General features: G+C 58.7%; 20 protein-coding genes and 1 long non-coding RNA gene across 48 annotated transcripts; 10 read left to right on the plus strand and 11 right to left on the minus strand.

The window, feature by feature from the left end:
• Nucleotides 1–1,235: 1,235 nt before the first annotated feature.
• SLC39A14 (solute carrier family 39 member 14) lies at nt 1,236–8,557 on the minus strand. The gene is made up of 8 exons (XM_061349794.1): nt 8,326–8,557; nt 7,995–8,226; nt 5,572–5,741; nt 4,235–4,357; nt 3,968–4,153; nt 3,221–3,428; nt 2,171–2,355; nt 1,236–1,401 (listed from the first exon to the last, which is right to left on the minus strand). Exons 1-8 carry the CDS (start codon nt 8,554–8,556, stop codon nt 1,255–1,257), a joined length of 1,482 nt encoding a protein of 493 aa, XP_061205778.1. The 5' UTR covers nt 8,557; the 3' UTR covers nt 1,236–1,254.
• REEP4 (receptor accessory protein 4) lies at nt 8,086–66,616 on the plus strand. Of its 3 annotated transcripts, none has more exons than XM_061349792.1 (8): nt 8,086–8,095; nt 63,904–63,947; nt 64,158–64,230; nt 64,307–64,383; nt 64,606–64,726; nt 64,804–64,917; nt 65,539–65,940; nt 66,078–66,616. In XM_061349792.1, the coding sequence occupies exons 2-8, from the start codon at nt 63,916–63,918 to the stop codon at nt 66,141–66,143; spliced, it is 885 nt and encodes a 294-aa protein (XP_061205776.1). In that variant the 5' UTR covers nt 8,086–8,095; nt 63,904–63,915; the 3' UTR covers nt 66,144–66,616. The 3 variants fall into 3 exon arrangements, with proteins under 3 accessions (XP_061205776.1, XP_061205775.1, XP_061205777.1); XM_061349793.1 differs by lacking the exon at nt 8,086–8,095 and having other exon boundaries at nt 63,888–63,947; nt 65,539–65,671; nt 65,774–65,940; XM_061349791.1 differs by lacking the exon at nt 8,086–8,095 and having other exon boundaries at nt 63,872–63,947.
• On the minus strand, nt 13,293–20,631 carry PIWIL2 (piwi like RNA-mediated gene silencing 2). Its single transcript, XM_061349632.1, has 19 exons — nt 20,357–20,631; nt 19,177–19,287; nt 18,963–19,080; nt 18,749–18,873; nt 18,590–18,670; nt 18,352–18,465; nt 17,611–17,799; nt 17,424–17,508; nt 17,237–17,323; nt 17,002–17,142; nt 16,808–16,921; nt 16,310–16,498; nt 16,122–16,223; nt 15,921–16,040; nt 15,676–15,764; nt 15,458–15,563; nt 14,531–14,784; nt 14,266–14,373; nt 13,293–13,457 (listed from the first exon to the last, which is right to left on the minus strand). Exons 1-19 carry the CDS (start codon nt 20,629–20,631, stop codon nt 13,301–13,303), a joined length of 2,565 nt encoding a protein of 854 aa, XP_061205616.1. The 3' UTR covers nt 13,293–13,300.
• POLR3D (RNA polymerase III subunit D) lies at nt 21,455–23,697 on the minus strand. 2 transcript variants are annotated; one of them, XM_061349788.1, is made up of 8 exons: nt 23,493–23,697; nt 23,312–23,355; nt 23,069–23,214; nt 22,863–22,987; nt 22,619–22,790; nt 22,156–22,406; nt 21,804–21,956; nt 21,455–21,593 (listed from the first exon to the last, which is right to left on the minus strand). In XM_061349788.1, the coding sequence occupies exons 1-8, from the start codon at nt 23,655–23,657 to the stop codon at nt 21,471–21,473; spliced, it is 1,179 nt and encodes a 392-aa protein (XP_061205772.1). In that variant the 5' UTR covers nt 23,658–23,697; the 3' UTR covers nt 21,455–21,470. The 2 variants fall into 2 exon arrangements, with proteins under 2 accessions (XP_061205772.1, XP_061205771.1); XM_061349787.1 differs by having other exon boundaries at nt 22,863–22,990.
• Nucleotides 24,765–28,086, plus strand: PHYHIP (phytanoyl-CoA 2-hydroxylase interacting protein). Its single transcript, XM_061349789.1, has 5 exons — nt 24,765–24,954; nt 26,064–26,250; nt 26,835–27,009; nt 27,257–27,374; nt 27,476–28,086. Exons 2-5 carry the CDS (start codon nt 26,086–26,088, stop codon nt 28,008–28,010), a joined length of 993 nt encoding a protein of 330 aa, XP_061205773.1. The 5' UTR covers nt 24,765–24,954; nt 26,064–26,085; the 3' UTR covers nt 28,011–28,086.
• On the minus strand, nt 29,361–48,807 carry BMP1 (bone morphogenetic protein 1). 6 transcript variants are annotated; one of them, XM_061349773.1, is made up of 19 exons: nt 48,581–48,806; nt 40,544–40,849; nt 40,345–40,462; nt 39,244–39,422; nt 39,042–39,147; nt 38,584–38,708; nt 37,168–37,283; nt 36,903–37,005; nt 35,567–35,683; nt 35,340–35,485; nt 34,916–35,111; nt 34,711–34,836; nt 34,472–34,632; nt 34,167–34,347; nt 31,105–31,230; nt 30,908–31,035; nt 30,603–30,816; nt 30,272–30,522; nt 29,361–29,872 (listed from the first exon to the last, which is right to left on the minus strand). In XM_061349773.1, the coding sequence occupies exons 1-19, from the start codon at nt 48,720–48,722 to the stop codon at nt 29,738–29,740; spliced, it is 2,976 nt and encodes a 991-aa protein (XP_061205757.1). In that variant the 5' UTR covers nt 48,723–48,806; the 3' UTR covers nt 29,361–29,737. The 6 variants fall into 6 exon arrangements, 3 of the variants coding, with proteins under 3 accessions (XP_061205757.1, XP_061205758.1, XP_061205759.1); XM_061349774.1 differs by lacking the exons at nt 29,361–29,872; nt 30,272–30,522; nt 30,603–30,816; nt 30,908–31,035; nt 31,105–31,230 and adding an exon at nt 31,530–31,897; XM_061349775.1 differs by lacking the exons at nt 29,361–29,872; nt 30,272–30,522; nt 30,603–30,816; nt 30,908–31,035; nt 31,105–31,230 and adding an exon at nt 33,254–33,421.
• LOC133210338 (pulmonary surfactant-associated protein C-like) lies at nt 53,641–54,625 on the minus strand. Its single transcript, XM_061349617.1, has 4 exons — nt 54,311–54,625; nt 54,129–54,239; nt 53,945–54,055; nt 53,641–53,831 (listed from the first exon to the last, which is right to left on the minus strand). The coding sequence occupies exons 1-4, from the start codon at nt 54,533–54,535 to the stop codon at nt 53,736–53,738; spliced, it is 543 nt and encodes a 180-aa protein (XP_061205601.1). The 5' UTR covers nt 54,536–54,625; the 3' UTR covers nt 53,641–53,735.
• On the minus strand, nt 56,357–57,570 carry SFTPC (surfactant protein C). Its single transcript, XM_061349618.1, has 5 exons — nt 57,418–57,570; nt 57,174–57,320; nt 56,919–57,059; nt 56,731–56,841; nt 56,357–56,647 (listed from the first exon to the last, which is right to left on the minus strand). The coding sequence occupies exons 1-5, from the start codon at nt 57,478–57,480 to the stop codon at nt 56,540–56,542; spliced, it is 570 nt and encodes a 189-aa protein (XP_061205602.1). The 5' UTR covers nt 57,481–57,570; the 3' UTR covers nt 56,357–56,539.
• On the plus strand, nt 58,114–61,848 carry LGI3 (leucine rich repeat LGI family member 3). The gene is made up of 8 exons (XM_061349619.1): nt 58,114–58,429; nt 58,876–58,947; nt 59,024–59,095; nt 59,273–59,344; nt 59,448–59,519; nt 60,493–60,662; nt 60,736–60,900; nt 61,001–61,848. The coding sequence occupies exons 1-8, from the start codon at nt 58,215–58,217 to the stop codon at nt 61,816–61,818; spliced, it is 1,656 nt and encodes a 551-aa protein (XP_061205603.1). The 5' UTR covers nt 58,114–58,214; the 3' UTR covers nt 61,819–61,848.
• Nucleotides 61,908–62,637, plus strand: LOC133210341 (uncharacterized). Its single transcript, XR_009724920.1, has 2 exons — nt 61,908–62,347; nt 62,458–62,637. It is a non-coding gene; the product is annotated as an uncharacterized LOC133210341 (long non-coding RNA).
• A 2,593-nt stretch (nt 66,617–69,209) lies between the features above and the next one.
• HR (HR lysine demethylase and nuclear receptor corepressor) lies at nt 69,210–81,356 on the plus strand. 7 transcript variants are annotated; one of them, XM_061349777.1, is made up of 19 exons: nt 69,210–69,348; nt 69,455–69,679; nt 73,827–74,600; nt 75,355–76,141; nt 76,562–76,739; nt 77,668–78,098; nt 78,172–78,258; nt 78,336–78,460; nt 78,593–78,668; nt 78,789–78,952; nt 79,062–79,295; nt 79,388–79,559; nt 79,698–79,773; nt 79,956–80,086; nt 80,159–80,269; nt 80,341–80,474; nt 80,542–80,709; nt 80,830–80,953; nt 81,030–81,356. In XM_061349777.1, the coding sequence occupies exons 3-19, from the start codon at nt 73,869–73,871 to the stop codon at nt 81,347–81,349; spliced, it is 4,050 nt and encodes a 1,349-aa protein (XP_061205761.1). In that variant the 5' UTR covers nt 69,210–69,348; nt 69,455–69,679; nt 73,827–73,868; the 3' UTR covers nt 81,350–81,356. The 7 variants fall into 7 exon arrangements, with proteins under 7 accessions (XP_061205761.1, XP_061205764.1, XP_061205765.1 ...); XM_061349781.1 differs by lacking the exon at nt 69,210–69,348 and having other exon boundaries at nt 69,363–69,679; nt 77,668–77,882; nt 77,949–78,098; XM_061349783.1 differs by lacking the exon at nt 69,210–69,348 and having other exon boundaries at nt 69,365–69,679; nt 77,668–77,882; nt 77,949–78,098; nt 80,830–80,949; nt 81,030–81,228.
• A 699-nt stretch (nt 81,357–82,055) lies between these two features.
• Nucleotides 82,056–83,302, plus strand: LOC133210350 (uncharacterized). Its single transcript, XM_061349633.1, has 2 exons — nt 82,056–82,076; nt 82,472–83,302. Exons 1-2 carry the CDS (start codon nt 82,056–82,058, stop codon nt 83,300–83,302), a joined length of 852 nt encoding a protein of 283 aa, XP_061205617.1.
• NUDT18 (nudix hydrolase 18) lies at nt 82,610–84,941 on the plus strand. The gene is made up of 3 exons (XM_061349790.1): nt 82,610–83,510; nt 83,587–83,800; nt 84,223–84,941. Exons 1-3 carry the CDS (start codon nt 83,355–83,357, stop codon nt 84,810–84,812), a joined length of 960 nt encoding a protein of 319 aa, XP_061205774.1. The 5' UTR covers nt 82,610–83,354; the 3' UTR covers nt 84,813–84,941.
• Nucleotides 84,942–85,338: 397 nt separating this feature from the next.
• On the minus strand, nt 85,339–91,021 carry FHIP2B (FHF complex subunit HOOK interacting protein 2B). 3 transcript variants are annotated; one of them, XM_061349784.1, is made up of 17 exons: nt 90,874–91,021; nt 90,678–90,756; nt 89,813–89,982; nt 88,982–89,086; nt 88,722–88,844; nt 88,407–88,571; nt 88,127–88,323; nt 87,948–88,050; nt 87,792–87,868; nt 87,452–87,641; nt 87,206–87,375; nt 87,002–87,124; nt 86,837–86,927; nt 86,615–86,758; nt 85,856–85,996; nt 85,677–85,777; nt 85,339–85,589 (listed from the first exon to the last, which is right to left on the minus strand). In XM_061349784.1, exons 1-17 carry the CDS (start codon nt 90,916–90,918, stop codon nt 85,484–85,486), a joined length of 2,130 nt encoding a protein of 709 aa, XP_061205768.1. In that variant the 5' UTR covers nt 90,919–91,021; the 3' UTR covers nt 85,339–85,483. The 3 variants fall into 3 exon arrangements, with proteins under 3 accessions (XP_061205768.1, XP_061205769.1, XP_061205770.1); XM_061349785.1 differs by having other exon boundaries at nt 89,813–89,959; nt 90,874–90,912; XM_061349786.1 differs by lacking the exon at nt 90,874–91,021 and having other exon boundaries at nt 89,813–89,932; nt 90,678–90,750.
• A 286-nt stretch (nt 91,022–91,307) lies between these two features.
• On the minus strand, nt 91,308–98,046 carry LOC133210435 (actin filament-associated protein 1-like). Of its 8 annotated transcripts, XM_061349805.1 has the most exons (15): nt 97,400–98,046; nt 95,112–95,312; nt 94,938–95,014; nt 94,379–94,753; nt 94,125–94,304; nt 93,847–93,930; nt 93,588–93,666; nt 93,300–93,517; nt 93,089–93,219; nt 92,884–93,004; nt 92,714–92,804; nt 92,397–92,546; nt 92,149–92,309; nt 91,955–92,068; nt 91,308–91,872 (listed from the first exon to the last, which is right to left on the minus strand). In XM_061349805.1, exons 1-15 carry the CDS (start codon nt 97,569–97,571, stop codon nt 91,846–91,848), a joined length of 2,181 nt encoding a protein of 726 aa, XP_061205789.1. In that variant the 5' UTR covers nt 97,572–98,046; the 3' UTR covers nt 91,308–91,845. The 8 variants fall into 8 exon arrangements, with proteins under 8 accessions (XP_061205789.1, XP_061205786.1, XP_061205785.1 ...); XM_061349802.1 differs by having other exon boundaries at nt 91,955–92,071; nt 93,588–93,930; XM_061349801.1 differs by lacking the exon at nt 97,400–98,046 and having other exon boundaries at nt 91,955–92,071; nt 93,588–93,930; nt 94,379–94,596; nt 94,669–94,753; nt 95,112–96,052.
• A 534-nt stretch (nt 98,047–98,580) lies between these two features.
• Nucleotides 98,581–108,180, minus strand: DMTN (dematin actin binding protein). 2 transcript variants are annotated; one of them, XM_061349808.1, is made up of 17 exons: nt 106,299–106,559; nt 102,836–102,882; nt 102,630–102,686; nt 102,069–102,143; nt 101,783–101,938; nt 101,622–101,666; nt 101,434–101,542; nt 100,886–100,942; nt 100,660–100,812; nt 100,423–100,532; nt 100,234–100,339; nt 100,076–100,140; nt 99,942–99,990; nt 99,788–99,795; nt 99,518–99,577; nt 99,335–99,415; nt 98,581–98,803 (listed from the first exon to the last, which is right to left on the minus strand). In XM_061349808.1, the coding sequence occupies exons 3-17, from the start codon at nt 102,645–102,647 to the stop codon at nt 98,690–98,692; spliced, it is 1,206 nt and encodes a 401-aa protein (XP_061205792.1). In that variant the 5' UTR covers nt 102,648–102,686; nt 102,836–102,882; nt 106,299–106,559; the 3' UTR covers nt 98,581–98,689. The 2 variants fall into 2 exon arrangements, with proteins under 2 accessions (XP_061205792.1, XP_061205791.1); XM_061349807.1 differs by lacking the exons at nt 98,581–98,803; nt 99,335–99,415; nt 106,299–106,559 and adding an exon at nt 107,974–108,180 and having other exon boundaries at nt 99,576–99,795.
• Nucleotides 108,181–110,865: 2,685 nt separating this feature from the next.
• Nucleotides 110,866–115,250, minus strand: FGF17 (fibroblast growth factor 17). 2 transcript variants are annotated; one of them, XM_061349623.1, is made up of 5 exons: nt 114,823–115,250; nt 114,631–114,667; nt 112,564–112,708; nt 111,500–111,606; nt 110,866–111,144 (listed from the first exon to the last, which is right to left on the minus strand). In XM_061349623.1, the coding sequence occupies exons 1-5, from the start codon at nt 115,080–115,082 to the stop codon at nt 110,866–110,868; spliced, it is 828 nt and encodes a 275-aa protein (XP_061205607.1). In that variant the 5' UTR covers nt 115,083–115,250. The 2 variants fall into 2 exon arrangements, with proteins under 2 accessions (XP_061205607.1, XP_061205604.1); XM_061349620.1 differs by having other exon boundaries at nt 112,564–112,741.
• Nucleotides 115,251–118,231: 2,981 nt separating this feature from the next.
• PBDC1 (polysaccharide biosynthesis domain containing 1) lies at nt 118,232–119,592 on the plus strand. 3 transcript variants are annotated; one of them, XM_061349624.1, is made up of 6 exons: nt 118,232–118,300; nt 118,392–118,457; nt 118,705–118,764; nt 118,839–118,979; nt 119,068–119,179; nt 119,366–119,592. In XM_061349624.1, the coding sequence occupies exons 1-6, from the start codon at nt 118,283–118,285 to the stop codon at nt 119,482–119,484; spliced, it is 516 nt and encodes a 171-aa protein (XP_061205608.1). In that variant the 5' UTR covers nt 118,232–118,282; the 3' UTR covers nt 119,485–119,592. The 3 variants fall into 3 exon arrangements, with proteins under 3 accessions (XP_061205608.1, XP_061205610.1, XP_061205609.1); XM_061349626.1 differs by lacking the exon at nt 119,366–119,592 and adding an exon at nt 119,274–119,298 and having other exon boundaries at nt 118,233–118,300; nt 119,068–119,201; XM_061349625.1 differs by lacking the exon at nt 118,705–118,764 and having other exon boundaries at nt 118,233–118,300.
• Nucleotides 119,593–120,053: 461 nt separating this feature from the next.
• XPO7 (exportin 7) lies at nt 120,054–157,533 on the minus strand. The gene is made up of 28 exons (XM_061349796.1): nt 157,434–157,533; nt 147,590–147,736; nt 146,031–146,124; nt 145,490–145,656; nt 143,897–143,989; nt 141,646–141,750; nt 140,461–140,626; nt 139,837–139,910; nt 138,695–138,814; nt 138,127–138,273; nt 137,164–137,336; nt 135,577–135,770; nt 134,408–134,513; nt 133,068–133,203; nt 132,069–132,142; nt 130,958–131,029; nt 130,153–130,225; nt 128,889–128,997; nt 128,349–128,455; nt 127,800–127,888; nt 126,987–127,094; nt 125,546–125,628; nt 124,797–125,011; nt 123,567–123,705; nt 122,950–123,110; nt 122,008–122,106; nt 121,598–121,725; nt 120,054–121,517 (listed from the first exon to the last, which is right to left on the minus strand). Exons 1-28 carry the CDS (start codon nt 157,455–157,457, stop codon nt 121,424–121,426), a joined length of 3,297 nt encoding a protein of 1,098 aa, XP_061205780.1. The 5' UTR covers nt 157,458–157,533; the 3' UTR covers nt 120,054–121,423.
• A 1,194-nt stretch (nt 157,534–158,727) lies between these two features.
• DOK2 (docking protein 2) lies at nt 158,728–162,128 on the plus strand. The gene is made up of 5 exons (XM_061349795.1): nt 158,728–159,162; nt 160,108–160,395; nt 160,479–160,587; nt 160,927–161,108; nt 161,177–162,128. Exons 1-5 carry the CDS (start codon nt 158,986–158,988, stop codon nt 162,047–162,049), a joined length of 1,629 nt encoding a protein of 542 aa, XP_061205779.1. The 5' UTR covers nt 158,728–158,985; the 3' UTR covers nt 162,050–162,128.
• Nucleotides 162,129–178,620: 16,492 nt separating this feature from the next.
• Nucleotides 178,621–201,306, plus strand: GFRA2 (GDNF family receptor alpha 2). The gene is made up of 9 exons (XM_061349806.1): nt 178,621–179,024; nt 183,633–183,947; nt 186,778–186,861; nt 190,734–191,082; nt 198,901–199,010; nt 199,086–199,226; nt 199,310–199,485; nt 199,893–199,946; nt 200,164–201,306. The coding sequence occupies exons 1-9, from the start codon at nt 178,985–178,987 to the stop codon at nt 200,290–200,292; spliced, it is 1,398 nt and encodes a 465-aa protein (XP_061205790.1). The 5' UTR covers nt 178,621–178,984; the 3' UTR covers nt 200,293–201,306.
• Nucleotides 201,307–268,551: the final 67,245 nt, after the last annotated feature.

Genomic DNA, 268,551 nt, shown 5'->3' on the forward strand with positions numbered 1-268,551 from the left:
CATGCGCAGCCTCCGTCCTCCCCGAGCCGTTTATTGCCGGGCTGGTACAAACACCGCCGCTCCCCCCCCCGCGGCGGGACCGGGGGCCGAGCTCTTCCCTCCTCCTCCCGCACCCCCCCACTGCAGGGTTCCCCTCCTGGAGCTCCCCAAGGAGACCCCGCTCCAGGGGCAATCCTGTCCCATTCCCCCCCCGGGAGCACTGAGGGCTCCCAGGCCCCAGGGCTGCGCTCCAGCATCTCCCCCCCGTTCCCCTCCGTGTCCGGACCCGCTGCTGCCAGCCCGGGAATGCCGCCGCTTCCCAACCGCTTCCCCGGGGGAGCCCGCGCCGCCCTCGGCAGGGCTCCCTTCTGCTACACGTGGGAAGGGGATGAGGACGCGGCTCCCCCGCAGGGAAGGGAGCTCCAGCAGCAGCCTGGGGATGCTGGGGCAGGGATCCCGGATGCGCATCCATAGCCACAGGAGGCACCGCGGGGATGGAGCGGAGCCCGGCCCCCCCCGTGGGCACCCCTGCACTGAGGGATGCTCCTTGGCGCTGAGCTCCGTAACCAGGACAAAGCCAGGAGCTCCCCGGTGCCACGGGGACGAAGCCATCGGGAGCTCCCCTCCCTCCCTGGCGCAGCTCCTGGGGTGCAGGCCCGCAGGGGACCCGGTGTTATCCATGTGAGAACGGATCCGTTCACGCGGTGAACCTGGGAACCAGCCCAGCAGCAGCGCTGGGAGGCGCCGGGGGTGGGAGCCGGCTCCGGCTCCGGCTCAGTCCGTGCCCCCCGCTGCAGCCCGGCGCGGCCGTGCCTGTCCCATGAGAGCCGGGGCACAACGGGAGCGGATCCAGGTGCGGCTCCAGACACACTTCAAGGCAGCAGGGACGAGGCTCGAAGGCTGCCGCAGCCTCTCCCTCAGCACCGCCTGCACCAGGCGCTGTGGCAGCGGGGTCAAGGGGAGCCCCCATCCCATCCCATCGCAGTGCTCCGAGGGGAGCAGCGCGGCTCCGCTGCCCAGGAGGTGCGAGGAGAGCGGGGACGCGGCACTGGGAGGAGTCCTCCGGCCAGTTCAGTCCTGTGGGAGAGGGGCCGAGGCTCCCCCAGCCTCAAACCGAACCCGAGCCCATGGAAGCCCGTGGGCAGCGCTGCCTCTCCCGTGGTGATGCCGGTGCCCGCACAGGGAAGGGAAAGGAAACCCCCCCCAATACCCGTCCCCCCCAAACCACCCCAGGCCGGGCTCCACGGGGCGGGGCAGGGCTGCGCGGCGCCGGCGCTACCCGATGCGGATGTGGCCGGAGTACACGGTGAGCAGCACCATGATGGCGAAGCCCGTGAGCAGCCCCGCGTTCTGGATGGCGAAGGTGATGAGCGCGCTCCCGCCGTGCTCGTCCTCCCGGCTCACCTCGTTCATCTCCGGGAACTGCGGGCGGGAGGGAGGGATGCAGAGACTGGGGTGTACTGGGAATGGTACAGACTGGGGTGTACTGGGAATGTAGAGACTGGGGTGTACTGGGAATGTAGAGACTAGGATGTACTGGGAATGTAGAGACTGGGGTGTACTGGGAATGCAGAGACTGGGATGTACTGGGAATGTAGAGACTGGGGTGTACTGGGAATGTAGAGACTGGGGTGTACTGGGAATGTAGAGACTGGGGTGTACTGGGGATGGTACAGACTGGGATGTACTGGGGATGGTACAGACTAGGATGTACTGGGAATGTAGAGACTGGGATGTGCTGGGGATGGCACAGACTGGGATGTACTGGGGGATGGCACAGACTGGGGTGTACTGGGAATGGTACAGACTGGGGTGTACTGGGAATGGTACAGACTGGGATGTACTGGGGATGGTACAGACTGGGATGTACTGGGGGATGGTACAGACTGGGATGTACTGGGAATGCAGAGACTGGGATGTACTGGGGGATGGCACAGACTGGGATGTGCTGGGGGATGACAGAGACTGGGATGTACTGGGGATGGCAGAGACTGGGATGTGCTGGGAATGGCACAGACTGGGATGTACTGGGGGACAGCAGAGCCCGGTGCAGGCAGCATCAGCACTGCCAGCCCCCCCCCGCACTCACCATGTCCCTGCACTCACCATGTCCCTGCACTCACCATGTCCCAGCACTCACCATGTCCCAGCACTCACCATGTCCCTGCACTCACCATGTCCCAGCACTCACCATGTCGGCCAGGGCGATGTAGAGGAACATCCCCCCCGCCAGGGCGAAGATCCAGTTGGGCGAGAAGTGGCTGCCGGCCAGGATGCCGCAGGCCAGCCCCGCGTAGCAGCAGCAGGCCGAGAGGAAGTTGAAGAAGAGCGCCTGGCGGATGCTCATGCCCGCGTTGAGCAGGATCACAAAGTCCCCTGCGGGAGCAGTGCGGGCTCAGTGGGAGCCCCAGCCATGGAGCCCATCCAGCCCTGGTCCAGGGAGCCCCAGCCATGGAGCCCATCCCAGCCCCTGGTCCAGGGAGCCCCATCCATGGAGCCCATCCAGCCCCTGGTCCAGGGAGCCCCATCCATGGAGCCCATCCCAGCCCCTGGTCCAGGGAGCCCCATCCATGGAGCCCATCCAGCCCTGGTCCAGGGGAGCCCCAGCCATGGAGCCCATCCCAGCCCTGGTCCAGGGGAGCCCCAGCCATGGAGCCCATCCCAGCCCCTGGTCCAGGGGAGCCCCATCCATGGAGCCCATCCCAGCCCCTGGTCCAGGGAGCCCCATCCATGGAGCCCATCCCAGCCCTGGTCCAGGGCAGCTCCATCCATGGAGCCCATCCCAGCCCTGGCCCCAGGGAGCCCCATCCATGGAGCCCATCCCAGCCCTGGTCCAGGGGAGCTCCATCCATGGAGCCCATCCCAGCCCTGGTCCAGGGAGCTCCATCCATGGAGCCCATCCCAGCCCTGGTCCAGGGGAGCTCCATCCATGGAGCCCATCCCAGCCCTGGTCCAGGGCAGCTCCATCCACGGAGCCCATCCCAGCCCTGGTCCAGGGCAGCTCCATCCACGGAGCCCATCCCAGCCCCTGGTCCAGGGAGCCCCATCCATGGAGCCCATCCCAGCCCTGGTCCAGTGGAGCTCCATCCATGGAGCCCATCCCAGCCCTGGTCCAGTGGAGCTCCATCCATGGAGCCCATCCCAGCCCTGGTCCAGGGGAGCCCCATCCATGGAGCCCACCCCAGCCCTGGTCCCTGAGCCCCGGCAGCCGCAGGGAGGCTCCCGGTGCAGGCGCACGCACCCAGCTCGTGCGGGAACTCCTCGCACAGGATGGCCACGGAGGTGCTGACGCCCTGGAACACGGACACGGTGAAGGAGGCGCCGATGGCCAGGCCGTCGATGAAGTTGTGGAGCCCGTCGCTGAGGGTGATCATCCAGGCCAGGGTCCCGATGTCCGAGTAGCGAACCTCCTTCAGCCAGGAGCAGGGGCTCTGCGAGGCCTGCAGGTCCTGCAGCACACAGCACCCGGGCATCAGCACCCAGTGCACAGCACCCAGCGCTCAGCACCCAGTGCACAGCACCCAGTGCTCAACACCCAGCACTCAGCACCCAGTGCACAGCACCCAGTGCTCAACACCCAGCACTCAGCACCCAGTGCTCAGCACCCGGGGCTCAGCACCCAATGCACAGCACCCGGGCATCAGCACCCAGGGGTCAGCACCCAATGCACTGCATCCAGTGCACAGCACCCAGCGCTCAGCACCCAGCGCTCAGCACCCAGCGCTCAGCACCCAGTGCACAGCACCCAGTGCTCAGCACCCAGCGCACAGCACCCAGTGCACAGCACCCAGTGCTCAGCACCCAGTGCACAGCACCCAGCACCCAGTGAACAGCACCCGGGGCTCAGCACCCACACCCGGAGCCACCCCCATCCCTTTGCCATGGGGATGCCCTCAGCTGCACCAGCTCCCTCCCAGCCCCATCGCTGCCGTGTGCGTCGGGGTCCAGCCCTGCTCCCTCCCCACGCTCTGCCCCCAGCCCCACGCACCTGGACTGAGAGGGAGCCCCCCCCAAGCTTCTCATCGCCGGGGGGGCTCCTGCCCTCCCGCTCACTGCCTGCAGGGGGGATCATGTGGTCCAGGTCCCCGTTCTGCAGCTTCTCCATCACCCCCTCCTCCTGGTCCTTCCTGGAGGGCAGAGCCTCGGGGCCGTAGTGGCTGTGCCCATGGTGGTGCTGGGGGACAAGGGGGGGCAATGGACGTCAGCCGCGTGTGCCCCCCCCAGCCGCGCTCCTCCGGGCCCTGCCCGGCCTCACCTGGTCCTTCTGCTTCAGCAGCATCTTCAGCACCTTCTCGGTGAAGAAGAAGAGGTAGAAGCCCCCGAACACCACGGCCGACTTGGACACGTAATGATCCTCCTGCGGGTTGAACCCGAACGCCTGCGGGGACGGGGACAGCTCTGAGCCCCAGCCCCAGGGCCTCGGGGCAGCCCTGCCAGGCCCTGACCCCCCCCAGCAGTGGACAAGCTCCCTTTGTGAAGGGGCCTTTGTGCCCCTTCCATCTCCCTTGCTCCCCTGGGCCCCGGGGATGCAGGTGATGCACACAGCAGCGGGGATGCAGGTGATGCACACAGCAGGGATGCAGGTGATGCACACAGCGGGGATGCAGGTGATGCACACAGCGGGGATGCAGGGGATGCACACAGCGGGGATGCAGGGGATGCACACAGCGGGGATGCAGGTGATGCACACAGCGGGGATGCAGGGGATGCACACAGCGGGGATGCAGGGGATGCACACAGCAGGGATGCAGGTGATGCACACAGCAGGGATGCAGGGGATGCACACAGCAGGGATGCAGGTGATGCACACAACAGCGGGGATGCAGGTGATGCACACAGCGGGGATGCAGGGGATGCACACAGCGGGGATGCAGGGGATGCACACAGCGGGGATGCAGGTGATGCACACAGCGGGGATGCAGGTGATGCACACAGCAGGGATGCAGGTGATGCACACAGCGGGGATGCAGGGGATGCACACAGCAGGGATGCAGGTGATGCACACAGCGGGGATGCAGGGGATGCACACAGCGGGGATGCAGGGGATGCACACAGCGGGGATGCAGGTGATGCACACAGTGGGGATGCAGGGGATGCACACAGCAGGGATGCAGGGGATGCGCGCAGCAGGGATGCAGGGGATGCACAGAGCAGGGATGCAGGTGATGCACACAGCGGGGATGCAGGGGATGCACACAGCGGGGATGCAGGTGATGCACACAGTGGGGATGCAGGGGATGCACACAGCAGGGATGCAGGGGATGCGCGCAGCAGGGATGCAGGGGATGCACAGAGCAGGGATGCAGGTGATGCACACAGCGGGGATGCAGGGGATGCACACAGCGGGGATGCAGGGGATGCACACAGCAGGGATGCAGGTGATGCACACAGGGGGGATGCAGGGGATGCACACAGGAGGGAGCTGCCAAGCGCAGGCAAGGCCTCGGGGCAGCCCAGAGGTGACTCCGGTCCCCAGAGGGGCGCAGCAGCAGCTCCAGTGCCCTCCCAGGGGCTCCCAGGCTCCGTACCTCGCTGCGGGCTCCCTCCGACAGGGAGAGAGCCCCAAGAGCCGGGAGAGGGCCCTCAGCCTACCTCGGGGATGAGCTGGAAGAGGGCGTTGGAGTAGAGAGTTCCAATCGCCAGAGCTATGAAGTAGAGGAGCAGCCGCTTGTAAAAGGTCTTCCTCATGAAGGGCACGACGCTGGCTCCCACCAGCGAGCAGAGGGAGATGACGGTGACGCAGAGCAACCCGAACCCCCAGACTGCGGCAGGGCCAAACCCCCCGGGGAGCAGCGGGGACAGGGGCAGGGAGGGGGGATGTGGGGCAGGGGGAGGAGAGAAGAGGACATTGGTTAGTGATTGGGCTTCATTGCGGCGGGGGGACCGGGAGCGGAGCGGGGCCGAGCTCCGGGGCTGCTGCCGAGCCCCCGCGGGATGGGGGCGGCCGCTCCAGCGCCCCCGGTGCCCCCCGCGCCCCGCACGCTCCATCCTGCTCCCGCAGCACCCCCAGGCTGGAGCGTGGCCGGGGCCAGACCCATGGAGCAGTTCTGGAGCCGAGCGGGAGCCTGGGCAATCCCCATGGATCCGGGTGCGCGGTGCCCAATGGGGGCAGGCACCCTAAGGACAGGGTTCAAGGGATTGGATCCATGTCAGGGCCCCGTGAAGCCTCCTGGACCGGGAGCAGGGGGAGCCCCCAGGGTTTGCGGGGTCCAGGGCTTTGATTCAGCTCCAGGAGTGCGCAATTACAACAGAATCACTGCGGTGTCCAGCGGCCCATGGGAGCACCAGGAAACCGCACGGGGGGCATCGGAAAGCAGAGAGGGGTAAAGGGGAGGCAATGGGAAAGGCGCTGGTGATGGGGACGCGGCTGCTCCCTGCGCTCTCACAGCGGTGCCTGCAATGGAGCTGAGCGCATCCCTGCGGGGCTCTCATTGAGCCCTGCAGCAGCCGCAGCCCATGGGGCCCTGTGGGGCTCTCATTGAGCTGTGGTGCAGCCGCAGCCCATGGGGGTTGGGTCCTGCCCCGGCCCTGGAGCTGCTGCAGTGGAGCCATGGGGATGCTGCAGGGACCGGAGCAGCTCTGTCCCGGGGCCAGGCTGGGGGCAAGAGGAGGCTCCTGAAGGGGGGCCCTGGAGCTGCTGCAGTGGAGCCATGGGGATGCTGCAGGGACCGGAGCAGCTCTGCCCCGGGGCCAGGCTGGGGGCAAGAGGAGGCTCCTGAAGGGGGGCCCTGGAGCTGCTGCAGTGGAGCCAGGGGGATGCTGCAGGGACCGGAGCAGCTCTGCCCCGGGGCCAGGCTGGGGGCAAGAGGAGGCTCCTGAAGGGGGGCCCTGGAGCTGCTGCAGTGGAGCCACAGGGATGCTGCAGGGACCAGAGCAGCTCTGCCCCGGGGCCAGGCTGGCGGCAAGAGGAGGCTCCTGAAGGGGGGCCCCAGAGCAGCTGCAGGGGTCCCCCCATTGCAAACACCCCTGGATCCTGGGGGTTTCCTGGTGCTCGGAGGGGCGGGAGGAGCCTGCGGAGCCCCGGAGCAGCCTGAGCCTAAGACTGAACCTGAGCCTGAGCCTGAGCCTGGGTCTGAGCCTGAGCCTGGGCCTGAGCCTGAGCCTGGGCCTAAGCCTGAGCCTGAGCCTGAGCCTGGGTCTGAGCCTGGGTCACCCACCACCACTGAGCCTGAGCCTGAGCCTGAGCCTGAGCCTGAGCCTGGGCCTGAGCCTGAGCCTGAGCCTGAGCCTGGGCCTGAGCCTGGGTCTGAGCCTGGGCCTGAGCCTGGGTCTGAGCCTGAGCCTGAGCCTGGGCCTGAGCCTGGGCCTGAGCCTGAGCCTGAGCCTGGGCCTGAGCCTGAGCCTGAGCCTGGGCCTGAGCCTGAGCCTGAGCCTGAGCCTGGGCCTGAGTCTGGGCCTGAGCCTGAACCTGAGCCTGAGCCTGAGCCTGAGCCTGAGCCTGATCCTGAGCCTGAGCCTGAGCCTGAGCCTGGGCCTGAGGCTGGGCCTGGGCCTGAGCCTGAGCCTGAGCCTGAGCCTGAGCCTGAGCCTGATCCTGAGCCTGAGCCTGACCCTGAGGGTGAGCGGTGGGCATGGCGGGGCCGCGGGCGCACCTCTGGGATGAGCTGGAAGAGCGCGTTAGAGAGCAGCGAGCCGATGGAGAGCGCCACGAGAAACGGGAGCACGCGGCGGAAAACGGGCTTCCCGGTACAGGGCACGAGGAGGGCGCCGAGCAGAGCGGCCACGTTAATCATGGACACGCTGAGGAAGCCGAAGCCCCACGCTGCGGAACGACAAGAGACCGGGGCCACGTTACCGGGGGCCGGGGGGGGCGGTCACGGGCACTGCTCAGGGCAGGGGAACGGAGCCACCGGGGAGAGCCCCAGGGCATGGGGCCGGCAGCGCCGGGCCCGATCCCACACCGCAGGCACCGGATCCCCCCTCCCCGTCCATGCAGCTCGTCCGGTGCCACTGGGCCCGGATCCGCGCAGAGGGAACCCAATGGGGCCGCGGATGTGCCCTGAACCCCTCCTTACCTTCAGCTGCGCTGGGCCTGCTCTCCTCCGCCTGCTCGCCCTCGGTGGCACCGGTCCCAGTCCCAGTCCCGATCCCGATCCCAGTCCCGGTCCCGGTTCCAGTCCCGGTGGCGCAGGCGCCGCTCTCCAACTGCTGCAGGATCGCGGGGCAGAGCCCCTGGAGCTCGCGGGGCCCCACGGCCGAGCCCGCGCTCAGGTTGTGAAGGGCAAAGAGCTCGGCGGAGCTGAGGCACTGCGGGGGTAGGGGGGGACCGGGGTGAGCCCGGAGGGGCCGGGCTGAGCCCGGTGCAGCCCCACGGGAGCCCCATGCATGCCGCAACCCTGTGCTCACCCGGGTCAGGTTCCCCCGCGGCACCGAGGCGTTGCCGGGCCCCCGGCCCACGTCGAGGCGGGTGAGGAGCGCCTGGAGCTGCGCCAGGCTCAGGGCCCCGCTCTCCCCGTGCCGCTGGAGCAGGTCCCGCAGGAAGGAGCCCGCCGAGAGCCCGGGGTCGGCCCGGCCCGGGCAGGGCAGGAGCCAGAGCAGCGCCAGCAGCAGCCGGCACCAGCGCCCGGCGCGGGGCATCGCGGGGGCGCTGCAAGAGAAGGCACAAACTGCGGTGAGCGCTGGTGTCCCCACAGCCCCGGCTCCTGCCCCACAGCCCCCGGCTCCTACCCCACAGAGCCAGCTCCCTGCCCCACAGCCCCGGCTCCTGCCCCACAGCCCCCGGCTCCCTGCCCCACAGCTCCACAGCCCCCGGCTCCTGCCCCACAGCCCCCGGCTCCTGCCCCACAGCCCCCAGCTCCTACCCCACAGAGCCAGCTCCCTGCCCCACACCCCCCCCCCCACACCCCCCCCCCCCCACAACCCCCCCCCCCACCCCCACCCCCCCACACCCCCCCCCCCCCACACCCCCCCCCCCACACCCCCCCCCCCCACACCCCCCCCCCCCACACCCCCCCCCCCCACACCCCCCCCCACACCCCCCCCCCCCCACACCCCCCCCCCCCCACACCCCCCCCCCCCACACCCCCCCCCCCACACCCCCCCCCCCCACACCCCCCCCCCCCCACACCCCCCCCCCCCACACCCCCCCCTGCCCCACAGCCCCCGGCTCCTGCCCCACAGCCCCCGGCTCCTGCCCCACAGCCCCCGGCTCCTCTGCCCCACAGCCCCCGGCTCCTGCCCCACAGCCCTATCCGATGGCAGATCCCTGCCCCACAGCTCCATAATGACAGCAGATCCCTGCCCCACGGCCCCATCCAGTGGCAGGTCACTGCCCTACAGCTCCATCCGATGTCAGATCCCTGCCCTATAGCTCCATAATGACAGCAGGTCCCTGCCCCACAGTTCCATAATGACAGCAGGTCCCTGCCCCACGGCCCCATCCAGTGGCAGGTCACTGCTCTACAGCTCCATCCGATGTCAGATCCCTGCCCTATAGGTCCATAATGACAGCAGGTCCCTGCCCTATAGCTCCATAATGACAGCCGGTCCCTGCCCTATAGGTCCATAATGACAGCAGGTCCCTGCCCCACACCAGCCTCATGCAGGGCCCGGCGCACCCACCCCCAGCACCTTCTCCCCCGTGCTCCTCCTGCACCCGGATCCAATCTCAGCTCCCCTCTCCCCGGCCGGGGCTCCCCAGCCCCGCAGCCCCTCGGGGTCCCTGCGGAGCGATCCCCACGCAGGGACCCCGCACCCCGGCCGCAGCCCCGCTCCATGGGGGCCGCACTCACAGCGGCCGCGGCCGCTCCAGCGCCCGTGAGGTCCCCGCTGTGCCCCGTGCGCCCGCAGGGCGGCTCCTCCATAGCCCCGCACTTTAACCCCGGCAGCCGCAAGGAGCCGCGCGGGGATCGATGCAAGGGACGGAGCTGCGGGACCCGGCTGCACCCGCGCGTCCCCGCCCGGCGCCGCAGTAACCGGATAACCCGGAGCTGCCAGGACCCGGCCGGGCCCCGCTCCCCTTCCAGGACCCCGCATTCCTGCGGGCTCCGGCCGCCTCCTGCCGGGCTTTAACCCCTCCGGTCCGGTCCGGTCCCGGTACCCGCGGCCCCCGCCGCCTCCTCCCCCCCGATCCCCTCCGCGGGGCACGGAGCGGGCCCGGAGAACGGAGCCCAAAGCCCCGAGCCCCGCGCTCCCCCCGGCCTTGAGCCCTGCCGGGGCTGGGGCACTCGCGGGGGCTGGCGCGGAGCCCACGGTGCCAAAGGCGCCTCCTGGGGCCGCCCCATCCCGGAACGGGGTCGGTGCCCGCTCACCCCCATCCCCGCATCCTCCCTCCCGCTCCGCACCCGCTCCAACCGGAGCATCCCAGCGGAGCAGCCCCGCGCCCATCCCCGCCCCGCTCCACCCCGAGGCCCTTCCCCTTCCCGCATCCCGAGGGGTCACTTCCCGGCGCCCATCGATCCGCGCTGCCCCGGCCCCTAACGGGCCCCAGAGCGGTGCCGAGCCCCACGGACGGGTCCTGGGCGCGCAAACGGGGGCTCCCTCGCAACAAACTGGGTTCACCCCATAAACTGCTCCCCCTACCCCACAAACTGCGCTCCCTGCCCCATAAACTGCGCTCCCCTCACCCCATAAACTGAGCTCCCCCCACCCCATAAACTGCGCTCCCTTAACCCCATAAACTGCGCTCCCTTAACCCCATAAACTGCGCTCCCTTAACCCCATAAACTGCGCTCCCCCAACCCCATAAACTGCGCTCCCTTAACCCCATAAACTGCGCTCCCTTAACCCCATAAACTGCTCCCCCCACCCCATAAACTGTGCTCCCTTAACCCCATAAACTGCGCTCCCTTAACCCCATAAACTGCGCTCCCTTAACCCCATAAACTGCGCTCCCCCAACCCCATAAACTGCGCTCCCTTAACCCCATAAACTGCGCTCCCTTAACCCCATAAACTGCTCCCCCCACCCCATAAACTGCGCTCCCTTAACCCCATAAACTGCGCTCCCTTAACCCCATAAACTGCGCTCCCTAACCCCATAAACTGCGCTCCCTTAACCCCATAAACTGCGCTCCCTTAACCCCATAAACTGCGCTCCCTAACCCCATAAACTGCGCTCCCCCAACCCCATAAACTGCGCCCCACCCCAACCACCCCCCCCATAAACTCCGCTCCCCCCCGACACAAACTGGGGCCCCCGCTCCCCAGCCCCAAACCCGCTCCTAGCGCTTGCACCCGTGGCTCCAGGCCCTGCGCCCGTGCTCCCCTGCCCCATAAGCTGCGTTCCCGGCCCCACATCCCCCCCGCTGCCTGCACCTTCACCCTCACCCGGCCCCAGACCCCAAAGCGAGCCCCAGAGCTGCTGCCCAGACCCCACAGACCGGCCCCAGGCCCCTCAGCCGCTCCCCGCATCCTTCCCGCATCCTTCCCCCATCCCCGTCTCCATCCCGGGGCTCCGGGCCCGCTCCCGCTCCGTTCCCCGCCGCCCACCCCGCGGCGTCCGTCCCCGCAGCCGGATCCCCGCCGCCCCCCGCTCCCATCCCGCTCCCATCCCGCTCCCATCCCATTCCCATCCCGTTCCCATCCCGGTCCCATCCCATCCCATCCCGTTCCCGTCCCTTTCCCTACCTCCCTCCCTCCGTCCCGCTCCGCTCCGCTCCGTTGGGTCGAGGCCGCGCAGGGCGCACGCTCGGCCGGCGGCACGGGGAGCGTTCCCATTGGCCAGCGCCCGCGCAAGCCACGCCCCCTCCCGCTGCATCGCTGCGCAGCGCCCGGCGCCGGGGGCGCGATTGGGAACGGGAGACCCATGGAGCACCCCATAGAGCATCCCATAGAGCATCCCATAGACTCCATGGAGCACCCCATATACCACCCCACAGACACCATAGAGCACTCTAGGGACCCCACAGAACACCCCATAGGGCACCCCATAGAGCACACCACAGACCCTACAGAGCACCCCATAGGGCACACCATGGAGCACCCCATGGACCCTACAGAGCCCCTCGCGGCATGGATCGCCCCATGGAGCCTTCCCCCTGGGTCCAGGACAGCAGCAGCCACCCCCAGGCATCCTGGGGGGCACAGAGCATCCCTCAGGTCCCTCTGGGGTGGTCCAGGGCATCCACGGAACCCCCGACACCTCTGGGGGCACTGCCCCCCCCCCCAGCCCCACACTGTCCCCCCCCCGGCCCCACACTGCCCCCCCCCAGCCCCACACTGCCCCCCCTGCACCGGGGCAGGGTGAGCGCAGCCAAAGTCCATGGGGCCGGCAGATAAAGGGCGACGGGCGATGGTCAATGATTAACCTGGGCCCCGGTCCCTGCAGCGCCGTCTTCCCTGTGCCCCCCAGCCCCAAAGAGAGCGGCCGGGGGTCCCCGTGAGCCCCCAGACCCCGGTGCCAGCAACGCCTTTATTGCAGTGAACTGAAACCGCGGCAGAGGGGGGCAGGAACCGGGTCCTGCCCCTGCTGCACACGGGGGGGGTGAAGGCAAACCCCAAGGGAGGGGAGCGCCTGCGGCAGCCTCGGACCCCAGGGAGGTTTTCCCTTGGGAACGGGCCCCGCGCCAGCGCAGAGAGCACGGGATCGGCTCCCCCTTGGGACAGCAGCGACTCCCCCGGGCCGGTGCCAGCGGGAGCCGGGGCTGGAGAGGCAAAGGAGAACTGGAACTGGGAGCGGAGCCCAGGGCAAGGCGAGGAACCAGGGGGAGCCCTGGGGCTCGCACCCATGGGGGAGCAGGGATGCGGTCCCTCGGGATGGTTTCACCCCATGGAGCCCCAGGAGTCCGGTTTGAGCATCCCTGAAACCAACAGAACCCAAGGCAAGGAACCAGGGGGATCCCTGGGGCTCACACCCATGGGGCAGCAGGGATGCGGTCCCTCGGGATGGTTCCACCCCATGGATTGGAGCCCGGTTCGAGCATCCCTGAAACCAACAGAACCCAAGGCAAGGAACCAGGGGGATCCCTGGGGCTCACACCCATGGGGCAGCAGGGATGCGGTCAGGGGCTGGTTCCACCCCATGGATTGGAGCCCGGCCCGGTTCGAGCATCCCTGAACCAACAGAACCCAAGGCAAGGAACCAGGGGGAGCCCCGGGGCTCACACCCATGGGGCAGCAGGGATGCGGTCCCTCGGGATGGTTCCACCCCATGGATTGGAGCCCGGTTCGAGCATCCCTGAACCAACAGAACCCAAGGCAAGGAACCAGGGGGAGCCCCGGGGCTCACACCCATGGGGCAGCAGGGATGCGGTCCCTCGGGATGGTTCCACCCCATGGATTGGAGCCCGGTTCGAGCATCCCTGAACCAACAGAACCCAAGGCAAGGAACCGGGAGCAGAACGAAACCAGAGCAGGGGCAGGGGGGCAGCGGCGCTGGGGGCTCACAGGAAGAAGAGCTTGTGAGCGAGCAGGGCGCTGGGCTCCCGGTGCAGGACGTGTCCCGACAGGAAAGCCAGCTTGTGCGCGTAGCGGCAGGGCGCGGGGACGCGGACCGTGCCCGGCCAGTTCCAGTAGAGGTGGCAGAGCTTGAAGGTGAGCCTGGGTGCGGCGAGGGAGGCGGTGATGCCAGAGCCGCAGGGGTGCGGGCACACACAGGGGATGTAGGCACACACAGGGGTGCGGGCACACACAGGGGTGCGGGCGCACACAGGGGATGCGGTGATGCCAGAGCCGCAGGGATGCGGGCACACACAGGGGATGCGGGCACACACAGGGGTGCGGGCGCACACAGGGGATGCGGGCGCACACAGGGGATGCGGGCGCACACAGGGGGTGCGGGCGCACACAGGGGTGCGGGCGCACACAGGGGTGCGGGCGCACACAGGGGTGCGGGCGCCCCCCCCCCCCACCACACACACAGGGGATGCGGGCACACACAGGGGATGCGGGCACACACAGGGGATGCGGGCACACACAGGGGTGCAGGCACACACAGGGGATGCGGGCACACACAGGGGTGCGGGCACACACAGGGGATGCGGGCACACACAGGGGGTGCAGGCACACACAGGGGTGCGGGCACACACAGGGGTGCGGGCACACACAGGGGATGCGGGCACACACAGGGGATGCGGGCACACACAGGGGGGGGTGCGGGCACACACAGGGGTGCGGGCACACACAGGGGTGCGGGCACACACAGGGGTGCGGGCACACACAGGGGTGCGGGCACACACAGGGGGTGCAGGCACACACAGGGGTGCGGGCACACACAGGGGGTGCGGGCACACACAGGGGTGCGGGCACACACAGGGGTGCGGGCACACACAGGGGTGCGGGCACACACAGGGGGTGCGGGCACACACAGGGTGCAGCCGAGGGGAGGATGCAGGGAGCCGGTCCCTACCTCTGTACGTGCTCGGGGCTGAGGTTGGCCGTGTTGAGCAGGCAGATGTAACGCGTGGGGATGCTGCAGCCCTGCTGCGAGTGATGCGCCAGCAAGAAGAACTCCTGCCTGCAGCAAGGGAAGGGGATGCACGGGGGGGCTGCGGCTGCCCCATCCCTGGCGGCGCTCGGGGCTGCGTTGGATGCATCCAGTGCAACGGGTCCGTGCCCATGGTGGAACTGCCTCCCACCACAGCCCACCCTATGGAAGGGTCTTCGGCACTCACCACTGGGAGCTGGTGATGGTGTGGTCAAGGACGGTGCCCGGCGGAGGCGCCGCGAGCTGCTCTCCCGCCGGCACGTACAGGTTGGTGCTGTGCTGCTTCTGCACCACGAGCACCAGCAGCCCCGGCGCGTAGCTCTCGAAGGTCTCCAGGCACCTGTGGAGCTGCGGGATCTCGTAGCGCAGCACCGTGTCCAGCTGGCTGTCGGCAACGCCGTCCCGGAACAGCACGATCTTCCGCGGCAGGCAGTGGTTCATCTGCCGGCAGGAGCACAGCGACCGCGGCTTGGGGCCCCCCCAACCGGTGCCAGGCATGGGGGGGACCAGGCCCTGGTGAGGAGCTGGGAATTCATCACCTGCGGCTCCATGGAAGCACCGGATGCGCCTGGGGACCACAAACCTGCCCCTTCCCATGGAACCCAGCCTGCGCTGGGCTTGAGGGGACCTGAAAGCTCCTCCAGTTCCAATGGCAGGGACCCCTTCCACTGGAGCAGCTTGCTCCAACCCCTGTGTCCAACCTGGCCTTGAGCACTGCCAGGGATGGGGCAGCCACAGCTTCTCTGGGCACCCTGTGCCAGCGCCTCAGCACCCTCACAGGGAAGAGCTTCTGCCTAAGAGCTCAGCTCAGTCTCCCCTCGGGCAGGTTCAAGCCATTCCCCTTGGCCTGGCCCTACAGGCCCTTGTCCCAAGCCCCTCTCCCAGTTTTCCAGGCTGTTTGTCCCACACCTGCACTGGGAAGGGAAGGATCCCAAGGGAAGATCCTGCCCCCCCCCACAAGGCGCTTTCCTCCCGCAGGGACCTGGCTCTTCCCCTGGGATCCCGGGGGAGGTTCCCTCATTCCCAACAGGGCAGCGGCTCCCTGGGGCTCGCAGTGGGGACGCGGGGAGGTTCCGGTGCCAGCCCCGAGCCCGGAGCCCCGGCTCGGCCTCACCTCATGGAAGTGCTGGAGGGCATCGGCCAGGCAGAGCCGGAGGCTGTCGGCGATCTCCTGCTGCGGCATCTGGAAAACCACCCTGGAATACCACCTGGTGAGGACGCTGCGGCGCAGCAGCACCAGCGTCAGGACAGCTCTGCCCCATTCCCGGTTACCCCAGTGCGGGACCCTCCCCGTGACCCCAGGGTGGACTGGGAGCGAGCGGCCTCACGCACTGGTTCATGCTGGCCACGAAGCCGATGACGGAGCGCACCCCTTTGCTGTGGTTGTGGTACACATCCATGCCGATGACCATCAGCTGCTTCTGCCATGGGGACAGAGGAAGGAGGCATCAGGGATAACCCAGACGGTTCCCAGCCCGGATCCCTCCCGCTGCAGCCAGGACGGAGCCCCCAGCTCCGTGCCCTGTCCCAATGGGAAGCCGGTGCCAAGGCCCCGTTCCCAGCGGGTTTTGCCTTACCAGGGGGATGTCGACCCCCCAGAGCTCTCCCCCCAGCTTGCAGTTCATCTGCAGCAGCACTTTCTGCACCACGCTGCGCAGCTTCCCCGGGTGCCCGCTCAGCGTCTGCGCGTTGATCACCTGGGAACGGGGGGGAACAGGGAAAAGCCAGGCTGGAAGCACCGGGGCCGCCCCAGCCCCAGCCCCGGAACCCCCGTGTACCTGGGAGGGCACGGGGCACTGCACGCAGCACAGCTTCTTGACGGCCGCATACAGATCCTCGCGGCCGCCCGAGATGATGCACAGCAGGATCTGCACCTTCTCCTGCGGGGAACCGGAGCGGGAATTGGGGTGCCCCCCCCAACCCCAGCACCCAGCTGCATCCCCCCCCGTCAGGGCGCTGCACCCACCTCACTGCTCAGCATGCTGCGGATGCCCCTGGCGTAGCTCTCGATGCGGTCGTCCTTGAGCTCCACCAGTGCAGGCTGGTTCATGTGCATCCCAAGGGGGCCGCATGCGCTCTCCATGGCGGCCACCAGGTCCTTGGCCAGGTGCTGCAGGCGCTTGGGGTACACCAGGAGCCAGTAATTCATGGAGATCTAAGGGCAGGGGAGGCAGGGGCAGGATGGGCTGGGTTAGGGTTAGGGTTAGGGTTAGGGCTGCGGGGCTGGGCCAGCGGCTCCCAGGGTCATGGGAGAGGGAAGCATCCCCAAAGGAGCCCAGCATCCCGTTCCTGCAGCCTCCAGATGCACCAGGAGGCGATGGGCACGCAGGCAGGCATCCGGGCTGCAGCGCAGCACCAGCACGAACAAGGGAAGGGATCTGGCTGCAAGGAGCTCCGGGATGGCAATGGGGGAGCACCAGGCCCAGCCGGCAGCGATGGAGCCGTGGCTGCAGCAGGCGCTCACCGCCGAGATGGAGGCTTCCCTGACGACCGCCTTGGCCCAGCTCCGGTCCTCGCAGGGGGTGAAGGAGCCCTGGCGCAGGTTGATCCTCTCCATGGGCAGCACCCGGCCCTGGGTCTAAGGGAGGAGGAGGCCGTGGTGCTGCCGCGCTGCCGCCGCCGCCGCACCGCTGCCGAGGGGCACCCCGGGGCCCTCACCCTGTGGATGTCGGGGCCGAGGCGCAGCCCCCAGCGCTGCAGCTCCCGCGAGGCCTCGGCGCTGCAGCGGACGCGGTGCAGGAGGCTGCTGAGGCGCAGGTAGTGCTGCTGCGGGCTCTGCAGCATCGCCCCCGTCACGTCCTGCAGCAGGAACAGCCCCGGAGCACCCATGGCACCGAGCCCCACGCTGGGCTCGGTTGGGAGGGACCGCATCCAGCCCCCGGCACGCTCTGACCTTCAGCATCCGGCTCTCCTTCCTCATGTCAGGAATGCCGGTCAGGAAGGTGAGCTCCGGCACCAGCAGCACCAAGTCCAAGCAGCGCTGCGGGGATGGGACCGGCGCTCAGCGCCCCATGGGCAGGGCAGGGGCTGGAGGAGCCAGGAAAGCACCACGGGGCTCCAGGTCCCCGTCCCTGCCTCACCTTCCCCTGCGGAGTCAGCTTCTCCTTCGGCCTATGGACCAGCAGCGGCTGCTCCAGCTCCTTGATGGTGATCCCATAGGTTTTGCTGGAAAAGCAGCACCGGGAGAGATGCTCCCGCATCCGGGGCTCCCCAGGCCCTTCCTCCCGCACCGGTGCTGCCCCCGATGGACGCCCCATCCGGCCCTACCTGTAGTAGGTGAGGAAGGTGAGGGCCTCTCCGCTGGCCATGGTGAAGGTGTCCTGGGGGGTCTTGCTCCAGTCGATGTCGTCCAGGCGGTAGGTGCGGTTGTTGTAGCGGGTGATGACCACGCTGCCCACCAGCTGCTTCACGCACTCCTCCTGGAAGCTGCCCGGCCTCTGCTTGTAGACGCTGTGCCTGGGGGCAGGAGGGGCTGGGGGGATGCTCCAGGGCCATGGCAGCCCCACATTGAACCCCTGCTGCCCCACGGTGCCACTGTCACCACTGCCTCGCCATGAGCCAGCCCCACATCGAACCCCTGCTGCCCCACGGTGCCACCATCACTGTGCCTGTGGTCCATGAGCCAGCCCCACATCGAACCCCTGCTGCCCCACGGTGCCACCATCACTGTGCCTGTGCTCCATGAGCCAGCCCCACATCGAACCCCTGCTGCCCCACGGTGCCACCATCACTGTGCCTGTGGTCCATGAGCCAGCCCCACATTGAACCCCTGCTGCCCCACGGTGCCACCATCACTGTGCCTGTGGTCCATGAGCCAGCCCCACATTGAACCCCTGCTGCCCCACGGTGCCACCATCACTGTGCCTGCGGTCCATGAGCCAGCCCCACATCGAACCCCTGCTGCCCCACGGTGCCACCATCACTGTGCCTGTGCTCCATGAGCCAGCCCCACAGCTGCAGGGAACCCCCCCCATCCCAAAGCTCCTCTGGGCTCCCCCCTCCTCTCACATGAACTGCAGCACGGACTCGCTCCAGACCACTTTATGGATGGAATCCACCAAGAGGAAGAGGCCCCCGTCCTTCTTCCGGATGCTGACGGCGTACCCCGGCCAAACCTGCAGCCTGCACCCCAGCACAAGATGCCCAACAGCGCCTGGGTTAAAGCTGAGCTCGGAGGTCACCCCCCCAGCCCGCTGCTATGGGGCACAGGGATGGCCCCATCCCAGAGGAGGTGCCTGGTACCCACCTGTACTGCTGTAACGTGGTGGCCTGCGTGGGCTCAAAGAAGTTCCTCCCCACCAGCTGCATGTCCAAGATCCTCATCACCCTGGCGAGGCAAAGCGGGACGGGCCCAGGCTTGGTGGGGATGGGGAGGAGGAGGAGGAGGGTGCGGGGCATCGCTCACCTGCGGAACACCACGTTGTAAAAGGGGATGCAGAGATCGGAGCTGGGCTCCAGGACCTTGGTGAGCTGGATGCTGATGGTGACCTCCTCCCCGTCGCTCCTCCTCTGCACCTTCAGGGTGAGGAGCTGCAGGCAGGAAGGGTGATGTGGGTGCTCCAGGTGCTCCCCATCCCACACACGGGCTGCAGGCCCAGCGTGGGGTGCGCGGCGCTCACCTGCAGGAGCTGGATGGGCAGGAAGAGGATGACGCCATCGAAGGCCATCACGTCCCCCAGCACGGCGCGGTGCTCCTTCAGCATGGCCAAGCGCACGCTCCTGCACTCCACCTCGGGGCTGCGGGGAGCCAGCGCCTGCTCGCCCTGCACCCCAAACCCCGCTCCGGACCCCACAGCGCCCAGAGCCCACTGCCGCTCCGTGCAGCGCCGGTACCTGAAGGTGACGTGGTACTGGAACACGGCTTCGTTCTGGCACTGGATGCTCACCGAGTTCAGCCCCAGAGCCAGGGCTGTGCCCTTCGGTGCCGCCTTCGCCCCCGGCCCCCTTGGGGATGGGGAGAGGCAGCGTGAGCCCGGTGCTGCCCACACCCCCCGGACCCTGCCAATGCTTCACTTACGCTCTGCTGGTGCCGGCCGGGACCGCAGGGAGGCCCTGGGGTGCCGATGGGCTCAGGGTGGGCGCAGCAGCGGCGCTGGGCACCCCTTGGGGCGGCGCGGGGGCTCCTCTGCCGGGGGGGGCGGGCAGCGCATCCCCTCTGCCCCCCCCCAGCACCCTGGGTGCACACAGAGCTCAGCCTGCACCCCGGGACCCCAGCCCCCCCCCACAGCACCCTGGGTGCACACAGAGCTCAGCCTGCACCCCAGGACCCCAGCCCCCCCCACAGCACCCTGGGTGCACACAGAGCTCAGCCTGCACCCGGACCCAGCCCCCCCACCCCCAGCACCCTGGGTGCACACAGAGCTCAGCCTGCTCCCCAGAACCCAGCCCCCAGCACCCTGGGTGCACACAGAGCTCAGCCTGCACCCGGACCCAGCCCCCACAGCACCCTGGGTGCACACAGAGCTCAGCCTGCACCCCAGGACCCCAGCCCCCCCCACAGCACCCTGGGTGCACACAGAGCTCAGCCTGCACCCGGACCCCAACCCCCCCCACAGCACCCTGGGTGCACACAGAGCTCAGCCTGCACCCGGACCCCAGCCCCCCCACAGCACCCTGGGTGCACACAGAGCTCAGCCTGCACCCCAGGACCCCAGCCCCCCACAGCACCCTGGGTGCACACAGAGCTCAGCCTGCACCCGGACCCAGCCCCCCCCACACAGCACCCTGGGTGCACACAGAGCTCAGCCTGCACCCCAGGACCCCAGCCCCCCCACAGCCCCCTGGGTGCACACAGAGCCCAGCCCCTCCTGGCTCCATCCTCCTGTCAGGCACTTGGAGGGAGCCATCAGGTCCCCCCTGAGCCTTCTCTTCTCCATCTGACCCCCCCCCCCGGTCCCTCAGCCCTTCCCCATCACCCCTGTGCTCCAGGCCCTGCTCCAGCCCCGTTCCCCTCAGTGCCCCCCTCGCACTCAGCGCCCATCACCGCGCACCGGGCCCGACCTGCGGGACTCACCGCCCGCGCGCCGGCAGCGCCGCTGTCACGTGATCACCACAGGGCTCGGGGCCGGGCCGCGGCGGGGCCTGCACCGGGCTCTCAACGGAGGGAGGCCTCGGGCCCGGCCCCCCGCGGGCCCCGCCGTGGGGCTCCAGGCTCAGCCCCCGCAGCAGCGCGCACAGCGGCAGCTCGGCGGGCCCGGGCGGCGGCAGGCGCTGAGCTCGGCCCACCAGGCCCCGCAGCCTGCCCGGGGCCGAGGGACCGGGCCCGAGGGGGAACCGCGGCCGCTCCATGGCGCGCCCCTCGAGTTCCGTCGCCGCGACCACGCTGGCGGGAAAGCAGTGCGCAGGCGCGGCCCCGCCCACCGGGTGCCCCGCCCCTTCCCCCGCCCAGCACCGCGGACAGCGCCAGGAGGGGCGGGGCTTAAAGGGGGCGGGGTCAAGGAGCGGCGAGCGGGCAAATGGGATTGGGGATAGAGCGGGATTGGGGGGGGATGTTGGGATTGGGAGTTAATAAATAGGGATTTGGGGAAGCGAATTTTAATTTAAGAGGTAAATAAACTGTGGTTTGGGGTATATTGGGATTTGGGGTAAAAAAGTGGAGATTTGGGAGGTATATTGGGATTTGGGGTAAAAAAGTGGAGATTTGGGAGGTATACTGGGATTTGGGGTAAAAAACCTGAGATTTGGGAGATATATTGAGATAGGAGGTAAATAAATTGAGGTTTGGGATAAGGAAATGGGGTTGTGGTGGTGCAATAGGATAGGGAAGGGTGAATTGGGATCGGGGGAGGCAACAGCAGGGGACAGAGGGCAGCCCCATTCCCACTCCCTGCCCATCGGAGGTGCCTGGGGGGCCTCCAGGGGGGATTCAGCTCCGTGACACCCCCCTTGGGGGATGCTGGACCCCCCCCTGCTCCCCAGGGCGAGGAAGCAGCGCAGGCTCTGACCCCCATGGACAGGATGAGACAGAACAGCCGGAAATGGGCCAAGACAGGGGTTTATTCCACACTGTCCCCAGGTGCAGGCAGGGGCGCAGCAGGGTCCTGCACCCCCGGAGCCGCAGGGGGGGGACCAGGGGCTGCAGCGGCTCCAACGGGAGCCCCATGCCCCCCCCCCCAGCTCTCCCGGTGCTACCGGTGCCGGTGCTCGAGCAGCGCCTCGAAGTCCGGGGAGCAAACGAGCTTGTGCTTGACGTGGCCCAGGACCATCATCTCCCCGGTGCGGCCGTCCCCGATGCCCACCGACACCAGCTCCTGGGCCCGGCGAGAACCAGCCATGAGCAGCCCAAGCCCATGGGAAACCCCTCAGGCACTGGGGCAGGGGGGGGAGCACCCCCTGGGGCCCCTGCGCCCTGCTGCCAACAGCAGGGTCCTTCCCTGCTGCCCTCACTGGGATGCGCTGCAAAGAGCATCACCAGCATCACCCGGCCCGGTCCCCATGGGGCTCAGCCCCACACCTCGTACCTGCAGGAAGGAGCAGGGGGTGCCCATGGTCACGTCCAGGGTCACTTTGCCCAGCACCAGCTGCACCTTCCCCGACTTGCGGACCAGCAGCTTCCCCACTTGTCCCTCGGGGAGGTCGCTCAGGGTGCACGTGTTCTCTGCCTGCCTCAGCTCCTGCGGGGACACGGGACGGGGTCCTCATCCCAGCGCTCCCCTTGTCCCAAGCCCCTCTCCAGGTTCCTGCAGCCCCTCCAGGCACTGGAGCTGCTCTAAGGGCTCCCCTTCAGGAGCCTTCCCTTCTCCAGGCTGCCCCAGCCTGGCTCCATGGCAGAGCTGCTCCATGGCCTCCCTCCCTCCCTCCATCAGCCCCTACCTGGCTCTTGTCCTGCTTGCCCAGCAGCGCCGCTGCGTCCTCGCCGTGCGGGTCGGGGCGGGCGGGTTTGGTGTCGTGGCTGGGGGGCTGCCCCGGCAGCGTGTCCGGGAGCTGCAGGAACAGCAGCTCCTCCTGGGCCGAGAGCCGCAGGCGCTGCAGCAGCTCCGACACCGGCACGTCCCGGGGGAAGCCGGGGGGGGCCCTGCTGGGTGCGGGCCGGGGGGGGGCCTCATCGCACGGCTCCTCCTTCACTGCACAGGGAAAGGGGGGGGGTGAGGGGAAACAAAGGGGGGCACCCCGCACCCCTCTGTGTCCATAGAGCCCTGCAATGGGCTGGCTTCAAGCTCCATGAGCAGGGACCTTCCATTGGAGCAGGGTGCTCCAAGCCCCTTGAGACTGCCAGGGATGGGGATGCAGCTCAGGCACTCACCAGAACCAACACCCCCAGTCCCCCCCAGCTCACCCTTCACCGCCGATGGGTCCAGCTCCATCTTCTCCTCCTTGGGGCCGGGCAGCCAGGGCTCAGCATCCTCCTGCTCCCCCGACTCCTCCTTGAAGAGCCAGCCCGAGTGCGCCAGGGGCAGCTGCACCGGCTTGTTCCGGATGTCGTTCTTCAGGCCTGGGTCATCCAGGAACTGCGGGATGGAGCAGGGATGCTCAGCGCTGCCCCACTGCCACCAGCACCCCCCCGCCCCGGCCCCACTCACATCATCCTTCTGCAGCATCCGCAGGATCTGCTTCGTCTCCTCGTCCGTCTCCCTCTTCTCCTTCTTGATGTTGATGATGTGGGAAGGGCCAAAGTCCGACACATCCACGGTCTTGTCCCAGGAGCCTGCTGGGGACCGGACCCAGCGCCAGGGTGAGCCCTGAGCGGGGCAGGACCCCCCCAGAGGAAGAGGAGCAGCTCCTTTACCTTTCTTCTTCATCATTTCAGCGGGCCCCTGCTCGAAGATGGAGTGGGACTGGATGACCGCAGGCCGGCCCCGGCCCCGGCCCTGCCCATCGCGCTGCCGCTCCCGCTCCTTCTTCTCCTTCTTGACCGAGGTTTCCTCCCTGGGCCTGCAGAGCATGGGGGGGGGGGGTCAGCACCCCGATGGCCGCAGGGCCCTGCTCCATCCATCCTCCCCATGGCAGCAGCCGGTTACGGGGCACTTACTCCTCCTTGATCTTCCTGCTGATGATGTTGGGGGTGAAGGTTTTCTGCGGTGAGAGCAGGGAGCGATCACTGCAGGGCACGGGGCAGAGCAGAAACCACCCCGGCCCCGCTCCGCATCGCCCCCATCGCGGTCCCCATCACCCGCAGGGACCCTTTGGGTTCCCCCCCCCCCGGTTCTCACCTTCTTGACGCCGCCCAGGGTGAGGTCTCGGGAGCGGATGGAGGGCAGGCGCCCGGGGGTGACGGGGGGGGCCCCGGGCCGCCGCCCCAGCAGCCCCCGCGCCCCCGGCAGCCCCGGGCGCAGGCTGGCCCCGGAGCCTGCATCGCCAGAGCCCCCCTCCGCCATCCTCGGCCTGCGGGGGGGAGATGGAGAGGGGCACCCCCAAAATATCCCATAGCCATGACAATGACCCAGCACCCCCAAACAGAGCCCATCCCATAGCCCTGCCCCTGCCCCCCCCAAACAGAGCCCATCCCATAGCCATGACACTGCCCCTCCAAACAGAGCCCATCCCATAGCCATGACACTGCCCCACAAACAGAGCCCATCCCATAGCCATGACACTGCCCCTGTACCCCCAAACAAAGCCCGCTCCTATCCCTCACCCCATGGGGCTTCAGCCCCCCCCTCCGATCCTCCCGCACCCCCAGAGCCCCCCCCCCATGAGGCTCACCCCCCGCATGCCCCCGTACCCCGCACCACGCCACCCCTTACCCGACCCGGGCAGCCACCGGCTCCCGTCCGTACTGCGCCTGCGCGACGCGCGACGCGCGTTTCCATTGTGGCGCCGCCGCTGCCATCTTTATTAAGGGCAGCGGTGTCTGCCAGTGATCCGCCATCTTTGTGCTGGGCACTGCGCTGGCCTATGTGACGGCGGCGGCGCCATCTTTGTAGCGGGCAGAGCCGCGCCGTGGGGCGCAGTGCAATGGGGGCACGCGCACACAATGGGGGGGGTGCACACATAATGGGGGCACACACACACAATGGGGACGAGTTTGGAGTCACCTCTTCTTCATTTGAACCCCGTGGGGTGCCGGGCTGCGGACACCCCCTAACCCCCTGCAGCCTTGCCCCACACACCCACGGACCCGGTGGGCAACGAGGTTTTGGGGTGCTCCCCCCCCACATAAACCCTGGTGCTGCCGCACAGGCGGCCCCTGCATCCCCCCCCATCATCAAACCCGCACCCGGGGTGGGGGGTCCCGGTGGCTTCCAGCACCCCCATAGCCCTGCACCCCACTGTGGGTGCTTTGGGGTGTCCCGGCTGTGCCATGGGCTCAGCCCCCCCCACCCCCAGGATGCGCCCACAGCGCGGAGCCGCTGCCTCCATCCCTCGCTGACGCCGCTCGCAGCCATTGGCGAACGGGCTCGGTCCTGCCCCCCCCCCCGCCGCTCACAGGCACCGGCTTCGCCTCTCTGTTGGGGTTCGCCCCCCCCAACCCCCCCCATCGGTCTCATTCCCTCTCCCTCCTCTGGAGGGTGCGCGCTGCTCCCGAGCTGCCGGGGAGGATCCCGGGCGCAGCAGCCGCAGGCAGCACCGCGGCACCGCCGGGTACCGCGGCCGCGCTCCCCCCGTGCCTGCCCTGCGCTGCCCCCCCCACCGGCACCGCACCGCGGCCCCGCAGCCCCCCGGCACCGACAGGTACGGGCCCGCTCGGGAGCGCGCTTCCAGCGGCAATCGGAGGAGGGGTTGCTTGGGGGACGCGGGGTGCACGGATGGGGATGCGGGGTGCGTGGATGGGGATGCGGGGTGCATGGATGGGGATGCGGGGTGCATGGATGGGGATGCGGGGTGCATGGATGGGGATGCGGGGTGCGTGGATGGGGATGCGGGATGCGTGGATGGAGATGCGGAGGCACGGGCACATCGCGCTGTGCCCGCAGAGCGCCCGCTTGGCCGCTGCCAGGCACGGAAATGGGGCATTGGGTTGGCACCAGTGTCCCCAGAGCGGTGACCTTCTGCTGGTGTGGGGTGACACCAGCTTGGGGGGGTTTGGTGGGTACCGAGCACTGGGGGAGGCTTTGGGGAGGGGGGGCTGTGGGTGCCTGGGAGCGTGGGGTGGCTGCGCCCGTGGGTGCTGAGCGGTGTTGGCACCAGTGATGGTGATGATGGTGGTGATGGTGGTGATGCCGTGCAGCGGCGCGGGGGGGGCTGCGGACTGTTGGCACCCCGGCCGTGGGTGCCCATGGGCACGGGTGTACAGGGGGGCAGCCCCATGGTGCCAGGCATCGATGGGTGCCCGCTGCAGCATGGCCGGGCTCCTGTGTTGAGGTGCGAAGCGGGGGGCACCCTCCTGTGTGCACCCCATAGCTCGGTGCCACCGCTGGACCCACGGAACCCCCACCCTTGGGTGCCACCCCCCCACACCATGGCGTAGGGGGGGAAGCGCAGCCCCAGCCATGGGGAAACTGAGGCAGGGAGCGGCCGCGGGCCGGGGCAGAGGCGGATCCGGGCTCTCCTCCCGCACCCTCCCCGCTCCCCTCCCTCCCTCCTCTCCCCTTGTTTTTCTTTCCCCGCCCGGTGTTGAGCAAACCCCGAACCAGGCGCTGGCTCCGAGCCGGGGCCCCGCGGCACCCGGGCGGGCTCGTTCCCGGCTCCCCGCTGCCTATTCCTGGCTGCCGGTTCCCTCCCCGGTGCCATCTGCTCTGCCGCGGGCCCCCGGCTGCGGGCGGGCGGCAGCTGCCGCCGTGGGCTGCGGGCGCCCCCGGTTGCGTTCGGCACCCCCAGAGCAACCCCCGCGTGTCCCGCAGGAGCCCCGCACCTCCCCCGGCCATGGAGCTGCTCTCCACCCCCAAGAACATCGAGATCAACAACATCACCTGCGACTCCTTCCGCATCTCCTGGGCCATGGAGAAGGGGGACCTGGAGAGGGTCACCCACTACTTCATCGACCTCAACAAGAAGGAGAACAAGAACTCCAACAAGTTCAAGCACCGGGTGAGCCGGGGAGGGGGACGTGGGGGTCCCGTTTAGGGCGAGGAGATGGGGCTTGGAGGGGGGGAGCAGCGTTTGCGCTCACTCCAGTGCCGAATTGGGGTCAAACCCTCCCTTGGGACACGGTGGAGGGGACCGGGATGGGGACCGAGGTGCCACCAAGGCCCCGAGCCCCCGCGGAGCCGCTCACGCTCCCCCTCCGCATGGCTGCGAGTCACTCGCTCGGGCCGCTTTTAGCAGCGCCGTTGCCAGGGTGATGCTATTTAATGTTTAACATTATTTTTTTCCTCCCTCCTCCCCGATAATAAAGGGGGGGGAATGGGGGGGGGGGATTATTCCTTTTTTTTCCCCTGTGTCTCCTGACTTCAGCATCCGCCGTTGCCACAGAAACAGCTCTGCACTGCGGTGATGCTCCCTGGCCTCTTGACACCACGAGATGATGCTGGGAGCAGGGGTCCCCAAGACACCCCCTTGGCTGGGGGGAAGCTGAGTCCCCACCCCAGCAGCACTCGGGATTGGGAAGGGGTAGGGATGGGAAGGAGGGGGGGGTGTGAGATGAAATCCTGACCCTCAGCCCTTTCGCACAGGATGTCCCCACCAAGCTGGTGGCCAAGGCGGTGCCGCTGCCCATGACGGTGCGGGGACACTGGTTCCTGAGCCCCCGCACCGAGTACAGCGTGGCGGTGCAGACGGCCGTGAAGCAGAGCGATGGCGAGTACCTGGTGTCCGGCTGGAGCGAGACCGTGGAGTTCTGCACCGGGGGTGAGCGGAGGCGGTCCCGGGGCTGGGATCCAGGAGCCGGGAGCACGGGGGCGATGCCAGGAGCTTGCACAAGCCGGGGCCGGTTGGAGCGGCAGCTGATGAGTGGGAAGCAGGAGGTGTGGGGAACGGGAGCTGCGGGGTGGGATGGGATGGGATGGGACGGGATGGGATGGGATGGGACGGGATGGGACGGGATGGGCTGCCGGAGGAGGGGGGGGTGGGTTCACCCCGATGTCCCCATCCCCAGACTACGCCAAGGAGCATCTGGCCCAGCTGCAGGAGAAAGCGGAGCTGATCGCCGGGCGCATGCTGCGCTTCTCCGTCTTCTACCGCAACCAGCACAAGGAGTATTTCCAGCACGTCAGGTACCCCCGTTCCCATCTGCCCCCCACCCCCCACCACCCGCTCCCAACCGGGGCTGCATCCCTGACCTCTGTGTGTGCCCCCCCCCGCTCCCCGCGCACAGGATGCACTGCGGGAACGTGATGAAGCCGTCGCTGAAGGACAACAGCGGCAGCCACGGCTCCCCCACCAGCGGGATGCTGCACGGCATCTTCTTCAGCTGCAACACCGAGTTCAACACCGGGCAGCCCCCCCAGGACTCGCCCTACGGCCGCTACCGCTTCCAGATCCCAGCCCAGCGCCTCTTCAACCCCAACACCAACCTCTACTTCGCGGACTTCTACTGCATGTACACCGCCTACCACTACGTCGTGCTGGTCCTGGCGCCCAAGGGCTCCTCCGGGGATCTCTTCTGCAGGGAGCGCCTGCCCCAGCTGGACATTTCCTCCAACAAGTTCCTGACGTGCTGCGTGGAGGAGGGCGAGCTGGTGTTCCGCCATGCCCAGGACAGCATCCTGGAGCTCATATACACCGAGCCGGTGGACCTCAGCCTCGGCGTGCTGGGGGAGATCAGCGGCCACCAGCTCATGAGCCTCTCCACCGCCAACGCCAAAAAGGACCCCAGCTGCAAGACGTGCAACATCAGCGTGGGGCGCTAAGGGGGGGCCGCGGGCAGGGCCGGCCGGGGGCACGGACCCATGGATGCTGCTGGGGGAAGGACGCGGATGGGCCCCCCCCCGCGATGGACCCCGGCCCGCGGCAGCAGGGAGCTGGTGGGAGGCTGGCCCGGGGCTGAGGCAGAGCCTGGGCTGCTCAGCGGGAGGAAGCCTCCGTCTCCTGGACCGGCCGCCCAGCATCATCCTCGCACCGTGAGCCCCGCGCTCTGCCCGCCTCTGCGCATCCTCTGCGGGACCCCCTTCCCCTCCAGCATCCCTTTACCCCCCCCACCCCATGGGGCTCGTCGGAGAGGCTGGAAAACACCCCCCTTCCCAGTCCTGAACTGCGCCCGGGGATGGAGGGGAGCTGGGGCAGGGACCCCCGCTTTGGGGCACCGCTTTGGGGTGTGGGGTGGCACCGCAGCCTGTGTGTCCCCCCCCTCCCCGGTGTCGTGCTGTGTTCACTCTCTGCTCTACCCATCCCCGTGGCAGCCGGAGGAGCCCGGGTGGGGGAGCAGAGCTGACCCCCCCCTTCCCCCTGTGTCCCCCCCTCTTTCCGCAGCCCCCCGCATGAGCCGCCGGCAGCATGGCCCCCGCGGGCTCCCCTCTCGGTGTACCCCCTGCACGCTGTTCCGGTGGGACGCAACCACCTCCCCGTCCGTCCCCAGCATCCCTGTGCTGTGCTGGCGCTGCATCAATAAACTGTGCGCTCACAGCGGCCGTGTCCCGCGCCTCTGTCCCTGCTCCAGCCCCGGCCGTGCTCCGGAGGGGAGGGACCGGGTGGGGAGGGGGGACCGGGTGGTGCTGGGACAGCAGCGGGCGCTCTCCCGCTCTCACCAGCCTCAAGAGCACGGTGCTGACACCGCATCCCCCATCGCTGCAAACCCCGCTGGATGGAAGGCCCCGGCGCCCATCACCGTCCCATCCGGGCTGCCCACCCCCTTCCCAGGCTGCGCGTGAGGAGCAGCCTCGTTCCCCCCACCGCAGGCACCATCACATGAAGGATGAAGGAGGGGATGCGCGAGGGAGCGCGTGCTGCATCCCACCATCCATCTGCCACCAGGGATGGGGCTGGGGATGCGTTCCCAATGGGAAACCAAAGGTGTGGGGTGAGCACCTACCTGCAGAGCTGCCCGAAGGTGGCCTGGGGGAGCACCCAGCACCCACGGAGGGACTCGCTCCGGCTGATGCTCCAGCTCATCGCTTCGCATTGCAATGAACTGATTGCTTTTGGGGAGCCCTGACCTGCGGCTCCCCTGCAAGGGGGGGGATGCTCTGCCCCCCATGGTCCAGCCCTGGTTTGGATGCTGTTATCCCTGAAGCGGGGGAAGCAGAAAGGCCGGGGCTGCCCCCTCCAAGTACAAGGGTATTTATTTCATCGGTACAAGAGGGAGACAGCACCTTGTGTGTGTTGGGCTCTTCCCGGTTACTGGTTTGTACATTCAGAGCTGCGGCCGGCTCGGCCGGGCCGAGGGAGGGCAACGGGGCCCTCGTGTGCCCCGCACGGTGCCAGGGGCACGGCTGCTGGCCCAGGGCCCCCCCCTCTGCCCTTGTGCCCAGGGGTGCCCGAGCCCCGGGGCCCCGTGCGAGCGTGTCTTGAGTGCTGAGGTTGGCTGTGTGCGCCTCGGGCAGCCTGCGGGGTGCGCGCCCGCTGCCTTCCTCCTGCCTCCTCCATCCTCCTCCTCCTCCCTGCCCGCGGCGGGGCCGGGACCCCCGCTACCCCCGGGGCCTCATTTCCTCGTGTGCAGCGTGTCCTGGAACTTGGTGCTGGTGTAGCGAAGGTGGAACCCCTTCTTGTTGATGGTGTCGTCCGAGTGGAAGCGGATCATCACCGAATCCCCGGCTGAGTACACCTCCTCCGGGGGCTGCCGGGACGAGGGGCACCGTGAGCATCCCGGGGGTGCACCCCCATGTACAACCCCAGCGGCCCCCCAGGGATGCTCTGCCTGGCTTGGCTACCACAGTTTAGGTCTTTCATAGGATCTAGAATCAACCAAGCTGGGAAAGCCCTTTCAGCTCATCCAGCCCAACCCTTACCCCAGCACTGCCAAGGCCACCACCAACCCATGGCACTGGGGGCCTTGGCTACGCGGTGTGTGAACACTTCCAGGTATGAATCGCTCCTAATACCCTAACCTGTCCCAGTATCCACAGCTCCTGCAGTCACTGCACTGAGCAGGGATCACCTACACCAGTTTGCCCAGCGCCACATCCAGCCTGGCCTGGGGTGCCTCCTTTTGCCCACCCCCTCGCCCCATCCTCACCCCGGACCCGCAGAAGCGCCCGAGGCGCGGCGCCGTCCCGTCATAGCCATCAAAGAGCTCCATGTAGTCGTAGCCACAGTCGGCCTCCTCCTCGATCTCGAAGGTCTGGAAGATGAGCTCCACGCCGTAGCCCTCCTCGGCCATGATCACCCACTCGCAGTCCGAGCCCCCGGGGTAGTTGTTGTCCCCGAACTGCGCGTGTGAGTACAGGTCCTTGGTCTTCACCTCGGCGCGGACCTGGCCGCCGCACACTGCGGATGAGACGGCAGCGAGGGGATGCTGAGGGGTCCACAGCCTCCTCCTGCCCCATAACCAGGCCCTGCTCCGGTACCTGTGGCGTGGGTGGCCTCGAAGCCCTTCTTCTGCACGGAGTTATCAGAGACGAACTTGAGGAACATCCTGTTGCCCGAGGAGACGAGGGGCTCGGGCTCCTTGGCCCCGCAGAAGCGGCCGAGCGCCGGGGCTTTGGCGTCTTTGCCATCGTAGATCTCCAAGTGGTCGTAGGCGCATTCCTGCTGCGCCTCCACGTCCAGTTCCGAGAAGGTCTGTGGAGGTCACAGAGCCACCAGCACGCGGTGGGGCTCGGCGGGGGGACCCCCCGTTGCCGCCCGTCCCCTGGTACCCCCAGAGCCCTACCAGCTTGACGCGGTGCCCCGGCGTGGTGCTGATGGCCCAGGTACACTCCTTCTTGCTGGGGTATTTGTCAGGCCAGTTGGGGCTGGTGATGGTCCCCGTGGTGGACGTCACCTTATGGTCACAGCCGGCTGCGGGGGCAAGGGGGGGTCAGGGGTGCAGGGGCTGGGGCTGGGGAGCGGTTTGGGGCTCGGACCCACCTTCCTTGCAGTCGTGCTTGTTGTCGTGCAGCACGAAGCCGCTGCGGCACTGGCACTCGTAGCTGCCGAAGGAGTTGAGGCACTCGTGCTGGCAGCCCCCGTTGTTCTTGGAGCACTCGTCCTTGTCTGCCGAGAGAGCAGAGCGGCCGCGGCTGAGCCGGGCGAGGGGGGAGCATCCCGGGACCGGCGTCCGTCCCCGCATCCCCGTGCCCGGCCCTGCGCCGCTGCCGCCGGCCAGAGAGCAGCCAAGCAAGCGCCTGCACCAGCAACAAGCAGCTCCTGCATCCCTTGGCCAAGCTGGGAGCAGCCCCCGCGGGTGCTGGGATGGGTCCTCCTCTCCCTGGGCTCACACCCCTGGCTACAACCGGTACCTGCTTTACGGGATGGACGGGGGAAGGCAGAAAAACACACAGTGACAACAAAGATGCACAAGAAAGACCAGGACGCGGGAGTCCCTCTTTACTCATCGATAGGGAAATGTCACAGACACGGTAAAAACCAAGGGCAAAACTCCAAACCAGGGTCGGGGGGTCCGCGACCAGCCCCACGGCGGTGCTTAAACCAGGCAGAACACGTCAAAACAAGGACAAAAGCATCCGAAACAAGGCCAAGGACCAGTTCTGTCCAGCGAAGGGGCCGCGGGGCGGCCCGGCCCCGGCGTGCTCCCGCACGGCATTCCTGAGAAAGGTGGGAGAGGAGGAGGCGGCTCAGGACGGGCCCCGCGGCCGCTTCTGCAGGCGGACCTTGAGGCCGGGCGGGCGCGGCTTCGGGGGCTGCAGCTGCTGCTTCTTCTCTGCAAAGAGAGGAGGGGGAGAAACGGGAGCGATGGGGGCGCGGGCGCGGGGGGAGCGGGGCATGCGGGGGGCAGCGGGGCAAGCGAGGCAGAGCGGGGCACCCGCACCAGCGGCGCACGGGGAGGAGGTGAGGCTCAAGCGGGCTCTGCGGTGGCAGTGGAGGGCTCGGGACCCCAAGGCACCTCCCAGCACCCGCCGCCACCTGAGGTCCCTATCGTCGGTGTCACGGGGCTGCCCCCCCCCCCTTCCCGGAGCCCGCTTTGGGGGCGGGATGCGCCCCATCCCATCACCTCTCCTCGCTCCCTGTGCCCGCGGGGGTTTGGGATGGGGGGAAGCCAGCAGCAAGCAGGCAGCCACCCCGCCAGCATCCCTCTGCCCGCTCGCAGCGATGCCGGAGGGGAGCAGCATCCCCCCGGGAGCCAGCGCCCGCAGCCCCGCGGCCACCTCTCAAGCAGAGGCTATAACCTGACGTCTTCCTAGGTCTGAGGGAGGAAGCGAGGCGGAAAGGCTCGTTTGGGAATGGGAAAGGGCTTCGGATGGGCCGGGAGCGGCTCCGGCCCGGCATCACCCGCCGCCGGCAGGACGGAGGGAGCCTGGGCGGGCGAGACAAGAGCGGAGAGTTGCCGGAGGAAGGGAGCCCGCCACCGGCTCTGCCTGCGCCCTGCTTTACCCTGCTTTAACCCTGCCCCTGCCGCCACCGCTCCCGAGGGCTCCCCGGCACCACAGCGGCATCCGGCGGCTCCCACCACCCTGCAGCCCCCGTGGGCACCCATGGCCCCGCTACGGACCCCCCCTCTTGCGCCGCAGAGCCGGGGGCACGTACCTGGGAGCTGGCACCGAGGGGTCCTTACGTGGGAGCCGGCCGGGCCGGCCGCTGCCTCCGGCGAGGAGGAGGAGGAGGAAGGGGCCGCGTCTTCACCGGGGCAAAGCGGGGCCCGGGGAGGAGCACAGGGACCCTCCGCGGCTAAAAAGGGGCCGCACGGGAGCTGCTTTGCCCAGGGCCGGGTGGGAGCGACCCCAGGGCGGGAGCGCAGGAGGGGCCCTGCTGTGGCTGAGTCCTCCAGCGAGGTTCTGCTGCCGAGACCTGAGTGAGGGCACGGGGGGGGGGGTGAGGTTTGGGGGTCCAGGACGGAGCAGCCCCGTGGGGCGGCCGCAGACCCCGGCGGGAGGCAGAGGAGGGGAAGGGGAAGGGGGGGGGCACTCACCCGGCTGCCCCCGGTGCCGCTGCCGCCGAGGTCCGGCTTTGCCGAGGAGCCGCTCGCTGGGTTCCATCGCGAGGGGAAGCGGCAGGAGCTGCCCCAGGGCAGGAGCTGCGCTCGCACCACGGCAGCGCCAGGGGCCGGGGCTGGCGTCCAGGCACCGCCGTCCATCGGGGGGGAGCCTCTCTTCCAGGAGGGTCCCGCGGCAGCCCCCGGCCCAGGGGCCAGCCCCGGGTGATGCTCGGCTGCAGCCGGTGCGTGTTTGGCTCCGTGTCCCCATCCCCACCCGCCCGAGGCATGAAGCTGCCATCAAATGGCTTTAAACTGACAGAGAGGGGAGACTGAGATGAGCTCTTAGGCAGAAGCTCTTCCCTGTGAGGGTGCTGAGGCGCTGGCACAGGGTGCCCAGAGAAGCTGTGGCTGCCCCATCCCTGGCAGTGCTCAAGGCCAGGTTGGACACAGGGCTTGGAGCAAGCTGCTCCAGTGGAAGGGGTCCCTGCCATTGGAGCTGGAGGAGCTTTAAGCTCCCTTCCAAACCCTTCCAGGATTCCATGGTCTCCTGGCGGGGTGGCCCGGGAGAGGAGGTCGGACCGCAGCACACACAGGGATAAGCAGGTAATGGGTTGGGGAGGAGGGACCGCTCCAGAGACCTGAGACATGGCCGGATGCTGGCACCCCCGGCACCGGCCCCCCTGCCCGTGGCCATGCAGCATTAGCGGGATGCAGCAGCGCAGCAGAGCGGGGACGTCCCCCCCTCCCCATGGCAACGCCACCCCAGGGGTGCAGTGCCCGGCCCATGGTAAGGCTGGGGGGGGGGAACCTGCTCCCCACACCAGCACCGGCCCCTCCAGGGCTGAGCACATCCCTGTGCACCCCCCAGCACCATCCAATTGCTCCCTAAAAGAGGGGATCCCCTCGAGGGGCAGCAGCACCGGGCTGGGGGGGCTCGGACCCCCCGTCGGGCTGGGACCGGGGGCTGCACCCCCGGCAGGGGCAGGGGCAGGCGTTAGCGGTGGTTTGGGGGTGCGGGAGGGGAGGGGATGCCGGGTCCGGGCCCGGGCAGCTCTACCTGAGAAGAAATGGGCCTTGAAGCCCTTCTTGGAGACGGTGTTGTCGGACTTGAACTCGATCCTCATGTTGTTGTACTGCGAGGTGATGACGTCCGGCTTCTCGGCGCCGCAGAACTTGCCGTGCAGCTTGGAGTCGGCGGTCAGCCCGCTGCGCACCTCCACGAAGTCGTACTTGCAGACCTGGGGGTGCGAGGGACAAAGGGGGCACACACACACAGACACACACAGACACGGGGCTGGTGGCACCCAGCATCGGCAGGGGGTGCGCTTGGGGGGGTGAGGGGGCTGCTGCGCGTTCACTCACATCATTGCCCTCCGTCTCGAAGAAGTCAAACTGCAGGGAGATGCGGTACTGAGTGGGGGCCACCAGCTGCCAGATGCAGTTCTTGTTGGGGGGGTACTCCTTGGGCCAGCCCGGGCTGGTGATGGAGCCGTTGAGCTTGGTGAGGAAACCTCCGCAGGCGGCTGCGGGAGGAGGGAGCAGCGCCCATCACACCCCTGTGCCCCCGGGGGGCTGCGGGGGGCTGCGGGGGGGGCACTCACCCTCGCAGCGGCGCTTGTCGGAGGCCAGCTCGTAGCCGGGGTCGCAGGCGCACTTGTAGCTGCCCAGGGTGTTGACGCAGCGCTGCTCGCAGCCGCCGTTGTTGGGCCGAGAGCACTCATCCACCTCTGGGGCGGGCGGGGGTGAGGGGGCAGCGGGGCGGCTGCAGCCCCACGGAGCCCCCCCAGGTCCCGGAGCATCACCGACCTTTGAAGAAGTTGACGGCGAAACCGGCCTTGTTGATGGAGCCGTCGGAGACGAACTTCATCCAGAGCCGGTGGGAGGTGCTCTTGATGTCGTCGGGTTTGTCGTAGCCGCAGTAGCGCCCGATGAGGCTGCTGGACTCGCTGCTGCCGTCCCGGATCTCCAGGTAGTCGTAGGCACAGCTGTCGTGGCGCTCGATCTAGGGGGGGGCTCGGGATCAGCATCCCCAAACCCTGCCCCTCCTTTCCTCTGTCCTTACCCCCACACATGCACCAGCCACGGGGAAACCGAGGCACGGAGGCAGCACCAGCGCTGCTGCAGCGCCATGGGGTGCGCCGGGACAGGGGGATGCTGCACGGGAGATGCTGCATTCCCACCGCAGGGAACGGGGATCCAGCACAGCCAGGGGGGGCGTGTGCTCACCCACCTCGAAGGACTGGAAGGTCAATCCCACGTGGAAGCCCTCGGAGACGGTGATCTTCCAGACGCACACCTTGCTGGGCCGGTAGTCATCGGGGTAGTTGGGGGATTGGATGTGCCCGTTGTCCTTCTTCACATCCCCACCGCAGATGGCTGGGGGGGGGGGGGTGATGCAGCTGCCTGAGCCCCCCTTCCCCAATACCAGCCCCGTGTTCCCTCCCTGCCCATCCCTACCTTCATAGACAGCAAAGAAGCCTTTGCCCACCCAGTTGCTGCTGCTCCGAAACTCAACCCAGAGGCGGCTGTCGGTGGAGATGATGGGCTCGGGCAGCTTGTTCCCGCAGAACCTGCCTGGGGATGAAGGCTTGCTGGGCTCCCGACAGCCGCGCACCCTCCTCCTCCTCACCTCTATGCCCCAGACCCTCCCCTGTGCCCCTGCAGCATCCTAAAGGGAAAGAGCTGCTTCTCCCCCCGCTCCCCTTGGGCTGTTTGGGGTTGTTTCAGTGCGGGGGCAGCGGGGTCCATGGGCAATAGGGCCGGGCTGGAGATGTGGCACCGGCTGGTTCAGCCAGGAGGGGGTGGGAGCCCCGTTCACCCCAAGAACCCTTCCATGGCCGCCCCCCTCCCGGGCTCTGGCACATCAGGAGCAGGGATGGAGCGGAGAAGAGCGGAGCCCTTGGCACTGCCCGTGCCGGGGAGGGAGGGAGGGCAGGAGCAGGAACAGGAGCAGGGGCAGGAGCAGGAGCAGGAGCAGGAGCAGGGGCAGGGGCAGGAGCAGGGGCAGGAGCAGGAGCAGGAACAGGAGCAGGAGCAGGGGCAGGAGCAGGAGCAGGAGCAGGGGCAGGGGCAGGAGCAGGAGCAGGAGCAGGGGCAGGAGCAGGAGCAGGAACAGGGGCAGGAGCAGGGGCAGGAGCAGGAGCAGGAGCAGGGGCAGGGGCAGGAGCAGGAGCAGGAGCAGGGGCAGGAGCAGGAGCAGGAACAGGGGCAGGAGCAGGGGCAGGAGCAGGAGCAGGACAGCAGGGGCAGGAGCAGGGGCAGGAGCAGGAGCAGGAGCAGGAACAGGGGCAGGAGCAGGAACAGGGGCAGGAGCAGGAGCAGGAGCAGAAGCAGGATCAGTGGCAGGAACAGGGGCAGGAGCAGGAGCAGGAGCAGAAGCAGGATCAGTGGCAGGAACAGGGGCAGGAGCAGGAGCAGGAGGAGGAGCAGGGACAGGGGCAGGAGCAGGAGCAGGATCAGTGGCAGGAACAGGGGCAGGAGCAGGAGCAGGAGCAGGAGCAGGGGCAGGAGCAGGAGCAGGATCAGTGGCAGGAACAGGGGCAGGAGCAGGAGCAGGAGCAGGAGCAGGATCAGTGGCAGGAGCAGGAGCAGGATCAGTGGCAGGAGCAGGGGCAGGAGCAGGGGCAGGAGCAGGGGCAGGAGCAGGAGCAGGAGCAGGGACAGTGGCAGGAACAGGAGCAGGAACAGGGGCAGGAGCAGGAGCAGGATCAGTGGCAGGAGCAGGGGCAGGAGCAGGATCAGTGGCAGGAGCAGCGGCAGGATCCGGCCGGGCTGAGGGCTCCCGGTTGGTTACCTCGCAGCGTGGCCTTTCTCCAGAACCCGTCTCTCACCTCCACGTAGTCGTACCAGCAGAGGCGGCTCCGGTACAGGTCCAGGGTGGTGAAGTTCAGGATGATCTGAGGATGAGGAACAGGGGAGGAGGAAGCGCAAGGTCCCCGCGGGGTCTGCGCCTGCCGGGCCCCGGTGCCGCCTCAGCAGCAGCCGGGCACCGGCAAGGGACACGGGGAGAGGAGGATGAGGAGGGGTGGGAGCCCCCGGTGCTGCACCGGCGCCGGTACCTTCTCTCCCGGGGTGACTGAGATCCTCCAGACGCAGTGCATGTGGGCAGAGTACCCGTTGGGGAACTCGGGGGACGAGAAGTTGCCTTGGCTGTCCTGGAGCGTCTCCCCGCAGGCTGCAAGGGGGGAACAGCGGAGTCAGACCCCCGGCACCCCCTGCTTTGGGAAGGGCACCGTTCCCAAGCCCCCCGCACCCGCTGAGCGCCCAAATCCCCATCTCCAAGCAGGGCTCTGCAGGGAGCACCCGCAAGAAGCCCCAGCGCTCACCGGGGGATGCTCCCCGCCCCTGCCCCGCGCAGGGAGCCCCAGCTGCGCCTGGACCCGGCCCAGCGCTGCCGTCTGGAAGCCACATGGGGCCGCGGCAGGGCCGTGGGGCCACCCCCAGCTCCTGCTCGGGGAGCGGGACCAGGAGATGAGAGGTGAAGCGCTGAGAACGCAGCGGAGCCCGGGGCTCGCTGCCTCCGTCCCTCCCTGCTGCACGGTGGGAACAAAGCGCGGGGGAAGCCGGGCTGCACTGGGGGGTCTGGATCATCTCTTCTGGGGGGTTCCCCCACATCCTTCCCAAACAAACCCCTTCTGCTCGCTCCCATGGCCCCACAGCCCCTGCACACAGCACGGCCGCTGCTGGGGCCCCTCACAGCCCTGTCCCTGCTCCAGCCCTGCCAAGGAGTTGCTGGAATGAAGCAGGAGCCAAACTCCTGCAGATGTGCTTGGTCCAACCCCTGCCTCGTGCCGGGCCCCGCAGCCCCCGTGGCAATGCCACGCTCATGGGCTGTGGCCCTCAGCACCATCCCAGGTGCCAGCACCTGTGCTGGTGGTGCTGAGCATCCCCCAGCCCGCACCAGCCCCGGGGAGGACCACGGCCCATGGCAGGACCCTGTTGTCCCCATCCCACTGGTAACAGCCCCACTGTCCCTCATCCAAACCCCTCCTGCTACTGGGGAGGGTGGGAGGATGCTCTTGGAGGATGGTCTCCAAGGGATGCTTTGGTCTCGGAGGATGCTCTGCTGCAGAGGAGGCTCTCTGGGGGATGCTCTTTGGGGGGATGCTCTGCTGCAGAGGAGGCTCTCTGGGGGATGCTCTTTGGGGGGATACTCTGCTGCAGAGGAGGCTCTCTGGGGGATGCTCTTGGGGGGGATGCTCTGTTCCCAGGGGAGAGGGCAGCTGAGGAAGCCTTTGCTCCCATGGGCAGAGCCCTGAGGCTCCTCGAGGTCTCCTGCTCACAAACACCCCAAGAAGCACCATGGACGGGGGCACAACCGGGGTGTGTGTGTGTGTGTGTGTGTGTGTGTGTGGTCCCTGCAGGGGCTCCGATGGCAAGGAGGACCCCAGAGAGCAGGGACCCCGCTGGGGCGATGCCGGGTCCCGGGGTGAAAGCAGCCGCCCCTGCAGGACACAGCCCCGCCGGCCCCTCACCCGGGCAGCGGTAGAGCTTGCGGGCCTGCGCGATGTCCCCCTTGCTGAGCCGTGTGCGCTGGCCGATGGCCGGGCGGACCCCGTTCACGTCGTACTTGGGCAGGATGGTGTCGAGGAAGATGCCCCTGTGGGGGGAGCAGCGGAGGCTGAGCGGAGCCTGCGGAGCCCCAGGTCTGTGCCTGCCGTTGCTGCCAGCGGGGAGGGATGCTGAAACCAGCCTGGTAATGAGAGCCTGCGGGACGTGAGTCAGCGGGGACAGGGACGTGCCCCCAGAGCATCCCCGGCCTTAGGGAGGGCTGCAGAGGGGGGCTCTTATCAGGGATGGCAGTGACAGGACAAGGGGGAACGGTTCAAACTGAAACAGGGGGAGCTCAGGTTGGATCTCAGGGGAAGGGCCATACAAGCCCTATAGAAGGTGTCCCCCGCGCTGGGACAGCTCGTGGGGATGAGCCACGTACCTGGAGAAGGTGTTCCTGGCGTAGTGCATGATGCTGTCGAAATCGTACGTCTCACCCAGGGACTCCACTTCCTCCGGCTCCATCTTCAGGAAGTTGTACTCCTGCCCTGCGGAGCCACGAGGGATGGGGATGCCCTCAGGGGGCCCAGCACCGGCAGCACCCCACGGCAGGGAGGAAGAGGAGGGCTGCGGCCGGTCCCTACCTGGCTGGATGTTCTCCCGGATGATGGAGACGTGGTCGTCCCGGTCGGGCCGCGTGTGCTCGTGCCAGAACCCGATGACGTGGCCCAGCTCATGCACCACGATGCCGAACTTGTCGCAGTTCTTGCCGATGGAGATGGCCTGAGGTCCCCCCCCACGGCGGCCCACATAGGAACAGCACCTGGGGGGGATTGAGGGCACCGGGTCAGCCCTTTGGGGCCAGCTGAGGAGGTGTGGGCATCCCAGTGCTTCATAGAAGCCTGGAATGGTTTGGGTTGTAAGGGACCTTAAAGCTCCTCCAACCCCAACCCCTTCCACTGGAGCAGCTTGCTCCAACCCCTGTGTCCAACCTGGCCTTGAGCACTGCCAGGGATGGGGATGATGTGAGTCAAGGTCTGAGCATCAGCCCCTCTGGTCCTGGGGTGCTGCTCCCATGGGTGCACATCCTGCGTCACAGGAACTTGGCTGGTCTGGTCTGTGCCTGTGCTGGGGCATGGATCATCCCCTGCTGTTGTCATGCGTTCCCCATTCCAGGGGAAGCCTCCTCCTAACCACCATCTGCTTGGCTGGGGCTGTGTCCTGACGCGTGAAGATGCTGAGCTCTTCCAAACCCCTGTTTCCTTTGGCATCAACCCTGCTGCAAGCCCGGGCTGGTGCTGAGCCACCAACCTCAGCCCCTGGCCCACAGCAGCTCGGTGGCTCCGAGACCTCACTGCTCCCAACCACCTGCAGGGACCGGACCCCAGGAATGGGTCCTCCGAGACCCCAAACTGAGCAGGTCTGGGCCCGATGTGGGGATGGGTTTAAATTGAAACAGGGGAAGTTCAGGTTGGAGATAAGGCAGAAGCTGTTCCCTGTGAGGGTGCTGAGGCGCTGGCACAGGGTGCCCAGAGAAGCTGTGGCTGCCCCATCCCTGGCAGTGCTCAAGGCCAGGTTGGACACAGGGGTTGGAGCAAGCTGCTCCAGTGGAAGGGGTCCCTGCCATTGGAGCTGGAGGAGCTCTGAGGTCCCTTCCACCCAACCCAGGCTGGGGTCTGATGATTCCAGTGCCATCACCGGGCACCTGGGGTGACCCGAGGCTCCGGGTGCCCTGCACCGCGTACCCGCAGGGCCTGTAGGTGAACACGATGTAGCTGTCCTCGTCGTTGCGCTCCAGGAAGGTGACGCACGTGTGCTTCTCCCAGTGCCGCATGGCCTGCCGGAAGATGGCTCTCTGGCTGCCTGCGGGGCGGCGGGGCCGTGAGCGCGGGGCCACCCCGGACCGGACGGGACGGGACTGGAGGGGATGGGGCCCACACTCACCGCTGAAGTTGCCGCTGATCACGTAGGGGATGACCCCATCCGGCCACACTCGCTCCGGCCGGGACGTGGCAGCGCGGCGGCCCCGAGCCCGCACCCGGCCCCGGTGCTGGTGGGCGCTGGTGGCTGCGGGGAGCAGGAGGGGGTGAGCGAGGGCAGCCCCCATTGAAGGGGGGGACGGAGGGGGGGGGCAGGGGGTACCTGTGCTGTTGGGGCGGGTGATGGAGCGGCGCCCCAGGTCCACCACGCGCTCCACGTGGAAGAGCCGCAGGTCCTCCTCGTCCAGCGCGATGTCCCCCAGGAAGGCAGCTTGGGGGGGGGGAGATGGGGTTTGAGCCCCCCAAGAGTACCCTAGGGGACCCCTAACCCTGACCCTCCCTGCACCCGGGCCCTCCCCAGCACATGAAGAGGAAGGTGAAGCCCTTCCTCCTCCTCCTCCTCCTCCTGCAGGCGGGGGCCGGGCTCCCCCGCTCCCGGCCCGCCACCGTGTCGGCTCTGCAGCGCTGGAGCCAGCCCCACGCTCACATCTGGTTCTCATAAGCCCCGGTCCGTCACTTTTTCGGGTTTCTGTTATTATTCGCGTTGCAAAACTGCGCTTTTTTTGTGTTTCTCCTTTACAAAACGCTGGGCTCGGGACCCCCCTTCTTGCCCCTCGTCCCTGTGTGAGCTCCGACGGCCCCGGGATGCTCCAACCATCTCCAAGTCATCTGCTCCACCGAAGCGGAGCCATATGGCTCAGGAAGCTCCCGCTGTGCCCAGTGCCTGCAGGAACGGGGCTGGCCGAGGGGTGTCCGTCTGTCTGTCTGTCCACCGGGGCCAGCACCGTTCCCATGGGGCTGGGGGTGCGGGGATGCTGCAGCACTGCAGGCCTGGAGGATGCAGCCCTGCTCCTCCTCTTCCTCCTGCTCTCGCCATGAGTCAACGCTCCAGGACGCGGCTCCCGGCTCCGGCACGGGGCCAGCGCGGAGCCCTGGGGAACCGGGCTCTGGCTGAGGTCAGCGCCGGCACAAGGGCTCCGCATGCGGCCGCAGTGGGGTGGGGACGGGCTCCTCACCCAGCGTGCAGGTGCCCGGGGGGCCCGCGTGGTCCCGGGCATCCCAATCCCCCGCCGGGATCTGGGGATAGGCAGGGAAAGGGTGGGAAGGGGGGGACTGGGGTGTCTGGAGCAGCTCAGGGGCTGCGGGAGAGCGGTGCCAAGTTGGCGCTCAGAGCAATTAGCAAGTGGATCCCAAAAGAGCCACTAATTACGACAGCGAGAGGGACAATTGGGATAACCACGGCGGGTCCAGGACAAGCGGCACGAGGCGAGAAGAGCAGCGAGAGGTCAGCCCGGCTTGACCAGACGCCGTGTCCTTGCATGGCACCGAGCCCAAGCTGTGCTCTGGTGGTGGCAGGAAGCCCTTTGGGGTGAAAAAGCCACGGTTTGGGGTGAGAAAGCCGTCTTCTGGAATGAGAAAGCCAGCTTTAGGGTTGGAAAGCCACGTTTTGGGGAGAAAAAGACACGATTTTCAGTGAAAAAAAAGCCGACTTTAGGAGTGAAAAAGCCACTTTTCTGGGGTGAAAAAGCCACTTTTCTGGGGTGAAAAAGCCACTTTTCTGGGGTGAAAAAGCCACTTTTTGGGCTGAAATCCCCAGGCACAGGGTCTGTCCCCGGCCCGGCGCATCCCAGCAGAGGAAGCCCCGGGGTGGGGAGCAGACCCGCCGCAGAGCCAAGGGAAGCGCAAACAAGCCGGGGCCGGCACCTCCCCTGGCACAAGGCGCCGCTGGCACGGCCGGGCTGCAATTTGTGGGCAGAGCAGAGGCAGGAGCCGGCCCCGGGCTCCCCGCACCCTCCCCGGGCCGGGAGGGACGTGTCCGAACGGGCAGCGAGGGGGAGGCCGGGGCCGCGGAGCAGGACGAGCGTCCCGTGCCAAGAGCTGCATGGAAAGACAAGGGAAAGTTAAGCTCGGATACAGCGCGGCAGAGCCAAGTGATATAGAAACCATATGTGAGGGATTTGGGATACGTGAGAGAGCCGGGCAGGCAGAGCGGGGACGTGGGGCTGCTTTCCCAAGCGGTGCAAAGCAGCTCAGCTCCCCCCCAGTGCCCTCATCCCAATGGGAAAGGTGCTTGGGTGCTGCCGGAGGGGGCACTGGAGCAGTGAGGGGAGTCCCTGGGAGGACACGTTGGGAACAAGCCCATTGGGAAACGTCAGCGTTGGTTTGGGCTCTGGTTGTGTCTTCCTGCTTGCTCCCAGTGCACCCAGACACGTGGGGTGGTTTAGGGGGGTCTCTGCTCACCCAAGTGGGGAGGATGCGGCACCAACAGAGGATGCGGTGCCAGCAGTGCACCAGCTTCAAGTGCAGGCACTACAATGGCTCTACCCTCATCCCCCTCAGCCAGAACAGAATGGGGATGGGAGCAGCCGGGTTCTGTCCCTACGCATCCCTCCCAGCCCCCAGAACACATCCAGCTGCTCGGGACCTGCTGACACGGCTCCCACCGAGCTCCTCCTCACCCCGAAGCCAGGAGATAGCTCAGCTCTCGCTGTGGTTTGTGCTCTGTGCTGTCTGTCGGTTCTTGGAACACTGACGTAACCCCCAGGGCTGAGGCTTCACACAAACAAGGGCTCCCATCCAACTCCTGCAGCACCCCTGTCCCCATCTCCCTGCATCTCCTGCCTGCACACGGCGCCTGTCTCTTCAGCATCCCCTTGTCCCCATTGCCACAGCACAGCAGGGATGCAGGAGCCGCTCAGCATCCTTGGTACCCCTGAGTGAGACAAGAATTGCAGGGGGGTACCCATGGGCCTGACCTCTCTGGCATCACCGGGAGTTTGGGATGAGCCTGACCTCAGGCTCCACCGAGGTTGGGAACCGTGTTGCAAGGAAACAAAATAGAGTAACCCGTGGGAAGGGGCCAGGGCGCGAACGCGATGTTCTGGTGAGCAGGGAAAGCAAACAGAGCCTCGGGAAGCCTTGGCAGGGGAGGGCGGCAGATAAACAGGACAGGATCATGTTCCAGGTCAGTCTGGGGCAAACGAGCCTCCATGTGCAGTGCGGATGGGGATGACCCTCATCCCTTGCATCCCCTCTGCCTGGGAGCAGAGGCTCGGCCCAGCCGTCCCTCTGGATGGGAATGATCCCCATCCCTCACATCCCCTCTGCTTGGGAGCAAAGGCTCGGCCCAGCCGTCCCTCTGGATGGGAATGATCCCATCCCTCACATCCCCTCTGCCTGGGAGCAAAGGCTCGGCCCAGCCGTCCCTCTGGATGGGAATGATCCCATCCCTCACATCCCCTCTGCTTGGGAGCAAAGGCTCGGCCCAGCCGTCCCTCTGGATGGGAATGATCCCATCCCTCACATCCCCTCTGCTGGGAGCAGAGCCTTCCAGCCTTCCCTCGCTGGTTTAGCAGCTCCATCCCAGCCCCTGCGATTCCCCATGGGATGCAGAGCCGTGGGCCTTGAGCATCCCTCCCGGGCGCAGCGGGAGCAGGGCGGAGGGCACAGGAGGGGAGGGATGGCGGTGGGGCGGCAGGAGCAGTTCCATGGGCGCATCCTGGGCTCGGCTGCCTCGTAAAGCCCCGCGGTGGCCGGAGCAGCACCGCAGTGGCTGGGCAGAGCCGTTAACTATGTGAGGAATGCTCCTGGCGCCGCCCCACGCTCCAGCCCAGCTGCGAGCACCGGGGCCACGGCGGGAGGAAAGGGATGGGGTCCCCCCATAACCCGGCCTCGGGGGTTGCCCTGGGGTGGGTGCAAGGGAAGAGGGGTGCGGAGCATCCCAGGGGTGTCGGGGCTGAGGGTGCCAGCTGTACCCATGCACCCACAGGGAGCCCCGGACAGGGCAGAGGTGAGCTGGACCCTCTCCTGTCCCCCCGGTGCCGCAGCCCCTCTGCCGTGCCCCTCGCCGGCAGCCGGAGCAGGGAGCAGCCAGCCTTGTAAACGCCGGAGCGAGGGATATTTGCTTTCCCAAAGCTCCTTCCGAGCAGCACAGGGGCACAAAGCAGGAATTCAAAGCTCAGCAGCCAGGCTGGGAGCCAGGCCAGGTCACAGCCCCCCTGCACCCGTGGGGAAACTGAGGCACGGGGGGGACGGCGCAGGCCAGCACCATGGGGAGCCCAGCAAAGAGAGGGTCCCTCTCCCCCTGCACTGGCACAGCGGTGGCTGCCCCATCCCTGGCAGTGCTCAAGGCCAGGTTGGACACAGGGGCTTGGAGCAAGCTGCTCCAGTGGAAGGGGTCCCTGCCATTGGAGCTGGAGGAGCTCTGAGGTCCCTTCCAACCCAAACCACTCCAGGATTCCACGAAATGAGCCTCTCATAAACGCAGCCCGTGGCAGGAAGCAGCTGACGCGGGGCCGGGGGCAGGCCGGGAGGATTCATCCCTCCAGGGGAGGGTTTTCCTCCTGCTCCTCGTCCTCCAGGGCTCGGGTGGAGGATGCCAAGGCTGAGGCACGGCAGAGCCGCGGGCAGGAGCAGGGGGGGAACGGGCTGGCCCTGCCTCCCCTCTCCGGAGCCGGGGCACCAGGACAGAGCCCGGGGCCAGCGGCACTGAAAGGGAGAGCTGCTGAGAAGGAAAATATTTGCCAATGGCTCTGCCAAGGGGCCGGGGGGGGGGGTGTGATGCTGTGTGTGTGTGAGTGGTGCTGTGTGTGTGTGTGGTGCTGTGTGTGTGTGTGTATGGTGCTCTGTGTGTGTGTGTGTGAGTGGTGCTGTGTGTGTGTGTGTGTGTGTGATGCTGTGTGTGTGTGTGTATGGTGCTGTGTGTGTGTGAGTGGTGCTGTGTGTGTGTGTGAGTGTATGGTGCTGTGTGTGTGTGTATGGTGCTGTGTGTGGTGCTGTGTGTGTGTGTGAGTGGTGCTGTGTGTGTGTGTGTGTGTATGGTGCTCTGTGTGTGTATGGTGCTGTGTGTGTGTGAGTGGTGCTGTGTGTGTGTGTGTATGGTGCTGTGTGTGTGTGTATGGTGCTGTGTGTGTGTGTATGGTGCTGTGTGTGTGTGTGTGTGTGTGTGTATGGTGCTGTGTGTGTGTATGGTGCTGTGTGTGTATGCTGCTGTGTTCCCTGCAAGGACAGAGCCAGAGCGGACACTGAGGGATGGGGAACAGCCCCAGCACCAGGCACAGTAACAGGGAGGCACCAGAACCTGTCCTCAGCGCTTGGCAGCAGCCCTTGAGTGCTTGCAGGCCTCTGAGCATCTGCCCCAGTGCTCTGGCTGCAGCCACGTCCCCCCTCCCCGTGCTTCCACAGCTCAGTCCTATCCCCACCAGCGCTCCCCAGGCCCTGTTCACTCCTTCCAGAGCTTCCCGGCCTCCTGCAGCTCATGGGCACGTGGATGGGGGGGGTTCGCCATGAAACACCCCCCGGGTAGAGGAGAGAGCCGTGACCGAGAGCCCTGGGACAAGCGGGATGCGCTGGGACGCTTTCCCCTCCCCAGCACAATGCTGGAGACCCCCAGGAAGCCTCAGCAAAGCCGCAGGGACCGGGAGGCCGCGCTCTCACCGCTGCCCCTTGCACAGCCGAGGGGCAGCATCGAGGGAAAGCCGCCCGTGAGCTCCCCGCATCCCTCCCGGATGCTTTGTTCTCCCGGCTCCGGCCGCGGCTCCCCGAGGCCGCCCCATCCCGCCGCCCATGTGTTTCCCAGCCCCATCCCGGCGGCGGATGAAGCCTCAGGAAGCGGCGTCTCCCCCTCGCCGGCGTGAATCAGCAGCCGCAGAGGTTCCCAGGAGCCGGGAAGGGAGGGAAAAGCGCCCCCCCCCCCAGCCGTCGCCCCCCGGAGCGCGCCCAGCCAGAACGGGTGATTGCACAAAGATAAAGCGGATCCCGGGATCGGGCGCGGATTCCCAGGTCCCGGCCCCATCCCCGAGCGCGGCTCCCGGGGTTCCCCCCCCCCCCCGTGTATAAGTGACCTACAACGGCTGGAAAGTATTCCCGGGCAGGCTGACAAGTGGGACCGCAGCCGTAGCCCCCGCTCGCCTCCCTCCGCCTGGAAAGTGGAACCTAGGTGAAACCCAGGCGGATGCAGCCAGGGCGCTCCAAGCACGGCCGGGAAGCTCATATAGCCGGGAATGGGGGCTCCAGCCCCAGCCACGGCTGGGATGGTTTTGCCATCAGGGATGCTGAGCCCCCCCATGGGTAGTAGAATCAAAGCAGATTCCCCCTGAGCCCGTGTCCCTCCGTCCATGGGTGACAGCACGGCCCCGTTTAAGCAGACACCCCCAAACGTGGCTGTGGAGCGAGGTGGGATTCATCCCTCTCCGGCTCCCTTGGGATGAGCCAAGAGCAAACCCTGGGGATGGATGTGTTTGACCGGCGCTGGCTCAGGCTCTGCAAACACAGTGAGCCCCCCATGAGCTGCCCCCCCAGCACACTGGGAACAGTGGGAGCGATGCTGCCTGCTTTCCACAACCGGAGACACGACCAGGATCCAACCTGGCATCCGCCGTGCTCACCGCTGGGCACCGGGACCTGGATATCCTGGTGACCGGGTGAAGGGAAACCGGGGCCACGGCCGGTGCCTCCCTCCCCGCCCGGCCGGGGTTGCTCCAAGGGCCGGATCTCCCAGCGGTCCCATTTTGGCATCCTTGGAAGAGAGGCGGCGGCACGGGTGCCGCGGTGGGAATGGCATGGGCTGCGGGCAGCCGTCCTGCCTGGCCTCAGGATACCTCTGGCATGAGCTGTGCCGAGGAGCCCGAATGCCTTTCCTGGTGCTTCCCTCCCTGTATCCCGGTGCTTCCCTTCTCGGTGCTGGCCGGGCCTCGGTGCTCAGCGCTCCCCGATTCCCAGGGATGGGAATTGCTGCCCCAAACCCCCTCCAACCCCTGCGTGGCTCAGGGGCTGCCCTGGGGGTGTGCGGCCGCTCCTGCTGGATCTCCCCATCCCACCCTTTGGAGCCGAGCAGGGACAGCCCCAGGCTCCCGCAGTGCGTGGCAAGGCCTGGCCCCCCCGCACCCCCCGGGAGCGGCCGCTGTAATTAAATTACTCACATCAGGACCGAGCTAAGGCCGGGAGGGGGGGGGGGGGGAAGAACCCCCTGCAGCCCCGGTGGGGGGGGGATGAGGGGGTTTTGGGGTGCTCGGAAGCGGGGTGAACGGGGGTCCCCATCGGCTGGGGTCGGCAGCGCCGTGTCCCGGCCGCGCCGAGGGAGGGAGCGCGGCGGCGCTGCGGGGCTGCGCCCGGGCGGTTTTGCAAGCGCGGCAGGGCAGGAAGGGAGAGGATTTTGGGCCAGAAAAAAGCCCTCGTGGAGACAAAGTTCCAGCAAGAGGCGCCTTCCCCAGCGCAGACAAAGCCATTGCAGGGAAACGTGATCCTGCAGCCGGAGCCGGGCCCCCGCTCCGTGCCTCAGTTTCCCCCCCCCCTCAAAGAGCCCCTCCATCCTCTTTATTTCGCTTTGGGACACAGGGATAAGCGCTGCGGGGCCCGGCCTGCTCCCAGCCCTGCGCCCGTGTAAAGGGAGCAGCTCAGCACCCCCCAGGCCCGGCACAGAGGGACCCTGGGCTGTGGTAAAGCCCCCCCTGGGCTGAGCCTGGCCTGGAGGGACGAGGTTTCCCTGGGCTGGGGGAGAAGGAGAAAGGGGAAAGGGGAAAGAGTGCAGAGCATGGGATGGGGTGCAATGCGGTATGATGGGTGAGATGGGGTGCAGTGGGGTGGAATGGAATGCAATGTGGGGTCCAGTGGAGTGGGACAGGGTGGGATGTAATGGGGTGCAACGGGTCCAGACTTGGGGTGCGATGGGGGGTATGGGGTGTGATGGGGTGCAATGGGGTGCGGTGGGTCCAGCCCTGGGGTGGGATGGGGGCTCCCCACCACTTTTGACAGCTGCCGGCGCCGCCAGCGCTGGGGAGGGGGAGCAAGCGGGGCTCCGGACCCCCCCCCCCTCGGCGCTGCTCCCCCTAAGTACAACCGGATGCAGCCGAACCCCCCCAGCCGGGCAGCGGGGCCAGCCCCGGGCTCGGCCGTGCGGAGCCGCGGGGAGCGGGACCCTCACAACTCGCACCAGCACCAACCCCCCCCTCGCTCCCCTTTGTCTGCCCCGGCCGCCCCCCGCCGCGCATCCCCCCGGCCCTACCGGCTTTGCAGGGGTCCTTGTAGTCCAGGGGCTCGGCGTCCTCCTCCTGCTCCTGCTCCAGCACGTAGGAATAGTCCGGGAAGTGCATGGCCCGGGCCAGGAGCAGGCACAGGAGCAGCCCGCAGCTCCGCAGCCCGGCCATGGCTCCGCGGGAGCGGGCGGGCAGCGCCGGCGCCGGCGGCTTTTGGGCCGTTTTGGGGCTTTTCCTTCCCCCTCCCGCCCTCCCCCTCCGCTCCTTTTTTTTTTTTTTTATTTTTTTCCCTCCCGCTCCCTCTTTCCTTTTTTTTTTTTTTTTTTTCCTCGTTTTTTCCTGTAGGGAAATGGGATCCGCTGGGGGCGGGGTCAGGCGCCGGGCTCGGCCCCTGCAGCCCCGGGCGCAGGGCTGGGAGCGGGGCCAGCGCCGGGGGGGGTCGGTGGGGCCGAGCTGCTGCCGCGGACACGGCCCGGGGCTCCCGGACCCCGTCCTCAAGCCCCCGGTCCCGGTTGGGTCCCCCCCGCTCCGGTCCCGCAGTCCCCGGTCCCGGTTCTGCCCCCCCCTCCCCTCCCCGCTCCCGTCCTGTTTCCCCCAGGACCGATTCCGCCCCCTCCGGTCCCTTCCCGTGTCCCCCAGCACTGATCCTGCCCCCTCGATCTCATCCCATGTCCCTCACCCTAAGTCCTGCCCCCCCCCCCTTGGTCCCCTCCTGTATCCCCTGATCCCAATCCTGCCCCCCCATCTCATCCGCTATTCCCTTGTTTAGAACCTGCCCCCCCATGTCCCATCCCATGTCCCCCAGCCCCTTATCCTGCAACCCCAGCTCCAGCACCCCATGGCCCCAGCCCTGTGCCCCACAACCTCCAGTCCTTCACCCCTTCCCACATCCCTATATCCCAATCTTGCACCCCACATTCCCATCCCACATCCCCATTCCTGCTTTCCCCACATTCTCCACACCTGCACCCCCACATCTCCTGGGCCTGGACCCCCGATCCCACATCCTCCCGAGCCTTGCCGGAGAAGGAGGAGGATGCAGCATCCCCAACCACACACCCTTCCCAAACAGGGGTGAGCCCCAGGCCCAGGAATAGGCACTCGGAAGCTCCCTGCACCCCAAAAACCTCCAGTGAAGCATCACAGGAGCCTGGATCCCCCCCATCCCTGGGATCCCATGGCAGTGTGGGGCCGGTGCCCTCCCTCCAGGACCCCAAAGGTAGCCCCATGTGGGTCACAGCCCCCCCGGAGCGGGCAGAGGGTGTCTGGATGCCGGAGCACAGCGAGCATCCCGCAGGCCCGGCCGAGGGCTGTGGGTGACATCTGCCGTCGGAGCTCTGCCACTTCACCGGGGCCCGTCCCGCCAGGTCCCCATGGACCCCCCCCAGCTCTGCAGGGGGCACCATGGGGTGGGTGGGAGCCGTGGCGCGGCGGTGACGGGCACAGGGGCAGGATGAGGCCATGGTGCTGCCATTGGGGCCCTCCGACAGCTCCGGGGGGGTCTGTGCCCCCCATGATGAGCTGTGCCCCAAGGTGGGAAATGGGATCCACTGGGTAACGCTCCGGGTCCAGCCTTGCCTTGCAGGGTCCATCCAGCACATCCCAGCCCGGGAAGTGCCATAGGAGGGATGGGGAACCCCCCCCAGCTCCTGGCTCCTTATTCCAGGCCACCCTTCCCACTCCTTGCACCGCTCTCCCAGAGCGACTGAGCCTTAGTGTGGAGGTGATGAAGCATTCAGCTTGGGGGCCTGGGGACGCGCTGGATGCTCACGGGACCCCTTCCCATTGAACCCCCCAATCTGCTTCCTGGGCCCTCCCGCATGCAGACCCCCTCCAGGCACAGGGAAGTCTCCTTCACGCCTCATCTCAGGCTCTGATTCCCCCCCCATAGCAGTGAATCCCCTCAGGATGGGCTTTGCCCCCTGCTTGCAGCCAGTGGAGCTTCCCCCTGGAATCTGCGCGGGGCAGGCTGGGGATGGGGATGGGGATGTGGGGAGCAGCCGCCTCGTTCATGGAATGTGGGGAGCAGCCGCCTCGTTCATGGAATGTGGGGAGCAGCCGCCTCGTTCATGGAATGTGGGGAGCAGCCGCCTCGCTCATCCCCGGTGCCTCCCAAGAAAACACAGAGATCCTCCATGGAAAACGCTTTGGAATCTTTCTATTTCCATCGGTCAGGTTTGCTTATGCTGGGGAGGACGTTTGGGGGTGAGTCCCGGGGGATGTAAATCCCTTAGGAAAGGATTGGGATGCGGAGAAGCCGGGACAGAAAACTGCTGCTGGGCATCCCCTACACAGGGTGAGCTCGGCAATGGTGCCACGGACACGGCCATCCCTCCTCTCTCTGCCACTTAAGCCTCCATCCCCATCCTGCTCTGTGCTGAGCGCCCTCGGCTGTCCTGGAACGCGGCTCCCTGGATGCTGGATTCCACCTTGGAATCGCCCCTTTCTCATGGGCGGATCTGGGGATCCTAGGGGAGGGTTCCCCCTCTTCCTGCATCACCCCAAGGATCCCACCACTCCCTTTGCTGACGTGGTTTTCCAAGCATCCCGATCGCCCTTAACCACGGATGTTCGGCACCCCCCGAGGCGATGGGCGGCCGTGGGGTGCTGCAGCCCGTGCCCCCCAGCAGGAACCGCCTGCTCCAGCAGGAGCAGCCCCACAGATCCCTGGCTCGGAGGCAGCTCCCGCTGACGTGTTGGACAGATGATGTCTTCTGGAGCCCTGGGGTAAACAGGCCTCCGGATGCACACCCCACGCATGAGCCAGCTCCAGCTCCAGCTCCGGCTCTGCCGCATCCCTCATGCGTGGATCCCGTGCAGCAGCCGAGGCGAGGCAGAGGTAAGAGCCGCAGGTCCGGGTCCTAGCGTGATCTTTGGTCCCTCCCTTTGCTCGTTCCCAAAGGGCATCCCCAAAAGCCTTGGAAAAGCTGCATCTCTGTTGGGTGCTGCCCAGGATGCAGCCCCAAAGGCCCATGGGACGTTCCCCATGCTCTGCCCCTGGATGTCACCCACTGCCTGTCATCCTACCCAGACCCCATCCTGCAGGACCACCCTGGACCACCCCTCCTGCAGCTTGCTCCCCCCAGTGCCAGGACCAGTGACACCCCCCAGGGTCCCCTGTGCAGCACCGGGACCATCCCCTGTGTGCAGCCCCCTTGTGCCCTGTGACACGAGCTGGGGCTGGGGCTGAGTCCTCCATCTCCCAGCACACACTGGGGGCTCTGCCCTCATTCCCCATCCCTCCGCTGCTCCGGATGGATGCTAACGCCCGGGGCTGGGAGCTCAGCGCAGGAGCCCTCCACATCCAGTGTGTGATCACTGGGGCTGTGGGAGGTGGTGGTTTGGGGGCCGCAGGAGGCCTGGATGGATGCCCTGGATGGATGCCCTGGATGCACGCCCTGGATGCACGCCCTGGATGCACGCCCTGGATGCACGCCCCGCATCCCCGCCAGCCGCAGCTGCGCTCTCCCTGCGGGAGCCGCTTCCCGTCTGCCAGGAGCGGGGCCGCAGCCGGACACCGGTGTCTGCCCCAGCACGGCCGCGGTGACAGCGAGAGGCCACTGCGGGGCTGCACCACGCTCCTGCCCTGCACTGGTGCGCAGCCCGGGACAGCAGCATAGTGCCTGGTCCTGGTCCATAGTGCACCAGCATCCCGGTCCTGATAGCGCCTGATCCCAATGCACCGGCATCCCGGTACTGATAGTCCTGATCCTAATGCACTGGCATCCCGGTTCTGATAGTGCCTGGTCCTAATGCACCAGCATCCCGGTCCTGATAGTGCCTGATCCTAATGCACAGGCATCCCCATCCTGATGGTGCCTGATCCTAATGCACCGGCATCCCGGTCCTGATAGCGCCTGATCCCAATGCACCGGCATCCCGGTACTGATAGTCCTGATCCTAATGCACTGGCATCCCAGTTCTGATAGTGCCTGGTCCATAGTGCACCAGCATCCCGGTCCTGATAGCGCCTGGTCCTAATGCACCGGCATCCCGGTCCTGATGGTGCTTGACCCTGATCGCACCAACATCCCGGTCCTGATGGTACCTGATCCTAATGCACCGGCATCCCGGTCCTGATAGCACCTGATCCCAATGCACCGGCATCCCGGTCCTGATAGTGCCTGATCCTAATGCACCAGCATCCCGGTCCTGATAGTGCCTGATCCTGATGGCACCAGCATCCCCATCCTGATGGTGCCTGACCCTGACGGCACCACCCTCCCAGTCCTAACACTCCCGGTCCTCCGGCAGTGCCCGCTCCCACGGCTGCTCCCCAGGCGGCGGCTGCTGCCAGGAACAGCTCCAAGACCCCATTTCCCCCTATCCTTTATTCCGTTCCGCAGGGAGGGAGAGCTCGGACCCCAGCTCGGCCCCGGCCCTGAGCCCCCCAGGCTGTGGCCCCGCTCAGAGCCCCTCGGGCGCTGCGGAGCAGGGGAAGGACCGGACCCGAGCCCTCGCTCCGTGAATGCCCCGGGGTGGTTTAAGCTCATTTTGCGCTCTGGGCTTGGCGAAGCTGAGATTTAAGTGACAAAACAGACGGCCCCGAGCAGGCACCGCCCCCGCCGCCCCTGCACCCCTCAAACCCACCCCTGCTCAGCCCCTGCACCCCTCAAACCCACCCCTGCTCAGCCCCTGCACCCCTCAAACCCACCCCATGCCCCTCAAAACCTCCTGCCCAGCCCCCAAAATCAGGGTGTGGTGAAGGGTGCAGCTGTGGAGGTGCTGGGAATGATGGGGATGGATGGAGGGAGAGATGAAGGGGTGGAGTGATGGAGGGATGGAGGGATGAAGGGAAGCAGGGAGGGAGGGATGGAGGGAGGGATGGAGGGATGGATGATGGATGGATGGATGGATGGATGGATGGATGATGGATGGATGGATGGATGGATGGATGGATGGATGGATGGATGGGTGGATGGATGGATGGATGGATGGGTGGATGGATGGATGGATGGATGGATGGATGGATGGGTGGATGGATGGGTGGATGGATGGGTGGATGGACGGATGGATGGATGGGTGGATGGATGGGTGGATGGAGGGATGGATGGAAGGGTGGAGGGGTTGATAGATGGATGGGGGAATGGATGTGTGGATTGAGGGTTGGAGGGATTGATGGATGGATGGGGGAATGGATGGTCCCCTGCAGGCACTGGTACCCTTTGCACACACCCAGCAAGGTTAAGCCCAGTAGATAGGGACGATGCTGCAGAGGATGCTGGTGGTGGTGCCCAGGATGGAGCGGTCGGCCAGGGGCATGGCAAGTCTCTTCTCATCCTGGAGAGGCCAGAGAAGGAAGGATGAGGCGGCAGCAGCAGCAGGATGCTGCACGGGGGGTGCTGCACAGCGCATCCTGCCCAGGGCATGGCCGTGCGCCCACCAGCACTCACCTGCCGGCGCTGGAAGGCCTCAGCCATGGTGTCCAGGCCCGGGATGTTGTCCTTGTCCATGTGGGCGATGTAGCAGGCACCGTGGAGCAGGGATCTGTAGCTCACCAGCAGCTGTTTGCAGGTAGAGCCACATCAACACGGTCCCTTCTCCCCTTCCCCATCCTCTCCATTGCTCCCCACTTACATTCTTGTAGTCATAGATGACCGTGGCCGGGTTTCCATCCCCACCATCCACATAGAACGTGGCTGCATCCTCCTCCCAGGCTGCTTCTCTCCACAGCCCCATCCTTAGGACCTGTGGGGCACAGCGGGAAGCTCGCACCCTGCTGCAGCCCCTCATGGGGGCTCCGGGGGTCCCTTACTCACGGCATCAGCGCGGCGCTGGTCCACACGCAGCCACATCAGCAAGGCTCCGGCGATGATGACCACCACCAGCACCACCACCAGCACCACCAGCAGGAGGCACTTGAGGCGGTGGCAGCTCAGGAGCTTGCGGGGCAGGTAACAGAGCAGGCGGGGGACGAAGCAGAGCGAGCGCTTGATGCAGCCGCCGCAGCTGGGGCAGCCGGGGCAGCGGCAGCACCGGGGCATGCAGCACCGAGCGCACTTGGTGCAGCACACGGCGCAGGGCCAGCAGCAGCAGCCCGGCTTGCAGCACCCGTTGGAGCAGCACCCGTTGGAGCAGCACACGCTGCCCTTCTCCGGGTCCTGTGGGCATGGGGGAGAAAGGGGAGAAGAGGGATGAAGGAGCAGGATCCAGGAGCTGGGGATGCAGGCGGGATGCCCCTGAGCCTTCAGGATGCAGCATCCCGTGGGCTCTTCACCGCACTGGTGCCTTGCGGGGATAAACTGGGCAGAGCCCTGTGCTGAGCACCTCTGCTGGGCACAGGGGCAGCCCCAGCACGATGCTTCCACCGCAGTGCGGGGCACAGGGACTCACCAGCGGCTCTTCAAGCACCGCCTGCTTCACGCTGCTCTCCATGGCTGCTCCCTCCTTCTCCTCCTGCCCCCAGCCCCGCAGTGGCCGCACCGCAGGGCTTTATACCAGGGTGATGGGGTGGGGAGCGGAGTGGCCCCTGTGAAGGAGGCCGTGGTCCCGGTGCGCAATCGGGCTCTGCCATGCAGAGCTCTTCAGTGCTGTTTGCTGAGCTCCTTCCCCAGCGCTGCACGCCCCTGGGAACCCACAGCTCAAGAGCTCCTAAGGGCACTTGTCCCCATCAGCGGGGGCTCTCTGCCGCCCCGGAGCGAGGGCTCGGTCCAAAGCAAACCCTTCTGAGCGGGTTCAAGCTGCTCTCCAGGGAGGAGCATCCGGATGCAGCAAGACTTGGACCCGTGCCTGTGGCCCTTTGCCCTTAGCTCGGGCACTCGGAGCTGCTGGGGTGGGCAAAGGGCAATGGGACATCAGCACTGCCCCACAACGAGCAAGGCTGGGTGGGAGTGGGGTCACCTCGCCCTGGACCACGCTCCTGAGGATGCTCAGAGGGGCTCACACCCGTGGTGCTGGGGCCTTGGGGCTGATGGGCTCAGGGTGAGGGGTCCCGGCTCCGCTGTGTGCCCGGGGTGGTGCAATCGGCAGGGCAGGGTGACCCTTGGGATTGCTCAAGCCTCTCCTGCAGCAGGGCTGGGATCTCTCCAGGCAGGGCTGGGCCTGTTGGGAGCCAGATGCAGGGTGAGGGGCGCACCCCATGCCCTGCCCCGGGTGCTGGGGAGCAGGGAGCCCCTCGAGTGGCTCCTGCTGTTTGCTCCCTGGCCCCGTGTGCTCTGTGCATCACCTGTGGCTCTGCTCACCCTGCTCCTCCCGGGGCAATGCGGGCTCAGGGCTGCTGGCCCCATGTCAGTGCATGGTCCCCTCCCGCTGTGCCCCGTGGCGGTGGGGACGAGGCTGGGGTAGTGCCTATTGCAAGGTTAAACCAAGTTGCCCAGCACCACCGCGCTCCGGGGGGCTGGATCAGGTCCTGGGGGTCTCTTTTCTCCCTCCCATCCCATCGATCCCCCGTTATCCGGTGCAGCGCTTGGAGCTGGGGCTGCCATGGACAGGGGTGGAGGCAGCAGAGGACGGAGGTGTCTGTGGGTGCCCTGCTCAGCCCTGCTGGCCCGGACCCCGGCTCTGCCTGCGCCCATGGAGCTGTGGAGGTTCCTTCTGCCACCTCATCCTCCTCCAGTGCAAGCTGGGGGGCACTGGGGGGCCACCGGCCCTGGGAGCTTGGTGGGGAATGCTGAGGGGTGCTGGTGCCTGAGCCCTGCTGTGTGCGGCTGGGCTGGACACACTGACATGAAGGATGCTTCCATCCCACAGGGAGACATCCCTGGGACACCAGAGGGTCTCTGGCACCCTGGGGCAGGGGAGGACAAGGGCAGCACTCGAGGCAGAGCCACAGGCTTTACTTTGCAGACAGAAGCGTGAATCCCAAAGCACATCCCACTGGTTTATTATATGACAAGAGTGGTGGGAAAGCCGCGGTGTCGAGCAGCTGCGGATGGAGCATCCCTATGGTGGCATGGCTGCTGCCAGGAGGAGGAGGAGGAAAAGGATGCCTGGGCATTGGTAGACAACGCGGGGAGCATGGGCATGGTCCCCACTAGGCCCCATCCACGCTATGCCCAGTACACAGGGACGGTGCTGCAGAGGATGTTGATGCTGGTACCCAGGATGGAGCGGTCGGCCAAGGGCACGGCTTTGTCCCCGTCCTCCTCCATCTCAGCCTGCAGGGGAGACAACAGCGGGGTCACTGCCTGCAGCAGCTGCCCCTGCAGCCGCTGCCTGCCCAGGGGGGACCAGCACTGACCTGGCGCCGCTGGAAGCGCTCGGTGACAGCGTCCAGCCCCGGGATGCTGTCCCGGTCCATGCGGGTGATGCAGCAGGCGCGGTGCCGCCAGGACCTGTAGCCGACCAGCAGCTGATGGAGGCAGACCCGGGTCATGCTCAGCCCCGTCCTTGCCCCCGCACCCTCCCCTGCGCCCGCTGCCCTCGCACCTTGCTGTACTCATAGACCACCACGGCCGAGGCGTTGAGCCCGTCCCGCACGGCGAACGTCCCGCTCCGCTCTTGCTTGCTCAAGGAGAGGTGCTGGGGGGTCCCTTCCCCGTCCAGCCCATGGATGCTCATCCGCAAGACCTGCCATGCAGGGGGCTCTAAACCCCATCCCTGCGGAGCACCAGCAACCGGTGCCATTCCCAACCCTCCCAACCCCACCACCGGAGCCGGCGGCACCGCGGTTCCCCCCCTCACCGCTTCGGCATGGGTCTCGGTGATGTGCAGCCCCAGCAGGAGGAAGGCCACGATGACCACCATGAGGATGAGCATCACCACCGCCGCCATCAGCAGGCTCTTGAGCTGCGGGGAGATGCTGGGCAGGCGCGGGGAGGCCGTGTACATCTGGGGACACAGGGGACAACGTGGGTGAGCCACGGGCACAGGCGGATGGTGCTCAGCCCCATAGCAGCTCATGGGGTGAGCGATGGGGGCTCCTTACCGGAGGTGCCTCCTCCATCAGCGCCTCTTTGGAGCTGCCGTCCATCTCGCCCTCCTTCTCCATGCGGCTCCTGTCTCTTTGCCAGCTGGAGCCGGGGGTATTTATAGGCTCCCGGGAGGATGGGAGGAGGTCGGAGCTGCCAAGGTACCACTTGTGCTCTGTTTGCTGAGGCAGGGAGTGGGGATGAAACCTCCGAGAGCCCTTTCCCGGCACTGGGAAGGGGGGGAAGGCAAACAGTGGGCAGCAGAAGGTGCCAGCGCCCAGCACCCTCAGCACACACCCCTGTGGGTGCTGCACCCCGGGTCCTGCAGCCTGCTCAGTGCATGGGCAGCTGCGGGCCCCCCCCAGGGTGGGCAGGAAGGAGCTGGCTGGGCTCTTTGTTGCCCGGGAATGCGGTGCCTGGGACGGGCTGGACAATGCCCGGCGCTCGCTGCCAGCACTGCAGCACCGGGGCAAAGCAACGCTTCGGTGCCTGAGCTCCGGTGGCATCACCCCTGCGAGGGGCGGGCGATGGCGGCTCCCTCCAGACCCCCCTCGTGGGGCACCCCAGGGGCACCCCGCAGCCCGCTCCCGTGCGCGCCGCCGTCCCTGCGCGCTCACAGCGGCTGTCGCTCCCCGCATCCCCCCCTCCCTCCTCCCCGCAGCGCCCGAGCACGGTGCGCGCTGCAGCGCGGGGCCGGCAGCCCCCGCCGCCTCCCTTCCCCGGCACTGAGGAGGAGGAGCGGGAGCTGCCTCCGGTGCCGGGCGCTGCGGGCGCACAGGGACCGGGGCCGGGCACCGCGCTAGGCCGGGCCGCGATGGAGCTGCGGCGCGGGAGGAGGATGCTGAGGGACCGGCTCCCCGCTCTCCTCCTCCTCCTCCTGGCCTCGGCCTGGCTCTGGCTGCCCGCAGAGGGTCGGCGGCCGCCCCGGCCCCCCCCGTGCCCCCCGAGCTGCTCCTGCACCCAGGACACTGCGTTCTGCGTGGATTCCAAAGCCGTGCCCAGGAACCTGCCCCCCGAGGTCATCTCGCTGTGAGTACGGGGATGGGGACAGGGAGCGCAGCACAGCCCCGGGCTGGCGGGGTGGTGATGCCCTGGGGATGCAGGGGCAGCCCCGCTGCGCTCCATCGGGGGTAAATGAGTGCCGCTGTGGGGCACGGTGGGTGCCCTGCGGGATGGAGCGGGCTGGGGACACCCCAGGACCGGTCCCTGCGTCCTGCGGTGCTCGCAGCTCTCCTGCACCAGTGAGGGATGGAGCCTGTCCCCACTGTGACCTTGGGGACCAGAGCCCCAGAGGGACACGGCTGGTGGGTGCTCGGGGACGCGGTGGTGCAGCAGCCGCGTGTGTGCTGTGCGCACGGGGGATGCATGTGTGTGCTCATGTGTGTGCTGCTCTGGCATGCACCGGGCGGCAGCAGGGACAGTGCAGGGGGGCTCCTGCTGCAGTCCCCTCTCCTGAAGCTTCCTCCCCTCGGCAGGACCATGGTGAACGCGGCGTTCACAGAGATCCGGGAGGCAGCGTTCGCTCACATCCCCTCGCTGCAGTTCCTGTACGTGCCCGCCCTGGCATCCCGCTGTGTGCCCATGCTCCCACCCTGGGCTGATGCCTCCCCCTTCTCCTTGCAGCCTGCTCAACTCCAACAAGTTCACACTGATCGGGGACAACGCCTTCGCCGGCCTCTCACACCTCCAGTACCTGTGTGTGGATGGGGACGGGGACCTGGGGATGGGGATGGGGATACAGGGATGGGAGGGGGACATGGGGATGAGGACGTGGGCATGGGGATGGAGACACAGGGATGGAGACATGGGAAGGATGGGGGGGGGGGGGTCAGAGGAACCGGTCCCTCGTGCCACCATCTCCTCCCACCCCAGGTTCATTGAGAACAATGACATCCAGGCTCTCTCAAAGGCCACTTTCCGTGGGCTCAAGTCCCTGACCCACTTGTGAGTATTGGCAATGGGGGTCCCCCGTTCCTCAGGGACACAGCGGATGTCTCTCATCCCTTCACTGTGCGCTGTCACCTCCACAACCCCTCTGATCCCACAGGTCCTTGGCCAACAACAACCTACAGACACTGCCCAGGGACCTCTTCAAGCCACTGGACATCCTGAGCGACCTGTAAGACTCTGCTGGCACTGGGGACACCGGGATGGGTTGGAGGTGACACCAGGATGGGTTGGGGGTGACACCGGGATGGGTTGCAGGTGACACCGGGATGGGTTGGGGGTGACACCGGGATGGGTTGGGGGTGACACCGGGATGGGTTGGGGTGACACCGGGGTGGGGGGGGACACCGGGATGGGTTGGGATGACACCGGGATGGGTTGGGGGTGACACCAGGATGGGTTGCGGGTGACACCGGGATGGGTTGGGGGTGACACCGGGATGGGTTGGGGGTGACACCGGGATGGGTTACGGGTGACACCGGGATGGGTTACGGGTGCCACTGGGATGGGTTGGAGGTGACACCGGGATGGGTTGCGGGTGACACCGGGATGGGTTGGGGGTGACACCGGGATGGGTTGGGATGACACCGGGATGGGTTGGGGGTGACACCAGGATGGGTTGGGGGTGACACCGGGATGGGTTGGGGGTGACACCGGGATGGGTTGGAGGTGACACCGGGATGGGTTGCGGGTGACACCAGGATGGGTTGGGGGTGACACCGGAATGGGTTGGGGGTGACACCGGGATGGGTTGGAGGTGACACCGGGATGGGTTGCGGGTGACACCAGGATGGGTTGGGGGTGACACCGGAATGGGTTGGGGGTGACACTGGGATGGGTTGGGGGTGACACCGGGATGGGTTGGGGTGACACCGGGATGGGTTGCGGGTGACACCGGGATGGGTTGGGGGTGACACCGGGATGGGTTGCAGGTGACACCGGGATGGGTTGCGGGTGACACCGGGATGGGTTGGGGGTGACACCGGGATGGGTTGGAGGTGACACCGGGATGGGTTGGGGTGACACCGGGATGGGTTGCGGGTGACACCGGGATGGGTTGGGGGTGACACCGGGATGGGTTGCGGGTGGCCCCCTAGTGCTCGAGGCTCACTGGGGCTGGGTTAACTCGGTGCCATCCACACCAGGGACCTGCGTGGCAACACCCTGGCCTGCGACTGCCAGATCAAGTGGCTGGTGGAGTGGCTGGAGAGCACCAACACCACGGTCCCCCCCGTGTTCTGCAGCAGCCCCGGGCACTTCGAGGGTCAGCGCATCCAGGACCTGGTGCTCAGGGACTTCCAGTGCATCACCACGGGTGAGGGACCGCACTCGCCCATCTCCCCGCGCCTGGGTGATGCTCACACCCTCACTGCCCCCTCTGCCCGCAGACTTCGTGGTGCACCAGGTCCTGCCCTTCCAGTCGGTGTCGGCCGAGCCCTTCACCTACGCCAGTGACCTGTACGTGGCCCTGGCGCAGCCCGGTGCCAGCAGCTGCGCCATCCTCAAGTGGGACTACGTGGAGCGCAAGCTGCGGGACTTTGACCACATCCCGGGTAAGGCGCCCGTGCCGGGGGTCCCGTCCCATGCTGTGACCCCTGTTCGGGGTGCTCTGGGGCAGGCACGGCCCCGGTGTGACGCTGCCCTGCCCGGCAGCTCACTCCGCAGTGCACTGCAAGCCCATCGTGGCGCAGGAGCAGCTCTACGTGGTGGTGGCGCAGCTCTTCGGCGGCTCCTACATCTACCGCTGGGACACGAGCGTGGACAAGTTCATCAAGATCCAGGACATCGACAGCCAGAAGATCCGCAAGCCCAACGACATCGAAGCCTTCCCCATCGACGGGGAGTGGTACTTTGTGATCGCCGACAGCTCCAAAGCGGGCTCCACCAGCCTCTACCGCCTCAACCAGAACGGCTTCTACTCGCACCAGGCGCTGCACCCCTGGCACCGCGACACCGACGTGGAGTACGTGGAGAACGACGGCAAACCGCGGCTCATCATCGCCAGCAGCTCCCAGGCGCCCGTCATCTACCAGTGGAACCGGGCGCAGAAGCAGTTTGTGCCGCAGGGGGAGGTGGGCGAGATGCTGGACGTGCAGATGGTGAAGCACTTCAGGGTGAAGCGGGACCAGTTCCTCTGCCTCAGCCGCTACATCGGTGACTCCAAGGTGGTGCGCTGGGAAGGGCAGCGCTTCGTGGAGCTGCAGACGCTGCCGTCCCGCGGCTCCATGGTGATGCAGCCCTTCGCCGTGGGGCAGCGGCAGTACCTGGCCCTGGGCAGTGACTTCTCCTTCACCCACGTGTACCTGTGGGAAGAGGAGAAGCAGAAATTCGCCAAGTTCCAGGAGCTGCTGGTGCAGGCGCCCAGGGCTTTCCGCTCCGTGCTGGCTGCCGACGTGCAGCTCCTCCTGGCCCCCAGCTTCAAGGCCAAGACCCTGGTCTACCGGCACGTGGTGGTGGACCTCAGCCTCTAGGCACGGCCCCAAGCTGCCAGCGTGGCTCCTGCCTGGGGATGCGCATGCACCCGGCTGCCCCATGGTCACAACCCCCGTGTTCACCCCCCCACCGATCCTCCCCAGGGCATCACCCAGCCCCACAGCCCCCAGTTCCCCCCCCAGGACTCCTGGGTTCCCTACATGCAGCACCCAAAGGCATCCCATGGGATGTGGGCAGGATAACGGGACACCCCTCACCCTGCAGGCCTATGAGTGCCTGTTTGGGCTGACAGGGATAGGGGAACCTGGGGCAATAGGGTGGAGGCTGCAGTGGGGAGGTGTGAGGGGTGGGTGCAATGCTCCCAGGATAGCGGGGTGCTCCGATGGACATGGGATGCTCAAGGTGGGTGGGATGCCCAGAGGAGGACAGGATGCTCGAGGCCAGGGGAATGTTATGATGTGGATGTGGATGGGATGCCTTGAAAAGGACAGGATGCTCGAGGCCAGGGGAATGCTATGACGTGGATGTGGATGGGATGCCTTGAAAAGGACAGGATGCTGGAGGCCAGTAAGATGCTCCGATATGGAAGAGGTGCCTCAAGGCAGATGACGCCAGGAGGATGCTCCAGTGTGGATGCAGATGGGATGCCCTGAGGAGGATGGGATGCTCTGAGGCAGATGGGATGCTCCGAGGCAGTGCCTCCACCACCAGAAGCAGGGTTGCCCTGCTCCCGTCCCCCTCCATGCATGTCCAGGCGGTCCCTGCGCCCGCTGCAGGGCAGGACGCGGCGTTCCAGCGGTTCCCGAGCTGTCCGTGCCCACCGAAACGCTCCCACAATAAACCCACTGTGAGTGCTGCCTGCGTCCGCTGCGCCGCTGCGTGCCCAAGCACCACGTCCCGCCCGGCATCACTACACAGCACCCCTCTTCCCTTGCACAGGCTCCACACTGAGCTCGGGAAGGGGCAGCCCCTTGTTTTAGGCTCCCCCAGGCTGCAGCCCCGCTGGTTTTCCAGGGCAGCAGTTCCCTGTCTCCCGGCGATGGAATCTGCATGTGAAAAACCACCAATTAGGCTCACAAATACAGATCCTCTTAGCGGTAGCAGCGCCCCGAGGCGGGGCTTTGGGAGCAGGGTTTGACCTCTGCGGCTCCACGGGCTCTTCCCCACGTCGGGAATGCCACGGGTGGCGCTGCGGGGTGCGAGGCAGGGCACGCAGCAGTAACTGGGCAGTGCCACGCTTCCCTGCCTCAGTTTCCCTACTGGGAAAAGGCAGATGTGAAGCGCAGGGAGCAGGCACAGAAGGGACCCAACAGCACCCATGAGCTGGGCTGCGCTGGGGATGCACAGCCAAGGGGAGGTGATGCCGGGGCTGGCTCCGGGAGCAGGAAGCAGCTTCTGCTCCCTGCAGGGCTCAGCACGGGTAAACCCGGGCGAGGCGAGGTGGGGACGCTGCAGGGGCTGAGCTCAGGCCCCGCTGAAGCAACGCGGCAGGGCGGTGCTGACACCCTCAGCGCCTTGCCCTCGGTTGCCTTGGCAGGACCCAGCGGCGCTCCCCACAGCCCGAGCCAGGGCCGGGTGCTGTGTGCACAGGCACGCACTGCTTGGGGAGCTGAAAGCTCGCCCAGTTCTGCCTCTTGGGTGCCCTGCGGCAGCGCCTCACCGCCCTCCCAGGGAAGGGCTTGTTCCCTGGGATGCATCCGCGTTCAGCAGCACAAACCCCGCGTCCTCAGGAGATTCCCAAGCTTTTCTTTGGGGTTCGGGGGTTATTTGTCTTTAAAAATGGCATTCTGTGGCTGCCCATCACCATTATAATGTTAATACTCATACTATCAATGCTACTACTAATATACTATCGCTACTAATAATATTAATGCTACTACTAATAGCAAAATTAGTATATAAGGTCGAGACCCACTGTATACTCGTGTGCCGTGACCCTTTTAAGAGCCGCCGTTGCCCTTTTAAGAGACGCCGCTGCCCTTTTAAGAGCCGCCGTTGCCCCTTTAAGAGCGGCGGGTACCGTTGCGGCGCATGCTCAGTGGCACCGGCCGCCCTGTTCAAGTGTCTCCGGTGGTCCCGGTGGGTCCCGGTGCGGGCGGAGCGCGGAGCCCGCGGCCGGCCAGGCCGCCTCAGCCATGGTGTCGTGGGTGCTCAGCCGGCTGATCGAGTGAGTGAGTGCGGGCCGGGCTGCGCAGAGCCGAGCCCCGGTCGGGGTTCACCGGGTCCATGGGGCTCGCACGGGCCGGGTCCGTGGGGTGATGGAGCTGAGCATCCCTATGGATGTGGGCGCATCCCGCGCTGGTGCCGTCCCTTGTGCAGCTCCAGGCCAAGCTGTGCTGCTGGGGCAGGCTCTGCTCACCCCCCCGCTCTGTTCCAGGCTGCTCTTCGGGATGCTCTACCCTGCCTACGCCTCCTACAAGGCCGTGAAGACCAAAAACATCCGGGAATACGTGAGTAGGGAGCCTGAGCTCCCCCCGACCCCGCACCGTGCGGCAGCCGCGGGGTGACGGGGCTGTGCTCCCGCAGGTCCGCTGGATGATGTACTGGATCGTCTTTGCGCTCTTCATGGCCACAGAGACCTTCACCGACCTGCTCATCTCCTGGTGAGCTGCGGTGGGGGGGCAAGGAGGGAGCTCCCCCTCCTCCTGCCTGCTGTGAGGGGCACGCACTGCTCTGTCTATGGGGGGAGGCACCGGAGGGCACGCACTGCTCTGTCTATATGGGGAGGCACCGGAGGGCACGCACTGCTCTGTCTATATGGGGAGGCACCGTTCCCCCACAAGGGAGCAGCATCCCCTCAGCCCCATCTTCCCCTGGCCCTGCAGGTTTCCCTTCTACTACGAGGTGAAGATGGCCTTTGTCATCTGGCTGCTGTCCCCGTACACGCGGGGGGCCAGCCTGCTCTACCGCAGCGTCGTGCACCCCACCCTGTCCCGCAAGGAGAAGGTGAGTGAGGGGCTGCCTGGCGCTCAGCACACCCCCCCCGGTGCTGTGGCCCCTCCTCAGCCCCGTGCCGTCTGCAGGACATCGATGGGTACATCCTGCGCGCCCGGGAGCGCGGCTACGAGACCCTGGTGCGCTTCGGCAAGAGGGGCCTCAACCTGGCAGCCACGGCCGCGGTGCAGGCGGCAGCCAAGGTACCGGGATGGGGCAGGACCCCGTGGGCAGACCTCGGGTCCTGTGCTCAGCACTGGGCCCCTCACTGCAAGGGAGGCATTGAGAGGGGAACGGGGCTGGAGCAGGGCCTGGAGCACCGGGGTGATGGGGAAGGGCTGAGGGATTGGGGGGGGGGTCAGACGGAGAAGGGTCAGGGGGGACCTGATGGCTCCCTACAAGTGCCTGACAGGAGGATGGAGCCAGGAGGGGCTGGGCTCTGCTCCCAAGGGATGGGACAAGGGGAACCGGCCTCAAGCTGCACCAGGGCAGGGTTAGATGGAGCTGAGGAACAATTCCTGCCCCAGAGGGTGCTCAGCATTGGAACAGGCTGCCCAGGGCAGGGCTGCAGGCACCGGCCCTGCAGTGTTCACACCCCCTCAGTGCCATGGGGCAGGGGTGGCCTCGGCAGGGCTGGGGTGAGGCTTGGACTGGGGGAGCTGAAAGCTCTTTTCCAGCCCAGCTGATCCCATGGCCCCTGCAGCAAGGCCCGGGTGCTGTGGGTGTCAGGAGCGGGCTCTCTGGGTGCACTCTGGGCCGATGGTGCCCCGGTGCTTTGGGCATTGCCCTGTGGGGCTCAGACCCACCCTCCCTGTCCCCCCCAGAGCCAGGGCGCGCTGGCCGGGCGGCTCCGCAGCTTCAGCATGCAGGACCTGCGCTCGGGGCCCGAGGACACCCCCGTGCACTGCCAGCACCCCCTGTACCTGGAGGAGCCCCAGAGCCACCGGCAGCTGCTGGGTGAGCCAGGAGCGGGCATCACCGGGGTTGGGGCTCAAGCAGAGCCCATTGCGGGGCTGTGTTGGGAGCTGTCGTGTGCCCCCCCCCACACCTTGTCCCCAGCAAACAGCGGGACCCCCGGCCCCTGGCACTACGAGAGTGACACAGAGGAGGAGGAGGAGGAGAAGATCTGGTCGGATTTGGAGGCCGCATCCTCCCAGCAGGAGCCCAGAGCCCTCTCTCGCAGCCAGAGCCTGCGTGTGGCCAAGAAGAAGGCACCCAGCAAAGAGGTACCATAGGGAGGGTGTGAGGGGCCTGACCCGTCCCTCCTGGATGAGGCCCTTGGTGCTATGGCTTGGTGGAGGGTTGGATTTGATGATCCTGAAGGGCTTTTCCAGCCCCGCTGATTCTGGGTTCCGGGATCCAGGGCTCTTCCCGGCTCTTGCGCAGCAGGACCAGGAAGCAAACGGCCCCATGGGATCAGGATGACTGATGGAAGCCTCTGCCTGGAGCCTTACGGTGACTTTGCTGCTGCGACATCAGGAGGGAGCTGTGGTTTGTGCAATCCCAGCCCTGGGGAAGGGGCTCCCCCTGCCTAACACTGTAAATCCCTTCTGTGACCTCTGTGCCTCTGGCTGCTGCTCCCACCATGCCCATTCCCAGACTCCATCCTATGGATGGGCGCTGGCGCCTCTCCCATGGGATCCAGCCCCCCCTTTCCTCCCATCCTGTGAACTCCGTGGGCTCTGCTGGGGCCCCATTGCTGCCGTGATGCCTTACACCCCACATTCCTTCGGTGGGAGCCAGCAAAGGGATGTGCCTTGTTCCATCTACCCTCTGAAGCCAAAGCCACAGCCCTTGGCTGGGGTCTCCCCACCAGTTACAGGCTGACACCCCCATACTTGAAACCGGGGCTCCGGTGCTTGACCGAGCCCTGCCCAGCACCGCGCAGCTTTTAACGTTCCCGCTCCCGGCCAGGGAGGTTTGTACGTGGACAATAAAGGGTGTTTCACACTTGAGCCCGAGCGCTGGCCCCTGCTGCGGGCGGGCAGAGCAGGGGAGGGGGCTGGCATGCGGGTGATGGGGTGGGATGGGATGGGATGGGATGGGATGGGATGGGATGGGATGAGCATCGCCTTATCCTTGCAGTAGCTGCATCCCCCGCGCCGTGGCAGCAGCGCTCGGGCCCGCGGGTCCCGGCACCCGGCCAGGCCTGCAGACGGACGTCCCCATCCTGGCTGCCGGCCCCGGATGTCCTCATAGCCCCGGCCATGGGCACCGTGCCTGGGCTCAGCCAGGGGCTCTCACCTCCCTTCGCTCCGGCCTTAGGGACTTATCCCCTTCCCGGGTGCAGGACATGGCACGAAGGCTCCGTGGGGTGGCCCGAGGTGACAGCGCTGCTCTCTGCCATCGATCCCTTCGCATCCCAGCCCCTCCTGCCCTCACCCCTTGGCTGCCTTCTGCTTTTGGGGTCTCCCCAGGGCAGGGCCGAGCATCCCCCTGGGGGTGCTGGAGCAGCTTAGGTGGAGGTGGCTGGATTAGCCCAGTCCAACTGCTGGGAGACGATTACTTAAAGCAGCAGGAAGGGAAAGGCTGGGAGGGGACAGCGTGAAGGGGCTGCCTCTAATCCCCCCAAAGCTGCTTAGGGAGAGCGCGGTTCCTCCAAGGATACGGTGTAGGGAGGCTGTGGGGCTGCCGGCAAGGCCCGGCTGCGGTGGGGCAGAGTGGGGTACCCCCGGGTTGGGGTTCCACAGCCCCAGGGCTCCTGGCAGCGTTCCCAGCTTGGGGAATCGGAGGCCCAAGCATCAGTGAAGGCTGGGCTGGAGCGGGGCAGGGATCCGGGTCCTGGCACCGTCCTGTGCATTCCCCAGGGAGGGGACAGCAGCCGGGGCTGGAGCATCCCCGGTGCCAGGGCTGGTCCTGGCTGTGCTCAGCAGGGCCACAATCACAGCCCAGCAGGGAAGGGGCTGCCCTGAGCCCGGTGCCGGCTCTGGGGTCCCCCCAGCTCAGCCAGGGCAGGGGGGTGTGGGGTGGCACATGCGGGGTGCAGGGCCCAGGTCCCCATAAGCAGCCCAGAGCCCCTCTATTCCTTTCAAGGGAGCAGCAGAGGGGTCAAGGTCAAGGGGTTTGGAGCACCCTGCTCCAGTGGAAGGGGCCACTGCCCATGGCAGGGGTTGGAGCTGGAGGAGCTTTACGGTCCCTTCATCCCAAACCAGTCTGATTCCAGCATTCCCCATCCCTGAGAGGTGGCAGGGGACCAGGTGAAGACAGGGACATGTCTGATGCTCCAGGAATCATGATCCTTGATGCAGATTATCCTAAATGTCACTGAATCTTCCTCTATTCTGTGTGCTTGTGGAGCAGTGGGACCTATGGGAACATCTGGGTTGGGAAGCTGGCCCGTCTGTTAGCACCATGTTAGCATTTATTAACTGATGATGGATGGGCTGCTGTGCTGCTTGACATCTGATGCTGCGTTGCTTGAAGTCCCTGTTCTCTGGATCATGCTAGCTTTAGTCCTTGCTCTCTAGACCATAACCAGAGCACCCCGAGTCTATTGTATAGAGGATGAGTTATGTGGCAACCTGGCAAGGTAGATGTGTCCAGCAGGCCAGCCCAGCAACAGAGCTTGCTTTAAGGTGTCCTGTGTAAACTGCCTGCATTGTAACACTAGAACCCACCTGCACAGGCCAGGGAGACCCTTACCCAGGTGAGGGCCCTTCTCCTGTGCACGCAGAAGGGAATGACACAGCAGACAGTGTAATTATCGGCAACCCGATCCTTCCACATCCTCCACACCGGGCCGGGTACCAGCGGATCCCCCCAGGCTCATCACCCTCTCCTCCCTCCCTCCCTCCCCCTTTCCCACCCCATTGCAGCCAACCTGGAGCACCTGGATGATGCCGGATGCTGCTGGTACCACCCTGGGGCTGCCCCATCCCCTCCCGGCCCCTTGCTCGGGGGGGTCCCCATCCTTCCCCTTCGCCGTGCTCCTCGCCAGGCTCCCCCGTGCCCGTGCCCGCGCCCTGAGCCATGTGAGGCCGGGCACACATGGACGGCTCCCGCAGCGCCGCGCTTGTATTTTTAGCAGCCGGTATCAACAGCGCAGCCACGGCTCCGTTTAACGGCAGCCTCTTCCCCCGGGGCTGCGGGCGGGCAGGGGCTGGGATCCCCCCTCGCATCCCCACCAGGTAGGTGAGAGCTCCCCCCTCTCCCCGCTGCAGGCCGGGGGCAGGCGGAGCGCCCCATCCCATTCCTGCCCCCGGGAATGGCAGCTCCCGCCGCGGCGGGGGGGGAGCGCGGTGCCTGGGAAAGGGCGTCTGAGGTGATGGAGAGTGGGAGGGCGCGGATGGAGGAACGCTGCATCCCCACCTCCTGCCCCCCCGGGACACGGCTGTCCCCAGCCAGCCCCGAGCACGGCACCGGGGATGGCTCCGGCTCCGTGTCCCTGCGCTGGGGCCGCATCCCTGGGACACCAGGGGCTTGGTCCTTCGGGAGGGTGCGCTGGAGACCAGCCCCTGTGACCGCACGGGGAAGCTGAGGCGCTCCCTGCTTTAGGGGGGTTCAGCGCCCATCATTCCCGACACTGCAACCCACGGTGCCCATCGCCATGGCCGGCCGATGCTGGGGCACCCCAGGAGCATGGCATGGGCAGAAGAGGGGCCCAGGTTGAGGGCAGGAGACCCTGAGCACCCCAGGTACGTGTTGCCAGGCCCTGGCTGAGCGGGCAGCAGAGGTGCTGCCGTGTCCCTGGCTGCCATCCTAAGCCCTTGGCCCCGCAGGCGAGCTTTTAATTACATCAAGGTATTTGGAGCTGGGCTGCTGGCACTGAGCTGGGGAAACTGGAGTCCCGAGGGGGTGGCACAGGACGGGCGGCTTCCTGGGACAGCTTGTCCTGCCTGTCCTCCCCCGGCATGGGAAGGAGGGAACAGCAGCATCATCCCTCGCCGCGTCCTGCATCCCTGCGAGCATCCCTGTGAGCATCCCTCCAAGCATCCCCCTGCCTGGCAATGGGGGACACCAGCAAAGGTGGGTCCCCCGCTCCCTTCTGATCGGGACAAGCTGCTTCGCTGCCTCCATCTCCCTTCCCCATCCCATCCTGAGCGTTCAGGGACGGGGTGGCCGCTGCTGCCCTCCCTTCTGCATGGCTTTAGGAAGGCTTTGGGGCGCCGAGGCGCAGCCCCCAGCCTGGAGGAAGCAGCTTGGCTCTCCCCAGCAGCGGAACAAGCGGGATTAGCCACGCTTACTCACCTCCCCTTGGGGAAACCGGGAGATTAATGCCGGGAGCAGCGGCGGGGCCGGCCCCGGTGGCCGGGGCTGGAGGGGAGCGCAGGCTGCCAGCGCAGTTGGGTCGTAGCCCTAATTCCCAGCAAGCTGCTCGTGTGGGAGCGCGTGTCCTGCCGTGCCCTCGGCTCCGCCGCAGCTCCGCGCTCGGCTCCTTCACGTGGCGGGGGGGGGGGGTGATGCTTTTAGTGCCTTTTCGGGGCTGTTTCAAGCTCCGGGTGCGCGTCAGGAGCTGCTCCCGCAGGCACCGCCCGGTGCGGGGGGACCCGGCCATGGCGCTGCCTTCCCCCGCTGGCGCCCTCGTCCCCTTCCCCTGCGGCCCGGGGCAGGCAGGTGGGTGCGTGCTGGGCTCAGTGCGGGCTGGGAGGAGGAGGAGGAGGAGGAGGAGGAAGGGCTCTGTGATGCGCAGGGAGCTGGAGGGGCTCTGGGTGAGCGGGGGGGGGGACGCGTTGAGGCCATTTTCCTGTGTATTTTAGGCTGCTTTGGGTCTGCAGAGCCCTTCATGGGGGTGCCTGGGTCTGGCCCAGGGCAAGTGACATGGGCAGCGCTGGCTCCTTGCTGACCCAGCATCCGCACAGAGATGCGCTGCTGGGTACCAGGGGGCCTTTCGCACCAGGACCCCCATCCATCCCCCTGCCCAGCGCTGGAGCATCCCAGGACCCCCGTGCCCTGCCTTCCCCATGGTCCCAATGGACGCAGCAGGGATGCACATCCTTGCAGTGTCACCCCCATCCTCCTGCACCGAGCAGGGCAGGGATGCCAAGGTTTCTAATTCGGGTGCTTCCGCTCTCCAGCACCATCCTTCTGGGCTCGTGGGTGTTTCCGGTCCCTCCGATTTAAGGCAAAACCCAGGAAGATTGGAGCTGTGGGACGGGCTGTGCCAAGCCACCGAGGCTGGAGCTGGCAAAACTCAGTCCCAGCCTGGAGCCCCCTGCATTGAGCTGGGAGACCCTTCATGGGTCATGCTGGGATACAGGCAGGGACCGGAGGGACCCCAGCTGAAGCCTGATGCTGGGAATGGGGTGGGATGAGATGATGGCGAAGCTCCAGGAGATCCTGCCAGCACCGCGGCTGCCCCACAGGGTTACACTGTCCCCAGAGAGCCTTTGTGAGGGCCTCAGGCTCCCTGGCACAGGAGGAGCATCCCGGCCATGGCTGCGAGCCGAGGGCATGGGGAGGGCAAGGCCCAGGGATGCTGCCCCGGTGCAGGGTGGGAAATTCCCTCCCATCCCTCCAGCTTCATGCCCCTTTTCCCTGCTCCAAGGGCTGCTCATGGCATCTCATCGGGTTTTCCCAGCACCAGGGTGCTGTGTCCATCCCCTGCCTTGTCGTTCCTGTGCTCCCATTGATCCATCCAGCCATGCCAGGCTGCTCCAGGCCCTTCTGGCTGCATCAGCCCAGCCGGAGCCGTGATCCCCATGGAGCGGAGGGAGGGAATGGGAAGGGTTTGTCTTTCAGCACCTTCTCATTGCAGGTAGGCTCGGGCTCACCCTCGCCCTGGGCCCTGTCTGGGTCCCCTCCCTGTTCCCTGGCACCCAGTGGGTGCAGTGAGCAGGAGCTGGGCGCCGCAGCCCCCCAGACCCTCCCCTTGCTGTCGAGTGGGCCCCAAGGGGATCCCGCTGTGGGTTCCCCCATTCTGGAGGTGCAATAGGGGCTGGTGGCACCCGGTGCCCCGTGCCATGGCCAGCAAGGGTTAAGCGTGGTGCCCGCAGGAGGAAGCCCGTGGCTCATCAGCAGCTTGGGGAACTGTGGTTGCTGTAAAGGCGTTGGAGCTCGGCACAGAGTGTCCCTGGGACACACGTTACATAAACCTGCGTCAGCACCAGCCTGGTTCCATGCCAGGAGCCCAGGAATGGGGGTTCCCACCTTCGGAGCCCCATTGGGCTGCTGCTCCATGCACCCGGCTGCAGCGGGACTTGGGTGCTGGTGGGCCTGGGGGTGGTGCTGGGGGATACTGGTGCTTTTGGGAGCTGGTGGGTCCTGGTTCTCGCCCTATGGGCTGCAGACGGAGGATGTTAAGTGTCCCAAGTTCTCGGTAGGGTGAAAGCAGTGGGATGCTATCACAGCAGCCTCGTGCTCTGCCCTCAGCCCCTTGCATCCCACCCTGCCCCTTCCTGATTGACTGTCATGGGCTCTGCAACTGGGACAAGAAGAGGAGCTCTGCCTTCATCCCAGGCAGCCGGAGGAGGGATGGCGGTGGAGGGATGGGGCTCAGCTACAACGCAGTGACCCTGGGCAAAACGGCACCATGGATTGGGGCCAGATCCTTTATACTTGGGCAAACCAGAGGGGGTTACGAGCCCCCCGGGACTCCCATTCCATGGGATAGCCGCATGCTCTGTGCCGGGCGTGCCACCCCCATCCATCCGCCCCATCCGCAGGGCTGCAGCGCCGGGCCCGTCCCGGTGTCTCTCCCATCCCGGTGTCTCTCCCTCATCGGCACCGGGGCGGCTCGACCGCGCTGCTGAACAAAAGGCGCTTTCATTGCCGGGGCAGGACCCAGAGCACCCAGCGCAGCGCACACCTCCCCTTGGCACGGCCACCGCTGCCCCCAGGGCTGGGTGGCACCAGCGGCACCGCGCCGGCTCCGGCGCCAGCAGCCGGCACTGCCTGCGGAGGCTGCGGCGCATCCACGTCCTGCAGCCCAGCATGCTCGGAGCCCCCTGAGCCCATCGACGGCCGCGCTCGCCTCCGGGGACCCCAGCACAGCCGGAGCTCGCAGGGCGGCAGCGGGAGCAGCACGGGGAACCCAAGGCCAATGGAGCACAAAGTCCAGCGCTCGGAGAAGAACACCCCCAGGGCAGCGCGGGCGGCCTTCTGCCTCCTCCAGATCCCGGAGCCGGACCCCTTCAGCCTGTGGGTTTAGGTGCTCCTGCCTGGCTGCGCCTCTCCAGGAGCCGGTGCTGCCGGGGGAGGTCCCTGCGCGTCCTCGGGGTCCCTGATGGACCCTCCAGGTAGCCGCTGTGCTGGGGGATGCTCAGGGAGCCGTTTGTGGTGCTCCGGAGGGGGTGAAGGGCAGGGGACAGCGGCACCCCGGTGAGCCCGGTGGAGCGGGCAGGGCACGCGGTGGGGCAGGCTGGGGACCCGATGCGCTGGAGCATCCTCCCATGTGGGGCGGGATGGGAGAGTGGAGCCGGGCGCAGCGCTCCGCAGGGGTGGGGAGGGTCCAGGTGTTTCCAGATGTGCTGAGCAGGGGCTTGGGTCGCAGCATGGGAATGGGGACCTTGAGGTCCCCTGGTAGGGGATGGGATGGGGATGGGAGGCTCTGGGGACGCACGCTCCTGTCCCTGTCCCTGCCCAGCCATTGGGGTGGCTCTGTCCTACCCCAGCAGGGCTGCGGGGTCGGCTTGGAGCCGAGTGATTCCCATGCCTGTCCCCTGTGGCCTCTCCAGCCGCCTGGGACAATGGGGAGGGATGTGACCGGCGGGGGCTGGCTCCGTGTCCCACGTCTGCGTGTGGGATTCCCGGGTGGCGCAGCCGTGCTCATCCATGGCATCTCCGCAGGCATTTCCACCAGGAGGGGCCGCTGGGAGCTTCCCCCTTGCTCCAAACCCTCCTGGGAAGCACAGCCCAGCCCTGCCCGGAGGCAAATACCTGCGCGGGGCAAGGCCTCCCCACGCTGGGTGCCAGCAGGCGCGGGGCCAGGCTGGGCACAGGGGGATGGAATGGGACGGGATGGGATGGGATGGGATGGGGTCGGGACCCTCACTCCAGCAACTGGATCATGGGAAACTGGGATTCCCTTGCTCAATGGGGATCAGCATTAGAGGATGGAGCTTGCTGGGGTTGAAAGCAGCCCCCCAGCACCAACCCCACCATCCTTGTGCCTCCGTTTCCCCATACTGTAACCGTGCACAGCACCATTTATCCCTGTCTCTTTCCCTGTCCGTAGGCTCCATCCAGCCTGGGAGCACCACATGAGTGGCGGAGCAGCATGGCCAGCGACGCGAGGATGGGGGAGACCCCCCCACGATGGAGGAGAGCCCGGGACATAGCGCAGGACGGGATGGAAAGCAGCGGGATGCTCTTCCCAAGCCGCAGCGCTGCTGAGCTGGGACTCAGGGGCTACCCGGAGCCCGGCAAGCTGAGCTACGGCACGGAGAAGGGGTGCCCCTGGAGGGGCCCCGAGGGGTGCCTGGGACCATGTGGCCGCTTGGGCTGCCCCTGCCCTCCGGCCCCTCCGTGCCTGCGGGATGCCCTGTGCCAGCCCGAGGACGGAGCCGAGCTCCCCACGCTGCTGCCCCCCAGCAAGGAGCACCCCGGGCCGCGGTGGGCAGAGGCCGTGCTGGGCCCCCTGGCTCTCTACAGCCCCCGGTACCCCCTGCCCCTGCCGGGGATGGGGACCCCGCGCCCCGGCAAGCCCCGGGCCGCTGCGGGGGACAGGGACGGTGTCGGCCCGGCTCTGCACCGCTGCCCCTTCGGCACCGAGAGCAAGCACAGCCCCTTCCTCCTGTCCTCGCTGCTGCCCCCCGCGGCCCCCGCTGAGCCCCCGCTCGGCGGCGGCACGGAGGGAGCCAGGGCGATGAGCGACGAGCGCTTGGCTGGCCTGGAGTGGTGCCTGCGCTCCTACCCCCCCGCCTGGGGACAGCCCCTCTACCTGGGGGTCCCTCCCAGGGACAAAGAGGCTCCGGCGCCCTTCGGTGGCTGCTCCAGCTCGGGGAATAAGGTAGGGAACGCCGGAGGGTCCCTGCTCCCAAGGGATGGGGCAAGAGGAACCGGCCTCAAGCTGCACCAGGGCAGGTTCAGATGGAACTGAGGAGCAATTCCTGCCCCAGGGGGTGCTCAGGCATTGGAACAGGCTGCCCAGGGCAGGGCTGCAGGCACCGGCCCTACAGTGTTCACACCCCCTCAGTGCCATGGGGCAGGGGTGGCCTTGGCAGGCTGGGAACGGTTGGACTGGATGGGCTTAAAGGGCTTTTCCATCCTGGTTGATCCCATGGCTTCCCAGGGCTGGCTCCGGAGCGGGCTCTCGGGTGAGGGCAGCTCCAGCCTCGTCTGAACCAGGCTGGGAGTGGTGGGGTTGCAAAAGGCGATGCTGGCACCAGTGCCCGGGGTTGGGCTGCACCCAGCATCCGCAGCCCTGGAGCGGGGCGCAGCCCCCGGCTCCTCCTGCAGCGGGGCAGGGGGGTCCCAGGCCCCCGGGGGGGGTGATGCAAACCCACGGAGGCGGCGCGATGCGGAGCTGCCAGCCCATGGGTGCGGCAGAGCCTCTGCAGCTCCCCATTCCTATCCCACACAGCAGGGGTGACTCCAGCACCTCACAGGCTCGGTTAACTGGGGTGCCCAGCTTGGGAGGGTGGTGTGGGGAATCTGAGGCAGGGCCATGGGATGCTCCCGGTCACCATCTCCCAGTGCTGTGGGTGATGGATGGGGGATGAGGCCCCACACCTGGGTGACAGAACCCCTCTTCTCTCCTCCAGGAGCTGTACCTGAAGAAAGAACCCAGCTTCCACCCTCCGGCCAAGGAGCAGGCACCGCTGCAGCTGCTGGGCAAGGGGCAGGCAGGGCAGGATGGGGACAGGGATGGGGACAGGGATGGGGACACGGTGGTACCCAGCGCCCCGTGGAGGGGTGGCCGTGCTCCCCATGCCCGCTCTCCTCCTCCCAGCACCAGCCACCCCCTTTTCCTCCTGCACCCCAGTGTGGTGGGGAACAGGGGTGGCCCCTGGGTGGGTACCCGGCCCCACGCCACCCATTTCCCCATGGATCCAGGGCCAGGCCGGCCCTCTGAGCCCAAAGACCTGGTGTACCAAAGCCTCCAGCCTGGACCATCACCTCCCCTCACGGATGGGCATCACCCACCAGTCCACACCAAGCCAGAGCATCCCCCAGCTTGTCTGTGCAGCACCCCAGGATGCGACGGGTGCCCGGGGATGGGCTGTGGGGTGCTCGGTCCCTTCGAGCCCCCCCTGGCCATGCCTCCCCCCAGCAACCACACCAAGCTGAAGAAGACGTGGCTGACGCGGCACTCGGAGCAGTCCCTGCCTCACTCCAAGTCACCCCATGGGGACGGTGGCTCTGAGACACCCGCAGAGGGCAAGCGCTTGGCCAAGCGCCCTCATGGCACCGTGGATGGAGCCGGTGATGGTGCTGGGGCAGCCAAAAGGGGCACTAAGGCCACTGAGCCTGTGGCTGCGGCTTGCCGGGGTGATGGCACAGAGAGTGGAGGGGACCCGGAGGAGAAGAGGATGGAGCTGGGAGAGGCAGGTAAGGCAGAGGGGTGTGCAGTGGGACTGGGGAGAGGGTGGTGGCAGCACCCCATGTTTTGCATCCTGGTTCCCAGTGCCCACAACACAGCGTGAGGGCTGGGAAACCCGCTGTGCCCAGGGTTTTCCTGATAGGGCTGGGTCCCCCAGCGATTCCTGGGGTTGGGATATAGATAGGAACCCCCCTTTGGAGCAGCGCAGCATCCTCCATGCGCTGCCCTGGGGAGGCGGCAAGTGCCCCCGCGGGGTTGGAGCCCTCCTTGGGGCGGTGCTGGCGGCTCAGCCTCACCTCTGCCGCTCTCCAGCCCTACTTTCCAGCCCTACTTTCTGCCCCAGTTTCCAGCCCCGCCGTGCCGTGGGCACACACCAGCCCCGGTCCCCCCCCCCGCCGCTGTGTCCCCATGCGCCGTGTCCCCCCCAGGCCCGCGGGAGCCGTGGTGGCTGCAGAGCGAGCCCTGCACAGCGCTGCCCCGGAGCATCCCGCGCTGCTGCGCCTGCACCGCCCGCGCCGTGCGGGGCCCCGGCCGGCAGCGGGAGCAGGAGCAGGAGGAGGAGGAGGAGGCGGCCGAGAGCTCCTGCAGGCTGCTGCGCTTCCGCAGGTGAGCCCCAGGGCTCACGGCCCCGCCGGCGTGAGGGTGCACGGAGCAGCCTCCCCAGAAACCCCTCTATGGAGCATCCTCTCCATCACCCCAATATAAGCATCCTGTCTCACCACCGCACTCTGGAGCATCCTCTCCATCACCCCAATATAAGCATCCTATCTCACCACTGCACTCTGGAGCATCCTCTCCATCACCCCAATATAAGCATCCTATCTCACCACTGCACTCTGGAGCATCCTCTCCATCACCCCAATATAAGCATCCTATCTCACCACTGCACTCTGGAGCATCCTCTCCATCACCCCAATATAAGCATCCTGTCCCACCACCGCACTCTGGAGCATCCTCTCCATCACCCCAATATAAGCATCCTGTCTCACCACCGCACTCTGCAGCATCCTCTCCATCACCCCAATATAAGCATCCTGTCTCACCACCGCACTCTGGAGCATCCTCTCCATCACCCCAATCATAAGCATCCTGTCTCACCACCGCACTCTGGAGCATCCTCTCCATCACCCCAATATAAGCATCCTGTCTCACCACCGCACTCTGCAGCATCCTCTCCATCACCCCAATATAAGCATCCTGTCTCACCACCGCACTCTGGAGCATCCTCTCCATCACCCCGATCATAAGCATCCTGTCTCACCACTGCACTCTGGAGCATCCTCTCCATCACCCCAATATAAGCATCCTCACTCTGAGCATCCTCTCCATCACCCCAATCATAAGCATCCTGTCTCACCACCGCACTCTGGAGCATCCTCTCCATCACCCCAATATAAGCATCCTGTCTCACCACCGCACTCTGGAGCATCCTCTCCATCACCCCAATATAAGCATCCTGTCTCACCACTGCACTCTGGAGCATCCTCTCCATCACCCCACTTCAAGCCTTCCCCTCGTGTCCCCTCTCCCGCAGGTTTGCCCTTGGGGCCGATGGGGAGCTGAGCCCCGATGGCTTCTGCACCCTGGGGGAGGCCGAGGGGGAGCTGCTGGAAGCGGCCAGCCCGGAGCGAGGGATCCGGAGCAGCGGCAGCAGCCTCTGCCTGGCCAAGTACCTGCTGCGGGTGCTGGGGGACCCCTTCTGCGAGGCCGTCCGCAGGGACAGGGACGTGTGGGCAGGAGCCGCCGAGGGTAAGCGGGGGCTGGGGTCTGGGGTGACCCCGGGGGCCGGGGGGCTGAGGGCCGTGTTTCCCGCAGGGGTAAGAGCCTGGAGGCGGGGGGCAGGAGCCCCCCAGCTCTGCGATTCCTGCCAGCGAGGCTTCTTCAACTCGCACTGGAGCTGCCCCAGATGTGGCTTCCAGCTGTGCCCCGAGTGCCACCGCCGCGGGCGCGGGGCTGGCGGACACGGTACGGCCGCAGAAGGGGGGCTGCAAAGGGGGGTGTCAGCTCGGCGGGGATGAACACCCCGTTTCTGATGCAGAGGGTCCAGCGTGGCCGCCTGAGTGCATCCCTGGGCAAGCCCACCCCATCGCACCCCTCATCCCCACACAGTTCATCCCCACACGTGGTGAGTGAGCCCCCCCACCCCGGGACCCCCCCTCAGCCCATTGCCCAGCTCTGACCTCCCTGCGCCCCTGTCCCCAGTCCTGACCCGGCTCTGGAAGCTGCTGCACCAGGTCCGAGCCCAGTTTGGCATCGAGTCTCATTGCCCCTGCGGGGAAGGGGCCGCGGAGCAGAGCCCAGCAGAGCCCCACCTTGGGAGCAGGCAGGTACGGGGGAGCTGTGGGTACGGGGGGAAAAGGGGGTGCAGATGCCCTCCTACAATGGGGTGCATGGGGGGGTTCTGCATGGTGCTGGGGAGGGGATGAGGGATGATGCCTGCATGGACCGGGCTGTTTCAGGAGCTGCCGGGAGCCACGGTGCCGACCCCCCCGCCCAGCGGTGGCCACCCCGACACCTCCCGACCCGCCAAGGGAGGTAGGGCCGGCTGTGCCCGGGGGGGCTGCGGGTGCTCCATCGCATCCCAACAGGGCACTGCTCGGGGTGAGCACTGGAGGGGATGCGGGCGGCCCTGACCCCTTTCACCCCCCTAAGCAGAGACCACGGAGGAGGGGACTGGGTCACCAGAGCAGGGCCCCCCCCGCGGGGCCGTGCACCCCGGCACCCTCTGCGACCTCCTGGCCTCCACCGCTGTGAAGCTGTGCCTGGGGCAGGACGGGGTGCGGATGGCGTTTGCCCCCGTCTCACCTGCTTTGCCCAGCGTGAGTCCTGGTGCCCCAAACCCGTGCTGACCCCAGCTCTCCACAGGGCTTGGAGGGGGGGATCAGAATGGGCTGATGGGGAACCCACTTGGAATCCTCCCCACCCCAGGATAACCCCTTGACCAGCATCCTGGACAGCATCATTGCTCGTGTGGTGGAGAGGAAGATCCAGCAGCAGCAGGCGGGGGGCGAGATGAGTCCCCCAAGTGCTTCCGAGTCCCCCAGCCCACTCAGTCCCCCCATTTCCCACTGCATCCTGGCTCCCAGCGGGCTGCTCTGGCTGCAGGACCCCGGCCACGCTGCCAAATACGAGCTCTTCCAGGAGCACTGGCGGCAGGGCGAGGTGAGCCCCCTGCTCCCTAGGGATGTATGGGGGCACCTTGAATCCCCCCATCCCATCCTGGCCCCCCTGACACCCCCCTGCTGCCCCGGCAGCCTGTCCTGGTTTCAGGGCTGCAGAAGCGCCTGGAGGAGCGGCTCTGGGGGCCTGAATCCTTCCGCTCCTGCGGGATGGAGCAGATGCTGGAGGTGGTGAACCTGCGGGCACCGGGCACCCGCATCCGGGTGAGCAGCCGGGAATTCTGGGATGGCTTCACTGCCAATGCAGGTGAGCAGTGGACGAGGTTTTGGGCCTCAAGCACTATTCCAGAGGTGGGGAGCCAGCCCGTGCATCCCCCCCTCCCTGCGATGGGCTCAGCATCGCGACTTCTGCATCCCCATGTGATGCTGTGCTCCCTGCCCGCAGCACCCTCGGAGCTGGACCAAGGCAGTGGGGACTTGCTGAAGCTGGAAAGTGGCTTTGGGGACATGGAGCCGTGTCGGTAGGTGATGGCAGGGGCTTCACCAGCGTGGGTGCCCCTTCCCCTTGCCACTTGGGTACCAACCCTGCAGCAGCTGGATGCATCCCGGTGTGGGATGCAGGAGGCAGAGCTGCAGCAGCGTGGTGCCCCTCCCAGTGCTGGTACCTGGTACCCCGGCATCGAGCAACATTCCTGTGTCACAGGGCCACCAACCTGAGTGCCAGCTTGCCACTGCCCGAGTACTGCGGGTCCAGCGGCCGCCTCAACCTGGGCACGTACCTGCAGGGACACTGGGCCCGGGGCTGGCTGCGCCCTCGTGTCTGTGCAGCCTATGGTGAGTGCTGGAGGCCTGGGGGTGAGTTGGGGTCCCCCACACCCGTGTCAATGATGGCTGATCACATTCCAGGCGTGATGCCCCAAGACCGGACCATTGGGACCAAACCCCTTACGGTGGAGGTGACCGACTCCATCAGCATCCTGGTGCACGCTGAGGCTGGGCAGCCGGCGGCTCAGCAGGGTAAGGAGGGAGCACTGGGGCGGGGGGTCCCCCATCGTGGTCCTACCCCTGAGCACCCCCATTTCCCGCAGCCACGCTCTTGCAAGGCGAGGATGTGGACACTGCCCTGAAGGAGCGGCTCCGGGATGCTGGCAGCCGCCCCGGTGCCTTGTGGCACATCTTCCGTGCCGAGGATGCCGGCCGCATCCAGGGTTTCTTGCGGAAGGTGGGTGCCAGCGCCCCTTGGCACAACCCTGCTGCCCCCGGCTCCTCTCACCCCACGTCCCCTACAGGCACGTGAGGACCAAGGGCAGGACGGGGCGGCCATGGGGGAGCAGCCTGGTCCCTACCTGGACCTCTCGCTGCGGATGCGGCTGCGCCAGGAGTGCGGGGTGAGCGGCTGGACCCTCCTGCAGTGCCTGGGGGACGCGGTGCTGGTCCCCGCGGGGGCTCCACACCAGGTAGGCAGCTCTGACCCCCCCCACAATGGTGTCAATGGCGGGGGGAAGCTTTGCCAAAGCCCCTTGGGGAAACTGAGGCAGGGCTGAACCCTGGTTGCTGATGCCAGCGTCCCCGGGCAGGTCCAGACGCTCACCAGCACCATCAGCGTGGAGCAGCGGTTCCTCTCACCGGAGCACACTGCACAGCTCCGGGACCACAGCACGGACCCCACTGGGAGCACGCGGCAGCTCTGTGCCCGGGTGGGTGATGGCGGGGGGCTGTGGAGCAGGGCTCCTGGTGTGGGGGGAAGCGGTGCTGAGCCCTCTTTGCCCCCTTGCAGCTCGACAGCATGATCGTCTCCGCTGTGCGGGAGGCTGTGGGAGTGCTGCGGGGATGCAAGTGAGGAGGATGAGGATGCTCGGACGCGGCCGCGGTGCTGCAGGGAGATGGGGACGGGCACCTCCTGTTTGGTGCTTTGCCCCAGGAAGCTCAGGAGCAGGGAATAAAAGCGCAGCAAGCCGGGACCACCGGCACCACCAGCACCCGCTTCGGGGTCTCCTGTGCAGCATCGGTCCCTCCATCCCCATCGGTGGTGCCAGGGCTGGGGGAGGCAGAACGGGGGGCACCGGTGAGATGAGTTTGGTGCAGGCTCTGCGCTAGCAGCCTCACACAGAGCTGGGTCTCACTGCACAGAGGTTCAGACCCCGGGGACAGCTCCGTCCTCCCCTGCTGCGGGAGGGAAACCGGCCCAAAGGGCCCTTGGGAGGCCAGGAGCAGCGCGTCCATGGAGCACGGCGCTCCCAGCACCGGGAGCAGAGGGGGAATGAGCAGGGGCCGCGCACTGGTGATAACAGTTATCACCGTACAGTCATCACCGTGCCACGGGCACAATGCGGTGGGCACAGTGCGATGGGCACTGTGTGACTGGCATAACGTGATGGGTACTGCATGATGGGCACTGTGTGATGGGCACTGCATGACGGGCACAGGGCAATGGGCACAGTGTGATGGGCATAACCGATGGGTACTGGGTGATGGGCACTGTGTGATGGGCACTGTGTGATGGGCACTGTGTGATGGGCATAACGCGATGGGCACTGCGTGATGGGCACAGTGCGATGGGCACTGTGTGATGGGCACAACGCGATGGGCACAGTGAGATGGGCATAGCGCGATGGGCACTGTGTGATGGGTGCAACGCGATGGGAACCGCGCCACGGCCCCACCCTCGCCACGCCCTTTCCCACGCCCCTTCCCGGCCCCTTTAAGACCAAACCGTTTCCCGCGGCCGCGCGAGAAGTGGCGCCACAACCAACCAATCGGGAGCGAGCTGGGGTTAAAGCAAAACCAATGAGCGGCGAACGGGATGGGCGGGGCCGGTGACGCGGTGAGTGTCCCGGTGCATGCGCGGGAACAGGGGGAAAGCGGGAGGGGGGGGGCTGCGGCGCGCAGGGGGCACCTTTACCCCCCCCATTGCTCCCCAAACCCCTCCATTGCACCCCTAAACCCCCCCAATCTGCCCCATTGCACTGAACCCCCCCCAAACCCTTCCCTTCTGAGTCCCGCACTCCAAATCCTTCCTCTGTTGCATCCCGCAGCCCAGGTCCTTCCCTGTTGCACCCTGCAGCACCCCAAACGCTGCCCCATTGCACCCTGAGCCCCCCAAGCCTTGCCCCATTGCACCGCGCACCCCAAACCCTTCCCTTCCTGCACCCTGCCAACCCTGTCCCTAGCACGTCCCCCCTTTGAGCCCATCTCCCATCACCCCCCATCATCCTGCAGCCCACCTCGCCCCCCTGCACCCCGCAGCTCCCCCTGCTCACCCCATCCTTCCCCTGCAGCCCCCTGCAGTCCAGCACGCCCTGGCCCCCGCAGCCCTGGCCCAGTCCCCCCAGCTCCCCACCGGGCATCCCGCAATCCAGCCGCCCCTTGCCCCTCAGCATCCCGCAGTCCAGCCGCCCCTTGCCCCTCAGCATCCCGCAGTCCAGCCGCCCGCTGTCCCCCTGCTTCCTGCAGTCCAGCCAGCCCTTCACGTACTTCAGGTTCCCGGCCACGCCGCAGTCCAGCCAGCCCGTCCCGTACCGCAGCTCCCCGGCCATCCCCCGCTCCAGCCAGCTCTTCCCTTACAGCCCGCTCCAGCCCAGCCAGCCCTTCCCGTCCCGCGCCCCCCCATGCCTCCCCCAGTCCAGCAAACCCTTCCCGTACCGCAGCCCCCCCCGCCTCCTCCCCAGGCACAGCGACCCCTTCCCGTACTATTTCCCCCCGTACAGCCCCTGCTGCGCCCCGCTGGGGGTCCCCCAGTCCAGCCGGCCCTTTCCCTACTGCCCCCATCCCCACATCGCCAAAGCCACTGAGCCCTTCCCCTGCTCCGTGGCCCTGCAGCCCAGCAGATCCTTCCCCTCTTACGCCCCCCTCCACATCCCCCAGTCCAGCAAGCCCTTCCCCAGCAGCTCCCCCCAGCCGGGGGACCCCTTCCTGCATTACACATCCCCGTGCCCCCCGCAGTCACCGGAGCCCCTTCCTCACCATCCCCTCCAGCGCCGGGGCTCCCCCCCTCCTCGCTTGCACGTCTGGGGGGTGCCCTCCCCGCCCCAGCACCCTGCTACCCCCTAAGGGGGGTCCTGTGCTCCCCACCTGCCCAGCCGGCTCGCGGGACCCCGTGCCCATGGGGGAGGCTCCGGTGGCGGAGCTGGATGCGGTGCTGGACGGCGGCGGGTGGGAGGTGGGGGGCAGCTTCGAGGGCCCCCCCGAGCCCACCGCCCCCATCCGCCTGGGGAAGAACGTCTGCTACGTCGTCCTGGCTGTGCTCTTCAATGAAGAGGTGAGCCCCCCCCCCCCCCCGGCGGGACCCCCATCCATGGGTGCTGGAGCCCCCTGACCCCTCTCCATCCCTGCAGGACCGGGTGCTGCTGGTGCAGGAGGCCAAGCCCGAGTGCCGCGGGAAGTGGTACCTGCCTGCGGGCAGGATGGAGCCCGGCGAGAGCATCGTGGCTGCCATGAGGAGGGAGGTGAAGGAGGAGACGGGGCTGGAGTGTGAACCCCTCACCCTGCTGGCACTGGAGGAGCGGGGCCCGGCTTGGATCCGCTTCGCCTTCCTTGCGCGCCCCACCGGTGCGTGATGGTGCCTTGGGGATGGGGGGGAAGGATGTGGCTCTGCTGCCAGCCCTGTGCTGGGGCAGCGGGGTCCCCCCAGCCCTGTGATGGGCATCGGCATCCCCAGCCAGCCCTGTGATGGGCATTGGCATCCTCCGGCACCTTCATGCCACGGCATCATCATCAGCCCCTGCCACCCCGGTGATGGGCACCAGTGTCCCCTGCCGGTGTTGTGCCAGGGCATCGCTGTCCCTTGCCAGCACCATCACCAGGACAGGCACACCCCGGAAAGCTCCGTGCTGGGGTCCCAGTGCCCCCCATCATCCCCATGATGATGCCTGGCTGCCCCCATCTCCCTTTACCCAGGCTCTGAGACCCCCGCAGCCCGGTGCTGGGGTCCCGCTGTGTCCCCCCCAGGACATCGCTGTCTCTGCCTGCAGGCGGGACCCTGAAGACCCTGGCGGAGGCCGATGCTGAGTCCCTGCAGGCCGCGTGGTGCGCAGGGGACCCCCGCGCGCTGCCGCTGCGCGCCCCCGACATCCTGCCCCTGCTGGACCTGGCTGCGCGCTTCCGCCGCTGCGCCCCGCACCCGCCGACGCTGCCGCAGGAGCTGCCCTGCGCCCGCCTCTGCCTGCGCCTCCTCCTCGCCTGCACCGGAGCCGCCGGGGACCTCTGGGTGCTGCTGGGCACGGCCGAGCCCCCGCGCCTGCCCCTGCTCCCCTGCGGCGCGTCCCCGGCCGAGCTGCGCGGGAGCCTGCGCCTGCCCGTGCTGCGCCTGCTGCGGGGCTGCCTGAGCCCCGCGCCCGCCCCGGGCCCCATGGGGCTGCTGGGGCTGCAGCACCGCGCCGGGGGCGCCGGGGGGGCCGATGGCGTCTGCTTCAACGTGGTGCTGAGCATCGCGGCCGGGAGCCCCGGCGCTGAGCCCCCCGCGCCGCGCAGCCCCGCGTTCCGCTGGTGGCACGTGGAGGAGCAGGGCTTGAGGGGTCGCATCCTGCAGCGGCTCCGCGCCGCGGTGCCCGTGCGCAGCTGAGCCCCGGCAATGGGGGTGCTGATTGCGGAGAGCCCCAGGGGGGTGCCTTGGGGCAGGATGTGGGGCTGCGTCCTGGGCTTGGGGGGCTGAGCGCCAGCCACAGCAGAAATAAACCTGGCTGCTGCTGCTGCTTGCACCCTTGACTGAGCTGGATGGGGATGGCGAGCGTGGAGCCGGGTTTTGGGGGTGCTTGGGAAGGGGGACAGCGCTGTATTGATCGGAGGGATGCAGCGTGTGATGCTCACAGCTTTATTACAGCAGAGTCCCATCACCCAGGGGACCCTGAGCAGGGGTTGGGGTGCACCAACCCTGCCAGGCAGGAGCCACAAACACACAGCACCACCCACACACCCCATGTCCCCATGGGGACACGATCGCGTTACTGCAGCCGAGGCATCGCCCCGTGCAGAGAACAGCACCGAGCCCGCGCAGCCCAGCCCTGCTTGAGGCTGGGGGAGCAGGACCCCATCACCCAGGAGGGAGCGCAGTGCAGGGGCACCCCTGCACCCCGAGGGGTGCGCCCGGGGTGGGGATCAGCACCTCCGCGTTGGCCAAGGACTCGGAGCCTCCTCTTCCTCCTCCCCAGTGCCCGTCCTTCCCGCGGTGCCACGCAGGGCCAGCGCAGCCTGGCCAGAAAGGGGGTGCCTGATGGGGGTCCAGGGAGCTGCAGCTCAGGGGGGCCCCTCTGGTGGCCCCTTGACCAGGGCGATGGCAGCCAGCTCCTTGCAGAACTCCTCCAGCACCACCACCCCCTTGAAGAGCATCGTGTGGTCCATCCTGTGGGGGGGGGACACGAGCGATGGGGGGGATGTGGGGTAAAACACCCCCAAGGGGCATTTCCCCCCTGGTGCCCCCAGCACTCACTGCTCTCCCGGCACCAGCCCCAGGAGCTGCTGCCGCACCAGCAGCAGCTTAGCCCTGAACTGGGGCACCCGCTGCAGCCGCTGCATCAGGTCCCCGATGACCTGCATGGAGGGGGGGGAGAAGACTCAGGTCCCGTCTCAGGGGGGGATCCTCGTGTCCCCAAGCCCCAGAGGCGTTACCCGGACGAGGACGGAGAAGAGCGAGCGGCAGCCGGGGGCCAGGCTGAGGTAGGGGTCCAGGAGGTACTCGTGCAGGTGGGGATGGGGGAAGGCGGCCAAGCGGGACAGCACCGAGGTCACCTGCAGGTTGAGGCTGTAGGGCTGGGGATGTGGGGGTGCTCAGCAGGGGCTGGTTGTCACCAACCCCCCCACAGGGACCTGAGCCCATCCCCACCAACGGGACCATGGAACCCTGGAATGGGTTGGGCTGAAGGGACCTTAAAGCTCCTCCAGCTCCAATGGCAGGGACCCCTTTCACTGGAGCAGCTTGCTCCAAGCCCCTGTGTCCAACCTGGCCTTGAGCACTGCCAGGGATGGGGCAGCCACAGCTTCTCTGGGCACCCTGTGCCAGCGCCTCAGCACCCTCACACGGAACAGCTTCTGCCTCATCTCCGACCTAAACTTCCCGTTTCAGTCTGAACCCATCACCCCCTGTCCTATTGCTACAGTCCCTGGTGAAGACCACAGTGGCTGTGGACACCACTGATGCTCTTGGTGATGTTACTCCCACTGAGGGGGTCCTGGATGCTGGAAAGGAGGGCTGCCCCATCCAACCTGGTTTCCATGGCAACAGCCAAAGCATCTTCTACTCAACCCCCAACCCCAGCCAAGACAGAGGCTCCATAGCCTGGAGAGCCCTTTGGAGAACCCCCCCCCCAGGACACACAGAGCATGGTGGGGACCCAGATCCATGCCCAGCATCCCGCTGGCACCCTCTACCTGATCCAGGATCCGCGCCATCCGGTCAAACAGCACCTTGAGGAAGTGACCTTCGTAAAACACCACTTCAGGGTGGCAGGAGTCGAGGGGCCGGGGGGCCCTGGGCCACCCCCATGGGGCTGCACTGTCCCGGCACGCCTGGACCTGGTGGGGGGGTGATGCTGGGTGGGATCCAGAGTGGGGACCGGCACTTCCAGGCATGGGGCCCCCCCAGACACTCACCATTGCCAGCGCATCGTGCACGTAGGTGTCGTAGCCGCCTTCCTCCATGCACGAGGAGGTCTTTGCCTCCTCGGGAACCAGGCAGAGGAAGCTGGAAGTGATGGGAGAGGGATGGGGAGAGGGATGCAGCCCCCCCAAGCTGGGAGAAGCCCTGGGAGTCCCTACCTGCTCACCACCTCGCTCACTTGCCCCTTCCCTGATGGGGCTGATCCTGATGGAAGCTTTTTCACCATCCCAAAGCTGGAATCAGGGAATCCATCGGTGAAGTAAGGATCCTCCTCCAGGTCCCTGCGGGGCCGGCACAGGGGCATCAGCAGGGTGGGCAGAGGGGGGCTCGCACCTTCCCCTGCCCTGCTCCCCTTCACTCACAGCCCATCCTCCTCGTGCTCCAGCTCGGGGGGTCCGCGCTCCTCGGGCACAAGGGGGGTTCGCTGCAGGTACCCCCTGGCCTCCAGGTTCCGCAGCACCAGGTTGTGTGTGATGTGCTCGTGGGGCTTCTGCAGGAGCTGCTCGAAGAGCTGCAGGCTGGCCAGGCTGATCTGGGGTGCGAGGAGCAGGGGGGGACATGAGCACAGCCCCACGGCAGCGCCCGCGCCCCGGCAGGATGGGGCTCACCTCATCACAGAGGTGGTTGCAGCGGTCGATGAGGGGGGTGCGCAGCGGGTGGGGGGCATCCCCCGGGCTCTCCGGGTGCTGCTCTGGCCCCAGCAGGAAGAGCACGAGGCGCCGGAGCAGGGCGGGAGCTCGGATCTGCCGCACGGTGCCCACCAGCAGGGCCGTGGCGCTGAGCACCGCGACCTCGGACCTGCGGGATGGGAGGGATGCAGGAGGGTGCCATGGGGGGGGGGCACCGCAGCGGGGACCCCGCGGTCCCAGCCCCACAGGGGTCACAGAACCAGAGCCTGGATGGGACCTCGGGGCTCAGCCGGCTCCATCCCTGCAGCCGGACACTCACACCTGCAGGAGCTGCGGCCGCAGGATGCCCTGGAAGAACGCCCCCTCCACGGCCTCAGCCACGGCCTCCGCCACAACCTACGGTGAGGGCAGGGGCTGAGCACGGCACGGGCACGGCGCTGCCCCTGGTCGGAGCCAGCAGCCGGGGGCTCCTTACCGGGTGTGCGCCCAGCACCAGCTCGTCCAGGTAATCCAGCCAGGCGAGGAAGGCAGCCAGGCTCTCCCTGCCCGGCACCGCGCCATCCCCAGCACCCTGCGACCTGCACGGGGCACACAGCATGTGGGCTGCAGCAGCGCCCTGAGGGTGTCAGGGACCCCCCCTAGCACCCTCCTCACCTCCAGCTCATCCCCTCCATGGCGAGGACATCGGCAGGGTCGGTGCCCGCGGGCACGGCGCTGTGCAGGTCACAGAGGTGCTGGGTCAGCAGCGGGCACAGGGCACTGCTCCGCACCAGGCAGGTGGCAGCCGCCTCCTGCGCCAGCCCCGCCAGCAGCAGGAGGTTCTCCCGAGCCTTCATCGCCACCCGGCCCTTCTGTGAGGAGGAGGAGGAGGAGGAGAGGCAGCGTCAGGCGGTCACAGGCACCACAGCCCCCCCTCGCCGCCCTCTGTCCCTACCTTGCTCTTGCACAGCCCCACCAGGGATGTGATGAGGTTGTAGTCCTGCCGTGGTGGGGAGGGCTCGGCATGGGGGGAGCCGGTGGCAGGGCCGGAGGGATGCTCCGCACCCTCTCCCATGGCCGGCGGCTCCTGCGCTCGCGCCCCATTTGCAATGCTCTTGCCCTGGGGAGGAAGAGCATCACAGCCACCCCCTGCACCCCCTCATCCCGAGGAGCTGTGCAGTGGGGATGGAGCTGCAAAGCATGTGCAGAAGCTCCCTTCAACCCCACAGATGACCCCATACACGGCCCCACACGCCCAGGGGCTGCTCACCTCCAGGATGTACATCAGCAGCGTGGGATCCTGCTTGATCTTCGTGCAGAGGACGGCCGCAAACTGCACCTCCTCCTTCTCCAAGCCGGAGCCCAGGCGGTCACCGCTGAGCTGGAGCAGCTTCTGCAGGGCACGGAGAGGGTGCTAGGTGCTGGGTGCTCTCCCCCCCCTGCCCCGTTACCGTGAGCAGCATCGGGCAGGGATCTGGCAGCCCCAGCACCAGCACCAGTGATGGCAGCGCTGCTGCGCCCGGGGCTCACCTTCACGGGCCTGTGCACGTTGAGGTAGTGCAGGAGCGGGTGCTGCACTTGGGCCAGCACCCGGCTGAAGAAGAGCAGGACCTGCTGCCTCATCCCGGGCGGGTACTGGGGACAAGCATCAGCAAGGGCCCCATTACCTTCTGTGTACCCCAATTCCCCTCTCATCACCCCCACAGGGTCACCCAGCAGGCAGCACAGGGGGCTTGCACCAACGCCCTCAGCACAGACCCTGCTTTTGCTCCCCCAAAATGATGTAAAAGGATCCATGCCCCCCCCCGGCCCTGCCCCTGACTCCCTTTAGCAACTGGGAGCTGAACACCTCTACACTGACCTATCCCAAGGGGATTATTCCCCTTTTCCCACAATGTTAAAGCCCAGCACCCCCAAAACCCAAACCCTCCCAGCCACGGAAGGGAGCAGCACATTCCTGAAGCTCAGCAACTGCTATTGTATGAATAAAAAGCTATTTATATGGAGCCTACTTATTATTAGCAACAGAAGAAGATGAGAGTTGTTGTATTTGGACTAAACGGGGGCCCCTTCCAACCCAGACTGTTCTGTAACCCTGCGATGCTTAGGGCAGCGTTTACTTGGCGTCACTAGAGGCAAACAAGCTGTCGGTGTGAAGAACACCCTTCTTGTGCAGGCAGGAACGGGATGGGGAGCGAGAGCCATTTGGAGGAGCAGCAGAAAGGGTTCCAATGGGGATCTTACACTGAGCAATCCCAAGGTCCCACCCCACAAACTCCCCTTGTGGAGCTGGAAGAGCTTCAAAGGGCAGAGCAGCGCCACGCAAAGCAGGGCTCAGCCCCCCCGTCCTGGTGCACCCACCTCCGCCTTGCCCAGCGTGCTGAGGGTCTCCAGCACCTTGTGCTGCAGCAGGTACTCGAGGCACGGCCCGGCCTCTCCGCCTGGGAGCTGCTTCTCCTCATGGACCAGGATGTCGAGCATCTGCCGGAGGCGCCAGGGGATGTCCGTCTGCCTGGCCGGGATGCTCTCGTCTGCGGGCGCAGGAACTGGGGCTGTGGTGTGTGCCCCCCAAGGCAACGGGAGCCATGCACGGAGCGGGGGACCCAGATCCCAACCCAATGGGGGTATTCCCACCCCGTGCCGGGCCGGACTCCGGCTCCACGGCGGGAGCGACGCTAGATGGCAATGTGCGGACGGGCTCCCAGCTTCCCCTTCCGCTCCTGGCCTACGGAGCGGCCGGTCCCGGGGGTGCCAGCCCCGGAGCCCCACCGGGAGGAGGGAGGGGGGACCGAGACCCTGCTGGGGAAAGGGATGGAGCTCCCCACGTCCTGCTTTTGGTGCCCCCCAAAGCAGCGTGTTCCCAAAGGGATGGGTTCCCAGGAGCTCAGTACCCCTCATGCTGACCCCAATGCTGTGCAGGGGGGGGGGGTCAGGGCCAAGCACCCGGCTGGATAAATCCTCCATGCCAAAGCCCCCCCCGCCAGGTCGGCTGCACTGACGGTGCCCTGGTGCTGCACTGGGTGCCAAGCAGGGCATGCGCCCCATTCCAACGGGTCCCATTCCAGGGCACCAGGACCCCCTCCAGGGCACCGGGACCTTATCCCCATGCTATGGAGCCCTCTCTTAGGGCATGGGGACCCCGTTCCCACGCCACAGGACTTTATTCCCACACCACACAGACCCCATCCCAGGGCACAGGGACCCTCTCCCCCCCAGCCCCACTCACCCGTGGCCTCCAGGTAGTAGCCGGTGATGCCCTTCCAGTGCTCGGTGAAGGCTTCCAGCAGGTCCACGCTGGGCTCCCGCTGCGCACAACCGGGGCCGGGGTCAGGGACGCTCAGAACCCCCCCGTTCCCATTCCCGTTCCCGTTCCCATTCCCGTTCCCGTTCCTATTCCCGTTCCCGTTCCCGTTCCCGCTCACCGTCTCCACCGCCTGCTGCAGCAGCGCTCCCAGCCGGCTCAGCATTGCTCTGCCCCGGGTACCGGTACCAGCCCCGGCACCGGAACGGGCACCGGAACCGAGCTCGGCCCCGCCGCCCTCCACAGCGCCCCGCCGCGGTGGCTCCGGGAAGGGCAGGGCAGGGGCGGGCGGCCGGGACGGGACCGGAGCCGGAGGGATGGGGATGGGGCGGGGAAAGGGGAGGAGGGGTTGGGGAGGGGAGGTCCCACAGCACGGAAAGGGCTGGGGGACAGGGACAGCCCCCCCCGAACAGCTCGCACTGGGATGGGGGTATCCCCCTAGGAACACCTCGCACTGGGACCGTGACACCCCCCCATGCACCCCTTCCGCAGCTCCCCTCTCCCCAGCACAGCCCAGAACAAGCCGACTTTCGGGACTAATCATTAGCGTTGTCATTTTAATCCTTAAACCCCCCCATTTCCACAACGGACCCCGAGCCGTGACGAGCACAGCACTGGGGAGCAGCCCAGGGTCCAGCCTGGGGCCTGCCAGCTCCAGCAAGGTGCAGTTAAGTGCCCCAAGCATCCCCCATCACTCTGTGTGTGCCCCCCGGATGCTTGGTCCGGGGTGTATCCACATCCCACCCCGTCACCGGGGTCTCTGGGCTTGCTGCTGGTGCTCTGGCCCCACATTAGGGGCAGAACCAGCAGCTCGTGAGGTTGCAATGGGGAAATTGCATACCCTAAACCCAAGGTGTTGGGATGGGTGAGAAGGGGGTGACGCTGGGAGGGGCTCACCCCCCTCCAGCCATTCCAGGGAAACTCAGACCCAGGGACGGACAGTTTATATGTATAATATATCTATATAAAAAATAGATGTGCGTAGTTGTAGCGTTGATACTGATGGTTAAAACCGGGCACCAGGCGGGTCCTGCACGGTCCACGTGCAGCCTCCGTTCAGCCGAGGGGTGCCCCGAAGCTGCTGCGGCACCGCTCACATCACAGCCTTCATCTCCCACTCCTGGAGAGCAGCCGAGAGGGGCGGTCACCCCCCTGCCGCGGCTGGTACCCAGCTCCGCCCGCTCTGCCCTCCCCGCCGGTACCTTTCTCTTCTGCAGCACATTTCCCCTCTCCACCAGGAGCGGGGACGGCGGTGACGGCCTCAGGGCGCTCCTGGCCGATGCCGTGCGCTTCAGCAGCGGCGTGAGGAACGAGCCCTGCTGCAAAAGCGGAGTGGGGAGAGGGCAACGCCTGCCCCCGTGCTCCCTGCACCCCCTGCCCTCCCCAGCGTCCCCACCTCGGAGCCAGCCGAGCCGCTGCTGGCAGCGATGTGGCCCTTCAGGGACGTGCCGATGGCCAGCAGGTTCATCTCGGAGCCGGCTTTCAGCCTGCCCTGCATGCGGCAGGCCCTCTCCAGCTGCCCCACCTTCTCCTCCGGCTTCGGGAAGGCTCTTTTCCCTGCAAGGACACGGTGGCACTGCCAAGCCCCGGCACCTCTCACCCCGTCAGCCTTGGGGAAGGACAAGGCCCCCTCTGCGGCCCTACCGATGAGGAGATCCAGCCCATCCCGAGCTCCTTTCCTCTCAGGCAGCGTCAGGGTGCGCTGGGACTGGGAGAGATCCTTGCTCCAGAGATCGGAGCTCACCTTCACCCACTGCGGGCTGGCTGCCCTGCTCCGGAGAGCTGCTGCTGGTGCTGGGGAGGAAGCATGCTCGGGAGGAAGGATGCCCAAGAGGAAGGGCAGAGGAACCATGGCACAACACCGTGCTTGGGGGCACCTCAGCCTCCATCACAGCACATGGGGATGGGGTTCGTGGGGGGGTCCCCTTGCCCCTGGCGTGGAGCACCCAGGCCCTGCTCACCTGCCTGCAGGGTGCTGCTGCAGGCACCCATGGGCAGCGCAGACACAGGTCTCCTGCGCTGCCCTTGCGCTGCTCGGTCCAAGTTCTGCTGCTGTGGAAGGAAGCCGATGGGTGGTGGGAGCCCATCCCCTTCACCCTGGGGCTTGTATGCAGGGGCAAACGGTGTTTACCAGCTGCTGCAGCCGCTCCATGTTGGAGTAGGGATGCTTGGGAGCCTCAGCTGGTGGGAGCTGCCCAAAGGGATCATCCATGTAGGCATTGGGTGTTGGGACACGGCGCTGGAGCAGCCCGCTGCAAGCAGGACAGGGGTCCCATTGCCACCTGCATCCCCATACCAGAGCAGGAGGGCTGGGATCCCGGCTGGTGCACCCTTACCCTGCAGCAGGGCAGCTGTTGGCATTGCCCAGCCTGGGTTTCTCATTGTGGGGACTGTTGCTGGCTGCTTCCGCTCCTCCCCTGGCCTGCAGGGTCTTCAACCAAGCTTCCCTCTCCTCATCCGAGCGCGTCTGGCGTGGGGCAGAGGGGCCGGGGTCAGCGGGGGCCGGGTGCGGGATGCGGGGTGCGGGATGCGGCAGCGGCTGCTCACCTGCAGCAGGGCGAGCTCCCGGCCGCGCTGGGCGATGCGGATGCGGAGGCGCTGGGGGGAGCCGGCGGCCGTGCCGGGGGTCACCTCGCATCCGTCCAGGCGCAGGGCGCAGGCGGGGTGCTGGGCGCTGCCGGGCTCCGGGACCATGCGCAGGGCTCCCTGCCGCACCGCGCACCACAGCCGCTGCCAGCGCCCGCGCAGCCGCACCGACAGGAACCCTGCGGGGGCAGCCCCCCGTCAGCACCGAGCCGGGGGCACCCTCGGCCCCGCTGCCCTTCAGCCTCGCACCTCCTTTGGCGTCCGCTCCAGCCTGCGGGCTGCGGGCAGGGCTCTGCCGTGAGCGATCCTCCTCTTCCTCCTTGCCAGCCTGAGGATGATGATCCAAGGAGCCCCAATCCCTGCAGGCCTTAAGCACCCTCACCCCCACCCCATGGCAGTGACCCCCCCCCAACATCAGCCAGTGGGGATGGTGGGATGGGATTTGGGGTGAATTCTCTGCATCCCCCTTCCCATGCCTGGGTTTCCCATGGGAGAACAGGCAGCTCACCCTGCTGAGCCTGGAGGAAGGTGGCGATGGGGTGCTGATGGATGCCAGCCCGCCCGGGGCATCGCTGCTGACCTCTTCAATCACCTGCCAAAGGGGAAGGGGAGCACTGCAGCCCCAGATGCCTGATCTCCATTGAACCATGCTCCAGGCAGCGTGGGGATGGATGAGGCCATCCCCAGCCACCTCGGCAGCACCCCATGAGGCTGTGCCTCTTTTCTCCCTGCCCACCCCTCCCTCCTGCCCATGCAGAGCTCTGCCAGGCTGCAACACCTCCAAACCTTCCTCCAGTCCTCAGCCTGCTGCCGGCTCTGGAAGCCGATGACGAGCACCTCTCCTGCTGTCCCGGTCACCTTCAGGGTGTGCGGCATCTTCTTGCCTTGCTTGGCCTTGCAGGTGACGTGGCAGCCCCGCAGGTCCAGCTCCAGCACCGGCTGCGGGTCGGCTGCGTACCTGAAGCACTGCAGGGGCCGAGGGGAGCTCAGGGACCGCTGGGCCCCGTCCCCAGCCCTCGCCCCCCTCGCCGGGCGCTCACCAGCAGCACATGCTCGCGGACGATGAAGAGCTGCTTCGCCCACTGCCCCAGCCAGCGCTTCCGCCATAGGAAGCCGCAGAGCTGCGCCTCGGGGCGCCCGCTGGGCTCAGCACCGCGGCCGGGGCCCGGCGGCCGCCGCAGGTAATGGGCACGGTCCTTCACACCCTCCTCATCCTCCTCGTAGGACTCGTAGTGGCTGCTGTCGGTGTCGGCACCGCCTGAGAGCCGGGCTGGCACCAGCGCGCTGGGTGCGGGCGGGTCCCGGGGGGGGGATGCGGTGCGGTGCTCACCGGAGCAGCGGCTGGGACCGAGGAGCTCAGCATCTTCATAGGAGTCATCGGCGGGTGGGGACCGTGAGACAGCAGGGACCTTGCTCTGGGGAAACAAGGGGTGCTCCGAAGGTGCTGCCCCCCGGGGGAGCCCCACTTGTCCCCAGAGGAGATGGCAGCAGCACTGGAGCCTTCCCAGCGTGACCAGACCCCCGTGTGAGCAAGGCTGCAGTGCGGGGATGGTCACTGGGTGCCCATCTCCCATCACCGTGCAGCCCCTCCACGCTTACCCCTCCGTGTGGGCTCAGGGTCCTGGTTGTGTGGCACTCACAGGTTCTTCCTCCTGTTGCCTCCATCCTCCTGGCTCCTGGGGGGAAAGCAGCGTTGTGCGGGATGTGAGGAGCCTGGAACCCTGGGAATGAGGGTCTGGAGGAGACGGGGTGTGGGTCAGAGCGTGGGCTCACCAGGGCTTGCCTGGCCCTGCGGGGACGGCGAGAGGCAGCGCATGATCATGTACTCTGCATCCCCACGCTCACTCGAGGGGCTCTGCAGCCGCGACAGGAGCTCAGCCACCGACTTCTTCTTATCCCGAGCCACGGAGCTGAGGCTTTCCCGGTCCAGGATGAGCAGGAAGGACCGCAGGTCCGACAGCAGCTTGTCCAGGTCTGCAGGGCACAGGGATGTGCCATCGACAGCCCACCGGAGCAGGATGCTCATCCAGCGGCAGGGGCTCTCCAGTGTGGGGCTGCGTGCTCCTGCTCCACACAATCCCACTATTGAGCAGCCCAGGGTGTCGGGGGAGGATGAGGAAGGGGCACGGTGCCCCGTGGTGATGAAGGATGCTCTGTTTGTGCTCACAGAGCGGGTTTGTTCCCGACTGGGCGAGGGGAACCGGGGCCAGGGGCTGCGCCGGGCAGCCCAGTGTGCTGCTGCTCCATGTGGAGGAGGAGGAAGAGGGGGAGGAATAGCCCATGGGAGCAGCTGATGAAGGCCAGAAACGCTGAGCATTCCCAAGGGCTGGGACCCAGCACTGGCTGGAGACCCCGACCCTGCTGTGCCAGGAAGGAGGCACAAGGAGCTGCTTTGTGCTCCCTCATCCTGGCTGGGGGAGATGAGATTCCCATGGGATGGGACAGCGCTGCCCCAGTCCCATGAGCCCCAAAGTGGGGAGAGCCAGGGGGCAATGGGTTGAGGGCCCAGCCCCAGTCAGTGCCAGCTCTGGGTCCCTTCAGATACGGGGAAGTGTGGGGCAGAGCAGGACCTCGCACACACATAGCCCTGCGCTGCTGCCCCAGGAGCAGGGAGATGCCCCCAGGGTCCCTGCCTGACCCCCAGCCCCTTCCTGCGAGCATCTGGGAGCGGTTTGCATCACCGTGCTCCTGCACAGACCCGCTGCAAGCCCCCTGCTCCCGGCCTCCCCCTGCCGATTCCCAGCGGGAACAGGGACAGCCCCTGCGGGATGCGGGAGAAGCCCCTTTGGAGGTGCTGGATTGGGGGAGCGCTGCCCCCCTCCCGGTGTCCCCAGCGAGGAGCACACACCCCTGCCCGGAGGGAGAGGAAACATCTGGCAGGAGGCTGAGCAATGCCGGAGCTGGGCCCAAACATCTGGATTGCCCTGGAAACTGGGGAAGGGGAGGGGGGAAACGGCTCCTTGGGGGGATTGGGGGGGGGGGGCAGCAGGGCAGGGGCTGCCCCCGCCATGGGCAGGGACCGATGGGCACTGGGTGAGTGTGTGTGGGGGGGCACAGGCGCTGTCCCCCATGCCCGATGTGCCTGGTTCTCGCTCTCCCTCCCTTTCTCCTCTCCTCCACCCAGGCTGAATTCCTGGGCAATGACATCTGTGTCCACTCACCCCTCAGCCCTCCCTCCATCCTCTCCCCCAGCAGTGGGGCAGGGGCGCTGTGTCGGGCCCCCAGCCCGCTGTGGGGCAGGCAGGGGCTGCCCTCACCCCAGAATGACCCAGGGTGCCAAGCTGTGGGTGCCAAGGGAAGGCAGCCCCAATGGAAACCATCTGCAGGGCGAAGGAAAGCACCCCCCAAACACACAACCACCTCCTGGCAAAGCACCCGCTCCCATGGGAAGGGCCCAGCCCCCTGGCATCCTCATCACCAGCGGAGGAAGAGGAGGAAGGCTGTCCAAAGGGATGCCATGTGAGCAGGGATGCCTGGGTGATGCCAGCACCCACAGGAGCCAGGGCTGGCACTTCTGCCCTATGGCCAAGTTCATTTTCCTCCGTGCAGTGAGGCTCAGCCCCACTCCCGTGGGGTGCAGCAGCTCAGGGGCACCCCAAGGCCCTGCTCCAGTGCTCGGGGTGGCTCTGACCCAGCGTGGGATGAGTCAGAGGAGGAGGTTGGAGGCCCCAAGCCCAGAGCTGCTCCTGGCCGCATCATGTGGGGAGGCTCCAGGCCACGGCTGCTGCACCCCCAGATCACCCCATGGAGGCTGCTGGCCCCCACTCCACTGCCCTATGCTCGGGGGCACCCCAGCCCTGTCACCCACACTCTACCCCCTGCACCCCTTCCCTCCCCACAGCTCCAAGCACATCCCCATCACCCTAAACCCCCCTTTCCCCCTTTTCCTCCTTCCCGGGCACCCCCTTTCACCCCCCATTTACACACATTCACCCCCCCATTTATACACTCACACCCCCCAGGACACCCCAACACAGCCTCACCCGCACGCTCTGCCTTCCCCTTCACCCTTCTGCAGGCTTTAAAGCCCCCCCCCCCCCGGCTCTTTGTGCCCCCCGTACCTCTCTGCCGGGCCATGGTGCGGATGCGCTCACATCGCGCACCGGGATCGGGGCCGGGGCAGCGGGGACCCGGCTGGGCTCGCACACACCCTCCGGGCCCCCAGCACAACCCGGGCAGGGCGGGGGGAAGGCGGGGAAGGGCTCCGCATCCTTCCCGGAGCACCATCGCCATCTGCAGGGACCAGGGAAGGGGGAGAAGGGGAAAGCAAAGCACCGGAGCCGGGTAAAGCCATTTCACCTTTAATTGTCAGCAAAAACTCACTCACGCGGATTCTCCGACACCAGCGAAATCAAATAAACTCTAACAGAACAGAAAGTGAATCACTGTAAGTCAGTCAGAAAACAACCCATATTTATATATATATTTATAGATATGTCGTTTGTAGCAGTGAAAGGCAAGTATGGGCGAGTGGTTCCCCGATAAATTACATTCTTTACATCCCAACAAGGTCTAGCGGCTGGAAACAGAAAACAGGGAGCGTGGGGGGATAGAGGGTGCAGGGGGCAGAGGGGTCCTGCCCAAAACGTGTGCCCAAAGGGGGTGGGAGAGGTGTGAGAAGGGACGAAGGTGCTGCCCGGTGCCATGGGGGACCAGGCAGGGCTGCATCACCCCCTTGTCCTGCTGCATCCCCAGTGCAGGTGGAGATGCAGCAGGAGGTTCCCTACCAGGACCCCAGCTCTGACACCCCCTGCCCCATCCCACCGTGCCCCGCATCACCAGCACCCCCCGGCGCGGTGCTGGGCAGGGTCTGGCAGCGAGTGGGTCCCGGCACAGGAGGAGTGATGGATACAGGGTCTGGAGCGGGGCAGGGTGGGATGCCAGCCTGGCATTGCCGGGAGCACATGGGTCTGGCAGTGAGTCGCCCCCCCAGGCTCTTCCCAAGTCTTGGGGTGAAAGTGTGGGGGGCAAAGGGGCTGGAGGCACTGGGGGGGGAGCCCAATGGAGCTGACACATCCTGGGCACAACCAGAGCCAGGCACTGCCCTGCCAGCGTGCCCGGGGGCAGGAATGGGGGGCACAAAGCACAGAGACCCCCCCAAACCTCCCCTCCAGGCTGAACCGTGCCTGCTCCAGGACAGCCCCCAGCCCCATCGCCCCGCAGCGGAGCCCCCCGAGCCCTTATCCCGTTATCCCGCGGGGGGGGGGGGACGTGGGGGGGGTGGGGAAGGGGTTGGTGGAGATGGGAAGTGGGGGGGTCCTAATAAAAACCGGCTGAGAGCCCTAAAGCGGTCACAGGGCACGACACGGGCTGAGCGCGGGGCCAGGCGGGCTCCGGGGGGGAAGGAGGGCTCAGAAGAGGAAGGCTTTCTTCTTGAGCTCGTTGCGCTTCCAGAGGGCCAGTTTGCTGAACTCCTCGGGGGGCATCTCGAAGACCCGCAGGAAATCCTCAGGGGAGAGGTGACGCTGTGCAGGGGGAGAGGAGGAGGAGGATGGGGTGAAGGGGGAGAGGAGGAGGAGGATGCGTTGAAGGGGAGATGGGTAGGAGGAGGATGGGGTGAAGGGGGAGGATGATGGGGTGAAATAGGAGAGGAGGAGGAGGATGGGGTTGAAGGGGAAGAGGAAGAGGAGGATGGGGTGAATGGGGAGAGGAGGAGGATGATGCAGTGAAGGGGGAGGAGGATGGGGTGAAGGGGGAGAGGAGGAGGAGGATGGGGTGAAGGGGGAGAGGAGGAGGATGATGCAGTGAAGGGGGAGGATGATGGGTGAAGGGGGAGAGGAGGAGGAGATGGGTGAAGGGGAAGGAGGAGGAGGGTGAAGGGAAGAGGGATGGGGTGAAGGGGGAGAGGAGGAGGAGGATGGGGTGAAGGGGGAGAGGAGGAGGATGATGCAGTGAAGGGGGAGGATGATGGGTGAAGGGGGAGAGGAGGAGGAAGATGGGGCTGAAGGGTCCCCCCATCCTGTGGGTGCCCCAACAGAAGCCAGCTCAGCCCCTACCTCCAGCCTGGTCCTGTCCACGCCGGGGGGCAGTTTCACACGGCCTCTGTTTGTCACCATCAGCATCTCATAGGGGTAGATCTGCAGGATGGGGGGGATGTCAGACTCCTTCCACAGCCCCCCCCCAAACCCCAAGGCTCTAAGAACCCCTCCATACCCCCCATGTCCCCCAGCCCCACTCACCTTTTGCTCCAGCATGCTGGGCAGGGAATTGCCTCTATCCATACGTCCACGCTGGCCATTCTAGGGGGGCAAACCTGGTGTCAGACCTCCCCAAAGGGCTGGACTTTCCCACCTGAACTGAAGCCAAGGTGATGGGCTCCAGCCTGGGGACTGGAAACCCAACCTTTGCCCTCCCAGCTCTCCCCTTTCCCCCCCTGGACACATCCTGGGGTGTCCCCATGTACATCACCCTCTTGCTGGGGCTCCATCAGCATCCGGATGAGCGCTTACCTGCAGGCCTGGAAAACACAGAGGAGCAGGACTCAGCCCCAGGCCCCTCCCCGCTGTGTCCCCCCACCTGGGTGCTGCCGAGCCCTAAGAAGCAGTTTTCCCCCCTCAGCATCCCTCATCCCATGGGACATCCCCCACATGCCCTGATGCTCACCAGGGCTGCTCTTCTCGCTGCCTGCTGAGCTGAACTCTGCCGACTGCAGCTGGAAGGGGACAGGGGATGGGATGAGGGTGATGCCACCCGGACCCCATGGGTGCAGGGGCAGCGCGGGAGCTGCGTGCACTCACCCGGGTGAGGGTGCTCCTGCCTGAGGCGGGCAGCGAGGAGCTCTTGTAGCCCCCCGTGTGCAGAGCTGCAAGAGAGCAGGAGATGGCAGAGGTGCCGGCGGGGCTGTGGGGCCTGGCGGGGTGCAGGGGGGGTATGGGAAGAGCATCCTCCCACTCACATGTGTGGAAAGGCGTCCGGTCCGGCAGCGAGCGGGTTTTCCTCCGGATGGGAAGCGATTTCTCCATCTCCTCCTTCAGGATCAGCTTCCCGAGGTTGGAGGTGATCTGGGGGCAAAGGGGCAGGGGGTCAACGTCAGCAGAGCCCCAGCCTCTCACAGGGCACCCACCCCCTTGGCCTTGCCTCTCACCTTGCTCAGCTCCTGCTTCTGGAGCTCCCGCAGGTTCTTCATCTCCTCCGTCAGGTCCTCCTCTTCCTCCTCCCCTCTCTTGGAGGCCATCCTCCTCCTCCACTCCGTCTCTGCGGGGAGATGGGGTGTTAACCCTAACCCTAACCCTAACCCTCCACAGCATCCCCGTGGGGTTGTTGCGGGGGATACAGGCCCTGGAGCATCCCATTCCCTCCCTTATCCCCGCTCCCCACCTACCCACTACAGCCAGGGACGGGGGGCATGGCCAGTAGTCGGTCTCGATCTTGGCGGGCTGGTTGGGATCTGGGGGCTGTGCCGCAGGGAACTTGGAGGATTCAATGATCAGATCCTCTATGAGATGCTTCCCATGGTGGGCGCTGGAGTGGTGCTCTGCGGGGCGCAGGGAGGGTCAGGCAGCGCCCATGGGTGCTCCATCCCGTGGCACAGCCCCCCCCCCGCTCACCTTTCTGCCTGTAGATTGGAGGCTTCTTGTATATGTTGAGCTCTGTTGTGTCGGTCTCTGCAAGGAACAAGGGGGTTTGGGGGCAGGAACAGGATCATGGGATCCCAGCCTGGTTTGGGTTGGAAGGGAGCTTAAAGCTCCTCCAGCTCCAACGGCAGGGACCCCTTCCACTGGAGCAGCTTGCTCCAAGCCCCTGTGTCCAGCCTGGCCTTGAGCACTGCCAGGGATGGGGCAGCCACAGCTTCTCTGGGCACCCTGTGCCAGCGCCTCAGCACCCTCACAGGGAAGAGCTTCTGCCTAAGAGCTCAGCTCAGTCTCCCTTGGGGCAGGTTCAAGCCATTCCCCTTGGCCTGTCCCTACAGGCCCTTGTCCCAAGCCCCTCTCCAGGTTTCCTGCAGCCCCTTCAGGCACTGGAGCTGCTCTGAGGTCCCCCCTTCAGGAGCCTTCTCCTCCCCAGGCTGCCCCAGCCCAGCTCCCTCAGCCTGGCTCCGAGGGACTCCCCAGGACCCCCTGGCTCTCTCTGTGTGCCCCGGTGCCGGGGCTCGTACCGGGTCTGTGGAAGTGCTGCACGCTGCTGCGGGCAGAGCTGCCGCCCTGGCGCGAGGGGGGCTGCGGGGTGCTGCCGGGGGTCCGGCTCTCCAGCCATTCCCGGATGACCTGCGGGCAACGGGGGGGGGTAACTCAGCATCCCCCCCTCCTCAGACCCCCCCGTCCACCCCAACGTGCCAGGACTCACCTCCGGAGATGGAGGAGGAGAGATGGATTTGGGAGACAGGGAACGCTGCAGAGAGCAAGCAGTGATTTATTCCAGCCATCTGCCCTATGGGACCCCACTATCCGGGGGGGGGGGGGGGTTTCCCCACCCTGACCCCCCAGAACAACCTGGGACCCCCTCACCTCTCGGCTCCGGGGCAGCTCCACGTGCTCCATGAGCGAATAGGTGAAATGGGGTTCATAGATCATCAGGTCGGGGCGCTCAATGTCCAGGATCGCTTTATCCTTAGGGATGGCCGCCAGGTCCTTGTAGCCCAGAACCTCGTTGTCCATTTTGGCCTGGAAAGAAAGAAAAGCGCCTTCATTTTTTGGGTGCAGGAAGGGGATATCGGGATTAGCATCCTCTGGGGATGATGAAGGGGGTTTGGGGATGACCCCGGCCCATGGATGGAGGTGGGTGGGCTCTCACCACGATGCTGGAGGGTGATCCGGGGACGCTGGACCCACGGGAGGAGCAGACGCTCCCAGGGGAGGTCAGTGGTTGCTGGAAGGAAAAGGGGAGATGTTGGCAAGCCCCGTCTTTGGCAAGGCCAGCCCAGGAAGGGGCTCAGGGTCATGGTCAGGATCCTGGGGCATGGCGGGGGGGGGCCCGGGGACACCCCTGTGCCCCATGGACCTCAGTGCTCCGGGGCAAAACGTCCTTGGGGATGGGCGCTGGGGTCTCCTTTGCTCCAGCGTTGTGGTTCAGGGCAGGGGACACCCGAGAGGTGGCAGTGGCTTGGGCCAGGACACGTTGCCACTAGATGGTGCTGCCAGGCTGGGCTGGGAGGAGGAGGAGGAGGAGGAGGAAGGCAGGGCCCTGCTAGCAGCACCCCACGGTGATGCTGCTGCTGTCCTTGGCCACCAGCCCCTGTGTGCCTTCCTTAAATGAAGGGCTTCCCATTGCCTGCATGCACCCAGCACCCTGCCCATGGTCCCCAGCACCCTGCCCATGGTCCCCAAGCCCCTTCCCGATGTCCCCCCCCTTTACCTTCTGCTGTCTTTCCATTCAGCTGTGGGCCGGAGGGGTTGTGTCAGTCGCAGGCTCCTGCAAGGCAAGAACCGAGGTTTTGGGGTGCTCCCAGGGTGCACAAGGAGCACCCCAGGGTGAGGCGGCCCAGGGCAGTGGGTCTGGGCAGAGCACAGCAGACCCAAACGTGTACCCAGGGCCGGTTTACAAGGGGTGCCAGCACTCACTGCTGCCTCTGTGGCTCCACATCCCTCTGGGTGCTCGGGTGCTGCCTCTGCAGGGGAGACAAGAGAGAGGTGACAACGGCTTTAGAGGGTGACAGCGGCGGGAAGCCCAACCTTGTCCCTGCCACCCCGATGGCTGCTGACGAGGGCTGGCAAGCGGAGCAGGGGGAATGAAGCCCTTTGTCCATCAGCAGCGAGCGGCCTCCAGAAGGCTCCATCAGCGGCCACGGGACGTTGTGCTGAGCCCTCGCTGTGCTCTGGGCCCACAAAGGGGAAAATTCCCCATTCTCCTCCAAGCTTCTCCTCTGGGAGCGGAACAACCTCGTGCAACCCAGACACAACAACAACAGCAGCAGCAGCAGCAGCATGGAGCCCAGGGTGCAGCGCTGGGGAGATGCCACCACCCCTGGGCACCCCAAGCCGCTGTCCCCCTGGTCTATAGCTCCCAGCAGGGGCACAGAGCCCGTCCCAGTGGGATGCAGCATCAGGTGTGACCACGCCTGGAGCATCCTCCAGCGCAGCACAAGGTACCACCATCACTCCCTCCTCTGAGGGCTGGACCTGCTCTGGGCCTGCATCACGGAATCATGGAATCAGCTCCATTGGAAAAGACCTTTAAGCTCACCCAGTCCAACCACTCCCCAGCACTGCCAAGGCCACTCCTAACCCACGGCACCTGGGGTCTCATCCACGTTGTGTGTGAACACTTGCAGGGACGGTGACTCCAGCACTGCCCTCATCCCTCCTTTGGGACCACTCTGACACAAACACCCCCCTGCTTCACCCACTCACACCCATTCCAGACCTGCCGGGGACAGGCACCACGGCAGCACCGTAGCTCCCAGCAGCAGCCCCAGGGCAGCCCCTTGCTTCCAGCTCACACCCCATGGAGCGGGCTGGCGGTGGTGGTGCCGAGCAGAGGGATGAGACAGCAAAGAGCGGGAGCAGAGGAAGCGGCTGGAGGGCGGGCGCGGGGATGGGTGGATGCGGATGCGGGTGGGAAGGCGAACACGCGGAGGCAGGGACACTGCCGTGACCCAGCCGGGGACGCTGTTTGAGGGGTGCCGGGGCTGCACAGCCGCCGCGGACGCTGCGCACCCGTTATCTGTCACCCGCAGGGAGCCCCCGCCCCGGTGGCAGCCGCCCTCCCCATGGCAACGCCTCCAATCTCGCTGGCAGGGTCCCCCACGCTCTCCTGCTCGCCAAGATAAGGCCGGCACGGAGCGGGTTTGGGATTTGCCTGGTCGGGAGGGTGATGCGGGGCGGGGGGGGGGGCACCACCGTGCGGCGTCCTCCCTCCCACCAGGGTGATGCTGAGGGTACCCACGGAGCCCGGCTGGAGTGAGGAGAGGAAGGAGATGCAGGGAGAGCGCTGGAGGAAGGGTGGATGGAGGGACAGACGTGCCGGGGGGGCTCGCTGGGCTCCAGCACAGCCCGTGGTGACGCCGCAGCGGGAAGAGGCCAGTTCCCTCCTCCCCACCCCGAGGAAATCCGGATTTGACTTTCCACAGCAGCCAAAACCATCAGCGCCGGGCTCCGGGGCCGGGCTGCACGCACCCCGCTCGCTGGGGGGGGGGGCACTGAGCAGGGACCCCGGCCTTCCTCCCCGCTCCTCCTCCTCCCCGCTGCCCCCCTGTGCTCCCGCAGCTCCCCCGGCTCCCTGCCAGCAGTGATGGGGGCGGACACGGTGGGGTCACAAGTTCCCTGAACAGACGGTTCCCGACAGCGCTGGGAGCAGCGTCCGGTGCCTCCAGCCCAGCCCAGCCCCGGCCTCCTCCTCCTCCTCCTCCCAACGCAACCCCGAACCGGACACACGGAGCATCCTCCCCACGCTGGGGACACCGAGGCACCGCTGGCGGTGGTGGGAGCCCGCGTGTCCCCGGTGGCCGCTCCTCCTTTGTCCTGTTTCTCGTCCTTTCCCTCCCCACCGGAGCAGCACCCGGCTATTGACAGCCCATTGCTTCCGTGCCACTGCGCGAGGGATGCATCAGTGGCCTTAAAAGCCACCGGCTCCCAGCTCCAGGGCCCTGGGATTTTTCCATCCCGCAGGGAACAGCGTGCACCCTGCCCCTGTCCCCTCCCAGGGACACAGGGATGCTCCGTGCCTCAGCTCCCCTGGGTAGAGACGGGGACAGGAGCAACCCGCCCACCCCATCCTGCAGGTGCTGGAGATGATGGGGGCATTTCCACCTCCTCCAGCTGCTCCACTCCTCCCATCCTGGGCGAACCCAGCCACTTTCCTGGCTCCCGTCCCTATAGGAGCCTATGAACCCCCCCGCCCCAAAGTGGCCCTACAGGTCCTGGGTGATGGGGTCCCTCCCCAGCCCCCCTGCCCCGATGGCCACACCGCAGCCTGCTCTGGGCAGCGGCTCACGTGGCACATAATCTGGGATTAAAGCGGGATTAGCCTGCTCATCCCACATGCAGAGGGGCCAGAGGGACCCACCAGGGGCTCCCAGTGTGGGGCTGATGATGCTGACAGCCACAGAGGGCCTCCTGCACTGAGCAGGTTGGGGTGGCGGGTCCCTGGGTACCCCAGTGCCGTGTGTGGGGCCCAGCAGTTGGGCACCCGCCTGGCAGGATGTGGGCAATGGGATGTGGTTATGGGGCTACCTGCAGCAGAGGTGGCAGCTGGTGGTGCAGGTCTACCTGGGACAGGCTGGTTTAACCCTGCCTGCCCACAGCCGGAGCTGACCCCCACGGCTCCATCCCTAGCCAAGAGCTGGGGGCCGGGCACTGACCCCATTTCCCCCCCAAAGGCAACCCCCCCGATGCTCCATGGCAATGGAGCGATGGGAATTCGGCCTCTCCTGCCCTTGCCGTGTGGCTGGATTTGGGCAAGAGGAGCAGGGGGGGGTCCAAAACCCTGTGCCCATGGTGAGACCCCAATGGCCACAGCCCCAGCACAGGGAGACTCAAACCCTTCCACAGCCTGAGCTTGGGGACAGCGGGATGGGGGTGTACCCCTCCTAGAACCAGCACTGAGACCCCACAAACCCACTCCACAAGTGGGGCTGGGAACAGCTGCCCTCTTCCCTTGGGATACGCGGTGCCGATGGCAATGTCCCCAGGGAAGGAAGGCAGGAGGGTGTCCCTGCTCTGCCGGGGGGTGTCCTGCGATGAAGCGGGGAGGAGGGGACACGGGTGGGAGCCTTGGGAGGGTACCTGCGGGTCACCCGTGTCCCCATGTCACCGCCCGTCCCATCCCTACGGTGCCTTGTCCCCCCCGGCAAGGGAACCTGGCAGTGCAGTGCCCCTGTGGGGAGGGGGCACGGAGGGAAGAAAAGGGGGGAAGGGAGAAACAAGCCCTGGGGGTGCCCCCACCCCGCCGGGAACGGGCGGCAAAGGACGGGAAAGCAAAGGTCGGCCGATGCCATCCCTAACAAACCAGCCCCTCCCGCACCCCCCCCAGGTATCCCCTCTCCATGTCCCCCTCCTGGAGCCGCGCAAGGGCCACGCCACTCACCTAGCGCCGGGGACGCCGCGTACCTCCAGCCATGGGGAGCAGCGGGGGGGGGAGCCCGCCCTTGGCTTCCTGTACTCGTTTGGCCACCAAATTCCACCGTAGGTCGCCCTGGCCCCGGCCCAGGCACCGCTGCGGCATCCGGGAGCGGGAGCCGCAGCTGAGCCTATCTCCTGCCGCCAGCGCCCGCCCGCAGCCCCGATAACGGCGCCGGGTGCCAGGGCGGGTGGATGCGCAGGGCTGGGTGGGTGCTGCCGCCGCTCCCCACCTCTGCTGCTCCCAACAAGGGGGGAATTAGCCGGCATCATGACGAAGCAGAATTCGCTCCCGCCACTCGCTCGCTCCCGCGGCACAAAGGGAGGAAAACAGACACCGACCCCGACTGCCCAGCGCTGACCGCTGTCAGGAAGAGCCTGGATGGTGCTGGGGGGGGGCTCAGCACCCCCTTCTCCATCCCCTGCTGCAGTTTGCGGATGGTGTCCCCTGTTCCCCACACACTGCTTGGGGTTTCGGCTGAGCACCCCATGGGACATGGGAGCGCGGGGGGGGTGAGGGTGGCCCCATCCCCATCTGCATTTGGGGTGATGCGAGGGTGGCACCCACCCCCGGAGGGGGGACACAGCAGGGATTTCAGCCCAGGGGTGTGGAGCATCAGCTAAAAATCAAGTCCTGACCTCTGCAGACACTGAACCGGACCTGGGTGCTGCCAGGGAGAGCCTGGAGCTGGGTAGGGGGGGAGATGCTGCCCCCACATCCCGAGCCCCCCACGTCCCCGGGGGTGGCGGGCCCTGCGTTGGTGCTGCAGCACCGGGAACTGGTGTCTATTCCCGGCTCTGTGTGGGAGAGAGATGCCTGGTGACAGCAGCTCTGCTTCTGGGTCCTCTCCCTGCGGCAGTGATTGAGGCTGTTCGCTGCCTCAGTTTCCTTTCTGGCTCAAGCAAGGGCTGCTGGAACCCCTGGACCCACATCTGGGGGATGTATGACTGGCAATGCACATCTGGAGGGATACACGCCCAGGGATGCACATCTGGGGGAGGGGGGATGCACACCCAGGAACGTGTGGGGAGGGGATATGGAGAAAAAAGGGGGATACTGGAGGGGTGCACACACAGGGTGCACATCTCGGGGGGATGAACACCCCAGCGGATGCACATCTCGCTGGGGGATTGCCCTTTAGTGCCGGGCCAGCCTGGCTCGCTGGACCAAGAGCATCATGGCCTCAGCTCTGAGATGCTGCTGCACCCCCCCCACTGAAGGGGCTTCTCCAGCCCCAGCCCCAGCAGCCACCCCCTGGGGCCGTGTTCATGAATAACCGCGGCTGCAGCTGCCCCCCCGCTGTAACCCAGTTTCTCAAGCATGAAGACGACCGCGGCGGCTGCTCCATGCACCCGGCGCTGCTCCTGAACCAGCCATGGCACCCCCCGTGATGCCAGCACCCAGGGGCGCCCAGAGGGAAGGAGGAGTTTGGGAACACGCTCATCCTGTGCCAGCCGGGCCCCACACACCCTCGTGTGCACCCACCGAAAGCCAAGCCCAGACATGCTCACAACCCCCCCCCCCCCAGCGCTCACCAGCCCCACAGGGTCACCCCTCATCCCGGTGATGCCCTTCAAAGGCAGCTGCCAGAGGGGCTGCTGGGGGCCTAGGACGTGGGGACAAGAGGGTCGCAGGGCCCTACCTTCAAGGGAGCCCATGGCCCGCTGCAGGCAGGGCTGCCTGTCCGCCGGGAGCCATGCCTGCGCCGAGCATCCCCTCCCCTGCGCTGCACCGCACGTTGCTACAGCGACCGCCTCCCGCCGCAACCGGCTGGAGCCGAGCGAAGGAGGATGTGCAGGAGCCTCCTTCGGCCTCAGCGAGAGATGGAGGAGGTGTAGGGGCATCCTTCAGCCTCACCGAGCAATGGAGGGTGCGCAGGAGCACCCTTCAGCCTCACTGAGCAATAGAGGAGGTGTTAGGAGCATCCTTCATCCTCATTGAGCAAAGGAGGATGTGCAGGAGCAGTCTTTGGTCTCAGTGAGTGATGGAGGTGTAGGGGCAACCTTCACCCTTATTAAGTGATGAAGGAGATGTAGGAGCATCCTTCACCCTTATTAAGTGATGGAGGAGGTGTGGGAGCATCCTTCGTCCCCATTAAGCAAAGGAAGAGGTGTAGGAGCATCCTTTGGCCTCCCCACCCTGAGGGATGAAGCTGAGGAGAGGGATAAGGCTGAGGAGCCTTCCTAGGGGTTGCAGCCCCTTTGACCCTCTACAAGGCAGCTGCCTGACCCCAAATTGCCCCTGGTGCTAGACTGTGGGACAGGGTGACAGCAGCCCTGCTAGGGCTGGCCTGGATACAGCCCCATGTCCCAGGGGACCCCAAGCCCTGCCACCCCTGTGATGCCCCCCAGGAGCCCTGAGCCAGTGAGGACCATGGCGCTGGGGATGGCAGCAGGCTGGTCCCCATCCCCTCTGCAATGGGGTGACTGCTCTGGGGAGCTGCCCCTGAGCATCCCAGCCCCCTGCAGCATCCCACGGGAGAGCAAAGCTTTGGGAAGGGCGGGACACCCTCCAGTGCACTTCCTGCACAGACACCGCTGTCCCCACCTCCGCCCCCGCCCCGGGTCTCACCTCAGAAGACAAGAAAGCAGCAGCGTGAGGGCTTGTTTTTCTTCTCCCTCCCCGGCCATAATTAAAAGGACTCCCCCTTCCGAGCCCTTTCTATGCCGGGAGGGCGAGAAGAAAGAGAGGGGAGGAAGGGGAAACCCTGAAAGAAAAGAGAGGAAGGGCTCGGGAAGGAGAAGAGGAGAGGGGGGAGAGAAAGGGACGGGAAAAATTAAAGCGGGGATCACACAAAGGGCCCTCCTCTACCTTTGAAGCTTTGGCTAAACTGGGGAGGGGGCGGCGGGGGCGGGGAGGGTCCGGACCCAGTCGGCTCCTTTCTCAAAGCTTTCTCCTTTCAAGAATGCCTCGAATTCCTGCAGGAACAAGGAGCCGGGGCGCGGGGCCGAAGGAAGCGGGGGGGGGGGATGGAATTACCCCGGCTCCTGGGCTAATTCCCACCCGCCACACCTGGGCAGCAGCGCCGGGCTTTGTTCGGCTCTAATTGCCGGCTCTGGCGTTTCTCGCTGCTTTAAAGCTCCATTGAACTCAAACTGTTATAGTTTTCTCCCTGCTGACCCCCCGCCCCGTCCCGTCCAGTCCCGTCCCCCCGCTTTGTGCTGCCGGCGCTTTGAGGGGCTGGGTGAGCCCCGGTTAAGGGATTACATCCTCCCCGCGGCCCGGCCGCCACCTCCCGGGGCATTGTCAGACGGGAAAGTAATTACAGAGCGGGTGGGATGGAGCAGTCTGAGCGGCAGCGGTGCGGGGTGGGCGAGCTGGTGGCCCCAGGACAGGGGAGCAGTGGGTACCGCATTGGGTACCATTCTGAGGGTGATGCTCTAGGGGGGGACCAGTGGGGATTGTGCCAAGAGTGATGCTCTGCTCACCAGGATGCAGTGGGTACCACACTGGGTACCAGGTCAAGGGTGATGCTCTGGGGAGAGCAGTAGGTACCACACTGCGGGTGATGCCCTGCTCATGAGGATAGAGCAGGTACTATGCTGAGAGTGATGCTCTGAGGGGGAACAGCGGGTACCACACTAGGAACCACACTGAGGGTGATGCCCTGCTCACCAGGATGCAGCAGACACCCCAAAGACCCAACTGAGTGTTGGGGACACAGGGGGCCCCCATCCAGCAGCCACCTTCATTTTTTGCCATGCAGCCCCTGGCCCTGAGCATTGGGGAGCTGCACAAAGGCTGTGCAAAGCTTCGGCATGGGAAGGAAAATGCCCCCAGGCCCCATCAGTCTAAACACTCGTTTATTTGCCTCAGGGTTTCCTCCTTTACACAAATCACCTCCAAATTCTAACGGTTTAGGCCTAAAACTGACTTGTAAAAGGAAAGAGCAGAACTTAGGAACACACAAACCCCATCAAAAATAAAAATAACCTAAAGGTGGTTTCTCTTTGGCCAGTGGAGCCCGGTGGGCACCATGCACATCCCCACACTGCCAGCATCCCAGTGCCTCTGGAGAGGGCACAGACCCTCCCCTCCAATAAATAACACAGAGACCCCATGGCCATGGCAGGACAAGTGCTGGCCTCAGGCTCTGCATGAAGCACCTCCTGCCTCCCCTGGTGACAGACCATCACCTCCCCAGCACCAGGCCCTGCCACCTCTCGCAGCGATGGGCACAGCATCCTGCTGACCCAAGGGATAAGGATGGGATTTCCATCACTGTGGTCCTGTGACCCCGTCCATCCGTGGCACAGAAACGCTGGGTCCATGGGGGACAGGCACATGTCCATTGGTCCTAATCCTTGGTGGCCTGGGGATGAGTTTCTGAGGGGTCACCAAGGGGCATGGGCAAAGGCACTGGGTGGTGAACGCGGGTACCACAGGATGCTCTAGGGATGGGGGGACCGCAGCGCGGGGCTACAGCCCCCAACGGCCCGTTCCAAGAGGAGTGTGAAAGCAGAGCATCCTTGGGGGAGCGCGGGGGGAACCGGGGTCCGTGAGGGCCAGGAGGGGGGGATGCGGGGCCGGGGCTTCACGTGCGGGCACGGGGGGCGCGGGTGCGGCGGGAGGACGAGCCCACGAACTCGAACTGCTTCTGGCGCTCGGCGTTGGGGAAGGGCAAGGGCCCCCGGTAGAGGCGCTTGATGAAGTGGGCTTCGCGCTGGTTCTGCCGGCTGCGGGAGGCCTTGCGGGGCCGGCCCCGGCGCGTGAAGGCCATGAACCAGCCCTCGTAGCGCGCGTTCTGGAAGGCCGTGTAGTTGTTCTCCAGCACGATCTCCGTGAAGATGCAGTCCTTGCTCTTGCCGTTAGGCTGCGGGGAGGAGGAGGAGGAGGAGGGTGCTTAGCGCCTGCAGGGGTGATGGAGGTGGGGGGGGCTTGGAGATGGGATGCAGGAGCCTGGGCCCCATCTCTGCCACCACACAGCCCACCCCATCCATGCACCAGGACCAGCTCCCCGGGGCTTCCCCTTACAGGAATCAGGCTGGGCAGCACGGTGCTGAGCGAGAAGGGGGATCTCACCCCATAGAGCCACGCTCCTGCTCCAGCTCAGCTCCTGTGACTGGGGATGCCGGCCGAGCATCCCACTCCAGCCCCTCAGTGGGTGTCCGGACTGAGCCATGGGGACGGGGGCATGCAGAGGGTGAGCGGGGGGGGCCAGGACTCACCTTCCCAATGAGCTTGCCCCGCTTGCTCATGCAGATGTACTTCTCGCTCTCGGCCCCCTTGATGCGGACGCGGCTCCCGAAGGTGTCTGTCTCCACAATGAGCTTGGCTGTGAGGAAGGGGAGCAACAGGGATGTGTCCCATGGGGGGTGTGGTACCCCCCTTGAGCTACCGCTCCTCACCCCCCCATACCCTTGCCTTTATCTCCCTGCCAGCATCCCTCCTAGCCCATCGGTGGTGGGGCCGGGGGGATGCTGAGCCCCTGCAGCCCGGGATGCTCCCCAGCCATGATGCTAAAGAGCCCTTTGTTAAAACCCAACAGACTCAAACCAGGCGTTTGATGAAGGCGCCGGTGACAGTACCAGCCCCTTCCTCCCCCCCAGCACATCCACATTGTCACCATTCAATGGGTTCTCCAGGGCCAGACAGAGCCCAGCGCCCGGTGGGTTAATGATCTTCATCCTCATTGTTTCTCTGCAACACAAAGGCTGGGACCTGACACTGAAACCAATGACCCGGTGGGTCCTGCGTTCCCGAGCTGGCACAGGAGGACCTGGGAATGGTCCTTGCTGGTCACCAGGCTTTGAAACACCTTTCCCAAAGCTTTCAGATGCCTCTGTGGGGCTGTGGTGCCCATCAGTGAGGTATCAGGGCTGGAGGTGCCCAGAAAACCCTATGGGGAAAGGTGGTCGGCTTTGAGTGATGGCTGTGGTTGGACTCGATGAACTTAAAGGTCTTTTCCAACTTAGTTGATTCTGTGGCTCTGGGTGGGCTCTGCCCACGCTGCCCTCCACATGTGGGTATTCAGGAGGCTGATGCCAGGACTGGGTGATTCTCCAGCAGGAAAAATCCATCTCATGGTGGGGAGAGGTTGGAGAGCAGAAGCACTGAATACGGAGCCTATAAATGCTGCGTGGGGCAGGCGAGACGCCTCAGTTGGGGTGCTTCAAGGCCAGGGCTGGCTGGCTGGGGGCAGTGCTCGCACAGGGGCTCTCTGTGGGGCATGAAAGCAGCAGGAGCATCCCAGACCTCCCCACGCGCTCCCCAGCCCTTCCCTGGTCCTCACCAAACTTGTTGCCGTCCTCGGCGGTGGCGGTGATGCGCTTGCCGGTGACCTGGACGTGCTTGCCGCTGGTCCGGCTGTAGAGCTGGTACTCCCTGACCTGGCGGCGGCTCAGCTGGTCGCTCACGGCGCCCTGGTCCCTCACGTACTGGTTAAAATTAGGAGACGGTTGATTCTGCCCCTTTGTTTACAAAGGGAAAAACAAAATCAATTTGCTTGGGAGAGCGGAGGCGAGGGGCGGGAGGCACCGGGACACGGGGCTGGACCCACTGCTATGGGTGAGGGACAGCCCCCGGGCATCGCCGGCCCTGCAGCAGTGACCAGGGCACTGGGAAGATGCTTTGGAGCCCAGGGCGATGGGCACGGAGCACAGGGAGAGGCAGAGACGTCGCTCGGCATCCCATGGATGAGGAGGATGCAGAGGCTCACAGGGAAGGATGCGCTCCTGGTGTGCTCCCTCGGGAGCGGGGCTGAGCTGCTGGTCCCGGCCGTATCATAGGAGCTGGGAATGGTTTGGGTTGGACGGGATCTTAAAGCTCATCCAGTCCCTAACCCCTGCCACGGGCACTCAGCAGCACCTCCTGCTCCGACAGCATCCTCTGCAGGCACTGAGGACAGGCTGGGATGCAAGAGCCTGTGGCTCCCTCATTGGGATTGAGACCAACCTAAAGCCATGCTGGGTACCCAAGGAATGGAGCCGTCCCCTCCCGGCCCACCCTGGGCATGCACCCACCTCAGAACAGAGGCATAAACCACCTCAAGGGCCTGGCATCGCTTATGCCAACGGGGCAGCACAAGCACAAGAGGGCTATTGTGTGATAAGCAGCAGATGAGCTGGGAGGGGGGGTTAGTGCTGGTGCTCAGCCTCCAGCCCCGCTCCAGACCCCAACCACACACATCTTAACAGAAAACCTGGTTTGATCCTACGGGAAATGGGACTCGGGGCAGCCAAGCCCAGGAACATCAACCCCAGCCTGAAAACCAGCTCCCGAAGGGCTCTGGGCAGGCGATGGACTCCGGGGGGGGCAACATCTGCTGCTTTCCCTGGGGCTCATCCCATGGGGAGTGTTTGGGGTCTGGCTGCCTGGTTCGGGGTGCACAACATCCCTTGGGTACATGGACCGGGTGCCCTGCATCCCAGGGCTGCAGCATCCCCGCGCTGGGCAGGGGGATCCAGCCCTGTCTTCTCTCACAATGGGGAGCAGACGGATGGGGGGCACTGCCTGACACCCCCCCCCCATCACCACCTTTGTGTATGCCTGGGGACTCATTTCCTGCCAGGATCTACTTTAAAGCCTTTGGGGCTGGCCAAGGAGGTGGGCTGGGGGGGGGCTCTCCATCAAAGGCGGTTCCTTCCCCTCTTGTTTCCAAAGGAACAGCAGTGTTCACCTCGGGAAAAAGAAGGCAAACAGAAAAGAAAGGGGGTCCCGAGGCTGTGTTAGGGCTGCTGGGGGGGATTGTTCGGGCTCGGGAGCAGAGGGTGCTCATATGGAACAGTGCATTTTAATAGCCGCTGCCTTTCTAAAGCGCACAAAAAGGGACGGTGCAGCCTAAGGGGGGGAAAGGAGGGGGGTGTCAAACCTCACACCACCCTCTGCTGGGGGGGGCAACCCCTGCTCGGCCCCATTAACCCCCTCGGTGGCAGCAGCTCAGCACCAGCCAGGGCAGAGCTGGGCCCTGGAGGCTCAAGGCTGATGGACTTGGCACCTCCTGCCCCGAGCAAGGATCTGCCCTGGGAGAGCTTCCCCATTGAGCTCATCCCAGCCCCTGGAGGGTGGGAAACGGGACAGCTCCGGGCTCTGGATACCCCCGTGTCGACCCACTGCAGCCCAGAGGCCAGGCTGATGGGCACAGCCAGCCCCACTGGGGATACAGCAGCATCCCTCCCCTGCTTGGAGGCTGGGACCCACTTGAGGTGGGCATGCAGTGGGAAAGCCACCCACCAAAGCCAAGGCCATCCCAAAGGAATGTCCCCATTCCCCAAGGGGTAGCTCGGGGGATGGCAGAGCTGGTACCCTCACCCTGCCCGGCGCTGCGGTGCGCCATGGGGTTAGTAAAGCATCCACCTACCTGTGTCTGACAGGAGAACATGAGGAGCTGGAAACATCTGAGACAAAGAGAGAGGGAGAGAACAGGGCGCTTGGCTCGGGTCAGTTGTTTTCTCTTTCCCCCCCTTCCCACCACAAGGAATTGCTGTGGTCAAGGACAAACTCCCGCTAGAGCCGGGTCGCGGGGAGCTGCGACCGGCGGCGCGGGGCTTACATGGAGAGGTTCTGCAGGCTGATGGGCTGCATGGTGCTCCTGGAAGCCCCGCGGGCACGGCATGAAACGGTGTCCGCAAGCCTCAGAGCCGCCCTCCCCGCCGGCGCATCCCCAGGGCGCAGCCGGTCCCCTCCTTCCTCCGGCGGCCGAGGACAGAGCCGGGTGAGAGCCGGGCACCAGCGGGGATGGAGCATGGGGCAGGAGCTAAAGCCGGGTCCTCTCCTCCTCCAGCCCCGGGGCGTCCTACACCTCGGGGGCATCCGGATCCATGCTGTCCCCTTCGTCCCAACCCCATCAGCGGCCAGGCCCCGGCTCTAGTCCCTGGTTCGCATCTCCCTGCGGCAGCGCTAACGGGAGCAGCGGCTGCGGGCAGGGCAGGGCTGCCCACGGTCAAGGGTGGGCTCCATGGAGCTGCCAGCGCCCTCCTGCTCCCAGCACCAAGGGGCAGCCTTTAAAGGTGGGGAGAGCCCAGGGGGAGAGGGGCCGGGCCTGCCCCGGGAGGCAGCAGCAGCTCCGGAGCGGGAAGGAGGATCCGGAGGATCCCCCCTCGCAGGGCTCAGGCGGGAGGAGGGGACAGGGTAGGAGCGTCCCCATGGCCGGGGGTGGCAAAGCCCCCGCCTCACCCCACAGACGGGGAGATGCCGGGGTTGGGGTGCGCTGGGGCACGGTGATGGGGCCAGCCCCTGCTGCAGGGAGAGGTGCCCTGGCACTGAGGATGCCTCCTGTCATCTTCCTCGCACCAAGGTGCCAAGCATTTAACGAGCTGGTTTAGTGCGGGGGGCTCTGGGGACCCCACGGCCTCCCAAAGCTCCCCCCGTCCTGCTCTCACCCCACCAGGAGCAGGGGCTGAGCACGCTCCACGCTCCATTTGCTGGGTCAGGGAGGTGCAAAGTGCGTTATAAATACCCCAGCAGGGAGCTGGGGTAGTGCCTTGGGGGTCAAACACGTCCATGGGGTGGCCCTTAGGGGGTGCATGAGGAATTCAGTGCAGACACTGCTTGCCCCCACGCCTGTGCCTCAGTTTCCCCATCAGCTCAAAGCGGGGCATTGGGGTCCATGGGAAAGGATGGTGGGGATCAGCAGGACACCCATCTGCAGGAGGGTAGGGGCCTGATTCAGTGCTAACGGCCCCAATTAGACCTCCCCTGCTGCCTTCTCACCTCCTGGGCCAGGAATCCAGCCCAAAGCACAGCTTGAGGCTCTGCAACCACAACCGGGGCCCCCCCAAACCCAGGGGTCCCCTTCCACCCGCATGGGGACGTGCAAACAGCCCAGTCCCGGGGCTCAGCATCCCGAGGGGGGTTGCACGGGGCAGGGCCGGGGCTCAGCGCCTCCAGCCATGGGGATGATGGATGGCCACGGAGCCGTCATCACCCCTGACGTGCCCCCCCCCGGGCTGGGGCAGGGGTCCTGCGGAGCTGTCAGCGCAGCAGCAGGGGGGGGCCTGTGCAAGCAGTGCCTGCAGGGCGAGGGGAGGCCGAAGGGATGAAGGGATGAAGGGACAGGGCCAGCGGTGCCTGTCACAGCCTCCTGCGTGTGGCCTCAGAGGCCAGAGCCCATGGGGACCAGGCCCTCGCCCCCTCCCCATCCCAGCAGCTCAAAGGGGGCAAACCCAGCCCCACATCTCCCCCCCCCCTCCTGCCCCACACCTGGAGCACACCAAAGCCTTTGTGGTGGCTCAGCTTCTCTCTCGGAGCCAATCTGGGACCCAGCAGCCCCCCCCGGACCCTCCACCAATACCTGCTGCCTCCGCCCGCGCCAGGTCAATGGGTTATAATCATCTCCCTGCTGCTCTGTAATCCCCTTTTGTCTCCTATTCACAAGCACCGCTTGTTGCCCTGCACAGGACAGGGGTAGGGGGGCTGCTGCCGGCCCCCCAGCCCCAGGGGAAGGATGCTCCAGGGTGGGCAGCAGGCACAGAGCTCCTTGAAGGCCCTGGCAGGGATGCAGGATGCTCCCATGGCCCCCACAGCCCCTCCGTCCTCAGCACGGAGCCAGCAGCATGGAGCAGCCTTTGTTGGGCAAGGGCAACCCCAAAGCAGCAGCGTTCAGCGTTCAGGGTTCAGGGTTCAGGGAGGATCCAGCCCCTCTCAACCAGGGGCACACACGGGTCCGCTCCCAGCCCTGCAGGGACCCTCGCACCCCCCCCACTGCCCCACAGCCGGTACCTGGCTGGGCTCTGACACAGCTCCTGCCCCGGCCAGCTCCTCGCCCCTGCAGGGAGGGAAGGGGCTGAACGTGGGAGCCCCCAACCCTGCATTCCCCCCTCACATCACCCCCTTTCCCTCCCAGCTGTGGGCAATGGGCGCTAACCCCCATGGCGCAAGGAACACCACAACCAGCCCCTGTTTTGCAGGAAGGGGATCCTCAGGGGAGCCGCTGGTCCTTCCTGGAGAGAAGGGGAGGGCTGGGATTAGGGGTGCTGGGTCCCTGCTCCATGGCGGGACCGATGGATGCAGGAGTCCCGCTCACGACTCAGCTGCAGGCACAAGGGGCAGAGCAGTAACCCCAGGCTGGGAGTACAAAGGAAGGGAGAGCAGCCCCCAGCGATGCTGCTGATGCTCACCCCAGATCGCAGGCACAGGCCTGCCCATGTCAATGCTGTCTGTAAAGGACATGGAGCTGCTCATTGGGGACCCCCCTGCTGAGGGACCCCCAACCCCAGCAGCTCAAGAGCCAGCACTGACCCAAGAGCAGCATCTAAACACAGCAGCATCCCCAACCCAGACAGTTTATACAGGCAGAGGGCCTCAATCAATCAATCAATCAATCAGTCAATCAATCAATCAATCAATCAATCAATCAGTCAGTCAGTCAGTCAATCAATCAGCCAGTGAGCACACTTCACATCTTAATAGCACCCACCCTTGGGGTCAGTCAGACCCCTCATGAGTGTGTGAACCCCTTGGCATGTCACAGGTCACCGTGCCCTTCTGTGGGCCGCCTTGCCCTGCAGCATCTGCCCTGTGCCTCCTGCACTGACACTGCTGCCCTGGACCACTGCATCCTGCCCTGTGCCTCCTGCACTGACACTGCTGCCCTGGACCACCGCGCCCTGCCCTGTGCCTCCTGCACTGACACTGCTGCCCTGGACCACCGCATCCTGCCCTGTGCCTCCTGCACTGACACTGCTGCCCTGGACCACCGCATCCTGCCCTGTGCCTCCTGCACTGACACTGCTGCCCTGGACCACTGCATCCTGCCTGTGCCTCCTGCACTGACACTGCTGCCCTGGACCACCGCATCCTGCCCTGTGCCTCCTGCACTGACACTGCTGCCCTGGACCACCGCATCCTGCCCTGTGCCTCCTGCACTGACACTGCTGCCCTGGACCACCGCATCCTGCCCTGTGCCTCCTGCCCGGGACCACCGCGCCCTGCCCACCCCGCACGCTCCCAGTGTCCCCGCATCCCGCGGGCGCACGCGCGGGGGGGCGGAGCCTCTTTCGTCAGCGCTGTCAATGGCGGCGGCGGGACTGGTGGGTCAGGGGCGGCCGGGGCCGGGTCGCGGTCGCGGGGTCCCGGCCGGCCCCGTTCCTCCCCGTTCCTCAGCAGCTTCTCCCCGCGCAGGGACCCGGCGAGGCCGCCGCTGCCGCTCACGCTCTGTCGCTGCCGGCCGAGGCCTTCGGCAATGATGTGAGTGCGGGCATGGAGCGGGGGTCCCAGCCGCGGGGGTCCCAGCGCAGGGGGTCCCTACTTTAGGAGCTGCCTGAGCTCCAGCCCCGCAGTCCTGGGGGTCCCCAACACCGAGGGGGCTCAGAGCGCACCCGGGGCACGCTGGGGGTTGCGGATCCACAGCATCGCCCGTGAGCGCCCGGCTCTGGGGGGGGGTCACCCCCAAACTGCCCCCATCCCGCACCTGACCCTGCTCCTGCCTCCGCAGCCCCGCGTGGAGCTGGCCTGGGCCATGAGGGCGCACCAGCACGCCGAGATCTACTTCAATGTGAGTCCCCGGGGGAAGGGGGGCTCAGAGGGGCGCCGGGGGGTTCGCAGTTAACCCTGGGGGTCTCGGCGCAGCTCATCTCCTCCGTGGACCCCAAGTTCCTGAACCTGACCAAGGTCGATGACCAAATCTACCGCGAGTTCAGGGCGGCCTTCAGGGACCTGCGGGTGGAGGTGCTGGACCCCGAGGAGCTGAAGTCGGAGCCTGCCAAGGAGGTGCTGGGGCAATGGGGGGGGACACCCGGGTTGTGCCCCGCCGGGGCTCCGCGGGTGCCGGTGTCACCTGGGCCTTGTTCCTCCCCAGAAGTGGCGCCCGTTCTGCCTGCGCTTCCAGGGGCTGGTGGAGGACTTCAACTACGGCACCTTGCTGCGCCTGGACTGCCGCGGCGGCTACACCGAGGACAACAGCATCTTCGGTGCGGCCGGCCCGGGGCTAGAGCAGAGCTGAGCCCCCGTGCCCGGCCCGGGGCTAGGGCACAGCTGAGCCCCCGTGCCCGGCCCGGGGCTAGGGCAGAGCTGAGCCCCCGTGCCCGGCCCGGGGCTAGGGCAGAGCTGACCCCACCATCCCGAGCGCTTCAGGCTCTTCCTCTCTCCTCTCTCAGCCACCAGGATCCAGTTCTTCGCCATCGAGATCGCTCGGAACAGGGAGGGATGGAACAGCGCTGTCTACAGCAGGGCCAGGGAGCCGGCAGCTCTGGAAGCGGCGTCGGGGTCGGGGTGAGGATGGGACCAGCTCCAAGAGGGGCAGGGAGCTGGTGGCCAGGCGGGGGCCCGGCAGGGCTGCACCCACCCCGTCACAGGCTGTAAATAAACGTTTTTACACTGAAGGGATTCCCTGTGCCCGGCTGTGGGATGCGCCCTGGACCAGAAAGCACCGAACACGTTGGGATTCGGGGTGGATCACACAGACCTGGAATGGGCTGGGTTGGACGGGACCTGAAATCCCAGCACCCTCACAGGGAAGAGCTTCTGCCTAAGAGCTCAGCTCAGTCTCCCCTCGGGCAGGTTCAAGCCATTCCCCTTGGCCTGTCCCTACAGGTCCTTGTCCCAAGCCCCTCTCCAGGTTTCCTGCAGCCCCTTCAGGCACTGGAGCTGCTCTCAGGTCTCCCCTTCAGGAGCCTTCTCCAGGCTGCCCCAGCCCAGCTCTCCCAGCCTGGCTCCAGAGCAGAGCTGCTCCAGCCCTTCTCCCTCAGCCTGTGCTCGAGTGCCCTGACAGAGGGGCAGGACCCTGCCCTTTGCCTCTGCTCCATGTCCCCCCGCGGCCCCGGCTGAGTCAGGCCCAGACACTGCTCAGTAGAAACCATTGAAGTTTTATTTGCAGTCACAATGCTTACACTGTATGCAGCAAACACCCTTACAAGTCAACCAGCAATCTGCTCACGCGGAAAGGACCCAACACACAGGCGCCAGAGGGAAGAAAACGGGGACAAAAAGAAAAGGAAGGAAATAAAATAAACTGAGGAGAAGGTGGTGCCTGGGCAGAGAAACGAGAGCCCCGAGGAGCGAGTGTGGGGAGAGCTGAGCAAGGGGATGCACACGACTAGCAGCAACAATAGTGGAACAAGTACAAGGCAGACGGGTTCCCTCCCCCGTTGCTTTCCTCCAGAAGTGGGTTTGAGATCCAGAACACATTGTGGTGGCTTCCAAAGAGAACGGAGTCGTTCCCAAGGGGGGGATACTTCATGCGAGGCAAAACCTTGTTATTAAGAACCCTCCTCCGTGTGCTGCGGGCCCCGGGAGCATCTCCCTGTGCTCCTGCTCGGCTGAGGGGGGAGAAAAGACACCCTAAAAGCCAAAAGAAAGGGGGAGCGGAGGGAGGTGAGGGCCCTGGGGGAGCAGGGTGACGAGGGGACAGTGCCTACTGCTGCGACAGCAGGGGGACAGGAGACACCCACGAGCAAGCACGAATGAGAGAGCACGCGCCATGGCTTAGAGTTCCTAATAACAAGGGCAGGAGGGGGGGAGTTGCGATTTCAAGGGGCTTAATAAGAAAAAATATACATTTTGGAATTTTACAATGCCTTTTTTTTTTTTGCCTTTTTCCTTTTTTTCTCCGTTTTTGTGTTGGTTTTTTGTGTTTTTTTTCATTTCTCTCTACACTGTCACTAAATAGATCTCTGCACTTTCACACAGCCACCCCTCGCCCAGTAAAGCTTCAGGCCACGCTTTCCTCACTCACACCCTCCCGCAGCACCGGTGCACCAGGACTGTAAAAATGCCCAATCACACCCTTTTTTGCCTGTTTTTTTTTTTTTTTCCTTTTTTTTTTTCCTTTTTTTTCTTTTTTTTTTTTTTAAACTGAGTCAATATAAACCTTGTTCAAAATGTTATGAAAAAATGTACATGTTTTATACAAGGCAGACTGCAGCAGAGCGCTGGCGTTCCACGCAGACATTCGGGTTGGGAGACGTTGGATTCTTGCACTTGGCTTTATGCCCTTCCACCCCCTTCCCATGGAAACAGAAGCACCCTGCCCCGTGAGCTCAACAACCCCTCCTGTTCCCTCCTCCCGTGGGATGTGGAGTATGGGTGGGCTGCAATCCAGCCCTGGGGGAAGAGCAGGGATTTAGAAACGCCCTCTTTTCTTTCCATCGGAAATGGTTACCCCTCTGGGCCAGGCCAAAGAGATGCTGCTCTGTACAGGGCTGTACTGGGAGACGTCAGCTCATCATGTCGTTGCTGTTGACGCCGTAGGTGGAGTTCTTCATGGAGTCGTTCACCTCCCTCCTGAAGGCCGACAGGTTCTGTGTGAACCTAAGGCAGAGGCAGAGCGCAGCGCGTCAGAGCGGAGCCTCCGCAGTGCTGCCCCCAGCAGGACTCCGGCTCCCACTCACCTGTCCCTGTTCTTGGTCAGGAGGTTGCGTTCGATGCCCTCCATGAGGTTCTCGAAGCAGAGGTGCATCGCCTGCTGCTTCTCCGGGGGCTGGCTGTTCACTATGCTGTTCCTCAAGTCCGAGAAATACTGGGCAGGACAAGAGAGGGATGGGTTAATTCCCCCCTGAACCAACAGGCACCGTGGCTCTGGGACAGAGCTGTGGCCAGGCTCTTCCGAGGAGGGAGGAAACGTGTTAGAGCTCCTCAGGTGACTCCTGGTGCCCTCATCAGAGATACCAGGCCCCCCCAGTGCCAAGGGCTGGACACCCTTCCCTCGACGCGCACCCCGACTGCCCCAGCCCCTCTCTGACACGGCTCTGCTCCCTCCAGCCTCAGCCAAGCCCTGCCGGGAGCCTGGGGGGATTTTTACCTTCTCATTGAGCAGTATCAAGCCAAGCAGAGGCCGCGACATTGACCACTGGTTCCTGCAGTCCTCAAAGATGATGATGTTCAGCACTGTTGACAGCATCTGGGAGAAGGAAAGTGAGGGTTTAAATCCGGCCCTTCCATCCCAGCTTTCCTCATCACAGCACTGTGCAGCTTGGGAGCAATGATTCGCCTTTGATGCTCCCAGCGTTGGAGCTCTCAGCACTGTGGGACAGGATGAGGACCTGAACCCCTATTAAAAGGTGCAGACCTTACACTGAAAGCACATGGAGGAGGTGCTGGCAGGCCATTTACTCCAGGGGAATTGTCTCATCTTCACTTAAGGCAATGAAGTGCTTAAATGCAGGGAGCAAAGGCTCTGGTGCCCTGGGGAGCTTCCTCCAGTCCAGCCAGATGAACTTTAAGGCCTGTTCCAGCCTTGCCAAGCACAGGGACCTGCTGGTGCCTGCTCTGCTCCGAGTGCACAGGCACCACTGAGCTGCTCCAGGGGTTCAGACAAACCCTGGCTCACATTTGTTAAAGCAGTGGAAGCTCACATGCTCTCTGGTTGAAGGCACATTTCACAGCTTCATTCCTGTCAACCACCAGCACTTTCTGTAACTCTGTCTCACTTCAAAACAACAGGCAAAAGCTCATTTTTGGCTACTCCCTTCTGTATCTGAAATTAAAAAATGCTGTTCCTTGCACAGGGGAGCACAGCCCTGAAGCATGGCACTGAATCAGACCTACCAGAAGATGGGTACATAGAAAAGATACGATACATAGAAAAGATGCAATACTAGCAAAAATAACCCCTTTCTGCTCCAGAAAGGCCTGGGGGTGTAGAGCAGGGGTCCTGCAGCCCCCACATTACATCATGCTAAGATAACTCAAGCAGCTTCCTGTGCCATGTCACAACAAGGCCCAACACCAGCCAGGTCTTTACCTGCTGAATCATCTCCGGGTGCTGCTGCATGATGTGCAGGAAGCGGTCGCTCTCCTGGGTCAGAGGGGTGCTCCTCTTCTTGGTGCTGCGAGAGAGTTGCTTGAAGAGATAGGTGACAATGTGGTCCAAACAGGAGCAGCAGCCTGTGCAAACCATGGTGTCTGCAAGAACAGCAAAGCAGGGAGGGGTTGGGGCACTGCCAGCATCTTCCCTCACTCAGATGCACTGGGTGGGCTCCCAGGGAAACATCACCATTCATCTGGGTCCTTCTAGGGGCTCTGCAAGCAAGAACCTAACCCTAAACAGGCCAGCAACTTCCTCACGGTATATGTTCCTCACTGATATTCTAGTGGAAGGTGTCCTTGCCCATGGCAGGGGGTGGACCTGGATGAGCTTTAGGGTCCCTTCCAACACAACCCATTCTGTGAGTCTACGATATTATATCTCTAATATTCCAGCTTTAACAGAGGTGAAACTCCTCCACCATTCACAAGGTATGTCTTATCTGTTAGCCTGAAATGCTAGTAGATACACGAAATGCATTCAAAGCAATCCAAGATATTTCCCCACCTCCAAATCAAAGCCCTAAGAGCACCACAGAGAGCAGAAGTAGTTACCTAGTGCAGTGAGACCTTCTGAAATGGAAGAGAGAATGTACATGATCACATGAGGCTCCAGACTGGCTATAAAGTTCATGTGGTCCTGGGTAAGAACTTCCAGCAAGGAATAGTATGACTGGCTGAGCTTGGGATAATCCTGCAGAGACAGGGAGAGAGAAAGACTTCTAAGTTCTCATCCTAGCTCGTAACCACCAGTTAAGGCGTTCTGCTAGACCCAACCCATTCATTAATCATCTGAGAACTGCGTACTGCATCTCCTGGAAAGAGAACAAACCAACCTCTCACAGCAGAACTGATGGGCCAACATGTTTTCCACCCTTCTCCACCACTAACAGCCTTTCAAACAGGCTCAACCATGGTCCAGCAGGTTCCCAGCGCTGTTCTATCGGAACATCTCTCCCCACTGCTCTGCTTGTTTCTAAATGGGGAGTGTGAGTGAGTACATGCCAGTGCTGGAGATGCAGAGATAGGCCTGGCTCCCCAGGTGTCCAAGCAGAGTGCCAGCTCACATCAGAATCCACATGCAGGGTGCTGTGCTCAGCAGCAGGGCCACAGACCTCTCAACAGCCCCCAGACCAGGGGCCCTGTCTCCAAAGGGCAATGGTTTGGCCACTGGTATATTAAATCAAGAACGTGCTAAAGGTGCTTTGAGAGATGGCAACAACTCCTCTCAGCTCCTGCTATGGTAATAAGGGAGATAAGGCTTGGGAGGAGTATCTGCTGCCCTCTCGCCTCAATATTTTGCCAAGCAGAACTGTGCTGATGGGGCCTCCAAGCTCTGGGGCAAAATGGGTTTCTGTATGAGGTGTGAATCAGAGCAAGCCTGTAGGCGGATGTCATCAGCAAGCAGGTTATGTTTCAATTGCTGAGGCATCCAGATCTCTGCCCACAGGCACCAGAGGCAAGAACAATCCCTGGTTCACAGGAAGTGTTTTACAGATGGAGGAGGAATTCTGCTAATTGCTGTGCTGAGCCTTGGAGTGCACCACGCTGCAGAGCTGAGCAGCAGCAGGGCTGCCTGGGGGGGTCCTTGGCTGCTGTGGGTGGTGCAGCCCTCACACAGGACCTGCTGCTGCGCATCCAGGAGCTGCAGGCTCCTCCTGGCCTCTGCCTGGAGCTGCGCTTGGGGGCAGCAGCACGAGTTCACTCCTCTCCGTGATTAAAGTGTTCCTTGAGTGTGTGATCTTCCAAACCTGCCTTCCCCTGCTAATCACGGGTTCAGCTTACCAGGAGGTCGCTGTGAGGGATGGAAAGCAGAAGCTTGATAAAGGTTTGCAAGGCATTGTCCAGTGCATCATCCCCGTACAGACGGAAGACCCCAAAGTTGACGTAGCTCCCACTCAGTGCAGCCTTCAGCATAGAGAAGCAGATGGAAATCCCCTTGAGCTTCAAGGCATAGACTTGATCCTTTGGGACCTCCCCAAGCGTTAGGATACGATTTCCTGCGTGAGCACAGAAGCGGACTCAGTATTTCATCCAAACCCTTGCTCCCCCAGGGAGCAGGGGGAACAAAAGGCAGAGCCATAAGGAATGACTGAGGAGTCAGCAGGAAGCGTCAAAGACTCTGTCAAACCCCAGCCAAAGGTTAAGGAACCCGCTGCAAGTTCAGTGTGGCTCTGCTAGGAACCACGACAGAATGCAACCGCATGTCACCCTGCTGTGGAAACAGGCCAGCAGCAGGACAGGCTCGCCCATGTCACCCTGCACACTCACAAGGGGCTCAGCTGGGCTCCTGCTCCTTCCTGGCATTTCCTTCCTCCTTTTCCATGGCAAACACCCTGCCCTGCGGCTCGCCTGCCTCCCCAGCACCTCAAGCAGAAGCATCTCCCTGTATCTGAGCATGCATTCAGCAAGCAGGCTGGCACTGCTCCCCAGCCCAGGCTGTCTGAGCTGGCAAGGGCCCCAGCCCTCCCTCCCTGAGCAAGCAGAGCACTCAAGGGCAGAGCAAGGCTGCCCAGATCCCCCTGCACACTCACCATATGTAGTTATCATTTTACTCGTTTCTCGGAAGAGCAGGATGCCATTGGGAGAGGACACATCAAACTGCAGCCGTTGGGACCTAAGGGAAAGACAGCATAAATTGGGGCTTAAACACACCTGGGAGTAAACCAAAGCTAACATTGGAGCACCTTCGCATGCTGCTGTCTGCTGGGGCACCCTCCTTGCAGGGATGCTCCCCAGAGTCCAACAAGGACTTTGGACAAGAGCCTGCAGGGACAGGCCAAGGGGAATGGCTTGAACCTGCCAGAGGGGAGACTGAGCTGAGCTCTTAGGCAGAAGCTCTTCCCTGTGAGGGTGCTGAGGCGCTGGCACAGGGTGCCCAGAGAAGCTGTGGCTGCCCCATCCCTGGCAGTGCTCAAGGCCAGGTTGGACACAGGGGCTTGGAGCAAGCTGCTCCAGTGGAAGGGGTCCCTGCTCATGGCAGGGGGTTGGAACTGGATGAGCTTTAAGGTCCCTTCTAAGGCAAAGCATTCCAGGATTCCTTGATTCTATGAAAATGCCCTGGTCTGGGAGAGTGTCCTGCTGCTCCTTACCAAAGCCAGAGAGGACACAAGCACTGAGGGACAGAGCAGCTCTGCTGTCACAGAAGAAAGGGCCTGTATTTCACAGACATTAGGAATATTCCGAGCTGGAGGCTGGAATCCTGTCTTGGCAATAGTCACTTGGCTACTGTACACAAACACAGCCAACATCTTGGAAGCAGCACTGTAGGGCAGGCTGACAAGCTCCTATTCATAACACAACCAAGAATTCAGAGCTTGGCATTTTATCCCCTGCAGTGACTACATCTTACAACTGAAGTTCAGCGCCGTGTCCAGTTCACCTCAGAGACAAACAAGCGGGTGGATTCCCACAGGATTGTCCTGCTGCAAAGACACCACTGCCCTGGGGCAAAGTCTCCCAGGATGGACTCAAATGGCTGTGCCTGAACCTTGTGTCCCTTCCTCCAGCTGGAACAACAGCCCCTGCCTCTCGGGTTGTGTGCTGCTGGCTGAAGGCCAGCTCAGCCAGCCTGAGTGATGTGAACAGCATCAGAGGTACCTCTCTGCTGGCAACAAGAGCTGATGCTCTAAAGCAAAAGCGCTCATCTGGCTGCCAGAGAGAACAAGGCTCGTTTGAAACACAGGCTTTAGAAATTAACGTGAGCTGCCTGCCTCATCTTGTACTGCTGTCCTTGGAGCAGACACTGAAGGAATCCAGTGCTATTGATCGTGTCTCTGGTCTGAGTCATGAGATCTGAAGCGTTCGATTTTCTTCTCTGCTGACACAGAGCCAGTTTCCCCCCGTCCCCTTCGCAGCCTTCAGAGCATAAATAACCCAAGCACAGGAAACACAGCCAGGCACTGACACCCCCCCGAAGGCTGAAGCAGCACAGACACAAATCCCTGCCAGTTTTCAGAGGCAGCAGGTTCATACCTATTATGTACCAGCTCAGCCATCAGTTTGAGGACGGGGGTAGTGCAGGCAGGGTCATGGTACCAGAGCTCAATGGCCCGCTGCAGGATTGGCATGTAGGATGGGTAACTGCAGGGTGAAAGCTAAGGAATGTTGTGGCTTTGCTTGAAGCAAAAAAGGTCACGATTTCTACCAAAAAGCTTATTTTTGTGTACTGCACCCATACCCTGTGAAGCAGCTTATGTGACAGGGTTACACAAGAGATGCTGCTTGCTGGGGGCTGCTTTATCACACAAAAAAATGAGCGTAATTAAAACCAGAACCTCTCCAGTGTGCTGAAGGAGTTGCAAACACGCTTCTTATGCTAGGACAAACAAGAACCAAAAAGGTCTTGAATGAAAGGGAAGCCAGAACCAAAGATGTGTCAGTGCAGACAGCTGACCTTCCTCAGCCTGCCTGCTCTTTGAGCAGCTATGCTCTCACCAAAAGGACAAGGATACCAACTGCTGTTGGCTTTGGTGAGCAAGGGAAGAAGCTTTTGTTGCTGCCGGGAAGCACGCATCCCATTAAAAGCCTTTGTGCTTTGCAGGTCAAATCTCTTTAGGTCCACTCGGAAAAACCCCAACAGTTCAGCTTTGAGCAGACTTCTAGGTTGACTTGGTTACAGACAGACCTATTTTAGGGCTCAGAGACAGGATACCGAGTACTATACAAGTGAAGAGAAACCCCAGTCAGGGTTCAGCAGGGAAAATAGGACATTTGGATGCAGTCAGCCAGCATTCTCCCCGCTCTGAGGGACATGAGGACTCAAGCTTTAGGGCAATAGAAGGATACATCCACTCAAATAACATCATGAAGCTGGTCTTGGCATTGAAGGCAAAGGCTATTCCCCTCAAGTCTCTCACCAAGCCAACCAAAGTTCTCTGCATTGCAAAAGAAAAGAGATGTTAAAACTTGACACACATATGGATCTCTCTCTCCCTGTCTCCACCAGCCCAGCTCCTCCTATCCCAACACGAATACAGCCTTTCTGTGCTGGATGCCAATCCCAGGTTAGACAAAGTTCTTCCTCTTCAGTGCCTCTTTCATTTGAGCCAGTGCAGTGACAGTACTGGGGTTTTTCATTCCAAACAGAAGGAAAGCTGGCTTCAACTATGAACTCCACCTGCACCCCAAAGGGTACAAGGTGCACCACTGCTTCCCCATACACTGGCAGGAAAGCCCCCATCCCTCCAGCATCTACTTGTCTCATTCAGAAGAGAATGGCTCTCACTTTGCACGAGTTACTTGTTCTCTCATGTCTGCCTGAACTGGAAATGTCAAAGCCCCTGAGGGAAACAGCAGGGAGAGCATGGGTAACAGGGAAGGCCCTGCCCAACTTACTTTTGCCTCTTGTTCATTGAAAGTATTTGTACTGAACATCTGTGCCACGGTCTCAAAGGCAGCTGTGAGGGGAAGCATGAACTGCTCATACTGATCTTCATCTTCCCCTGAAAGAGAAAGAATAGGAAGTCAGGAAAGGGGGAGATAAGAAAGGAGGAAGCAGAGTGCACATCCTTGACCCTCACTCCTGCCTATGCTGGACCTGCAGAGCTTGAGGCAGAGGCACACAGACACAGGGCTACTGATGCCAATATCCAGGTTCTAGATAAGGCTCAGAACAAACTGCCAAATCAGCAAAACATTGGGAATATTACGAAGGGAAAATTTCACCCCAGTCTTGGTGCCATGTACCTGTGGACTATTTGTACTCAGTGACATGGCATCAAATCCACTCTCAAGCTTCTCTCCCCTGCCTCTTCTTATCCCATTTGGCTTTTCTCATTCCCAGCATCCTTTCCTGAAGGAGCTCACAGCTCACAGCAGAGCCTGGCACCCAAACCATAGAGTTCTGCTCTGGTTCCCAGGAACAGACCCCAGTACCTAAATCCACCATGAGAAGACGCCCAAGTGCAGTGTAGAACGTAGTCCGACACCTCATGTCAGTCAGGTTGGACTGATTGTTAATACCCAGGAAGGAAAAGTGCTCACTCTGCAAAGGGAAGAGAAGAGTTGGGTTAAAGGGGAAGCACCACCTCAAACAGGCTCCTGGATTGAGGGCTGAGGAGCCCTCATTCCCCTGGCTGATTCCCAGCTGATGCAAGGATGAGAAGCAGGGAGGCACACGGGTACTTTGCTAACCACATCTGCCAGGCATCTCAGAGAACATACCACCAGAGGGCAACAGGCACCGTGCCCTGCCCACTGGCAAAGCCAGCAGTGCTATCTGTCATCTTTCATCTCAGAACTCCCCAAGACCAGATGAACAAGGAAGTCTTGCTTTGCCTCCAGAGCAGAGAAGCAATCTGCTCTCCTTACTCATGGGACCCTGGAAGCATTAAATTGCTGAAAACCCAGTTACTCTACCATTGTTTCCTATGGAAAGAGTAGCCCCAGATGATGTGCAGTCTGAATGCAGTTTCTGGACTAAACACAGGACATGAGACTGCCTGCAAATCATCTCCTGGCTCAAGGAATATAGTGCCTGGTGCCACCGGTCAACACACACCTTCTGGATGTGGTGCTGGGAGTCATGAGGTGACCACGTGCACACAGAGGTGAGTTAGAAATGTGACTTTGCTGCTGGCTTTAGTTGCTCAGTCTGAGGTTGCTGATTTCAACCAGCAGACCACATGTGCACAGTGAGTATCACCATACTGGAAGTACCCCCACAGTGGCAGTGACCAACGCCCAAGGCTGCTATCCTAAGCACTGCAAGCCATGGCACTTCTTCCAAATCAGCACTTTCAGAAAGAAAGGAGGAGCACTGAAATGCTGTTATATATATATACACATATACATAATGCTGTAAGTTGCAGAAAGTGCTCACTGCCTGGCTGCAGCAGTACCAGCTGTCTCCTGCATTTCTCTCTGGAGATGGCTCTTTCAGTGGAGAGCAGAGATACCCCATTAACACTGTGGGGGTGAAAGGTACCACATAATTACAGCCCCTCGAAATGGAACAAAGGGAGATGGAACACAGCATATTTCCTGGCTCATGCATGGCATCCAGTAGGATGGAAGCATCTGGGAGACAGGGAAACTTCAGAAGTGAGTCCAGGTGTTAAACTGAGGGGATTATCTCAGTTGCAACAGGCAGCTGGAGGAGACTGCTGTGAGACAAGAAGCAGGAGGTGGAAGGACTCACCGTGTGATTGTTCAGCATGAACTGTACAGCGCTCAGCTTCACCAGCTTTCTAACACTGCTGTATGTAAACGGGGTGTTAAGGAAGCAGCAGAGCCAGCAGAAAACTTCTTACAATGCTTGCAAAGGCAAACCTGGAAGGGGACTTATGTCTGTATTATTGAATATATTCTAGCCTCAATTCCTCTTGTTTCAAGAGCAACCAAGTTGCATAAAGCTACACTGCAGAGACAAGCAGTGACCATTTTTATTTACTCTGTCAGGAAGAACAAGTAGAAGACCTTAAGACAGAGTGTAACAAAGCGTGGATGGAAAGCTACAAAACAATTATGGCCCAAAAGAAAAACCCTACATTATAGCCATCCACTGCAATTCCACAGCTAGATTTACATTAGATATTAGGCACAAGTTCTTCCCTGTGAGGGTGCTGAGGAGCTGGTACAGGGTGCTCAGAGAAGCTGTGGCTGCCCCATTCCTGGCAGTGCTCAAGGCCAGGCTAGACAGGGCTTGGAGCAAGCTGTTCTAGTGGAAGGTGTCCCTGCCCGTGGCAGGGGACTGGAACTGGATGAGCTTTAGAGTCCCTTCCAACACAAACCAGCCTGGGGCTCTATGAGTCTAGGGAAGATGCTGACCAAGTAATCACACTCTCACTCTGCTCTTCTCACTACCCAGAAGATGAGGTGGGTCAGAAATCTGTTCCACGCAGAGTGCTCCTGTTCCAGCTGAACATCTGGGTCACTCTTCCCCCATCCTGAGGTTCAAGGGCTCTGGAGACCCAACAGCTCTTCTAAAAGGATATCCAATGGAGAGGTCATTGAGCAGCTGCAGCGTCTTGGAGGTGATGGGCTCGCACCGACCCCAGTACTTCAAGTTGGTGATGCTAGGAAAGAGGACAACAAGGATGATCAGAGAGGTTTGCTTGGCTTCCCCTTTGCTGTGCAGCAGATTCTTCAGTTCAAGAGCCACCCAACATCATCAGCTCCACCCTCCACCGAGACCACAGACATCACAAGCCACAAAATATTGGTATAAAATTACTGTACTTACATTTGGTTGACTAGAAAATTATCCTTCAGATAATCTTCACTACTTGGGTCCCAAGCTACACTGGCCCATACCCAGGCCCTTGGAATTCTGTGGCACTCCAGGGCTGGTTTCTGCAGCAAGGGTAAGAGAATTCTGCGGCAGTGACTACATGCAGACGTATGCAATTCTGCACCTGCACCATCCACTGTCAGCTGCAGAATTCTAATAGCCCTTGCTCCTTCCAGGAGAGCCATTTCACCCCTTGGGGACAACGCATCACCCCCATGCATGTAAAGATGGGGGTGACGCTATAGAAGCTGAGGGGGAGCTAGTGGCTGCACCTCACCAGGCACATGGCACTGGGTGTCAGCACTGGAGCTACTGAATTGGTTCCAAAACACTAGAGGCTGCTGAAGCCATGACAAAAAGCCAGTGGACAGGTTTGGTCAAGAGAAAAGCTGCCAAAAACAGGCCAAATAGGTGACTGCCAGAGTGGAGGAGTTTTAAGGAAGGACCTGCACTACTCTGGGACTGAACAGCACAGTTTGAAGGAGCAGTCCCCTCCCCATTGAGCTTTCGTGGCTGGTGATTGCCAATAGTCAAGTGATAGGGCATGAGTGCTTGAGGCTGTCCCCTCCCTGACTGTGGTCTTACTGAGCAGACACTGCAAAGAGAATCCATTCTCCTGGTGTACAGCTTATTGTGGTGGCTCCACGGTGGATAAATCAATCCTGGACATTGTGCGTGACTCAGCCCCTGACAAAAGCCCGTGTTCCCCAGTAACCAGGTGTTACTAGGTTTAGACTGAACAACATTCCCTCATATGCCAGTTTTCCTGGTAATACCTTCAAACAAACCCTGGAATCTCTGATGCCTGCATCAGGAACACTTACATTTTTCCTATGAAGACGCTCAGGACCATGGTCTCATCATTCAGCCCCAGGACCTCCGAGAGGCGGCGGTAGAGCTGGAGAGGGGGAACAACACCAATTAAAAGCTGCCAAGAAAACAAGTTCTGATCAAAGGTTGCTCTTCTCTTGCCTTCCCTTTGCAGCACACGTGCCTAGGGGGGTGCACATCTGGGCTTTCCCAGACCACAACCTTTGTGTGTTGACTGATCTGATCCAGACCAATACTCGCCCTCATCACTGCTACCTCTTTATATCCCTCGTCACAGCAGGTTCAGGTACTGTACACAGATACTGGAGCACTTGCTTTGCCTAAGGAAAGGGGATATCACTGTGCTCCTCCATCTGCAGCTTCATGCAGTATCTTAAGTGTATTTGTCTGAAACTCTTAAGCCCTTGTCACACCATTGCTCCAAAGCCTCTGCGGTGAGGAAGGAAAGCCATATGTGACTGGAAAGGAAGAGAACCTGACTGGAGTGATGATGCTCCTATTCTTTACATATTCTTTATTTAAAAAAGGTATTTTGCATCTCTAAAGAGACACCGAGGCAAAGTCCAGTACATCTACAATTGCCTTGTGATGAAGAGGATGGATATTTATCTACACTTTGTGGCTGAGGAAGCAAGGCACAGATGCTAAGCTGAGATTCCTCATAGGTGCATGAGGTGGTGCAACCCACACACTTCCACAGTTATCATTTGAAGTCACAGCAGAAACTCAGCAAGTCACAAAACCGAACACAGGTCTCAAGTTCCAGGTTGCTGCCACAGCCATGGGCTCCTTCCTGACGCTTACAGAACTGGGTAGTTCAAAACCAGGTCAGAGTTTAACACTGGACATACATCTAAACTACCTGGCCTAGGTCTGAGTGTTTGCAGCTATAAAGAGGAGACAATAAGTAATGCCACTTGCTCTCATTTTAAAAGGGTAGCTATTACAGGACTTTGCATCACCACAGAGATGCAGCCAAGAGGACTGATTACCTTGGAAGACTTCTGCACCTGATCTCCAATGTAGATCTTGCGGAACTGCTCGAAGAAGCTCAGCATGGCAAGCTCCAGCTTCTCATTCCCTGCCTGTGCCAGGCGAGAGTCCGTCAAGTTCATCAGCTGCAGCACCCTGCAGAGAGGGGAAAAACACACCTTGGAGACGGACCCAGGGAGAAAGGAGGGATTTCTGCTGTTTCCAGGCTGTGTACAACGGTATCTGTTACCTTCTGTGGGCACTGTGGGCCAAGAACTGATAAAACTGGTAACTCTCACTAGGGCACATTCCTCTTCAGCACAAGGCTGTCGTAAGGATTCCGTATCCCTTTTAACATGGATACAAGGCCTTGGATTTAATTTGCTGCAGAAGTGACTTTCAGGTGCTTTAGAGCACTGACCCATGACAGGTCCATCAAAGCCACCTGAGCAATGTGCTCCCCTCACAAGAGCCAGACTCTAAAGGACAACCCCAACTTCAGCAGCGGCACTGCTGTGACCTGTGCACAGTGAGCAGGCCTGGCTGGCAAGGAAGGGGTGGAGGGATTTGAGGTAACACATATGCAGCAGAGCAGGGGAGCAAAAGCAGTGAGATTCTTTTTGGCAAGTGCCACAAAGCACAAAGTGGGAAAAGATAAAACATAAATAGACTCCTCTGAACATCTCTCATATATGCTGGCTCTGAAGTAGCTGAAATATATGCAGGGTCTCACCACTTCCCCTTCAGTAACTCATCAGCTACATGGGAAGCCAGGGCTTGACGTTATCCATTGGCTCACCAACAGGCCAGCTTCCATACACTCCCAGTTACATCCTTTTCCTACCCTAGCTTCCAAGCGGAGCAATTTGGCTCTGGAGCAGAAGGCACTCAGTGTGACTCAAGGTCGTTCTACGTGTTCTCACATCCACAAAATAAAGCTTGCACTGGAGAGGATTTACCATCCCAAATATCCAGCACCGGTTAGATGATGTGTTAAAGCTATAGGAGAACTACAATATTCAGTGTATTTATCACTTTGCATCATTAACTAGGAAAAAGACTTTTCCCCCCACCCCAGCAAATAACCATCATGCATTTAGTTCTGCTTCAATGCATGCAGTTAAGCTTGGTGTAAACCCCCTCTCACATGTTCTTCCCCTCTCATTCTCTTTCTCATGACCCACATCTCCCAGTTTAGCCAAGCCACAGCAGAAGGTTGCTGAGTGGCTCCAGCCAGCGCCCCAATCTCTTCCTTCAGGGTGGCCAGTTCCACACTTGCTCAGTGACAAGAGGGGAAGAACATGGTGGCAATTCTTTTGTGGTCTTCAGTGGTGGTGCAGCTAGAAGAGAGGATCCCTACCGACAGACCAACTCGCCATCCATCGCATCCTGCTCATCCGTGCTGGCGAAGGAGACCCTGCCACCGATCACTGCCCCGATGATATAGACGAGCCACGTCAGGCGCCCTGCAACCAACAGACACGTCACAACCAGCACATCACAAGGAGGAAGCTGCATTTTGTTTTGGCAAAAGCAGGATTCAGAGGGAGGCTCTTTCTGCTTTTGTGCCCATCTACCCCCAAATTACTGTTTTCCACTTGCAGGCACAGCTTTGCTAGAAAGGAAACAAGAACACGAGGTCTGCCTGAAGGATTTCATTATTTAAAGCTATTCCACTGCAGAAAGCCACTTGTAAAACTGTTCAGGGTGTTTCAACACGTGTACACACCAGCAGGCAGTGTTTATTCTTTCAAAGTACATGTGGCTGGTGGAGAAGACAACCTCATGTGGAGCTTTGCCCACACATACAAAGAAATAAAGAAGTGCTGTGTTAGATCAGACAACACGGCTTCAAAAGAGGAACAGTTTCCACACCTGTGCGGATGTGCCTAACTCCTCCTCAGACAAGGAAGCCAGCTATGTTATTAGAGAAGGGGCATAACACAGCTAAACTTTAGCCTCCAAAGGAACTGTTTCTTTACAACCAGGATTAAGCAAGTCCCAAACCAACCAGCCAGGCAAGTACAAAACCCGTGTGCTGAATGCACCCAATGCTGTGGGCATCCTCCTTCATCCTTCAGACACCGGTATCAGCTGAAAACCTCACTCCCAGTTACTCATTACCAACAATCAGCTGGAGATCTCTGTCCCATACTCAGCAGGGATATTCAAATGAGCACTCCACAACCTGCCTCTGACAAAAGAGGGATGGGGCCAGGCAGTGCTGACCACCTCTGGATGGGGGAACATCCTCAGAACTCATCTCTGAAAGCCTGGGGAAGGACATGCTACATCTCCCCCCCAGAAGGAATGGAGTCAGCTGTAGGACAGCAATATCTTCAGCAGCAATGCTGTGTCTGTCTACAGTCAAAAATATTGTACACGTTATGAGCAGCACCCTGTTTGTGAGATCTGCCTCCCAGCTTTGGGTGCAGGCCTTTCACCATGAGTGCAGGCTTCTGACAGGGTGCTCAGGAGAACAGGCAACCTGCTGCAAGCCCACAGGTCACAGCTCTCAAACACGCTCACCTTCTTGTACAGCAACATCCATGGGGCTGGCAGTGGCACTCTGCAGCAGCTCCTGGTAGGACTGGGCTGACTGGTCAAAGAGCTGCACAAGCAGAGCACAGGTCTTCTCATACTCGCACCGGCCAATAGTGGACAGCTGATCTAGCTGCTGCTGTACAAGGCCGGTATCATCCAGCGGATCCTCCAAACCATCCCTAAGCAGCAAGAAAGCAGATTAGAAAAGGACTTAAACTGTAGAGATAGCCTAACCCATACGGAGAAGGACTTGGGGGTGTTGGATGACGAGAAGCTCCCCATGACCAGGCTTCAGTGTACGCTGAGACCCCAACACAAGAGGGATGTGAAGCTGCTGGAGCGAGCCCAGAGGAGGCCATCATTATGGCCATCCACTGCAACTCCACAGCTAGCTCTATATTAGACATTAGGCAGAAGCTCTTCCCTGTGAGGGTGCTGAGGCGCTGGCACAGGGTGCCCAGAGAAGCTGTGGCTGCCCCATCCCTGGCAGTGCTCAAGGCCAGGTTGGACACAGCGGCTTGGAGCAAGCTGCTCCAGTGGAAGGGGTCCCTGCCTGTGGCAGGGGTTGGAACTGGGTAAGCTTTAAGATCTCTTCCACCCCAAAGCAATCTGGGGTTCTACGATAACATAAGCTTATTTCTATCATGTAGAAGATGCTTTCTCAGCCCTACAATTCCAATGATTCAAGTCTCTGCCTCTGCTATTTGCCAGGATGAAGAACTGCACCAACCGATTCAATCACCCGACTGTTACTGTGACCATAAATCAGCACAGCAGTGGCTCAGGTGCAAAGGCCATTGGGACCTGGGATAAGTAAGCTCTTCTTACATCTTTAACACGCATCCAGGTCTTTGAACAGAGTGTGCAGTGCCAAGAACAAGGTCTCTCTCTAGTTGTCTTTGTCTAACAAAGCTTCCCATCTTTCTCAATGGGTTATTGCTGTTTCCTCTAAGTACACGAACCTCAACAATAAGTTTACTGCAAACTCCAGAACCAGGTAACCATGCTGTTAGACACCTAAAAAGGTATAAGCTGGTCAGTCCTGAACAGAGACATTAATTTACTATTTGATCCTTTGTCTTCATCAAACACAAACACACACAAGGTGGAATTCATCCCACACCAGTTCAGGCACCGACAGTCCTGTAGGCTGCACTTACACTCAAACGGAAAAGAAAGAAGATAGTTTTAGGTGTAATTTTGCCATCCTACAGCGGAGATTTAACAACTGAGTCACTCTTTGTATACATGTTCCTCTCTGCTTTGATGGCAGTGTAAATGGTATGCTGCAGATGTTTGGTAACAAGATGAATTCTACACATAACCAGAGACCACTCAGATCAATCTCAGCCACTGGAGATTGAGCAAGGTCTCAAAAAACCCAGCTTAAAACAAACTTCAGAGGCAGAACATGCAGTTTAGGTGAACCAGCCTGAGGAACCAGTGGCGACTCCCAGAACTTCCTGCAGCCATACCCATTTAAATGAGAATTCAGAATGGAAAAACACTGGACCCTGCAGTGTTAGCCTGGTGCTGGCAGGCAGACTGCTGCCATCCCTCTGCTCTGCTTACCTCAGGATGATGTGCACAGACTCCAGCCTGGATGTGATGTAAGCTTTTGTGACTTCTGGGGTGTATGTTTCCAGCATGTGAGGCTCTGTGGCTTTAACATAGGGCACTGATGCAGCCAGGCGCTGCCACAGGCTCAGCAGATAGTGAACACTGTTCGGGGCGAACTCCCAGTGCTGCAGGAGAAAGAGAGGGCAGGAAAGCAGGGAGGAGAGGGCGAGGAAACCAAGTTATGATCTTGGTTCTTTCACCCACGTTATTTGGACTCACACAGCACAGACAAGGCAGTATCTAGCAGCTTTAATACTGTAGGTGCCAATGTGAGCACCTATTCAATGGGCATGATCAGCATCCAGTGAACACTGACAGACAATCCTTAGCTCCTGGGCGGTGCAGCTGAGCCAAAGCCTTTGGTCCCAAACTGCTGCTGAGCTCATGCTGTAGCATGCTGCGAGCAGCTCCCCCAGTTGAATGTACAGCTTAAAGCTGCTTCCCAGATAAATATTAAGATTTAAGAGACAAAGGCATTATGCAACCTATACAGTTTCCTTGACCATATTCTGTGCAGGGGAGCAGTTACAAGCTGTATCCACCAGTGGAAAACACAGTAAGAATATGGCATGATGTTCATATTACAAGCAACCACTTCAACTGCATTTTAATAGCGACTGATACAGAAGTCTAAAAATAAGTCTTATTTAACAAGCTGGGTTTTTCCCCTCTGCTAGGACATGGGAAGGCTCTGGAGGCACAGCAGCCCTGCCTTCCCTCACATCCTGCTCCATTCAGGAGGAATTCAGAGAATCATCAATGCTCCTCCACAGGGTTCTGCCAGAGCCTGTGGGGCTTTGTGGTAAAATAACAGCAAATTACAGGGTGAAGAACAGCCAAGAGGGTTGTGATTTTGTTTGGAGAGAAGACAAAGGGCATGAGCACCCCTCGAGGGTGAGTAGAACTATTCTGTACCTGCAGGCTGGTCACGGTGAAGTTGGCAATGAGACGGATAACCTCGGGGTAGTTTTCCACCTTCACCAGCTCTCCCAGCTGGTAGTTGCTTTTCAACCGGGCCAGCAACCGGCAGAACTCATGGTAGTTGTTTGGGTCTGACAAACTCTGAGAGGAGAACAAGAGGAGAACTGAGAAACACTCCCCAGTGCTTGGTGGTCAGCTGCAGGAGGTGCAGAGATGGTGGAATGGTAGGAAAAGGAAGAGAGCGGCAAGATGAGGGTGCTGAGGCGCTGGCACAGGGTGCCCAGAGACGCTGTGGCTGCCCCATCCCTGGCAGTGTTCAAGGCCAGGCTGGATCGGGCTTGGAGCAACCTGCTCTAGTGGAAAGTGTCCCTGCCCGTAGCAGGGGGCTGGAACTGGGTGAGCTTTAGGGTCCCTTCCAACACAAACCAGCCTGGGATTCTATGTTGCACCCTTCAGCCCAGTGCCACAAGTGGGACACACACAGTAGAAAGTATTTTTGGTGAAAAAACACGATGCTGAGTAAGCAGGGACCTGATTCCACTGCCTGCATCCGAATACTCACCTGGGGGTTTTCCAGTATTCGTTTAACTCCATCCACGAGATGAGATAAGAACTTTGCTCTCTCTGCGTTGTTGAAGAGGGATCTGCGCACGGAGGCTATCTGCACCAGGCAGGACAGGACCTGGAAGGGGCAAGGAATAAATAGAAAGGAAGGAATCAGAGCAATAAAGTGAACAGCACGTTTCCTTTTCATGACATAAGGAACCATTTCAGTCTGCTGCTCCTTTGCATGCTCTGGGACAGCTCCTTCCCTTTGCGGCTGTGTCATCTGGGTATGTCAAAGGTGTGTTCCAAGCTCTGCTCCCAGAAATGCTGGGATTTCTTCAGATGGAGAATACAGATTGCACCAGACTGAGCATGCCCCCGGATTGGCAGGGAAAGCTGCTGAACTTAACTCAGACTTGGAGAAGTATCGCTGGAGACAGAATGAAAGGCAGGAATAAAAATAAATGAAGTTGGTCTCAACCCACCCTCTGGAATTTAAATCCAGAGTGAATTCCCAGGGTGCCACTGCAGTAGTAACAGGGTAGTGAACAGGATTTGGGAGAGCAGCAGCAGTTAGCTAGGGACTGGCACCCTGCAAGCCTTACCCAGAGGCAAAACCTCATTCCCTCTGACCAGCTCTGACTGAGAAGTATTTAGCAGACAGGGCAGTGTCTGCCAGGCAGGTCTTCTTTCCCCAAGAAGAAATACTCCATCTTTGAGTTCAGCTGTTCTATTGGCCACTTCATCCAACTGGGACATGGCCTACTTTGAAAGTGTGGACGGAGAAAGTACATTCATCAGTTGTGCTCCCTACCTACTCACAGTACAGTTTTAGGATTGACTCAGCAGTGAAGTCAGAATAGCATCCCTCAAAAAAGGGGTGGCTGGGAGAGTGAGCAGGCAGGCTCCAAGCTATGGAAAGACAAGGAAGAGGGCTGGAAGCAAACAAGCTGCTCTTAGGTCAAATCTAAACCTGCAGATGCATCAAGACAGCAGCACTGGATCCTTTGTCACTATGGCACATGGCAGTGTCATCAGTGTGGAGGCAGCTCTATGAAGCCAGCCTAAGGCATTTTAATCACCAGTTAGTCTCCCAGATGAACCCTACACACACTTCCTGGTAGTGGAGTCTGTAAGGGAAATAAACACTGAACTTACCAGAGGAGAAAACGAAGGAGGGATGGAATGATAAAGATCAAAAAACAACTGAAGGGTTGAAGAATCCAAGAATGCTGAAAGAGAACAGAGCATTATACTGAGGACACCTCCATCTACTGCTTTCCATAGGTGTAAAGCTCAGCTTACCAACCATGGCATGTGTACTGTCATGTGAAGTACCACTCTAGGAAAACATTCCCAAGGGATTTGACATTTTTACCCCATTTCCTTTCCTAGAAATAAAGCAAATTTCCTGGTACTTGCTGCTAAGACAAAATTACAGGGAGATATTTTAAGCACACAATCTGTGAAACTGCCTGCAAAGTGACTGGTGAGAACAGCAAGGATGCTGCGAGCAGGTGCCCAGTCACTTGGTACTGCCATTTCTAAAGCAGCCCAACCATTTGCTGTTTCCTGAATTGGCAGGTGGAAGACTGGAAGGGCAGAGGGTGTTTTTATAGCTCAAGAGAGCCAACCCCAACTGAATTGCATTTGTAATAGGACTAAGGAAAGGCTGGATTTTACATCTGACATCCTACATGGCCGTTTATCACAGTACAGCAAGGGATGGAGCAGCTCAGCCCTGCTCTCAGCTGCTGTGGTGGAGATCATAGCCAGGCTTACCTGATCTCCAACTGGTTGGGATCTGCACAGTGCAAAGATCATCTGAGGACTCGTCTGTTGATGTGCCAATGAAATCAAAGTTCAGGCAGTTGTGTGTGAGCTTAAGCAGCTGCATGAGCAGCCCATGCTGGCTCTCATCATTCAGGTTCAGGTTCTTCCCAGAAGCCTATAAAAGACATGGGATTACAAAAAGGAAAAAGAAATCAAGGTGACAGCTGAGTCTGAGGCAGTAATTTAACTTGAAACAGGATGTGGCAATCATAAGGATCACATGCACAAGCACCAACCCCAGTGATCACATACTTTTACAGGCAGCATGTGTATTTACATGCTTTATCTTCACAGGAGATGGATAAACAGCACTTTCTTTTTCACTCAGCTTGTACTGCACAGGAGGAAAACTAGCCAGGCTTGCCAGCATGCAATCATACCATGAGATTCCAGAGATAAGGAAGTTCTTATTAAGGTTAAACACAAGAATACATTTTCTGCCTGAGGAGCACTTCACAGCAGGGAATCCTGTTGCTCCACCTACCCCTCCTATGGAAATGAGTGCCTCCATTTCTGCTGCATAGATGATCTGCACAAACCCTGCTCTGGTTACACACTGCCATGGGCAGGGAACACAGGGATACTCTCAAGTAACACAAAGAACTCAATGGACATGAAATGCCAGGTCATTTCACTGCAGCTAAAATGCAGCATTTGGGTCTGGGATCCAGGGACAGGCCAGCCTGTGTATGTTTTGTATTATCACTCTGTACTTAAACCAAACCAAAAATCCCCAAACTAATAACAAAATAAACCCCAAAACTGCAGTCCTAATCCAGCTCTGGGGCAACAGCACAAGAGGGACCTGGAGCTGTTGGACTGAGGCCAGAGGAGGCCATGGGGATGCTACCAGGGCTGGAGCAGCTCTGCTCTGGAGCCAGGCTGAGAGAGCTGGGCTGGGGCAGCCTGGAGAAGAGAAGGCTCCTGAAGGGGAGACCTGAGAGCAGCTCCAGTGCCTGAAGGGGCTACAGGAAACCTGGAGAGAGGCTTTGGACAAGGGCCTGTAGGGACAGGACAAGCAGAATGGCTTGAACCTGCCAAAGGGGAGATTGAGAGGAGCTCTTAGGCAGAAGAGCACAAAGCCTGTTACCAACATGCAGCCCCAGAATAGATGCCAAATGACAGATTCCTTACCTGTTTCAGTAAATTGCATGACAGTGTGAAAATATCGAACAAAGATGAATCACGGAAGGAAGAGGCTATTTTCCTGTGCTTGGTCAGTGGATGAGTAGTATCCGCCTGAGCAGAGAGAAAAGCAATGCTTAGACCTGAGGGGCAGAGGTGGAACAAGACCAGCAGGCCATAGTGGAGCCCTGTTAAGTCCTGGGACACCCAGGTCTTCCTCCCCAAAGCGATGTCACACCAGTTGGCTACTCCAGGGGGATGCACTGTGCTGTGGTTCTTCCATGGATAAAATCATACTGCTGCTGACAGGACCTTCCACCTCCAATACTCACAATGCAGCTCCCCTGCACCCTGCCTGACAGCAAGGGTGGGTTTACTCTTGAGTTCATTTCAATCTCTTCCAAAGCAGGATCAAAAGTACTTCAGTCATTTTAGAAACTCCAACACTGCCTTCTAAAGTGCTCCAAACTCCTGAGAGTTCGATCCTACCTGAAGCCCTGGGCAGACACATGGTCAAGTCCCAGCAATCCTAATTCCCCTCCTGAACCTGCACAGATGAGAAGAAACTAGAAGGAGAGTTAACCACTGCCAGCCAGTTTGGACTGTGCTGTATCTATCATAGCAAGCTCCAGTTCTGGACCTCTCACTGTAGCAGAATAAGGTGAGATGAAATTCAAGAGGCAAATCCACACAAACTGCTTTATACTGGAGAACAAAGTCTCCAGCCCGTTCAAGCAGAGGCACACAACTTGAAGCTCCACTTTCCTTATGCTTTTGCTACTACACCTCTTTTAACCTTAAATATGCACCCTTCTCATCCAGCATTGCAGGAATCTGCAGCTCTAACCACCGTAGACCTCACTTTAACATATGAGCCATCACAACAACCCCATGGAGGCTGCAAACACTGTCTCTTATACTGCAGGTGAGGAGAAGCCCTGCACCACACAGCAGCTGGTGGCAGATCAGAACTGAACCTAAATTGCTCAGGTGCTCTAACGACTGAATTACCATCCCTCACCTCCTGCTATTGGATTTTAGGCTCTTTCAGGAAATGAGCATTATTTCCTCTCTCTGTGGTCACTGCATATCTCACGTGGGTCTGGGCTCACAGTGAATAAGCATTTCTCTTTTCCTTCACCAGGAGGCCATGTGCCTTCCACCAGTGAACTGCTGCAGCACAGGGGATACTCAGCACCTCTGGGCAAGCCTGTGCAGTACTCACAGAATGAAAACTGAGACTTCCCAACAGTTACCAGCACTCTGCTTTATTTGTTCTGGGAGCTTATGGAATAAGCACCTGGGCAAACAGAGCTCGAGGAACTTCAACTGTCGTGCAGTGCAGTTGGAAGTTTCACCAGTTACCAAGAAAAGCCTGAAGAGAAGCCCCATGAAGGAGCTTTGGGGTGGGTTTTGCCATGTACACACACAAGAGCTCACTGATGAGTGGCCACATTGGCACATTTATTATTTTGCAAGTAATGGCAGTTTTAGACTTTCCCAAATGAGTCTCTGAGTGCAGCCCTGAGCACTGGCTGGCACAGAGCACACTCAGGAAGGAGTAGGAAACTGTGGCAGGTTTGACAGCCAAGAACCTAGGAAGAGATTTCTGATCAGGCTTTAACTTCATTTCTTATTCTAGCATCAACCTGTAGAGACTGGAATTGGGACAGATGCCAGCTTCTGTGCTGCCCATCCTCCTGCAAGCAGGAGTGTAGCACTGGATAAAGATGCTGATAGAAACAGAACCATTTCTAGAGGTCATCACACTTGCTTCTACCCCTGATGTAAGGAAGTGAAGGACCAGCCCGTGGAGATGGAGCTGGGGTTGTACAAAAGCCTGGGCATGGAAATGGTCACGGGGTGCCCAGAGAAGCTGTGGCTGCCCCATCCCTGGCAGTGCTCAAGGTCAGATTGGACACAGGGGCTTGGAGCAAGCTGCTCTAGCAGAAGCTGTCCCTGCCCGTGGCAGGGGTTGGAGCTGGATGAGCTTTAAGGTCCCTTCCAACATAAAGCAGTCTGGGATTCCATGATTCTACCTCAAATCACATCAAAATATGGGAGAAGATGGAAGACGCCAGTGAAACGAAACAGTTTCTCAGGACAGGAGGTTTCAGCATCTCACAACAGTGACTGGGTAAAAACAACAAAATGAAAAAGACCACCACCCAACACAACATCCCCACACCAAAACCCCAACCAACCCCCAACACCACACAGCAGGACACAACAATATGAATGAGAAAATTGGGACACTTACTTCACTGAGGAAGGCTGTAGCACTTACTTGATTAATTTCATTAGTTAGTTGGGACAGGATTGTCACTCCTATGATGCAGTGCTCTACACTATCCTGGGAAAGCAAAGGGACAAGGAATGCAGTTAGCAGTGCCACAGGGTTATGAAGCTTCACCAGCATACAAAGACCTCTCTGCTTGGAAGACCTGGAGACACGTTTGTCTGCAAGTGCTTTACCCTTGTAGTACTGTGACTGGAAAACCACCACAAGCAACACCAAAAGAGAATTTTAAACATGCTTCTGAAATGTGGGTGTTGTGAGCAATGCAAAGGGGCCTGAAGAGTCGGGTGACAGAAGGTAATAAAACCAGGCTCCTTTCATTTAATGGTTTAACCAACCACTTTGTGCCTGAGCTCTGAAAGAGCTTGTTTTCCAAAAGCCAGTTTCATGTTAGCAGAGGCTCTGTGGGAACCTGAGTATTAAAACTGCCAGATAAGAGCTCTGGGAAAGAAATCCTCCCCTTTCTAAACTCCAGACCTCAAACACCACAAGCAGCAGCTGACCAGGTTTCTCCAGCCACCAGAGCCCATCTCCCAGTCAAGGGACTCCATTCTCCACAGCCTGCTCAGCCTCTGCCTGCACTGAAGACTCCAACAAGGGGCCAATTGTGAGCTGAGCCTGTCACAGACACCTCCTCTCTGGGAACGTTAATCCATTTATCAACTGACTGAAGAGAAACAACCTGTGTTGTTCCTTTGCCCCAGTTTCTCTTCTGTAATAAATTATGTTGCCTTTCCCAGCTCCACCTTGCTTTGCAGATCCCCAGCTCAGCTTGGCTGCAAGAGAGAAACTGAGGCATACTTAGGCTTGGGACATGGCCACTTTCCTGGACCAGCTCCTGATGACAGTCTTGGTATTTACATGATAATATCTGATAGAAGCCACTGGCAAGCCTTGCTGAACCACAGCTTTAAAATCAAGAGCAGCCTCCTGTGTACTAGAGTAGCCAGAACAGGAAACCTGAGGAGGCAACCTCCCACCTACACAGTCTTTTGGGTTGGGAATGAATCCCTTACACTGTGGTGGCAGCATGTATGTTTATGAACCAAGAGACTCTTAAAGACAATTTGAAACAGGAACATGTTTAACACGCCAGTTTTGAGCTATATTTTGTTACGATAGCTCAGCTAAACATCAAACACCATTTCCAGGCATGCGTCACCCTTGCAGTGAAGGGAAGCAAGTCAAGCATGGCACATTATTTCCCTCCTAGACAATGAACCCACGTGTTTACCATTTTGCACTCATCAGCAGGGTGTACTGAAGCTTGAAAGAAGAATTGTGCAACTGGAATGCTAGAAGATGGGTCTTAACCACTGCATACTAATGGTGGCAGCATCCAGAAATAAACCCCTGCCCCACCACGCTTCAAGCTGTAAACCACTGACCTGTCCTGCCAGTTGTCAGCTGCTCAGCCCTGGCAGTCACTATTCCACCAACAAATGCCCAGATGAAGGGCTGCACAGAGGATACTGAGGTGCTAAACAATAGCTGGAAGTGCACGGACTTGCAAGTGCCACAAGGTGTGTATTCATCTCACAAAGAAAATCTGACCTGTAAAAACCTTGTGACATCTGTGATCACGTTCCTGAAGACATATTCATCCTTCTGACAGTCAAACCAGCCCAACTTTGTGATCCTGGCATACAACTGGATTAATGCTTGCGTGACAAACGTTGCCAGCTTTGGCCTCGTGGCAAGGTAGTTGAGCACATAGTTCCCTGAAACAGAGAAGAAGTAGCTGTAGAGGAAAACTTGGCAGAAGGGACTGAGATGACAACACTGCTTTAGGAAAGCAGGGCAAAAAATAACCAGTAGCAGGTCAGATACAAGTATTGATCTTTTACTTGTGCCTTTAACATATGACAGCTGAGGAACAGATCTGGGAAGTGGTTAGAGACAGGTGAGAGTTCTGCCCTACAAACCCTTGATACAGAACTCTTGATACACAGAAATGTTTCTTTGCCTTTTGGGCATCCTGTACCTCAGGATGTCCATGCAAAGCCCAGTGGGTTGCAGAAAACCTCTCAGCCGTGGTGAAAGCCCACAGGACATTCCCATTAGTGTGATCAGAAGAACTGAGGCTTGCACTTACGGATATCTATTCGCTGTTCCAATGGTAACGGGTTGTTTGTGCGTGACACGAGCTTGGTAAGGCAGGTAGCTGCCAGCAGCTGGGAGTAGGATGACTGTAAAGAGAAAGTCAGAAAGCAAAACACAAGGAAGAGTTTACTGCACATGTCAGATCAGCAGCAGTGCTGGGGTGTAAGCTAATTGCTCTCTGGAAATTTGAGTTTAAAGCATTCATTTCATTGGTAAATCTCAATACTTTCCATAGCATTTATTCTGTGTGTTTAGAGACACTAAAGTAAATCAAATTAGTGCTTGAAGTGTTTAAGAAAGAAAGAAAGGAAGAGCTTTTGAAAAGCACAAGACAACAGAACCACCACTGAAGGCAGGAGTAAACTGCAAGCATCAAACTACACCAAGTTACCTTAAACACCTGCCTGGAAAAGCCAATTTGCACTCTGAGACATAGGAGTACGTTACTGTGCCTTAAGAAGCATCTGTAACCCGCTTGACCACTAAATGCAGGTTAAACTTTGCTTCTCCCAGCACAGCACAGGACAACTGAGCTGTAACCTAAGTCAGCCTCATAGATGATGGCAACCAATCACCTCAGATCACAGCCTGGGAGATGACAAGCATTCTGTATGCTCATTTCTGGAATAGACATACTGCAGAAAGCTGAGTATCCAAGGTGCAGGAGATCCAGCATTCCCAAGGATAATGATGATAAAGTCAGATCCAGACTGAACAAAAAACCCCACAACCCTCTGGCAAGGGCCGGAGGGGCAATGGATCACACACAAAATGAAACTGGGCTCTAGGAACTCCTCTAATTATATATCTATCTAAAACTTGATTTGTGCTCAGGTAAACCAGTCATTAGCTCAAACATAAGCGCTTCAATCAGTTTGGACTGGACTTCAAATTGAACCAAAAGTGGAATCCTTTGCTGTGTGTACATTTGCTCAGCCTGTTAAACGTTCTGTGTGCTGATGCAAGGTAAGACCCTAATGGCCACTTCAAAGAAGAAAGCTGAAAGCACCAGGCACAATTTACTGCTGGCATCTCTGACATCCTTTCTGTTACACTAATTCTAAAGCACATGATCTGATTTTCCCTGTGTTAAACTGCTGGATTATTAAGACAACACTATAGCAGGGAAACATTCCAGCGACACATTCCAGAAGCAGCACTGCTGGCTTTATCCCCACTGCACCTCTTTACACACACCAGTTTCTTCTCCCCAGAGCCTCCAGAGCAGGCAGTGGTTCCCACAGTCTTTGAAATACCACTGCCATAATAATGTTTTCAACTTGAAGCTTGCCATGTCTCATGGAAGCCTGGGAGGAATGCAGCAAAGCCACAAGACATCAGAATTGACAACCATTTGTAGGAACCACTGCAGCAGCAGAATTAGCCACCAGAGCAAGCGCTTTCTTTGGCACAGGCTGCCCATGGATTGAGATACATGAGAGCACAGTGGGTATGGGATATAAACGCTGCATATCACACCTTGAGGCTGTTTCCCTTATCAATGCCCAAAACACCAAGACACCCTCTGGACAATTATATTGCTTTACATACACTCCCTCTTTCTAGAAGCAGCTGGCACTTGCTCAGGCAGTCGGGGCTGTTGGTGAACTCAACCAGGGCTTTCTCTGCCTGCAGCCGTGTCGCGGTGTCTGTGGTCTCATAGAGCTGCTTGCACAGGTTCTCTAGCTGGGCTAGGCTCTGGAACACAGGAAAACACAGCAGTTAGAAACAAGAGGGGACACAGTTCAGTTATGCAGCAGTTTAACCCGGGCTATAGGGATGTATACACATATACACACGTACAACTTCACTGTCTGCACAAAGAGAAACACACCTCACCACGTGGCTGCTAGGGTCTGGAAAACCTTTTACACCTCATCCTGTAACCTATCACCCTAATCTGGCCAACTGAAGAGAAAAAACACAACCTCAAGTCTAGCTTTTCTGTCACCCAGTGTCAAATCCCTACAAACTTCATTTATATTCCCTTTGCAGGGCATCATAAGGGAAGATTTCAGCATCCCAGGATGCTGGAGGGATCTCGTGTTAAATCTTCACGTTCAAATACCTAAAGCAGAGCAGAGCAAATGAAGAATGAGATAGAAGTCTTTGAGCAGCATCTCTGTGAACACTTCTGAAGGGAAATAAAACTACCAGGCAGATTCTCTGTGCTCAAACAACTGGAAAATACTTGCCATAAGCTGTGATCCAGGCAGATGGTTTCCCCCAGTGAAATCTTGGCTTTCCTAATGAAAAAGTGACTTCCCAGATGGATAGAAGTATTCCCTCGGGTTCCTGCTGCTACATTAATGAGCAGGTATTTTCACCTGCTTCAGGGCTTTGTTCTGAGCTTCCAGAGGTGAAGCATTACAAGCTCAGCAGAACATTTGTGCTCTGTATAAGGAGGATACATTGGCTGCTGGGTTTAGCTTCAGAGGAGAGAGCTCTGCGAAGCTGAGTTGCTGATGGGGTCAGTGGTGACTTCACTCCTATAAAAGCACAGCAGCTCCGTGCCAAAAGCACACACAAGCTCTGGAGGCTTGGATGCTGAGATGATCATTGGATAGGACAGTGTCAGAAGAAACACAGGGGGGACCCTCTGCAGATTCCCTTACCTTGAACCATATTCCAGAGCTCTGGTTTGTTTATTCTTTTAAATAATCACAGAATCCTGGAATGGTTTGGGATGAGCTTACAGCTCATCCAGTTCCAACCGCCTGCCCCAGGCAGGGACACCTTCCACTAAAGCAGGTTGCTTTAAGGTCTCTTCCAAACCATTCCAGAACAATATGATTTTCAGTGCTGGTCTGGAAAGCTGGAGGTCATCTGCACAAGGGGCAGCAAGGAGGCGGGGATCATTTCCCTACAACCACTGGGCAATACTTACTCTTCCAAGAAAAAGAATACTCTTTCTGGTAACGATTATGCAGGGCAGGAGCTCTGCGCACTCCAGATAAGGCCTGAAGCATGAGCCAGCAGTGTGCGACTCTGGTGTCCTGCTAGCACTGCACACATGGGCTGTATCACCAGTGAGGTGAGGAGCAAACCAGCACTGAGGACAACTGCCACTGAGCCAGCCTGGTGCTTACTGGTCCTTGGGGAAGGAACAGCTCCCAAAACTCTCTGGAAACAAGAACCAGGTCCTTTGCACCTCAGGAAGGCAGGAAGTGGCAATGGGAGCTCAGGGGAGCCCATAGGGATTCCCAAGTGTGGGGCAGCCCTTGGGACAGGATTTTGGAGGAGAAGTGCTGAGTCCCAGAAGGCAGCCCCAAGTGGCCGATAGCTTCTTCCCTGCCAGCTCCTGGCCTGTTGAACTGCTCTTATCGGCTCCTCACAGGACAGCACTGAAATCCCAGGATTTCCCTACAGCTGCACACACCATATTCCAGCAATACAAACTACCACAACCAAAGTACTTGATGCAATAAAAAATAAACCCCACTTGGTCCATTTTCTGCCATACATCACACCATAAAGGCTAAATGACAACCTGAACCACTGCTCACCTCCCAGCTAGGAGCACGTGGCTCCAATTCATACTGAGAAGCCTAAACCATCACAGAGCTTCTCATCTAAACCTCCAGGGATGGAAGTTTCGCTGCAGCCCAACGACCTGCAGAGAGCCAGGGCCTCCTCCTATCAAAGCCCTGCATGGGCAAAGCACTGTCCACCACAGGCTGCACAGTCCAGAGCAGGAATTCCCAGTCCAGCCTCCCAGGAGCTCTGCATCACAGCACACACTGAAGACACCAGTTTTCCTTCATCGATGGCACCCCTTGTTCACGGCCTCAGATGTCTGTGCACTGAGAGCAGCTGTGAAGCTCGAACAGAGAAGTAAAACCCTAACCCATCAATCTCATTTATAGTACAAGCTACAAATAAAGCCCTTCACTGCTCACTGTTTTCCCCGTGGTGAAGACAAACAACGTGTGATCATCTTTAAAATGATAAATACTACAAGGCGAGTAACAGCTACCTAAAAGGAGTCCTGGGGGAAGGCTGCAGAATTGATCCTATATTACACGGTTGCTTAAGCACTGCTCTTCCCATCCAAGGGCTGCAATAAGCTCTAGGCAGGTTTAGTTCATCAGAGTTTGACTTGGCCACACTGAGAGTTCCCGCTTCAGAACACTGAGGAAACACACACTGGTGTGCTTGAGATGGCAGAGGCAGACAGTGAGCAGGAGCCAAGAGCCAGCCCTGACTACTCGGGGGGAGCAGGCAAGCAACAACCCCATAGATTCAGCATCTGCACTGGAGTGTTCTGGCTTAACAAGATCCATCCAAACTGCTGCTGGTGGTGGTTCTTATATCCTAAAGGATGTGCATGTAGATCCTACAGGCACACATTGTTTCCAAGACATTCCCTTCCTCCTGCCTCATGGTTAGTGACTCCCTGAGCCAGAGATCCTGCAACATGTTTAATACAGTTATTTTTGTCCCAAGCACATTCATCCATTTTAATATCCCCCAACTGATTCCCCCATATGTTGGAATCAAAGTCAGGCTCTGCAAGCGAGTGAGGGATTGATGTCCCTGCTCACTATGGGCACACAGCAGCCCCAGCAGCACTAACCCTTGCACTTCCAGGATGTGGCATCCCGTTTTTCCTTTGCCTTGAACACTTTATGCCTAAGGAATATTTATTATAGGAGAGGTGCTGGGGCAGCTCTGCTCTGGAGCCAGGCTGAGAGAGCTGGGCTCAGGGAGCCAGGAGAAGAGAAGGCTCCTGAAGGGGAGACCTTAGAGCAGCTCCAGGCCCTAAAGGGGCTGCAGGAAACCTGGAGAGGGGCTTGGGACAAGGGATGTCAGGGACAGGCCAAGGGGAATGGCTTGAACCTGCCACAGGGGAGACTGAGCTGAGCTCTTAGGCAGAAGCTGTTCCCTGGGAGGGTGCTGAGGTGCTGGCACAGGGTGCCCAGAGAAGCTGTGGCTGCCCCATCCCTGGCAGGAGGTTGGAACTGGATGAGCTTTAAGGTCCCTTCCAACCCAAACTATTCCAGGATTCTGCGGACAGATACCATGGTCCAAGGCATCAGCTCTTGGAGTCAACAGGGAAATGTGCTGTGCTTGAGGAGAGGTGACATTGAAACACATCCCCTCCTCTTAGTTCAGTAAATCAGTGCTGAAGTTCGCTCATTTCTGGAGCAATAAATCACATCCCGCTTTGAAGGAACAGCCTCTACACCATGACAGATCTCTACTAAGCTCAAGACAGCCGGTCCCGAGTTCAATCCCCACTGATGCTGTTGAGGCAGTCATGAGAGATCCCTGTGATGTAGTACCTGGGAACTGAGGAATTCCTCACTTCTACCCCAAGCAAGGCCTTCCTCCCAGTGGGAAGACCCGTCAGGGCCCTGAGCAAGGACAGCAGCACAATCAGCCTGCTCACTGCAGCAAGGAGGTTCTCCACATCTGAGGAGAAATAAGGAGAGGCTGGAGCAGCACCAACACCTTTGCTCCAACAACGGGAGCATGAGTCACTCCTGGCTTTCTTTACTTTTTCATTTAACATGCCACAGCTAATACCCTGCTGCAGTGTTCCAGGGATGGTTCCGAGCTGCTCACGAACATCGTATCTCTCTAGGTAGCTGCACCCCTGACCATATGAGCTATTAAAGCTACTCCAGGACTGCTCAAACTTACCCTCGAGAAAGAGCAAAAGGAACCAAGCAAAACCCCCTTTAAATCACTGGTGAAACCAGTGTCAGGCACAGACATTATTGAGTGCCAGAAGAGAAACAACAGAACTGGCATTTGCCAGGACAATGTCCTTGGACTCTAACTCCTGCAATCACTGTGTTCACAAACCCTCTGAACGGGCAATACAAGGGCAGAGTTTTCCAAGAGGAATTCAACCAAAATACTCCGAGGCTACAGCAGCGACACCCTTGTCCAAGGGGAATACAGGGAACAGAGAACGCTTCAGTCAGGCTGATGGGTGCTGGAATGTGCCATGTAAAAGGCACTCTGAAGTGCCAGACATCAGCAAAAATGCCACTGCAGGACAGACATGAACGCTTTCCAGATGGAGAGTTGTGGGTCCACAGGGTGCACATTGGAATGGTTTGGTTTGGAAGGGACCTTAAAGCTCATTCAGTACCAGCCCCCTGCCATGGGCAGGGGCACCTTGCACTAGAGCAGGTTGCTCCAAGCCCCATCCAAGCTGGTACATGGATGCAGAATAACAAATTAAAAGGATGGGAAGGAGTTAAAGATGACCCTGAAGTGGGGGTATTTAGCAGAAAAACAAAGGCTATTTCTTTTATAAACTGACCTTACAACATGAGAACACACAGAGTCTGCTGGAAATCCTGCTCCAAGAGAGCAGAAGTTCTGCATTACAAGAAATCAAATTGAGATGCTACTCAAGATAGCGTCTTCATCAGGCAGGTAAGGACACCATTTGCCTGTCAGATTCTTGTAAATACCTTCTGTTTGATTTGCTTGTTCCATTTTCTTGTTCTTGTGTTACTCATAAATTACACCAGAATACGGAACAATACATTAAAAGCTTTAATTTGAAAACTTCAGCTCAGAACCCACAATTACACTTTAAACTATGCAAGTGCTGTGAGCAGAGGGCTTTTACACCATACCCACAGCCTGAATGATCTCAAGTGAGGGGAGAAGGCAGAAGGCGATTGACGAAGGGTAAAACATGGTTTTCTCTTCCAGTACTAAAGCACAACTTTTTGCTTTGGAGCTGGGTGTTGATTTTACGCATGGAAAGCATGAGGTAAAGTCCTGCTAAGCCAGCACACAGCAGAATGTTTAACCAGTGCAATACACTACATGCAGCAGCGTCCTCGCACGATGCTCTCCTCTGCCCACCTGCAGCATGAACACTAACGGCAGAACACACATCCCAGAGCAGCTACAGACACCAGAACACATCCCACAGTGCGATCACCGGGCAACTGCACCCAAAACCAGGTTAAATTGACAAAGAGCTGCTAAAAATGACTTCTTGTTCACAGCACTCCACTGCGGGGTGTTACGGCTCTGAAGTGCAGCACATATTTCAGCCTGGAGAACTACTTCTGTTTCCAGAGCAGGACAACAGGCAAGGGGAGGGGAGAAGGAAGACAAGGATCAGACTATCAAAGCACATTTATAACAGAGATCTTACATCACCTGATATTCAAAGTCTGCCACCAGTAAGATGGCAAGCACCAGAGCGTGAAGCTGATGTTGTACCCTGGCCACACCAGGACAATGAGCTTCCCACTGGCAACCCATGACCAGAGTTAGCAGAGACCATGCACAAAGTGCACCTTTTGTCCTTAACAACAAACAAACCCAAAATGTCAAGCTTCTGCTGAGGCATTTTCTGGGTGGTTTAGCAGCTATCTTTCAACAGCATCTTTTATTAGTTTGGTAGAACTAACCCAAACATCCTGTCCCTGTAGGGACAGGCCACTGGTTTTAACCTGCCAGAGGGGAGACTGAGGTGAGCTCTTAGGCAGTTCTTTGTGAGGGTGCTGAGGCACTGGCACAAGTTCAAACTCTCCCTCCAAGGTTTAAGTCCTATATTCCTTGCACAGTCAGTAACAGGGCAGAAAGGATCTACGAGCTGCTGGATACCTCCTCAGTGGGCTCTGCCTCCAGGCTCTGCCAGTTGTGTGAGCAAAGGAAGAACAAATTCCTTCTTGCAAATCAAAGCTGCAGCTGCACAGAGCACACACAGGGCCAGGCTGCATCAGCACTGCTACTGCACACCAAGCCAAAGATGCTCCAGAATTATGTTGGTTGAAGTAAGTGTAACCTCAGACACAGGTAACACTCTTAAAAACCCATGCAGAGTCTTGCAGCTAAGGCACACAACCAGAAAGCACCACAAACTATTCACAGCAGCCACCTGGAAACCACAGCTGAGAAACAGGAAGACAAAATTTACCATTTTGCTGGTGATTTTAAGCAGTAAACTTCTTGAACTTTGCTTCAGCAGACCTGAGCCCCACAGACTCACAAACCACTGCGCTGCCCAAACCAACAGCAACGCGGCATTATTAAGAGTAATAAAGTTCTTGAGCTACAGAGCATCCAGTGTTCTCTTAAAATGATTAAAATGAACAAATCCTCCTTAATTGTATTAGTGTTAGCTCCCTGAGGGAGCACAGCTTGGTTGCTAACAGAGAGAGACCAGGCTCCCAGCCTGACCTGGCCACTCTCCTGCCCTTCTTTTCCTGCTGTGGCAGCACCCAGCTCACAGCAACCCAAGCTTTGGCTCTCCTCTGTGCTACAGAAGGGGCTTTGAGATGAACTGTTGCAGATCAGACTGCAACCTAAACACAGAGTAGCCCCATCTCACTGAACTCAGTGACAAAGCTTCCCTCAGGTCAGGGTTTCACCCTGAGCCTGTCTTTCAGCAGGCTGCTGCTGAGTGTGAACACTCATAAGGCCACCACATTCTCCTTTCCCACCTGGGATGCTTCAGAGCACCATCCTCTGGAGCAGAAGCACTGCTGTCACCCCAAGCTATGCATGGGACACCTCGTCAGCTACCTAAGGCACCTCTGAAGTACTCTCCAGATGCTGGCTGCTGGCCATAGAGTCCCCAGAGCTGCAAAGGAGCCACTTTTCTTACACTGAAGCCTGGCTGCCAAGATGCTGAGATACTGAAGTGCAACTGTACACCTCTGAAACTCAACTCCCAACCACCTCCCACTGGAATTCTGCACTGGGCATCCCAACAGAGCACTTTAAAACAAGCACATAGCTTGAAATAATAATAATAAAAAAGGAGCCTAATTTGCAAAAGAAATGCTGCCAGCTCTATTTTTAGGCAAACCAGTGTTTCTACCTCCGGAGGTCCAGTGTTCCCTTGGGCTATTCTGAGATCAACCCAAGTCCTTAATAAGAGTTTTCAGTGAGTCCAATGACATGGAGGAGGTAAAAGCTTGAACTAAAACAAACAGAAAAGTGTTCTAAACAATCTGTTATTTGGCAGCAAGTGCAAGGGGCTGGAGATCTCAACTGGGAGACATGCAACCTGGGCTCCAGGGTTCCCTCTGCAGCAAGCTGGATGTTAGAGATTCCCAGAGCCAGATTTGAGCTTGTGCCTAAGCCAAACCAACATCCTTTAGAATACAGAAACACAGAATGGAAAACATCTTTAGGTCCTGGGAGGGATGGAGAAGGAATTGCCACAGGAAACGGTCTCAAAACCCAACACGTGGTGGATGGGACACCCAAACATCATTTCACATGATGCTTTTTCCCCGCACTGAGCTTCCTCCACAACTGTGCTGTGATGCACACTTCTGTCTGCAGCCCACCCGGTTCTGCTGGAGGTCCAGCAGAGAGAAACACTCAGCCCCAAACCTAGAATCACACAGTGTGAAAACGAAAACAAGGGTTCAATTTCCTATTTAGATGCCAGATCTCCTATTGTCCTATGACAAGCAGTCACTCACTGCCCCAACTACTTTTATTTCAGGGCAAGCTGCTGCATTAACAGATGCAGAAGCACCAACAATTCTCCATCAGTGCACCGATCTTTTTAAAATTCAAGCCAAATGAAATATTCCAAGTCATAGCATCCTACAACAAACCTTCTCCCACAGGAACAGGCAAGGTCAGTAAGTGTATCCCAGTTGAGGGCAGCAGCACAGACGACACCTAAGGGGCTGGGAAAGTGGAAGAAAACCAAAGATGCTATAAAGCTATTTCCAAGATCAGGAAGTAAAAGGGGAAGGGGATTCCTGTTTGCCCACAAAACTCATTGCAGCAACATCCTCACTGCTCCAAGTGATGCTTTACAAGACTTGGAACAAAGACTAATTCAAGGCAAGGTGGTAGGAGCTTTCTGAGGAGTGGAAAAATTGGTGGGGAGCAGTTTGCTTTCAGACCGCAGGACTCCTTTTCAGCCAGACAGAATCATCTGATTCTCTCTACCCCTGCCTCAGCATCACTGCAGCCTTTGTCCCCAGACACTGAACAGTCCCCCCTCGAAGGGCTCCTCACCACAGTTCCCACCAATAGAACTGGGGGCTCACTCTCAGCTTGCAGAACATGTTTGAAAGACAAGAACATGATATTCTCTTCCATTACAGCCTATGAAGTTTGTCTGTATCCCTACTGCTGCCTCACACTGTAAAATAAATAACTTCAGCACAGATAAAGTCTATAAAAAATGGGCTTGTGCTTCACCACATATTAGCACAGCAGGTACAACGCCAGAAGCTCCACTGGGAACACGCAACACCCAAAGCAAAGCTCTCACAAAGCAGCAGCAAGACTTCACAAACCTGCTGAACTCTGCACAGCTTCTGACAGCTGATATTTATTTCCAGCTCCCTGTTCCCATTAAACCCAGGACCAACTCCCAAAGCATATGCCACAAACCAACTCTCAATTATTCACACCGAGAGTCAGCATCTCCCCATGGCACCGAATAACTCAATAATCGCTGTTAAATGAACACAATGTCTAAAGGGGCAACTCAGCTCAAGCCATGGCCCAGAGACGTGTGTTTTGGGCTCCGGGAAGCCACCTCATCACAAAATCAATGTATTAATACAAAGCACGGCCTCCGCCAGCCACAACCCACAGCGAGTTTTGAAGGGGACCTCACAGCAGCTCTGAAGGAGCTTTTGCCTGGGGTAGAGAGAAGAAAAGAGGCAGTGAAAAGCCAGCAAACCCCATCCCCTGACAGCACCCAGCCATTCCATCAGCACTGGCTGTCCCACATAGGAACTGACCCCACCTGCAGGTGCTTTAACTGTATTTGCAAATCACTTTTCCCCCGAGTGAAACATCTCCCAGGCTCCTGCTGTTACACTTTAACCAGGTGAACACAGCGACTGGAGCCCTGTTCTTCCAGCTCCAGCTTCCATTTGCTCCAGTTCCCATTTAACAAAGGAAAGCAGGGAAGGACACGTGGTTCTAAACCAAAAGAGCAGCTGTTTTAAGTGCTTTTGGGGGTCAGGCTCCCCAGCTGAGCTCTAAAGGTAGGGCTCAACCAATTGGGAGTTTCTTGAGGAGACTGAGAGCCTGGGAATTGCTTTGATAATGCAGCAAATCCTCTCCTCCCCTGAGATTGCCCAAGAGACATTTGCCAGACAACCTGAGCGCGCCCGGCTCTGGCCTCGGTTAATAAACTGCTCACCCTTGTGGTTCACGAGGGGCTCATGTGAAGGATGTATGTATTTGAAAGCTGCAGGGCTAATATGTAACCGGTGTGATTCGGGTTGAGCCGGGCTCCTGCACATGGCGAGCCCAACGGTGTGCAAACACCCCCGAACTCACCGGCTCCTCCACCCGGGCCTCGGTTGCCTCTTTCTGCCAGTGCCAGCACCGACCCTCCGCGGGTTTTGCCATCGCACGGCGCAAACCCGGCTGCTTAAAGCCACCGTCACCTTCATTCGCCTCTCGGCTCCTCTCCACGCACTGGGAGCTTGTTTTTAACGCCCATCAAAGCGCTTTACTCAAGAACCAAGTCTCCTTTGCGGCTGGAAACCAACCCAGAAGGCGAGAAGGCGAAGCCTAACGCCAGGGCGAGGGATGGCGGCTGCAGGAGCACCGGGAACGGGGCGGCAGGGACGGGCCGCGGCAGTAGGGGAGGAACCGGCCGCTCGTTTCCATGGCGGGGGATGCCCGACTTTCCTTCCTCCGAAGCTTTGCGACTAACACCGCTCGGACACCCCGCGGTGGCAACAGCGAGGCAAAGGCCGCTCTGCCGGTAACACCGGCGGCTGCAGCCCCGGAGTCGCCTTCCCAGCGGCCTTTCACCACGGGAAGGCCGGGCCGGAGCAACCAAAACCCAGAGGCCTCCGGAGCTCGCCGGTTCCCGCAGCCCGGAGCGGCGGGGAGGAGACCGGGAGCCACCGGGCCGCGGGGCCTACGGGCCCGCTGCCACCACCGCCGCCAGGCCGGGCCGCACCGGGCCCAGCCGCGCCGCCGCCGAGGCCCGTGCCCGGGGCAGGCCGCGCGGGCAGACAAGGGGCGCTGTGCGGAGGAGGGAGGCGCGGCCCGGCCGCCCCGCAGCACGGCCCCGCGGCGCGGCCGCCCCTCACCTGCACATGATCCGCCATCTTGCTCCATTCATGCTCCGCTCCCTCCGCCTCCGCCGGGCCCGGCACGCCGCGGCCCCCCCGCCCTGCCTCACCACAAAAGGCACGGCGCACGCGCCAGCCGCCGCGCCATGACGTCACGACGGCGACGACGCAAGGGAGGGTTTGTTGACATGGCGCTTAAAGGGGACGCGCCCCATGGCGGGGTCCTGAGCCAGCGACAGCGGTGCCCGGCACCGGTGGTCTCATTGCCAGTACCAGTACCCCCAGTGCCCAGCCCCAGTGCTCCCAGTACCAGTGCTCCCAATGCTCCCGGTGCCCGGCACCAGTGTGCTGCGCAAGTGGCTCCCAGTTAACCAGCCAGAGACAAGCCTCATGCCCCAGCAGCACCCGCACCAGTGCTCCCAGTGCTCCAAGTTCCCCAGCCAAGGAGCACACCTTGTGTCTCCTCCAGCCCCGGCCCAGCACTGGGGCTTCATGGTGGTGGCTCAGACCTGGTGTTGCCGGCACCCAACCAAGCACCCCTGGGTGCTCCTTCTCATGAGGCTGGGGTGCTCTGGGTCCCCCACATCATCCCATAGCACCCCATCAGCCCCTGCTGTCCCCATGTCTGGACACAGCCCCAAACCCCTTCCTTCCAGCTCCAAACCACCCTCCCCACTCACCCCCTTTTCTCTTCCCACCTGCACCATGGCCAGTGTGGAGGCTGGGGCTGCACCAGCCCTTACTGGGAGCGCTGGGTCAGGCTGGGATTGCTGGGAGCAGGCAGAGGGGCAGAGCTGGGGGTTATGACCCCAATGGAGCAGCCCTTGGAGCTGTCTTGGTCCCGTTTCCCAGCTGGGTAAACTGAGGCACGGGGATGGCCGGGTGTGGGGCCGGGCTGACTGCCCGTTGTGGGGAGCTCATGGGGCAGGAAGCCGGAGCTCAGCCATGAGGAAGAAACAGCAGCACCCAAAGCACACGTCACACGGCATGACAGGGCATGACGGGTGCGTGACCTCCGCCGGCGGCGGGACAGAGGCGGAGGATGCTGGTGGATGGGTGATGGAGGAGGCGGTGGTGAAGCAGGGGGTGCTCCACCTGCAGCTGCAGCAGACCTTTGGCAAGGTGAGGAGGTGGCGGTGGGATGCTCGGTGCATGGGGGCACGGCTGGCCTGGACATGAGCGTTGCATCTGATGGGAATGGGATGATCCCAGCCATTGGCTTCCCACCCATCCCTCAGGTTTCCACCAGTGCATTGGGTAAGGGGATGGAAGGTGCTGCGGACATTGCAAAGAGAACCCTCCCAGTGGGACCCCCCTTGAGGATCTGCAGAGCGGGCATCAACTGGTGCAGCCCCCGGAGCATCCTGTCCTCAGGGGGGTTAGCGACGGCTCCTGCTTGGAGCACCCAGGGAATGGGCAAAGAGGAACCTGGGTCCCTATGGCCACCTGCAGCTGGGCTCACAATGCTGCAGGCAGGGCGCAGGGTGCAGACGCGGTCCCGGTGCGGGTGATGCGGAGGAGTTTGAGCTGTTCAAGACTTCCTCCACCACCGCTTCCTCTCCCCGCGGCCGTTGCTGCCGCCTCGGGGCGCGGGGTGGGAGCGGTTTCAATGTTGGTGCTTCCAGGGAAGATGGAGCAAACGAGGGCCTGGGTCCCGCAGCGCTGGGGCTGTTGGGTGCTGCAGGCACGGGATGGATCCCGGTACCGGGATGCTGCTGCAGGCTGTGAGCCGGGGATGCTCTTCCCCACCTCTGCCCTCATCCTGGCCAACCAGACAGGGTGAGGGTGCAGGACCCTGCCTGGATCATGGACACGTCTGCACCAGTGTCCTCCCACACTGGAATTCGTGCGTGATTCCAAGGGGATAAAAGCTCCTGGAAGGAGCTGGCCAGTGCTGGGCTTTCACCCCTGGAATCCTAGGATAGCTTGGGTTGGAAGGGGCCTTAAAGCTCCTCCAGCTCCAACCCCTGCCATGGGCAGGGACCCCTTCCACTGGAGCCGGCTGCTTTCCTTGAGGACAGGAACGAAACCCCCTTGACCTTGCCCCCTCTGCTGCTCCCCTGGCAGAAATGGAGGAAGTTCTGGGGTGTCTTGTACCGGGAGAGCTCCTGCTCCATGGCCCGCCTGGAGCTCCTGGAGGGCTCCGCACCGGAGAGGCTGCGCAAGGGCGACAGCAGCAAGAGGCTGGTCAAGCTGAGCGACTGCGTGTACGTGGCGGAGGCAAGCGGTGATGCCGCCTGCCCCAAGGACACCGTCCCCTTCCTGCTGGAGACCACGGACAGGAGGTACCTCCTGGCCACCGACAGCACCGAGGCAGCCGACTGGATCCAGAAGCTGTGCGCGCTGGCATTCCCGGTACGTGCTGGGTAGGGATAGCGGGGCTGTGGGCAACAGCAGGATCCGTGCGGGGTGCTCACCCGCTGCTTGTCCCTGTCCAGAGGAGCAGGGAGGAGCAGGCAGTAAGCAAGGAGGCTCAGCAGAGTGCACTGGGCACCGATGGGGAGTTCTCCATGGAGGAAAACTGCCTGTACAGCTCCCGGAGCAAAGGTAGGTGGCGGGCGGAGGGGAAGGTGCCCTTGGCATAGGAGGGCTCTGCATTTCCTGTGGCATCGCATCACCCATTCCTGGGTGTCTCGGCCAGTTTTGCACCAGGGAGCAGCCCCCCTCGTGGGTTCTTGCAGGCAGCGCGGTGGAAAGTCTCCTCCCAGAATAACATCTTCCTGCTCTGTGGTTTGGCAGCGCTGAGCTATCGGGCTGCTCCTGCATGGCCGGAGCCCACAAGCCCTTATCGGCCGGACACCGCTTCCCCGCCACCACAGCACCTCTCTGGGGTGGGAGATGCAGCTCTGCCCCTTGCACGTGTTAACGCCACCCTCTCACCCCCAGCTGCCTCAGAGCAGGCTTTCAAGGTGACGGTGAGGGCCACCGAGTCCTCTGAGCGCTGCCGGCTCCAGGGCCGGTGCATCCTTCAGGCTGGCAAAGAGGCACTGGAGCTGCAGGATCCCCAGACCTTGGAGACCCTCTACAGCTGGCCCTACCGCTTCCTGCGGCGCTTCGGGAGGGATAAGGTAAGTGGGGCCTGGGAAGCGTGGGCTGCGGTGGGCTGTGGTGCGGGAATGATCCTGTCCCTTCCCAGGTCACCTTCTCCTTCGAGGCCGGGCGGCGCTGCGCATCCGGGGAAGGTAACTTTGAGTTTGAGACCAGGCAAGGCAATGAGATCTTCCAGGCCATTGAACTGGCCATCAACGAGCACCGGAGCCGGGGGGCCGAGGAGCCATGGCGGGAGGATGATGCTCCCCTGTCCCATGGCCATGCCAGGATGCCCAGCTGGGCACAGGGGCATGAGGAGCCTGGCGGTGGCACCAAGTGCCCCTCATTGGAGCCAGCCTGGGAGAAGGTGGGGAAAGCCAAGCCGGGGATGCCCCCCAGCAGCTCCTCTGGGGCTGGGGAACCCTCCCATGGTGCCGACTGCCCCTACTCTGAGCCCTGCAATCCCCTCCGGAGGGGAAACCCTCCGGTGCTGGAGAAGGGCTGGAGACAGGATGCCCCCTCCAAGGCGAGCACCGAGGCTGAGTACGCCGTCCCCTTTGATGCCATCGCCAAGGCCTTTGGAGCTTGCAAGTTCAGCAGCGTGGCCCATCACCCTGAGGATGCCCCCGACCCCCTCTACGACAGCATCAGCATGGCCGGGGGTCAAGCAGGCAAAGAGCCCCCTCCATGCACCAGTGCCCCCAAGCCTGAGCACATCTACAATGAGCCCGAGGGCCTGTCCTCTCACATCGTCTACCATGAGCTGGAGGAGGTGAAGGGGGAGGCATGGAGGCTGCAGGCGGCCCCGGAGGAGCCCACGGGGCACGAGTACCCCTACAGCGCACAACGGGATGACTACGCCGTGCCCAAGAGAGCGGTCCCCCTGCGGCAGCCCTTCCTGCTGCAGGGCAAAGAGCGGCTGGGGAGCGCCGACTACGACAACGTGGCCCTCAAGTTTGCCAAGAAGAACCTGCAGTGAGCGGGAGGAGGATGGAGAGAGGAGAGGAACCCCCGGTCCGGCGCTGGTAACGCCCCACAGCCGGCACCCCCATCCCCGGCTCAGCGCACTCATGCAGGGGATGGGGTGAAGCGCTCCTCCTCCCGAGCATCCCTCCTCAGCGGCGGCACATCTGGCCAGCTGCCGAGCCGGCAGCCGGGAATGCGCCCACTGGGGGGCACTGTGCGCCCGCAGGACAGGCACGGAGGCAACAGACGGGCAGGGACCCCCCCTTCAAACGTCCCGCTCCGCACCCGGTCAAAGCTCGGGAACCCCAGCGCTGCCTGCTGCGGACCCCCCTACACAGCCCCGGGGAGCTGAGCCCATGCTGGTGGGTGATGCTTAGCTCAGGGGTGCACATTCCACAGCACAAGATGCAGCTGGACCATTTACAGCCTCAGGTTGCACATCCCACACTGCAAGATGAACCTGGACCATGCACATCCCTGGGATGCGCATCCCGCACTGCAAGATGCAGTAGGTGGCCTGGCACGGCCTGACTTGCTCTGAGTCAGCCTCTTCCTCCTCCTCCTCTCCCCTTGCCAGGGGACATCCAGCCGTGGTGTGTGTGTGTGTCCCCAGGTCTTCTATGGAAGGCAAAGAAAAGGCATGAATTATTTATAATCTCAATCAAATAAATGCTTAGGTGCTTGAGTTAATTTCCTGGATCCTGAAAATCCAAAGTGCCGACTTTTAATAAGGCAAATTAAGAGCTTTATGTATTACACTGATTAAAACTCTGTTTCCATCTATCACATGCTGGATTGAAGGGAATAGGAAATGTTGGGGTCCATGCTCCCCTTCTGCAGGCAGTGGTGGGCTCTGCTGCCTGCCCTAGCCAGGACATACAGGGCACAGGAGCAAGACCAAGGTTTGAACATCAGCCCAAGGAAGAGCATGTAGTGAGGCAGGTCTTGCCCTGCCCTGGGACTTTCCTGGCTGGCACAGGCAAGGTTTAGGAGGTGGCAGGGTGAATCGAGGGATGAGAGATGCTCCTCAGCCTATGGCTTCCCATCCTTTCCCAGGTCTCTCCCTACATCAGCAAGGGATGATCCCTGTCCACAAGCTGGCTGATTCCCATCTCCAAAGCCTGGGCAGGAATGGGAGCATCCAGCGGTGCCCCTGGCTCAGTTAGCTGGAGGTGTGGGATCTCCTGACGGCATGATGCCATTCAGCAGGAATCAATTGCTTAAGCGTGTGCTAGAATGAATTAGTGCTGATGATGGAGGTTATTTATTATTAATCAGTGTTAACACACTCCTCTCCTGAGCCCGCCCCCACCGCTATTTTTCTTCATTAACCAAAGAAATAGAAACACCTTCCAGACTCCGCTTCGGGTGTAATGAGATTTGTAGCAGGGCAGCAGGCTAACGAGGGTGGGATGGCACTAATCCCATTCCACAGAGGCAGCAGCAGGGACTGGGGGGGTGCTGCTGGAATAGATTCCCCACCGCACCCCCTGCCTGCCCTGTCTGTGTGTGTGTGGGGGGGGTTAAGGTGGAAAAGGGGATGTATCCTGGAATATCAAGTCCAGGAAAGGAGGCTGGAAGGGCTGAGCAAACAAAATCAGTGGCAGGGAGGGGTGGAAGAGATTACAGCTCAAAGCCCTGGACAAATGGAGAGTGTTTTAATCTGATTAGGGAGTTATTGTCATTATTGTGTTATGATGATTATAGATCACAGCTCATCAAAACAGAGTTTTGTTCTGAGCATTAAGAGTTGCCCCTCTCCACGGCCTCCCTCCAGGAGTGAGGCAGAGCTGCATCCCAGGGTGAGGGCTATGGACCAGGGGTGTGCAGAAAGCCAGGAGCATCCCGGGGGAAGGCTTGGCAAGGCTTGAAGAGGCAGAGCGAGGAAAGAGGGGCGTGAGGATTGCTGGGATAGAGAGAGGATGTGGAAATCAGGAAGGAGCAAGCTCGCTGAGCAACCAGGACGGGGATGCTGCTCATGGCCAGGAAACGATGCTCCTGGGACTGGGCACCCCAGGATCCTTCTCCTCTCCCTGCTCCACACATCTCTCCAAGGCAGCTCCTTCTTCATTCCTGTCTCCTTGGATTAGAGATGTGCTCCTTTTGCTCGGCAGCCGGATTGCAGGCGCCACACTGCAGCTGCAAACTGCATTAGTGTCTTGCCAAGGAGGTCCTAATGCTATTAGGAGGGAGGCATTAGAGGTGCTAAATGACAAGGCTCTAATCAGCCCTGGGATTTATCAGTCCCAGGCCTTGTGCAGGGTGGAGCAGGGCTCTTCATTCAGAAAAATTACCTAATTGGGAGGGTCTGGATTCTCTCTGCCTGTCTGCCTTCTGCAGCTCCTGGTGCCTCCCTGGGATGGGGAGCAAACGAAGCTGCTGCCAGGGCTGGAGGATGAGGAGCAGAGAGATGGCCAAGTGGAGGTACACAGCTCCTCGCGCCATCCAGCCTGCTTTGTCTTCTCTTTTGGTGGCTTGAGAAGTGCAGGAGTGGTCATTGCTGAGGACGGCAGCAGTCCGCAGTACATGGAGGCTGTTTTCCCACTGCCTGGGTGCCCATAAGGAGCGGGGCTGCCTTCCTGCCCTTGGCTTCAGCAAAATTAATTGGCAGTTGCCAAAGTCCGTAAACCCCAGCTCTGCAGGGGGAAGGAAGCTGTAAAGGTGCGTGTCCGCAGCCGTATTTCCTTCACTCCCCATTGATCCCGTGGCCTCTGCTGCCCACGGCTCGGCTGCAGGGTGATGTGCTCAGACCCTGCAAACCCACTGCATCGATCTGGGGAGCTCGGGCAGCCCACACTGCTGCGGCCGGGAGCAGGGCTGCAGCACAGGCACTTGTTCTCCTTCTCCTTCCACCAACAGCTATAATGTGTGTGGGGGAAAGCCTACAGCTGCATGGGACACACCATGGCATCAGCAGGGAGACCTTAGAGCAGCTCCAATGCCTGAAGGACCTACAGGAAACCTGGAGAGGGGCTTTGGACAGGGGAAATGGCTTTAACCTGTCAGAGGTGAGACTGAGATGAGCTCTTAGGCAGAAGCTCTTCTCTCTTCACCATTTTCCAGTGCTGCATGTTTGACAAAGGCTAAAATACCAACACACTGTATTACAGCAGCGCTGCACGCAGCCCAGGAAAGCGCTGTAGCTCTTTGGATAGTCCATTCTGCTCCTACACTGTCATTATGGGAATCCCATTACAGGTATCGGCTGGACCCTAATGATGGCAAAGAGGGAAGCAGCCAGAGCCCTAATTTCAGAGTCCTGTCCCCCTGCCTGTCCCCCTGCAGCCACAGAGCCACCACGGGGCAGGTTGTGTTTAAAACCTCAACTGAACATGGGGATGTTCCCTTCTCGTCTCGGCTGCAGTGGCTGGGTTCAGCACGTTCCCTGTCCCTCAGTGTGCAGTGTTCGAACAGAAACCGCTGTGTATATTGTACAGAGCTCCTCCACATGCAGATTTTGGGTAAGTATAACACCAATATCCCCGCCAGCCTCCCCGCATCCCCCTGCCCAGCCTGAGGCGTTAGCAAGGAAAGGGGAAAAGCACCTCCTGAGCACTCTTCTGCTGCAGCTGCAACAATCAAACAGCAAAGGAAGCTGCTGGAACCTGCCCTTCCCCAGCCAGGTCGGTGCCCAGGAAGGGTTTGCTCATTCCAGGGATGCTGCGTGGGTTTGGTGAGGGGACCCCGGGGTCCCTAAGGAGCCCCAGGGCTTGTGCATTGCCACCGCAGTGGCACAGGGCACATGTACCTGGTTATCAAAGGCCATTCCCTACCTAGTGCCAGGCTGTCCCTGCAGAGCAGCGCTACCTTTCCCAGGGACACAGCTCATTAGAAGAGGAGCCGGGAAGCGACTGGATTTCCACCCCGCTGCTCCCGGTTATCGCTGTGAAAGGGGAGCCAAGAACCAGCAGCTGCTGGGAGCTGAGGAGTTAGTATTAATTTCAAGCAAAGCATATGCTGTGTGTTAACAACCCTCCGTGCTGCGGCACAAGGGCCAGCACCAGACAGATGGCTCCGTGTGCAGCGGGAGGGATTCATGCCCGGCTCTGCTGCCACGCCGCGAGGTGAGCGGGGCCCGAGGGCAGGGACTGCGGAGCCAGGGGACACCGCCAGCATCTCACATCGCTCGTAGTCACAGAACCCCCCCGGGTTAGCACTGGAGCGAGCGTCCTGCCCACGTCCCCAGGCATCAGTGTGCGCTTGAGCCCAAAGCCGCCGTGTGCTGGCTGCATCCCAGAGCTCAAGGAGGGCAATTCCCCCCGCGCTGCGCTCTGGGATGGGAGACTGAGCTGAGCTCTTAGGCAGAAGCTCTTCCCTGTGAGGGTGCTGAGGCGCTGGCACAGGGTGCCCAGAGAAGCTGTGGCTGCCCCATCCCTGGCAGTGCTCAAGGCCAGGTTGGACACAGGGGCTTGGAGCAAGCTGCTCCAGGGGAAGGGGCTGGAGCTGGATGAGCTTTAAGCTCCCACCCACATCTCCTGGATGTGGAGATGGATGGGGAGGTGCTTTCCAGCTCGGCTAGAAGGCTTGAAAAGTCCTGAGCCATCTGTGAATACTTTGGCACCCAGGACCGCAGAACACATTAAGAGCTGCTTTGCTTCCTTAACTTGCCGTGGGAAATCACACTGATAGGTGTTAATGCAGGGTTCAGAGCAGCGTTTCCTCTCTGAAACAGCGATTGCACCCAAAATAGCTGGTGTGAGAATAAAGAATGGGTTCTATTTTTACTGGGCAGCGTGAGCTGATGCCATGGAGCCTTTGCACAGAGCTGTTGCATGACTTCACTGACCCTGAGTGGGCTCAGCCCACAGCTGCCCCTGGACAGCATGGGCAGGAGCAGGTATGCAGGGAGAGCAAGGTCTCTTCACAGCAATGGGGACTCATCGGGACATGGATCCCGACCCAGAGGGTTTCTCCTTTGTACCTGTCCTGCCTCAGCTTCCAGCCAGACCCTGCTCCTTGGGAAAGGCTGGTTTGCAGAGCTGTTCCCACGGGTCCCCCTGCCTCGTGTTCTTCACCCTTTGGCAAGACTCATGTCCTTGGAGGGCTCCAGAGGTCCTGCTGGATTAACCCACTCCACAGCCTGTGCATCTCCTGCCTGGGGATGGACAACAAGGGATCACACTCGGATCCTCTGTCCCTCCCGCCGAGCCTTTGTCCTGGGATCAGCATCGCTGTCCTGACCCCAGGGACCAGGAAAGGGGAGGCAGGAGCAGCATGACTGGAATCGGGAGCAGAGCATCTCCAGGGGAGAGGGGTATAAATAGCAGCTGCTCTGTGCCAGTGACAAGAGCAGGGAGGTGGAGCCCAGGGATTTTATCAAGGGCAGGCTGGGAACGCTAGGTTATAAATAGGAGCAATGAGGGCATGGCACTAATGAGGGGTTGGGCTGATACTGGCCCTGTGATTGCGCGATGCTCCCAGCATGGGGCGGAGAAGTGATTTGTCCCAAAGCCTTAGGGGAGGGAAGGGGTGCCCTGGCCGTGTGTCCCAGGGATGCAGGGATGGCAGCAAGGGGTGGCATCATCAGGAGGTGCCAGTGTGGAGGTGGTGGCTGGGGAAGGAGTAAAGCTCACGTCTTAATTGCAATCCCCGTTAGTGGAGCTGGTGACTGAATCACTGTGTCCAGGAGCTGCAGGCAACGGCGAATTGCAGTGAAACCCCTGAGCCAGTCACTGAGTCACAGACCCACTTCTCCCTGCGTTCTGCCCCCGTGGACACCCCAGACTCCTCCTGCTTCAATTGAACCCGGGTCTCCTGGCCCTGCTGCCAGCATCAGCTGCTTCCTCAGCTGCTCACGAGCCCACACCTCCATCTCCTCCCCACGTCTTCCTCCCATCCCATAAACACTCCTGGCTGCAGCCCCCAGCCCCCAGCCCACGTGTAGGACCTCCTGCCCCAGCGCTTCTCTCTCCCAGCAGCATCACACCAAAGTCAAACATGAAATCATAGAAACACAAAATGTTTCTGCTCACGCTGCTGGGGATGCAGCCCAGGGCATGGCCACCCCCGCCTCCTGCTTCCCTTCCATCCTGCTCCCTGCATCCCACCTTCCCTGCCCATCCCCTGCCTTCGTAGCCCCAGGACACAGCATCCCTGCCTCAATAGAAGAGACTGGGGCTGAGAAGCAAATCCAGGTGCAAAATCAAAGCTCCCTTTGTAATTCAAGCAGCTTTTCCCCATCTCCGGGTGCTGCTGCCAATCCAGACTGGATTAGCATGCGATCCGCTGTCTGGGATGCGGCTGGGAGGGAGCTGACAGCGAGCACAAATAAACAAACAAACTACACAAAGGGCTGGGAATGCTGCGGATCCTGGGGGATAAGAGGCACCTGGGTGGAAACCGGCCAAGGTGCCCGGTGGGAAAAAGCCCTTAAGGAGCCCATTTCACTTCATTGCTCCCCGTGAGCGGAGTCATCCCATCTCTCCAGCCGCTGAAAGGCTGGTGATGCCTTTTCTGCTCTCCTAGAGGATGACTCCCAAACCCTGGAGGCATTCCTATGCATCCCTGCTGTAGGAACATCAGCTCGGAGCCGCTCTGGGGGACCGGTTGCTGCCCAGTCTGGGACTGGTAATGAGCAGAAGCTCAGTGGGGAAGGGCTGGTTTGGGCTCAGGAGCCGCCAGAGCTGCTCGCAGCCTGCTCAGAGGTGCTTGGTTCACGCTGCTCCTCCTCAGCAGCTCCGGGCTCTGCTCTCTGCTGCTCAGCTTCCCCTGGCAGCCTGGGGCTCCTAGGCCTGGCTCCTTGTGCAATGCAGCTTTCGCGCTGGGTGTGCAGGGGTGGGGAGCAGAGAGGGATTGAGGGGTGAGGGGGGCTGGAAAAGCAGGAGCAGAGCGGCTGTGGGGGGAAACTGAAGCAATAAGAGAATAGATCCCCATGGGGGGAATTGGGGATCAATAACGCAGGAAGCAGAGTGCAGGAACCCTGGAATTCCCTGGTGAGAGTGAATGGGGAGGGCACTTAGCCCAGCCGAGTAAAGGGCATAAAGTGGAGGCGGAGGGGCTGTTAGCTGATGGCCAGTGGGGCTTTAGGGACCTCAAAGAGATGATGGCTGCAATAATGCATCGTAGGCTCCTGCATATGCTGGAGGGGCTGCAGGGCAAGCGGGGGGGGAAGGCAATCAGGTCCTTGGTACTAGGTCTGAAAGAGGGGTCCTGTGCCAGAGATCTGCTCCCCGATGCCATGGAGCTTGAGGATGAGGGGACGGGGGCAGGAGGCTGCATCTTTGCTGCTTCCGTGCCCCTGCAGAAATAGTCCTGGTGTGAACGGGGTCAGTATTGCATGAGCAGGTAATTCTGCTCCTCTTCCTGGGCACCCCCCGTCTCTGTGGAGCCAGGGGTGGGTTGTTCAAAGCCTCAGTCCTGGTATGAGCTCTTAGGCAGAAGCTCTTCCCTGTGAGGGTGCTGAGGCGCTGGCACAGGGTGCCCAGAGAAGCTGTGGCTGCCCCATCCCTGGCAGTGCTCAAGGCCAGGTTGGACACAGGGGCTTGGAGCAAGCTGCTCCAGGGGAAGGGGTCCCTGCCAGTGGCAGGGGTTGGAGCTGGAGGAGCTTTAAACTCCCTTCAACCCAAACCATTCCAGGGTTCTATGATTCTATGTTGTGAACCATTTTGTTCACACTGCAAACAGCCTGGCTATACCCCGTGTCCCTGTGTGCACGTACATTGTCTCCTATACCCACACCACCCAGGCCCCCCCATCCCCTGGGATCCAACATCAAAGCTCGGGGCTGTTGCTTTGCTCCATGAGGGATGTAATCCCCGCTCTGAGCTGCGCATCCTCCTCTTGATGCTTCCTGACACCGATATCATCGTGCGCAGGCAGGCGCGGAGCCCGGCTGCCGCCTGCGATTAGGTCCCTGACACAGATGGGGCTGAGATTGCACCAGAGCCTCATCCCCGCTGAGTCGGTGCTGCTGGGGCTGTGCAGCTCCTCCTGCACCAACCTGTGACCAGCCCGAGCTGCTCAGCACCGCTGCGTGGTGCGGAAGGGTGGCACCCTGCGCACTGATGCTCTCGCCCGTCTGAACTGCACAGGCTGGGGATGTCTTGGGAGGCAGAATGTGATTTCCACGGCTGGAGCCAGGTCAGGGCTTGGATTCGAGGACGGGGACTCTCCTGGAAGCGCTGTGGGTTCGCTGATGGCCTCCAGCAGGAGCTCCCCTTCTGCTGGTGGTGGCTGATTCTGTGCGTGGCTCATGGGGAGCTGCTGCCTCCAGCAGCACGGTGGCTCCCGAGCTCTGCTCTCGCTTCTTCTGCACGGGGACCCGTGGCACCGCTGCCTTCCCCCGTGCTGGGGTGCAGAGCCCCCTCCCGACCCCTCTGCTATCAAGGGAGGGGGTAAGGGAACGCTTTCCCCGTCTCTCTCCATTCCTGTAGCATCCTGCAGGCTGCAGCGCAGGCACAGAGACTTTGAGAGCTTTGAGGGTCAAGTGCTGTGGCTGGATGCTCATAGGGAGTGGTGTGACCCGTCCTAAGCTCTGGGGGTTTAAGCTGCACACAGTGGTGTATGCCCGATATCAGATCCTTTCTGCCATGGAAAAGCACCAAAGTGACACCCCACCCCTGTGAGGCTGCCGGCATCTGCTCCCTGCAGCCCCCCCAAAGTCAAAAGCCATTTCGTGCACCCCATCTCATCGGTGGTGGGGTCCTGGGCTGTGCAGCAGCAGCAGGCGTGGGCCTTGGGGGTCCCACTCCTCTGCCATGGCTGCAGAATCCCCCCGTGCTGCTCCAGCCCTTCCTGGGCGGGAGCAGAGCTCGCAATGTGACCCAGGTCCCCGAAGAGCTCATCAGAGACGGCAGCAGAAGCAGTGTCACCTCCGTGCAATTAATCAGAGGAGCTATTTGTAACCGCAGGCACTGCTGCTCATCACCCGGCGAACGCCTCTTGCAGGTGGTGGAGGCTGCAGAGCCGCACCGGGTGCAATGGGATGTCCTGGGTCCCTCCTGCAACAGGGAACTTCCCCCCCATTTTCCAACATTCTGAGTTTAAACCTTCCTCCCGAGCTCCCAGTCCATGTGCTGGGCGGGGGGGTGCTGGTGGCTCCAGCTCAGATGATGCTGAACCCGTATGGTTTCCACAGAGGAGCCATTTGAGGTGTGCAGAAGCCTTTGCTGGGGGTTTTGCTTCACTATTCCCTCTTCGTCCCTCTTCACACAGCCATGTGTGTCATATCCATTACTGACAACATCTGGGATCAGGAGCCCAGTGACCAAAGAAAGCTTCATGAAATCAGAGCTCACCTCTGTATTATTTCCTAAGTGATAGGTGGGGAACTCATCATTCTCATACCAATGTTTATTGCTCCTGGACACTGAGGTGCTGCAGATGCCAGCACCAGTGAATGTTCTGGCCATTGCATTCTGTTGCAACAGACACAACAACCTAATTAAGGATAAATCCATCAGGACGAGCCCAGCCTTGCTGGATAACTCCAGGCTGGCTTCTCCAAATCCTTGCCCTGCTCCATGCTGGGATATGGCACCGGTTTAGCTGCATGCAAAGCTCCTGTGCATGCTCCCTGTGGTCCTGCCACCCTGGATTCCTGCTCCCCCATCTTCCTTATCCCTTCTTCCCCTCCTTTTCCAACGCAGGGAGCAGTGTCACTATTAAAGCACCGATCGTGTGACATCTATTCCAATCCCCAGCCGGGGCCTTATCATTAAATGCAAATGCTGGGGAGTAATTGCAGGCGGCAGCAGCAAGGAGAGGGAAATGACAGCGAGCCCGGGAGCATCTCTTAGGTGGGAAAGAGGGACGTGTAAACAAAATATGGACCGTTAGCCTGGAGCAACACTGCCTGGCAGCGCTACCATGGCTGCTCAGAGCTCCTCTTGCATTGCTTGGGAAGGGGATGGCAGGGATGAGGGGGCAGCCGCCCCTCTTCCAGCTCCATTTCAGAAGCAAAACCACCTTTTCCTTGCACGCCAGAACTGCCAACGGGTAGAGACAGAGCAAGGTGGGAGCCCTCAGCCTCATCCCCAGCTTACCCAGCTAATCTCTGCTTGTCAGCAGTGCTGAGGCTCTGTCAGCAGCTGCGAGCGGGGCTGCAATCTGCCTGCTAAATCCGACAGGATAATTAAAACCAGGTAGGGAGATGCTATCAGCTTCCCTCTCCCCTGTTCCCTTCCCATCCCTCCCTCCTCCTCCTCCTGAGGCAGGAGATGGGCTCACTGAGGATGCTGCAGGCTTGGGGGGTCCTCCTGTGCCCCCCATCCCCTCTCTGCTCAGAGCAGGGACCCTTCTGGCCATCTCCAAGGCTCCTCTCCATCGCCTCCAACCTGCAGGAGCAAATTCTCCCGGGGTAGAGCAACGCTGCAGTCAACTGGGGGCACACAAGAAGTTAATTTTATCAATGGAGAAACCCCAGGCAGGGAGGTGGGATTTTTGTCCTGAGTAATGGGAGCATCATGTCTCCAATTAGAGTCTGGAGGATTCATCTTGGAGCCGGGGCCTGTCAGAAGCTGACATTTATTAGGCTGTCAAAGTCAATCTCATTCAAGAGCTGCTTCCATGAGCACACGGGATTACATCTCATTTATACCTTTTCTATCGGGGCACCCAGCTTTGGGTGCGTTTCTTTCGGTTTATCTCTTGTTTTGTCTTCCCTAACTGGAAAGAAACCCAGTGGCACAAACTGGTTCCATTCCATAAAGGTGGTTTGTGGTCCATTCTCACTATTGCTATGCATAACCTGAAGCAAAGATCAGGGATTCCTCACGCCTGCGGTGGTGCAAAGGCCGGGGTCTTTCCCAGCCAGGCGGCTGGCAGGGAAGGGGACAGAGGCTGGGAAGGTCTGGGCTGTGCTGTGGGACATCCCCAAGCCAGGAGCCGCTGCCTTGGCTGTGTCTGCCCCGCACCATGCCCGAGGGGGGTTTGGGATGCGGGCAGAGCTATGGGCTCCCACCAGGGACTGCTGCCAGCTTCCTGCGTGCCCTCGGGACGCTCCAGCGGCACGGGGAGGACCGGAGCAGTGGATGCTGTCAGGTTAATTGCTCGTGGCGAGGGCTGGCATTGGCGGCAGCGTCTCGTTACCCACCAGTGTGCAGCGGGCGGCTGACAGGCGGTGCCTCTCCAGCCAGGACTGGTTTTGCTCCCTCTCAACCCCTTCATCTCCTTCAATCCATGGGGGGAATGAAAGGTCTGCTCTGTGCCTGCAGTCCCCCCTCCCGGGGGGGTCGGCTCTGCTCCCAGCCCGCGCCAGCAGTGTCAGCATCCCTAGGGAGAGGCAGCCGGATTGACGGCTCCGACTTCTTTCATTGCTCAATGCCGGGAGAACTATTTTTATCACCCTTTTTTCAGTGCTCCCGGCTTCTCTACCTGTGCAGAAGGGACAGGAGGGGTTTCAAACAGCTTTTATCCTGATCCTGGGATGTGCTTTGAATCCTTTCGCCCTGTTTTCCCCCTATCTCTGCTGTGTGCACCCTCCTGGGTTGATCTTGGGGCTCTGCAGCTCTCAGCGTGAGCCATCCCGTATCGATCCCTTCTGCCCCTGTCTCAGGCGCTCTGTCCTGGTGATTTATCAGGCTGGCTGGGAGATGGGAATGTGGTGTCTCTCGCTGAGCCTGACCCTGCTAAAGGCATCCCTAGGGATGCTTTGTGGAGCGACAGCATCTTCCATGGGGGGAGCATATCCTGCCCCAGCAGCAAAACTGGGGTGTCCCAGCACCCCAAGGCTGGGGGGAGGCTCCCTATTGTCTGGCTGCTGGGAGAAGGGAGTGGTCCAGGGCTGAGCCTTCCCATGGGACCAGGATTCATCAGCCCTCGCCTGCTGCTGCCAATGAGCCTGGTCAGATGCCCTGTTACTGGAATTCAGCCTCCTCGGAGCTGCCTGGACAGGGTTATTACAGGATATTATACAGACCACTTGCATGGCCACCTTCAGGTCATTTCGATCACTTTAAGCTACTTATCTGCCCATTTTCTTCCCCATAATATTTGCCTAATTCGATTACTCTGCAGCCTCAGCATGCTGCAGCGGAATCATCAGGAGATATTACCCAGAGCAAGTCAACTGGATCCACGTTTCCAGCTGCTTCTCTCCGGAGCGGGCTCAGCTCTGCCCTTGCTCAGGGACACTGGGGACAGCCCCAGGACTCCTCCCCATCGCTGCTGGGCTCAGGGCTCTCTGTGGTCAAACATTAGAGGCCCCCTCACAGCCTCTGTCCTTCACCCTTGTCTCATCAAACCCCAGGTTGTTTTGGGTTGAAGAGACCTTAAAGCTCCTTCAGCTCCAACCCCCTGCCATGGGCACCCTGTGCCAGCTCCTCAGCACCCTCACAGGGAAGAGATTCTGCCTAAGAGCTCAGCTCAGTCTCCCCTTGGGCAGGTTCAAGCCATTCCCCTTGGCCTGTCCCTACAGGCCGTTGCCCAAAGCCCCTCTCCAGGCTTCCTGTAGCCCTTTAAGCACTGGAGCTGCTCTAAGGTCTCCCCTTCATGCAGCAGAGGGGGAGAATCCCCTCCCTGACCTGCTGCTCATGCTCTGAGGATGCAGCTCAGTACCAGCCTGGCTCCTTTCCAGGCAATGCCTCTGAGGTGCCACTTCTTTCTCTCGTGATCCCCAGGACATCAGGCGATGGGGAGTCGAGCAGGGCAGGGGCTGGTTTCTCCAGCAGAGGTTAAAGAGGGAGAAAACAGCAGCAAGGGAAAAAATAGCCTCTGCTTTGTGTGTAGCTGTCGGGGTCCATCAGTGTCGGGGTGCTGTGAGGACTCCCATAGCCGCTGGCTATGAGCTGGCTGCTGTCAGCAGTGCTGCAAATGTGACCCCCGAGGGACACCCAGGGGGAGTGAATGTGTGAGTGTCAGTGCCAGGGTGAGCCCTGACAGCATCCACAGATCCAGCCCCTGGGATCAGCTCTCTGTGCGCACCCTTGGGTGGAAAACCCGAGTCAGACACTGTCTGAAGGAGGATGGAGGATGCAGGGCTTCCCCAGCAGCAGCAAGCATGCAGATGGCTGCAGGTGTGTCTGGAACAGTGAGGAGCAATGCAGCCCCTCCTCATCAGTGCCCCCAGGACTGGGAGCAGGGGTGAGATCCTTCCTTCCAGCCATCCCCAGGACCCACATGGGACCCTGCAAGCACTCAAAGGTGCAAAAAAGCCCACGTGGGACCTATATTGCTGCAGATGCCTGAAACACAGCATTTCTTGGAGAGCAAGGGCAGGGTACCAGTGGAGGGGGAGTAGCATCCCTGCAAGCCCTGGGCATCCAGGCAGGGATGTGCCCTCATCCCCTTGGCATCCCCCTGCCCAACTCCTGCCAAGGGCAGGATGCCAACAGAGAGCTGGGGACACTGTGTCACCCCTCACTGCCCAGGGAGATGCTCAGGACTAGGAGAAGACGCTGAGTGTTGGGAAGAGCTCGGAGGCTGGTCCTGCCCCCCATGGATAAAGCTGTTAATGCATAATCCATCACTTTAACAACCTTGACTCCCATTAATGTGATAACGCTTTGCAGAATTAAAGCCTAAAGTCAGGAGGGTAAGAAAATCCAACTCAAATTAATGAGACTTAAACGGGAGGAGGGAGAAATCCTCTGGTCACGTTTATCACAGAGGCAAAGCCTGGCTTGAGGAAAAGCACCAGAGTCCCATGTAGGGGTTTCCTCTCCAGCGCTGACAGGGGGATGCTGCAGCTGGATTGGAACCCTCTGGAAGTGGAGTATAATTTGGGGAGAGGAGCAGCACCCTGCCCTCCTCTGCCTCTCATCCCACAGGTGTCCAGCCCAGCCACTGTGTTTCACAATGGGCTTTGGCCATCAGCGTTGTCACGTCACAAATGTGGAATTAGAAAGTTAGGTTTGTGGTGTTGCTTTTATTGCCTCTCCCCAGCCATAAACGCTTGCAGGGTTGTACTGCTCCTCACTTGGCTTCTCCAGCACCATGGTGCCTCGCAGGTGTCCTCTGATCCCAAAATCCCTGCCTCCACCCTTCTCCCTCCCCCATCCTCCTCCCTCAGTGCCTCCCTTCTTCCAACCAACACCAGCAGCTCATCAGTGGCCACGCAGCTTCGCTCCACACAGAGCCCTCTTTGTGCTGCCAGGCCTGCGGCAGGGGAAGCCCCTCGTGTGCCCCCATGGAGCTGGTGGTGGAAGAGCCGCCTCCTCCATCCCACCCCTCTCCCCTTCTCCTGAAGGAGGCTGAGACCTCCCAGTCCCCAAAGCACAGGCTGTGGGGGGAGGCTGCTCAATGGGATGCTTCCCATGCCCAGCCCCTGATTTAAGGAGCTCCCTGTGGCACAGGCCATAAATCCCCCTGGAATAAACTGTAAACCAGAGGCCAGGTAGCTGGCTGCTGCTCACGATAAGGCTGGAGCAGGGATGTCTGCAGTGGGAGTGCTGCCGGGATTAATCCCACAGGATGTGATGCTCGTGGCCCCTTCCCGGTCCCTCCATCAGGTGGCTGCTGTGGGTGAGATAATAAATGTGCTCAGGGAATTAAATCCTGTTAGATCCCGGGTGTTCACATGGAGGATGAGCCATGGTGGGTGTGCTGTGCTCCCAGAGCCCCTCTGCCCTGCCTTGGACAGGGATGGGGCTGGCAACAGACATATGGATAAGGACAGGGACCGGGTCAGGGGAAGGGGCAAGGATGGGACAGAGCATGCAGACTCCTGGGAGGTTTTGCATGAGTTCAGCTGGACCTCACCCATGGGAGCACATGGGGAGACTCATCCCATAGGGATCCTGTATGCCCCAGGAGCACAGCGGACTGGGAAGCCCAAAGCTGCCCCTGCTCAAAGCGGTGTTGGGGGTGAGGGTCTGTGTTGGCTTCTCTGCACGTTAAGGAACCAAAATGCAGGGAAAAGCCGGGTTTGGAGCTGTGCCTCCCTCCTGGGAGCAGCTCTGGGGACAAAAGCCCTCAGGTGGCACCTTGGTGGGGCTGAGCAACCCTTCCCCTCCACCACAGCCCAGCCTTGAGCTGGGGTGCAGAGAGGGAGAGGACGGTGAGGCCGAAGAGAGGAGAGAAGGAAGGAGAGTGACTCCCTCCCCCGGCAGATGAGATCCTTTCCCTCTGAGGTGGCATTAAAGCGAGGTTTTCCCTTCCTGAGGAGGGCAGGGGTGCCTGGCAATGGGCAGCAGCAGCTATTGCTGGTCCTGCTGCTGGGCTCCCTGAGGCAGCAGAGGCAGGGGACAAGCCCAGGCTCAAAGGGGAGAGCAGAACCGCGGCTTCTTCTCATCAGGACCGGCACTTTCGGGTAGTTTTACTGCAGGAAGACAAGTGTAACACCCAGCACCGAGCCTCCTGGCAGCATTGAAGTGCTGCCGGGCAGCTGAGGACACCTCTTTTCTCTGCTGCCTCCGTTCAGGCTCTGTGAAGGCACAGGAACATCCTGCTAAGTCAGTCGGTGTGTTCGGGGGGTTATTTTTGAAAGAGAAGGCAAGGCAGGGAGAGCAAAGAGCAGGAAAAGAAGAGGACGGGGAAGGATGTTGTTAATGGGAAGCCTTGGTAGCGCATTGCTCTGATCTGTTGTTTGTCATCCCCCTCTTCCCTTTCTGTCTGAATCTTCACTCAAAGAGCTGCGTCCTGCTGAGGGCTGCTTGCCAGGGCGATGTGCCAGCCGGCTTCTCGAAGCCCCTTGCTCCAGGGACAAGGTTATGTGAGCGGGAGGGGGGGGGGGGGGCTTGGTGCTGTGGCCCCAACCCCATGGTGCAGAGCACACGCTGCTATGGGGCTTTGCAAGGTGGGGCTACTCCCTCCGGCCCCAGTCCTGATCCTGGGGCCCTAAAGGGAACAAGGGAAGGTGGAACAAATGGAAGCATCCTCCCCCTTGCTGCTCATGACCTTTGTGGTTCCTGGGGGAGGATTCCCCATCGCTGGCACCTGTAGGGTGCTGACCCCAAAGTAGGGATAATAAGAGGTGTGGGAGACTCCACCACCCCTAGCAAGGCTGGGAGGAGGAGGAGGAAGAGGAGGAGGATGGTGAGAGAGCAGCACCATGTCTCTGCAGTGAGGACCCTTCCTGCTTGGAGACCCCCCATTCCCAGCCCCGGTGGGGATTAGAGGGGCTGGATGCCGGGAATTGGGGAACAACGCTGCTGTGGTCGTGAATGAGTAATTCCCGGCTGGATGGGAGTGTGTGTGGTTGTGCACATGTACGTGTGTGCACTTGTGCGTGTGCAATTCCTCCCCACGCCCCGGCAGCGGGGAGCGCCGAGCAGCCGGTAGGTCCCTGTTTGGGTGGGCTCCCTTGTGTGTGTCCCCTCCTCGGGATCTGGTGGCATTTCACCCATCGGGGGGATCGGGTCCCCCCTCCCATCCCCGTGGTTGGGAGCCGGGGGCTGATCCGGGGGGGGGGTCTCACCTTTGGCTCCGCATCCCCCCCGTTGCGCGCAGGCGGGGGCATCACCGCGGAAGGAGGGATGGAGAGAAGGATGGAGGGGAGGATGGAGGGGGAGGATGGAGAGAAGGATGGAGGGAGGATGGAGGGGAGGAAGGAGGGAAGGACGGGGAGCCGGGGGCCTGCACCCAGACCTCCCCCGGCCCCTGCCCCGGCGGAAGGGCGGTGGAAGGGCGTCCACGGCTGCGCTGCCCTCCGCGCTGCGCGGCTCCCGGGCCCGGCGGGGGGGGCGGAGAGGAGCTGGGGAAGTGTGGGGGGGGAAGGACAGGGGCGGGGAGGGGACGGGCAGCAGCCGCCCCTCGCCTTCCCCCCGTCCCCCGCCCCGGCACAAGCCGCCGGGAGCCCGCGGAGCTCGGAGCGGAGCCCGGCGGGGATGCGGGCAGCGGGGATGCGGGCGGCGGGGAGCCGCGGTACCCGGCTCCGCGGCTGAGGATCGGCTCCGCGCCGGGCGGAGCGCACCCACTTCTCTTTTGCAGCCCATCCTCCTCCGGATCTGGGATCTACCTGCACTCCTTGGGAATTATTCTTTTTTCCCCTTTCTCTTTCCTTTTTTTTTTTTTTTTTTTTTTTTAAATTCCCTTTTTTGGCGCACGTGCAGGAACGCGGGGATTTACTAACATGATCTTGGCAAACGCCTTTTGCATCGTCCTCTTCGTAGGTGAGTGGCCCCGCCGGGGGTTCCCGCTGGGCTGATGTCGCCTGGTCATGTTGGGGGGGCCAGAGGTGGGGTGTCCGCCCCCCCCCCCCGGGTACTGGAGAGGGGCCGGGCTCTCCTCCGGGGTGGGAAAAGCATTGGGAGAGGGAGGAGGAGACACAAGGATTTTAACCAGGGGCAACTTTATTTTCCTATTCTCTATCAGATTTAAAGAGGGGGGGCACAACACACCCCCAACAGAGACACCCCCTCTTTTGGCCCCGAGCGTGACAAAGCCCTGCCCGCCTTTGACCCCTTCTCTCCTTGTCCAGCGTGGATTTGCATTTCGGATATTCACCCCTATGTGTGTGTCCCCTTCCCGGTCTCCCAGCGCCCTTCAGCAGCTGCTGCCGTGGCTGCCGGGTCCCCTCTCAGCTCCATCCTTTCCTGCCTGGGAACTCGGCGTGAAGAATGGGTTCGGAAAGTTGAGCTAATTGCATGTGTGTGTGTGCGTGGGGAATTGCTGTCCCCTCTGCGGCGGGTCCTGCGTGTTGCTCTAGCTCCTGGGTGAGTTATTCAGGAGCTTTGTCCCTGCCAAGCAGAAAGCTCAGTTATATCTAGGGCAGCCTCCTCCGAGGGCGGGGAAGGTGCAGCCAAAAAGGAGGAAAAGCCAGAGATTTTGATGGGTTTGAGGCGAAAAGGCCCCTTTGTGACTCCAGCCAGACGGGGTGCACACAGGACAGAGCCTCGGTCATGCTCTGGATGCCATCAGGGCCCCGCTGCCTTGCCACGGGTGGCTGCGTGTTGGTGAGCCCCAGCACGCTGCAGCAGCCAGCGCCCCGTGTAACTCTGCTGAGCTCGCCTGGGATGGAGCAGGGTCAGCCCGCTCTGAGGGTGGGGAGGAGAGAGGCTGGGGGAGGCTTGAAGGCTGGGAGAGCAGACCTCCACCCAGAGCATCCCGCGGTGTGGGGCTGGGATGCAGGCAGAGGGACCACTGTGTGCGGGGGGCTCTGCATCCCTGCTCCCCGGTGAAATGGGGGTGATCAGCTCATCCTCTGCCCTGCTCCCCAGCACGATGGGGAGGTAAGGAAGGGGCTCATCCTTCACGTGACTTTATGCGGGGTGGGGTGGGAAGCAGCAGGGTGTAAAGCTCTGATTTGGGGGTGCCTTTTGTCATGACCTGCCAGAGGCAGAGTGTGCTGGGGAGTATTGGAGCAGGGGTCACAAACTGCTTTCTGAGGCAGAGACCTCCAGGATGCCCCACCTAAAGGCATCCAACCCGTGCTCCATCCACCCTTTGAGGGGGGGAGGATGTCATGAATGTAAGACCTTCTGCCCCCTTTCCTGGGTACCTCAAAGGTTTCAGGGGTGCAGGGGGGCTGCAGGACCCTGAGCGGTGGTGGCAGGGAAGCCGTACCCCCAGATGGAGCATTAGGGATGGGGTGGCCAGGGTGCCTCCTCCCGCTGCTTTCCAAAGCAGCCCCCAGTGGAGCAGAGGGAGCTGAGCTCTTCACATCTGGGCTCTTTCTGCTGAGCCAAGAACGCCCTTTGCTTGGGAGAAACTGGTTGGGAGAAAGGGATCCGCGGCCGGGCTGGAGGCTGCTCACTCCCGAGGAGCCTGAGCTTGGGGTCAGTTGTGAGGATAAACGTTTCCCTTCAAAGCTGTCCGTGTCCAAAGGGCTCTGGCAGGACCCATAAGGGTAATAGGGGTTCCGTGTATTCCAGCTGGGAAAGAGGCAGCGCAGCGAGCGGGAGGGACGCGGGCCATCGCCTGTGCATCTGCCTGCAGATCCTCGCTGTGCTCCCACCCCCCAGAGGCTGCCGAGGATGAGGTTTAAACGCTCTGCAGATGTTTTGTTGGTGGGAGGTTAATGTGCATCCAGGAGGTGATTCCTTTTGGGTTAGGGACCCCCCCCCCCCAGCCTGCCCCTTCGTCCAAGCTCCACCTTGTGCCTCTTGGGGGGGTCTGCAGAGCTTTTCCCAGCTTCTCGGAGGAGGGTCCTGGGAAAAATCGCCCCCCTCCCAGCAGCCAGCACTGAGTGTGCTGCTGAACGTGGGGGACCGAGGTGACCTGTGCGGGTTGTGAGCCACGGGAAAGGGCTGCTCCTGCCCTTCCTGCTCCGGTGGGATTGTTCCGTGCTGGCATTCCCAGCTTGGATGTGGTGTGGGATGCTGCAGGCACCCTCGCGGGGCTGCTGAGGGGATGTGTAGCACCCTGCTCTCTGCGAGGCCATGGAAGCAAGGTGGCAAAAGCTGGGAAGCTGGGGCCAGCTCATCACCATGTTCTCATCCCGGCCACTGGATTTACTCTTGGGATTCCCATCCTGGCAAAAGCAAGTGCCCGTCCCTGTGCTGGAGCCCCTTGCGAGGATGCTCCATGTGGTCCAGCACCTTCTGCATCATGGAAAACCTGTCTCCCTTTCATGCCTGCCTACCAGCAGCTCTGATCCCTGCCTGGGAAGCCTGCGGAGCCAGCAGGGAGGCTTTGGATGGTGTTTTGGGAAGAGGCTTCATGGCATCATATGGACAAGACCGAATTGAAGCTGAGACCTGGGATCACTCAGAGCAAAGGGCTTGAGGCCAGCACGGGGTGGATCTGCAGCCGAGCTGGGTGAGGGCAGTGGTGGAATGGCACATGGTGGAGCTGTGGGGTGGCTCTGGATGCCCTGGGTCCTCTGGCTGCAGCAGGAGCAGCAGGATGCCTTGGTCTGGGGTTTCCAGGCTTGTCAAGGTGCACAGGTGGACCCTTTCTACCCAAAAGCACCAGAGCATCATCCATTTCATGGAGAAAAGCTGGTATTTCTGCACTGAGGAACATCTGGGGATGCCCGTTTGTCCTCCACCAGTCCAGGCTGTGTGTGCCTCCACTGCTTACAGATCCCGCCTGCCTCTCATGTGGAATATAATCCTGAAAGGCCAAGGATGGCCATCCTAAAGGGCATCTGCCACCCCAGATTGGATCTAACGTGGGTGTAGAGGCTCCGCACCTTCTCCTGGTACCCGGACACCCTCCAGACCCCTCTGAACGCAACGGTGTTTGGTCGGGAGCATCGGCTGAAGACCAGGGGGATGCTCCTTGGCCTGACTGCAGGGCAGTGGAGCTGTTCCCACCCGGGGCTGCTGCCTCACCTGCTCCTTCACCTCCACAGGGCCCCATTCTTCCTGCAGAGCCATGAGCATCCCCTCTCCTCTTCCTGACTCAGAGATAAGGACAGAGGCTCCTGTGCCTGCTTGCTCCTGGTGTTGTGCTGCAGGATGGTGGCGGGGAACAAGCCCTGCCTGCAGCTGCCTGCATTTGGGAATTGCTGCTGGATCTGGGAGCCCACGAAGCACGGGAGCTGCCTGCGTGTCCTGGCGGGGTGGGGGGGACACGGGTGGCCCTTGTCACGTTCCTGTAGGTGTCACTGTCCTCCTGCCATACCCGGCCATGGGCTGGGAAGGGCTGAGGTTTGCTGTGCCCAGGTGGTGCCTTGCATGCGGCAGCAGCAGGGTTGGGAAGCTGCTCCCCATGGCACAGGGGCAGCGATGGGGGGGCATCATTGCATGAAGTGGGGTCTCCTTCTGCATCACCCCAATGGGCAACTGAGGACACCCTCCAGGTCCTCTTGTCCCCACCTTTGCCTGCTTCAGAGCTTTCCCTGCCTGCACTTGCAGACTGGTTCAAGGAGTCCTGCCCTGCTCACCCCCATCACTTGGCTGGTGCAAGCATAGGGGAGGCGTCTCCCTTCCCCATGCGCTGTGATGGGTGGGTCCATGGGGTTGACTTGGCAAGAATCTCTTCCAAAAAGCAGAAGGAAATGAGAGGAATGGGGGTGCGGGGTGGGAAGGGAGCTCGCAGGTGGGAGCTGGGCGAGCTGGATGCTTGCCTCCCCAGCGGGCGGCTGGCACAGAGGCACATCCTCGGTGGGGGCAGAGTTTGTACCGAGCTGCAGCTCTGCCAAGCCTGGAGCTCAAACCCATGACTCAGATGCCCCACAGACCCCGCGGCAGCCCTGAGAATGTGAGCTGCCAAGTGAGAACCAAGGAGCAGCGTGCACAGAGAGCTTGGCTGGGCTGCGGGCAGCCCTTGGCTCTGGAGAGGTCGTGCGTGGGGTTCCGTGTCCCTGAGCACCAGGGCTGGAACCAGGCTCTGTTCAGTTTGGTTTCCATAAGAAACAGAGCCCTGGAGGTGAGGTGCGGGGTTAACCCCCACCTTCCCGCCCCATGCTCCGGGGTGCATCGCTGCTGCCCTGTGACATCCCGCTTGCTTCCTCAGGCCACCAGCTGAATTTTGCCCAGTGGGGCTGGGCTGGGGCCACATCCAGGCTTGGTTTCGGCATGATGGAAGGATGCTCTCCCTCTCTGGAGCATCTTGCAGGTGGCTTGAGGTGTTCAAGGCCAGGTTGGTGGGGCTTGGAGCACCCTGCTCTAGTGGAGGGGTTGAAGCTGGAGGAGCTTTAAGGTCCCTTCCAACCCAACCCGGTTTGGGATTCTCTGGTTCTGCAGGGTCTCTGGATGCTGGGGGCCAGCTGGGGACTGGGCATGAGGCTGATGTGTGTGTCCCGGGGAGGGGATGCGGGGCTTCACCCCCCTCTGCTCACCCACCCTCACCTCTCTCTGCCCTCATCTCTCCCCCTGCTGCCCCTCGCTCAGACGAGCTCCTGCGGTCGCTGGCAGCCCCCCCGTCCCCCCCGGGGCAGGACCCCCATGGCTGGCGGGTGCCCGTGGACTGTGTCCGAGCCAACGAGCTGTGTGCGGCGGAGCCGAGCTGCAGCTCCCGGTACCGCACGCTGCGGCAGTGCCTGGCCGGGCGCGACAGGAACACCATGCTGGCCAACAAGGAGTGCCAGGCAGCCCTGGAGGTGCTGCAGGAGAGCCCCCTCTACGACTGCCGCTGCAAGAGAGGCATGAAGAAGGAGCTTCAGTGCCTTCAGATCTACTGGAGTATACACCTCGGGCTGACCGAAGGTAAGGGGCAAGGCTCTGTGGGGATGCAGAGGGATGGAGGTGTGAGAAGGACCCGCACCTTGGGGTTGGGAAGCTCCGAGGTCACCTCACTGCCTCTATGGGCAAGGCAGATGCCCCCATTCCCCCTTTCTTGTAGGATGCTGATGGAGGCCAGGCTGATTGCCCCACATGGGCACAGGGCAAGGGAGAAAGAGGCTGGGGATGTGCTGCAGCAAGAGCTGATCCCTGTCATGTCAGAGTGGGCATCCACACACCTGTAAACTGGATCTTCTCCAGGCTCCATCCCTCCTGTCTGCCCCAAAGGAGATGTCCTCATGGGCTGAAGCACATCTGGGGCACGGTTTTGCACTTCAATATCAGCTGTGGGGGTCTCCCAGGGTGCCAAGGTTGCAGCTGCCTCCTCAGGCCCCCTGTTAGTCCTTGCTCTGGTTGATGCACCAGAGCCTGCTGTCACTGCAGCCTGATGAAGGAGTAAATGAGAAGCTGGAGCAGTGCAGGTAACTGGCATTGGGTTTTGCTGGCCTGGGCTGCTCTGTTCATCGCAGGCAGGACCATGTGCCCCTCTGCAGGGGCATCACCCCGTGCTGCTGGTCCAGGGCTGCCCTGTGCGGGCTCAGCTGGGGCTGCTGTCAGTGCTGCCGGGGCTTGCTTCACTGCCCTGTGGGCTCTACCCCTCCGGCCACCCCTGCACAGCTCCGCCAGCCCCTTCTGGCCCCAGACTGGGGGTGAGTGGGGCCAGCACCACTTTAACGGTGGAGATCCCTTTAACGGGCTTAGGGCTGTGAGTGGGAGCTCCTAAACCCAGCCTCAGCTTGTGCAAAACCCGAGCAGCGGCACTGCCCTCGCAGGGCACGTCCCTGCCTGGCTGCTGGCACCTCGGGGGCAGAGGGACCCCCAGGCATGTGCTGGGCTGCCCCCATCCTCTGCACCCGCGGTCTTGCACTGGGGACAGGTCTCTGAGCTCCCTCGCAGGCTGGGACTGAAGGCAGAGGAGGCGCTGGTGGTGCTGGTTTGGTGGTGGTGCTGGTTTGGTGGGGGCAGCAAGGCTGCAACCCAGCCCCAAGCAGGAATCGGAGCTTCATTGTTTCAGCAGCCTTCATTCAGCAAGTTCCCAGGGCTTTGCAAGCATGAATGAAGGATGCTCAAGTGCTTGATGGGTGCTCCAGGAGCTGCACCTGGGGGAGGAGGTGGAAAGAGACGCGATTATACCGAGTCACAAGGAGGGGTGGGAGCTCTTAGCTTCAATGTGCATGAACCAGTGAGTGTAAAAGCAACGAGGAGCCCACAGAAGACTCTGATCTTCTGCCTTTTAGTGAAGATGCTCCCACCCAGCCCTTTGGCCATGGGAGCTAACCCGTCCCTGCCATTAAGGAGGACTGCTTCCACTCCAGCCTCACTCCTGGAGGTTAATTGCATCTCAGTGAGCTCAGGAAAAGTGCACTGCCCTTTTAATGCTCGGTAATTTCCCCAGCAAGCAGCAAGATTCAGCTGGTATTTAATTATTTATTGCATTGGCAAAGCAATATAGCGGGAGGTTCCAGTGTTTCCTAAACGCACTTTAATAAAGGTGCTGTTTGTCATCCGAGCATTAGGAAACCCAGTGAGGAGAAGGGGCTTGTCCTGAAGTTGTGCAGGCTGCCTGGAGCAGGGCTCCTGCCCCATGATGAGCAGCATCAGAGCTGCCCTTGGCTCTGGTAGCATCACCCTGAGTGTGGTACCGAGGCTGAAACCCCGCAGCAGATGGAGGCAGCTCAACCTGGCATCCCACCGGCTTTCCCTGGCCAGTTCTGCCCTCCTACATTTCCAAGGGGTGGTGCTGGGCTTGGAGCAAGATTCCCACGTTGCTGCCTGCCTCTCAATGAGCTTGTTTTCCAGCGCTGGGTTTTGAGTGGCTCTTTAATTGCACAGGATAAAGGCTGCTGCTGCCTTGGGCTAATAATAACTCGGGAGCACCATGGCCTGGAGTGGTCCAGGCTCATCGGCAGTGAGAGCAGGGACGCAGGCAGAGACCCTGCCGAAAGGGCTGCCAGGCACAGGGAGATCGATGCTCCAGACTGGCCACCTCTGACTGGGGTTTTCAAAGTCCAGCCATTGATTATTTTATATATATGTATTATTGCTGTGGCTGCTGGGGCTTGAGCAGAGCGTTTCCTCTCCTGAGAGCCGGGGCTGCCTCTCCTGAAATCAGCTTTTCCTGGAGATACAGAAAAGCAGAGGGGGTTTGCACTGCAATGCAATCGAAGGTGGGAGAGAGGGGGGCTTGCTCCCAGCCTGGGGACATATGGACTGTGCTCAGGTTCCCTCTGGAAAGTGAGGATTGTGATGGACGAGCCCCTGGAGCGCAGTGCGGGTGGATCAGTGGTGGGGATGCTCCGGTGCTCAAGTGCTGAGTGAGGGTCTCCAGTCAGGTCCGTATCCCCTATATGAACCCTGAAACCTTCACTTGGAGCTGGCCCTGTGGATGTGGGCACACAACGGTGCCCGTTCAGATCTGAACTCCCTCAAGTCCCGAGCTCGGTTTGAGCTCAGCATCTGCCAGACCTGACCTGCAGAAGGAGCGGGGCTGAGTCAGGACCAGATGTCAGCAGCTGCAGGCACGGCACAGCCCGGCCACAGCCTCCCGGCCAGCAGGAGCTCAGCTGAGCTGCTCTAAAAGGGCCTTTTCCTTTCCCGGTGGTTTAAATGCTTTCTGGTTTTCCCTCCTCAAGTCCCACATTGCCCCGCTGCGGGGGTGCCCCCCCCGGCCATAGGCTTGATGCTGGCTGAGGTTGTTCACTGCAGGGTTTAATTTGCTTCTTCTCCCCCTTTCTTTCCCCCCCTTCCCCTCCAGGAGAAGAGTTCTATGAAGCTTCCCCCTACGAGCCGGTCACCTCTCGTCTCTCTGATATATTCAGACTTGCTTCAATTTTCTCAGGTAATAAAAGCAATGCAGTTTGTCTTCCCCTGCCTGGGAATGCAGACCTGCCGCCGGGCTCCCTGCAACGAAGACCTGCACCTCCTTCCCCCATGCTTGCTCCTTTGCTCCTCTGGCCACTTTCCTGCCAGCCCTTTCTCCTGTCACCCCAAACCTGATGCCTTGAGCATCAGTCAGGGGTGAGGCACAGCCCCCCCGCAGCGGCTGTGATGCTGATGCTTGAGGGGGCTGAATGCTGTTGGGTTTTGATGCTCTTTGGAACAGATCTTCCCTGTTTCAGACCTTCCCAGTGGGATGAGACATTGCTGGGAGTGGGCAAGCCTCAGTGAAGTGGGGGTTCCTCGAGGTTCCCATTTCACCCCAGGCTGTGATTTAGGATTTTACCCTTCATGGGCTTATATGCAATAGCTGTGCTGGGCTAGAGAGCCCTTATTTCCCTCCTTTGTCTTGCTGTGTCCCCTCTAGTGTCACAGCACTCGGCAGGGGAGGGGGACCAGACCCTCCCACTGCCCACCCATCCCTTGGTATAAAGCAATTTGTTTTCTGGAAGATTTGGGACCAGTGGGACACCCCATATGTGGGGAAGCCAAGGAGGCAACCCTCTTTGCTGTCCCTCCCCAGCCTCAAGCCAAGATACAGGATGCTGCTGGGAGAGGGATGCCAAGCCCTTTGGAGCATCTCGCATCTCTCTGACTCCATGTCCTCCTCTGGGGGACCCAAAATCTGCCACCATCCTCGGGAACAATTTTTCCCCATCTATTTCCATGACAACCCTCCTGCTGCCGCTTCCCCCTCCCCTTTTCAAATTAGGTCAGCAACGCCTTGGCTTCTCCTTGCTCTTTCTCCTCTTAATCCTTTCCCCCATCCTGCCCACCACCGCACGGGTTCGGAGATCCCTGTATCCCCAGACCTCATGGGGTGCACACGGCAGAGGGTGGTGGAACCTTGGGGTCCCCACAGCGATGCTGTGCCCCCCTTGGCTGTGCTTGGGGACACCTTGGAGCAAGGCTCTGATGCTGCATCCCATCACCCGTCAGGTTTTCGCTCCCGAAGGGAATTTGCCAGGCTCCCTCCCAGGAGCTCAGCACCGGTTCGGGATGATGCTGCCACCCCCTCCCGTCTCCCACCCGCCTTTTGGGATTACATTAGCATCAAGGAAATATTTTAGCTGCTGGGAAGTATGAAAAGGGAAGTGTCTGGAGTGGGGGATTAAACGCTCAGGGGTTGATGTATTCACAAAGCAAAGTGTGAGGAGAAGGAAGCCTGTCTGGCAATTCTGGGGCTGAGGGGCGGGGGGAACGGGCTCTTGTTATACTCTGGAGCTGAGCTGTGACCATCGTGGTGGCATCAATGCTTCTTACACCCCTTCCCTGTCCCCCTCACACTGGGCTGGAGCAGTGATTTGCCCCCCAGGACCCTCAGCCCTGACCTGGAGCCCCAGTGATGGAGGCAAATGAGCTGTTTGTGTTGGCTCTGGATAACAAGGCTGAGCAGAGGCTGCTGATTGCTGGGGATAGTGGAGGGATTACTTCACCCCTCCAGAGAGCAGGGGCTGTGGAAGCGAGGAGGAGGGTGATGCACATTCCTCCCAGCCCCCCGCCATGGGGCAGAGCATCCCGGGCAGGCAGAGGATGCTCTGCAGTGCCAAACGGTGCTGGAGCGGGCCCTTGGGAAAGCACAGCCTGCAGGGAAGCAGGAAGAGGCTCCGGGGGGGAGCCAGCCCTACGCTGCCCTGTGGGCACCAACCTGGAGCAGCAGCACCCAAGAGGAGGGGGGGTGCCAGACCCCTGGCTTCAGCCCACGCTGCACAGAGCTGCCTTCCCCATCACCCCCTCCTCTGCCCCTGTGTGGAGAGGAGAGGCAGTGCCTGCAGAGGGGCCGCTGGTGGTACCCGGCCTCCCTGCACAGCCCCCCCCCCCCGCTCCCTCCTTCTCACCTCATGAAACTTTCATGCTTGTGCTTTATTAATGAGCTCCCCAGAAACCCTGCACTTTAAACATCAGCTCTATTAACATGCATCCAGGTCCCCGCAGGTCCCGGGCAGGGCAGCAGCGATGCTCCTGAGGATTAGACAATAAACCAGCTCTTTGCACAGATCCCGTGCTCGTGCTGTTATCCGCAGGGCTCGGAGCTGGGGGGGAACAGAGCGGGCTCAGTGCATCCCCCCGAAGCCAGGAGCTGGTGTGGGCAAGGCGACAAGAGAGCCGGGTGTCTCCTAAGCTCTTCAAGCATCTTTCTCCCCTTCTGCTCCCCTGACATCGGTGTTATGAGTTATCTCCATCCTCAGCCCTTAGCTGGAAGGACTCAGGTTGGAAAACGGTAATCTGTGCTCCATCCCTTCTTCAGGGATGCTGTGGAGACCCAAAGGATTTATCTTCACCTTTCCCCCCCCTCATGGCTTTATTCCTAATGGGGTGTATGGCCTGTTGGCAGGAGGAGGCTTCCCCCAGCACCGGGTCCCACTCTGACCATCCAGCAGCTCAAACATCTCTCGTAGCTCCCGCGACTTTCTTGCTTCTTGCACTATTTTCCAAGGCAGATCTGCTTATGAATCATACATCACAGAAGAATTCACTTTACGTAGGCCTTATCGACCTCCCCCAGCCCTGGTGATCTCCACAGGGGTGATCCTCACTGGGATAACGTGTTTGGCATTTCAAGGGCTCTCTCCAAAGGGCTTTACCCTTTGGCTCTGGGGTCTCCTGGCATCACAGTCCAGCTGGGGGGTGCTGGCCCTGAGTGAAGGGGACATGGGAACCCCACAGTTTCCATGGTGTGGGTTGGGACTGATGGTACCAAGCCCCTGGAAGCTGCAAACATCCCCCAGTGGCAGTGGAATGTGAACTGGTTTTGCATGGGACAGCACTGGAAGGCTTCCAGCTTCACCTTTTAATCAAGACCCTTTCATGGAGGCAGCACTGTGCTGAGGGCTCCCAGCCTGGAGGCTCACCCCATGTTGGATAAGACCATGGGAAAATGACACAAAGTAGGCTCATGTGCTGCAAAAGGCACCCGAAACCACTGCTCATTCGCAGGGGATCCCCATAGGCAGCTGCGGGAGGCAAAGCTGATGATGATGCTCAACACCTACCTGGGGCAGCTGCTTGCTGTTTACTAATTACCAAGGCCCTACAAATAGGGCTGTTGGAAAGCCCCTCCTCAGTGCTGATTTTGGCAGTGGAAGTTGGGAGACAAAGGAAGCATCCAAGGATGTGGCTGAGGAGGAGGTGAGGGACAAGGTGGCTGCTAAAGCAGCGCCTGGGCTGCTGGGGGAGATCCATCATTTTGACAGAAAAAGAGGCAATTCAGCGTTTGTTCCCAGCCTGGGGTTTGGCTTTGTCCATCCTGTCCCTGTTCACTTGCCTGTGGGTTCCCGGGGTGGATGTGGGATCTGGCTGGTTCATGCCTCCAGTGGCAGCCCAGGGAGGGAATGGCTGGGGGTGACCCAGTTTTGGGGTGCCCCAGGAGAGGATCTGGGGCTGAGGTGGCCTCGTGCAGCTCAGTGGATTCTGCTGGTTTGGAGCAGGCTGAATAATTCATCATTATTCTTTGAATAATTGACAAGGAATAAAGCTATTGTGAGTTCATGGCATGAAGGATGCATTGGAGACCCTGTCCAGGCCCTCCCTCTGCAGCTGGTGTGCGTTAACCCTTCCTGTGCTGTAGGAGGGGGTCTCCAAACCATAGAATCAATAGGTTGGAAAAGACCTTTAAGATCATCAAGGATTGCCAAGGCCACCACTACAATAGAGGGGATGGGGAAGAAGCAGGGGAGCCACACTGGCTCATCCTGCTTCCTCCCTGTAGCATCTCCCCGTGTTGAGAGCATCTTGGTGCCAACTCCGCCCTTCTCCCTCTTGCTCTCCGGGCAGGAATGGACCCCGCCGCCAACTCCAAGAGCAACCACTGCCTCGACGCGGCCAAAGCCTGCAACCTGAACGACAACTGCAAGCGCCTGCGCTCGGGCTACATCTCCACGTGCAGCCGGGAGGTCTCTGCCAGCGAGCCCTGCAGCCGCAGGAAGTGCCACAAGGCGCTGCGGCAGTTCTTCGACCGCGTGCCCAGCGAGTACACCTACCGCCTGCTCTTCTGCTCCTGCAAGGACCAGGCCTGCGCCGAGCGCCGGCGCCAAACCATCGTCCCCTCCTGCTCCTACGAGGACAAGGAGAAGCCCAACTGCCTGGATCTGCGCAGCACGTGCCGCACGGATCACCTCTGCCGGTAAGGGATGCGGGACGGCTCCTGCCACCATTCCCGGTGTCTGGAGGGGGGAAGACACAGGGGGGGGTTGTGTGGGGCTGTGGGTTTGCATTGCTCCCATTGCAAGTGCATCTTCCCAGTGCTGTGTGGTACTTGCTGGCTGGGTCTCTTCCAGTAACAGCTCCATTCTGCGTATGCAGTGGGGCGGTTAATGGGTTTTGGCTGCTTATGGAGTGGTTTGTGGGCTAAGACGTGGCCTCGAGTTTGGTCCCCCATGCTCTGGAGTGACCCCATGGGTTTGGGCAGGGCTGTTGTGTGGTTTGCAAGCATGGGGCTGCCAGCTGAGCTCCCCACCTCACACTGAGCTCTGATCTGCTCCAGAACCCCCCCAGTGCAGAGCCACTGCTCTGCCTTTCTCTGTGCTTGGGGAGGCTGCAGCGGGGCAGAGCCAGAGGGATGGAGCGCAGGGACTCTGCTGGTTCTGTTCCCCACCTCAGACTTCATCTCCCCAAGCTCTGGAAGGGGTGACTGTGCAAAAGGAACTACAGCAGTGAAGGCACCCCTGCCTTGCAAGCAGCAAAGTCCCTTGATGTGCTGTCAGCATCCCCAGTGGAACTCCATGGCTGGTGAAATCCACTGCTTCCCCCATGGCAGAGCAAAGTTGGGAGATCAGGGTTTTGTTCTGTTATGAAAGTCATTATTCATACAGCAAAAACCCCTCCTGTCACCCTCCAGGGGCTGGCTCAGCCTCATAAAGAACATTTCCTATGAGGAGGAGGATCTTTTTGCCATCAAAGTGATGGAGTTTCCCGGAGCTAGGTGGCGAAATAAATAAATAACACGGCTTCAGGTCTTCTTCCGTGTTTGAAATGTGGGAATGTGGCTTTTTATCAAAAACTAATACAAAAAGCCGATGTCTATGAATAAAAGATACCAGGGCTGCGCTGAGATGCGACCAAATGAATGGCAGCACCTCTCCATCAGAAGCCTGATGCTTGCTCAGGCAGTGAAGCTGAGGATGCATGTGGTTGTGGAGGGAATAACCTGCATTAGCAGCATGTTGGGGGGGACTAGAGAGGCAGCGGAGCTGCTGAGCATTAATTATAAGCCTGTTCCTGCATGAAATTAAATTCTCCTAGAAAGAGGTGAAGCAGCAAAGGGGGAATCACGAGGCAGCTGCTTTGCTCTCAGTTGGGAATGTGTTTTTCCAACAGCAGTGTGGATGCTGCCTGGATGGGGAGAGGTAGCCTGGCTGGGGGGGGCCTTGCTCTGTAAAGCCTCCTTTTGGTGCAAGGGGGTTTCATTCAGTGTTAACGCAGAGGTCTCTGCTGTGGGCCCAGTGCTTGAGGCTGCACCTCTGGTGCATCGCTCCAGGACCTCTGGAGGTGCTGGTCCAGCCCCAGGGAGCAGCTTGTGCTGGGTTTGGGCGCTGGGTGTCCCCTTGGCAGCGGCTCTGGGCTGGATGCGGAGGGCTGTGCTGCTGGGGACCGCTCCTCTCCTTTCCCTCCCACCTCTTCAAAGCCTCTGTGTTTATAAATAACAAAGCATTGGCAGGCAGCTTCTGCCGAGATCATCACCAGGTGCTGGGATGTGTATAAATAGAGCACGCAGGCTTTGTCCCCCTTCCCACGGCATCTGCACCCACCAGCCTGCACCCAGGAGCAACCTGGAATGAAACCTCTCATCCTCCCGAGCCTGTGGGCAAGGCAAGGCTGGGCTCTGCCATGGGATTCCCTGTCTATGCCTGTGCTTATCAGCATCACGGGGCCATGCTTGTCCTTATCTGCGCACGGGACTGGCAGGGGCACTGAACTCGGAGCAGATCCGTGAGCTCCGAAACCCCGCTGTGACAGATGAGATGCTGCTCCCGCACGAGCTGCCGGAGTAATTAAACCTCCTGGCTGAGCGCCTAATGAGCAGCAAAGCCCTCCACCGGGATGGGGCTTTGCAGGGAGGTTTCTAGCTGCCGTCTCGCTGGGCTTGGTGCTGAGCTGGGTACGGGGGCTGCTGCTTCTGCAGGCGCGTTGCACCCTTCAGAAGGAATCGCAGTCACGCACTGGTTTGTGCTAGGAGGGACAAAACCTGTGCCTGCCCTTCCGTGGAGCGGGATGCAGGAGCTGGGCTCTCTGGGGCTGAAATCCTGGGCTTTGCTCTAGAAAACCAATTTAAACGTCTGCTTGTGACCTGTGAAGCTGCTGAATATCCCCAGTGAATTGCCCGAGCCCCTTCGCCCGGCTCCCGGCCGTGAAAGCAGGAACAATCAAGCCCAGATCACTGCAATTTGGGAAGCTCTTTTTGCCAGGAAACTTCTCCCGGCACAATAGAGGAGCCTGACGCTGCCTGAGCTTTGTGGCTGATTGCAGCGGACAGGTTTGAGCTCCCAGAATATAAAACCCCTTTGCAAAACACTAACCTCAGCGAAGGGGAAAGGGGAGGGGAGGAAAGAGCTGATTTCAGCAGCTGCAGTTTGCTGTATTTTTCATCTTGCATCAGCAAGTCAGGAACACAAATAATCTGGTCTTCTATGCTTCAGTGATGCTGGTGCTGAAGAATTTCCCAGCCTCTGCTGGCTGTAGCTCCTGCAATGCCCAAACCAGGGCAATGGCTTTCACCTGAAGAAGGGAGACTGAGCTGAGCTCTTAGGCAGAAGCCCTTCCCTGTGAGGGTGCTGAGGCGCTGGCACAGGGTGCCCAGAGAAGCTGTGGCTGCCCCATCCCTGACAGTGCTCAAGGCCAGGTTGGACACAGGGGCTTGGAGCAAGCTGCTCCAGTGGAAGGGGACCCTGCCTGTGGCAGGGGTTGGAGCTGGAGGAGCTTTAAGGTCCCTCCCAATTCAAACCAGGCTGTTTCATTTGTCTGATTTTTCTTGCTATTTTCAGTGTATTCCTCACCCCCGGACCCCGAGGGAGGCTGGGCTGGGGCTGTGTGAGGGAAGAAACTGATCCAGGCTGCTGGGTATTGATTAAACACCAATCACGGGAACAAAACACATCCGTGTTCTCAAGCCCAGGTCCTTGTCTTCACGCCCTTTGTTTAGCCCAGACAAAATGCCATCTATAATGGATGATTCCTTGATGAGCAGCGGAGTGGCAGCTCGACTTTCTCCTTACACCCTGTAATGAGAGAGGCTCGGAAGGGCAGCTCTGCTGTCTGGGAAAGAGAAGGAAAAAGTGTTCCCGGATTTACCTGTGGCTCTGGGTGCTGTTGGGAGGACCAATGCTTGAGTCTGGAGTGGGCCCAGCCGTGGCTGATAGGTCCTCTGGGTGCAATAATGGGGGAAGTCTCCAAATGTAACCTTAAATTAGGAAATGGGTGGCTTGGCTTCCCTGTGTGGGGGAAACAGAGGGATGTGGTGAGTGGGGCAGCACCCTGGGGATCTTTCCCCTGGGATCGCATGGGTACTGATGGGGGAAGGCAGCTCGAAGGGATGTCTCACTCCATGAGCTCAAGGCTAACCTGCTCTTAGCACAGTCATAAGTCAATTCACACTGAATAATTAAATAGAGAACCTTCATAAGTATTGACTTAATGTGACAGCAAGTCTATACTGACTCAGGGTTTGCTTATGTAAACACCGTCTCCTGTTCAGCTTAGTTAGCAGTTCAATGAAATAGAACAGTCCTTCAATTAAAATCAAATGATGCGTGTGTTTAATCCTTCCCTTCCCTTACTGGGTAATGATGGGGTTGGAGCACAGGCATGACGAGGGGAAAAACCCATCTTTCAACTGCTCTTATCTGTGGTGAATCAAAATGTGATGTCCTAAAAATACATATGGAGAGCCGAACTTTTAATTAACGGCGCCGATCTCGGCAGTTGGGCTCTCGTCTGCTCGTCCTCGCTTCCCCTTTTCCTCTGGCTGTCTTTACTCTCATTTGGGAATTTCTTCTTTGCTTCTCTCTGGTTCATTCTGGTTTTGCCTCTTTCCTGCTGTCCCCATCTCGCTGGGGAGCTTTGGGATGGGGGATCAGTGCCCCTCCTGCAGCACTGCGCTGCGGCAGAAAGATGGTTTTTGCTAAAAGCAGGAATAAATCCTCGTGGCTCATATCAGAGGCAGTGACTCCAGCCTCCAGAGGTAACTTTTCCTGGATAAAGCAAGCATTTCCATTGATGTCTTTTCTTTCTCCCCCACTGTGAGCTGCTCCCTAGCTCTGGGAGAGGGTCACCCAGAAAAAGTGGAGTTACATTCCAGCTTCCCTCAAATTCCTTTTGCTGATCCCTGTCCCCAGGGCTCTTTGAATTACCTGGGCCGCCGTTGTTGGTGTTTGAGGCTGGTTTGTTTTATCTCAGCATCTGCTGGCTTTGAAAGCATTCATCTCCAGCAGGACACCGGGTGTTGGGAGGATGCCCGTGGGTTTCTTGTGTTTTGCTCAGTTTTTCTGTGTTGTCACAGCTTCTTGAGCATCCAGGGCTCCATGGGGGGGGAGAAGCGCGCTTCCCATCCTGATGCTCATGGCTCTTAAAGCCATTTTTTCTTGGTCCCTGTAAATTGTCTGTGAAAAAAAAAAAAAAAAACCAACAAAAAACCCTTCTGAATAATCTCCACATCTTGGACATTTTCTGCATGAAATATTCACGAGCCGGATGCTGCTTTGATGGGTGGTGAGTTATTACCAGTGCCAGGCTTGGACTTCTCCGAGGCGCTTGGTGATGGGAACAGTTAGCACCCAATTAGGCACCTTGCATCTGTGCTGGGGATTTTTTCTTTCTCTGCTTAAAAGATTGCAAAGAAAAAGAAAAGCCCCAATCAAAACTCCTCTGCTGTGTAGGTACCTTTTAATGTCAGAGCGAGGGTGTCTTGCTGGTGCTGGCAAGCTGCTCCTCAATTCCTGCGTGATAACAAGGCGAGGAGATGAGTTCGCAGCCAAGAGCTGATGGGATGCAGAAAGTCCCCTACATGGGGGATATCTGCACTGGGGGTGCGGGGATGGATGGGAGGTGTCTGGAGCTGGGCAGGGAGAATGAGAAGTATTAAAGCTCCTGAGCCCTCAGGGTTATCCACCTTTGGCATCATCCTGGTCTTTTCACCCAAAAATCAGATGAGTTTTCTCAGTGCATCAAAGAGAAACAGCTTGGAAACTTCTAATCTTCAAACTCCACACTTGGAGCGGGTTTGAGATGTGATATGTGTGGTACATATATAATTATTTCTTGTTAATCTGTTTTTTCACTCTTGTTTCTTCTCCCCCTCCTTGGAGGCCTTCCAGGACAATAATGTGCTGGCTGAGGCTTTGCCCTGCAGCTCCTTGTGCCAGCATCCTCCATCCCCATCCCAGCAATTCCCATCCCAGGTCTTTGCAAGGCAGAACCTGGCCAGACCCACCTGCTGTCTCAAGCTGCCAGCCAGCAATTTGGCACCAGTTCCTCCTGTTTCTTCTAAGCTGGACTTGGCTCTTTGTCCTTTTATTTTGCCTGGGCACTTAAAAGCAGCAATCTGAGAAGCTATGGGCCAGCTCCAGTAAGTTTATTCCTGGCAGTTAGTCTCCGCCAGCGATTGCAAACTCATTGTATACAATGGAAAGAGTGACATCTGGCTTGGATATTCTGGAAAGATTACCAGCTGGCTTGTCATGTATGATGAAAAGAATAACATTTGCCTTAGAGGATGCTCCAAGCCAGGAGCGGGGCCCCGGGGAGCAGCGTGACAAATTTCCATGGCACTCGGTGATGAACTTGTCCCAGTTCTTTAGGAGAATTGATGTGCCTTCGCCTCGCATCTGGGGAGAGGGGAAATGCTGTCGGAAACTTTACTTCTCTCCTGCGGAGGGAAAGAGGAGGAGGGAAGCCAAATACCTGCCTGTGATGGGGACGGTGTGGATGGAGCAGGGTTCTGCTCTGCAGCACCCCCCCCCAGGCTCTTGCTTCTGCCCCCACCTTCCCCATATCATGCTGCAGTGCCCCTCTGCATCACCCTGCACGTGCCCTGGTTGCACCTCTCTCTGGGGCCATGCCAGTTGTGCTGCTATTCATTAGCATCCGAGGTGCAGAAGAGCACAGTGGTGCCCAGGAGCCCTGCCTCGGAATAACCCAGATGGAGAGGTTGACCTTGCCCTGGAATCGTGCAGCCTGGCGGGAGGCTGGAAGTGGGTCAGGCAGCTGCTGCAAGTGGGAGCATCACCCAGTTCATGCCGCTGGCAGGCGAGAGCAGAGCGTGACTGGTGTGCTCAGCAGCAGAAGGGAGGTACCAAGTGCACGGGTGGCTCTTGTCACCCCCCCAGCTGCCCAGGGAGCTTGTTCTGGGGTGATGCTGGGGTCCCCAAAGGACCATGAGTCCCCAGGACAGGCTCAGCTGCTCCACAGGAGATGATTCCATTGGTGGGTGTAAAACTCCATGGAAAAACCCAGTCATGGATGGCTGGAAACAGCAGGGAACAGAAAACCACTGCGTTCCTGCCTGGAGCATCCAGCCCCAAGCAGCTGTGCTTTATTCCTCCTTATGTCCTTTCCCTTTCGTTCCATAAAGCCGCAGTGGCCTTTGGGCTGTGGGCTCAGCACCAGCATCTCTGCTCCTCTCTGGCTGCATTTCAGCCCCTCACTCCCTTAGTGCACTCAAGATGTGGTGTGATGGGAAGTGCTGGGTGGATGGAAGGTAGCACTGCAGGTTCCTTCTCCCACATTTCATCACTGCTGCTTTTGTTCCTCCACTTAATTTGATCAAAACCTTCTGAAAACAAATCATTCCTATTCAAAAAAGCCAAAACCCAAACCCACACACAATTTCTACTCCTTATTTTCATCAGTTCTTATGACTTTAGGCAAGTACTGTTGGATGATTTGATCACTGGTTGGACAAAGATGACATTTAATTAAGAAGGAAGGAAAAGGAAGCTGAGCAAAATAATATATGGCTCCTGCTTTCTGTATGAAATGTGGGGGAAAAGGAGCTGAGGAGATTTTCTGTTGTGAAATCAAGGTCTCATCTCCAATGTCAGCAGTTTGGCTGCTTCACAGAGATTCCTGCCTGTGACTGAGATCCAGCGTGGGTCACAATTCACCCTCGTGTCTAGTCATACAATGACTGAGTCATTTTGGGAACCTGCAGCCCGTCCATCTGCCCACAAGGTCCATCTGTCCGTCCTCTTGGACATCCTTCCCGTTTCTTTATCCTTCTGCTTCAGTGATTCGGTTCATCGCAAGATAAATCCACAGGGCGTTGCATGGGAAGTGTGGGCTTGTGTCAGCAGAGCCCAGTTGCTGCCGCACCTGGAAACAACTGTGCTCCCATCCCTCCGTACACTTTTGCTGTGCATTATGCTGAGCAGTGAGGAAGTTAGGAGTGGGAACCAGTATATCTTGTCTCTTTTTATCCCTCCTGGTCCTGCTGCATGCAGGAGCGCCTCAGCTGGGCTTTCTGCAAGCCTGCCTTTTGCTTTTACCCCTTCTCAGCTTCCAAAAGAGAAAGGGAAATGGAACCCCCAACCCCAAGCATTTCAGTTGCACTTTGATCTTTAACAGTCAGAGGGAAGGCAGAAACAAGTGGTGGAATTTTACAGTTGCTTCATGCCACTGGGAGCAGGGCGGCCAAATGAGGCTGTGAGGTTCCTGGTGTGTGCTGGCAGGAGCGGTGGGGTGAGTGAGTTGTCCTTCTATAGACTGAGATCGAAGAATCCCAGACTGGTTTGGGTTGGAAGGGATCCTAAATCTCATCCAGTGTCAACCCGTGCCACGGGCAGGGACCCCTTCTGTTAGAGCAGGTTGCTCTAAGCCTCGTCCAGCTTGGCCTTGAACACTGCCAGGGATGCAGTAACCTGGCCTTGACTGCTGCTCCTTGCTGCCCCATTGCTCCATGCTGGGAGCCGTGGAGAATCCCATCCCTCTCCCTCTTTCTCTTTGCACTCAGGTCCCGCTTGGCTGATTTCCACACCAACTGCCAAGCCTCCTTCCAGACCCTTACGAGCTGCCCTGGGGACAACTACCAGGCGTGCCTGGGCTCCTATGCAGGGCTCATCGGTGAGTGCCGTGGGGTCGGGATGGTGAAGGGTCTCTCCCACCACAGCCCCTCATCCCTCTTCTTTCTCCTTGCAGGCTTCGACATGACGCCCAACTACATTGATGCCAGCACCACCAGCATCACCATCTCACCCTGGTGCTCCTGCAAAGGCAGTGGCAACATGGAAGAAGAGTGTGAGAAGTTCCTCAGAGACTTCACGGAAAACCCGTGTCTCCGTAAGGCGCTTCCCTGTCCCCCTCCTCACCCTACCCCATCCCTGCTGAGCTGCAGCCCTCCATAAACGTCTCCTGCCCCCTAGGAAACGCCATCCAAGCCTTTGGCAATGGCACTGATGTGAACCTCTCCCCCAAGAATCCCTTGCCCCCCATCACCCTTCCACCGAAGGCAGAGAAGAGCCCTGCGTTGCCAGATGACATCAATGATAGCAACACTATGTATGATACGAGCATCATCACCACCTGCACCTCTGTCCAGGTAGGACCTGAGCCCGATTGCTGCTGCAAACTGGGAGCACCGGTCTGGGCCCTTGGTAGGTCTGTCAGTCGGGAGATCAGTTAAGTCCTGCTTAGTGTCTGCATCCTGGTCTGGATACCGTGGTGGTACCCAGTTGCCTGTCAGGATGTGACCATCCCCAGTAACTGGGCGTCTGGTGTAGAGAAAGGAGGGATCCATCCCTTTTCCTTGCTTGGGGCATCATCCACTGCCTGGCACAGCACTATGCTCAGGGCAAGGTGAGCTGGAGTAGCTGCCCCGAGCCCAAACTCTCCTGCCCTGGCTCACTGGGGGTGAAACCAGCCTGAATCTCACATGGATTTGAAAAAAAGATAAAAAAAAAAAAAAAGGAAAATCCCTAAAAAACCTTCAGCCTTTCTCCTCCCCAGGAGCACGGACTGAAGACAAACAAGTCCAAAGAGCAGAGCCTGTGCTACTCAGAGGTATGTTTGGGACAGGGGGGAGTGCAGGGAGGAGGGATCTTAGGGTTTTGAGGTATTTCCCACTGGAAATGGCTTGCAAAGGACGTGCCAGAGGGAATGTCACTCAGGAGGCCGCTGCCTTCACTGCCTGGAGAGTGACAACAGGCGGTTTCAAAGCTTGGATGCTTTTCTCCCCAAAAAGAGCCTTGATGAAACCTTGCTCTCCCCTTGCCCACAGACCCAGCTCACCACGGACATCATGCCAGACCAGAAGACCTTTGTGGACCAGAAGGCAGGCGGCAGCCGACACTGGGCAGGCCGGATCCTGCCCATTGTGCCCATCCTCCTGCTGCTGCTGGTGTTATAGAGGACGAGGATGGCAGCTGCCGGCGGGACGGGGATGCTCACACCACTGCACCCAAGCGCATCCCGGCACACTGGCCCTCGCCTTGCTTCCTGCTGCGGCGATGGGAAGGGGCGGATTCGACTCGTGGAGACTGGAACGCTCCCAAGCGCCGGTGCTGCTGAGCCCGGGGGCCGGGAGGATCCTCACCGTGTTGGGGAACTTTGGCGGTTTTCTTCCTATTTTCATTTTTCCCTTTTTTTGGGGGGGTCTTTTATGGTGCGTTGGGTTTCTTTTCTACAGCGGCTCATGGTGGAACCTGTCTGTGTGCCCTGCCACAGGGGATCCAGAGCTGAAATATCCAGAGGGAAAATAGGTGTTGAGCAGAGCATTGGCAAAAGTTATTTGCAGGACCCATCAGCCTGGGTAGCTGCAAGGCTGGTGAAGTTCCCACATCAGAACATCCCATAGGATGGATGTGCCATTGGGAGCCTTTTCCTCTTCTTCCAAGGGGACTTGCTCAAACTCCTGACATTGTTATTGGGGTTTTGTTGGATTTTTCCCTTTCCCGTGCTCAATGAGGGTTTTCAAGTGGAAGAGAAAAGAAACTACTGTTCAAACGTTGTGAGCTTGTCCTGATGTTTCAGTCTGTCACTGCGAGGGGGAGATTGTCCTTTATTATTTTTCCCTTTTTTAATTAATGTCCATCCAGTCAAATCTGGTTTGGGATGGGACCCAACCCACCCGTGCCTGGAAACCTCTAGATGTTCCTCTCCCTTTTCTTTCTTTTCTATATACATATATAGTGTATGTATATACCTTTTGCCTATACCTACATATATGTATGTATATACATAACCATATCCATTTACAGTGTGGCTTTTTACATTTCCTTTTTTCCGTTCTTTTTAAATGAAAATTGCTCGAACGGCAGCAATTACTTTAAAAAATGTATTATTGTAAAATTTATTTTTTTTAATGATGTCTATAATGGAAAAAAAAAAAAAGAATAATTCCAATAAACCAAGAACAACCAACCCAGGACAGAAGCAGCCCCGAGCTCCATCGAGCCTCCATGTGTGTCCGGTCAAGCAGCCCAAGCCTGGAGGGGGAAAAGGGGCCCTTCAGGCTCTGAAACACAGGGATTTGGGTCAGCCTAAATATTTTGCAGTGCTGCAGACAATTCCCTGCCTGTTTTGCTCCAGGAGACAAACAAACAAGTGCTTTTTCAAAGGAGCTGCCAGGTTCCCGTGTGGCAGGCTTGGTTTGTTGCGTGCAATAACTTTGGTTTTGAAAATGCCATCCCTTTCTGTTCATTTCGTTTTCTTCCCCAAGCACCCTGACGCGTGCTTGAAACCAAAGTGAAACGCTGAGATTTGGGTCACACAAAACATCGAGTTCCTCGGTTTTGATTGTTTTTCCACTTTCCTGCTCGTGCAAGGGAGCAGAAACGTCCCCCACCACCCAGGTCTGCTCATGGGAAAGGGGGTTTTGGGGAGCTGGGGATGCTGAAATCGGGGCTGAAGGACCAGGCTGGGTGCTGGTGGATGGGCGAAGGATGGATGAACATTCCCTTTTGCAGCACGGAAAAAAGAAACCTCGGTTGATGTGGAAGTTGGCACAGGGAAAACAAACATGTCACGTCTCTCGCAGGAGCTGCGTTGCAAACCCAGGCTGCTCTTTCCCACGTTCCCTCTAACAGCCAGGAAAGTGACAGCTCTGGAACAGTGAGCTCCATGTGCCGAGTGCTTTGGCACCGAGAGAAACGTGCAAGCAGGGAGGGTGGTGTTCAAGAGGCTCTCGGGCCAGCTCTGGGGGTCCTTTATGCATGGGGTGAGCTGAAATCACTGACCTGGGGGCTCCCAACCATCCTTCAGCCAAGGGTTTCAAGTTTTAGCAGAGGAACCTCATAGCAGCCTTCCAGTATCTGAAGGGGGCATATAGGGATGCTCGGATGGACTCTTCATTAGGGACTGTAGTGACAGGACAAGGGGTAATGGGTTAAAACTGAAACAGGGGAAGTTTAGATTGGATATAAGGAGGAAATTCTTTCCTGTGAGGGTGGTGAGGCACTGGAATGGGTTCCCCAGGGAGGTTGTGAATGCTCCATCCCTGGCAGTGTTGAAGGCCAGGCTGGACAGAGCCTTGGGTGATATGGTTTAATGTGAGGTGTCCCTGCCCATGGCAGGGGGTTGGAACTGGATGATCTTAAGGTCCTTTCCAGCCCTAACTATTTTATGATTCTATGAACATGGAGCTCCTGAGCACCAGGACCATGTTTCTTTAGGAAAGGGCTGTAAAATGCAGTTGTTCCTGGTGGTGGTTTGATTTTCTTCTTCCCTGGGAAGGCTGGAAACACTCAAGGCTTTTCTGAAGGGATGTTACCAGCTTTGCTAGGGAAGATCGTGGAGCAACATCTCCATCCAGTAGCTGATGCCACATCTGCTGCAGGCACCCCACTCCCTGGAGCTCCTTAGGTCTTCTGGCATCAGCAGAAAGCAAAGAGCTTTGCATGAGCTTGAGTTAGGAGCTGCTCCCTCGCTCTCGCGGGTGGTTTGGGAGTGTTGTGCCTTCCCCCAGCACCCGTGGCCATGCCTGGTTGGCAGCAGAGATGGGGAGCTGAGTGCCTGGAGCACCCTAGAGCCCAGCTGAAGCCCCCAGCTGGGTGCCAGGCGCAGGGGCTGTGCTGGAGCTGCTCAATATTCATCTATTCAGGATGAAGGCATTCGCAAGCTGCCTTCATCCAGGTGCCTCATACCTCGAGCTGCAGGAAGCAAAGCTCTTGAAGGCAGAAATGCAGATCCTGAGGCTGGGAACACCGAGCCTGAGATGCAAAATCCTGGTGAGTTATACCCCCAACACCTTGCTAAGTCTTTCTGTCCAAGCACAAAGCCTTTCCTGGAAGGAGAGCAAGGGCAGGAGACACTCTGCATGTGAAGTGGTGGAAGGAGGAGGTGTGAAGTCATTGTGGAGGATGCAGTGGAGCTGATGCAGTGTGCTAAACCGCTGCCTCTCCTGCTGGCAGAGCCTACGTGATGTACACGAGGATTTCATTTGCATGGTGGTGCTTTGGGAACAATCCTTTCCAAGGAGCGGCAGGAATGGAGCTGTGTGGGTTTGAGGGTCTCCAGCCCCTCTCGGCTGAAGCCAAGCCTCCTCTTATCTGGATTTAGAGAGACGCCATGTGCCAGAGGGGTGTTGGGAGACCTTGTGCAGGCTCTTTGGCTGCACTGCCATCAACAGCATGGACCAAACCGCTGCAGCCCTTGGGTATGCCGACTGGGTCCTGCGTGCTGGCCCCAGCAGGGATGCTCTGGTGGGTTTTGGTTCATTAAAGTATCAGCATGATCAGAGGACCAGAAACCAGCCTCAAATTCCACCCATGGGCATGGCCCTAAGAAGCTTAATGGACTTGCGGTGGCTTCCTGATGTCCCAGCATGGGGTGCAGCAGCTCCAGGACTTGCACCTACCCACAGGCTATAAAGCACATGGGACCACTTGGATTTTAGTCCAAAAAACAGTGGCATGGAAAGACTTTTCCAATGTGAGAGGTGATTAAAAATCGGTGGGATGTGCCCTTTGCCCTCTAATGAATTTGGTGTTCTCCTTTAGGCTTTAACAAGCACCCTGGCACGGTTGGGAAGTTGTTGCTCTCCTCCTTTCCTCTCTTAATCCTCCATTGAGCAAGTCACCCCCTTGGGGCAGTCCTGACACCTCCAGGTTCCCTGTGAGCAAATCTTTTTGCTTCATTAACCTTCCCAAGCCGCTTCACTTCATGCAATGGTGCTTCCCCTCCACACCGTGCTGTGGTTAATGTCAAAGGCACAAAAATAACCTCTTGCTGGCCACGGGGCCATGAGCAGAGCTGCAGGTCAGGGATGAGGATGCGCATGGGGTGGCTTGCATGAGATTAGAGACCTCGTGATCCTCGAGGCCAGAAGTTCATTTGGTGCTGTTCCAGCAGGGAGAGAAAAGGAGAAAGGAGGTTGTCGGAACCTGGTCCCTTTTGTTAAATAGGAGCAATTCCAGTGAGGCACTAAACACCTCCAATCACCCATCATCCTTGTCTGGGCCGGAGAAGGAAGCCAGCAGGAGGCTTGCTGAGGTCTCTGACATGGAGAGGAAATCAGAATGGATTGATTTTCTTATCTTTAATATTGCAAGTGAAGCTCTGGAGTCTCTCACAAGTCCTGGGGCCTCGGATGACCCCATGTGACTCAAATGATTTGGGAAGCACGATGCCAAGCAGCAGGAAAACCAGGGCTCTTGGCTTCCATCAGGGGAAGCTCTGGGAGGTGGCACAGGGGCTGGGGACACAGGGGAGCCAAAAGGAGCTGCCCAGGGCAGCTGCAGCCCCTGTCCCCAAGAGATGCTTGGGGGGGGGACCAAGAAGTCCCATAGCTCATGGGGCTATAAACCACTGAATGGTCCTGATTTATGGATGCACATAAAAATGTGATTTTCTTATCATCATGAGTGAGCTCTACCACCTCCCCTATGCAGCAGTTCAGTGGGTGACACCCCTGATCTCAGGGGCAATTAAGGAGGTGGCCAATGAGCCAGGACTGCCTGGCTGGGCATGGAGGATGTGGGGTTTGGAGCAGCCTCATTCCCTGTGGGGAGCAGGAGCAGCCTCAATTACCACCCAGGTGGCCTCATTCCAGCTACAATCAGCAGCCTGCAGGGACTCCTGTGTCCTGCACTGTACTTTCCTAATGTAATTACTGCAGTAAATGAACAATGAATTAAATCAAGGAGCAAGGCAGAGGGAGATGCCAGTTGTGTGTCGCTGCCAGGGGTCACTGCTCTGGCTCTCTGGAGGTAAATAATCTTCCCAGCTAGTTCAAGGCTTTTCTTCTCTATTAAATGTTGCTTCTGGGAAAGGGGCATCAGCTGGGATGGTGATGAGGAAGCTCCTGGCTCCAGCGTGAAGATGCAGGTAAGTCCCTGCAGCATCACCCTGATGCTATGCAGACACAGTGTGAGCTCCTCCGAGGATCACAGAGTGGCTCCAGGGATGCAGCACCCTCCATGCACAGAGATGATTTCCAAGCATGTCTTATGATCAGGAACACAATCCAAGCTGGAGCAAGACCCCAGGGCAGGGACAGCCAGCCCAGCTGCCTGCAGCAGGGCAGGGAGCAGGAGCCAAGCCGGTGGCTCCAAACTGGTGCTGAATGGAAGGGCATGTCCCAGCTCTGCTGTGAGACCTCATGGAAGTGGAAGGTGCTTTTTTCTTTAAAGCAGGTTTCACTTGCTCATAGCCACAGCAAGGCACCATCCCAGCCCCTTCACTGGTACCAGAGAGCCCCACTGGAGCAAAAACTAGGGGAGTGCTCCTTTCCCTTGGCTTTGGAAGAGTGATGAGGAGCTGCTTCCCCCTCAGAGCTCACTGGCATCCTTGCCTGTGTCCACTTCCCTGCTTGGAACAGATGCCCTCTGTATTTACTGAGCATCTCTGTGCCTGGCTTGGTTTGTGGGATGGGGCAGGGTTCTACCATGGGGATGCTCTTTGGCTTTTGCTGTCAAGGGGTCGGCAAAGCTGGAGAAAGGGAACTTTGATGTATGCTCTGCTCACTCGCCTCGCTTGCTGCATCGGGGCCTGGGCTCGGGACCAGAGGCGAGGGCCATGCCTGTCCTCAGGAATCTCCTGCTTGGAGATGGGGCTAAAAGAGCCCCTTCATCAGTGCTGGAAAAATCTGCTCTGTGGAAACTGGTGACGGGGAGGGCAGGCGCCGGGGAGGCTGCTCGTGTCCTGACTCGGGGAGATGCTTGGAAACTGGACCGCTGACAGCAGCCGCTGCTCTCACCCGCAGGCTGCCAGCGAGCAGACCCGGCTCCAGCCTGTGCAAGTCGAGGCTGGCGGGAGCTCCGCGCTTCCTTTTTCCTGGCACAGGGAAGCTCTCTCTTGGCGCAGAGCTCCCTGAGCTGGCCCCTTTCTTGCACAGCCCCGCTCCACTTGCGCACAGGGAGCTCCCCAGCCAAGCAGGGCTTCGGTCGATCTCCTCCCTCTGCCCAGGTGCAGGAGCTGCTGTCCTGGGGTTCCCATCCTCCTCCAGCCAAACACGAACCCTATTTCTCCACCATGTTCCAAGGACATTAATTACAGGAAAGAATAATGCCCGCGTTTCCATTTACTGCGTGGTAGTGAAAAATGGCTGAGTGTAAAACACGTCTGCCAGATAATTAACTTCATGGGTAATTTCTCCTTCATTGTGACTCAATTACTTCCCTGATCGGAGAAATTGCTGAAAACACTTTTCTTGTTTTTTCAGTGTTGCATAAAACAATAACTGCAGCAAAGCCCCATTGGGAGCATCCCCGACATGAGAGGAGGGAGCCCTGCATGAATCCTGCTTCATTCCTGCTCTGGAGGCACAGGGTACAACTGGTGCTTGCACTCGTGTGCAGTGCACCGTTGAGGTGGAACTGGGCTCTGGGTCTCTTAGCAAGCCAGGGTGCAAATCTCATGGCTGCTGTGGCAGGGCTTGCTCTGAGCAGCAGCGCAGGGAGCACTGGGCACTGTTTCATAGCATCATAGGATGGTCTGGGTTGGAAGGACCTTAAAGCTCATCCAGTTCCAGCTCCCTGCCATGGGCAGGGACACCTTTCACCACAGCAGGTTGCTCCAAGTCCTGTCCAACCTGGTTTGTGTTGGGTGTTTGCACCTTCAGGGGAGCAAGAGGAGCTTGACTGAAGGGTTCACATCACTGTGTGAGGGCTGCTCCTGCACTGCACCCGTGGCTGGCACCCTGCACCCACTCCTCTGGCTCTCCCCTCCAGGGCTCCTATGAGAGCAGTGTCAAAGTTGCTGCAAATCATCTGACTACAAGGGATTAACTGATGAGGATTTCCTCCGGGGTGGGCTGGGTGAAGGAAGGCTGTGCTCCACAGCCGTGCTCCCATCCCACCAGCCAGCAGGGGAGTCGGATACAGAAAGTGATGTAACCTGGTGGCCACCAAAGCATCTTGCTTCATGTGGTGCATAAATTCCCAAGCTCTTTGCTCCCAGCCATCAAAGGAGCAGCCAACTGCAGATGCTTGGGAGCACAGAAGGACACTTGGGGACAAAGCAGGGCAGAGTGATGGGAACCTTGTGCCCACTGATGATTTCACCTTCAGCGTCTTGCCTTGCTGGGTTTTATTCCCTTTTTCTCCCTAGGGCACTCACCTATGCTCATTGCTCACTGCCACGGACCGTGCTCAGTGCTGGCACGAGCTCTGGTTGAGGTGGCTTTCTGCACACAGGCTTTTGAAGTGGTGCAAAGCTCCCTGTGCTCCTCACAGGAAATGCCAACTGGTGGGAGCAATGAGGAAAAAAAGAAAGAAATAGAAGAAAAAAAAAGTGTTTTCAGAGACATAAAAATAGCTTCTGTTTGTACCAAAAATACCGAAGTACAAACCTGAGGGACTGTCAAACATGGGGGAAAAGCACTTTCTAGAAAACCGGGTTTAATAACTTTGTATGAAGAGCTGTCATTCGCTGGAGTGGGCTATGGGGGAACAGTGAGGTCCTGGTGGTCTGGGGGCAGCACTGTCAGCTCCTGGGCAGCTCTGAGTCCTGCAAAGCCAGGCAATGGAGGCGGGGGGGAGGATGGAGGAGGGATGGGGGCTTTCCAGCCACTTCAGATTTAGGATATGGATGTTTAGGAGGATGTGGAGCTGTTGGAGTGAGCCCAAAGGAGGCCATGGGGATGCTGCGAGGGCTGGAGCAGCTCTGCTCTGGAGCCAGGCTGAGGGAGCTGGGCTGGGGCAGCCTGGAGAAGAGAAGGCTCCTGAAGGGGAGACCTTAGAGCAGCTCCAGTGCCTAAAGGGGCTGCAGGAAACCTGGAGAGGGGCTTGGGACAAGGGATGTAGGGACAGGCCAAGGGGAATGGCTTGAACCTGCCCGAGGGGAGACTGAGCTGAGCTCTTAGGCAGAAGCTGTTCCCTGTGAGGGTGCTGAGGCGCTGGCACAGGGTGCCCAGAGAAGCTGTGGCTGCCCCATCCCTGGCAGTGTTCAAGGCCAGGTTGGACCCAGGGGCTTGGAGCAAGCTGCTCCAGTGGAAGGGGTCCCTGCCCGTGGCAGGGGTTGGAGCTGGAGGAGCTTTAAGGTCCCTTCCAACCCAAACCATCCCATGATATGATTCTGTTTAAAGAGGAATCATCCCCCCTGCTTCATCTCTCCCAAGACTTTGCAGGAGAGACCAAACCTTCCCAGGAGAGGAGATTCACACACTGCCAAAACTGCTGAAGCAACAACCCCTCATCTTCTACCAGGAAATATCGCAACCACCAAAGCTCTTGTGTTCAACCTTTGGCCTTAGCAAGAACAGGGTGGATATGAGAGGAAACTCCTGGCTTTACGCAGGGTGATAGAGAGCAAATTCTACAGTGCCACTGCAGTAATTCTGGTGGCTGACACCGGGTGTGTTACCCCAGAGGGGTCCCTGGCACCTCCTCCGGTAACGGAACCCACTGGGTTCAGCTGTTGGGCTTTAAAGGGCTGTAAAATTGGGTCAAAACTGTGTAAGGCTTTGCAGGCAGTGGCTCCAAAGGGTCTGCCAGGGCAAGGCACGTGCGGCGGCAGCGCTGCTGCTGCCCAGCCGTGTCCTTGGGAGCTATTCCTCAGTGCCTGCCCAAGCGCTGCATCTCTGCATGTGTTCACGATCCTCAGTGGGTAAAATGAAGCTGAGCACGGCTCATCTGATTCCCTGCCTGTATAATTCATTATAGGAGCAGCAGCCACCGGGATGTCAAGGATTAAGCAGAGAGCTGGGGAGTTAGAGGTGGGTGCAGCATGAACTGCAAACTCTCCTTGTGTGCACAGAGGAGCTGTTGATGGAGCATGCTGGAGCAAGAACCAGCTCCCTTTAAAGCGTCACCCCTGCTCCCCATCTCCTCTCCTTGGGCTGCTCTGCTCCCTGGCGCTCCCGAGAAGGAGCTGGCAGTGAACAGGTTAAGGTGCCTTGGTTGCAGCCCTGTTTTGCTGAGTGCTGATTAATGGGGCCGAGCGCTCCAGCTCCAGAAATCCCCATTCCCAGACCTCCTTGCATAAAGGCAGCATTTTGCTGAGCATCCTCCACCCCCTGGCTTGTTGTGCAGCCAAGGGGCCGAGCCCCTAATGTGGCACAGGACAAACAAGGGTTTCACTGTCTCCATTGGGCTCTGTGGCCTCGGGGTCCTTTTGGTGACCTTGCACGGGCATTACTGGAGAAAATCAAGTGTGGGGAAGGGGGATGCATGGGAATATCCTTGGCATTTCCCACCTAGGTCTGCTGTGCTTCCCAAACCCTGCCCATGCCTTGGTGATGCTGTGGGGCACCACGGTGGTACCCTGTGCATGGCACTTGCTCACCCAGGCACCAAAGGGGCGCTTTAGGAAGCAAACCCTCAGCTCACCCCGCACAGTGGGGGTCTGGAACCCATCAAGCTCAAGCCCAGCACCACGGGGACGTCCCGCTGAGGCAGGGCTTGGCTGCTGGTATTTAATTAGCTGCTGAACATGACGCTGGTTTTAATTCCGTGCGTGAGTTCCGAGTCGTGTGTTGCTGCCCACACACATCAGTTGCCATAACAACTTTAATTTGTTTTGTAGCCTCCGCTCGGATGGGTTTGGGGATTTTGTTTGTTTGTTAATCTCCTTCCTCCCCTCCTCTCTCCCCCATTGCCTCTTTCCTTCCTCCTTTTGAGTTCCTCCTGCTTCCCTCCTGTTTGCCTGCATTAATAAGAGGGAAAGAGTCACTGCACGGGTCCCTGACCTGCTCTGAGCCAGCAGGATGCAGCAGCCATGATTTATCCCAAGCAATCCCAGTGCAATAGTAGGGGCAAAGTTGCCTTCCCTAATCTCTGTCCTGCTGCTGAAACACAGAAAGATGCGTGGCTTCCCCTTCTCCCACCACACTTTACTGCAGGCGCTGGGTTGAAAACCATGAATAAAGCTCTTGGAAGGCAAGGAGGTGGTGCTGGGACCTCAGGGGGATTGCTTGGGTCCTTCTAAAGGAATCAATCATCTGCTGAACTGTTTAGGGAGAGAAGCAAATGCAAAACTCAGGCTCTGCAGGTGAGGGTGGGAAGCTTGGGAAGGTCTCCCCTGCTCCTGGCAGGGCTTTGGGGTCCCTCCACCACTCCAAGGGGTTCATGTACCAGGGGTGGCTGGAAGCCAGGGACCATTGCCCCAGCCTCAAGGCATGGCAGCTCAATGGGCGGCTCATCAGCGACTGCTGCAGTGCCAGGAAGATGCTGGGATAGATGAGTTGGTGCCATGAGATCTTTCCCTGGTGTAGGAGAAGTCATAAGATCAGGTCCTTATCCCTTCCCTTCCTTAGGCCCCCCCTGCTGTTCCTGTCTCTGGGGTCAGATCCTGTCCTGCCTCCTCCAGCATCGTGTCCAAACCCCAGTGTGAGGCAGCTGGAGAACATGACACGGAGCAGCTTCTGCTCAGCACAGGGACTTGGTTTTGTTCCCGCTATGCTCTGGGTTTCTCAGGAGGGATGGAAGGGCTGTGACTTCTTATACTTGCATCAGAGCAAAACCGCAGTGCTGGCCAAACAGGGTAGAAAGCAGCAGGAATAGGAAACCCAGAGTGATCTGCAGCTCCTCCAGGCTCAGCTGCAGCTGATTCCCCCCCTCTACTCCACTCCGGGATTGCCCCAGCCCTGAGGGCAACAGCACCAGAGGGAACTGGAGCTGGTGGAGCTGTTGGTGCTGAGGCGCTGGCACAGGGTGCCCAGAGGAGCTGTGGCTGCCCCATCCCTGGCAGTGCTCAAGGCCAGGTTGGACACAGGGGCTTGGAGCAAGCTGCTCCAGTGGAAGGGGTCCCTGCCCGTGGCAGGGGTTGGAGCTGGAGGAGCTTTAAGCTCCCTCCCACCCAAACCATTCCATGAATTTATGATCCCTTGGCCATGCAGGCTCTGCTCTCCCATGCTGGGAGCACCAACTGGGGACCCTTCTGACAGGCGGGATGCGGGCAGTGTCTTGTGCACAGACATCCACAGCCCAGGAGGTTTCCATTCCCTGAAGGATTAATTTGCCCAGGAATGGTTTTGCAGCAGAACTGACATTAATAACAGGCTGAGTTAGAGCCCTGCCGAGGAGAGGGATGTTAATGGCTCTGTGCAGAGATGGAAGGGGGCTGTTATCGGAAGCCATCTCTGGCCTGTTGTGTTTTACTGAACCCTGGAATTAGAGGGAGTCTGTGAGGAGGTGGGATGGGCTCCAGACCTGTGGGATGAACCCCGTGTTTTGATCCCTGGATCATGCTTTGGCATCACTTGGAAAATCACAGCAGTGGTCCCAAGAGTTTGTCAGCTTGTCGCACCAAGCTTTACAATGGAATGGGGGTGACCGTGGGCAAACAATACCTGGGGGTTTGAAATGCGTGTATGAAATGTTTTTTGTCAGCCCTGTGCCTGAAGGGAATGCAGCTGACCGGGATGCAACAGCGTGGGATGCAGCACAAAAGGATGCAGCATCCTGGGATGCAGGGGAACTGGTCTGGAACAGCCTGAGATGCATCTGTAATACTCTTGGTACCTGAGGTTTTACAGCTCCCCATAAACAGTCCCATCTCTCTCCATTTTTAATTACCTATAAAATAACTTCCATTCAATTTACAGCTCGTTTGAAGCTATGAGCAAGGGCCCATAAATATTGAATGTGGTTAGAAGTGGCACCCACTGTCCAGGGCTTTCCTTTTTCCTTTCCCGGGAGTTCCCTCCGGTTTAACATGTTTATTCCCTCAAATCTTTACTGTTTTGCACTCTTCCCACCCATAAAATCTGGTGGTAAAGGGCAACCAACTGCTGGCAAAGAGCTCAAGCCCCACATCTTAGGGACTGACAGCTCTACCCGTGCCCTGAATCTGGGATATTCTGCAAACCAGCGACTTCAGCTCCCAGATTTCTGTGCTTTTCCTTGGAACATGTTTTGGTTGCGTGCATTAATCACTACAACACTTATTTTATTGTAACATAATAGATATATTTACTGTATGAGGAGTGACAGCATTTATTAATTATGCACAAGCGGGCCTAGGAACGGATTTGTTTGCTTTGATGTCTAATGCAGCAGAGGTTTTTTTTCCTGCTTGTTAAACTTAATCAAAAGCAATCAAAACACGCTCCCATAAATTATGGCAAATTAATTTCAAACAAAAGGGAAAGATATTAGGTAGCACAAATGGAACTAAAATTAAAAAAAAAAGAAGAAAGGAGATAGGAGTCAGGCTAATTGAAATACTGTATTCAGGTACAGTTCTTCCTCTGGATGGACGAAGCAGAAATAGGAAAGGTGCAGAAATGGGGTCTGAGGGGCTTGGCGGCACCGAGAGCTTTGGTTTTGTCCTGAGGAGCCTTGTTGAACAGCCAGTACCAAAAGCAGGGAGTCACAATTGTTTATTGGCCTTTACTGCGAGTGGGAGCGTGTGGGTTCATGTCTTATTCCTGCAGCCACAGCATCCTTTCTGGCTGGCTGCGTCTGCATCCCTGCGAGGATCCTTATTCCAAACCTCCCTGTGGTCCCTCATTTACCCTCTCAATGGGGTACAAACCAAGCCAACTCTCTCCTCTCCTTCCTTGTCCTGCCAATTGCTTTTGCTGTTTAATACATCCTTAATTAAAAGGCTAATCTACTCCTTTTAATTGGTGGCTGGTGCTAAAGGATGTTCCCATGTGGATGGGCACCTTCTCCAGCACCAGCACGCCGGGCTCTATTTACATAATGCTATTGACATTTTGAGGGGGAAATTATGTATGCTGCTTTAATTCACTGTTAAATTAAATTATGAATGTTTGGGACGTAGTAAATTCTTTTGTTCTAGGAACAGATTGTTTTATATATCTGCCTATATTACCAAGTTATTAATTTAATGATTTCATAATAGCGGCTCATTCCTTTGGGTAATATAAAGCAGGAAGTGTGCTCAGTTGTGCAGCTTAGGCTCACTTGCTTGTCCCTACACAGACTGAAGGGTAGGAATAAATAAGGTAGCTTTAGGAGGGATGCTGGTGTTGCATGCTGGTGTTGCATCCCCTCTGCTCCTCCTGAGCCCCATGGCCCTGGCACCAGGCACCCGCAGACCCCTGCAACACCAAGATCCCCCAGTGCTTCCTGCATTGCTTTTCCTACACTAAGAACTCTGCTCAGCTCATTTCACTGCTGAAACCTACCCAGCTTTGCCAACCTCAGAGCTGACACCGAGCAGCCCTGGTACCAAACCTGGTGATGTGTTGGGGTGATGTATTTAAGGTCTGAGCTCCCAGAGCCCAGTGACTTCACAATGCAGATATATATTTATATATATTTATCCTTTTCTCCTCCCTGGCACCGCCCGCTGTGGTGCGGGGAAAATCTGGGAGAATTTGTCCACCTACATGCTCAGAAGTGAGGGAACAGCAGCAGAAGCAGCGATTTGTTCTTTAAAAAGGGGACTTTGATGAGAGCGGTGACGCGGGGACGGGACGGAGGAGTGGGCTGCCTGGTGACGCGGGTGGATATCAATAGCTCATCAAAACCGGAGCAGAGGCACCAGTTAAAGCTGATCCCGGCTTGCTATGGCTGGGCAGCGCCTGGGAAGGGGGGACACCGGCAGGTCAGGCTCCTTCTAGCCCCATGCCCATCTCTGACGCTAATTTGCAAACACATGGCACCTTTCCTGCCCCCTGAACTTCCCAGGGCTGGGGTCGCTCCGGCTGCTGGGTGCTCATGCACGCTACAAACACCAAAGCAGGGGGGAATCGATGACCTGGGGCTGAAGCACAGGGAATGGCTGAGCCCTCAACAATCCCTGCCTGACCCTGCCAAGACTCCCCAGTGATTCCCGTTCTAATCCCCGCTGCAGCTCCTGAGGCACTTCCCTGTCCTTTAGCTGTATAATTTATGGCCCCTGCTCCAGCTGCCTCACACTCCTGAGCAGGGGGAAGCCTTTGCTTATTGCACTAACGCAGGATTGCACTGCTGTACCATTGCACTAATGCAAGGTTGCATTGCTGTGCCATTGCACAATTGCACTAGTGCAGGATTGCACTGCTCTACCATTGCACTAGTGCAGGATTGCCCTGCTCTACTATTGCACTAGTGCAAGACTGCATTACTGCACCATTGCACTATTGCACTAGTGGAGGATTGAATACAGTAGCATTGCACTAGTGTAGGTTTGCACACCTGTATCATTGCACTAGTGCAGGATTGCATTGCTGTGCCCTCGCACTAGTGCAGGGGTGGTTACTGTGCCGTTGCACTAGTGTAGGTTTGCATGCCTGTGCCATTGCACTACTGCAGAATCACCTTCCCCTGGGCAATTCCGTCCCAGAGCAGCAGCTGTGGTCATTATCAGGTGCTAACGATGCTAAGGGCGGGGACTTAAGGGGGCTGGTGTGTAAATGCTCCTGCGAGGCCTGAGGGAGCAGCTCGTATCAGCTGGGAAGCAGGAAGGAGCTGATAAAGCCAGGTCTGCGCCAAGGTGGGACTTCCTGGAGGCGCCCATCAGTTCTCAGCTACAAGCACCCCGGGCTTCATGGAACTGCTCCCTTTCCAAACCACCTCTGCTTGGATTTGTTATTTCCCCTCAGTTCTGAAGGTTAAACCTGTGGTGCAAGAAGGGAAAATCCAGGTTCCAGCCTCCTCAAAGCCACAGCCCAGCAGCCAAAACCAGAGCGTTGGGACTGCCGGAGACCAAACCCCAGGAGGTGTCACAAGCCGCCCACCAGCATCACGCCGCAGATGAGGGAGAGCTACGACCTGTGAGTACAGCAGATGTATGTACTGAGCTTTTAGAGGTGGGGTTATGGGAGGGACATCAGCCCTGGTGACTCTGGGTCGCCTCTTTGCCCTGGAGGTCGTACAGGCTGGCAGGACATGGGCAAATCTGCGCAGCCCAAACGAGGAAGGGTGAATCCTTCACCTCTGCCTTCCGTGGTGTGAAATGAGACTGCTTTTTTATGACTACTGGGTGAGCATTGAAGGGGCAGATTGTGTTGTGTTGGAGTTCAAATCCTAGAAGGGACTGTTACTGCAAAACACGGTCACAGCAACTTTATCAGGCTGGATTTGGAGTTTTAGAAAGCAACATTAGAAGGAACAGTGAAGCAGAAAATAAGTGATGTCAGGGGGTGAGAGAGAAATGTCTTGGTGCCACTTGCAATGTAAAGATGCTTCTTGGTGGTTTCTTTTTGTTGGTGTCTCTTCTGCTGCCACCTCACGCAGTCTGTCTAGTATCATCTCTTCTGGTTCTGTGCTGTTTTCTCGCCTCCAAGTTTGATATCCAAAGGGCATGGGAAGGTTTTCTGCCTCCCAGCCAGAGTGGAGAAGATGCTGGTTTTCCTTTGAGCTGGAGGTGTTTCCTCTGTGCTCTGGGCAGAAATAGCTGCCTGGGCTTTGGAAACACCTGCACTGGCACTGGAAAATGGTGAGAAGCCCCAAACCACTGAGTCTGCATTAGGGGGTAGCAGTGTGCACCCAGCTCCCATAGGGTTTCCCATTAATGTGTTGCAATAAGGGCTCATTGGGATGTACATCAGCAGTGCTGCTTGCTGCTCATGCTGAGCTCTGGATGATCGTAGTTAAGGGGAGAAATACCATAAAATTACTTCAAGATGGGAACAACCTGCTCACTGGCACCTGGCCCCAATTGCACCCTTGCAAATAGGTGACAGGGAAGCATCTGAAATCACAGCTCTTGTGTTCTAACTCTGCTCACTGCTGCCCATGCTATGTAAAATACCCTGGCTCCAGAGCTGGGTGAATGAGTTCAGTTCAGACATTAGAATATTTGCAAAGTGGTGCTCTCCAGCAACAGACACTTCAAATAATCTGTTTCGGCATCGGGTGAATTTGCTCTTACCAAAGGGCCATCATCGGTGTCAAAGGCACTTAGTGTCAGGCCAGTGGAGTACCTACTTCTCGTTAGCTACCCAGCGCCCAACAGCAAACACATTTTGCTGTTTTGCCATCTTAAAAAGAGGTAAAAAACCCCTTCCTGACAGCTTGGTTAACCTTTCCCCCATGCCGTTCTCACTTGTAAGCACTGAAGTTCTCAGCTAAAGGCAGCTGTGAGGAACAGAACAGGAGGAAGAAGAGGGGGGGAAGGAAATGTGTCAGGTACCTATTTTTCACTGTTGTCTAAAAACACAGTGTCTCACACGTTCTGCCTTCTCCCTTGTAATTAAAAGCTGCAAAGGGTAACCTCAATAGGTGTCAAAGGAGGGAGGCACTGGGATGAAGAGATTTTTCAGGTGATATCACTGCTGTTGCATGGACTCTATTGAGTGAGTTTCTTTCTTCCCATCACTGCTTCAAGGCTCTCTTTTGGGGAATTTAGCAGCAAACCATGCTCTGAACTTGTGCCTTTGCCAGGGAGCAGCCTACAAGCCTTGGTCCTGCTGCTGGCACGGGGACCATGGGCTTGTGCACCCCCTCAGTGCAATGATGCTGCAGTACATAGTGCTGGAGTGGAGAAGACTCAGCCTCATCAGCTAATTGAGTTTTAAAAGCAAATAATTGCTTGAGTCAAAGTGATTTACTAAATTAAGTCGTGCTGCAGGGGCTGGGGAGCTTTATTTTATTTGCTTTCCCTCTTAGATACAAAGCGTTAGTGATGCCCCTCACTGGGGTGCAGGGAGGTGGGTGATGGGGCATCTGTACCAGCTCCTGCCCTGAAATTTGGGGATAAATTCAGTGTTTTTGCAGGTCCTGCTCCCAAACCTTCTCAGAGTCCTCCTTATCCTGTCTGCCCTGGCAGGTGGGACTCAGACCCTTCTGTAAGGGAATACTTTACATTTACTCCTCTTTTTTCGTCCCCTCCATCACTGAAGTGAGTGATTCAGTTCCTTTAGACAGAAGCTTTTGCCTGTGGGAGCTGTAAAATCCCCAGCAATTGGGGAATGCAGGCTTTGGAACAAGGCTCCTTTGGCAAATGCCAGGCTGGAAATCTGGACGTGGCTGGGGTGCTTTGGGGTTGGTGGGTTTTTTGGTTTTAATTAAGCATTTTTCCTTTTTTTTTGGGATGAATTAATTGCTATTTACTCAGTGTGTCAAAATAGCTGCAGTGCGTTGGAGTGCCGCTTGCCACGCGGCTGGAACAGGGTGCGGGGAAGGGAGCATGATTCAGTGGTAAATGAATTGAAAGCAGCAGCTCCTGCTCAAGGCCAATTACGTTTTGCTCGAAGAAATGGGAGGGAAGCACGTGGACTGCAAAGTGACTGCTCCCAGGAAACCTGCCCTGGTCCCTTTGGAGTGGATTCTGCCTTTTTTCCCTGTGCAGGAGTGTAGTGTTTGGGATCTGATTGCATGGGAAAGGTAGCGGCACCCAGCTGGTGTATGAGACAGAATGAGGGGGCAAAGGATGAGAATCTTCCATGGAGGATGGAGAAAGGAACCATGGAATCCCAGCCTGCTTTGGGTTGAAGGGACCTTAAAGCTCCTTCAGCTCCAACCCCTGCCACGGGCAGGGACCCCTTCCACTGGAGCAGCTTGCTCCAAGCCCCTGTGTCCAACCTGGCCTTGAGCACTGCCAGGGATGGGGCAGCCACAGCTTCTCTGGGCACCCTGTGCCAGCGCCTCAGCACCCTCACAGGGAAGTGCTTCTGCCTAAGAGCTCAGCTCAGTCTCCCCTCTTTCAGGTTAAAGATGAGCTGTTTGCTTTGGGTAATGCTGGCAGTGGGCTTTGGGCCATAGATCCCATCTCGGGTGGTTGGATAAACGCATCCTATGTACATAAATGTGTTTTTCTCTCTGATAGGGATGTTTGCATGCTGGATGATTGCTCAGCGATGCATGGCCACTTAGAGACTCTAATTACACTGATGTGTGCAGGATGGGTTGGCTAAAGATCACTTTTGGATAAAGAGTGATTCTGTGAATGCTCTGCAACGAAGGACCTTTGCAAGTGCACCACGGCTGCAGCAGGTTTGCAAGAGGGCAAGAGCACCTCCTCCACATGCTCTGGGCACCCCTGGACCTGCGTGGCTGCAGGGGAAGCCGGGGCTATGTTTAGTATCAGCTTTACCCAGCTCCAGTTGCACAGCAGTATATGAAACCCATATTTCTCCAGTTACTGGGGTTACAGCTTTCACAAAGCCTTTTCCTGGTGCCCTGCTGCCCTCCATCCTCCTCAGCTCCTGTTTATCTCCTCTCATTTGTCATCTTTATTAGTTCTTAATCTCCCATCGGTGCTGCGGAGTTAAGAGGGGGATTAGGGGGAGGTTTAATTGGATGGCACTGCACGGCCCTCCCAACATCACAGTCAGTCAAAGTTTATGAAAAGATAAAAATCTCACTGGGTTTTATGGCTCTGGACAGAACAAAGGGGACTGGGAAGGAGAACAAGATAACTTTGTCCACCTTCTATTTTATTGTGCTTTAATTCCCTCCCAGCCCCATGCAAGCTGTGTTTCAGCTTGATTAAACAAGGAAGGAAGGATTTGTGTGAGCAGCAGCGTTATCCCTTTTGCTGCGTGTAAGCAGTAAGTGGCCTGCTGCTGCTCACCCTCTCGCTGCGATTTCCCCTGTCAGGAAGATGAATTGGGCTTTGGTCTGCTGGAAAATAACATTTATTTCACATTGCAAATGTGCTGATCTATGTGAGCGGCTGCCCGGGGAGGTCAGGCCTGGGGGAGGATGGGTGCAAGATTTGGGTAAGAGCTTGTTGCACGCAGCCAGCCCGTTACCCTGACGTAGTGGGTGTCAAGGTTCTTGTTTAGCATCCTTGATGATGTTCAGGGACCAGAAACTTACTGTCAGCCCAGGCATTTTGATGGGAAGGAGCAATTTGGTTGTTGTTGGGGGGGGGCACACGGGACTATAGACTCTTCAGCTTCTATTCTGCATCCCCATCCTGGCTGTGCTCATCCCATCCAGTTGCCTCTCTCGGCACATGGAGGGGACCCCGCTGTCCTTATCCACTGCCTTTTCATCCAGAAGATAAGAGAAATGATTAAGGGCTTTCAGAGGAAGCCCAGGGCATGGGGAGAGGATGAATGGGAGCTGATTGAGCTGCCTAGTTCAGTGGGGGGGTATATACATGAGTCCAGGCCCCTTGTCCTCCACCTCTGAGCCCCAGATCTTCCCCTGCTGGGTGCTCTCCTTGCCCACAGCAATGCTGGGTATCCTTGCACCCAAAGCAAATGTGGGTGCTTGTGGCAGAGCCTCCATCTGTATCACTGCTCTGGAGGAGTGGAGCTGGCTGAGCCTTGCAGGAAAATCACTGCAAATTGAAGTTATGGGAAAATCTGCCCTTTTCTTGTTGGTTTTGCTTCTCTCCCTCATGATGGAAGCTGTTACTGGTAGAAAAAACGCCAGCTAATCTTCATTATAGCTTTCCATTAGGGTTGTAATTGTTTCCATTTCTGTTAAAAATAGTCCTGGTTGTATTTTTCCCCCTGGATCCCCTGCTCTGCTTGTGTTTTCTCTTCTGGGCTCTCATCTCAACTTTTAATCCTTCTATAGTAACATATGGGGGGAGGGAAATAAGTGGGGGTAAGTGTTAAGAAAGAAGGTGGAACAAAAGAAGGGCATGAAAATAGAGAAATGGGGGATGGCTGGCAGGGATAGGTGAGATGGGAGCTTGTGGTTCGGGTGCAGGGGTGCAGAGTGCGAGCTGCATCCTGCTGCATGGGGTGTAAAAACCCCAAAAGATAGAAAACTCCAAGAGAGGTTTGGGTCTGGTCTTTGCCCTGTGCAAAGAGCATCCCTGTGGGCAGAAGCAGAGGGAAAAGTACCTTTCCCATGTAGGAGCATCTTCCCCTTGAGTTTTCCTGCCTCTCCCAGCCCACCCTGGGAATCCTCTTCCTTGCAAACCCTGCTGCTGCGTTTGGGAAGCGACAACCAGCAAAGTGCAGGCAATTACAGGCAGCGAGAGGAATCCTCTCCCTGAATCAGAGGACATCTATCTGTCCAGGGCCAGCTCCTCTGGGGACAGCAAGGGAAATAAAGGGGCATTGTCAAGCCCTCTCAGGCCCCAAATGCCCATTCTGTAAGTGGCTGGTGTGGCAGCCTGGCTCTTCCACAGGCCAAATATCCCACTGGAATGGAAGAGGGGCTGTGCCCGAGCAGGGCTGCAGGGTCTCCCTGTTAGGAAGAGCAATCTTTAATGGAGCTGAGCTTTTAAAATGGATATTTCTATGCGGTATTACTCTGTGCCTCAGTTTCCCCTCTCTGCAGACTGGGCTGCCTGCTCTTCTGCTCCTCCTACCTCTTCCTCTGCTCTGGAAAGGCAGATTTTGATCACAGTTGGTGAAATCTTGGGCTGGGGTCCCTCCAAATCCCCCTTTGCCCCAGGAAAGGTGTTGGCAGCCCTGAGCCTGCAGCACTCCCTATCTCCCACCTCCCTCTGCTTTATCTAAACGAATTGAGCTGCATCTGCTTTTCGTGCAGCCTTGCCCTCTGCTCCCACAGTTTAGTAGCACCAGAATAGGCTATTTCTGGAGAGGATGAAATGGTTTTCCCATTCAGTGACCCTGCCTGCTCCTCGTAAGCTGGCAAAGCACTGATTCAAAAGGAAAAACCCTGATTTTCCTTTGCCTCGATACAAATACCGGCTGAGTGGAAGCGTTGTCAGGCTGGATCAAGCCAGAAGCTTGTTTAGCGTCGTCTCCCTGGCTCGGCAAGTCACCAGGCTGAGGCCTTTTGAAGGAAGATGCAGGAAATCAGAGTGAGAGCAAAGGCTGGTTGAGTGCAGGGCTCTTCTTTTGCTGCTCTGCTCAGAGGAGCTGGTTTCTGGTGGGAGGAGAAGGTGCTGAGATGGCCTCTCACAAAGCAACCAGGTCCTGCTGAAATCAGCAGAGCTGCACTAACACAGCCAGCGTGAGGGCGAAGAAAACCTGATTCCCTGTGCATAAAAGTGACCAAACGTCATCAAGAGATGAATTAATTGCTGGTGAATGGCTAATGAAGTGCTGTGAGTCAGCAGTGGCTCTGTGCTGAAGGGGTTGATCTCCAGAGCTGTGCAGGGAGCTGGGTGAGATGTTTTCAATGGGTTTGTTTTGAAGCTGGTCCAGCTGCCGTCATCCCATGCTGCTGGCGATGGGGGATGTTTGCAGATGAGACTCCTGGAGGCATCCCCAGTGCTGGGTGCATCCCGTGGGATGCTCTGGATGGTGATTCCCTCTGGGTAACCTGTGGCTGCCTCTTGGCCATCATGTTGGACTTGGGGCATCTTGCCCATGGGTGGGGGATGCAGCATGTCCCGTCTTGGTACACACGTTGAACATATAACATGTACTAAAACACTCAGTGAAAGCCGGGTCCTGGTCTGGTGTGACTGTGCAATGGTCCTATGTATGTTCAGTCCCACACTAAAGGTTAGAGCCCTGCCAGCTTCTGAAAATTGGCTGGTAAACCCCCCCCCAACAGCAGCATCAGCTCCAAGTGATGCCTCAGCCTCACCCACAGCTTGGGGGAGAACCACAGCCGGGGGAGCAGGAAATAAAACATCAACTAAAAACCCAAGAGGCAGCACAGATGGGGGGAGGCTCCTTTCATCGGTGTAATAGCCTGGTTCTGACAAGGAGCCTCTGTTCTCTTCCACTGGAAAGCTTTTAAGAGCCCCAAGGAGGACAGGCAATTACAGGAAGGTTCATGTGTTTGATGGGGTGTTGTTACAAATCACTCAGCGGTGTTCTGCCCTGTTTTGGAGTGTGGCCGTGGTGGGCTGATTGCAGTGCAGGGTTCAGTGGGAGAGGTGGGGGGCTCGGTCCGCTCGGCAGCAGGACCCGCTCTGGCCCTGGTGCTAATGGTGCATTAGCTCCTGGCAATGGGTGAGACTGAGGGGGATGCAATTACTGGGTGACATTAAAGCTCTTCATCAGGTGTTCTGCCAGCGTTTGGAGGGGAAGTTAGTGCTCATCAACAAAAATCAGTGTGAGCTCCAAAGGGCAAACCTAGGAGAGAAAGAATTGTGCGGATGGACTTGGGGGCTGTTGCAGGAGCGATGGACAGCCAGCCCTGCATCCTTCCTGCAGAGGGGGAGCAGCGGTAGGGGCATCGCTTCCCCCTCTGTGGGGACAGGTAAAAGGTGTCAGAATCATAAAATCAGAATCCCAGACTGGTTTGGGGTATATAACACCTGGAGCCCAGAAGAATCGCTGGCCTTGCATAGGTTTCCTCTGAATGTCAACTGCAACTAAAGCAAATCTGGCACCACCTTCATGTGGCATAAGCTGGAGGGTTAATTTAAACTAGGATGCTAAGACTACCTGTTGCATTTCCATTCTTTTCATTCTGAAGTGGGAGCAGCTGCGTTTATCTCCAATTGTAGGGGTTTTGGGGTGGGGATTCTGTCTGGGAAGAGCCACAGGATCCTCCATCAAGGGCTTAAAACCCCTTGAAAAGCACCCAGGGATGCCTGTCCCCAGGCCCTTGTGATGGGAATAAACTGCTGCATCCTGGCCAGAGGATCTGAGTCTAAAATAATTCAACTTTACTGTTAATGGAACCTATGGGTTAAAGAGTGCTGCAGCTCTGTAGAGAGGAGGATGAGAGAGCCCCATATCTCCGGCAAGGTTATTTCTGTGTTATTTCTCATCTTAATGTGCTTGAAAGTCACAGTAATACTGCAAAAAGCCTCAGCTATAAGATAACTTAATTAAACTTTACTTAAGAGAGTTAAATATTCATTATTTGGCTTCAATTACTGCCTTTGCTGGGTCCCCCCACACTTCTGTTTTTACTGGGGCTAATGAGTTTAATGGTTGCTAGTTGTTATGACCTGTTGGAAACAAAAAAAGGAGCAATATACTATTGCTTGGTATAACCCAGGGCTGCTCTGCTGAGGGATGGGGTGAATTGATGGGGTTTTGGCTCTTGTGTATATCTCGGGTCCTGCTGTGGGAGCATCCTGCATCTGCTGCTCACTTGGATTAAGGATATGTATCTGATGGGTGTGTTTTTTGGCTGGTGGAGATCATTTGGGAGCAAGTTAACAGCCTCCTTGCTGAGGTTTCCCTTTCACTGCTGGAATGTGGGTGGGAAAAGTGCTTTTGCAAGGGTATTGTTCCCTTTGCTCCCTGTCCCACTGGTGTGGGGCTCCCCTGGGCACATCCCTCCCAGGGATGCTGTGCAATCTGTGCACCCTGTGCCTCAGCACCCTCACAGAAGCACAAGAGCTTCTGCCTAAGAGCTCATCTCAGTCTCCCCTCTGGCTGGTTAAAGCCATTCTCCTTGGCCTGTCCCTACAGGCCCTTGTCCAAAGTCCATCTCCAGATTTCCTGTAGCCTCTTTAGGTACTCGGAGCTGCTGTAAAGGGTGCTGAGTGATTCCCAGCCTCCCTTCCTGACCTGTTGCCTCTGCTTGAGCTAAGTGGGTATCCCTGTGGCTCTGTATCAGTAAGAGGCAGTCAGCATGGCTGTAATGCAGCTGATCAATACGCAGTTGTACTGGGGCTGCTTTGTTACTGATGCTCACTGATTATCACTGGGCTGCTTCTGACATTAGGAAGAGTTTTGCTCGGGCTTAGGGGATGGATCAGAGCTGAGCGGGACCAGGAGGGTGCAGGATGCATCCCTGCATAGGTGCTGTCAGGGAGGAGAGCAATGCACCAGCACCTGGGGAAGAGCCAGCAGTGATTTGAAAGGCTCTTATGAGATGAAATGTGTTTCTGACACCGCAGCTTGTGCTTCCCTTTGCTGCAGGTAGGGAAAGTGGAAGCCGCAGAGGAATACACTTCCCTGGAGGGTGCTTGGCCAAAGGCTCTCATTAGGTTGCCTTTGAAGCCCGGGCTGGTGGGGCGGCTCTTTGGTGGTCCCTTTCTGTGGGTATTTGCTCTCCTTTTCGGGTTGTTTCAGCTGCTCAGCTGCAGCCAAGGCAGTGATAAGGGCAGGGGAAATTGGAAACCCACCCAGTTTGTACAAGGGGAGGATCTGGGGGTGCCTCGATGGAGCATGGTGTGGGAATGGTGCTGGTGGAGGTGCATCTGCCTGGCTTTGGGGTGTCTCTGCTCCTGTGAAGCAGACAGGAGTTAGGATGCTGGGAACAAGCCAGGCTTGGAGGAGTTAAGCGAGCAGCGAGGATCCAACAGGCCCTTTGCATGAATCCTTTCCTCTTACAAATGGATCAGAGCAGCTCTGCGGAGCTGGGACCTGAGCATCCATTCTAATTTCCCAGCGTGTGCCACCTGCAAGTTCATCTGCTCTGATCTGCCGTCCTGATTTCAGGTTTCTAAACCCACCGCCACTGCTCAGGTTCTCCCCAAAGAGTTGAGCAGGCAGCGCTGCAGGCAGGGAGCTTCCAGCACCATCCCTGCCTGGGGGCAATGGAGCAGCAGCTCCTTGACACAACCAACAGCCTCTGGGTGTCCTGGGAGAGCCAGGAAGAGCTGGGCAGCCTGCGGGAAGGCAGAGCTGCCTGCCCATGGAAACGCCTCCTGTCCCTGCCTGTCCATCACCCTGGTATCTGGCCTCCTGACTGGGTGCTATGGTTTTCCTGCTGGGTTCACAGCTCCACTGTTGGCTCTGAGCCACCAGCTCTGATTGGGGAAAGAACATTGGGTCTGGGGCTTGTTTTTTCTTCTCCCTTCCTACGCACAGGAATTCATCGTGGTTTTATGCATCACTTGGAATGTTGCTATTTAAATGTGTTTTCACTTGAATCCTAATTCTGGAAAAAGAGACTTTCGATGCAGAGTTGATTTAATTTTCCCCCTCAGCTCTGTATTCCATTTAAGCTGCCATTGCTTTCACTTGTCCAGCCTTGAAGCATGTGTCAAAATTCCCCATGAGTCCCTGATATTTCTACTGGCTCCGTGTGGAGGGGGAAAATGTGAGTGACCAAACCTGCTTGATGCTCTGGATAAGACTTTTCCAGGCAAAATCCAGCTGCTGATGTGCTGTGTGACAGAAGCCAACAACGTCTCCTGGAAGCTCATGTGGGAACTGTTCTGCAGTGAATCCTTTGCGTCACCATCTCAGCAGGTCTCCATCCATCTCCAGCAGTCTTGCCCTTTGCTTGGAGGAGGGGACAGACACAGTCCCTGCTGATGCTGATGCCTGCCCCCTTCCTGATGCATCCCTGGCTCCAGGAGCATCCGGTTATCTCAGTGCCAGCAGAGAATGTGATTATTCCTTGCGTCAGCCGCCTTCCTGGGGCTGCCAATGCCCATGGAAACCTCTGCTGTGGAACTGAGCATGGTCCTGTGAAGCAGTTAACATCTCTACAGACAGCTGTCAGAAAATCAATAGCAGGCTGTGATTATGTCTGTAAATAAGCTGGAGAAACAGGATAATTCAAAGGGGAACAGGGAGCAATGGCAGCTTTTGGACCCAAGTGAAAATAACTCAGTTTATGCATGTGTTATAGAACAAGTTCCAGGAAAAGAATCTAATCCATATGGCAGCACCCAGCCAAGGCTGGATGCTGGGGATGGGAAAGCATCCTTCTGGAGGTGGGAAGCACGTCAAATCTGGCTGGAACATGATAATTTTATGTTTACCCTGATTAGTTCCGTGCACTGAAGATGATTTTTCCACAAAGAGAAGGTGGCAGCTCCAACCTCTTCATTTTCCAGGGAGGGTCAGGCCTTTATCACTGCACACAGCCCTTCTCCCTCCTCACTGCAGCAGGGGAGTGGGGCAGCCGTGTGTGATGGGCATCAGCTGCAGCCACTGCTACAAGCACACACAAAGGAAGAATTGCAGTCTCCTGTGGGCTGGAGAGCAAACTCCTCCTGGCCATGCAATTCCCAGTCTGGAAAGGAATTGGAGCAGCAGTGCAGGAAGCTCACAGGGTGGTTTTTGGCTCTGAATCTCAGCAACGTGTGAGCAGGGTGAAAGCTCCAGCATGGCTGCACACTGTGTGTGTGGCCCCTTCCAGCAGCAGTGGGATCTGGTGACAGCTTCATCCCAATTGAGCAGCTCAGAGCATCCCCAAGTATTTAGGGATCCTGCAGAAACATTCCCAGGCTCTTCACTTGGGAGCCATTGGTAGGAGCAGACGGAGCCTCCTGTGTGTCGCTTCCCTCCTGCTTCTTGTGCCTTCCCTAATGCTGCTGGGAGCTGGGAAAGGGGATTGTAATTCCTTCCCTCTGCCCTTCCGCAGCAGGAGCTGGGGTGGGTGCTCTGCTGGGCCCCAGGGAGCAGCGGTGGCTTTGGGGTGTGCACAAAACAACTGCTGGTTGGCATCAGTATTGACTTAATGTTGGTACCTTCTGAAAACCCCCATGACCCCCAGTGCTGCATCCCATGGGCTCAGCTCTTTGCTCCCCATCCCCAGTGGGATCCCAGAGGCATCACCAATGTGCCTCTTCTGGGATTATTCCCATTTTAACAGAGTATTGATCGGTGGCAGGGTCTGGGCTGTGGAGCCTGAAGGACCGGGTGAGTAGGGGAGGGCAGAAGGGCTGGGGAGGGCCAGCACAGCCTCCCTAAACCTGTCCACCCTTTGGTAAGCCTCCAAACCTGATCCTGGCTGCTCTGTCCTGTTTGCTTTTCATCATTGCTCTTGCTTATTCAATAATTATCGCTTCTGTTGCACTTCACACTTCCAAAGCGCTTCCTGATCGCTTGCTAATCCTTGGCTGCATTTGCTGGCAACTGGGGAGCTGGGCTGCTCCCTCGGGGACCACACTGGGGATGCTTACTTGGCAGTGCCAGCCCTGAGGAGCCAGGTCCTGGGTCCCCACGGCCTCTCCTGAATCTGGCACAAGGCATCCTTCAATCTGCCAGCCCCTGCATCTCCCTGCTTTTCTGGTAGCTGAGCACATCACGATCGTGCCTTGCTGTGCTGTAGCTTGCAAATCAGCCTGGGAAATGGGCAGCAAGCCTGGAGGCAGATGCTTCCTTGGAGTGAGCTTGCTGGGGTTCTGCTGGGCAAGGGAGCTGCCTGTGGGTCCTTCACTGGGACGACAGATACCGGTCCAGCCCCACTCCAGGGATGTGCAGATCTCCTTTGGGGGATCTGCTGCCAGCGAGAAAGGTGGTGGCTCTCTCCTCCCTGGGTGTGTGAAGATGCTTGGGGAGAGGATGCGAGCTCCTTTCTACCTTATCTCTGTGCTCTTGTGCCTCCTCAGCCGGCTCTGCTGCCTGCCCCAGATCATTGCTGGGAGCACCAGGTATCACTGGGGGGAAGGAGGTTGCTTTAGTGTTAGTGGAGATGCTAATGGAATGAAGCTTCAGAAAGAAATTAAAGAAAGAGCTAACACTCAGTGAGAATGGTCCTGTTTAAAGGTGATGCTGCTAATGGCGTGCTGGGCTGGACTTGAGCGTGGAAAATAGATTTTCCCCAAGTGTATCAATTCCTGCAAGGTTGGGACATTGAACTGCTGGTGCTGGTGGGGTTCCAAGTGATTGCTCTCCTGGGCAACTGAACATTGCAGCATCCTCCTTCACTGCTGCTCTTTGTGAAGTTGCTGTTTGTTTCTTTGGGTTTTGTTCTATTGTTGTGTAGCCTCAGATAGAGGCAACAAGAAGATGGAGAGGTTGGGACATCTTTATTTATAAACAGGGTTGCTCAGGGGACAAAACGAAACTTGAGTTTGCAGAAGCGTCAGCTTTGAACATGGGAGCAAGGATTTAGTGCTGTTCATGCTGTTATTACTGCAGATTCCCAGCCTTGTGTGATGTGTGCTCTGCAGTGGTGCTGAAGGTGGTGGGAACTGGGGTGTGTGGCTGGAGGGGAAGTGGCTTTGCCAAGGAGCAGCACCGACGCTGCCAGCTGGAAAAGCAGAAGCTGTGATTTATTTTTTAGCAGCTAAAAGCCAGCAAGAAACAATCAAAGAGTTTCACTGGTGCTGCTTTGTAGGTCAAGATCTTTTGAAAATGAGAGCAGGGATTCTTTCAAGGAAGAAATGTTTCTCTTCTGCCAGGTTTTTTTGTAAGATGCTGCAAGCCCTTTGCATCCCCTCCCAGTGCTTTTGGTGTAGCAGTAACTTTGGTTTCCCACTTTGCCTGACCTTCAGGCTTGCCAAGGTATCTGTGTGGGTAGGCTGCTGTGGTTTTAAAAGATGAACATTGCTGTGCTGCCCTTGACCTTGTGGCTGATGGATTCAGGCTGCTCTGTGCACCTGGAGCTGTCCTGCCAGCACAGAATCATAGAATCATGGAACGGTTTGGGATGAAGGGACCTTAAAGAAGAGCTTCTGCCTAAGAGCTCATCTCAGTCTCCCCTCTGGCAGGTTCAAGCCATTCCCCTTCTCCTGTCCCTACAGGCCCTTGTCCCAAGCCCCTCTCCAGGTTTCCTGCAGCCCCTTTAGGCACTGGAGCTGCTCTAAGGTCTCCCCTTACAGGAGCCTTCTCTTCTCCAGGCTGCCCCAGCCCAGCTCTCTCAGCCTGGATCCAGAGCAGAGCTGCTCCAGCCCTCGCAGCATCCCCATGGATGGCAATGGAGGGGAAGGCAAATCTGGTTTTAGCTGATCACATTAGAGCCCTGCTCTGTCCCATGCCTCCTCCTTCATTTTCCCAGCAATTTTCCAGTTAGTTCTTGTGTTATCCCCCAGCATCCTGTGAAGCAGAGTGGGGCTGGGCAGCCCTGGGGGTTGTGGTGTGCTGGGAACAGGGTGGCAGCCTGACAGTCTCTAAATGACACTAGTGGGCAGTCAATGCAATCAATAGAATGTCACTCTTGGAAATCACCCTCTCACAAGGCAATTTTCTCCACCAAAGGCCCTTGTTAATAGGGCTGCCTGTCTGTGACCTTTCGAGGGGAGAAAAATGACGAAGGATTCAAAAGCTGCTATTAAAACTGTCACCTTTTCCCCTCTACCGTCCTCCTCCTCTTGGCTTTCTCTCCCATCCACTCACAGGTCCGGATGATTGCACAGTGGGAACGATGGGGATCTCTTCATGCATGAGCCTGGGAGGTCTCAGCATCACCTTTGCACATCTCATTATCCCACTTCTGACCAGCTCTGGAGTTGGAGCTCTCCAAAAGCCATTCCCTTTTCTCCCAGGCTGCAGAGGAAGCCAGCAATAAACTGCTGATTCCTCTGCCATGAATATTGTCCAATTATTCACAGATGTGTTTTGGCCTGAGTTTGACAAAAGCCTCTGCTTCAGCAGATTTCTGCCCGCTAACCAAAGGCAGTCGTGCTAATGCAACCCCAGCCATCATTAGCACCGGCTCACAGCAGCTCCCAGCTTTATCCACACTATCATTTCCTCTGATGATTTAGTTAATGCAAGCAAAACCTATTTCTCTCCCAGCTCCAGAAAGCCCAAGTTTGGTTAAGGTGCCTGGTCCTGCTTGGAGCCCTCCTGACCCGTCTCCTTTGCTGCTGGAGCGGAACGGGAGATCTGTGACTGCTTTTGCCCCTTGAGCCCAGCTCCAGCAGCTCAGCGCACGATTCTGAGCCTCCTTTCTTCAGCTGCTGGCTGTGACCCCACAGCTCAGCCCCACACAGGACAGAGCCAAGCTCAGGTTATGTTTTGGTCATTTGGCTTTGCTGAGCCCCCCTTGGAAACAGCAGAAAGACCAGAGGGAAGTTTGCTGAAAGAGCTTTGAGCATCCTGGGTGGATGCTCCTGTTTTGACTGGGCTGGCTCCACTGTGGGATCTGATGGACCTCTGGGTCCCTTGGTACCTGATCTTTCCCCAGTGGACTGAATAGATGCTAATTTATGTATTTATGGACAAATCACCCAGCTGTTCCATAAACCAGGATACCTGGCAGGTTCAAAATTAACTTCGATGAAACAGGAGAGTGATGTTGATGGAGAGAAGATGCTGCAGCTGCTGAGGGAGAAGAGGGATGCTTCCTCCCTTTTGTGGCTCTCCAAAGGAGATGCCAGCAGCAGCACCACCTTGGTTACCATAAGAGATTCTTATTTAAAACTCTCCCTTTTTTAAATAAAGGGAATTTTCTTTGCCTTTGCAGTGTTTTTCAATGAGCCTGGGAGGCTTGGGGGGGTTCTGTACACTGGAATTGATTTATCTGCAAGGCAATATTGCCCAACGTTCCCAGACTCATTTGGCTAAATTATTCATCAGCAAATTTTTAAATAATGCAGCAACTTTAGTCTTTTCCAAATTCTCCTTTTATTTTCTTGCTTCTTGCTGGAGACTGATACGCACCAGTGGGGTCCTCATTGCATCTCGCCCCGGGTTAAGCTGATGAGAACTAATGACTGTGAAAGGCTACAGACTAATTAAAATAAAGCCATTATCCAGAGTCCAGATTTACTCTTTACTCCAGTATCTATTGATAGGAATGAAGGAGCTCCTATTGATCTGGGTGGATGCTGGATTGAGCTATGGAAGTAGGTGAGCTGAGAGGGTAGTGGAAGAGTCCAAATGGGATCCAGCATGAAGATGAGGTGATGTTGACTCACGGAAGAAGGGTAAAGCTGTGCAGGGCCATGCATGAATTGCTGAGTCCTTGACTGTCATCACTGTCCCCAGTTACCTTCGATTTATCCCATGAGGTGCAGTGGGGAAAAGGGGGATTTCCAGGCAGAAATGCAAGGATCGGTTTCTTTCAGTGCAGTCAAATTTACATAGCATTAGAGCTCCCAGTGGCAGGATGAACAGAGGAATAAGCATTTTGCCTTTGAATCAGGGAGCCAGATCTGATTTGCCTTCATTTTAAACTGCATTTCAAGCAAATATTCCCCACCCTGCCCTAATAAGAAGAGTAGAAAGGAGTGAGATTTGATGAGGAATTTGTTTAGTGAGGGAAGGGGGGGAGCCTTACTCAGGCTGCAGGATGATACCTTGTCTCCTTCATTTCCCAGTTAGGGGCTGATAAGATCCTTGTGCTTGGCCAAGGCTGGGCAGGCAGCAAAGCCCCTTCTGCCTGCAGCCAGGGGTGCAGCAGGGCTGCTTCCTCATCTGCATTCCTCTGTGCCTTTTACTGTTTCCAAGTCCCGGGATGTGATGCTGATGAAAGATGCTTAATTCAATTTCAACAGAGAAATTGATTAATGGACTGGATTAAAATAAATCCCCAATGGCCCCAGCTCTCTGTGCAGCATACCAATTGCCCCTTATCTCCCCTTCCCACTCTGGAGAGAGGAGAAAGGAAAGGGGGCAAAGTCAAAGGGCAGTTACAGAGATGCAACAGCAGATGAGTGTGGGCAAGCACTTCCGTGTGTAATTAGTTCGGTAGCTTTAAGTAATGTCCTCCCCAGATGAATTTATCCGAAGGTTTTCCAGGTGCTGGGATGTGTTTCAGGAGGAGGATGTGGTGTGGGCCTGGGAATGCTGGCCTGGGATGGAGCAGGAGTGTGGGGATCCTCCTCCTGCCCTACTTTCCCTGCCCAGGAGCCGGGGAGGAGAACTGGGGAGCCCGTGGTGCTGGGCTGACCTGGTTTGGTTCCCCAGGACCCCGCTGGGGCTTGTCCCAAAAGCAGTGCAGCGGTGCTGGGTGTGTGGATGTGGGTCAGAGCGGCTGAGGCAGCGAGGGAAACCCTGATAAACTCCTGCCAAAGGAGGGCTAGAAATGGCATCAGTGCTGCTGTCTGGAGACCAGGAGAGTTAAATCCTGCTGGGAAAAGTTGGGCTGGGAAGCACTGGTGCTGCTGTTATAATGGGCTCCCCGTGGGGTTGGAGCTCAGTGGGTCAGCTCTGCAGGAGAAGGGGAGAAATGTTTCCCTCCTTCCTATCTCTTCTCCACTCCCCCTAAGGCAGCGTCCACTCGGGCTGGCTCAGATGCTCTGCCCTGCTCACAGAAAACCTCCAGTGGGAGCAATGCTCTGGCACAAAGCAGAGCTGGAAGGGAGCGTGCGCGGTGCCTTTCACACACCGATGTGCTGGGCTCCTTGTGCCGTCCTTCCTGCCTCCCAAAACATGCAGAGCCTTTTGTGCCTCTTTCTGCCACCCCAAAACTCCTTCTAGGGAGTGTCCATCCCCTGTGGAAACACCCATCCACTGGGCACATCAATGTCCTACCCTATGCAGGTGTCGTGGTCCAGACAGGCAGTGGAAGAGCATCCATCCAGGATGGGGATTTACCCCTGTGGGAGCTGTGGCCACGCGTGAGCCGGGGCAGGCATTGACAAAGCAAACAGCCCTTGGAGATGCACTAAACATTTAATGCTGTTTCATCAGCCTCGGGAAAGGTCTGTGGAAGGGAGAGTGCAAAGAAGCAGGAGCTTTCGTGGCCTTATCAAGTCATGGAGAAGAAAGGATTTCAGGATTCTGTGATTAGTTATATGCCTGAGGACTTGAAGCTTCCAGCCTGGCAATGCCCACAGCCTCCCTTACAGTCCTTGGTTCAAAGGCAATTTGTCTGCATAAAATTGGAGCGACCATTAAATAAGGACCTTTGATACTGTGGTGAGTGGCAAAGCACACAGATGAGATACACTGACCCTCCGCCTAGTAGGACCTTCCCAAGCAAGGAACCTGAATAACACAGAGTCAAGATTAATCCCACGTTGTGGTTTATTGTGCTTTAGATAGCAGATGCAGGCATGCGAGCATGGCCCCAGGGGCTCAGGGGCCTCATTTTCCATTGCCTTGCAGTCATTTATACCTGTGCAAAGGGAATATAAAGTGCCACTATTCCAGCTGTGCTGGTGTTTGACATCCACTTAGCTCTGCTGCTGCACGGGGATGTGATGGTGTGAGGATGAAGATGGGGGGACCAGCCTCTCTGCCCACCCTTTGCTCAGCCCCACCAGCTCAAGGCAGCTTTTCCTGACTACTTTTTTCCCTTACAGAAAGTTTGCAGCAGTCACTTGGAGTTTTCTTCCCTTTTTCCTTGGTTCATCTGTGTGGTTTGTGGCTGTTAAATGCCCTTTGTCTTCAAAGAGGTGGAAAATCTCAAACATTTGGTCTTTGGGTGGAAATGCAGCAGGGACGTAGAGAATCATAGCCTAGAATGGTGTGGGTTGGAAGGGACCTAAGGCTCATCCAGTCCCAACCCCTGCCACGGGCAGGCACCCCTTCCACTGGAGCAGCTTGCTCCAAGCCCCTGTGTCCAACCTGGCCTTGAGCACTGCCAGGGACGCGGCAGCCGCAGCTTCCCTGGGCACCCTGTGCCAGCGCCTCAGCACCCTCACAGGGAAGAGCTTCTGCCTAATGCCTGATCTAAATTCTGGAGACATCAGCTTTGGCCTGGGATTTCATGGAACCAAAGCGACCTCCAGGATGCTGGGAGGGGGGGCACAGGAAAAAACCCAGCCTTGAGGATTCCAATCTTGACACTGATTTGCCCCATGACCACCCAAAATCCTGTCTCTCTGTGCTGATAGGATCCCTCCTTCTCCTGAGGCCCCCAAGCTCATTCTCTAAGCATTTTCCAGAAAAATCACAGCTCTCTTACGTGCCTCACAGCTCGTTGCCAAAGGGGCTTTCGGTTCCCCTCAGGCACTTTGCTCCTTGCAGAAGTTTCTGCTTTCCCTGCTCCATGCAGAGCCAAAGAAATGCTGCAGAACTATCTGGTGACACAGGCAAGACCTCTAGCACAGGCATCCGTGTGCCAGTGGTACCCACTGTGCTCCCTGTGCATTCTTGGGGTGTTTCTGTGCAGGCTCTGCTCCCTGTTTCTCAGCCCCTTGCTCTGTGGGAAGCTCCTAGAATATAAAAAGCCAGGACAAAAAGCACCCCCCCTCCCCGAGCTGCTTGTAGCAGGTTTGCACACCCATCTCACCCTCACCCTGCCCAGCCCGGCAGAGCAACACAGACCTGGATGCTGCTCTGCATCCTGCGTGCCTCGGTTTCCCTATCTGCAAAATGAGGGCATTACAAGGTAGCATCATTGCCACGTGCTGGAGTTCAGCTCCAGGCTGTCCCAAAGGCTCTCATGCAGCCCCAGGCTGTGGGCAGGCTCCTTAGGGAAAAGGCAGTTGTAGAATCACAGCTCATTTGCTCAGAGCCCCCAGATCAGTTGATTCAGTTCCATATGGACCGGCTTGGGGACTTGCTGAACACCAGCAGAGCCCATTAGCACTCAGCTGTGCTTTGCTGCTCGTTCCGCTCCCTTTCCCTTCCCAGAATCAAATTAAATCTCTTTTATTTCCTCCCTCTTTGTACACAACTCCTTGCACAATTAGTGAATAATTTGAGAGCACAAACTAATTGCCTCGCTCCATCCTCACCCCGCAAAGCTTTTTGCTTTCATTTTGCTTTTACTTAATTTTTATTGGATCAAGAGAGAAGAGAAACACAACAAAATCAGCAGCAGCACCAGCGAAAAAAGAGCTGGGTGCTTTGGAGGGGAGATGGAGCCTGGGGGGAGAGGGCTGAAGAGCACCCACAGGATGCTTTTCCCATAGGAATGGTGCTTTGCTCCTGGTGTCCCAGTGCTGCTTCCAATGGTAGGGGATAGCCAAGACCAACTCACAGCTCATCTCCTTGTGCTAAGATACAAAGTCCTCCTTTTTATTAGCTCTCAGGGACTTTGCTTTGCTAGAGGTTGGTTGATTTTACTGCAGATCAGTGCTTTTGGTTGCTTAGCTCTTAACCCATCCATCCAGGATGCGTTTACAAGCAAGATGTTTGCTTACTACCCATCACCCACGTTGTCATGATCCCTGAGCAGGTTTGAAGGGTCGATGCTCCCTGTTCCCTCTTGATAGATCCCTGAAGCTCCAGGAACCCAATCAATTGGAAGTGACATAAATCACACTAATTAAACTATCCTCAAAGCTCATTTCACAGCCTTTGGGGGCCGGCTGCGGTGTGTGGATGGCCCCTTGGCAATCCAAGGGCTGCCTGCTGGCTCCCGGCGGCCCCTTGGAGCAGACTTTGGGGTAATTGATTTCGTGGTCCCTTTGCTTTATGGATGTCAGAGCCCTCGGAGTGGGGGCACAGGCAGCGAGGATGGGTTTAATTAGCTGCTCTTTTCTCCGTGGTGCTGGCTGGAGCATACAGGTGTTTGTAGGCTGCGCTAGGCAGCAAACAATGGGAGCTGCTTGGATTTTTCCAAGTATCACCAGCCTCACTCTTTTTTCTGGAGCCTCTTGCTCCTTGAGGCTGGGAATCCAGGTGCTCCTAAAGCATTTTAGGGGGGTTGCTAATGGAGATCAGAAAGATGAATTAATTCTGAGTGGGAATATTATTCCCCAAGGTGGTCCAGTGGGCAGCAATGCTTTGCTGGGTGCTTCGTGCTCCACAGCATCCCTGGTCTTCTGTTCATGAATATTCACATGGCGGCTGCTGCGCTTTATCCCGTGCTGTGCAATTATCATTTTAAAGGCTCTCAAATGCTTATCAGACTGGAGCATGGTTTAAAGAAGGGTTGAGCCGGTGCCTGAAGGGGGGATAGCCGAAGGAAGCTCTGCTGTGGAGGTGGGTTGTGGGCAGGCGTCAGCATCCCCCTGTCCTCCTGTGTGTGAAGCCACTGGGCTGGCTTCTGGGGATGGTGGCGGTAGGATTATCCTGCTCCCTTCTGCTCTCCTCCTCCCCGGAACACCGTGAGGCCTCGCCGCTTACCCCGTGTAATGAGCTTTCAAATCCGCAGGCAGAAAGGCTGGGCTAAATCCAAGGCTACTCGAGGATTTCACAACCCACTCCTTGGGAAATGCTGGTGAGGATGAAGCCAAGCACAGCTCTCAGCTCACACCACACCTGAGGGGAGGCCTCCTGGAGCTGCTGTTGCTGCTCTGCTGTGATCATTCATATTCTGGGAAATATCCAGGAAAAGCCGCTTTGCTCACGGTTTCCCACGTGTGCACAGGAGGGTTTTCTTATCCCTGTTAAAGTTAATTCGCACAGAGCAAGCAGAGGGATGCTGCACAGGGGGGCTGTCGCAGGAGAAGCATGTTTCCATCAGATGTCCTGCTCTGCTGCGCGCACTAAACCCGGGAAACCTCACCTCAGAGCTGCTTCTCCCAGGCATGGGCCCTGGTTTATGCCGGGGCTCCCTCGGAGTGTTTTCAAGGCACACAATAAATAACGGAGCATCATTTGTTTAACTGTTAATAGCTTCCAGAGGAAGGATCCTTGCCGTTCACACAGGGAAGAGGGGCTCTGGCAGCTCTGGAAGAGCATGTGGCATCACAGCTTGGCTTGCTCTTTAGAAGTGCTGAGCATCCAAAGCCAGGGCTGGGGAAGGGATGGGAAATGAGAACATGATTTCGCAAAAGCTGCTGATGTTTCCGATGGTTTTGCATTGGGCCCTTTCCAGTGCTGACTGGGAATATATTCCCGCCCACTGCTCACCCCCACTCCCTGTTCACATGCTGCTCGACATATGCCAAGGGTTTTCACTGGAAGCCTGACAATCAGAATCCACATGAATGTGTTTCCAGGCATGGATAACCAGAACCCAGGCAGGAGTGCAGTGCTCCTGTTTTCCCTGGGAACAGGTATTTCCCACAGAAGCTCATGGAAGTGCTATCCCACGGGAAATCTCCGTGCAGAAACCCAAGTTCAGTGGGTTCACTGGGTGCTCCCCAGCACACACATGGGAGGCTTCATGTTCACTCAGGTATCTCATAAAAGGCCCAATCTGTTGCTCTGGACTTGTCCTACAGCAGGTGCAGAAGAATGGCCACTTCCATGGGGCACCCCAGTGACATGGTTTAGTGGTGCCCGGCAGTCCTGGGGTAATGCTTGGATTTGAGGATCTTGAAGGTCTCTTCCAACCTACTTGATTCTATGATTCTATGATATGGGGACCTCCACGGCCACCCTAGAAAGGTTCTGCCTCCCACCATGGACCAGACATGGGGGAGAGCACTTTGGCAGAGCAGATTTGGGTCTATTGATTTTATAATTAACACAGAGCTTGTGGAAAGGGTGCTTGTAAACGGATTGTCTGCCAGCTTGGATTTGCTCTTCTTCCACCTTGCCTTGCACCATCGGGCCCGTCATGGGTTATCTCCAGCCGTATCATGAGGGGGTTTGTTCCTGCCAAGAGAGCTCAATGTTACAAGAGTCCTTTGAATGTGCAATCACAGCAGGCAACTCCCCTTTCCCTCCCTTCCCAAGCGTCTGACTTGGGATCTTGTCCATGATTAAGCTCAGTGTCTCATAAATTATGTTTCACCAAATTGCTACATTAATAAGGGGCCGCGTGTTCTTGGAGGATCATTAATTATAGATACAGTTTTATTCCTCCTGCACAATTGCCCGTGTTCCTCGCTGGGTTGATTATGCAGCAGCGTCAGGAGCTGAATGGTGGGACAAGGACTGACTGAGCAAAGCAGCTGAAAGACCCTTCATCATCCCAGCTTAAAGGCTGCTTGCTGGGGTGGGAGGATATGGTTCCTGCTGAGCTTTGCACTGACCTGTGTGATGATCTGTGAATTGTTGCCCAGGCTTAGCTGTCTGTGAGCAGCAGAGGGCAATGCCTGATCTCCAGCCCTGATTTTCATTGCATGTTCCCCTTTCCCCGTGGGAATTACAGGAGCTTTGCAGGGAGAACCTGGAGGGGCTGCAGGGAGCTCCCTGTATGGACTCAGCTCCAGACTCCAGCAAGGACCAGCCCCTGAATGGATGCTCTGGTCCTGCATCCCTGCAGCGGCTTTTTGCACTTCATAGCCTCCATCTCCTTGGGATGTCAGGGTCTAATTGTTCAGTTCCTATTAATAAGATGCCTCCAATAGCAAAACTGCCCTGCAGGGTTATATTATCATTATTGATTCATTATTAACAATCACTTAAGCCAGGCTGAAGGTTTAGGCTGCGCTCCCCGTGCTTTGGAGAGCATCCAAGGAGCATCGGAATCAATGGAGGGTCTTTCCATTGGCACAGTGGGGCTGTGCCCGGGCGGGTGTGGAGCAGATGATGGGGATGATGCTTCCCTGTGTCCCGAGCAGGGCTGTGGGTGGCAGGGTGTCCCCAGGCAGCAGCATGGTGTGAGTGGTACCCAGTGTGAGGGGCTTCGCTGGAGCTGGCGGGGAAGGGACACGTTTACAGAGGTGATAAATTCCTTATTTGCAGGTTTATTACAAGAACTTGAAGGGGCGGAAAAGTGGATTGGAGGGTGGGGGTTGTGTGTGTGAAAGTTGTTAAACTTTTATGTGTGCTGTAATAGTAAATGAAGTCCACCCTGCGCTTTATATAGTCCCTGATTAAATAATTTCCCCTTTCTGCTGCTCTGAGGAGAGGCTGAGGATGTCCATCCATGTAAGAACCCCTTTACACAGAGGAGGATCCAGGCCTTTCCCAGAGAAATCCTGGCTTTGAATCACAAGTGAAATGGGGGTGCTGGGTCTCAGAAGGGATTCAAGCCAGCCAGGGGAGCAGGGGGTCACGGCTCCATCTCTCAGGGCTCCAGCCCTGTCAGTGAGCCCAGAGGCAAGGTGATGGGCAGGTATCACTGGCTGCCTCCCAGTGCTCGCCTCCATCCCTTATTCACTGAGCTGGTGGCTGTATGACAGATTCTTCCTCCCTGTGAGCTCTGGCCGGGCTCATCATCAATCACATCTCCATGGGAGAGCAGCTCCAACTTGGGAAGAGAACCTGGGGGAAGCAGAGCCCCCTGCTTCTAAACCCCAAAGAGCTGGTCTGCTCTAGGATAGCTCGTCCTGCCCTGCCCTCACTTGTCAGCACGCAGACACACACGAATCCACCTTTTTCCCTGCTTCTCATCAAAGATTTAGCAGCAAAGAGACAATGATATTTGCAGTGAGCTCACAGAGGCTCATCGTCTTTGCAGAATATACTACAGTACACTCACTAGTACATTAGGAAGCACTATAAATATTTAAAGCTAAACTATCATTGCCCAAATAAATTAGCAAGCTCCAGTGGCTCTCTGTGCACTCTTCTTCCTTGCCTTAACTCAACCAGCTCTCAGCCCCCCTAGGAAGGAGAAATCAGAGAGATGCTGCTTTGATTGAAGACTTGGGCACACAGATGGGCTCTTTCTCATGCTATGGCCACAGCCAGTGCTCAGGCATGCTGAGGACCAGGGCTGGGCTGAGCTCTAAGGATGCTCTGGGAGCACTGGGATGCAGCAGGACTCTGAGCATCCTGGGCCTTGGGGAGGCAGCCAAAAAATTGCTGGAGAGATGGAGTTAGCAGAGCTCTTGCAGTTCCCCTGCCCATTTCTGGGCTCTGTGGTGTCGCTTTGGAAGATGACAGCAAAGGTGCCTTTATGAAATGTGTTACACAACGCTCAGCCCAGTGCTTGAAGGTATTAAGCTAATATTTTCTGCCTATTACAATGTCTCCTGAATAAGCCTGTCGTCCCAGACGAGGAGCTGCAGCAGCAAAAGCCTCCGTGTCCTCGGGGAGCTGAAGGGTCTGAGAGGGGGTTTGATAGTGAAACGTCTATTCTGAGATAAAGCAAAATATGGGGAAAACCTGTAGATGGTAGAGATGATAGCAAATGGGCAAGGCTCAGTACGGCTTATGCCCAGCTCAGCTATACATCAGCAGCAAAATAAATATATTGGTAATTCCCCTTTGGAAGAGTGTCTTTAAATTGCAGTTGCTTGATGCTGCTAATAAGCCAGTGGGTGATGTGACCAGCACATTAAAACCTGGCTCCTGAATCAGGACCTTCCAAACCTTGCTTCTTAGTCCAAGCTGAGAGAAAGCAAAGCCTAAAACCAGGAGCAAACGCTGCCTTGTCACCAGAGCAAGGGAGGGGGAACTGGGGCTCCCGGTGACCCCCACATTGGGATCTAGCAGCAGGACAGTGTTATTCCTACCCTGGAGATAACTGGAGCAGGATTTTTGCCCTGCTGGGTGTCTTTGGCCAAGCAATAACCAGCACTTTGCTCTGGTTTTCCCCTCCTAATTTTTTCCTCATGTATTTAGATGCCTTGCAATGATAGTGCTCATCTGCAGCACACATACAGCCCCCATGTGACATGACCAGGACCATGGGGCCCATCACGGGACAGTTACTGGAAGGGAAATAATTTAGCTGACCTCAGTGAATGGTTAAAATCCTACAGCTAACCCAGGCGGCTGCAAGCTTTTACTCTCTTTACTTACAAGAAGATAAATAAGGAGGTCATCAGCTGTGTCCCCTTGCACTGATTTACACCACCTCCTGAAGTTACAGCTCTTCCCATCAGGCCTGCCTGGCGATCCCGTTCAGAACATGTGTTGGGACCTGCGTAGTGTCAACACCCTGTTTCATGGAAACTTCCTTTTCTCTCCAAGTCCTGGTTCCTGCCGGTGCTGGGCTCAGCACTGTTCTGGTACCACCGAGCCTGTTTAATATCCAGTGATTTCCTGCTCCAAACAGCACTTACTGGCCATTACTGAACACGGTGCAGGCAGGTTTTCAATTAACTGCCCTATATAATTTTATGTTTCCACTCCACTTGTGTGTGGTTTGTGCATAAACCCTGCAAAGTGATGGTCCGGGCACGCAGGAGCCATGAATTGCTTTTTAAGAGGACGTGGCTGGGAGCCACAAAATCTGGGGTTGATTTTCCACCAGCACCCAGGGGCTCCCATGGGTTTTGCTCTGAGCAGTCCGGGCCCTGCTGGGACAACAGCTTTGCCTCCCAGGGAACCACATCTGGATGCCTGCAGCTGTGCTCTCAGCAACCTCTGCAGCCCCTGTTGGGGATAAAGAGGGTGGGTTTGGATCTACCCCCATACTGAAGGCTTCAGTGTGGTGGGGATGCTTGTAGAAGTGGGCAGGTGGCTTGTTTGGGGCAGGAATGGCTGTTGCTAACTGTTTACACTATTGCAATGTGAACCAGGGCCAGCTTACAACCACTTGCTGTTAACTTGGATGAAGATGATACATGAATATTTCCTCTAATAAAATCCAAAGTACTCTTTTTTGTTGTTTAAAATAAAAGGGTTCCCAGCAAAGACTGGAGTAAGACCGGTGCTCTGCCTGTCGATGTGATGAATGTGCTGTGGTCCGAGCCAGACCACTTAGCTTCCCCCTGTGCTTAAACTAATCCCCGTGTCCATCAATCATCGAGGGAAAAGGCTCGGACTCTCATTTATTACAACTTGAATAAATATGCACAGTAAAGGTGGCCTTTCCTTATGGCAGATGTGGAAGGGAAAAGGGAGTAAGAAAAACCTTTTCCACCCCAGTACCCTGTGCCTTATGGTCATCACCCCTTGGAGAGCAGCTTTCCCAGGTCTGGGAATGCCTCTGCCCTCAGATTTCCTCCCCTTTCCTGCAGCATCAAAAGGTGTAAAGTAAAAAACTGATTACCCTGAAACAACTGTACCCAACAGGAGCTTACATCTGTGACCTGTGGTGCTTAAGACTCAGTAAATACGTTCTCAATAATCAACTGGTATTTATTTAATGCACAATAATTCTGCTGTAAGCTCCAGTGAAATGCAGTTAATTAAAACTGTCTTTGAAATCGGTCTCTAGGGAGAGTATTTCCTACTGTCCAAAGGGCTTCTTTTCCTTTGGTTATATATATTTTATTTTTTTTTACCGTTTTCTCTGTCTATCCCTGCTGTTACTGTGTCCTTTCCCTGTAATCCTGATGCTGTTTGCAGCTCGGAGCCCATGTTCAAGCCATTCCCCTTGATAGGTGGGCACTGGCGGGGGCTTGGCTTGAACCTGTGCTTGGTTCCTGGGATTTTAACATTTTCTCTTGTGGCAAATCAGGCAGGACCAATGGAACTTCATCCCTCTGCTCCCATGGGACCAGCACAGGAAGGCTGGGTGATCCGTGGTGGGGATGATCACGATGCAAATGCTGCGGTAACGGAGGCAAGGGACTGATGGGGACAGCAGGCTGCCCTGGGAGGGAAGCAGATTCCAGCCCTTTCCCTGCATCCCTGTTCCTCACTGTGTTGGATGGGATGCTGACGAACTGATCCAAACAAGGACAGCTGGCAGTGGCTGTCCTTCCCTGCACAAAGGCGAGGTGGTTAGCAGTTACTAGCAGATCCCAGCTGGAGGCTGGTAAACTGGCTGGAATCACTGGGATGTGGGGATATCCAGGGCCAGTGTAATTGTAATTCCGAGGTAATCAGAAGAACACTCGAGCAGGTTTTGTGTTATGTTGTATTTTACATTGTGGTGTCAATTGGTGAGGTGTCCCCTGCCCTGTTCCATGATGTCGCCAGCTCTGGACCACCCCAGCCCCATCACTGCCCCATCCCTGGCAGTGCTCAAGGCCAGGTTGGACACAGCGGCCTGGAGCAAGCTGCTCCAGTGGAAGGGGTCCCTGCTGTGCAGGGGGTTGGAACTGGGTGAGCTTTAAGGTTCCTCCAATCCAAACTATTCTCTGATTCCATGATCCCACAGCCCTTTTTGCTGCCTCCGCTCCCCTGTCCCACCATCTGGGATGGAGAAACAGCCAGCAGCCAGGGTGGGATGTTGGTGCTTGGCAAAGGTTTGCTGCAGCCATGGGAAAAATAGCAAATAAAAAGCATCTGATTGATTTTTATCGTTGTTTTTAACTAATGGAAGGGGAGGGCTTGGGATCAGGAGATATTTGTGGCTGTATTTGGCTCCAGTCTGTGCTGGAGCTTCCTAAGGGACTGTGGGGACTGCGGTGACAGAGCTGGAGGGCAGCCCTCCCCCAGGAGCTGGGCAGTCCCTTCCCCACTGGTCAGACTGGGAGAACTGGGAGGGCAGATTTTGCAAGCTGTGATGCCAAACCTGAGCCAGGAAAAACCCTTCCCTGGGGGCTCCAGGTGGAGGGTGCTGGGGTCCCCCAAAGCCCATGGCATGTGGACGGATCACAGGAGAAGCCTGGGAGGGGGACACAGGGGCTGAGCAGGAGGAGGAAATCAGGATGAATGCTCTGAGCTGCTCTCTCTGCTCCCACCATCCCTGGGTGAGCAGGATTAGTGACTCCATAGTCTTCACAGCCAAAGCAGCTCGTCTGAGCCTGAAGATAAGGTGCAGAGGCAGCGAGGGGAAGAGGAAACCTCTCCTTGGGCAGCCAAGATGTGCCAGGAACCCCGCTGAGCAGCAGAAGGCGGGGTGAGCCATCCTGCAGAGCCCCTGAGCTGCTCTTTGTCTACTTGAGCCGGGCAGATTTGTTGTTTCCTAATGATTTGTTTTGCATTTGTTTCCTCCTTTCAGCTCCTCAGCTGCCCGACCGATGGATGCTGCAGGGAGCAGAGCGGGAGAGATGATTAGAAGTCATTTAAAGAGTAATTAGGCTTGATACAGGACCCTTCGGGATCCCAGGTCTGCTCCTTCCATTCCCAGCATGTTCTATTGAAGATCATGAAGTGATGTGTGTCAGAACAATGGGATTCCAGCACGACGGTGCTGGGAGGAGATTCCTGGGCAGGGGCGCAGGCAGCTCTGGAAGAGGCACAGCCAGGGACACCGCTGTGGGACATACACGTAGTGCCGGAGGCTCGTCTGTCCCAAAAGACAGAAATGGTGAGATCTGGGGCAGTTGAGGGTGACGATGCCAGCAAACACGGTGCTGCTCCTTCCAGCCTCATAGCAAAGGAGACGCTGTGGGCATTGCAGCCGATGGGAGCGATGTCTCCTCTGCTCCCAGCCAGCTCTGCTCTGGGGAAAGGGTTGAGCAGGAAGACAGGAGCCAGATTAAAACTGGGGCAGCCCCAGTGAGGCCCTAGTGCTAACCCAGATTGGCACTGGCAGAAAGGAGAGCTTCCTTTAAACTTAGTGAAGCTTCTTCCTGCAGGTATCTCACCTTTAGCAGGCATATTACTCTGCCTGTCTGGGTTAGCATCCCCTGCTTCCCTTTGCCAACACTGAGGAGCTGGTGCATAGTGAAGTGGTCCTGTTCCGTGTCTCTTTGGCTGTATTTTACCCCATATGTCATAAGACAGGATGTTTATATGGTGTGTTTAGCTATTGTCTCTTCTGGAAGGTTTCCACATCCTTATTTATAAGGCCTCTCCAGCACAGAAACAACCCCCTTTGGAAGATCAGTAGCCCAATCATCGCTGGGCCATGAAATAAGAGCTGAGGAAGTATGGCTGAGAATGATTTACCTACTGCACGGCTTGAACCTGCTGAGAAATAAACCTCCATCCTGCGGGAATGGGGCACCGTCTTCCCGATCGCTCTCTTAGATCACGAAGCCACCCCTGGCGGCAACCAGCTCCTGTAGATTTGGTGCAGCCTCTTCATCCTGTGCTGAGTATGATTCTTCCTGAGAGTCCTTAATGTCTTGTACACAGGCTGTCGGGTAGGTTTTTTTTTCTCTCTCTGCTTTTTTATTTCCCCATCTCCTCCTGTTTCATCAGGTGGTGTTTGAGCATTCCCATGGCTTTTCCCTCCTGGGATTTCCATGATTCCTGAGCTCCATGAGCACAGAACCAGTGGGCTGGGATGGAGGGGACACCTCTGCTTAGATGTGGACAAAAACCTCCAAAGGGGCCATGAAGAAAGCCACACATCCCCCCAGATAGAGATTTAATAGCAAGGACCAAGGTCTGTGGTGAACCCAGGTTTAGCATCATGATGCCGGCCCCCTGTGGGCCTTCTCCATGGCAAATAGTCTGGGAAGGGGGGGAAATTCCACCTTTTCTCCTCTTTCCCTGCACTCAAGAGAGAAGAAAAGCAACAAAAAAAATACGTTCAGGCTTTTTTTTTTTTTTAATCCAAACACTTTCAAAGTTAATTTCAAAAAGCTGGGAACACTTGATAGTTTTAATTAATCCGCTGCCTAGGGAAATATAATTTGTGGAGCCAAAGCTTCTCACTTTCCTCGGGATTGCTATCTCACTCCGGGTAATGCTGATGCTTCCAGCGTGACAGTGACTGCAGCAGCAACTCCAGTGCTTTTCATTTCATTCCATCATAAAAGCACTACACGTCAGGGTGGTTTTGGCTTGGCCAGCCCGGGGTGTGCTGTGAGAAGTGGGGGCACAGGTTTTAACTGGGATCAGATGGAAACCATGTGGGAACAGCTTGTTCACCCCACCTTAAATCAGCTGAAAACAGTCTTGAATGATTTTTCTTCTGCAGAAAATGTCCGGGATTAATTGGAGACGCTCATTCAGGAGCATGGAAAGAAACACTATGATGTGCTTGGAACACAGCATCAGATGAGTCGGGGTTTTTTCCTGGTGTGATTTGCTAATTCAGTTTAATTAATTAAAAGAGATCACGAAGCAGGAAAAGTCATGCTGCTGTTTCACTCGCTGCATGCCACAGGTCAGCAATGCCTGGCAGGGTACAAACCTGACCCTTGGAAATCTGGGAGCCTTATTTTCTGCACCAGGGAATGATGATCTCCCAGAAACTCATAGAATCCTGGAATGGATTGGGTTGGAGGGACCTCAAAGCTCATCCAGTTCCAACTCCCTTCCACTGGAGCAGCTTACTCCAAGCCCCTGTGTCCAACCTGGCCTTGAGCACTGCCAGGGATGGGGCAGACACAGCTTCTCTGGACAACCTAATTTCTCTAATGATGGTGGAGGAAAAGGTGGTCATGGACTGCCCAAGGGGCCCTTTGCTTTTTCAGCATCCCTGTCACATTCCCATCAGGAGGAGAGCGGTTCAGGCCCATCACTACTCATAATCTAGCATAAACACAGCGTTTTGTAGCTTCTTAGCTCGAGCTGGCATTTGGAAGTGACATTTAAAGGTCACTGCCAATCTTCCTGCATGGAGAACATGGAGAAGGCGAGAGTGTTTGTGTGACGCCGTGATGGGACCAGGGGTGCGAGCAGCATCAGCAAAGATGCTGAGCTGCGTCCCTGCCGCCCCATCCCTCTCACCCTCCTCCTCCTCCCGTTCCATTTCTTTCTCCCTGCCTGTCTCTATTCCCAGCTAAATGATTTTTTCATTCCCTTGTGAGGAAAGTGCTGTTCTGGGAGATTTATGACTGGTTCTCCTAGGGGGAGAGAGGTCTTGGCACCATGATGGGATGTGTTTGTGTGCTTGTGTGACACGTTGCTCCTCACGCTTAGGGCTGGCAAAGGCAATTCCCACCAGCTCAAGTGTTTCTGCCAAGTGGTGCTACGACAGGCCTGACATTTGCATTATTATTACTATTGGTACTATTTTGCTTGCACCCACTTCACAACAAGTCCTTAAGTGGGGACATAATACACATTTAAAGCATTGAAATATCACACTCTGCTTTTCAGCTCCCAAAAATAAAAATAAAAGAAGTCAATACAAATTAAGTAAGAAAGAAGAGAGTCTCTTTCCATTCTTTAAACCAGGTTTCCAGGCAATTATTCTCCTATCTCCCTCATAAAATTAATAAGAATTCTGCTTGAACATTCAATAGGCTTTGGTTTTGCATAGTTTCTTTGAGGCAAAAGGAGGACAGAATGCTTAATTAGTTTGCTACAACCTCTCCTGCTTGCACAATGTGTAGATCGTGGTGCCTGCAGGCAGCTGGCCAGGCAGAGGCTTGGCCTCACAGGCAGGACATCACCTTGAAAGGGGAGTGGGGTTTGCAGGAGCATGGGGAGCTTGTTTAATTAGTAAGGATCGGATTGGAGGAGTGGGGAGAAGGGACAGAAGGGTTCAGGTCCTGAGGAGCCTGATCAATGCCAGGTCATTGATTCCCTTGTATTGATTCAGAAAGGGAAGTGCTCCCTGGCATCATGGTGAGCTGCATCTGTGAGCTGTGTCTGTGCCACGGCCCCAGAGATGCTGGGCTGGGAAGGGATTGACCCGAGTCCTGCCAAAGCAGGGAGCCTCATGCACATCAGTAATCAAAGTGTGTTAATGGAAGATGGGCAAACAAGATTAAACTTCTGTACTGCCTGGTTTGCTGCAGGAGGGGTGGGTGGGAAACCAGAGCAGCAGTTTGCAGGCAGAGGTCACAAGCCCAAGCCTTAGGCTGTGAGAAGATTGTTTTAAACTGTGCATGATCCTTTTTCACTGCTTTTTTCCCTCTTCCCCCCCCCCCCCCGTAGGTGTCCCTCTCTTCCCCACCTCTTCCAAGCTTTCTCCCTTGGCCATTCCCATGCTCAGGCTTCACGTACAAGAGCTCCCTTCCATGCCCTCACCAGCTTTTCTGCCTCTTCCCTAAATAGAAAACAACTGGATAATGGTGAAGCAGGATCCTCAGTAGTAACGGACTGGTAGATGAATGGATGTGTCTGTACAAAAAGAGACAAATAGATGGGAAGATGAGGAGCCTGGGCAGTGAACAGTGTGTGTGTGTCTGAAATCAAATTAAGAAATCTCTCACATATGTTTTGTTCCATTGGAACCTCAGTTATGCAGCCTGTGTTTCTTACCTCATCGCCATAAATAAAGCATAGTTTGCAAAAGGGACAACAATGATATTATACTAATATTATTGCAGGCCATAAATAGAGCGAGAGGTGATAATCAGGAGGTCATTTCCACTTCAGCATCATGGTGTTTAACACAGCAACTGTGTTAGAGGGGAACAGCAGCATTTCTCTGTCGTCTTCAAAGAGCTAAATTATCACTATGGTTCTAATTAACTACCTGCTTTCAGCCACATCTGAAGTAAACCAACAGGATCCCACAGACACCAGCCGAAATATGATGATCTACATTGACTGAGTATCCATCCATCCATCCATCCATCCATCCATGACCCTGCAGTTCATGTATAATCACATAGCTGTACCAAAATATTTGTAAATATATATATCTGAGTGTGCATATGTGTTTATTTCTGTTTAGCTCTATTTATACACACATATAGATGCATATATAATTTCCTCTCTTTAAAATATTAAAATAAATTACATCTTTTCACAGAATACAGACTTTAATTCTGTTTCCAGGAGATTTGTCAAATCAGTGGTCTGTGTTTGCATAACAAGCTCTTTGGTTATGCTGCACTGCATATAAATTACCATGTTGTCAGGCTCCAGATCAAAATCATTGGGTTTTAAGCAGAATCTCTCACATTGATTAAGATGTGCTTTATGTTATGTGCATCTATTGCATCTAAAGCACTTAAAAGGAACTTCAGGAAAAGGCTGGATGTGGCCAAAGAGGCGATGGAACCCCCCTGCCGCCCCAAACCTATTGAATCCTTTACAGAGGGGATGCCTGGGTCTGGTTGGGCAGGGATGTGTGCTGGGGGGGGGGGGGGCAGAGATGGGTGCTGGGGGGGCTAGGAATGGGTGCTGGGGGGGATGCTCCACCCCAGATCCCTCCAGGAGGAGATGGGAGGCTGATCCCTCCTTTCCATGATGGAGAAGCTGCAGCCTCGCATGTGGTTCAGGCTCATTGCATTATCACACACGTGCACACACACAAAGTCTATTAAGTGTCCAAACCCCAGACTGCATCTCCTCCTCTTAAAAGCTCCACTTATCTGTGGCAGCAGTAAACAGCTTGGGGTTTATGAAGTGTAATCAGGGAGTGCAGTGCCCCGGTTGACACAGGCAATAGTCATCTCTTGGTTTGTTTTAATGAGATAAAGCCTTCTGCAGAAGTAAGGGTCTGAAGCTCTCTGCTTGCCTCTGACTTTCCCCACCGCTGTTTGCTGGTCCACCCAGGGACCAGCGTGCCAGCTGCACTTGGATTTATCTGGTTTTGCTCTGGTGCATGAACAAAGTGGGCTGAGAGCCTGGTTGGACCAGGACCCAGAATGAGCTCTGCTTTGGGTGGTCAGGGTGCTCATAGCAGTGATGATCACTGCAGCAGCTACTTCTATTTCTGGATAAGGGGGTTTATTTTTCTTTCAAGGGGGAAAAAAATGCAAGAAGAGAGGCCAAAGGGGGGTGGCTTTAACCTGCCAGAGGGGAGACTGAGCTGAGCTCTTAGGCAGGAGCTCTTCCCTGTGAGGGTGCTGAGGCGCTGGCACAGGGTGCCCAGAGAAGCTGTGGCTGCCCCATCCCTGGCAGCGCTCAAGGCCAGGTTGGACACAGGGGCTTGGAGCAAGCTGCTCCAGTGGACGGGGTCCCTGCCTGTGGCAGGGGTTGGAGCTGGATGAGCTTTAAGGTCCCTTCAACCCAAACCAGTCTGGGGTTCTATGACGTGGCTGTGATTGAGAGATGGCATGGGACAGGAAGCTGACCAGGTGCCCAGATAGCTCATGCGCAAAAATCCCCTTTCCCAGTGAAAAAGCTCCTCCCGAGGACCTGTCTTACAGCAGCATCCTGGAGGCTGCCAAGAAAAGGGTCATTTCTAGCTGTAATTTTAGCATGCTGGCACCTGCCCATGAGGAGCCAAGGTGAGACTTGGCAGCTCCCTTCATGCAAGACTGTAGAGCAGCAGCAGATGGGACCAGTTCCTGGTTGCTAACAGGGATGCGAACAGAAGCTTAAATGAAAGCAGCGACGTTAGGGAGACCTGGGTGCTGCTTCTGTGTGTGCCAGTAGGATTTTGCCTTAGTTTTCACAGAGGCACTGGGGAACCAGCTACAGTTTAATTGTATTTCTGTAATTTTACCAGCCAGAAGCCTTGAGGCAGAGCCACATGAAAGGAAATTATAATTCAGGAGAATTCCTCTTTGTTTACCCTATTTAAAGTGCATTTCCTTGGTACTGTTCCCATTTGCAGCACAGAAAGAAACCTATGGAATAATGCAGCAAAATGGGTTTTGAAGTCTCCTACCGTGCTTGTGCAGAGGAGAGGCAGGGACCTGCTGGTGTCCCGGGGTCTCTTGTGACATGCAGGTATTTTTAACTGGGGAAACAGGAGCTTCAGGAGTCCTTGAGGTCAAATACTGAACCAGATACAAAGCCACAGACAACAGAGACTGGACCACTGCCTGTCCCCAGCCCCTCCGCCACACAGACAAGCATCCCTGTAGCATCCCTGTGAATAATCCAAGGCCACCAAGCACAAGGAGCAGTAGGGGCTGTAAGGAGCACACTTCTTCAAAGAACATCTTTCAGTCCATAAATATTTCCAGCAAAATATAATGTAGGAAAGATTGAATAGAAGATATATTATGCTACTGCATAGCAATCCTGTCTTTAGGAATTTATGGCTTCGATATATCCCCTGTTAAAAGAGGTTCTGCTGGCTGATGGAGGAGTTCAATTCATCTTGTATCTGTTGCAGATTACCAATCTTATGGTTTGCCCATTGAAAGGGGAAATGGGATCAAGTCTTTTGGCTGTTTATAATAAAACTCAAATAAATAAAAAACCCTTGTGGCCCCAGTGATATGGTGCTTGCTCTGGGTTAATCCACAGCCCACTTCAGGAATGTGTTTTAGGTGTCTAAAGCTGCCTGGCAGTGGTCCTGCCCACACACATCCATGCCTGCATCTCCTCCTGAGTGGGGCTCGCTCTAATCCGGCCCCTCTCCCTTATTTCACAGCTCCTGTGCCTTTATGCTCTATAAAACCTGCCCCCTGTGGCTGTGCCAGCACCATGCAGGACATGGGATGTAAAAGTTTGGGACTGAAATCAATCCATCATCACGAAGTTTATACAGCCCTACCAAACACTTCAAGTTTTGATCATGGCTCAAATCCTGTTTGATAGTCTCCAAAAAAGGCTAAAAACAAAGGCAAAACCGGAGCCCAGGCCTTTTCTGGCCTTTCCCCTTGTGCAAGCATGGATGATGCTCTACACCAGTTTCTCCTTCCTTGCTGGGAAGGGCACAAGCACAGCACTGGGCAGAGAGGGGATTTGGGAGGAAGCAGTTTAAAAAGCACCCAGCAAAGTCCCACTCGTTGCTTCAGGTCCAAAATTAAAAGGTGCAACCCAAAATCCTCTCTTGGAGAGATGGGGGGGGGGGGGCATGGCATGAGAAAAATAATGGCCAAATCCTCATGCCTCGCTCTCAGAGTCCTGCAGGTCTGTGCAGTTCAATGCATAGGAAATGAGGTGGAGACTTGGCACGTTTGCAGGGAGCATGGGCCAGAAGTGACCTCCCCAAAGCCAGCCTGGGGTGCAGAGGCTGGTTGCTTTGCCTCCAAGAACACCCTGCTCTGTCCAAGCAGGTGGCAGTAGAGGCAGGGAGGAGTGGGAAGTGGGAAAGAAATGAGGCTTCTGCATTGTGCTGGGCCGGGCACCAGTCCTAGGATCATAGAATCCTGGAATGGTTTGAGTTAAAGCTCATCCAATTCCAGCCCCCTCCCCATGGGCAGGGACATCTTCCTCTAGTCCAGGTAGCTCCAAGCTCCATTCAGACTGGTTTTGAGACTGCCAGGAATGGGGCAGTCCTGTGGATGGAGCTGATTTCAGTGGCATTGTTGGAAAGCTGCATGCATCCATCCAGGAGCTTTAGGGCAAGAGTGTTTCCCATGGCATCCTGCTGTCCTGTGTGCCCCCACAGTTCACCCCATGGCACCAGGGCTCCTATTCTCATCTTCCCCTTGAATTTGGAAACCCTTGCTGCAGGGAGCAGGGCTGAGGGTCTGTGCTCACTGTCACCACCCCACATCAAAGCTGTCCTCCCCCACCAGCGTCCCTGCTCACTATTCACATCACTCACCTCTTGCCTTCAAAGGGCTCCTCTGCGAGAGGCAGGACGTGCTCACATCTGTGCGCCAGCTCCAGCACACCGAGGTTTTGTTAGCAGCTGCACTGCACCAGAAAGATCAAAAACGGGGCATGGAGGGAAGGGAAAGGCCCTGCTCCCAGCCTCAATAATTCATATTTTGTGAGAAAGCAAAGGCGAATTATGGAGGGAAGGGATGGAGAGGGGAGGGAAGGGGGGAGAGGCTTCACATCATGCTGCAGGCAGGTGAACACTAGCATGGGACAGAGCCTCCCTCCTTGCTCTTCTCCACCAGTGCTGTCTCCTGACTGCCCCATCTCCACCCTTTGGCTGGTCCTTTCGTAGAGGCAGAATGGTTTGGGCTGGAAGGGAGCTCAAAGCTCCTCCAACTCTAACCCCCTGCCACGGGCAGGGACCCCTTCCACTGGAGCAGCTTGCTCCAAGCCCCTGTGTCCAACCTGGCCTTGAGCACTGCCAGGGATGGGGCAGCCACAGCTTCTCTGGGCACCCTGTGCCAGCGCCTCAGCACCCTCACAGGGAAGAGCTTCTGCCTAAGAGCTCAGCTCAGTCTCTCCTCTGGCAGGTTAAAGCCATCTCCCCTTGTCCTGTCACTACCCACCCTTGTAAAAGGCCCCTCTCCTGACTGCATTTCCTGACCTAAACATGGGCCTGGTACCTCATCCTACCCGTGCGAATGGGCTGTCACGTTGCCATCACAGGATGCTGTTGTGGCAGGCACCATGCTGCCGAGTGCTGGCACCGGTGTCCTGGAAGGCAAAGGGATGCTGAACCCGATGTCTCGGTGGAGACGGGCAGTGAGGGTAGCACAGCCAAGCCCTCCATTGCTCATGGCCATCAGAGGTGTTTAACCACCATCTATCTTCAAGGCACAACCAGGAAAGCAGCCTGGCCAAGGGCTGAGCACTGGTGATGAGCAAGCTGCAGGGAAGACGGATGAGCAGAGGGTACCAATGGCCCCCCTGCTCATTGATTCTGAGCGGTGATGGGAGCAGCGAGCACTGGAGGTGCTTGAAGGAGCAGCTGGTGCACCGGGGAGTTCAAAATTAAAGAAAGATGTGTTTCTTTTCCACCAAGCAATCTGTTCAAAGCAATTACGCACCGGTACCTCTGTGCAGCTTCCTTGTTCTTCAGTGCAGTGACATTTGCATGAAAATATGATGAAAAAACAGTTTTCAGGGTAAGATTCCCACCTGTTCTTGCTGCTCATTCCCAACCTGAAGGAATCATCTGCTCTGGGATGAAGCTGCATTCGTGCCATGCTGAGGCTGCAGTGGGGTGTGAGGCGGGTGATTAAAGGACAGCCCCACTCTCCCCATGGCCCCCAGTGTCTCCCATCCCTGCCTCTGCTCCAGCAGGTCAAAGACACACTGAAATAAACCAACAACCAAACCCTGAGCTGGTCCTTTTCTATTTGTTGTGCAATCACATTTGATTTAATTTCATGTTTCCCCCTCATTCACTTTGCTGTGCTTTGCGCTCAGAAATAATGATGGCTGTGTGCTGCTATTACTCCTGTCTATGTAGCTCATTCCTCCCCTTTCCTTCTCTTGTCATTTCCATCCCTGAGGTTTTTTTCTTCTTCCCCTCCCTTTCATACAGACTTCTGCATTCCAGCTTACTCACCTGGAAACTGCTACATTTCCTGGTTCATTCTGATTAGATTGTGTCTCAGAGCCGGCTGCTGCTGAGCCATTTTTAAATAAGATGTTCTCTTGGCACAATCAACTGATTATTTGCAGTTTAGTGCCATTGTATTTTTACATACGCTCTTACCATCGATTTTTTTTGGGGGGGCAGGAAAGAAGTGCAATTGTTCCCCCACAACTCAGCATATTTTATACGTTGGGTTTTGTGTGTACATCACATTTTTAGAAAATCGATTGCTGGCCTTGGATGTATTTGTTCAGCCCCAGACAGAATGTGTGGAGCCGGAAGGACATCAGGGGACCTTGCAAAGAGCTGACACAAAGCAGACGTTTATCCCTGTGCCAGAACTAACCAAGCAGCCAGCCATGCCTGCGTGGAGCTCCACATTTAGCTCTGCCCCACACGTGCCCAGTGCCCTCTTGCCTGCACATGGGAGGTGACTCATGATGCTGAAAATTTGGCATGTATAAGGAAAGAAAAATAAAGACAATAAAGCTGCTTTCACAAAGGCAGCCTTCACCCCGGTGAAGGATGCTACCGGCCATCCCTGAATGCATCCCCTCCTGCCCATCATGCTAGGACCATCCCATCCTCATCATCTCCTAAAGCTGCCAGCACAGCATCCTGAGTAGCCAGGGGAAGAATGACCTAGATAAAGCCCCTAGAGAAGGAATTAACCACCCTGGCACAGGGCTTTGCAGTTGGGAGCAAGACAGGAAACTGCTGTTGGAGCAGTTGCATGGTGGGATTTGCACCGAGAGGTGATGCAGGAGCTGGTTCTGAGGCAGCATCAGTCCTACCCTTCCCCAATGGGATTAAAGCAAAACCCTTGGCAAGAAGGCTTCAATGCCTTGGTGATGGTTTTAAGCTGAAAGAGGGGAGACTGAGCTGAGCCCTTAGGCAGAAGCTCTTCTCTGTGAGGGTGCTGAGGCGCTGGCACAGGGTGCCCAGAGAAGCTGTGGCTGCCCCATCCCTGGCAGTGCTCAAGGCCGGGTTGGACACAGGGGCTTGGAGCAAGCTGCTCCAGTGGAAGGGGTCCCTGTCCATTGGAGCTGGAGAAGCTTTAAGCTCCCTTCCAACTCAAACCCACTCTATGAAGAAGGGCCAGGCAGCATCTCTCTACCAAAGCGAGACGAGAAGAGCAGAATCAAACAGTAATGAACCGTTTGCAGACGTACGCGGGCACACGTGCACAGACATTAACCACCAGACAACAAAACCCGCTCTTCTCTGACTGCCTCCCTGCTGCCGCTGCAGCATCTGCCCCTCCGGGGAAGGCTCCGTTCCCCCGCACCTAAAGGGTTTCTAAATTCGGTGCAAACGAGAGCAGCGGCGGAGGCAGCGGAGCCGCCCGCCCGCCCACCTGCATTGGGCAGAGCGCTGCGCCCCTGCCCGCAGTATCCCGTCCCCTGCCTGCGAGAGAGGCAGAAACGCGCCCAGGAAAGCCGGGCACGGATAATGAGGGGTTTAATTACACACCCTGCCCGCTGCTGCAGCTCGGGGGCCTTTCTCGTGCCCCCAGGCTCCTTCCCTGGAGGGGACCTTGGAGCCTCCCTTGCCTCACTCCCTGCCTCAGTTTCCCTCCTGCTGAAATAACATGGATGCTAGCAGCACTTCTGCCAGCCACGATGGAGATAAGGCACACGCAGCGAGCAGGGCTTATCTCCTGCTAGGTCTTGGCTTTCCAGACAGGTAAGTCAGGCTAAAAAAAAAAAGGAGAGAAGGATTTATTTTGTCTCTAGTTCAAGACTGACAAGGACACGGCATAATCTAGGGCAGGCACGCTTGAAATCCTTGTGCTCTAAAGTTAATTTATAGGGCAAATTTTTGCCACATTGGTATAAGCTGCCTTTGAGTGGGATTGCACTGGCAGTGCTTATGATTAAGTGGAATCATGGATGTAAATCAGGAGCAGCCCTGGGAAGTTTCCTGGCATTGCACTCTTGTCACTGTGATCACTGGTCCAAATCAACAGCATCTCCATAAACCTGTGTGACATTGCATCAGACCAGAGACCGCACCGGTATAAATCTGGAGTGGTGCTTGATTGTGGTATTAATTTTAAGGGGGAAAGAAGGAAGAGATGCTTCAAGGTCCTTCAGTGTGTGGAGGAAATGGTGTTCAGTTGTGACTGAAAGTTAATCTTCACCTATCCTTAGTCAAGAGCCTAAGGGTTGGAGGGGAGCTTAAAGCTCTTCCAGCTCCAGCCCCTGCCACGGGCAGGGACCCCTTCCACTGGAGCAGCTTGCTCCAAGCCCCTGTGTCCAACCTGGCCTTGAGCACTGCCAGGGATGGGGCAGCCACAGCTTCTCTGGGCACCCTGTGCCAGCGCCTCAGCACCTCTGACCTGAGCACTAAAAAATGGGCGAGGAACAGGTTCTCCTGGAAGAAAACACCTGGATCCAGCCTGGGCTGAGCTGGTTTGCTGGGGAAGCTCAAGGGGAGCACACCCACCCCAGCCTACGAGCACCGGCCATGGCTCTGCTCCGTGCGGTGCTTTTAGATGGAGCCGTTGTTTGCTGCCCCTCCCTCCCCGCTTGGATAACAGCAGTGTGGTTCAGACTGCCTAATGATTGCTAAGTATTTTGCAGCAGCCAATGCCAATGGCATTGTTAATAGTCAAGAGGCAGATAGATACTGTGTGAACTGCCTTGTCTGGGCATGAGAGCCAGAATGGAGCTGTCTGCACCAGAAAGCAGCCCCAACCACTGCCCACTGCCCGGCCTGACAATAACAGGAGAAGAAAGTCCTGTGATGAGCTGGTTGAAGTCTCTATTTCTAAACGCTGATCCCCACAGCCATGGGATCCCGTGCCGGGATGGAGAGATTCCCCAGGCACTTTGTCAGCTGGCAGTGAGATGCCACCTGAGCTGGCACCAAGCTGCAAATCAGGCTTGCCTTTTGCAGTATATACATATGGAGTGAGGTTTATTTATGAGGGGGAAAGAGCCTATAAAGAAGAGTTATGATGTCCAAGAGGAGCTGATTTATGTCCCAGCAAACTTGAGGCTGTAGCTCAGTGTGGGGAATGACAACCCCTGACAGGTGGCCATGAATAAATCCAAAAGTTTTCCTGCCTCTGGTAGCCGGTGGCCAAATCCTTCAGCAGGTGGAGAAACCTCCAACTGCTGTGATTTTAGTAGGCAAGAGGTGGGGAGGAGAATGGGAGAGACCTGCTGTGCTCCCGCGCAGGGCTGGGTGTTTTCCTTTGGCTTTTTAAGCATTCCTCTCGCGACTGCTGAATCCAGAGCATGGCCAAGAGCAGTCCTCTTGGCAATATGGCTTTCATTACAACCACCCATGCATGAAGTACTTAATTAGGTCCCCGTGCCAATGCCCCTGCTGCTGCTGTGACAGCCGGTGTCCCAGCCTGCCTGGGGCTGTCACTCCGGCTCCGGCACTGATCTGTATGCAGGTGCCTGCTCCGGCCGTGCTGCCCGCTGCAGCTCCGGTGTCTGCATGTATAATTGCATGGAGAGGAGCCAGACGGGTGCTAAGTGGAGTCCTGATGATGATGCACAAACCCGTCACATTCCCAGGCACCGGCAGGATGTGACAAGCGTGTGCCGAGCTCTCCGAGACGGGTCGATGCTGCGCGTGAGGCAAAGCATCTGCATCTACATCTACCATGGAGCAGACTCCTGAGACCAGATGAGAACAGCTCTGAGGAGAAGGACTGGGGGGTGTTGGGTGACGAGAAGCTCCCCATGAGCCATCAGTGTGTGCTTGAGCCCAGAGCACCCCTGAGTGCTGGGCTGCACCCCCAGGCCAAGGGATGGGATTCTCCTCCTCTGCTGCACTCTGGGATGGGGATTGAGATGAGCTCTTAGGCAGAAGTTCTTCCCTGTGAGGGTGCTGAGGTGTTGCACGGGGTGACCAGGGAAGCTGTGGCACTGGTTTGGGTCTCTATGAAGACAGAGCACTTACAAGAAAGACACCTCCACAGGAAATGAGCTCTGCAGAGCTACCCCTGTACGTAAGTCCCCTTTTTCCACCGGGGAAAAAGCTCTAAAGGAGAAACAGGAGAGTTTTGTGGCTTCACAGGGGGTTGCCTTCAGCAGGTGCTGTGTTGGCAATACCCACACAGGCAATACCCATTCCTTGAGCTTTCCTGGTCCTTCTGTGCTGGGGAGTCATTTCACATACACCTGGTGCATCCCAGACTCAGCAGATTGACCGTGCTGATGGGTTGATGCTTCCTGGGCAAACATCTTTTTGCAGCTTGTGCACTAAATCCCACACAAGCTCCAGTCTGAGAAACCCCAGAAAGGAACTGGGCACTGGACACACTGGAGGGAAGGTGTTTCTGAATCTGGTTGCGCCACTTCAGGAGCTCATAAACTGCTGCAGGCAACAAACACCAGCAGTGCTATTAGCTGAGCACACCATCCACCTATCTGACACCCACGTGCTGACAAGAAGTTTAATTGCTGTGTTGTAAAGCTGGTCCTGGGCACAAACGCCTGGTGCTGATGCTTTTCAGCTCATAGCATCAACAGATTTATTTGCTAGTAAACCCTCCCAGAGTGGAGACAAGGGGTTGTGTGGGAACATTAAGCAGAATTCACACCAAGTCAGAAAATCCAAGGTATATAAGCTGATTCTCCTCCCCTGCATCCCATCCTGCTCAGGTCCACCTGGCGCTAACAGCATGGCCATACTCCTCACTTCTCCAAACGTCAGGTTTAGCATCACCAAAGAGCTGAATTATTCGTTGTTCATCTCAGCCCCGAGATGCTGAACGCGCATGGACTCAACCATCAAACCCTCACCGGCTTCATCTCTCAGCACTGGTGATCCACAGGGCTCCCTCCCCAGCAAAGGCAAGTGAGTCATTAGCTCCTGTGCGTTGCTGTAATCACCCAGCTTCTGGCTTCATTCACCACCACACTTCGGATGTGATTAATTTCTTGCTTATGAAAGGTGAAGCCGTGCAGAGCCCCGGCTCCTCAGCGCCATTCCCAGCCCGCTCCATGAGCCAGCGGCACGGCAGCTTCTCCCCACCCCACCGCCTGCCAGGGCTGCATTTGTTCGAGGTGAATGTACAGTTTAATTTCTAAAGCACCCAGCCGTGGATGCAGCGTATGAATGAGGCTGATAATGAAATATCCGCGCTGAATGTGTGATGAAGAGGCGCCTGGCAGAGCTCGATCTAATTTCACTTGAGCTCGATCTAATTGCTCCCAAATACATGAAGAACCATTTTGGGAAGTTTGTGGAGGGGAAGATCCTCGATTCTTTGCAAACACAACACTCTCTAGTTCCGATTCACGTTATGATCCTTGCTGCCAAAAAAGCCCATTCATTTCAGTGAGCAAACAAGAGAAAGGGGCAAAAGGAACTCTGAGCTGATAGCCTGCAAAATGTTTTCTCTTTGCTGGGTCTTTCCACCTATGATGGCATTAGGAGGGGAGGCGGGGGGGGGGGGGAAGAAGTGCTTTTTAAACTTCCCTTCTCAATTTATTGCATGGCATCCTGCAGCCAACAGCAAAATGAAATAGGTCCTTGTTATCTGTCCTTCCCCCCAAAAAGAGACAAGCTGTACAGGAGAAATAGATAATTTCTATCTGCTTTTTTTATATGCTTCATAAAAGCCATTGTTGCAGGTGTGTAAAATATATGTGGCTTGTAGAAATATGTTTAAAAATGTACTTTTAAAAATGGCCTGCTGGAATTGCTTGGGAAAGCTGCACAGCCTTGCCCCACTCCCAGGCTGAGCCCCAGCCTGGCCTCATCCTGCAGCTTCTCCTGTATTCCCCTCGATGACCTCAGAGACAGGTCAGGGCTGGAGCTGGCTCATTCCCATGCAGCTCCAGGTACGGCAGCGACTCAGCAGCTCAGCAAATGAGCCAGTGAAAACTGTTTTGTCTATTGATCTATCCACCCCGTGAGTGAGCCAGCAGCCACTCCATCACTGAGCAAAGCTGCTCCTGCTCCCACATCCTGCTTTTCTGAGGAAATAAAGAGGTGGGGAGATGAACCTCCCTGTGCATCCCCTGCTCCTTGTGCCCCAGTCCATGAGTGATGTACTGGGGGTGACGTGGTAGCGGTCAGAGATGTGGTTTGCATCCAGGATTTGGAGGACTTGGCTTCATCTATATACACATCTATAAATGTACGCACTTTATATATACAGATGCATGCTCCATTGTTTCTCCATTGCCCCTGCCCAGATGCTTGCACTGGTACAAGAGGGATACAAGATGCAGCTAGAGACAGAAAATCAATGCCAAAGAGGGGAAATGCTTCTCAAAAATTTAGTGGGTATTTTCTGGGGCAGAACAAGGGACCAAACCCAGGGTTTCCAGGGGCATTCCAGAGTCCCACAGCTCCCAAGCACAGAGTGAGCAGCTGAAGATGCTGAGGCACAGCATGGGGCAGCACAGATATCTTAACCAACAGGTTGGAGAGGAATTGGTATGCAAGCTGCAGCCAAGGCTGCTTTTATATCAGAGCCTCACAAAGGCAATTCTCAGCAATTGATATAAAAAGGTGTCAGTTCTGGTTTAAGTACTGTATTACCAGCAAAGATTTATCTGCTTCAAAGGCAGGCCTCATGCCACCGAGGGAATAAACAGCTCTTCTTCTTATCTCTTTCGTATAGCACAATATTTTCTCTGTTCGACTTTGGCTCAAAAAAGACTTTTTCTTCCAATTTCTTATTCATATATTGTAATTAAGAGCAACCCCCCAAAACCTCCCTGGGTATCTCCCAAGGAAAATGGCTTATTGGGGTCACTGGGGGAATGGAGGCTTGGCTTGTGCCCCTGAAACATGGAGGCTTGGAGCAGAGCCATTGTGAATGTGGCACTGATGCATGATACAAAAGGTTTTCTATCTAGGAAATAATAATAATAATAATAATAATAATAATAATAATAATAATAATAATATAATATAACCCTTCTGAGTAAAATGGCAGCCACACGCACTGCCAATACACTGTGTGTATCCCCAGCGGATGCCGGAGCATCTCCTAATTTACACCCCAAAGGAGCAGACTCGGGTCTGGTACATTTCCTCAGCCACCCTGCCCATCTACAGCATGCTTGTTTATGCATCTGCTATTGCACTGTGGAATTAACATAAAGCATCATACAGCAGAGACACGTTTAATTTAGATGATTACACTAATTATTCTAGAACACAATTTTAAGAGCTACAACCTCCTGAGAGAACAACCAGGAAAACAAAAAATCCCCTCCAAAAATCACATAATGGCTGAGAACTCCTGTAACAAACTGCAATCTGCAGCATAACAACTCATGTAGTTAAAAGTGCTTAATGCCACTAAATACCCGATCTCATTTTGATCAGGGACACGGTTTAGTTCGAGCAGAAGAGATGATTTGGAGCTCCACAAGGCTGGTACTGCTGCCTGGCTGGGTTGCCCTTTTTGGGGGGAACACAGTGAAAAAGTGAATTTTGGCAGAGCTGGGGAAATAGATCAGGTTATTATTTTTATTTTTAAACCTGAGACAACCCCGTTTGGGGCTGAGTCTCACACAGGACAGCCTGGAAAAGCACCAGGAACTTAAAGCTTCAAGGTGTTTGGCAGTGCAAAAGGCAGGAAACGGCTGCTTGTTGTAATTGTGCTATTAGCTTAGATATTTTCCTCGTAACTCATATGCCGCTCACCCAAAGATCTCAAGAAGGGTAATTAAAGATTTGTAAAACCTTCTGAGCCAAATGTTGTTTGCTCAGGACTGGAAGTGGAGAGCTCCTGAATGCTGAAAGCACCAGGGCAAGGAAAGAGAGTTTGGGTATGCAAGAACTCCATGCATTTTATCGATTTTCCACCGTGGGACTGAACCTGCACTCCCGCACATTTCCCACCAGCCTCTCTCATGCTAACCACCACACAGAGCTCGCACCAGCCCGTGCACCATCCCCTGCCCAGCACAAAGGGCAGACAAACTGGGGGGAGGTCCCAACTCGTTAATGCTTCTCCATGATTAACTGTGGGCTAGTAATTAGCTGAAGGAGGTCAGAGCTTGAACTGTAGCTGGAACCATTCCTGATGAGCCTGATGGTTCATGTACTCATAAAACCTTGGTACAAGTGTGTTGTGGCTGGGTTGACTTCTCCCCCCACAGGTTTCCCAGGCAAAGGCAGCATCGGACTGATCCGATTTGATTATTCCGGCTAATATTTTCCCACTCACTGTTAATTATGATGATTAGAGTTAATTACTGCTTATTAGAATTAGATTTATGAGTAGGTGCACTGTGGGAAGCTGGGCAGGGGTCACCAGTGTCAAGCCTAGACCTCAGGGCTGGGACTCAGCACCCACTTGTGGAGCTTTTCTGCCCCTTCCATATGTGACCTTTGTCAAATCCTTCCCCCCTTCTGCTCCCCTGCAGAGCTCTTGCTGCCCATGCCCAGCTCTTTGGGCAGCCAAATAGGTGTGAGCCACGTGTGTGGATGCCCAACAGCGGGTGAACACCCTCCCTTTACACCTCCAGAAGATGCTGTCACATAAATAACAGTGACAATTGAGCAAAGCAGAGCTGAAAGCATGCAGCAGTGAATCCCTGTTTGGGGGCTACAAAGCACAATATCTGAACTGAGAGAAGTGTTTGAGCAGGAGTCTGGCTTTGTGCTTCTGCTATAGGGTTGCACTACCCACTGATAACATCAGAAGTTGATTTTATCCTGAATTTTCCTATCTTTTTCCCCTGAATTTTCTGCCATTGCTGCCTCAATTTCCTACCTGTGGCAGGGACGTTGCTATTAGCTACTGGAGGTGGCCACAGTCATGTTCCCCATCCAGCCATAGTGCGACAGATAAAGCAGAAATGGAGTAATGTGGCATAATACTAAAGGGACGGTGACAAGGATGCTCTTCCCACGGCAGACACCCAGATTTAGGGGCTGTTAGAGGACAGATGCATGACAGTGTCAGCTGCAGGGGCAAAGGACATATTCTGCTAACTAAAGTTGCTATTATCCCTGTGCAGCAGGAGGGCGGGATGGGTGCCCAGGGAGAGGCAAGGAGAGGAAGAGAGATCGAACAGGTAGTAAATTTTCAGAATTGCCCCCAAAAAGCATATCTACTAAGTAAATCCAATAGAGTGGGCTGCCTGTCTACATATAATGTATTCCTTATTAATAATGTAGCTATGATAGAGCCTTTTATTGATCTTCATGTATAAATCTAACCCCCCATGAATAAAAAATGTAATAAGATCTTAGAAATAGACTAAATAATAGCACATGAACCCTAAATGACAGGGATAAATTGCAGTGCTGGTGAAATTGCTAATGGATGGCAGCCCGTGCTGCTTGCCTAGGATCCTGATAGTGACAGCCAAGAGCTGGGTACCAGCATGAAACTTCTTGCTGTCCCCAAGCACTGGGTGACAGCAGGATGGGGACAAGACTTCAAGCCTGGTCCCTGCTGCTCAGCTCATGGGAAACCAGAGTGGGGCTCAAAAAGAGTCTTATAAAAAGGATCTAGCAAGGACTCCTCTCCCCTGCTCTTTTCTGTCCCAACCTTTGCATGGCAGTTGCCCAAGTGCCTTTAGGCGCTTATCAGAGATGCTCACGGGTTCATGAGTGGAGGTTAGGGTTTGCTGCATCCTCTCTGCTCACTCTTGTCTATGTGTCTTTCTCCCCCTCCTGCTATTTTAACACCTAATAGAAAATCCAGCCCAGGCCACCACATCTCCTGGTTTTATGTTGAAGTTATAAAGCCATATATTGGTCTGCGTGTGCTCAAAACTCTGTCTATATTGAGGAAAATAAACTTTTTGTTGCTCTCAGCCCTGTAGCAGAAATGTAATTTCCCTCCCTGTGTGTCCTGAACACCTGGAAAATTTCACCCAGTTACCCTTTGCAGGTGCAGAACTGGGATAACAGCTTTTGCTGCATCTCTAAAGAGCTCTGAGGGATCTCATAATAGGTCTATCTCCAGATAATACACAACATGATTACTATTCACATGTCACGGGCAAACTTTTCCACAGCTTTTGCTTTGAGAAATAACCCCTTTCAGTGTTTAACTCTGCTCAGAAAGAATTACATCCCCAGAAACACCGGCTGTGCAACTTTCTTAATAGCAGCTGTCAGCATGGTCAGGCATCCTCTACAGCCGAGATGGGAGATGCAATAATAACAACATCAATAATATCTACTTCTGACAGAGTGCTGCTTTTGTCAGTGGATTTCAAAATATTTTCAAAGACGAGCCCATTTACAGGATGGGAAGAGCAATACTTGTCAGGAGGAGCCGCGGGCAGGCGGGCTTAGCCCTTTTGACCTCCCTTTGCAGGGTGCTGAGGGATCCCTGCCTTACGCCAAGCACCCACAGCTGGGATACAGAGAGGACCACGTGAATCCTGGCCCAGGGTATTAACACTGACAGATTATTCCTGTTAATAGGAAGACAATTACACTGGATAATGCAAGGAGTGCAGCTCATTAGCTGGCTGGCAGGGTTGCGGCACTTGCTGGGGACCTGTGTTAATACGGATATTACCAGTGTTACCATACGACTTGTCCGAGCACAGTAACCATGGGCCAGCCCATGTTGCAAGAAGCACATGGTGGTTTCCCCCATTTCACCTCTTCGGATCCAGCATCCTCCCTCATGCCAGCAATGGTGACAAGTGACATGACACAGTCCCAGCAGGGAGAGGGCTGGAGACCACTTTCAAACAGGGATGAGGGAGAAGATGAGAAATGGAGGTGACAACAGTGTTTTGTACAGAGCCCTGGTGTGCTAAGTGAGGCAAAAGAGGAGTGGGAGACACCAATCTTCCATCTTTCCCAAAGCATTCACACAGAAGAGCAACAAGCACAGGAGAAAGTAGGGAATATTTATCATCTCCTTGCAAAGTGAATCTCGCCTGTGCTGTGGCAATTACTGAGGTTGTAAAGTGACTCACATAGCTGCTGCTAAATCTGTTCATTAACAGCATTGTTGTGGCAGGCAACTCTGGGCTATGGCCACGTCAAATCCCATCGATCAACCTTTCTGCTTCAGACATGAGAAGTCAAGAGGCTGCAGGAGAATATGGATTCTTTTACCTGTGGCAGGCTCAGAGGTACCCTGCTTCAGCAGCTGTGGCAGGTCCAAACGCTCCTGAGTGGAGCGGGGGGGCTGCAGAATGGGAGCCAGGCACAGGCTGAGATACCCAGTCTGACCTGGAGGTGGGTTTTATCCTCTTCACACCTCTCCCATTGTTTTGCAGGGGCTATGGAATGAGTTCTCCCTGCAAGCATCAGCATAAAGCCATATTCAACACTTGCCATGCTCCATCCCAGCAGGATCCGACCACACTTCAACGCTGGATGATGGATCCCATTGCACAACGCCTGCTGTGAAGTGTGTTGGGATCTTTTGGAATGAAGTGCAGTACATAAACATGATGGATGCTTCTGGCCAATGCATTTGGGTCTACTTGCCACAGGACTATTGTGTGTTGTGAGCTGCAGAAACACATTTCTCTGTATCTACAGAGGGCTTTTACAAGCTGAGAAGCCCTCTGGATGGTGATATTACTCCAGAGCCACAGTGGTTGCTATTTGCAACATGTAGCATTACCCATTTGGTGCTAAACCCACCTGAAGTAGGTATGGATCACATGCTGATGGCCCTGGCCAGGATGGCCTTGTTGGAGCATCTCCAGCAGTTGCTATAGCAGCACAGGTGAAAAGCAGAGATGCCTCAAGTGCAGTACAATGAAGGACAGGATGAGGAGGTGGGGGGAATCTTTGCAAAACAGAGAGCTGCCAGCTCAAATACATAATAAAGGCAAACGCCAGTGCTAGGGAAAAGCATTAAGCTGGTGGAGGGTGAAGAGAGAGCAAGGAGGAGGTGAGACACTGACCTGGCATAGCAGGGTGCTCAGGGAGATGTTGCAGAGGCAGCACAGGGGTGATTTTGGAGGGGTTTGATCTCCCAGCAGTAGAAACACAACCAGAAAAGCCAGAAATAAAATCCACAGGTCAGAAAAGAGCAACTCTACAGCCAAAACCAAGATCCTCCTCCCAAATTTTAGCCGGTACCTCCTGATGCACCCTTCCGATGGCACCCAAGGTGCCCCTACCCCACTGCAGAAGCTCTGCCGACCTTTGCGCATTAGAGCCCAATCCTGATGTCCATATGGCTGGATGCAGACCCAGGTGGAGCTGGCTCCCCACCGACCAACCCCTTGCTGGGTGGGCAGTCCTGGCTTCACCCCTTCTCTTGATCTGAATGGGGCTACAAGGATGCTGGAGGGGGACTCTTCGTCAGGGACTGTAGTGACAGGACAGCGGGTGATGGGTTTAAACCGAAACAGGGGAAGTTCAGGTTGGTTATAAGGAAGAAGCTCTTTACTGTGAGAGCACTGAGGTGCTGGCACAGGGTGCCCAAAGAAGCAGTAAATGCTCCATCCCTGGCAGTGTTCGAGGCCAGGTTGGACAGAGCCTTAGGTGACATGGCCTAGTGTGAGATGTCCCTGCTGTGCCAGGGAGTTGGAACTGGGTGATTTTAAGGTCCTTTCAAATCCAAACTATTCTATGATTCTATGATATTGAGCTTTTATGGAAGCCTTGCCGTGGATCAGTAACAGAAACCTGATCCCACAGCTTTGCTGCATTCATCTGGTTTGCAACGAGGCTCCAGCATCTGCTGATGCTTATAGCAGCCTGCCCTTGGAAAGCCAGGGAGGCTGTACAGGGAAAAAGGAAGCAGCAAGGGGAAGCGGTTGGGATTACTGGGCAGATAGCAACAAATATATATGTTAAACACAGGGAAACAAGAATAAATAGCAGGGATGAGAAGGTAAATATTGAGCAGGGTCCAGCACTGACACTAAACAAACAGTGGGAAATGAGCAGCTCATTGAAATGAGATGAGCAGCGAGAATAGGAAGAAAGCTGGGAATTCAGCCAACAAGTGAGTCCAGGAAGTGTGAACCCACACCCCACATCTGGCTGCCAGCACCCATGGGTGAGAAACAGCATTCCTGATGCCTCTTTCTCCAGCTTGGCTGTGCACAGCTCCAGGCTCCTACAGACTTAACCACATGCTTATTTGCTATGGATAATCCTGTCTCATGTCTGCGGTGAAGCCACCCATTTCCACATGGGTGTAGGTGATTGCAGGATCAGAGCTTCATTCTGTTGAGCATTTTGGGTACCTCTTGCTTGAAAGAGTCTGAACAATAAGTCTGCATTGTCCTCATCACAACCAAGAAATCCAAGAGAGCTCATTCCCTGATTTAAATCAGCCATGTTATTTGAATGAAACAGGCAATTTATTTTCAATTCCTTTTCTAGATTTTCCCCTCTCTATTTTATTTATAATCCACTGACAAAGTAGCACTTATTTCCAGGGGAGTTAAAAAGAGGGGAAGCTTGGTGGGCTGTGCAGGAGCTAACCATGCAACACCTACATTGTCATTACATTTACCAAGGCAGTTCTGCCACAGGGGAATTACATCCTTAGTAAAATAAAAGCTATTTCTGTGCAGTGGCTGGTAGAGATGTCTATGTGAAATGATGTCCCTTGCATCTGCCCTGAAACCGGCAGCTCCAGCCAGGACACCTGGGTCTGGGCAGGGAAACCTGGACTGGTTTGGGTTGGAAGGACCTTGAAGCTCCTCCAGCTCCAACCCCTGCCATGGGCAGGGACCCCTTCCACTAGAGCAGCTTGCTCCAAGCCCCTGTGTCCAACCTGGCCTTGAGCACTGCCAGGGATGGGGCAGCCACAGCTTCTCTGGGCAACTTCGTGTGAGCCCTGGCTTGCAGTAAAACCTGTTCAACTGAATCTGTTAAACAGATTTCTCAGTGACTTTTTAACACAATTGAGATCCCTGGGCTTCCAAAGACTCCTGCACTTGCTTAACGTCACATGCTGTCAGCAGCCCCAGTGATCCTCGGTGCAGAACATTAAATACTCGACTATATCTTTGCTAGATTGGAATCCAAAGTAGACAACAAAAAGTTGCAGCATTATTTTCCCTTATATAATATATATATATTTAATAGCCATTTTACCAGCCTCTGGGAAATCTCGAGTCCTGAATGTTAGAGATGGGCATGCTAGATTTAAACAAAGCATTGGAGATAAAAAACAAATAAGGCTCAAAGAGACCTCAAAAAGATTCTATAGCCCAGTTTGTGCTTCCTCCCTCCCTGCCTTGAGTCATCTGCTGCTGTTCCTTGCTGTGATTAGAAAATTTATCATAACACCCAGCCTCAAACTTCTCTTGCCACTGCAATCTCATTTTACCTACAGGGGATATGGAAAATAAGCAATTAAGAAATGTGAATGTCAAAGTTGTGGCTATTTTTAGTTTGAAATTGAACTAAGAGAAAGGATTTGAATACAGCAGTTGGTTCTGCCACAGTTTCATCCAACTTCTTACCCAGCTTTTAACTTCTTCCTTTCCCCCCCCAACTTACTTTTTGAGAGATTAATTTAAAAGCAACATTAGGGACAGAAAAGTTGTGTTTATTTACCAGGCAAATGAAACTAGAAGATAAATGTTTAGAGACATGATGAAAAGGAAAATAAGGCATCAGCTTTTCAGAAGCAGCTACAAAAGACGCACAAACTGAAAACATGCTCATAATGGCAGAATGCAGGAAAAGGGTGAAACAATTAGTACATTGCCATAGGAGAAACCCGCTGCTTTAAGTTAATGCTACGAGCTCTTGTTCCCCCAGGCTTATTTCTTTGAAGACTATTCAGTCACTGGAGGGTTTGGGTTGGATGGGACCTTGAAGCTCCTCCAGCTCCAGCCCCTGCCACGGGCAGGGATCCCTTCCACTGGAGCAGCTTGCTCCAAGCCCCTGTGTCCAACCTGGCCTTGAACACTGCCAGGGATGGGGCAGCCACAGCTTCTCTGGGCACCCTGTGCCAGTGCCTCAGCACCCTCACAGGGAAGAGCTTCTGCCTAAGAGCTCAGCTCAGTCTCTCCTCTTTCATTTTAAAGCCATTCCCCCTTGTCCAGTCACTAAATACCCTTGTAAAAAAAGTCCACAGAGCCCAGGGATGATGGATGCAAACATCAGAGACCTCATGCCTTGCTCAGTGGTTTGGCACCAGTCTCTCCACCACAGGAGGGTTAAATCAAACCCATCAAAGGGCTAACAAAATGCCCCCAAAGTTCAGAAAAGAGCAGAGCCAGGTTCATAACCACCCAGAAGTAATGATAAAACCAAAGCCAGCCCTAACCTAGGTATGTGAACAATCCTGGTGTCTCCAGCTCCCTATATTTTATTTGCTTTTTAAAAAGAGAGTGTGCACAAAATGCATAGAAATGGAATCCAGCTCAGTGCCTTGGGTCATCGCATCATGAATCCATGGATGCCCTTGTAATTCTCTTGTTTCAAGCATACTGGGTACAAATTGCTGGGGTACAGGCAGCTGCTTGGGCCCAGGGAAGTTTTAAAGCGAGGGCAAAATAGAGAACAGGAAGCAAAGGGAGCTGAAAGAGAAAAACTGCTGAAAAGCCTCCTGTACTTGTCAGGAGTATTAACTTAGGATGATGTAGGGGAAACAACTAAGTGGTTTTTGTGTCAGCTACACTGAATCAAACTTGCTCAAATATATGCACGCATGTGTGCAGTGAGGAATACAACCCATC

The sequence above is a fragment of the Neopsephotus bourkii genome, unplaced genomic scaffold, assembly GCF_033783945.1.
Source record: "Neopsephotus bourkii isolate Nb327-2 ecotype Australia unplaced genomic scaffold, CSIRO-AGI_Nbou_v1 NB_457, whole genome shotgun sequence".
NCBI lineage: Eukaryota > Metazoa > Chordata > Aves > Psittaciformes > Psittacidae > Neopsephotus > Neopsephotus bourkii.

Bases quoted from the DNA above. Each gene is read 5' to 3' on its own strand.
- PIWIL2 (XM_061349632.1), bottom strand. From the start codon at position 20,631: ATGGAGCGGCCGCGGTTCCCCCTCGGGCCCGGTCCCTCGGCCCCGGGC. The intron at 18,466-18,589 runs GTGGGTACCAGG...GCTGGGGTGCAG, and splicing joins ACCACGTTACAGCAGTACAG to GCTGCAGGTTTGGCCGGGGT. The intron at 16,499-16,807 runs GTGAGCGCCTGC...CCCTGCCCTTAG, and splicing joins GGGAAGCCTCCATCTCGGCG to ATCTCCATGAATTACTGGCT.
- POLR3D (XM_061349787.1), bottom strand. From the start codon at position 23,657: ATGGCGGAGGGGGGCTCTGGCGATGCAGGCTCCGGGGCCAGCCTGCGC. The intron at 22,791-22,862 runs GTGAGTGGGGCC...TCCATCCCGCAG, and splicing joins GGATGCTGCAGAAGGATGAT to TTCCTGGATGACCCAGGCCT. The intron at 21,594-21,803 runs GTACGAGGTGTG...CGCCGGGCCCAG, and splicing joins CCCCCTGCTCCTTCCTGCAG to GAGCTGGTGTCGGTGGGCAT.
- FHIP2B (XM_061349784.1), bottom strand. From the start codon at position 90,918: ATGCTGAGCCGGCTGGGAGCGCTGCTGCAGCAGGCGGTGGAGACG. The intron at 89,983-90,677 runs GTGAGTGGGGCT...CTGCGCCCGCAG, and splicing joins CTACTACCTGGAGGCCACGG to ACGAGAGCATCCCGGCCAGG. The intron at 86,759-86,836 runs GTGAGTGTCTGG...CCCCCCCACCAG, and splicing joins TGCACGATGCGCTGGCAATG to GTCCAGGCGTGCCGGGACAG.
- DOK2 (XM_061349795.1), top strand. From the start codon at position 158,986: ATGAGGAAGAAACAGCAGCACCCAAAGCACACGTCACACGGCATGACA. The intron at 159,163-160,107 runs GTGAGGAGGTGG...CTCCCCTGGCAG, and splicing joins TGCAGCAGACCTTTGGCAAG to AAATGGAGGAAGTTCTGGGG. The intron at 160,396-160,478 runs GTACGTGCTGGG...GTCCCTGTCCAG, and splicing joins TGTGCGCGCTGGCATTCCCG to AGGAGCAGGGAGGAGCAGGC.
- LGI3 (XM_061349619.1), top strand. From the start codon at position 58,215: ATGGAGCTGCGGCGCGGGAGGAGGATGCTGAGGGACCGGCTCCCCGCT. The intron at 58,948-59,023 runs GTACGTGCCCGC...TTCTCCTTGCAG, and splicing joins ATCCCCTCGCTGCAGTTCCT to CCTGCTCAACTCCAACAAGT. The intron at 59,096-59,272 runs GTGTGTGGATGG...CTCCCACCCCAG, and splicing joins CTCTCACACCTCCAGTACCT to GTTCATTGAGAACAATGACA.
- XPO7 (XM_061349796.1), bottom strand. From the start codon at position 157,457: ATGGGCGTTAAAAACAAGCTCCCA. The intron at 125,629-126,986 runs GTATGAACCTGC...TCTTTCCCTTAG, and splicing joins GCTGAGCTGGTACATAATAG to GTCCCAACGGCTGCAGTTTG. The intron at 121,726-122,007 runs GTAAAAATCCCC...TGTCCTGCCCAG, and splicing joins TGATACTGCTCAATGAGAAG to TATTTCTCGGACTTGAGGAA.
- DMTN (XM_061349808.1), bottom strand. The intron at 100,943-101,433 runs GTACGAGCCCCG...TGTTCCTTGCAG, and splicing joins GCAGCACTTCCACAGACCCG to AGACCGACACAACAGAGCTC. The intron at 100,813-100,885 runs GTGAGCGGGGGG...TGCGCCCCGCAG, and splicing joins TCCAATCTACAGGCAGAAAG to AGCACCACTCCAGCGCCCAC.
- LOC133210435 (XM_061349798.1), bottom strand. From the start codon at position 95,655: ATGCTCAGCGTTTCTGGCCTTCATCAGCTGCTCCCATGGGCTATTCCT. The intron at 94,305-94,378 runs GTGAGCGCCCGG...CGGCCCCTGCAG, and splicing joins TCCGCGAGCATGTGCTGCTG to TGCTTCAGGTACGCAGCCGA. The intron at 93,220-93,299 runs GTGAGCAGCCGC...GCCCCACGCCAG, and splicing joins GGGAGCTCGCCCTGCTGCAG to ACGCGCTCGGATGAGGAGAG.
- FGF17 (XM_061349620.1), bottom strand. From the start codon at position 115,082: ATGCCCCCGAGGTGTAGGACGCCCCGGGGCTGGAGGAGGAGAGGACCC. The intron at 114,668-114,822 runs GTAAGCCCCGCG...TCTTTGTCTCAG, and splicing joins AGCCTGCAGAACCTCTCCAT to ATGTTTCCAGCTCCTCATGT. The intron at 111,145-111,499 runs GTGAGTCCTGGC...TCCTCCCCGCAG, and splicing joins GGGGCAAGCTCATTGGGAAG to CCTAACGGCAAGAGCAAGGA.
- SLC39A14 (XM_061349794.1), bottom strand. From the start codon at position 8,556: ATGCCCCGCGCCGGGCGCTGGTGCCGGCTGCTGCTGGCGCTGCTCTGG. The intron at 4,358-5,571 runs GTAGGCTGAGGG...CCGTCCCCGCAG, and splicing joins TCTTCCAGCTCATCCCCGAG to GCGTTCGGGTTCAACCCGCA. The intron at 4,154-4,234 runs GTGAGGCCGGGC...CTTGTCCCCCAG, and splicing joins TGCTGAAGCAGAAGGACCAG to CACCACCATGGGCACAGCCA.
- HR (XM_061349777.1), top strand. From the start codon at position 73,869: ATGGCCAGCGACGCGAGGATGGGGGAGACCCCCCCACGATGGAGGAGA. The intron at 79,296-79,387 runs GTGAGCCCCCTG...CTGCCCCGGCAG, and splicing joins AGCACTGGCGGCAGGGCGAG to CCTGTCCTGGTTTCAGGGCT. The intron at 79,774-79,955 runs GTAGGTGATGGC...CCTGTGTCACAG, and splicing joins GGGGACATGGAGCCGTGTCG to GGCCACCAACCTGAGTGCCA.
- PHYHIP (XM_061349789.1), top strand. From the start codon at position 26,086: ATGGAGCTGCTCTCCACCCCCAAGAACATCGAGATCAACAACATCACC. The intron at 26,251-26,834 runs GTGAGCCGGGGA...CCTTTCGCACAG, and splicing joins CCAACAAGTTCAAGCACCGG to GATGTCCCCACCAAGCTGGT. The intron at 27,375-27,475 runs GTACCCCCGTTC...CCCCGCGCACAG, and splicing joins GAGTATTTCCAGCACGTCAG to GATGCACTGCGGGAACGTGA.
- GFRA2 (XM_061349806.1), top strand. From the start codon at position 178,985: ATGATCTTGGCAAACGCCTTTTGCATCGTCCTCTTCGTAG. The intron at 183,948-186,777 runs GTAAGGGGCAAG...CTTCCCCTCCAG, and splicing joins ACACCTCGGGCTGACCGAAG to GAGAAGAGTTCTATGAAGCT. The intron at 199,486-199,892 runs GTAGGACCTGAG...TCTCCTCCCCAG, and splicing joins CCACCTGCACCTCTGTCCAG to GAGCACGGACTGAAGACAAA.
- PBDC1 (XM_061349624.1), top strand. The intron at 118,980-119,067 runs GTGCTGGGGCAA...GTTCCTCCCCAG, and splicing joins AGTCGGAGCCTGCCAAGGAG to AAGTGGCGCCCGTTCTGCCT. The intron at 119,180-119,365 runs GTGCGGCCGGCC...CTCCTCTCTCAG, and splicing joins CGAGGACAACAGCATCTTCG to CCACCAGGATCCAGTTCTTC.
- NUDT18 (XM_061349790.1), top strand. From the start codon at position 83,355: ATGGGGGAGGCTCCGGTGGCGGAGCTGGATGCGGTGCTGGACGGCGGC. The intron at 83,511-83,586 runs GTGAGCCCCCCC...CCATCCCTGCAG, and splicing joins CTGTGCTCTTCAATGAAGAG to GACCGGGTGCTGCTGGTGCA. The intron at 83,801-84,222 runs GTGCGTGATGGT...CTCTGCCTGCAG, and splicing joins CTTCCTTGCGCGCCCCACCG to GCGGGACCCTGAAGACCCTG.
- BMP1 (XM_061349773.1), bottom strand. From the start codon at position 48,722: ATGGCCGGGCTGCGGAGCTGCGGGCTGCTCCTGTGCCTGCTCCTGGCC. The intron at 35,684-36,902 runs GTAACCAACCGG...CTTCATCCCCAG, and splicing joins GAGAAAGGCCACGCTGCGAG to GCAGGTTCTGCGGGAACAAG. The intron at 34,633-34,710 runs GTGAGTGCCCCC...CTCCTCCCGCAG, and splicing joins CGACAAGCGCCGCTGCGAGG to CCGCCTGCGGAGGTTTCCTC.
- LOC133210350 (XM_061349633.1), top strand. From the start codon at position 82,056: ATGGGCGGGGCCGGTGACGCG. The intron at 82,077-82,471 runs GTGAGTGTCCCG...ATCATCCTGCAG, and splicing joins TGGGCGGGGCCGGTGACGCG to CCCACCTCGCCCCCCTGCAC.
- LOC133210338 (XM_061349617.1), bottom strand. From the start codon at position 54,535: ATGCCCCGGTGCTGCCGCTGCCCCGGCTGCCCCAGCTGCGGCGGCTGC. The intron at 54,240-54,310 runs GTGAGTAAGGGA...TGTGCCCCACAG, and splicing joins ACCAGCGCCGCGCTGATGCC to GTCCTAAGGATGGGGCTGTG. The intron at 53,832-53,944 runs GTGAGTGCTGGT...TGGCCTCTCCAG, and splicing joins AGGCCTTCCAGCGCCGGCAG to GATGAGAAGAGACTTGCCAT.
- REEP4 (XM_061349792.1), top strand. From the start codon at position 63,916: ATGGTGTCGTGGGTGCTCAGCCGGCTGATCGA. The intron at 64,727-64,803 runs GTGAGTGAGGGG...TGCCGTCTGCAG, and splicing joins CCCTGTCCCGCAAGGAGAAG to GACATCGATGGGTACATCCT. The intron at 64,918-65,538 runs GTACCGGGATGG...TGTCCCCCCCAG, and splicing joins CGGTGCAGGCGGCAGCCAAG to AGCCAGGGCGCGCTGGCCGG.
- SFTPC (XM_061349618.1), bottom strand. From the start codon at position 57,480: ATGGAGAAGGAGGGCGAGATGGACGGCAGCTCCAAAGAGGCGCTGATG. The intron at 57,060-57,173 runs GTGAGGGGGGGA...CCTGCATGGCAG, and splicing joins CCGAGACCCATGCCGAAGCG to GTCTTGCGGATGAGCATCCA. The intron at 56,842-56,918 runs GTGCGAGGGCAG...TGCCTCCATCAG, and splicing joins TGGTCTATGAGTACAGCAAG to CTGCTGGTCGGCTACAGGTC.